This window comes from the organism of the source record quoted next, unplaced genomic scaffold (assembly GCF_019419815.1).
Source record: "Pyrus x bretschneideri cultivar Hongxiangsu unplaced genomic scaffold, Pyrus_bretschneideri_v1 Contig28, whole genome shotgun sequence".
Lineage (NCBI taxonomy): Eukaryota > Viridiplantae > Streptophyta > Magnoliopsida > Rosales > Rosaceae > Pyrus > Pyrus x bretschneideri.
The window spans coordinates 4,918,400-5,146,024 of NW_025999590.1; the positions used below are offsets into that span (position 1 = coordinate 4,918,400).

At 38.0% G+C, this 227,625-nt stretch overlaps 26 protein-coding genes, 1 non-coding gene and 1 pseudogene across 34 annotated transcripts; 16 read left to right on the forward strand and 12 right to left on the reverse strand.

The window, feature by feature from the left end:
• The first annotated feature begins 12,302 nt into the window (after nucleotides 1-12,302).
• LOC125479258 lies at nucleotides 12,303-39,013 on the forward strand. 2 transcript variants are annotated; one of them, XM_048588414.1, is made up of 6 exons: nucleotides 12,303-12,720; nucleotides 12,809-12,857; nucleotides 12,948-12,999; nucleotides 13,123-13,292; nucleotides 38,323-38,430; nucleotides 38,781-39,013. In XM_048588414.1, exons 1-6 carry the CDS (start codon nucleotides 12,359-12,361, stop codon nucleotides 38,940-38,942), a joined length of 903 nt encoding a protein of 300 aa, XP_048444371.1. In that variant the 5' UTR covers nucleotides 12,303-12,358; the 3' UTR covers nucleotides 38,943-39,013. The 2 variants fall into 2 exon arrangements, with proteins under 2 accessions (XP_048444371.1, XP_048444370.1); XM_048588413.1 differs by lacking the exons at nucleotides 38,323-38,430; nucleotides 38,781-39,013 and adding exons at nucleotides 13,395-13,502; nucleotides 13,859-14,115 and having other exon boundaries at nucleotides 12,309-12,720.
• LOC125479257 (thaumatin-like protein 1b) lies at nucleotides 27,403-29,418 on the forward strand. Its single transcript, XM_048588412.1, has 3 exons — nucleotides 27,403-27,520; nucleotides 27,611-28,304; nucleotides 28,945-29,418. Exons 1-3 carry the CDS (start codon nucleotides 27,457-27,459, stop codon nucleotides 29,111-29,113), a joined length of 927 nt encoding a protein of 308 aa, XP_048444369.1. The 5' UTR covers nucleotides 27,403-27,456; the 3' UTR covers nucleotides 29,114-29,418.
• A 7,116-nt stretch (nucleotides 39,014-46,129) lies between the features above and the next one.
• LOC125479300 (pathogenesis-related thaumatin-like protein 3.5) lies at nucleotides 46,130-49,190 on the forward strand. Of its 2 annotated transcripts, XM_048588470.1 has the most exons (4): nucleotides 46,130-46,314; nucleotides 46,417-47,110; nucleotides 47,249-47,292; nucleotides 48,139-49,190. In XM_048588470.1, the coding sequence occupies exons 1-4, from the start codon at nucleotides 46,254-46,256 to the stop codon at nucleotides 48,222-48,224; spliced, it is 885 nt and encodes a 294-aa protein (XP_048444427.1). In that variant the 5' UTR covers nucleotides 46,130-46,253; the 3' UTR covers nucleotides 48,225-49,190. The 2 variants fall into 2 exon arrangements, with proteins under 2 accessions (XP_048444427.1, XP_048444426.1); XM_048588469.1 differs by lacking the exon at nucleotides 47,249-47,292 and having other exon boundaries at nucleotides 46,154-46,314.
• Nucleotides 49,191-54,858: 5,668 nt separating this feature from the next.
• TRNAL-CAA lies at nucleotides 54,859-54,942 on the reverse strand. Its single transcript has one exon. It is a non-coding gene; the product is annotated as a tRNA-Leu (tRNA).
• Nucleotides 54,943-58,138: 3,196 nt separating this feature from the next.
• LOC125479242 (thaumatin-like protein 1) lies at nucleotides 58,139-59,831 on the forward strand. Its single transcript, XM_048588383.1, has 3 exons — nucleotides 58,139-58,518; nucleotides 58,608-59,283; nucleotides 59,503-59,831. Exons 1-3 carry the CDS (start codon nucleotides 58,224-58,226, stop codon nucleotides 59,738-59,740), a joined length of 1,209 nt encoding a protein of 402 aa, XP_048444340.1. The 5' UTR covers nucleotides 58,139-58,223; the 3' UTR covers nucleotides 59,741-59,831.
• Nucleotides 59,832-61,209: 1,378 nt separating this feature from the next.
• LOC125479241 (endoplasmin homolog) lies at nucleotides 61,210-65,816 on the reverse strand. Its single transcript, XM_048588382.1, has 15 exons — nucleotides 65,653-65,816; nucleotides 65,372-65,492; nucleotides 65,129-65,282; nucleotides 64,958-65,038; nucleotides 64,753-64,864; nucleotides 64,529-64,655; nucleotides 64,283-64,421; nucleotides 63,869-63,986; nucleotides 63,517-63,716; nucleotides 63,186-63,401; nucleotides 62,935-63,100; nucleotides 62,586-62,724; nucleotides 62,327-62,477; nucleotides 61,803-62,207; nucleotides 61,210-61,664 (listed from the first exon to the last, which is right to left on the reverse strand). The coding sequence occupies exons 1-15, from the start codon at nucleotides 65,717-65,719 to the stop codon at nucleotides 61,404-61,406; spliced, it is 2,457 nt and encodes an 818-aa protein (XP_048444339.1). The 5' UTR covers nucleotides 65,720-65,816; the 3' UTR covers nucleotides 61,210-61,403.
• Nucleotides 65,817-69,283: 3,467 nt separating this feature from the next.
• Nucleotides 69,284-69,956, forward strand: LOC125479177. Its single transcript, XM_048588250.1, has one exon. The coding sequence runs from the start codon at nucleotides 69,378-69,380 to the stop codon at nucleotides 69,714-69,716; it is 339 nt and encodes a 112-aa protein (XP_048444207.1). The 5' UTR covers nucleotides 69,284-69,377; the 3' UTR covers nucleotides 69,717-69,956.
• A 7,779-nt stretch (nucleotides 69,957-77,735) lies between these two features.
• On the forward strand, nucleotides 77,736-79,128 carry LOC125479308 (E3 ubiquitin-protein ligase CIP8-like). Its single transcript, XM_048588496.1, has one exon. It carries the CDS (start codon nucleotides 77,820-77,822, stop codon nucleotides 78,936-78,938), a length of 1,119 nt encoding a protein of 372 aa, XP_048444453.1. The 5' UTR covers nucleotides 77,736-77,819; the 3' UTR covers nucleotides 78,939-79,128.
• Nucleotides 79,129-87,385: 8,257 nt separating this feature from the next.
• LOC125479178 lies at nucleotides 87,386-93,544 on the reverse strand. Of its 2 annotated transcripts, XR_007259857.1 has the most exons (4): nucleotides 93,236-93,544; nucleotides 92,743-92,796; nucleotides 87,655-90,944; nucleotides 87,386-87,548 (listed from the first exon to the last, which is right to left on the reverse strand). XR_007259857.1 is itself a non-coding variant. In XM_048588253.1 (3 exons), exon 3 carries the CDS (start codon nucleotides 90,870-90,872, stop codon nucleotides 87,798-87,800), a length of 3,075 nt encoding a protein of 1,024 aa, XP_048444210.1. In that variant the 5' UTR covers nucleotides 90,873-90,944; nucleotides 92,743-92,796; nucleotides 93,236-93,544; the 3' UTR covers nucleotides 87,386-87,797. The 2 variants fall into 2 exon arrangements, 1 of the variants encoding a protein (XP_048444210.1); XM_048588253.1 differs by having other exon boundaries at nucleotides 87,386-90,944.
• A 2,049-nt stretch (nucleotides 93,545-95,593) lies between these two features.
• LOC125479169 (kinesin-like protein KIN-6) lies at nucleotides 95,594-103,367 on the reverse strand. Its single transcript, XM_048588238.1, has 22 exons — nucleotides 102,730-103,367; nucleotides 102,391-102,590; nucleotides 102,168-102,291; nucleotides 101,991-102,085; nucleotides 101,730-101,865; nucleotides 101,415-101,480; nucleotides 101,132-101,194; nucleotides 100,783-100,833; nucleotides 100,551-100,633; nucleotides 100,342-100,456; nucleotides 99,782-99,848; nucleotides 99,581-99,681; nucleotides 99,267-99,443; nucleotides 99,062-99,136; nucleotides 98,859-98,958; nucleotides 98,527-98,621; nucleotides 96,934-98,234; nucleotides 96,740-96,818; nucleotides 96,518-96,652; nucleotides 96,318-96,442; nucleotides 96,155-96,230; nucleotides 95,594-95,996 (listed from the first exon to the last, which is right to left on the reverse strand). Exons 1-22 carry the CDS (start codon nucleotides 103,240-103,242, stop codon nucleotides 95,901-95,903), a joined length of 3,873 nt encoding a protein of 1,290 aa, XP_048444195.1. The 5' UTR covers nucleotides 103,243-103,367; the 3' UTR covers nucleotides 95,594-95,900.
• A 3,184-nt stretch (nucleotides 103,368-106,551) lies between these two features.
• LOC125479339 (receptor protein kinase CLAVATA1-like) lies at nucleotides 106,552-109,832 on the reverse strand. Its single transcript, XM_048588545.1, has 2 exons — nucleotides 107,181-109,832; nucleotides 106,552-107,084 (listed from the first exon to the last, which is right to left on the reverse strand). The coding sequence occupies exons 1-2, from the start codon at nucleotides 109,741-109,743 to the stop codon at nucleotides 106,726-106,728; spliced, it is 2,922 nt and encodes a 973-aa protein (XP_048444502.1). The 5' UTR covers nucleotides 109,744-109,832; the 3' UTR covers nucleotides 106,552-106,725.
• Nucleotides 109,833-114,034: 4,202 nt separating this feature from the next.
• LOC125479360 (synaptotagmin-2-like) lies at nucleotides 114,035-118,412 on the reverse strand. 3 transcript variants are annotated; one of them, XM_048588587.1, is made up of 13 exons: nucleotides 118,110-118,412; nucleotides 117,837-117,991; nucleotides 117,623-117,721; nucleotides 117,469-117,519; nucleotides 117,236-117,359; nucleotides 116,848-116,966; nucleotides 116,568-116,669; nucleotides 116,093-116,167; nucleotides 115,827-115,903; nucleotides 115,501-115,747; nucleotides 114,976-115,326; nucleotides 114,427-114,558; nucleotides 114,035-114,347 (listed from the first exon to the last, which is right to left on the reverse strand). In XM_048588587.1, the coding sequence occupies exons 2-13, from the start codon at nucleotides 117,945-117,947 to the stop codon at nucleotides 114,216-114,218; spliced, it is 1,620 nt and encodes a 539-aa protein (XP_048444544.1). In that variant the 5' UTR covers nucleotides 117,948-117,991; nucleotides 118,110-118,412; the 3' UTR covers nucleotides 114,035-114,215. The 3 variants fall into 3 exon arrangements, with proteins under 3 accessions (XP_048444544.1, XP_048444543.1, XP_048444542.1); XM_048588586.1 differs by having other exon boundaries at nucleotides 117,837-117,994; XM_048588585.1 differs by having other exon boundaries at nucleotides 117,837-118,412.
• A 10,806-nt stretch (nucleotides 118,413-129,218) lies between these two features.
• LOC103927644 lies at nucleotides 129,219-130,679 on the forward strand. The gene is made up of 2 exons (XM_048588494.1): nucleotides 129,219-129,292; nucleotides 129,650-130,679. The coding sequence occupies exon 2, from the start codon at nucleotides 129,722-129,724 to the stop codon at nucleotides 130,385-130,387; it is 666 nt and encodes a 221-aa protein (XP_048444451.1). The 5' UTR covers nucleotides 129,219-129,292; nucleotides 129,650-129,721; the 3' UTR covers nucleotides 130,388-130,679.
• A 2,092-nt stretch (nucleotides 130,680-132,771) lies between these two features.
• Nucleotides 132,772-134,683, reverse strand: LOC125479222 (DNA-directed RNA polymerase I subunit RPA12-like). Its single transcript, XM_048588315.1, has 6 exons — nucleotides 134,518-134,683; nucleotides 134,104-134,262; nucleotides 133,747-133,787; nucleotides 133,307-133,366; nucleotides 133,147-133,206; nucleotides 132,772-133,041 (listed from the first exon to the last, which is right to left on the reverse strand). The coding sequence occupies exons 2-6, from the start codon at nucleotides 134,219-134,221 to the stop codon at nucleotides 132,967-132,969; spliced, it is 354 nt and encodes a 117-aa protein (XP_048444272.1). The 5' UTR covers nucleotides 134,222-134,262; nucleotides 134,518-134,683; the 3' UTR covers nucleotides 132,772-132,966.
• A 4,757-nt stretch (nucleotides 134,684-139,440) lies between these two features.
• On the forward strand, nucleotides 139,441-144,127 carry LOC125479220 (ABC transporter B family member 13-like). The gene is made up of 9 exons (XM_048588313.1): nucleotides 139,441-139,781; nucleotides 139,884-139,938; nucleotides 140,054-140,229; nucleotides 140,322-140,522; nucleotides 140,608-140,867; nucleotides 140,944-141,257; nucleotides 141,337-142,329; nucleotides 142,431-142,672; nucleotides 142,791-144,127. Exons 1-9 carry the CDS (start codon nucleotides 139,503-139,505, stop codon nucleotides 144,009-144,011), a joined length of 3,741 nt encoding a protein of 1,246 aa, XP_048444270.1. The 5' UTR covers nucleotides 139,441-139,502; the 3' UTR covers nucleotides 144,012-144,127.
• A 6-nt stretch (nucleotides 144,128-144,133) lies between these two features.
• LOC125479221 (rac-like GTP-binding protein ARAC5) lies at nucleotides 144,134-146,533 on the reverse strand. The gene is made up of 7 exons (XM_048588314.1): nucleotides 146,110-146,533; nucleotides 145,637-145,724; nucleotides 145,426-145,535; nucleotides 145,248-145,311; nucleotides 144,785-144,849; nucleotides 144,635-144,700; nucleotides 144,134-144,542 (listed from the first exon to the last, which is right to left on the reverse strand). The coding sequence occupies exons 1-7, from the start codon at nucleotides 146,206-146,208 to the stop codon at nucleotides 144,444-144,446; spliced, it is 591 nt and encodes a 196-aa protein (XP_048444271.1). The 5' UTR covers nucleotides 146,209-146,533; the 3' UTR covers nucleotides 144,134-144,443.
• A 3,385-nt stretch (nucleotides 146,534-149,918) lies between these two features.
• LOC125479348 (protein kinase STUNTED-like) lies at nucleotides 149,919-152,081 on the forward strand. The gene is made up of 5 exons (XM_048588569.1): nucleotides 149,919-150,552; nucleotides 150,668-150,916; nucleotides 151,024-151,184; nucleotides 151,286-151,513; nucleotides 151,604-152,081. Exons 1-5 carry the CDS (start codon nucleotides 150,036-150,038, stop codon nucleotides 152,036-152,038), a joined length of 1,590 nt encoding a protein of 529 aa, XP_048444526.1. The 5' UTR covers nucleotides 149,919-150,035; the 3' UTR covers nucleotides 152,039-152,081.
• A 1,298-nt stretch (nucleotides 152,082-153,379) lies between these two features.
• Nucleotides 153,380-155,562, forward strand: LOC125479147 (prostaglandin E synthase 2-like). Its single transcript, XM_048588186.1, has 6 exons — nucleotides 153,380-153,651; nucleotides 153,849-153,983; nucleotides 154,120-154,198; nucleotides 154,377-154,471; nucleotides 154,876-155,043; nucleotides 155,136-155,562. The coding sequence occupies exons 1-6, from the start codon at nucleotides 153,420-153,422 to the stop codon at nucleotides 155,294-155,296; spliced, it is 870 nt and encodes a 289-aa protein (XP_048444143.1). The 5' UTR covers nucleotides 153,380-153,419; the 3' UTR covers nucleotides 155,297-155,562.
• Nucleotides 155,563-156,331: 769 nt separating this feature from the next.
• LOC103963855 (probable BOI-related E3 ubiquitin-protein ligase 2) lies at nucleotides 156,332-159,046 on the forward strand. Its single transcript, XM_048588570.1, has 2 exons — nucleotides 156,332-157,264; nucleotides 158,241-159,046. The coding sequence occupies exons 1-2, from the start codon at nucleotides 156,926-156,928 to the stop codon at nucleotides 158,751-158,753; spliced, it is 852 nt and encodes a 283-aa protein (XP_048444527.1). The 5' UTR covers nucleotides 156,332-156,925; the 3' UTR covers nucleotides 158,754-159,046.
• A 5,603-nt stretch (nucleotides 159,047-164,649) lies between these two features.
• On the reverse strand, nucleotides 164,650-165,689 carry LOC125479311. The gene has a single exon (XM_048588497.1). It carries the CDS (start codon nucleotides 165,642-165,644, stop codon nucleotides 164,823-164,825), a length of 822 nt encoding a protein of 273 aa, XP_048444454.1. The 5' UTR covers nucleotides 165,645-165,689; the 3' UTR covers nucleotides 164,650-164,822.
• Nucleotides 165,690-173,345: 7,656 nt separating this feature from the next.
• Nucleotides 173,346-177,861, forward strand: LOC125479251 (protein FREE1-like). The gene is made up of 10 exons (XM_048588401.1): nucleotides 173,346-174,412; nucleotides 174,986-175,072; nucleotides 175,171-175,302; nucleotides 176,044-176,175; nucleotides 176,357-176,422; nucleotides 176,508-176,618; nucleotides 176,797-176,889; nucleotides 177,110-177,143; nucleotides 177,345-177,415; nucleotides 177,522-177,861. Exons 1-10 carry the CDS (start codon nucleotides 173,465-173,467, stop codon nucleotides 177,597-177,599), a joined length of 1,752 nt encoding a protein of 583 aa, XP_048444358.1. The 5' UTR covers nucleotides 173,346-173,464; the 3' UTR covers nucleotides 177,600-177,861.
• Nucleotides 177,862-183,062: 5,201 nt separating this feature from the next.
• LOC125479159 (GDSL esterase/lipase EXL3-like) lies at nucleotides 183,063-186,842 on the forward strand. The gene is made up of 5 exons (XM_048588215.1): nucleotides 183,063-183,508; nucleotides 184,604-184,734; nucleotides 184,855-185,088; nucleotides 186,108-186,363; nucleotides 186,452-186,842. Exons 1-5 carry the CDS (start codon nucleotides 183,184-183,186, stop codon nucleotides 186,646-186,648), a joined length of 1,143 nt encoding a protein of 380 aa, XP_048444172.1. The 5' UTR covers nucleotides 183,063-183,183; the 3' UTR covers nucleotides 186,649-186,842.
• Nucleotides 186,843-197,305: 10,463 nt separating this feature from the next.
• On the forward strand, nucleotides 197,306-199,339 carry LOC125467928 (GDSL esterase/lipase EXL3-like). The gene is made up of 5 exons (XM_048588214.1): nucleotides 197,306-197,743; nucleotides 198,032-198,162; nucleotides 198,252-198,485; nucleotides 198,576-198,831; nucleotides 198,925-199,339. Exons 1-5 carry the CDS (start codon nucleotides 197,416-197,418, stop codon nucleotides 199,119-199,121), a joined length of 1,146 nt encoding a protein of 381 aa, XP_048444171.1. The 5' UTR covers nucleotides 197,306-197,415; the 3' UTR covers nucleotides 199,122-199,339.
• Nucleotides 199,340-200,749: 1,410 nt separating this feature from the next.
• Nucleotides 200,750-203,344, forward strand: LOC125468023. Of its 2 annotated transcripts, XM_048588292.1 has the most exons (4): nucleotides 200,750-201,047; nucleotides 201,190-201,253; nucleotides 201,469-201,945; nucleotides 202,314-203,344. In XM_048588292.1, exons 1-4 carry the CDS (start codon nucleotides 201,013-201,015, stop codon nucleotides 203,058-203,060), a joined length of 1,323 nt encoding a protein of 440 aa, XP_048444249.1. In that variant the 5' UTR covers nucleotides 200,750-201,012; the 3' UTR covers nucleotides 203,061-203,344. The 2 variants fall into 2 exon arrangements, with proteins under 2 accessions (XP_048444249.1, XP_048444248.1); XM_048588291.1 differs by lacking the exon at nucleotides 201,190-201,253 and having other exon boundaries at nucleotides 200,752-201,047.
• A 597-nt stretch (nucleotides 203,345-203,941) lies between these two features.
• On the forward strand, nucleotides 203,942-205,170 carry LOC103952296 (SKP1-like protein 1B). The gene is made up of 2 exons (XM_048588293.1): nucleotides 203,942-204,272; nucleotides 204,750-205,170. Exons 1-2 carry the CDS (start codon nucleotides 203,976-203,978, stop codon nucleotides 204,921-204,923), a joined length of 471 nt encoding a protein of 156 aa, XP_048444250.1. The 5' UTR covers nucleotides 203,942-203,975; the 3' UTR covers nucleotides 204,924-205,170.
• A 270-nt stretch (nucleotides 205,171-205,440) lies between these two features.
• On the reverse strand, nucleotides 205,441-209,362 carry LOC103929209 (CO(2)-response secreted protease-like). Its single transcript, XM_048588290.1, has 8 exons — nucleotides 208,931-209,362; nucleotides 208,196-208,479; nucleotides 207,952-208,063; nucleotides 207,225-207,845; nucleotides 206,896-207,132; nucleotides 206,696-206,810; nucleotides 206,402-206,612; nucleotides 205,441-206,328 (listed from the first exon to the last, which is right to left on the reverse strand). Exons 1-8 carry the CDS (start codon nucleotides 209,173-209,175, stop codon nucleotides 205,769-205,771), a joined length of 2,385 nt encoding a protein of 794 aa, XP_048444247.1. The 5' UTR covers nucleotides 209,176-209,362; the 3' UTR covers nucleotides 205,441-205,768.
• A 2,438-nt stretch (nucleotides 209,363-211,800) lies between these two features.
• On the reverse strand, nucleotides 211,801-213,366 carry LOC125479208 (annotated as a pseudogene).
• Nucleotides 213,367-213,454: 88 nt separating this feature from the next.
• On the reverse strand, nucleotides 213,455-217,779 carry LOC125479207 (la-related protein 1C-like). 2 transcript variants are annotated; one of them, XM_048588301.1, is made up of 7 exons: nucleotides 217,586-217,779; nucleotides 216,851-217,409; nucleotides 215,947-216,517; nucleotides 215,730-215,877; nucleotides 215,532-215,622; nucleotides 214,551-214,622; nucleotides 213,455-214,288 (listed from the first exon to the last, which is right to left on the reverse strand). In XM_048588301.1, exons 2-7 carry the CDS (start codon nucleotides 217,373-217,375, stop codon nucleotides 214,010-214,012), a joined length of 1,686 nt encoding a protein of 561 aa, XP_048444258.1. In that variant the 5' UTR covers nucleotides 217,376-217,409; nucleotides 217,586-217,779; the 3' UTR covers nucleotides 213,455-214,009. The 2 variants fall into 2 exon arrangements, with proteins under 2 accessions (XP_048444258.1, XP_048444257.1); XM_048588300.1 differs by having other exon boundaries at nucleotides 216,851-217,778.
• Between the last annotated feature and the right edge of the window lie 9,846 nt (nucleotides 217,780-227,625).

Genomic DNA, 227,625 nt, shown 5'->3' on the forward strand with positions numbered 1-227,625 from the left:
ATCCTCCACTTCCACGTCAGCTTGTAACGAAATATAAGATCTAATTTGAAGATGTGGATTGTATTCGATAATTTTTCGTCTTTTGAAATATAACATTAAAAGTTTAAGGTAAAATGCTTAATCCTTTACAAGTAGCAACTTGGCAAGTGATGCTCAACAAACCTCGGTAACACGCCTTGACAGTCGTCGATACTCGACAGAACACTTGAGCACCGTCGTTGAATCTCGACATCATGCCTCAGCGTCTCTCAAGAAATTTCGATAGCGTGCTGTAAACACGAAAAATTCCTGAAACAAGAGACAAGAACACGTGTACAAAATATATTTTTTGTATTAAAGATTTTGGGGTTACAATCTCTTTGTAATTTGGTCCTCTGATTCTATCTTCGTAGGGTGTAGGTTTGTGGATGAGTTGTTGATCCAAAGGGCCGTCGGGGCTTGATCTAAGGATGAACAGTTGATGAATGGATCTTCAAGGGGCGTTGGGCTTGATCTTGAAGAATGGGTGTATGAGTTTGTTGAGGTTGTTGATCCAAAGGGCCGTTGGAGCTTGATCTTAGGATGAACGGATAATGAATGATGAACACTTTCTTCAAGGGGCCGTCGGGGCTTGATCTTGAGTTGGTGGAAGTTCTTCAAGGGCCGTTGGGGCTTGATCTTGAAGGTTGATGGATGAGCGGATCTTCAAGGGCTTTTGGGCTTAATCTTGAAGAACGATTGGATGTGTGGATTTGTTGAGGTTGTTGATCCAAAGGGCCGTTGGGGCTTGATCTTAGGATGAACGGATGATGAGCGATGAACACTTTCTTCAAGGGCCGTCGGGGCTTGATCTTGAGTTGGTGGAAGTTCTTCAAGGGCCGTTGGGGCTTGATCTTGAAGGTTGATGGATGAGCGGATCTTCAAGGGCTTTTGGGCTTAATCTTGAAGAACGATTGGATGTGTGGATTTGTTGAGGTTGTTGATCCAAAGGGCCGTTGGGGCTTGATCTTAGGATGAACGGATGATGAGCGATGAACACTTTCTTCAAGGGCCGTCGGGGCTTGATCTTGAGTTGGTGGAAGTTCTTCAAGGGCCGTCGGGGCTTGATCTTGAATTGAACGGATGATGAACGATGAACACTTTCCTCAAGGGCCGTCGGGGCTTGATCTTGAGTTGGTGGAAGTTCTTCAAGGGCCGTCGGGGCTTGATCTTAAAGGTGGATTTGACGAAGAACGAAGATTGCTTTCTTGATCCTTCGGGATTTGCTTGAGAGCTTTAGAGTTTCAAGGCTTCTTCCTTTCTTCCTTCTTTCTTCCTTCTTTCTTCTTTTCTCCTTCTCCTTCCTTCTTTTCTTCTTTTCCTCTTCTTTCCTTGCCCTCAAAATGAATGCCTTGGCCTCCTATTTATAGAATTCCAAAACTTGATTTTTGGATTTAAATAATCAGATGAAATAAATCATTTCTGCCAGGTATTGACATGTGTCCTATTTGATGACTTTTCCAATTTATTTCGATTTTTCGTTGAGTCACACGCTACATGTAAAATTTATGTGATACGTGAGCGTTGAAATTTTAATTTTTGGTCAACATTTATTTCACCGAAATTTTGATGTCTACAAATGCCCCCACTTCAAGGCGTGTCGTAGACATGTGCTTGTCACGTGTAGAAGATGCGTTTTGAAGTCCCTTAATGTAGATGTCAACCCAAGGGCCGTCGAGGCTTGATCTTGAATTGGGCTGGAAATTTCTTCAAGGGCCATCGAGGCTTGATCTTGAGCTTGACTGGAAGATTTTCTGGTTTCCTCCAATCGTTGATTTTCCACAGGCTTAATCTTGAACTGTGCTGGAGGATTCTTTTGGTCTCCTCCGAAGGTCTGAACTTACTCCTTTTATCTGGAGTTGAATTTGATTCAAGGGTGGTGAACACTTGATTTTGAATCGGACTTGTGATTTCTTCAAGGGCCATCGAGGCTTGATCTTGAACTGGGCTGGAGGATTCTTTTGGTCTCCCCCTATCGTTGATTTTCCTTTGTGCTACTCTTGAACTGGGCAGCAGGATTCAGACACATGGCAGGCAAGCAGGAGGTGGAAGTGATGACCTGTTTCTTTGTTCAATCTTTCCCCAATTCGTATTGAAGAGGGTAGATCGGAAGACTGACTCCAAGTGCCGTCTGATTGCTCTTTTCACTTTGCCATGCAAGTAATAACAAGGACAAAGGAAAGGACATGGAGAAAGCATGATATAAGATACCTTTGCTTTTGAGGAAGCAGCGAATGAATCAGCACATATATTTGTTGTGTTTGTCTCCACATGCTTTGATGTATCATTTTCACTTGTCTTACTTGCTCCCTTTGCAGAAGTGGTATTTCCTTATGCAGGTTTGGCATCTTCTCGTGTAGTATTTGTCCTCTGATGCAGGAGTGGAATGCAACCTTTGCATTTAAATGGTGCTTCAAAACATTACTTCTCCGCGACGATGAGTACTCGAGAGCAATGCAAGGTAAGCAACCAGGCAAAGGTTCCAGGCAATCAGTTCCAGGTCGGAAGTTTGATTTCAGGTTCCGACTGATAACTCTATTTCCCCTTCTCCTGTATGTAAGAGCAAGGACAAAGAAAAGGACAGGGAAAAAGCATGATATGAGATACCTTTGCTTTCGCCCTTGATGATATGAGATACTTTTGCTTTTGAAGAAGCGGTGAATGAATCAGCACATGCTTCCATCTACCGTTTCCTCCTGGGTCATCTGTACTCCAGGCATCTGGTATCATCTTTGGGGAAGAGGAAAAAATTGAGTATTTTGAGATGTTTTGCTGGGAGTGTACTCTCGGAGGTGAGGAAGAGTTGGGCATTTTTTTTTTTTCACAGGTCTGCCTTGCCATAAAAGATGAAGGTCGACATATATAGGGATTTCCCAATAGCAAGTGGTGGTACTGTTCTTTTACCCTTGTCGACAAACGTTTTGATCCCGCAAATCCGGCTTTTTGAAATAGTGACGACTCTTCGATCTTTGAATACGCCTCTTTGATTTCTGAACGACGCCTCTTCGATTTCTGAACGAGTGCCTCTTTTGACAAAGCTGCACGCGTTTTCTGAAAAGCAGAGAAAGCGTCGCCGAAGTTTGCGCTTGTCAGCTAAAGATGTGTAGCTGCGATGATGACCTCCACGTGATCTTTTGACAAAGTGGCACCCGTGCTCTGAAAAGCCGCGAAAGCGTCGCCAGCCTCCACGTGTTTTCAACTTTGTCGGAGATCTTTTGACAAAGTTGAACGCGTTTTCTGGAAAGCCGAGAAAGCGTCGCCTATCTTACGCCGGAAAATCTAGCTTTTGAGATTTGCAGAGCGATGTCTCTTCATTTTTTGAACAAGCGGCCCTTCGATTTCTGAGCAAGCGCCTCTTCGTTTTTATAGAGGTATTGATCACCTCTAACATGCACACTTCGAAGGTTGCTCATTCCTGAAAATCATCTCCGGCCTTTTGAGTTTTAACTTCATCCACCCATCTCTTTTAACACCTTTGAAAAATGGCTAACCCATCGAACCTTAGCTTAGAATTGAGTCTTAGCAGTGATCCGGTTGCGCCGTGTCAAGGTAATGTATGGTGCCCGTCTTTCTTATCTTCTAACGGTCCTCTTACAGGTGAAGACTCAGTGATGCAGGATGCCACAACAGCTACAATAGTAGCTAGGAACCTCCTCACACCAAAAGATAGTAGGCTGCTTTCAGGACGGTCCGATGAGTTGGCCGTTCAAGAGTCCCTCGCTCTCAGTGTTCAGTGTGCGAGCTCTGTGTCTAACATGGGCCAACGCTTGCTTGCTCGGTCCCGTCAGGTGGAATCATTGATGGCAGAGGTGGAAGATCTTAAGCAGGAGATTAAACAGCTTAAGTACGAGAATAGAAGTTTGCATGTGCTTGCAAATAACTATTCGTCGGGCATGAAGAGGAAGCTTGATGAGATGCAAGAATCTCAAGGTCGCATTCAAAGTGACCGTCAAAGGCTTGCGTCTTTCTTCCAGAGACACCTTTTTCCTGCATCATCTAGCGTTCCACCAAGTATTGGGGCCTCGAATGATCTATCTTCTTCGGTGCCTCCTGCTCCTGGAGTTTGGCCAAGTAGTGGGGCTTCACGTGAACATCCTTTGTGAAAGCTCCATCTTTTTTTTTTTTTTTTTTTTATGCCCTTGTAATTTCTCGGAGATCAATGTACATGTTTTATTTTATTCAGTGTATTGTGCTAAATACCAATAAAACATATATATCACCAAGACGTGTTATTTCCTTTTTTTTTTTTTTTTTTTTTTTTAACACACTTTTGCAAGTGATGCCGTGCACCACCTTCTCCTTATTTTCTTCTTGACTTGCTAACAGTAGCTTGCCATTGTGAGTGGTTTCAGCTTTTGGCATTGTGAGAGCCGAATGCCCTCCAATCTGCTAATTTAAACAGTTGGCAGCTGGTGAAAGATGCTTCCCAACATCATCATTGCTATCTCTTTTTTTATTTTATTCTTTTTGAAAGATGTTTCCCAACATCATCATTGCCACCTTTTTTTTTTATTCTTTTGCCTTCACGCCTGAAGCCTTTATAATTATATATATATATATATATATATATATTTATTACTTGATGTCCTCCACCATGAAAGTTTTTTTTTTTTTTTTTTTCTTTTACATGGTGCCATCTACAATCAATGTTTTTATTATATATATATATATATATATATATATTTTTTTTTTTTTTAATTAATTTTTTTTTTTTTTTGAAAGATGCTTCCCAGCATCATCATTGCTACTTTTTTTTTTTTTTTTTTTTTTTTTTTTTTTTTTCTTTATAAGGCCATCTGCAAGGCTGAGTTCGTGGGTGAAAACCCAGGCGAGTCCGAGAGAAGACGGAGGAGATCTTTGGGTGTGAGTTGACAAACTTTGATTTTGTCAATCACATTCAAAGGCAGCAGCAGAGGCAAGCAGACGGATGAGATCTTTGGGTGTGAGTTGACAAACTTTGATTTTGTTGATCACATTCGAAGGCAGCAGCCATGGCGGAGGTGCAGAAGCAGCCAGAGGCAGAGTGTAAGGCGTCGAGTTTGAAGACCGGCTAGTCGTTTGACAGCGGTCAATGAAGCTCTTCGTTGATTTTGATCATGGCCAGAATGACGAGCTCGAGGTAGTGCAAGGCGTCAAGCCTGAAGTGGAGGAATTGCTGCGGCTATGGTGAGATCTCCGTTTTTTTTTTTTTTTTTTTTTTTTTTTTTTTTCAGGAATTGATGGTGCAAATTCCTTCAAGATCAACGCATTGGTGTTTGCGGGATTAGCAACAATCAAAACCTTACAGTTAGGAGCTGCATACTTTTCCAGTGCAGAAGCTTGGGACCTGTAGATGGAAACGTTCTTTGTCATGACATCTTTCCTTTCCATGCCTTCTTTCCTTGGGAAGCCACCCACCATGACGGCTATGTTAACTCCAGTGCATGCCTCCACAACATCAGTTGTAGCAACAATACCTTTAAGCAGAGGGAAAGCGGCGTCCACCAACTCCATCTTGACACCATTCAAAGCCTCAGCAGCTGGTGGAATATCAAACAAGTGCAGAATCACCGGCCGATCCGCTCCGAGCATGATTTTGAGCTGGAGATATTGGAAGCGACGGACTGAACCGCGGCAGCAGAAGCATCAGAAGAAGCAGCCACCTCGCACCTCACTCCTCTTTGAATTTGGAGCCTTCGGCTCCTAATGGACCTCACAGAACCCACCAAACAGGAACCGCTAGAGGCCGTGGACGACGTGGTTGCAGCCGACGATGAAGATCTCGACAGCAGAGACTCCAACTTTGCTCCGGCGAAACTAGTCGACACCGCCATTGACCCAAACGATAAGGCGCTTCGAAAAATCCTCAAAAATTTGAGAAGAGAAGAGATTGGAGGAGTGTGGTATTGCTGTTTGCCTGATGACACACCGTTGCCTAAGGATGAGCCAAGATGTTGCTGTGCCATGTAAAGGAAAGAAAAAAAAAAAAAATGATGAGATGGCGCTGAGTCATGGAGAGGAGAAGATGAAGCAGCTGCAATTCCCCGACTCCCCTACTTCGTTCGCCGCCAGCTGGTTCACGCACACCACGCATGTTGCAGTCACATGGTGATCGAGCTGAGATTTACGAGCAGAAGTGGATGGCACAGATGGCTTCCATGGAGGACAAAAGAGGAAGTGAGAGGTGGAAGAGACCTTCTTGTGGTTGTCAGGGTCTCTGATGGTGGTTCTGACGGTGTAGCCCTTCTGGAGCAGCAGCTTGACCAGCAGAGACGCTACGAAACCGGTTCCGCCGACGACGCAAGCCGTCTTCTTTGAGATGGGTTGTTGGCTGGAGAGCCCCATGAGAATAGCTCCGACGAAGAAAATCGCTCCGGAGATGACTGTGGTGTAGCGGCGATATATCAGCCTTGCAAACAGGGCACTGAGGGCACTCATCGGAGGCAAAGGAGGCACTCTGAACGTGAAGCCATTTGTAGATGCAAGGCCAGCAAAACAGATGGCCGCAGAAGGTGACCACTGGCGGGGACTGCGAAGGAGAGTAATTGGGGGAAGGCAGAGTTGATGTCTGCTGTTATTCGTGGCTTGGGTTTTGTCGTCAGCGTTGATCAACGGTTGGTGCTGCATCAACACTGCTGCCATCGGCTGAGCAGGGAAGAGGGAGATTTCCCAAGCATTCTTTGTGGGTCTGGGCTCATCACGGCGTCAGTTTCAGAGACCGATTTCGAGGTGAAGCTGGTGAACAATCTCGGATTCGCGAAGAAAGAGGAAGTGGGTTTCGTATGTTTTTCTCTGGGAGAGAGAAGAGAGCTGGTTTCCTGCGTTTATTCTCTCAAAATTTTCACCCTGTGAATCGGAAGAGAAAGAAGAAAGGAAAAAGAAGGAATCCCGTAAAGCTCAGAACCGACATGCAAACGGGCCCTCAAGAGTCATGATCAAGGGACAGGACGTGCATGCATCACCGCATCAGAAAACAAAGAAAGTTTGTATTTTTGTCCCTTCTTTTGTTGGTGCCGCTCAGCTTTTTATTACTTTTATATATATATATATATATATATATATATATATTTTTTTTTTTTTTTTGCATCAGAAGAAATGATTCAGGATTTGGAAGCAGACGAGAAGCAATCCGGGATTAGAAAATCAAATGACAGATGAATAAAACCCAGAACTTATGTGTGTTCTTCTCTCTCTCCTCTCTATATTTGCGCACTAAATCAGTTTCCCATCATCAACCTGAAAAATCGAAGTGGAGAAAGTTAGAGAGAGAAAGTCAGTGAGAGAGAGAGAGAGAGAGAGAGAGAGAGAAAGAGAGAGTGGGGGAGAAAGAGAGAGTGGGAGCTCGTCGGCGAGGTCTTGGCTGAGGATGGTCACCGGCGCCCAGCGTGGAGCCTGAAGGAGTTTTATGCATTGTGGAGGTTGATTTTTTTGTGGGTGTATGGCGGTTTTGAGAGTGAGTAGGGCCCGCTGGCTTTGGAAAGAGGAGTAGCAGAAGATGAGGTGCAGAAACGGAAGCGATGTCGAAGCTGTGCCTGGGCCCGGATTTGGGCTTCAACGAAGGTCTGCACCGTCCATTTTGTCTCGGGCCTTAAGGTCCATCTGCTAAGCCTGGGGCTGCTACTGTATATGTTATTTGGGCCGAGAAGGAATTTATATTTATTTTTTTTTTAACACATAACAACATATGTATTTTTTATTTTTTTTTTGAATAGAGAATATATATATATATATATTTTTTTTTTTAATACATAGTGACATATGTATTTTTTTTTTCTTTTCTTTTGTAATAAAATTGACTTTCTTTAATGAAACATTTATTTATTTATTTCGATGTGACTGTACTTGAAGTTTTGAAGTTTCAAGTTGCCTACGTACTCTTCCAAAGAAGAGATCAAGTCATAACGTAGTTCAAATGGGTGATGGTTTTGATGATGATTTTGCCGTACACAGTTTATGCTCTTGCGGGCCAGGAGCGTCTTGGTGCCGTTTGCATTTTCAGCTCATGCAGGCAAGGAGCGTTTGTTGTCGCCTTTTATGCTCGTGCGGACAAGGAGCTTTGGTTGTCGCCTTTTAGGCTCGTGCGAACGAGGAGCTTTTTTTTTTTTTTTTTTTGAATTTGTCAAACGATCTTAGAGGGGCATTCCTTGCAATCTTCATAGCAAGGAGTCTTGACTGAGTGATTGAAGAAGTCTTTGGGGAAGAAATCGCGCATTGTGATGGCAACGGACGATCTTTGTGTCATAACTTCATCATCCTCAATACTTTCATGTAGCTTTGAAGGTTGACAGTAGCTGCTTTGCCCCCTTTCCGATTGGCGAACTTGTGGAGGAGACCTATGTTTCTTGTGCATTTTCTTTGGAGTGACATAAGTCCATTCTTCAACTTCACTTGACTTGACTGGCATGGTTTTGGAGCATGCCCCCAGCGGTTGAGGTGAAGATTTTGAGTTCAAAGAGCCAGAAGTGACGGTGGTATAGTTTGACTTCACCACATCATTAAGATCTAGCTCGATGATCCCTTTCTGAGCCAACTTCATGATGAGATCTTTTAGCACAAAGCACTTTTCCGTCGGATGACTAATGAAGCGGTGGAATTTACAGTACCTTGGATTGTCAGTACGGTTCATATCTTCTGGCCGTTTGCACTCAGGGAGGTCGATCACCTTTTTGTCAAGCAAGTCTTTCAACATGGCAACCACGTCAGAGTCGGGGAATGGATAAGTCTTCTCCTCAAGCTCCTTCAAAGTGCGTCTACGTATCTCTTGATCACGAAAAGCTTCGGTTTGAATCGCCTTGCTTCGTGTAGGGATTTTGACTGGAGTTGTGTTGACCGCCATTGCTTCCTTGGTAGGTTTCCACGTAGCCTTATCCACCTTTGGCCCCAAAACTTTGTCATTCTTGTAGTCGGCGATCTGTTCTTTCTTCCCATGACGGGTGATGCTTAACTCCATATCATGGGCGCGGGTGGCTAGCTCCTCGAATGTTCGTGGTTTGATGCCTTGAAGGATGTAGTGTAGTCCCCACTGCATGCCTTGAACGCACATCTCAATGGCAGAGGTTTCAGAAAGCCGATCTTTGCAATCCAGACTTAAAGAACGCCATCTATTTATGTAGTCAACGACAAGTTCATCTTTCCACTGCTTCGTGCTGGTCAGCTCTAGCATGCTTACAGTACGACGAGTGCTGTAGAAACGGTTGAGGAATTCCCTTTCTAGCTGGTCCCAACTGTTGATAGACTCAGGTTCGAGGTCAGTGTACCAGTCAAAAGCGTTACTTTTCAGCGAACGCACGAACTGTTTGACGAGGTAGTCTCCCTCTGTCCCAGCATTGTTGCAAGTTTCAATGAAATGGGCGACATGTTGCTTCGGGTTGCCTTTTCCATCGAACTGCATGAATTTTGGGGGCTGATAACCCCTTGGCATCTTCAAAGCATCAATCTTCTTGGAGTAAGGCTTTGAGTACAGTACGGAGTCATGCGAGCTTCCTTCGTACTGTGTCTTGATAGTGCTTGCAATCATCTCCTGTAGTTGCTGGATAGAGAGAGATCCCATGGATGTCGTGGCTTGGTCTAGCTTCGGCTTCTCTTCGACTTTCTCCACTGGTGGCTCCTCCTCTTCGTCGCCTTCTTTCTTTAATAGGCCAACAATTGGGTCGACTTTCACGTCGGGCAGCGCATCTAGTTGGTTGACAAGTGCGGCAATCTGCAAGTCCTTCTCTTCCACAGTTCGTGTGAGCTTTGCGATTGCTTCATTCATCTGAGCTAGCTGCTCCTCGATTGAAGTTGCTCCAGTGGTCATGACTTGCATGGTTGTACTGCCGCTCGAATCAGCGTCGGAGAGTAGGGACTCTGAATATTTCCTTGGGCTCTCCCCTTTTGATGCCCTTAGCGAGGCTAGGGTGATCACAGGCTCGTACCTCAGGTGCTCTTGTTCCTTTGACAGAGTTAATGCAGGGGCGGAAGCCGTGGCAAAAAGATCTCTTGCCTTACTTCGGGTTATGATGCTCGAAATATCACCACTTGCGGCGATGATGTTCTTGTTCTTTGCTTTGATTGCAGGAACAGCTTGATCCTTTCTTGATGCCATTTGCGTTTTTGATGATTTGAGGATAGAGATGAGAGGTAGAGATGGTCCCACTGGGCGTGCCAAATTTGTAAACACGAAAAATTCCTGAAACAAGAGACAAGAACACGTGTACAAAATATATTTTTTGTATTAAAGATTTTGGGGTTACAATCTCTTTGTAATTTGGTCCTCTGATTCTATCTTCGTAGGGTGTAGGTTTGTGGATGAGTTGTTGATCCAAAGGGCCGTCGGGGCTTGATCTAAGGATGAACAGTTGATGAATGGATCTTCAAGGGGCGTTGGGCTTGATCTTGAAGAATGGGTGTATGAGTTTGTTGAGGTTGTTGATCCAAAGGGCCGTTGGGGCTTGATCTTAGGATGAACGGATAATGAATGATGAACGCTTTCTTCAAGGGGCCGTCGGGGCTTGATCTTGAGTTGGTGGAAGTTCTTCAAGGGCCGTTGGGGCTTGATCTTGAAGGTTGATGGATGAGCGGATCTTCAAGGGCTTTTGGGCTTAATCTTGAAGAACGATTGGATGTGTGGATTTGTTGAGGTTGTTGATCCAAAGGGCCGTTGGGGCTTGATCTTAGGATGAACGGATGATGAGCGATGAACACTTTCTTCAAGGGCCGTCGGGGCTTGATCTTGAGTTGGTGGAAGTTCTTCAAGGGCCGTTGGGGCTTGATCTTGAAGGTTGATGGATGAGCGGATCTTCAAGGGCTTTTGGGCTTAATCTTGAAGAACGATTGGATGTGTGGATTTGTTGAGGTTGTTGATCCAAAGGGCCGTTGGGGCTTGATCTTAGGATGAACGGATGATGAGCGATGAACACTTTCTTCAAGGGCCGTCGGGGCTTGATCTTGAGTTGGTGGAAGTTCTTCAAGGGCCGTCGGGGCTTGATCTTGAATTGAACGGATGATGAACGATGAACACTTTCCTCAAGGGCCGTCGGGGCTTGATCTTGAGTTGGTGGAAGTTCTTCAAGGGCCGTCGGGGCTTGATCTTAAAGGTGGATTTGACGAAGAACGAAGATTGCTTTCTTGATCCTTCGGGATTTGCTTGAGAGCTTTAGAGTTTCAAGGCTTCTTCCTTTCTTCCTTCTTTCTTCCTTCTTTCTTCTTTTCTCCTTCTCCTTCCTTCTTTTCTTCTTTTCCTCTTCTTTCCTTGCCCTCAAAATGAATGCCTTGGCCTCCTATTTATAGAATTCCAAAACTTGATTTTTGGATTTAAATAATCAGATGAAATAAATCATTTCTGCCAGGTATTGACATGTGTCCTATTTGATGACTTTTCCAATTTATTTCGATTTTTCGTTGAGTCACACGCTACATGTAAAATTTATGTGATACGTGAGCGTTGAAATTTTAATTTTTGGTCAACATTTATTTCACCGAAATTTTGATGTCTACACGTGCATTGTAACATGTTGACAACCATTGATAAAGGATAATGGTAGGGAAACCAACCTAGCATTACCTGGCGAAAGTCTAGGTAGCAAGCCTCAATCGTCTGTTGATAGATTTGGACCACCTGCAACTAAAGTGTTTGGGTATTTGTCGACAAAGTTTGACTTGATTCCTCAACATAGATTTTGAGAACATGCATATGAAGTTGTTAGCATCTACCGACAAATCTAGAACATCCAAAATGCTTTTTGATGTCAGTAAACATTTTAGTCGTACTGGAACAACTCCCAAACAAGTGGTCAAGTGAAACAGACCAGCCCAAATAACATGTGCTGAGTCCGAAGGGGACCCAATTCAACTATAGGCCGTTTGAAGTCTTTGATAATGGGCCTGGGCCTTTGCTCATTTATTTATTTATTAAGTAAATTGTAACAATAATTCTTCAACTTTAACTCAATTAGAACGATGATCCATCAATTCAAAATCAATTACTATTGGTTCCTTAATTTACCAAAACGTGCAACTATAGTTCTTCAAGTAAAAATCCATTACCAATGGTTCAACAACTTTAGTCTAACTGGAGAAATAGTTCCTCAACTTTAACCCAATTGGAGAAATTGTCCTTGGACTTTAAACTAATTGTAGCAATGATTCTTCCAAAATAACTCATTTTCACAAAATTCTCACGAAATTGATGAAAATGATCATAACTACACGTTTTGATGAATTGAGGACCCAATGTTAATAGATTTTTAATTGATGAAATATTATTCAAATTTGATTAAAGTTGAGGAATAATTGCTACAATTTACCCTTATTTTTTTTAAGACAAGGAAGATAAAATGTGATGCTGGTATAGCAAATCACCAGCGAGAGGGAAAGAGAGGCGATGGCTGCTCACGCGGGACGGCTTCTGAGGCAATGGCCGATGTGGCAGCAGCATTGCTGCTCAAACGCCGCCTTCCACTACCTTATCTTCTCCCCCTTACTTCCGGTCACCACGAGAACCAACTCCCGTCGTCCGTCTTTGACCACCGTCCACCTGGGCACTCGCGGCGTCCATAAACTATTACGCGGGCTCAGACCGTCCGATTACCAAGACGCCAACACCGCCAGTTCGGGTTCAGATTCGGATTCGGATGCAGTCACGTACAAGAGCCGCAACGAGTTGAAGCGCCACGCCCGATGCGCCGTCCGTTGGGCTATGGACCTCGCCTCCTTCTCCACCCCTCAAATCAAACGCATTGTCAGGTTCACCCCCTAAAACTTCAAATTTTGAAAAAAGTCCCTGTACATTTAGTTATTTCGAGTTATGGATTTTAATTTGATGGGGATGCAGAGTGGCTTCTCTGGACCAAGACGTGTTGGATGCTGTGATACTAGTGAAGGTGCTTGGTTAGTTTATTCTTTTCTGTTCAAACGAGTGTTAGCTATTGATTTCAGCTGTTGCAGCTAAGGTGTTTGTGTTAATGCCGCAGAAACTAGGACCTGATGTTCGAGAAGGGAAGCGAAGGCAGTTCAATTATATTGGTATGTGATGCAACAACTTTGTACCCTGGTTGGAATCTGTTTAATTCAATCATATCTTACATTTGTGTATGCATTGTGAATTTTTGATCTTATCTTACAAAAATATTTTCAATTCGTGTTAAGGGAAACTGCTGCGGGATGTGGAGGCCGACTTGATGGATGCTTTGATTCAGGCTACGAAAGATAGCGATGAAAGTAAGCTGCAAGCTTTATCAGGTCCGGAAACATTGGGGGTTGATGATGTTGCCGACGAAGAAGAAGCGGAAGAAACTGATTGTGAGGAGGAAGAAGAGGTACGTTCCATTACTTGTTTGAAATTGTGCAAGAAAGATTACTGAAATTTGGTAAGTTGTTTATGGACGTATTTCATCTGATTACTTGAGCATTGAATGCAGGGTTCTCACATTGATGAAGCGACCAGATGGTTTGATGGTCTGATCAGTAAGGACATTAAGATCACCAATGAAGTTTATTCAATTTCAAATGTTGATTTTGACCGTCAGGTAAATTGAATGCCATCTCAACAGCAGTGTCTTTAATGTCAAATAATGTGTTTAAACAGTCATAACATGCTTCCTAAGTGTAAAAGGTTTTCAGTTCCATTGCTGCCTTGGTCACTTGTACTTTTGTTTTTCTGCCACATCCTTAATGGAGTGGGATGGTCTGATTAAGTGACACTGTTGATTTCCCGATAAAAGTCCTTTGCGAGGGCTGGTTATGGAGTTGGATTCACTTGAACCACCAGTTTATATTCACTTGAGTCAGTTGATTAACACTCATGCCAATTGTTCGCTTATCGTAAGGGTGCATAGTGTTCTGTTTCTTGCTCTGCGTTGCTAATGCTAGCTTCACTTGACAGGAACTAAGGAAACTTGTCCGAAGTGTGCATTCTAGATTGGAACAGAAGGTTGATTTGGAGGAAAATACGGGAAGGATTGGTGCAGCGAGAGTGAGTGCTGAAAAGGCACTCACCAGGTTCCTTCGTTCCCTTGCTAAACGTAGCCTAGAGATTGATATATGATATTTTACTTTCTATCATTATTCATGTGTCATTACGTAGTATGTCTTAAAGAATGCAATTTTTGAGTGATCAACTTGGCTTGCTTTTTCATTTCATTATTATTTGATGTCGAGGGGCATCCACGTCAATGCCTGCTTACCAAAAATTCATACACAGCAAATGATGACATTGCTCTAAAGCGCGTTTGATTAATCAGCTGAGATAATATGTTTACCAAAAATGCTTTCTACTAAAAATGCTTGCTTACCAAAAATGCCGACGGAAGCTGGTATTTGTATTGATTGAGTATTCGTTTGGATATGCTTTTAAAATGACTGAAAGCGCTTTTAGAGAAAATATTTTTTTGGTTCCAAAGGCAGTAAAGTGTTTTTCCAGAATTAACTTGCATTTTTACTAAGAATTGGTTACAAAAATATTTTTCTTATAAAAAAACCATTTTTATAAAATAACTTGCATTTTTAGTAAGTGTGAGTTGATCATGAATCATGCATAGGAAAGAATTGTACCTTTTTTCTTATAAAAAAACCATTTTTACATATATGAGCGACTATCAATCATGCATAGGAAACAATTGTACCTTTTTTTCCGTAAAAACCATTTTTACAAAAAACCCATGGTACTGTTCACTTTAATGAAAAATCATATTTTTATACTAAAAAGTCAATCCTGATACAATTCACTTTATCGTTTATTTTGTCCTTATCATTAAAACTCAAAATTTTTAAACCCTTTTCATTAGTTTTCCTAAGGTTTAATTCCTTCTAACCTGGTTGGATGCACGCATGTGGATGCAATGGTTGCTTTATATATCACAAATTTTGGTTGGGAAAAATACCAATTCCCATTTCTTCAAAAAGAAATGATTAAGAAATTTTTGTACAAACAAAGTAAAGATAGGACCATGGGAAATGAATTTGCCAATAGATATTTGGGAGCTTCCGGACGATTCAAAGCAGCTTTATTCTCTTTCTCAAAATAGTAATTATGTAATATTAAGATAAAATATGCATTTATTAAGAAAAATTGTCCCATTATCATTTTTTCATATAGGTAAGTGAAATCATGATATTTTTTAGATAGTTTGAATAAACTGAAGCGGTTGCACTTGAGAAGAACGTGAGAAAAAATAGACAGTTGTTCACACACACAAAATGTGTGCTCTCTACTATTTTCTTTATAAGAATTGCATTTTTTTTAGTACATTTGTAATGATGGCCGCACGCCGTGATCCCTTTTGTAGATCATGAGTAGGATGGATCTGGATCTATTCAGATTATCATATTTGACTTGTCAATCTATATTTGAGCCAAATTAAATTAGATCATTATCGGACTTAATTTAAGAATTAAATTTTTTTTTAAATAACATTATTGTATTTGTCTATTATTCATTAGATAATCCGATAGTTCTAATGAGGTTACTTACAAAGTATAATACCTAACAAATAATATAGAAAATAGATAATATGTTATATTGAGTTGAATCATATCACTCTTGATACGTATCTAGACCATTTATAATAGGATTACTGAAAAATCGAACGGTAAGTCTCATTCTATAACTTTTTTTTTTTTTTGAATAATTGATATTATCTATAAAGGGAGGGGGTGGATTTAGTTTCATAATGGGTTAACAATAATGTGATTTAAATTCGTTTTTAACGAGAATCGAACCTAAGTGATATTATATTTTGTTAATTATAATAAATTTACGTCATTCCGAATCAAAATATATGATAATAATATATGAAAATATGCACCCATCAACCACGTGGCTGTCCGACCAAAGATCCATCCAATGCGACCAGAAGGGGAAGGGTAGGGGATAGAAAATAGGACAAAAACATATTACTCCGCCAGAATGTAAGCTAATGAATGTAAGCTAATGTAAGCTAATGACAATAAGTGGTATGTCACGCTTCACACACAATAATGTTGTTTTGAGTGATCAGCTTGGCTTGCTTTTTATTTTCATTTATTATTTGATGTGGAGGGGCACCCGCCCCGGGAACATTGTGTTCCACTTCATATGCGCCTCTCACAACAATCGGTATGTGGATTGTGGACAAATAAGCTTTTATCCTAGTTTTCAATGTTGTTTGCTGGTACTGACAACAAAAACAAACAAATCAATTTAAAATGGTCAAAGGTACTGGGGATTTTATTTTTTGAAGATTTTGAGAGGTGGGTTGTTCTAGAAGATGGAGAAGAACAAACTTGCCAACCTAGAGAGCAAGGGTTTTTTTTTTCTTTGTTCTTAGATGTCATTTTACAAGAGAGTCATTTCTCGTTTTGTAGAACAGTCTAAGGGAAGTTGAAGCTAACCTTTTAATGCGTCTCTTCCGTTGGTCCATTTGTTTGTCAACTCTTTTTTCCTTTTTTTTTTCCTATTTTGCCATCACTTTTGATACACATTATTGACAAAATGAGGGCAAAATAGTAATTTTGTACCTTGACAAAATGACAATCATATTCTTATTTTTCCTATTTTACCTTTTTTTTTTTTTTAAGAAAATGACAATGATATACTTATTTTTTTCAATTTTACCCTTACTTTTGATACACAATATTTACATAAGGAGGGTAAAACAGTCTCAAAAGACAATCATATCTCTATATTTTCTATTTTACCCTCTTTTTTTGAGAAAATGACAATCATATACTTATTTTTTCAATTTTACCCTTACTTTTGATACATAATATTTACATAAGAAGGATAAAGCAGTAATTATGTAATATTAAAAAAAAATGCATTTATTAAGAGAAATTGTTCACACACATAAAATGTATGCTCTTTGCTAGTATATATTACGGCAAGGGGATACAAATCGATACCAAACGAGAGGCCCGTGAATACTTACTTGTGTTAAATCACAAAATGTATGTCTTATATATGCCTCTTCCCCCAGATAATTAGCTGGCTCAGTCTGTGATGTACATACATGTGTCTTTGTTCTGACATATCAAACCCCATCTCTGCCGACTCACGTCGAATTACCACCTCAATAATAGGAAAAAATTACATTCGATCTCCGGTTATAAGGTGACTTCACCTCTCTTTCTCTCTCCACTTTCTCCCAAAACTCAAATTTGAACTTATTATGCTTTTTTTTTTTTTTTTTTGAATCATTGGCTAACTATCTAGTCTATCTTTATTATCTTTTGCAGTTGTATCCACAACTGTCCAAGAGAGCACAACAAAAGGTCAATTTTCCCTTGAAAGCACCTCAAGCTAGGAACAGGTCGGTATCCAATTACATTCATGGCATATAACAATTGAAAAAGCTAATGATGTTTGACTGATATACTCTCAATACTGATCATTGGTCCAACTTTTTTAATAAACAATTTCTCTTCTTTGCACTTTGAAAAAATAGATTTTTAATTTTTCTTTTGGTATCTAAATTTGTTCCTTTCATGATCAGGTATAGCAAAATATCTCATATGATTTTCAATCCCGCAGCATCATACGGGTGCAAATTTCTAATACATTCCATAACACAACGGAAGTACATCAGGAAAGCCAGACAAGGCTAACAGGATTAATAAAACAAAAAGGAGTGGCAAATACAAGTAGACGCCAATACAACAAACCAAGCGTCATTCCCCACTCCAAAAAACCACTTAAGAAGGAGGACATGGCAATCCATCCTTGTTTAAGATTCTAACCAACGAAGATGGTGGTCTGTCCATCCTACATTCCTTGCTCATCTCCGTACCCACATAGGTTGCGACGAAATTTGCCGCTTCATTCGCTGATCTTGGCACCCAACCGATATGTCAAATTTTAAATATAAAATAAAAATTCATATGTATTTTCTTTGCATTGGGAATGAAAGGAAACAAAAGGATAATGCTTTAAACCAATAACAAACTAATAAAAAGCATTTAATAATTAATTAAAAAATCTGAAGGTGCTGTCAAATTTGGCAGCAAGGGGGGAGATATGTCATTCCATGTCATGCCACATCAGATTTGGCTTCTTGGTTGGAAAACATTAATGCTGTCTTTTGTTATCGTTATTGCTGATTTGGATATTTTGACATCTTATTTGGAGATGTTCTAAAAAACACTCACTCACATGAATGGTTAAGACTAAAATTCACTCACTCACATGGATAGCTAATCACTCACACTATATTATTGGTGCAAATCTATATCTATTCTATTCTATTAAGAGGAGAGGGCTTGTCTTTTATATCTTTTGACAAAATAACAATCATATCCCTATTTTACCCTCTCTTTTTTTTTTTTGTTGAGAAAATAACAATTATATACTTATTTTTTCAATTTTACCCTCATTTTTTATACATAATATTTACATAAGGAAGACAAAATAGGAAAAAAATGGGAAAAAAGTTGACAAGGAGGTTTCTCTTAATATAATAATATAGAAAAAAAAATATGCAATTATTAAGAGAAATTGTTCACATACACACAAAATATGTACTCTCTGTTAATGATTATGAATAATAGTTTGTGGGAACAATTATAAAACATAGCTGGAGGGTTTTCAGAATATGGATATTTAGGACATGGAGGATGAGTTTGCTGAAGGCCTACCCCAGCTGGAGCCGAAGGGACGACCCCAATTCAAACAAGCACTAATTTTTTCCGTGCCATGCATCAATTAATTTTTAAATGATATATATGTCTGTATTTTTATATGTATACATTCAGACGATTGGTATATTTTTCAGATCGAATCTGGTTTGTTCCAGTTTCAATTAAATTAATATGCAGTGACGTCAACCGAAGACTTGTTGATAGCCAGAACAAAATAGAAAATGGTGGTAACTCATCACCATCCATTGCCAAAATAGCTGAACGATATCCAGCTATAACAATATTTACATAAAGAGGGTAAAATAATAATTTTATATCAAAATATTTACATAAGATAAAAAATATGTATTTATTAAGAGAAATTATCTCACTATTATTTTTTTCATACAGGTAAATAAAATCATGATGATTTTTGGATAGTTTGAATGAACTGATGAGGAAAACGTGGAAGAAAGTGAACGATTATTCACGCACACATAATGCTCTGCTATTTTCTTTATAAGAATTGCATTTTTTTTAGTGCTCTGATACGAGCTGAGACAATTCGGAAGTGACGTGAAAGCTAACAGCAGCATCGTTAATCTGATATCTGTTTCTGTAAAGCAAAAGCAAGAAAGCACTTAACCAATCACGCTCTTTGCCTTTCCTTGTTTGCTATATTCCGTTTTGTTTAATTATTTATTTAATTCTGTACATCAAAGTATATTATTCGTGTGTTAGTTTAATGTCTTTGGCTTCAGCAGCATCGTTTTAAGGTAGGGTTGCGTTAATGATAAATTAGAGATTTTAAGGAAAATATTATCTTCCCAAGTTCCCTGATTAATTAGAACTCTAAGACCATCTCCAATGGTTGGGTTAAAAGTTAAATTTTTTAGCCCGAAAAATTTAGTTTTTAGCCCAAAAATAACTTTTCTACTCCAACCATTCTACCCTAAAATTTTAGCCCGGGATTGTTAAAGAATGAATTTAGGCTTTTTTTTTTTGTTAAATTAATTTTTTTTTAAATAAATATGTAGACTATCGTAAATTAATTTTATGAACATTTTAATCTAAAAAATTTTAAATTTCGATAAATATTGGGTAGAGTTCACCCCGATTTCAGGGCTAAATTTCGGAGGGAATTTGGCTTTGGTTTAGCATTTAGCATTTAGCTCAAAATTTCCCCTTGGGTTGGAGTGCGTTTGGGAGGAAATTTTGGAGGGTAATTTGGCTTTTAGCCCATCATTGGAGTTGGTCTAAGGGCCGGCTGTTAGCTATTGACTATTGTGTACATACGTCGCATCAAAAGCTGCTGTAGGGCTCGAACATGATGGCCGCGCGCCGGGATCCCTTTTGCAGATGATGAGTATGATGGATCTGGACCGTCTGATTATTGAGATTTATTAGCTTCATTAGCACCGCCTTATGAGTTATGAGTGCCCTTTGATTAGGCGCCTAGTATATGTAATATAAACCACGACGCAATGCAAGTGGTGACATTTCGAATAATATTATATTTCAGCTAGGGTTGAACATGTACGCAGTGTATGTTCAAAAGGGTATATTTTCTTCCTACCGCTTATCATCGATTCCCATGTAATAACGATTAAGATAAGACTTGTAAAATAGTCGAATTTGGATTGTGTCATCCTTAATTCATATGCGCATTCATTTATAATAGGATTATCAAATTTGGATCTATTCAAATTATCATATTTGACTTGTCAACCTATATTTGATCCAAATTAAATCAGATTATTATCGGATTTAATTTAAGAATTATTTTTTTTAAAATAACTTTATTGTATTTGTCAATTATTCATTAGATAATCCGATAGTCTAATAAGGTTACTTACAAAGTATAATACCTAACAAATAATATATAGAATTCAACAAAAAAAAAAAGACAAATAATACAGAAAATAGATAATATGTTATATTGAGTTGAATCAAATTATTATTGAATCATATCAATCTTGATACATATCTAGACCCATTTATAATAGGATTACTGAAAAATCGAATTGTAAGTCTCTATCTATATCCTTTTCTTTTTTTTTTTAAATAATTGATATTATCTACAAAGGGAGAGGGTGGATTTACCCTCACAATGGATTAACAATAATGTTATTCAAATTCGTCTTTGGCGAGGATCAGACCTAAGCGATATTATATTTTGTTAATTATAATAAATTTGGGTCATTCCGAATCAAAATTGAGTGTATTGACAAGTTCAAACTAACACTCCATTCTTATAAGAGCATCAGAGAAAGATGACGTTTACAATCACTACACACTCCCGTCTTGTAGCGATGCTGATAGTCAGCAGTATGTAGATAAAGCAAATGGATGTTAAAGGTTGAGCCATTTCTTTGTCGCAGAAAACACAAATCGATCGAGGAGTAAAAGTGAAATCATAACTTTACTTTTTCAATTAAAAAAAAATTAATGGGCGTACTTAATTTGATTAATATTCGTTCAAAATCGTATTGGAGTCCTTTGAGGACCTGACTCTGCTAGATTATCGGGATTTAATCACAAACTATATATTTGATACTATAGGTCGCTAAGAGAGACTAGTTTCGCGTGACCACAAATCCATGGGCTTTTGATTTGACACCACCAAATACGTGTGACCACAAATCGAAAGTTTGTTTTTATATGAAATATCAATAAATTCTAAAGATGACATGGTTCACTTTAGATTGTGTTAGGTAGCTCCAAGAAAACTTGTGTTAAGAGGCATCTAAATTACGTCCTTATGTATATGATAGCTCTGTGTTATGTATTATATTTTACACCAGACTGTTAATTAGTCAACTTGAGAAATGCTAATTGGGCTCTTTCAAAAGCTAACTTCAAATATACTTCCTGTCATTTCATATTTTTTTATATATTATTATATAATATTTTTAAAAAAATTGATGTTAATTTGTGAAATGACAGAGAATCTGGTAGTAATTCTCTAGTAAACCATTTTTTTACTTTTTAAACAAACGATAATATTTACACTAAAAATATCAAATATTAAGTTAAACCTGACAATGTCCTAATAAACTTGTATAAGTTCAAAGCAAGAAATCGTTTCGAATATCTTTCCTAAATTTATCTGTACGTGTCATTGTGTTGCTGTCACATGAAGGTGGTTGAACAGTAGATCAAGCTGTGATAGATGTGAACTGCGCTAGATTCCATTCCTCTCTGGGATGCGTGCGTGCCCCTTTAGTTATTTTTGGTTGGGGTCAAGAATTTTCAAATTAGCTTATATGGTCGGAGAAAATATCCTCGGGAAACTTCCTGTTTAGGAAAGAGGCTGTCGGACTGATTTTATAGGAAAACTAATTAAAAGGTTTGAAAATTTTGAGTTTTAACGATAAGGATAAAATAAAAGGTAAAATGAATAATATCAGAATTGATTTTTTAGTATAAAAATGTGATTTTTTGTTAAAATAAACAGTATCGAGAATTTTTCGTTAAAATATTTTAATTTTATTTGATGATATTAATGTTGTGGTCCAGTTTCAAAAAAAAAATATATATATATATTTTAATGTTGTGGTCCTTAAGGTATCGTTTGGTATGCAGACGGGACGGGACGGAACGGAATGGGACGGGACGGGACGGGACAGGACGGAACGGAACGGAGAGGGAGTAAAGATGCCCTCGGATGGAAACAAGGAGGAAGAAGAAGGAGACGGAGAAGTTATAATTTTGTGTTCCACGGATGTGGAACGAGTCGTTCCAGGGGGGTGAGGTGGAACGAAAATTCACCCAAAACTCGTCCCGTGGAACAGGTCGTTCCACCTGTTTTAGGCGCACCAAACGTGGGACGGAACGCCTTGTCCCACTCTGTTCCGTCCCGTCCCACGTACCAAACGGTACCTAATGGATCTAGAAGGTAGGTAGTTTTCGTCAACTAGAAAGAAGTACTTTGATGAGACAATGTTGACCTTAAATATCTTAAAGTGCGTTCATTAAAGAAAAGCTAGGCAGCAATGTTTGCACTGATTCTCGAATGACCTAGGTTTTATATATTTGAATGCAAAGTGAATGGTAAATCATGATCTTTAGTTTTAAAAGGTTCTATCAATATATATACTTTTCAGACCTTATCTTATGTGGATGATAATTTTTCATTGGAATTCTTTTTTTGGGGTGTTGCAAATCAAAATAGAAAGAAACGAAGTTACCCGGAAAATGTAGAAGCCTCGAGTGATGAATAATTATTGGAATAAGTCGCAGACTAAGTTGCTCTCTTTAAGACATTTTGCGGCTCTGCCCAAAATGTACAAGCAGTTCACAAATGCCACGTCGTCTTCATGATAAAACAGTCCATAACCTTCTTCTGATAAGATTCTTCCTAGCACAATGGAAAAACCTTCGAACTTGCACGGTACAAAGCTCGGCTAGTAGCAAAAGGGTTTCATCAGCAACATGGACTAGATTATACAGAGACATTCAATCCAGTTGCTAAGCCTGTCACTATCAGGTTACTTCTTACTATGACAGCTAAATTCGATTGGTTTTTCAATCAATTGGATTTTAGAAATGCCTTCCTGCATGGAAATATCTCAGAATCTGTGTTCATGGTTCAACCCCCAGGATTTGAAGATCTCACCAAGCCAAGTTATGTTTGTCAACTTCACAAATCATTGTATGGACTTAAACAAGCTCCTTAGGCCTGGTATGACAAGCTTCATACTACTCTTTCTTCACTTGGGTTTCCTGGTTCACAAAATGATCATTCCCTCTTTGTTAAAAAGGATCCTACCTAGGTGTTCATTCTAGTATATGTTGATGATATACTAGGTACAGGTCCTGATCCTCAAGCTTGTAAAGCTACAATCTCTTAGCTTAGTTCGTTGTTTTCTATCAAAGATTTGGACCCCTTCACTATTTTCTTGGCATTGAAGTCAAAAGGTCATCCTCTGGCATTTTTATCTCTCATACCAAATATATCTTGGATATGCTTCAAAAAGCCAAAATGGCTGATGCAAAACCCTGTGCCACTTCTCTTAGTACTTCATCTTTGGATCATGACTCTCCATTATTATCAGACCTTGCTGAATATCGATCACTTGTTGGTGGATTGCAGTATCTCACTTGGTCTAGGCCTGACCATTCATTTGCAGTCAACTTGGTGTGCCAATTTATGCATCAACCAAGAGAATCACATATCCAAGCTGTAAAGAGAATTCTTAGGTACCTGAAAGGTACTCTTGAACTTGGTCCCTGGTTTCCTAAAATTGCAATATCTCTCAGCATCAATGCATTCTCTGATGCTGATTGGGCAGGCTGCCACTTAGATAAAATATCCACCAGTGGTTTCTGCATCTTTCTAGGCAATTCTCTAATTAGATGGAGTGCTAAGAAACAGTCCACTGTGGCTCGATCTTCAATTTAAGCTAAGTATAGGTCTCTGGCAAATTCTGCTGCTGAGATTACATGGATTTACAAGCTCTTAGTTGGCATTGTTCTGCAACTTCCTTCCTTTCCCAAGCTCTGGTGTGACAACATCTCAACAATTCAGTTAGCTAAGAATCCTGTCTTTCATGCTCGAACCAAGCATGTTGAAATTGACTATCATTATATCCGTGATAAGGTTTTATCCAAAGCAATTTCAGTCCACTTCATCTGCACACAGGACCAAATTGCTGATATTTGCACAAAATCTTTGTCCAAAGCTCGATTTCAGCTTCTTAGACACAAACTAGCCCTTCGTCATCCTCATTTTAGTTTGGGGGGGGGGGATATTAAAGCTAATATTGTCAAAGATAAAACTTAGAATATAGTTAGTTTTATCTTGTGGTGTAATTAATTAGGTGAGCTGTCATTTTCATAGGTTTATTTGGTTGTATATATAACCATCAGTTGTAATCTTATTGATTAAAGAAATGCAATCATAAGTTTTCTACAAAAAATTACTCTTAATGACATTTATCTCTATTAATTAATAAAACCCTATTTGTCAACTGAAAAAAGGCAAAAAGACAACTAGTTTTCTATCATACAAAAAAAATGATGGGCAATAATGTAATTTCACAGGTTCAAATTTTACTGTTTTTTATTAAAGCATCACCTACAGGTAATATTATACAAATGTGTTCATACACACAAAGTGTGTAGGTAAATGTTAGTATATATTTAATATTTCTAATAAAACAAATCATAAATAAATAAATATATTTAATATTTCCAATTTAAAAAACTAGGGTTTTTTTTTTTTTTTTTTTTCTGTCAGCTAATTTGGGAATGGTGACTACCTTACTCAATGGGTGAGATTGTGTGTGTTAAAAGAGATTGGGCATCTACAGAGCCATGGAAAATCCCCAAGTCCAGTTTTGATTTTTCACTCTTTTCATTTTCTTTTTTCCTTGCAGATTCGTGAAAATGATTGGGATTACAAAGTTGAATCTCTTCCGTAAGTTTTCAATTTTTTTATGTTGGCTTTGTATTTGTCACTGATTTTGGTATTTTAGATTGCTTTTTGGGGAATTTGAAGTTACCCAGAAACTCCAATTGCATAATTTGTGGATATAATTTGTTGATATAATCTTAAATATGCTTTGGTCCTTTTCAATTCACATAATTTGTTGATATAATCTTTTTTTATTTTTTATTTTCTATTTTTTTATATTTTCAAGATATGGGATTTGATCGAAATATGTGATTTTTATAGTAAGGCTATGAAATTTTACTAAATTATGCTTCAAGCTAGGAAATTTACTTAACTGCGTGTTTTACTACTATGTTTACATACTATATACAAGAGCAGGAGATGGAAATCGAAGCGTTGGAAGAAAATACTTGCGGATGACTTCAAAGGTATCTGCTATGTGGTGCTTCTGCAGACCAACATTTGTTATAAAATTTGTTATCTGTTTTCATTTTTTATTATCACAAGTGGTGAATGTTCTTTTCTGTTGTTTTCGATATGCCAGAAATACATTCGGATATATATGCGTTTCATTTAGTGGTTTGCATTACTAATATCAATTCCCTGTCTACATTCAAAGGCATCACCTTTTTATTCCTACTTTAGAACAAAACTCTAATTAATAAAAGTACAAACACGTTGATGAGAAAATATTATTTTTGACGGATGAAACATAAAATTGACGTTTTGGGAGACTTCACATGAGATAAAACTTTACATTTTTCGTACTTGAGTGATTTCAACGCCATCGTGATCAATAGTAATCATGTACTTGCTTTTGCTTTCCAAACGGTTGGAGAAAAGTGTTGGATTATGTCATGGAACCTTCAGGTGGAGTTTTTTTTTTTTTCACGGTAAGTAGAATATAAAAGGAAGGTCATGCCCAAAGACTTACGTACTAAGGAAAAACACCAGAAACAGAGACGGGAAAGCATAGAAATGGTACAACAAAAATAATAGCAAAACGTGACTGCATGAAGGGTAAGTGACTTCAAGTAAAACTTCAGTCTCGACCCCATTTCTAAAAACCAAGCCCCAGAGAAAGATGGGATAGGGTTAACAGTGCAAAAGGAAGTATCATCGCCTTCGGATTTGAAATCAACAGACGAATATGGTATACACAAGTTTGATGTGGAGTGTGTAGAATAATTCGGGGTCCCCGAATCGTAAGCGATTTTTTTTTTTCATTCATTCATTCATTGATCGATTCAAGGTAGTTGTAGCTTGCTTCCAAGTTCAAGTGCTAGCGATAGAATAGGTAGAACACTATGACACGATGACACGATTATAGCACAACACTATGACACGATTATCTAATATGCCTCACCAAATGTCACTGTCTGTTTTGTCCATGCATTTTTATGTCACCCATAAATGAAATAATCCCCTTTTTATGATCCTTGAAGTCAATTCATTCACCCACTATAAAAATCAAATGAGTAAAAAACATATTATATGTGTCTTTATTGTTCTGTTTTCTATTTGGTACTCATATGTGACACGCATCCTTACTTCTTTATTGTGAATACTCTTCATTTCATGTTATATATTTTCTTGCCAAAGAGTAAATAGGTAGAAAAATTAAACATTTGTATGTGGCTTTATCAAGAGGAGTTTCAGCATCTACAACAAAAGCCTTGGTAAAGAAAGGAGATTTACACTGTCACGAAGGAGTCTTCACAAGAAATGTTGTGTACAAAGATATTTTGCTTCCCTTGAATTCAACATAAGGTTACATTCTTTCTTATAATGTTTAATTCCTTTTTTCAACTTTTAATGCAATTCAATTACAAATAATGCTAATATTTGATTTTAACTAAATGCATTAAATTTTCAACAGGACGAAACGATATGAGTTCATGATATGTTTTGATGTCAAGTGTGTCAAGGTTAATTGAAGTTTTTGGACTGTTTTTATACTTTTTATTCAGCTTTTAGTTGCAACTAAATTATTAGGATCTTCTCTGTTATTTATTACTTTTTTTTTACATATTCTAGACAAAATACTTTATATTCCTGCATGTATTATTAGAGATGATAATCGCCTTTATTTTATGTTTCTATACATTAAATCAATCATCGCATATAAATACATCTAAAATGTGTAAGTCACGAGTTGGGCACCGTGATTAAAAAAATTGAAAGAGCTGCCCCTTTCAACTTTATCCCTAAGTAAAATTGAAAGAGCTGCCCCCTTCAACTTTATCATAAAATTGAAAGAGCTGGCCCTTTCGACTTTATCCCTAATTAAAATTGATTTTCCAACTGATTCATGGAAACAAAAATCAAAGACTGGCAAAGTAAAAAGTGAAAAACTTTCCTAACGCACGTAAAAAGCTTTCACCTCCTCCTCGTCCCTTTTCTTCCTATAAATACCCTTCCTTCCCACCTAGTCCCACACACCATCTCCTCTCTCTCACTCTCTCTCTCTCTCTCAAAATCCCAGCTTCGAATCCATGGCTCGATTACCATCATCATTTTTAATTTCTGTGTTGATCATCCTGTGGCTACAAACATCAGGTAATAATCTCTAATCCCAATCAAATTCCCAGCTTTCTTACAATTTTGTTAATTGGTGTACTAATTTTGCTCTGTGTTATTAACCTGCAGATGTTGTTGCAAGGACATTCACAATGGAGAACAAGTGCGACTACACAGTGTGGCCGGGAATTCTCACCAACGCCGGCGTCTCACCTCTTCCTACCACCGGCTTCGCCCTCGCAAATGGCGAAACGAAAACTATCTCCGCCCCAGCTTCTTGGGGCGGCCGCTTCTGGGGCCGAACCCTCTGCTCCCACGACTCCGTCGGCAAATTCTCCTGCCTCACCGCCGACTGCGGCTCAGGAAAATTAGAATGCTCAGGCAACGGAGCCACCCCGCCCGCCACTCTCGCTGAGTTCACACTTGACGGCGCCGGTGGGCTTGATTTCTTCGACGTCAGCCTCGTGGACGGGTACAACCTCCCTATGCTGGTGGTCCCCAATGGCGGCACTGGGACCAACTGTACGAACACCGGCTGCGTTACCGACCTCAACACCAGGTGTCCTTCCGAGCTCAAGGTCACCAGTGCCGACGGAGCTGAAGCAGTCGCGTGCAAGAGCGCGTGCGAGGTGTTCGGCCAGCCGGAGTACTGTTGCAGCGGCGCGTACGGTTCTCAGGACACTTGCAAGCCCTCTCAATATTCTCAGATTTTCAAGAGCGCGTGCCCGTACGCATACAGTTACGCTTACGACGACAAGAACAGCACCTTCACATGCGCCGGTGGCGACTACACCATCATCTTCTGCCCATCGCCTAGCACCAGGTAAATTTACAGAATTATCTTTTACATTCTCCCACCTCACATTTTCACGTCAAATTTCATATTAATATTATAAAATATTATACTAAGGTAGGTGGTAGAGAATCTTGTGTCAGCCACCAAAGAATGAGATATTCTTCCTTCCAAAAAAAAAAAAAGAATGAGATATTCTTTAAATTTTTAAATCGTGTTCGTTGATCGTACACATTTTAATTTTTATCAAATATTATTCATATTTAATTTTAAATAAAAGTATTAAAATGATTTCTAACCACACACAGTTTTTATCAAATATTATTCATATTTAATTTTAAATAAAAATATTTAAATGATTTATAACCGTACAATATATGATAAAAAGATATGATTTAAATATTCTCATGATCCTCACAAAGAGGATTTGGAGAGAATCCTAGTTCCTTATAGAATTCTACATGCGGTCTCTGACGCCGGAGCAAAACGCAGATCCTGATGCTCTTTTGGGAATCTAGAGATCCGATTCCCTTTCTTAATTAATTAAAACTCAACACACACTCCAAAACTCGTCACATTATTTTTGCAACGGTCCATTATTTACATTTTTCATGGTATTTATTTTTGTAACTGTAATTGTACTGACTGGGAATATTGTGCAATTTTACAGTGAGAAAGAGTCACAGAACAACACACAGCCGCAGCCGACAAGTACACCGCTATCGGCAACCACCTCAACCTCGCCGCAGGAGATAAACAACACAATGAAGTACGAATGTGGCTCAAACGATTCATTTTCGGAAGTGTCGATTCACACATGGATCCATATGTGTCCGTAACATGGACCCAAACCCAATTCAGGTCGTGAACCCTTCAACTTTCCTTTTTTGACCATTTTAATTTTGCGGCCGTGGTCAAATTATATGAAGGAATAATGGGATGAGGATAATGTAAATAATAAAGCTTTTAGAATTTTGATTATTCAAATATGTGGATGGTTATGCATAAGATGTCCTTAATCATTCACCTTCTTTGTGTTTAATATTAACGTTTGAGAAGTGATTTTCGCAATCCCTCTCTATCAATCACCACATTTTATATTTTCATGAAAAATTATGTCAATTATCGCAGTTTCTTTTGACCAGATTTTGTGCATCAACAACGTTTCTATATTTTCACGGACATGTATTCATAATTATAGTTTGGAGATTGTGAGTATACATGATGGCTAAACTAATTATGTTAGAGTTTGCAATGACCCTATCATCGGTAATAAATCCCCTAACTAACTTATGTTGACATTATGATACATTTGCGTCATCCATGGCATTCCATGGTTATTCTTTCTTTTAATTATTTGATGTTACCATAATCCTTAGAAACAAATATCCCTATGGACTTACTTTCTCATCATAATCAAAATATACCACAAAACTAATTAAGAAGAACTTGTTTCAATTGGTGAATTGAGATTGTCAAATGTAAATTTAGCTGTCTAACTAATGCATTGGTGCATCCTACATACAAGTAAATTATAGAATTCTCAACGATGCCGTATAACAATCTTACATTAACCTCGTACAACAAATATCGTATGTGTTAAAGATTTTTTGAAATAAAATTTGTGAATTGAGTTGTAACAAGTGTCTGTTTATACAAATTCACTTTTTTGTGAAGTGTGGCTCATTTGATCACTGTAAGTATCAAATGTGTAAGCAAATAATAATAAGGTTAAGATTATATACGTGGTAGGTGGTGACTGTTGGAGGTTTCGAAGTGGCCAAAAGAGGGCGGTGTCAAGAATCAAGTAGCACACGTCGCTGCTGCGGCTGCTGCATGTGCATGTCAGCTTCCGTCCTACGCACGATGCTCATTGGCTGGCTTGGCCTGCCTAATCCACGCTACCACCACACCACACAATAATATTTCTAACCCTTAATTTTATTGATCTTACTTTATTAAATTTTTAATCATATAAATTATGTATATATAACTCACTGAGGAGCGCTGTATATTCCATTCCACTCTGGTGTGCGCCTGTGTGCCCTTTTAGTTATTTTCTGGTTCGGATCGAGAATTTTCGGCATGTGTCCAAATTAGCTTATGTATATAACATATATGTTCATGCGCGACGAGTTTCATAACAGTTATATTTGGGGCGGGATATGATAGTGATCTCGTATTTACCGTTTTATGACAACATAATGATCGTATAAAATTTAGTATTTTTGTATTTTTTGATTCAAAAATAGAATTAAGAGCGTCATCTGATCAATACATGATACGAAACAATCAATACAAAGACGCAAGTACACACACACACACATACATTGCTTCATGAACAGTGAAGCTGAATCCCCTTTATGTTTGTTGAACCGTATATTTTCACAAAGTAAAAATATATAAATAAAAATATAAAAGAAGTGGAGTAGATGTGGAGATATGTGGGGATTGCAAGTGCCTATTTTTAAGGAGTGAAAACAATATGAAGGTTGTTGATTTTTCTCTCTAAATACATGATACGAAACAATCAATACAAAGACGCAAGTCACTATATATATATATTGCTTCATGAACAATTAAGCTGTATCCCCTTTATGTGACCTGATGAACCATATATTTTCACAAAGTAAAAATAAATAAATAAAAATATAAAAGAAGTGGAGTAGAATGATAGTGACCCTAAATATCCAAATATCCAAACAGATAAAGGATAACGACTTCTAATTTTTTTGGCATGTTTAGAAGTTGTTTTTTTTTTTTTTGAAAAATGTTTTTGAGTTTCACTTTTTAGAATGCACTTATGTTTACTAGATGAGCTACAAAAACATTTTAACAAAATGCGTTTTCAGTTATTTTAAAAACAATTTTAAATGAGGTTAAAAAGAGTTATGAATTTTTTATATTTTGGTAATATAACAGTGGCAAAAGAAAATATGTCTTTCACACTTCAAACTTATTTCCATTTTTTGAAGATATTCTTATTAGTTTATACTATTTATTTCTGGCCTCTGAAAGTGATGGATAATCGTGGCTTGCCATTAGTTGTCTCTTTAAAAAAAAAACAATTTTTTTTTATTACACTCATTGCAATTATTATAAATAAAATCATTGGTATTAAAGTAATTTACACAGAAAAAATTGGATGTTTAGTTTCTTTCTTCATTCACATATCATTACAGCATATAGAGTTCCTAATTTATAAAAAAATTACAATAAAATTTCCACATTTCTCTCCGGCTTCTTTCTTTCATATATATTTTTAAATCTTTTATATTTATACACAATGTGGAGGGTGGTGTCGTCGACCGACGTTGTCTCGATCTTGGGTGTGTGGCTGTGTGTAGGTTTGGGGAGAGGGAGTGAGAGTGTTCGCGAGAGAGTGACTCGGGGCAGAAGAGAGAGGGAGATAGGAGGTGGGGATGGTGCCACGTGGCAAGCAGAGAGAGAGAGAGTGAGTGTTATAAAATAATAACATAAAATCTAAAACGGGAAGCGGGATCCGGATAGGGTGATGGATAGGGGGCAAAATGGTAATCTCATAATTCCTGTTAATATGAAAGCACAATTAATTTAGGGCGGGGTTTCACATAGGCTCTAATGCATATTCACTATGTTCTACAACAATAGGTTCATAAATTCTAGAAGAATTAGAACCCCCACTATTTCAAAGATTAAAAGGAAATTTATTCTCATAAAAAACAGCATCAAGTCACTCAATTATAACACGATTTTTCAAATCATAAAATCTATATGCTTTGCAATTACATGCATAACCAATAATGAGATTCTAGAAGGTCAAATGGGGATCTAATATTCGTTTTGTTGCCATCTTACGTTGCTAATGATGATATTCTAGAAGGTCAAATGGGGATCTGAGGTTGCTAATCGAATTATTGACCAACGCAACATGGAGTAAAAAGCTTTCACGTGTTCCTCTGCCCTTTTCCTCTATATTCTTCTCTCCCGTCTTTGAAAAAAAAAAAAAAATTTAGTTGTGTGAAATTAAATTTTTTATTTATGTTCTATTTTAATTAGAAGATTAAACTGGTAATTTTATAAAATTTTGGTTGACAATTAATGTTTTATTAATTAGTGGAGATTTTTTTAGATCTTTTATATTTACACACAGTGTGTTGGTCATCTCGGTCCATCTCATTTTTTATGAAATTTTTTAGTTGAATTGAAAGAGAAATTAATTGCCCTTTTAATTATTATCATTAATTAAATTGACAAATGCTACTATAAAACGGATTTGGATCCTCTCCGGATTCCCTCCCTGGGGATTCCGGGGATCAAGGCATAAGGACCGTTCATCAAAGATCGTGCGGCCACAATTAAATGCTTTTTACGCAAAACGAGATTGTTTTACTTTTAAAAATATAAAAAGCATTTAATTGTAACTGCATGATCTTTGCTGAACGGTTTTTGTGCCTTGATCCCTGAAATCCGCAGGGAGGGGATCCAGAGAGGATCCAAATCGCTATAAAACGATTGAGTCGGCAAAAATATCGTTTCCCATGGGCTTTTGACACCACAGAAAAATTAAAATAATATTTCTAACCCTTAATTTTATTGAACTTATTTTATTAAATTTTTAATCATATAAATTATATTTATATAACTGACTGGAGCGCCGTATATTCCATTTCACTCTGGTGTGCGTGTGTCGGTGTGTGTGCCCTTTTAGTTATTTTCTGGTTCGGATCAAGAATTTTCGGCATGTATTCAAATTAGCTTATGCATATAACATATATGTTCGTGCGTGACAAGTTTCATAACAGTTATATTTGGGATGGGATATGATAGTGATCTTGTATTTACCATTTTATAACCACGTAATGATCGTGTAAAATTTAGTATTTTTATATTTTTTGGCTAAAAAATATAATTAAGAACGTCATCTGATCAATACATGATACGAAACAATCAATACAAAGACGTAAGTGTGTGTCTATATATATATATATATCTCGCTTCATGAACAGTGAAGTTGAATCCCATTTATGTCAGTTGAACCATATATTTTTACAAAGTAAAAATAAATAAATAAAAATATAAAAGAAGTGGAGTAGACGTGGAGATATGTGGGGATTGCAAGTGCCTATTTTTAAGGAGTGAAAACAATATGGAGGTTGTTGATTTTTATCTCTAAATATATATATAAAAGGGGTAATAAAATCACTTCACAATTGGAGACGTGGGTGGTTTTCTATGGGTATCCCACTGTGCAGAGTACGGGGTAGCACTCACCCACTAACCACGACTTCTGTTTCCACTGTTCGCCTATAAAAGGCATTAAGCCGAAGCAAAGGGAGGGAAGGCAAATAACTGAGAGATAGCAGAGAGGAGCATCGAAAGGAAAACCGAAACTCTGTTGAAATTCAAGAAGGTTTGCAGAAGACAAAGTGCGGAGGAAGTGAGAAGCAAGCAAGAATATCTTGTTGGATTTATTTTGATGTAAATCAACCTTAAATGGTCTACAACATATAATAGGAATGTAATATGGGAGATTAATGTAGATATTATGATTTGATTTCCTAAATATATCAATCTTATATTAGGTGTCTTGTAATACAAGTAATATTGATGAAGTCCTTGATTCTATGTGATTATGATACCTAACCGATAAGCTAAAAAAGTGAGATTTGGAATTCCTTTATGGACGGAACCCTAATACCTTAGCTAGTATAAATACTAAGGTCCTTGCAAACCCTAGATACACAACAGATGCTTCTCATAAAGTAGTTGTATCCGGTTAGGTGCTTTTTAGGAGACTTTAGTGTTACCGCATCCTACATCATTCCGCTTGGTATCTAATGATTATTGCTTCACGATCAGGTCAACCAACTCCTTATTTGTGTTTTAATTATATAACCACATAAAGTTTACATCTCTCCCAGTCATAAACGAAGATGAAGAACTCAAAGTGAGGGAACAAAGAAGTACAAAGGAAAGGTGGACGAAAAAAAGGAAAAGCAAGGACTCAAAAGGTATAAATCCATTTTTTGGGTCAATCTTTCCTTTGTGTTTTGTTTTGTTTCTCTCTACTTTGCAGAGAGAAAAAAAAGAAGCAATTTGCTTCTTTAACCTCTCCCATTCCCCCGAGCAAAAATGGAGGTGGTTGCCGTAAATTTTTAAGTGGTCCAGACCACTCGACAGAGCTCGAGATGAAGCTCTATGGCCAGACGCTCTCCGCTTCTTGTCGCTTCCGTTAGTCCCATGAATTTCTTGTGGGTGGTCTAAACCACCTCGTGAAGTTCCAATCAAATTTGAGTGATCGATGCTCTTCATTGTCCATGCTCCGTCCCGAGAAAGAAGCCGTCTGCGATCCTCCACCTCCACCACAACCTAGCTCCTTGTCGCTGTCGTTAGTCCCATGAATTTCTTCGGGGTGGTCTAAACCACCCCGTGAAGTTCCAATCAAATCTAAGTGATCCATACTCTCCGTTGCCTAGCCTCCCGCGTCGATCCCGAAGCCATTTGCCAATGAGAGAACCTAGCATGCAGCTTGCTTCTCAGCCAACAAGAAAACGGCAACATTGCAGCAGCCCCAACTCTCCGTCTTCCTAAATTTGAAGATTTTAAACACTGCAGCAACAATAAGCATGAACCTGCAGCGGATGAAGACAAAGAAAGTAACTCGTCCCCGCTGTTCGTCCCTCCTAACGTGCAAAGTGTGCCATGCAACAGCTGCTGTCCAAATTGCTAATGGAAATGAAGGCAATTTCCTTGCTAACAAAGAGTGAAGAAAGAAGAGAAGCAATAAGCTTTGCTAATCTGAAGTTTGCACCTCCAAATTATCAGGGACAGTAAGTTGAAGGCTTCACCAAACCAAAGCAAATAGATCACTGTGTGCATAAAAGCTTAATGTCAAAAGTGCAGGAGCAAAGCTTTCTATAAATGCCTAAAGACATTGATAAAAGAGGAGGAGTTCTGCCACTTGCTTTTATATTTCCATTAAACAATATGAAAGCAGGGACTTGTGCTGTAGTGCAAGGATAAAAGGCAAACAAAAGAGTGACAGGCATGGAAACAAACTGACAGAGGTCCCAAGACAGAGAAAAGCAAGGAAGAAAAAATGACACAAAACTAAAGAAAAATCTCAAATGGTATAAAGTCATGTCAAAATTCAAATGGCACGAAGCCGTATCAAATCCCAAATGGAACGAAGCCCTATCAAATTCCAAATAACACGAAGCCACAACAAGTCTCAAATGGCACGAAGCCGTGTAATGCTCCAATAGCTCAAAGTCCTCCCTTGCAAGAGCCTAAACTGCACAAGGCATCAAATGCTCCTTGCCTGCACGAGTTAAAACTGCACAAGGGATCGAACCCTAAAAAATACATAAAGAATTACGAGTGACTTGATCCAAATCCCCAAGTTACAATTTATTCATATTGGAATCAAAGGGTTTTTCCTTTTAACGAAGGATTGTAATTAATAGACGCATAGTCTAGAATGGGTCGAACTTAAATTAATAAATTCGAAAAAAAAATGAACGAGGGTGAAATTGTGTCAAGTGAATTATTTGTTTACATATTATGTACAATTTTTGCTCAACAAGGTCCAATCAAGCTTTACTACTTGTTGTTGGGGCCCTTAGAGATGGTGAAAAGCCATTGAACCCACTACTACTGATTTAGTCAAAATGCAGCTAGGAGACCATCGACAAAGGATAATACTAGGGAGACCAAATTTTATACTACATTCGCAAACCTAGCATTACCTGTTGAAAATCTAGGTAGCATGCCTCAATCGTCTGTTGATAGATTTTGACCACTTGCAACGAAAGTGTTTGGGTATTTGTCGATAAATTTTGACTTCATTCCTCAACATAGATTTTGAGAACATGCATACGAAGTTGTTAGCATCTATTGACATATCTCGAACATCCAAAATGCTGTTTGATGTCAAAAAACATTTTACTCAAAAAACATTTTACTCATACTAGAAACAACTCCCAAACAAATGGTCAAGTGAAACAGACCAACCCAAATAACATGTGCTGAGTCTGAAGGGGACCCAATTCAACTGTAGGCCGTTTGAAGTCTTTAATAATGGGCCTGGGCCTTAGCTCATTTATTTATTTTTTAAGACAAGGAAGATAAAATGTGTTGCATGTGGCATAGCAAATCACCAGCGAGAGGGAAAGAGAGGCGATCGCTGCTCACGCGGGACGACTTCTTAGAGCACTTCCACCGGATCTCCATTAGGCTGGCACCCAGTAAAAAAAAAGGGTCGGGACTCAGTCAATCCGCTCCAGCCCGTTCAATTGCCTGGCACCCAGCCCAAGCTGGTCTCCAGGCCAACCCAGAATTGACAGAGCCAGGGATCGGCCTATTAGCGTGCGTTTTGTGGGAATGGTGCTGAGGAAACGCAAGACGACTGAGCAAGAAGAAAAGCAGTTGGTGGCGCAGGCGAAATCAAGCTGGTGACTCGTGGCGCCAGCGAGGAAGAAAGTCAAGGGAGCTCAGAAGAAGAAAGAACAGGCGAAGAAGGAAGAGGTGGAGGCAAAAGAAGCGGAAGGGGAAGCTGTGAAGGAAGAGGAGGACAACTTCGGCGAGAGCAAGGCGGAGGTCGAGTTTCCCCTGTTTCAGAAGCACCCATTCGGATTCCAAGATTACCTCACCACGGGCGTCCGATACCAAAACCTCTCGACATGATGGTTGACGCCATCATCAGAACCATGGTCGTTGCATGATACAAGAACACTCTAGTGGTCGTGACTGAGACTGGTTGGCCCAGCTTTAGCACCGACCCAAGTGGAGAACAAGAACAAGAAGAAGAAAGAGAAAGAGAAAGTGGAGGCCGAGACGGAGAACAAGAAGGAGAAAGGGAAAGCGAAAGTGGAGGACGACGGAGAAGGTACGGAGGCTGACGATGACAAGTTGGATAAGAGGACCATTGTAATAAAAAATAATAAAATTGACTAGTCTATTTTTTGTTAGGGGTGGAGATGCTTTGGCCTATTACTGTTCATTGAGGTCTATTACTGTTCATTGGAGTGGATAAATGGGCTGGGTGCTGGCGCAAAGTCTTTAGTGGTGGAGTTGCTCTTAGGCAATGGCCGATGTGGCAGCAGCATTGCAGCTCAAACGCCGCCTTCCACCACCTTATCTTCTCCCCCTTACTTCCGGTCACCACCAGAACCAACTCCCGTCGTCCGTCTTTGACCACCGTCCACCTGGCCACTCGCGGCGTCCATAAACTATTAGCGGGCTCAGACCGTCCGATTACCAAGACGCCAACACCGCCAGTTCGGGTTCAGGTTCGGATTCGGATGCAGTCACGTACAAGAGCCGCAACGAGTTGAAGCGCCACGCCCGCCGCGCCGTCCGTTGGGCTATGGACCTCGCCTCCTTCTCCACCCCTCAAATCAAACGCATTGTCAGGTTCACCCTTTAAAACTTCAAATTTTGAAAAAAGTCCCTGTACATTTAGTTATTTCGAGTTATGGATTTTAATTTGATGGGGATGCAGAGTGGCTTCTCTGGACCAAGACGTGTTGGATGCTGTGATACTAGTGAAGGTGCTTGGTTAGTTTATTCTTTTCTGTTCAAACGAGTGTTAGCTACTGATTTCAGCTGTTGCAGCTAAGGTGTTTGACCGGATGTTCGAGAAGGGAAGCGAAGGAAGTTCAATTATATTGGTATGTGATGCAACAACTTTGTGCCCTACCTGGAATCTGTTTAGTTCAATCATTTCTTACATTTGTGTATGCATTGTGAATTTGTGATCTTATCTTACAAAAGATATGTTCAATTCGTGTTAAGGGAAACTGCTGCGGGATGTGGAGGCCGACTTGATGGATGCTTTGATTCAAGCTACGAAACATAGCGACGAAAGTAAGCTGCAAGCTTTATCAGGTCCGGAGACATTGGGGGTTGATGATGCCGACGAAGAAGAAGCGGAAGAAACTGATTATGAGGAGGAAGAAGAGGTACATTACATTTACTTGGTTTGAAATTGTGCAAGAAAGATTGCTGAAATTTGGTAAGTTGTTTATGGACATGTTTTATCTGATTACTTGAGCATCGAATGCAGGGTTCTCACATTGATGAAGCAACCAGATGGTTTGATGGTCTGATCAGTAAGGACATTAAGATCACCAATGAAGTTTATTCAATTTCAAGTGTTGATTTTGACCGTCAGGTAAGTTGAAGGCCATCTCGATATCAGTAATGTGTTTAAACAGTCATAACATGCTTCCTAAGTGTAAAAGGTTTTCAGTTTCATTGCTGCCTCAGTCACTTGTACTTTTGTTTTGCCGCCACATCCTTTATGGAGTGTGATGGTCTGATTAAGTGACACTGTTCCCGATAAAAGTCCTTTGCGAGGGCTGGTTATGGAGTTGGATTCACTTGAACCACCAGATTATGTAGAAGCCCAGCCAGTTTATATTCACTTGAGTCAGTTGATTAACTCTCATGCCAATTGTTCCCTTATCGTAAGGGTGCATAGTGTTCTTGCTCTGTGTTGCTAATGCTAGCTTCACTTGACAGGAACTAAGGAAACTTGTCCGAAGTGTGCTTTCTAGATTGGAACAGAAGGTTGATTTGGAGGATAATACGGGAAAGATTGATGCAGCGAGAGTGAGTGCTGAAAAGGCACTCACCAGGTTCCTTCGTTCCCTTGCTAAACGTAGCCTAGAGATTGATATATGATATTTTAGTTTCCATCGTTATTTATGTGTCATTACATAATATTTCTTAAAGAATGCAGTTTTTTTTTTCTTGCTTAGATTCACCTTGTCTGGTCTCGATAACAACGTAGTTCTTTTTTAGTAGTCCAAGTTGGTTAGTAATTCGTTACACACCAAGTATTTCTAGATTGTAGTTAGCCACCATGGGCAAAGGAGTTGAAATTCATAGGTTATACGGGCATTGGTGCAAACTGTGTTGTCCAGTATCTTCCATTTAAGTTGTACAGAATCATTTTCTAGCAGTTGACCCAGGGTGTTCAGCCCATTGGCATGACTAGGTTACGTTTGTCTAATCTAACCGGCGTATGCACATCCTATAGTCTTGTTACTCCGCGTGGTTTTGTTGTCGTTGTCCAGTATGATTTAATTCTCTGAACAATGAACTTTTAGGCTTAATCCAGACCGGCTCCGCTTTGTAGCCTCAGTTTTACTAGTTGAATTGTTGCAACAGAAAACGGAAAAAAAGAAGTGTAAAGGGAGTTCTGTGTTAAATGTTGAAGCATAGGATTTGGGTTTAAATCATACCAAACCAAAAGTTTGGACTGACTATCAACCGCTGGGAAATGAAATAAAATCGTTCTACCGGGCCTGTACTGAAAACCGGAGGGTTGAAATTCACGATACCTTTTTAAAAGTCGGTCCATTTGCCCTGTGTTCTCTCAATTAGATTACATCGTATAGGACCTGGCTTAGGATGAGTTATTCCGTACAAACTCCCGCACCACGTGGCTGTCCGGCCAAAGATCCATCGAATGGGACCAGAAGGGGAGGGGAAGGGGGTAGAAAATAGGACAAAAACATTTTACTCGGGGGGAACTTTTATTTAAACCCAAGTAACCTATTTCTACACTCAATTTAAATTTTAAATGTTAATTGTCTATTTTATCTTATTGCATAATTACTATTAAGTACAAAATGAAATTAATAATAAAACTCAAATTTATCAATCAACCCAAACACTATAATTAATCCCTACGATCATTCTTTGTTTATCATACTTTTATTCCGGCTAAAACTCTAATAGCTGTCATAGGGAAAACAAATTTTTTTATTGATGGATGGTGATTTTGAAGTTTTGAATCCTCTAACCAAGGTATGACTCAATTTATGAATTTTTTGTTTGTTTGATTTCAATTTTTTAGAGTTTAGAAGATGAGTATTTTGAATTTTACATGTTTCATGTACTAAATTGGTATTTACGATTTTACACAAATAGTAATGTTTCTGACATTCAAACACTAGAGACTAACCAAGATGCATCTTGAAATACAATATAATTTGCAGCCTTTGATATCCTGCAGGTAAGTAAGTCTTGTGTCTACGACATATGTGCTTGTAAATTCAACATTTGTGCTTGTAAATTAATGTGTGCCACAAATCTTAGGCTGCTGGTGGTTGTCCTGCATCTTTAAGGCCTGGCTATTGGTTAGACTTGTACAGTGGTACTGGATTAGTTGGATTTTCATAAGCAAAATTTGCAATTGATATGCAAGTGTGCAGTTTCGAAATTACAAAGATATTATCTTGTCAAACAAACAGTAATGTTTTCGAACAAACCCAATTGATTACTAGTGCTCTATGCACTTCATGAAGCCTATAGAAAGATTCTTATGAAGGGGTATGTTGGCAGACACATATGCTTATGAGACAAAGACCACACAGAGAGAGATGTTGATGCATGGTTTTTGTCAACATCTACAGAAGTGTCAGTCTTGTTGTCAGCCATGGCTGAATTCACACCTCAATTCTCACTGTCCATTTCCAGACGGTGTAAAGATTAGGGATGGCAACGGTTCGGTTTGAGGACATAAATGCTATATCTATCCTCATAACCAAGAAAATTAACCATATCCATAACCACAAATTAACCATCGGGGATTATCCATAACCATATCCACCAGGTAACGGATTTTCAATTAGTTATTGGTTATATCCATTTTCATAAAAAAAAAAAAATAATTATATTTATCCAATTGACGCATTATAAATTTTAGTAGATACTAATTCTGTCATTAAATAGCAACATCCAATTACAAAAAACTAACAATATATTTGAAGTTGTTCATGATAACATGCACTAATTTCTTGACAGTGAGAGTCTTGAAAAGAGATGAATCTGATAAACTTGTAATATTTGATAATTGATATATAAAATGATTCAATGAATTAATTTGGTTGAGTATAACAATAAGAGTATTGAATTGATGAGGTTGTTGGTATGCCCTATGCATGATGTTTGGTGCATGATAAAAATAGTATAGGGTTTGATGCATGCATAATTAATTAGTAAAAGGAGGGTTTGGTAAATTGATTTAAATTATATTATATATCAAATATATATATATATATATATATATATATATATTCGGATTGGATTCGGGGACGGATACGGATTGGGGACTCCTATAACCATATTCAAAACATAACCGAATAAAGTTCACGGCTTTTCCCCATATCCATACCATACCCGAATTTTCATATCCAAATCCAATCCATTCGGACAGTTATCCATGGTTATCGGGTTTAACGGTTAGAATTGCCATCCCTAGTAAAGATAGAGTTATAAATCAAATTGGTGTAAAAATAAATTCACATATTGAATTTGATTTATAGGGGTATATTAGGTAATAAATTTAGGTTTAAAGAGATATTAATAGTTTAGTTAAAAATCAAATGGGTGTAAAGAATAAATTAAGTGTAGATATATGTTACATGAATTTAAATAAAATTTCTCATTATTCGGCCAGAAGGATAGACACATACACTAGAGAATGTAAGCTAATGACAACAACTGGTTTGTCACGCTTCACACACAATAATGTTGTTTTGAGTGATCAACTTGGCTTGCTTTTTCATTTCATTATTATTTGATGTGGAGGGGCATCCACGCTAATTCTTGCTCGCCAAAAATGCCTACACAGCAAATGGTGACATTACTCTAAGCTGAGAGAATATGTTCAAAGTTTTAGCAACCGACGGAAGCTCTTCGGTATTTGTATTGATTGAATCTTGTGGTAGCGTATCTCTAACAATCTTGAACACAATTTACGATATCACCAGTTATACATAATTACGCATATATTTTTTCCGCATCACCTGAATCACATACGTATTCATGTCGACTGAGTTTTACCGGAACTTGGGTTGCACACTGTAAATCTTCGTGCTCTTGTAGAAAGGCAAGAGGAGATATTTTTCTGTTGTGATAAGCGCAAAAGAAGATATTTTATTAGGTCGGAGAAAATATCGTCAGGAAACTTCCTGTTTACAAGGAAAGGATCTGTCGGATATTAGCTGTATTGGTAGCTACTTTTTTTTCATAACAATAAATGAGGGCTGCTTTTTGATGAAATTAGAGTTGTGGTCCTTAATCTCCTCGATATGGGCAATTGGGCATGGATGGGAAAAAAATTTCAATATACCGAAAACACGGGATGACGATACGATACATATTGTTATATAAGAAAAACTAATAAAAATTTAAAAAAAACTTTCCTCTTAATGAAAAACCATTTTAAAGGTATAGTGAATAATACCAGAGAAAAATATAAATGTGATTTTTCGTTAAAAGGGAATAGTACTTTGTATGTATTTATGTTTCGATGGCACTGAAAATCTCCTGTTAATTGGACCACCACCATATGGGGAGTTGGATAAAATTCCTGTTAATTGGACCACCCTGATATGGGGATTTGGCAGTTAGCACTTGGGAGCATCCACCCCTAGTGAATCATTTAATGAGACTGCTTTAGACAACAGATACGTTAAAGCATGTCAAACCATGCCATAGCATTAGAGTATACGCCAGTTTTAGAGGAGAGAGGCTTACTTGATGTAATTTTCACGGTATTTCAAATTAATAATGTATTGTTTGTGTATTTATTTTTGTTATATGATAATGCGCCATTAGTTTGAAAGGTTGTCATAATGCATGAAGTCGTGTAAACAATTTATTCTCCAATTTTAGTTTTGAAGTGATTTCGATGAAATCTTCCTTTTTGAACATTTTGACATCATTAATAAATTTAGTGTTGAATTAAAAAACGTGGCTTATGTATTTAATTAATAATATGTTGATGGATATTTCAGATTTAGTTAATTTTTTGCCTAGATGAAACATTATTAATTCTGCAACACTTTTAACATCAAATTAGAGTCGATGAGCGGAAATGCATAAGGAAATAAGACAAAATTAATCAAGAATCAAGGTAGGGAAGCTTAATTAAAAGGATAATTTAAATTAATAAATCGATCGATTAATTTAATTCGACACTTAAAACCCGAAGTGTTTCGTCTTCTCCCGTCTCCGGCGTTGAATAATGGCTGCCTTGACTGAGGTTGACACCATGGCAATAAGTCGAAGGTTTGTAAAACCTAAACACGACCAGCCAATGATAGCCTTGTACCACCAACTACCGTATATGACTGACCTTCTTCAACTGTTTCGGTCTAAGGTGGCTAATGGCTCTGATGGTGATTAATGGTTTTAATCATTTTAATTCAGCTTACGTTTTTTAGTCAAAATGATCTTAGATATTGACATACCTTATCACTTTAGTTTCTGATAATGAAAATCATTAAAAGTGATTATTGAGTTTGTCCGCTGTAAATCTTTTGGTTATTTCGTTATAAATCTGTCAATATTCTCATTAAATTATCACTTAAACAACCACATTACTATCTTTTTAAGGGTATTTTTGCCAAGAGTCGTGCTATCCACACATGTATTTTTACCTCTCACACAACACTTATTAATTTTTGTTCTTTAATTTTCTTTAGTTCATTCGATCTGACAACCGAAAATTAAGATGAATGTGTGGACAGCATCAGCTGCATCACCCTTTTGTCAAACTAACCCTTTCACTTCACGAGAATATTAACAGATTTCTCATAGAATGACTACAATAATTTACGATGGATAAACTTAAGCACCATTCTCTCGATTTTCTTTGTCAAAAATTAAATAGGAGTTATATTAATCTCAGGAACCATTTTAACTGAAAAAATCATTGAGATTATGAGTAAAATGATCAACAAAAACTAATGAATCTGAGCATGCAGTTGCTTTCTTGTAAGATATTTTCTGGGGAATAGTATCTAATTCTTCCAAAATTATTGTGATAGTTCAACGATTATATATATATATATTATTTTTATTTTTATTTTATATATAGGTTTGGTATGAGAGATTTTTCAATGTGATCAATACAAGAGGTGGTACATCACGTGTTATTATATAAATAGTGAGATATGAGTGTTAAAAAGTTAATAACTTAAAAAAGTAAAATTTTCCATTACTTAAATAAAAACACTAATGCACTTCTCGTATTCTGATCATAATGAAAAATTTCTCGTTTTGTAGAACAGTCTAAGGGAAGTTAAAGCTAACCCTTTAATGCGTCTCTTTCTTGCAAATCGACGCCGTTGGTCCAATTGTTATAAATATAACAGACAGATCGTCAACCTGGAAGAGGTATTTTGGTGAGACAATGTTGACCTTAATTATCCTTATGAATTAACCCAGTACCGGTCCTACGCTCAAAGTTTATTTCCCAAGTGCGGGAACCAGAAGAAACATGCGTTAATTAAATAAAAAGCTAGCCAGAAACGACTGTCTGCAGCGATTCTCCGATTGCCAACTGCCCAGGTTTCATGTATTTGACTCTGCCCGATGAGGCTGCTACTTCTTCTCGTGGCAGTCGCTCTCTCTTGACAAACTTCAATTTCCATCAACATACGAGAGATTTTTTCAACGTGCTCGAAATATGGGTTGGATAATGTGTGTTGTCATACAATTGCAGAAAATTCCTTTCAAGTGTTTCTATAATTGTATAATATCATGTGGTGTTCTGTTTCGTATTTTAGACATACTGAAAAAAATCTTTCATACGAATACGATACAATGCGTTTACACAATACTATGTTTTACCAAAATCAGGGAAATCATCGTGTACGTTTGAAATGAAAATTTCAGAGGCTATATGTTGCTAATCAATAATCATGAGATTCTATAAGTAAAAAAACACTGTAATATTTTGTTTTGTAGCCATCTTATGTTGGTAATCATGAGATTCTAGAAGGTAAAACGGGGATCTACCAAGATCTAATTATTGACTAATGTTTCATATTCCAGTTATATAATCTTTTTATCTGTTTGGAGCGTGACTAATGAATAAATGCAAGAATTCTGCATTTGATTATCTTTCATATCACGTAACTCACGTGATGTGCAACATGGATAGAAAGTGAAAATTTACTAGTTATATGAAGAATTTTGCGGTTGATTTGATGCAAATGAACATTTTGTGTAGATTTTTTAATACTGTATTGCCATTGTACTAGCCATATTGTACTAGTGTCAGTTTGTTACCTATCAAAATGTCTTCATCTTACTCGTCACGGATTATTTTCCATGTTGCATAAGTTTTATCGTTGTACGAGCCTAAGAAATTCTAGTAAAAGAGTATGGTAGAACAACCTATGAAATTAATAGCAATAAAATTGACATATCAATAGAGTTCATCACACCTGCCTGTTACCTAAAATTCACTTTCCTTGATCCATATTATCTTGTGTACTAGTATTAAAATCTAAACCATAAGCTTTAGTTTTCTCGAACTCTTCCATTCTTTCCTCTCTTTTACATTCAATAAATTAAAAAAAATAACCATCTCAGAGTGGTCCAGTTGTTTGAGACAAATTACAAGCCCACATTTCATGCATCAAGTAATATGTTTAATTCTTAGTATTGGTGAATCACATGATGCTGGCTAAAAGAGACTGAAATGCCTTTGTGAGTATTCCGGATCTCCAAGAAGGTGGACTGTCGTGGTGAAACCACCGGCTGATCTCCCTTTTTAAGCGAAAAAAAAAATCAAAAGAAAATTAATGGACATAAATTAAAGAAGAAGTGGGAATGAAAAACCAGAAACGTAACAATCGCTTTATCAGAAGAAAAGGAAATAAAAGAAGTTAGAAAAATGTTTGTCCGTTGAGAAAAGTGTGCCAAAATAAACCATGAATCAAATCAGTTGGATTAGTTACCCTCTGTTTTACTTGAGAGAAAGACCTGCCCTTTTCATTGTATCACCCTAACGCAACGTAAAAAGTGAAAAAGTTTCCTAACGCAACGTGGAATGGAAGACGCAAAGGAAAAAGCTTTCACCTCTTCCTCTTGCCTTTTCTTCTATAAATTCTCTGCCCAGCCAACTTTTCAGAAAATCCCACACACCCTTTCCTCTGTTCTCTCTCTCCAAATCCCAGCTTTGAATCCATGGCTCGACTGCCATCATTGTTAATTTCTCTGTTAACCATCCTGGGGCTACAAACATCAGGTAATAATCTCTAATCCCAATTAAATTCCCAGCTTTGTTATAATTCTGGGTCCAATTTTGTTAATTTGTGTACTAATTTTGCCCTGTTTTATTAACGTGCAGGTGTTGTTTCAAGGACATTCACAATGGAGAACAAGTGCGACTACACAGTGTGGCCGGGCATTCTCACCAACGCCGGCGTCTCACCTCTTCCGACCACCGGCTTCGCCCTCGCAAAGGGCGAAACGAAAACTATCTCCGCCGCAGCCTCGTGGGGCGGCCGCTTCTGGGGCCGAACCCTCTGCTCCCACGACTCTGCCGGCAAATTCTCCTGCCTCACCGCCGATTGCGGCTCAGGAAAATTAGAATGCTCAGGCAACGGAGCCACCCCGCCCGCCACTCTAGCTGAATTCACACTCGACGGCTCCGGCGGGCTTGATTTCTTCGACGTCAGCCTCGTGGACGGGTACAACCTCCCAATGCTGGTCGTCCCCAATGGCGGCACTGGGACCAACTGTACGAACACCGGCTGCGTTACCGACCTCAACACCATCTGCCCTTCCGATCTCAAGGTCACCAGTGCCGACGGAGGTGAAGCAGTCGCGTGCAAGAGCGCGTGCGAGGCGTTCGCTCAGCCGCAGTACTGTTGCAGCGGCGCCTACGGTTCACCCGACACTTGCAAGCCCTCTCAATACTCTCAGATTTTCAAGAGCGCGTGCCCGAAAGCATACAGTTACGCTTACGACGACAAGACCAGCACCTTCACATGCGCCGGTGGCGACTACACCATCATCTTCTGCCCATCGCCTAGCACCAGGTAAATTTACGGAATTATCCTTTACGTTCTGCTTCCCTCCTTTTTCGACCGTTATAAGGGTAGTTTCGTCCTCCCGATTAGCTTCGTATGAAGCCGTTAGGGGTGAAAATTTTTCACTCATTTACTTCCTGGTGCTAGGTTTTTTCCGTTACGTCGGTTTAACTCAACGGAATATCCGAAAGGTCACAAGTCATTATCAGTGATGGGGGCTAACAAACGGACGGCTAAATATATTACACATTATCATGCATTTTAACTGACTAACTAAATATATTATCACCGCTGCATGCATGTTTCATGGAAGTCTTTCTCTTGATTTTTTCAAGCATGATTCAATTGAAAAAGTCAAAACCAATCTTAAAATTTGTTTGTCGAGAAATGCTACGGGCATTCTTTCAAGATGGTATATGAACTCTACCACCTTTTATTTTAACGTCAAATTCAATATCAATATTATAAAATGTTGTATTAAAAAAAATATAAGGTAGTAGAGAATCTACGAAGAGTTTCCTTAGCATTAGTACAGAATACTAATTTATGAATTTGTGTCTGCCACCAAATAGATTAAACAAATGAAGGTCGAAACGGTCTTTTCAAATAAAGTGGTGGAGTGGTGCACTTATAGAATTCCAGGCTGGTCCATTTAGAAGGAAAAGGGATCCGAAAGATTATGTGATCGTGATCGTTCACTGTACATTGTAAAGTTAGAAATCATTTTAAATTTAAAATTTAAAATTAAATATAAAAAGTATCTAACAAAAAATGATCGCACGATATATAATGAACGATCACGATCACGGAATTCCTCGGATCCTCAAAAAAATGATCCTCCCATTTAGAATTCCACATGCGGTCTCCGATGCCGGAGCAAAACGCAGATCCGATTCCCCTTCTTAATTAATTAAAACTCAACACACACTCCAAAACTCGTCACATTATTTTTGCATTGGTCCATAATTTACATTTTTCATGGTATTTATTTTTGTAACGGTAATTGTACTGACTCTGAATATTGTGCAATTTTACAGCCAGAAAGCGTCACAGGACAACACACAGCCGCAGCCGACAACCACACCGCCGTCGACAACCACCTCAACCTTGCCGCAAGAGATAAACAACACAATGGAGTACGAAGGCGGCTCATACGATTCATTTTCGGCCGCGTCCATTCACACGTTCGAACCACGTGTAATGGGTACGGTCGGCGTCATCGCTTTGCTATGGCAGCTCTTGTTCTAACTGAGTCGCTGTTGGTTGGGCCCATGTGATTCAATAACATGGCCCCAATTTAGGATGGTGGACCCTTCAACATTTTTCTTTTCGAAAGAGGGTCCTCATCCTGAGATCCTCCTGATGATCGATCTATCTGGACCGTTCAAAATTTAATTCAACGGTTCTAAATAGGGGATTTTTGAAAAATTATAATAATTGCAACCGATAGATTAAATTTGAAAGGTCTAGATAGATCGGTCAAGAAGATCCCTATCTTGAACTCAGGAGAGGATCATCTTCCTTCCTTTTCTGGCCATGTGAATTTTGGTAGGTGGACCCACATGGATGGCCATGGTTACGTGGAATAGAGTCATGTGATGGGAAAAGCCAGCCTACGAGAGATTTTTCAATGTGATCGGAATACAAGATAGTACATCACATGTCGCTATACAAATGGTGAGATATGTGTGTTAAAAAGTTAATAACTTAAAAAATAAAAAATTTCACCACTTATATTAAAACACGTGGTGTACTATCCATATTCTGATTACAATAAAAAATTTCTCCCCACCCACCTGTCAGCTTCTAAAATCCAATTGGCAGAGGTTAGATTAGATTATTGGATTATTAGGTAATTAGATTAGAAATTAGGGATTATATATGGAAAAATTATTGCGGCTCATTTGAAATTTTTTTTTATTGTTTTTCGTCATCCAATTCTTTATATTAAATGGAGGGTCGAAATTCATTTTTGTTTGTTGTGGGGAATGTAGTGATACACATCATATGTAAAATATACAATATATAATTTATATATTGTAAACTGCATAATTTGTTTCTAAGATAATGAAGTTTTTGTTTTTGCTAAGCTTGTATTATTTCCATTTGATGTCACTTTGTCACTCAGCATTTTGTATATACTTTTGTATCATTTAAATTGGACATTATATGCAGCAATGATGGGATGAGGATAATGTAAATAATAAAGCTTTTTGAAGTTTGATTATTCAAATATGTGGATGGTTATGCATGAGATGACCTTAATCATTCACTTTCTTCGTGTTTAATATTAAAGTTTGAGAAGTGATTTTCGCAGTCTCTCTCTATCAATCATCACACTTTACATTTTCACAGACATGTATTCATAATTATAATTTGGAGACTGTGAGTGCACATGATGGCTAAACTAATTATGTTAGAGTTTGCAATGACCCTATCATCGGTAATAAACCCTAACTAACTTATGTTGACATTATGACACATTTGCGTCATCCATGGTTATTCTTTCTTTTAATTATTTCATGTTATCATAATCCTTAGAAACAAAGGTTTGGTGATTGCGTTATTGATTGCGTCCCAATATACCTATGGACTTACTTTCTCATCATAATCAAAATATATCACAAAACCAATTAAGAAGAACTTGTTTCAATGCTAAATCGAGATTGTCAAACGTAAATTTAGCTGTCTTACTAATGCATCGATGCATCGCACATACAAGTAAATTATAGAATTCTCGACGATGTCGTATAACAAACATAAATTGACCTCGTACAACAGATGTCGTATATGTGTTAAAGATTTTTTGGAATAAAATTTGTGGATTGAATTGTAACAAATGTCTATTTATACAAATTCACTTTTTGTAAAGTGTGGCTCATTTGATCGCTGTAAGTGTCAAGTGTGTAAGCAAACAATGACAAGGTTAAGATTATACATGTGGTGGGTGGTGACTGTTTGAGGTTTCGAAGTGGCCAATGGAGGTCGGTGTCAAGAATCAAGTAGCGCACGTCCTTCATTTGGTGGTGCTGCTGCGGCTGCTGCATGCGCATGGAGCTTCCGTCATACGGACGATGGTTCATTGGCTGGCTTGGCCTACCTTATCTACGCTACCACCACACCACACCACACAATAATATTTCTAACTCTTCATTTTATTGATCTTATTTTATTAAATTTTTAATCATATAAATTATGTATATATAACTCATGAGAGATGTGGAGCGCCGTATATTCCTTCCACTCTGGTGTGCGTGTGCGCCCCTTTAGTTATTTTCTGGCTCGGGTCAAGAATTTTTGGCATGTGTCCAAATTGGCTTATGTATATAACATATATGTTCATGAACGACCAGTTTCATAACAGGTATATTTGGAGCGGGATATGATAGTGAATTTATCGTTTTGTGATCACGTAATGGTCATGTAAAATTTAGTATTTTTATATTTTTGGCTCAAAAATAGAATTAAGATCGTCATATGATCAATACATGATACGAAACAATCAATATAAAGATGTAGGTCACTATATATATATATATATATCGCTTAATGAACAGTGAAGCTTTATGTCCAATCAAGCTGTACTACTTCTTGTTGGGGCTGCGACAGCCCACCGAATCCACTACTACTGATTTAGTCAAAATGCAGCCGCGAAACTTTGTTTTGAAGTTGGCAAACACTTCAAGATGCTTGCTTGTTAAAATTATTCCTTTGTTTTCAAGTTGGCAAACCCTTAAAGTTGCTTGCTTGTCAAAATTATTCTTAATAATTTCTTTGTATTATTGTTTATTTAATGAAATTTGAAGAAGGATGATTACCGCTAATTGAAATCCGAGTCATGATGAATGAGATGTTGGACCAAAGTGCAGTGCAGCCACACTTTTGTCTTGTCAACTTGACTCACACAAAACTAATCTTCTACTTAACTACTACCTCCTGCATTAGTTTTCTATCCTTATGTTTACATAAATGACTCGACTGTATATGCATATATATGAACAAACTAAAAGCTTTCATATATATATATATATATATATATATATATTATATAGGGATTCGTTGGGGCATCATTTTCGCCAATAAAAACAAATACAACCTGAAATTCAAAGAATATGATATATACATACATACATAATATATATATATATATATGTTGCCGCCTGAATATGTGTATGTACATATATAATTAACAGACAAAAAATAACTATATTAAAGGGCACTCTGGATAATGATCTGAATGTGAAACTTGCCTCCATTTTTGACCTATAATCCTTTGTTGGAAAGGAAATTACTTTTTTTTTTTTTTTTTTTTGGTGTGTGAGTTAATTATCAAGCCAGAAATAAGTGAATCTCCACTGTATACAAACTTTTTGTCAAACTTAATCGCTCAGACAAATTTTTAATAAAATATATAAAATTGCTAGTTGCAGATTCTTTTGTTTGGATCATGCCAAGCAATACTAGTTGCATATTCTAAACGCCGAACTGCGTTATCCATAAGTTATTGGACTTTACAAAGTTTTCAACCAACAAAAACTCTTCTTTCAATCTTTTTCCTTTTGAGTTTTTCTTGTTTGTTAAACCGATAAGTCCATCCAAATGAGCTTTTATAGAAAGTCTGCAGAGCTAAGCCCATCTGGCCGAATGAAGCAAAATTATATGCAAAGTGTATGTGTGTTGGGCCAAACACACAACTCAGACAAACTGCATTTTACTCAAATCAGCTTCCGATCCTAACCTCATTCTTTTGAAACTCCGAATTGGTATTTATACGTATATTTAAAGGAAAACTAATAAAAAGAGCTTGAAAACTTTGAGTTTTAATAATAAGGATAAAATAAAGGGTAAAGTGAATAGTACTAAGCTTAACTTTTTAGTGTAAAAATGTGGTTTTTCATTAAAGTGAACAATACCGCGGACTTTTCGTTAAAACTCCCTATATTTAGGGAAAGAGAAAAAAAAAAAGGATGTTCCTAGCACTACGGTATAATGGTATATAGTGTTTTTAAGTTCGACTTTTATGAATAACGAGTTCAATACCTAACGAGCAGCTTGTTTTACTATTGATATAAAGGTTAAATTGCATGGCACCTGCATTCCATGCCATCACTTTGTCAGCTGCCCCTTATTACAACTTACAAGTCGATCTTTCCTTTCAATGTAATTGTTGCATAAATTAGATAATCAAAATTAAACTCATTAAGTCTCGAATTTTAGTGCTCGCAAGTATACGAATTGGATGATTGTATAGCATATAAGCACCGATATCGTCTGACGTAGATCGAATTGATTCTCAAAGTCTTACTAATTAAATTGACACAAATTATAGTTGAGGAGCTTTAATAAATAAATAAATAAAAAATAGATACAATTTGAATTAAACTAAAATAAAATACAACTTCAAAAATAAAATGCATAAAATAATAAGATTAAAATATAAGAAAAGAAAACCTAAGGCATCCGAATTCACTGTAACCAATCCTACTTAATTCTCTTAATATGTTATGTTCAAGTAGTTCCATAATATTGTTGATCGATTTTCCCTAAATTATTCGATGGCCATGACATTTGGTTACATCAAATGTATCCTTACATGTTAACCCTCTATGGCATATAGATGGATTTAAACAAGTAAGAACCCATTAAGCTCTATGGAAATTGTTGGAAAATCACATAAACCCTAATTGTATGGCATCTACAAATAGGTGTTTACTGTATCAATTGCAAGAAGCTAAACCTAAGTTGAGTATGGCATCTACTCTAACTTGCATCAAATCAACCTAATTTAAACCTAAATGGTGATAAGCATCTAAATAAAAATCAAGTGCTTTACAAATAGCAAAAGATACTCAATAAAGAAGAAAAACATGATAATATAACAATGCCACAAGGCAATTAAGTATTCATGATTAGGCTACATCATAGCCCTAGTAAAGAAAAACTCCAAAGTAGCTCTTCCTCTTGGCCTTCCTTGCTGCAGCCCCCTATGTAGAATAGATGATTTTTGGTTTTGTTTTTGTAGCTGACTTTTCACAAGGAGAATGGATCTCCTTATTATAAAACCCACGCCAAGGGTATTAAAGGCTAATTGAAATCCAATTAAAACGCCACTAAAATCCTATCACTAATAGTCTTGAAGTCCTTATTAAAGAAAATGAAAAATAAACGGAAATAATAAAAACTAGAAATTAAGTTCTCTCCTAAATTCCATTGATTATCATTCCCATCTCTATTTGATTCCAAAACTGCTCGGTTTCATCTCCTTGTTGTAATGCACATGTCTTCGCGCAGCTAGTTAGCCTTTTGTTCCACTGCAATTACTGTAGACACTTGAAATCTCTATTTTTCACTTCTTTTTCACGTAACTCCCGTATTGAATGCTTATAAATTAAAACAATATAAATTAGTGCATTTAACCCCTTCATATATACAAACTCCAAAGGAAATATATGATAAAAATATGCACCCATCAGTAATACTTTTACTTTAGATTAATAAAATCACTTTTATAGTTAGGGAGGGTCCGTATACATCAGCCATTTGTGCACAATTAAAGTAAAAAGAAGAGAGAAAAAGTAATTTACCAAAAAAGATACCCTATCTGCTAGATTTATATCCTCTACAACAGTACACAATGTCTGATCAACAATCTAAAAGTCAGAAACAAGGGGGAAAGAAATTAGAGAAACATATTTTCGTATCGCGGTTTCGATCAACAGATATCGATCTGATCTCCTTTCATTGGACCACCGTTGCAAATGTGTGCAAGTTGCTTAAAAGTAGAAACTAAACAGTCATCGCCTAGCTAACAGCCTAACAGTTAGTTCCTGTTGCAGTGCTTCCATGGTCATCCCAAAATTAAAGGGGTCTAATTAAGATAAGGGAAGAACTTTCTGATGCTGTCAATTTTTGCACATGCTGCAATTCCACATGGGACGTTCCAGGGAGCGCGGGCACCTTTTGAACATGCAGCGTCGACATTCCACTCGCATCAGTTGCATGTCATCATCATACGTATTATGCAGAGTTCCCTCCACCGCCAACTTTATAACCTAGCTAAGCTATCGTACCTTCTGCACTTTGGCATGCATGATGGTCAAAAGTCTCAAAACCACCAATTTTTATTTATTCATTTCTTTTAAAAAGCAGAAAATTTGGTGTGCTAGGGTTTTGGATTACCCATATACGCGATATGTTTTAAGCGACTATATAACTATGCTTATTGAGTGATTAATCGTTTGTAATGCTAACATCCCGGCTCTAAGTGCGATTTACATATTTAATGTACATTATGTTTTGACATGTGGAGAGAGATTGAACAATTTCATTGTCATTGTGGTGCTCTCAACCACTAATACAAGATCGTGGGAAGAGAGAGTCTTACACATGAGTTTGTATTAAATGCTAAACCCGGCTGCTAAATTCAACAAGAAAAGTACTCTTTTGAGCTGCAATGCTACATATCTCTACAACCAAAGCTCCCACGTCAATCCATGTAGGCAAAAGCAGTATATGGCTAGCAAGTCATCGCACCAAAAGCACCACATGCATGCATGCAATGTACTTTGCTTTGTTGACGTTCCAGATACCCAATTTAATTACCAGTCTTCTAAGCTTTCGTGTAATTCATGGATAACTTAAAAAATAAAGTCACAATTTCTTATGAATTATGTCTGTGAGGCCGCTGAATTCTCAAAGGCACTGAGTTGAAGCAAAAAATTATTCAAAGGAAAATAAAACTATCAAAAAAATACGTTTGTCAGAAGTGGGATTTGAACCCACGCCCTCTCTCGAAGACCAGAACTTGAGTCTGGCGCCTTAGACCACTCGGCCATCCTGACTTGTAGTTGTTAACTTTCTTAAATTCTTTTAATTAATTAAAACGTGTGTATATGACAATCATTAACAAATACGCGGCTCCATGTGTAAAGTTTAAAGCAGGAGACCCACAGCGGGAAGTGCATTCCACGCCACCATGGTCCATGCATGGTCTTACGTGGAGCCTTATCAGCAATGTCGGTCACTCCGAAGCTTTTGCTTTACCAGGTTGATCGATGATCGACATCCATAAACTTAATTTGGACAAGCAATTATATTTCTTTATTTTTTATTACATACTGTATTATTTACATTAAAGGTAGAAGAGTGGATTGAGCCTCAATGACAGAGCCTCAATGAGCAACCGATCAACTTGTTTGGGTTCTGGTATGGTATTATCATCATCATCCTCTTTCTTAAACCTAAATCTCAATCATCTTTGATTTTCTTCCTCTCTCCGTTCATTGATACTCGGACCAAAGTCCTTACCAAAGCTCACAAGCAACGGATAGCCTAAATTCCACATGAGCTACCAACCTCAAATCAAACTCGATGAAAGAAATTAAAGTAAAAACGCTGGATTGGGGGCCTGAACCGAGCCTTCGAAAAACTTTGAAAATCATAAGTACAACACTAAACTTTTATGTGTGGAAAAAGTGTCAGGAGGGGCCTAAGACCATCTTGTTCCCTTCATGGCTCCAACTTTGTTAAACTTCTTAATGAATTAGTCATAATAATTTAATTTAAATTCGCTTTTAGTGAAAATTAAGGGAGATAAAATATGTAATTAAAAGAGACATGTTTCATGATATACACATCTAATCACGTGGTTTGCTTGTTTTAATTTTTTTCCTGGATTCTGAAAATTTGCTAAACATATATGAGCAAGATATCAACCATAATTAAGATTTGTGATCAAGCTGATTAATTTCAGTTTAACCAAAAAGACACACATAAACATGATCATTTTTTATTTAATTTTGTTTGGGCGGCAGGAGTAAAATTATAGACATCAACAGACAGTACACGTGGCGAGTTACAGAGCACAACAGCTATGCGTCCACCGTCCCACGTGCTAGGTTTCCCGTCATTATGCAAAGAGTTCGCTTTCCAATTCAGTCTCACATGCTCAGTCTCAGTCTTGAAGGTATCGACAGTAAAAAGAGAGGATCTGACGGATTCTCTTTGTGAGAATTCTAGAATTATTTAATTATATATGTTCATTGTATATCGTGCAGTTAGTTTTTGTCAAATACTGTTCATATTCAATTTTAAATAAAAAAAAAACTATAACGATTTCTGACCGCACGATATACGATGAACGAATGTGATTGGAGGATTCAACAAGGATCCTTCTGAGAAAATAAACAATCCAAACACGTTTAAGCACTAATTGGTCAATTTCATTAACACATTTTTATTAGGTAAATCGAAATTTGGTTTACCAAAGATTTTCTTCTGGCATGTTAACTATCGATTACTTGATACACTCTCTTTTCGATTTTATTCGAACTTAGAACTTGCAGCGTAAGATAAACTTGCATAGAAGAAATTAATATCAATTATATAATTGCTGAATTTTTCTTATAAAAAACGAAATAAATTCTTGTGCATGGGCATGTACGTGCATGCTACATTGTAAATTATTCTAATTTTTCCGATGAAATTTTTCTCTTCTAAGAAATCTCCATTTCTTTATGTGATTCGGTTCACTATCTGAGCTAAAACTTGTAAAATTAATTCTTAAAAGGAAATGTCTAAAAAAATACCATTCAAATTTGAAACTACATGGTCGTTGAATTAAAGATTTAGGGTTTCTTTAGATAATCGTATTCGTCCACTTTCTTTATTATAAATGAATGTCTTAATAGTTTTAAATTTGTCAAACTTTTTGCAAATAAGATGATCTATGAATGATATTTTAAAATATAGATGGTTCAGATAGTTAAAATATATTACAGAGTGAACCTCACAAAAACGTGTTAAAAATGGTGTAAAAAACCCAACATATATATATCCTTTATGCAAGGGGATCTCCATTTTTTTCAAATGGGAATTAGGTGTGGGGCTCACTCCACAACGAACGTCAATGATCTGGACCGTCTATTTTGTAAGTCTCGATTCATAGATCATCCTTGCAAAAATTCAATTCAATCCGAAATCATTTGCCTATTTAATTATCCAGATAAAATTTCATTGTTTCTTATACAACAAAGTATTCGTTAATTTCTTTGAACCCAATTAGATATCTTAAACATTTTCGATTTGGCTAATATTTTGTAAGGATGATCTATGAGGTGCAACTTGAAAATAGACGATTCAGATCGTTAAAGTTCGATGTAGTATAAACCTCACAACTAATCCCTATTTTTATAAAAAAAAAATAAAAATTCCTTCCCTTAAAATTTTCCTCTATATATATGTATAAGATTTGAGCATTCAATTCCACGTAGAAAAGTTGTCAACCCCATAGAAATTGGGGATGCTTCCCCCATTGATTGAATCATTGGATTCGGAAAACGATCGAAAAGCAAAGATTCTCAAAGATTCTCAAGAAACATATACATAATTTAGTGGTCGTAACACGTCTCTTAGGTGGAATTTGTTGATACTTGATACAAGAAAGGGATCCTCTTTAGATCATTTCCTCCTAATCCATCACATAAAAGAATCCATGTAATTGAAATTTGATCCAACGATTATCAACAGGGATCTACTTTAAAAGTTATAATAACTTCAACTGTTGGATCAAATTTCAACGGTACGAATCATCTGATTTAATGGATTAGAAGGAATGAATCAGGAGATGATCCATTTCCCTACATACCAAATCAATAGATGGTCGATAGAATAAAGGAGAAGAGTAATATACTACATAATCAAGTGCAACAAACATTAATTGTTTTCATCTTATCTTGTTTTGTTTTGCAAACTTGTTTATATATAATATGCGTGGCACTGAAACTTAAGCTTTTCTATTAAGTACTATTGTATTTTATAAATTATATAATATAATTCCACATTCACATAGAATAATAAAGTTCATTTCTTCTAGAGTGTCACGTTGAACAAAATTATTGATCTAAGAAAAATAGAAATTGTTTCAAGTGTCTGGTATTTAAATAGAAAAACACAAAAAAATTTATTTCTTCTATTTCTTTTATGATATATAAAGTATCCCTTGAATACTCGGTACTTGAAAAAGTCTGTCGACTGAGAGACAGCACTATATCATATGTAGGATTTTGTTATTTCCCTTTGCAGAACTTTCCCTCAGGTTGATTGTTTGACCTACGCAAGTTACATGGCTCATATAATTTTTTTCATCACACAATCCACCATCTTTATAAGTAGTCACATGCAAACCAAAACACCAAGCAATCACACCCTCCACAAAATCAACTCAAAAATTTCTTCACCACCAAATTCCATTTCTCCTGCATTAACCAGTAAATCTTCGGGGGAATGCAAGCATCCATACTTCAGTACACAAAGATCCCATCATCCCTACGTATTCTTCAAGATTATGGATCTGATGGCCATTTTCCATTTTTCTCCTCTTCACATCACTCTAATTTTGTTTGCAATTTGCTGCAAAGGTATGTAAAAAAAATCAGTTCTGCAGTTTATTAATTTCCTAAAAATTATCTTTCAAATTTGAAAAAAATATAAATCAAATATGTTGCAGGAATATCAGGAGCTACATTTACAGTCATGAACAAGTGCGACTACACAGTATGGCCGGGAATTCTATCCAATGCAGGGACTACCAGTTTAGACAGCACCGGCCTTGAGCTCCCACCGGGCGGCTCACGTTCCTTTCAATCTCCACCTAACTGGTCCGGCCGCTTCTGGGGTCGAACAGGCTGCAACTTTGACCCCACAACCGGGGCTGGCACCTGTGCCACCGCCGACTGTGGCTCCAACCAGATGGAATGCAATGGTGCAGGTGCAACCCCACCCGCTACTTTGGCCGAGTTCACAATTGGCGGCTCCGACAACCAGGACTTCTATGATGTCAGCTTAGTTGACGGATACAATTTGCCCATGATGGTGGAACCTAGCGGCGGTTCCGGTAATTGTTTGTCGACCGGGTGCGCCACCGACTTGAACCAACGGTGCCCCGCTGAGTTGCAGTTCGGGAACGGCGCGGGGTGTAAGAGTGCGTGCGAGGCGTTTGGGAGCCCCGAGTACTGTTGTAACGGCGCGTTTGCTACGCCGGACACTTGTAAGCCGTCGGTGTACTCGGAGATGTTTAAGTCGGCATGTCCGAGATCGTATAGCTACGCGTACGACGATGCCACGAGCACGTTTACGTGTAGTGGAGCTGATTACACCATAACCTTCTGCCCTTCTACTACAAGGTAAGGATCATATGGAATTATCACATTTCACTCAAAGAGCAAAAATCTTTAATTTTTCTTCTTTCTTTTCATTAATTTTATCTTTTTTTTTTTTTTTTTTGTTATTTAAACTTTAATGAAATAATTTAATCTAAAAACAATGAGTAATAGGACTCTTTTATAATTACGTTTTCGTCACTTTAATTTAACTTTATATATGTTGTGTACATATACATGCAGTCAAAAATCTGCAAGAGATACATCTCCAACAACAAGCACGACAAATACTGGGTCAGGTTCCAAAGGTGGGAGTGGAACGACGGCCGGGGAGCTGCCGACGGTGGCAGGAAAAAGTAATCCGTCATGGTTACCAAACTTTTACACCGGAGACTCGTCCAAGACCATCTCTTCTGCTGCTCTTCACTATACGTTGGTTGCTTCTGCTGCCATTGTCTACCTTATCTCCTTGCCTTATTGATCATACGATGCACTACTGCACATGGATCCTCAAAGGCTGGATCAAGACACGTGTATAGATTAATTATATATATTAATTAGCGTATTCAATACTTTCTCTGAACAATTTTGTAAATTGATTAGTGTTCCTCGGCATCAAAGAAAAAGCTTTTTGAGATTGAGGCAATGTCATTAATTATATATTAAAATTGATTTAAATGGAGATTACATTAGTAAAAGTGTTTGCTTATCTTTGAATCTAAGGAAATGTAATTTGGTTGGTGAGCCAGCACACAGCACCTGTAAAAGAAAACAAACTTTGCTGGAATCACAAGCTTTGGTAGGTCTGGACTTTTATGCCCACTTCAGTCTCAATGGATTGTAATCATTATTTCTTGCAAATGATTTCCTCTTCCTCCTAAGAATCTTGATGAGATTCGAAAATGTACAATGCTACTTGTTAACGCTCAATTCAAATTTGGGAGGTTAAAGAAGATAAGTGTGGTCGTTCTTTGGTGGGCTCCGGATAAAAACAATTCAAACAACAAGAGTTAAGCGGTTCACCCTAAAAACTAGGCTACATCCACTGAGGTGCTCAGATATATTGATTGACTATTATAATAAGCGCTCGGTATAATCTAATCTCTTTTTCTTTCCTTTCTATCCGACTCGTTATAATTGCTACTCAACCCTCTTATATAGGCCCTTGGTGAGTCCCAAAAGTCTCTAGGCTCGAGTCTTCCACCGACTTCAAATTTAATGAACCAAGTACATAGACGTGACCTTCTAGCTGCCCCTCCGTTCTTTAGTTGAAGTCCACTTGCATGTTTTATTGGGCTAAAGCGTATCGAACACCTTGCTCGGCCCTGAGGTTTAAGGATACCCATGCCCGAGCACTTGAACAGTTAACCTTTAGGTCCCTTCATGGGCTTTTGCTCTCGTCGATGACCAGCATATGGCTTGGGGTTGGTGTCCAAGTAGGCATGTCCCTAGATTTCGTGCCATAAAGTTGTCAGTATGCTAACTTGCTGTCAGCAGTCGAAACATACTTTATGAGGAGGTGCTCGCTTCATCACCGACAGGCAAGCCCGACCGTTGAGCGGTCATCCGTAGAGATCAGGGTTGTCACTTTGTAATCCCATCGGGCCTTGGTCTCCCCTTCCTTTTTTGGGCCTTGGTTTGCCTTTCTTCTTTGGGCCTTGATCTTTCTTTGTTCTTTTGGGCATTGGCCTTCCTTTCTTCTTTTGGATCTTTATTGGGTTTCTCTTAAGCCTGTTACGATTTTAGGGGCCGAAAAGAAGCCACTTCTTTACAGTGTATTCTGGTCGCTGATTTGGTCGTATGGCCATTTCCTTGAAAAATCAATCTAATTCTTAAGATCCAGAAAAACTAAATTTGCATGTATTTTGGTCCTACCGATCGCACGCCATTCCTATCATGTGTGATAACGATCATAGTCAGGCAAGAATAAATAACCAAGAAACAGAAACAGAAGATCGAACAACATTATAATTGCAAGGAAAATACATCACGGCATTGATTAGTCTCTGCAATTCATCAATTAGATGCTGGAGACAAAATTCTGGTTTATATGATTACAGTAAATCTATTCAACCTAACGTCTTAACTAAACCAAACGGAATCACATAACTGCAATGTTTCGAATTCCCGTTTCTCAAGTCAACCTACAACTCGTCCTTAAGTGAATCAGCATCGGTCTCAGCCTCAGCCTCGGGGGTAGCTGCAGCTTCGTTTGCAGCAGTTTCTGTCTCAACTTCTTCAGCATCATCTTCCTCCTCAACTGCAACATCAGGGTTGATGTTTAGGCTAGACTTCACTGAACTGTAGATGCGGGAAGCAAAGTCCTTAGGGTCTGGAAGATTGAAGCCGCTCTCCATGAGTGCGGTCTGGTAAATAAGCTGCGCTGTCAGCTTCACACTCTCATCCTGAGGAGCAAACAAATTATTGCGTAAGATAAACCACATTCGTCATCAGTTCTACAGATGATTATTTTGAGAGAAACAATTTTAATGATATGGAGGTTTTTTGTCAAGGAGTGCACATTAAAGATGATTAGAACATACCTCAGCGTTCTTTACTACTCTCTCGCGGAGCTCCTTGATGATTGGGTGCCTTGGGTTAATCTCAAGTATCCTCTTGCCACGCATGTATCCTTGCTTGTTAGCGTCTGATAACGTCTGAGACTGCATGATCCTCTCCATGTTTGCACTCCAACCATACTTTGATGTCACAACCACACAAGGGGTGTCGGCCAAACGGTTGGACAGCTTTACATCATCCACATTGTCGCTGGCAAGAGCACTCTTCCACCATTTAGTGAGCTCCTTGTATGATTCCTTGAGTTCCTTGTCCTTTGAGTCTTTGCCGAGTTTCAAGCCCTCCTTTGACACGTTCTGGAATTTCTTGTCTTCATAGTCCATCAAGTACTGCATCAGATATTCATCAACTGGATCTGTGAAGAAAATAACCTGCAACAATACAAGTGAAAAGGTAAATAACATACAAAAACATGCCATTTCATGACTGAAAGTAACAAAACAAAAAAAGCCAGAAAAGAACTAAAAGGATTGGAGATTTTCGTATTTACCTCAAAGTTTTTCTTCTTAAGCCGCTCGAGGAATGGAGATTTTTCCAATTGTTCCTTGCTGGCTCCAGTAATGTAGAATATGTCCTTCTGCCCAGATTTCATCCTTGAAATGTACTGATCTAGTGAAGTCAATTTGCCATCTGACTTGGTGCTGCCAGAGAATTCAAAGTAGTCATTCAACCACATGAAGGCGACTATAAAGATGTCCTATGCTGTCAATAAAACTAAACATAAATAGTAACATAAAAATTATAAATACCTCTCGAATCTTAGGAGTTTTGCCAAACGATTCCTGTTAGCCGCATCCTCAATGATACCAAGTTTAATGGACTTGCCGAATTCATTCCAGAATTTTGTATATTGGCCTCTCTTCTCCTCTTCCTCACTTTTTTCAACCTCTGTTTTCACATCAAAATTCAAAAAGTAAAATTGATCAATTAATGAAAAACAATTTTTTTTTAAGTTTTCAGTTTTCAGGTGATGGAATTGATGCAAGCGAGTCCAGACTGCGGTCATTATGACATCAATACTATATAGCAATTAATAAGTTCAGATTGAATACTTCCAGAACTGTAAAGAAAACTGATTGCATAAATTAAGCTCCATACCTTTGTTGTCTTTGTCACTGGACTCATCAGGATCTTCCTCAGCAAGTTTACGGATCATATCAAGAGCTTTGCGGATAAGTTTCTTCTTGATGGTCTTCAAACTGCTGTGTTGTTGAAGCATTTCTCGGGATACATTGAGTGGCAAGGTGTCGGAATCAACAAGACCCTGTTTGAAAAATCATCAATGTAAAATCCAGTTTTAGGCTAGCATGTAAAAAACCAATCCCATAAACCTGATGGCAAGAACTTACCAACAAAAAGTTTAGATACTTTGGCAAGAGCTCATCAAATTCATCTGATATGAAAACCCTTCTAACATACAACTTCAAGTTGGATTTATTGGCATTGTAATAGCTCTCGTATAAATCATGAGGAGCCTTAGGAGGCACAAACAGGACAGCCTTGAATTCCACATCACCTTCAGCAGTAAAGTGGCTCCATGCTAAAGGCTTCTCATCACTGAAATCCTGTTGAACAATATATGTGCCATTGACGAATACACAGTATAAAAGGTGATTTAGATTCCAAAATAACATTTTACAAGGTCAAGCAACCATCATATGTATCATATACAAAAGTTACCTTGGCGAGAGAGTGATAGAATTTGGTGTACTCTTCATCGGTCACTTCCTTCGGACTGCGTAACCATATAGCTTTAACATCATTAAGAAGTTCCCATTCATAAGTAGTTTCTTTTTTTGTCTTTGTCTTTGGTTTCTTCTCAGCATCTTCATCTTCATCTTCGCCTTTTTCAGTTTCCTCTTCGCTTTTCTCAGTTTCAGCTGTTCACAATTGTTGAGTGCAGGGAGGCAACAATATGTGAGAATTTGTATCAAAATATATGAAATTACGAATATATAAGAAATTAACTTCTTCTTTAAGTACCAAGCCTTAAAAGTAAATTTGAAAAAGGATTTTAAACATGGCTGCATACATGATTCCTCTTCATCATTGGACTCATCCTCATCAGCAGGAACCTCCACATCTACCTCTTTGCTTGCCCACAAATGGATGGGGAAGTTGATAAATTCAGAATATTTCTTCACCAACTCCTGAAAAACAAAACAATAAGTAAGTTATCATGAACCATCATTTTAACATAACCAGTACATTATAATTAACGTGTAGAACTATCATTATTTTCTTTATGTGGCAGAATGTTTGGCCGTTAAACAAAAACAAGAAAAATGTATCCAAGTAACGGAAATGAGAACGTTACAATTCTAATAGGATTGAATAAGAAAGGGATAAATTGTTTTTACTAAAAAATGGGGGAACCAACGTGAGCAAAATCGAAATAAAACCAAGTAATCACTGGTTAGAAGTCCCAAATGGGGAAACCACTCACTTTTAGTTTGCTCTCTTCCAAATACTCCCCTGCTTCCTCTCTGAGGTGAAGTCTAATTTCAGTACCACGTCCTAGTGGCTCATTTTCTGTATCCTCGGCAACTACGAATGACCCATCAGCCTTTGACTCCCAAATATGCCTGAAGCACAAGAAATTTACATTGTCATCATTAAACAGTTAAGTATCCCCTAAAAAACCTGTTAGCATAAAAAATGAATGAAAGAGTAACTCGTTATAAACCCTTACTGTTTATCATCATTGTGTTTGCTGATGACTTCCACATTATCGGCAACCAAGTACACAGAGTAGAACCCAACTCCAAACTGCCCAATAAGATTGAGATCGCCGCTAGTCTGCATCTTCTCCACAAAGGCTGCAAGGGAAAAATCAAAGTTCAATCAGTATATAGTTGAAACAAACACTCAGTTCCACTCAAAATTTTGATCCACAAATAAAAAACAAGCATGTACCTGAGGTTCCAGATTTAGCTATGGTTCCCAAGTTCTTGATTAAGTCTTCCTTCGTCATACCGATACCCCTATCGCGAATGGAGAGAATTCTCCTCTCCTTGTCTAATTTAATCTACAAATTTTTCAAATCAATGCAACAAGGTTCTTAAACATATCATTTCGTATGCTTCATTAAGTGAAAAGCAGAGCAAGAACCACTACTTACCTGAATTTCGAGGTTAGTGTTATCGCCTTCGCCCAAAACATCCTTGTCCGTGAGGGCGAGGAATCTAATCTTGTCCAGTGCCTGAGATCGATAAAATTTTCCGATTAGCAATTGCAATCATGTCAGGTCAACGATAAAACACTGAATGATAGATTAAAGTCAACGCGTTACATCGGAAGCATTGGAGATTAACTCCCTGAGGAAAATGTCCTTGTTGCTGTAGAGGGAGTGGATGATAATGTCCATCAACCGAGACACCTCCGCCTGGAACTCGAAGTGCTGCGCGTTGCTGCGCTGCGATCTCTTCGAGATTGACTCTGCCTCCCTAAAAGTACAACAAGAAAAATGCATCTACTCAGAATCTAGGCCTTCGAATTTTTCGAGATCGGATATTGGAAATAACAAAGCTCTTACCTCTTGGCGACTTCGGAGTCGGTGGATAGCCCACTGGGAACAGCGCCGATCTTCTCCTCCACCTTCGGCGGATCTACGAGCTCGTCGGAATCAGCCTCCGCATTGGCCTGTAATTTCCGACCTGAACAAACACAGATCGCCAGAAAACCGTAATCAATTTAAAATCTCCAAATCGAACTAAGATTTCAGAAACATATACTCATAGCAATGCATCGTTCACCATTCAACTAATCGAGATCTACACAAACGAAGAGAAATGCGAGCAGAAACCCTAGGCGTACCTTGATCGGGGAGGAGGGAGAGAAGGCAGAGCAGAAGCAGAACGGAAGGGATCGTCCACTTCCTCATCGTTGCAACTCCAGAACACTTCGAAGAAGAAGAAGAAGTTCTAGTAACTTCGCTCGCTGAGATTTATCCGATTCAGTGTGTGCCGCTTGCCAACATCTCTCACAGCTTCGGATTTTATATATGGCTCCTGCCGTTTAGACGGGGGCATGAGTCGTCTAACGGTGATTGGCTTGGTTTTGCCAGCGTGGACAAATCGACGCTCTCTGATTTGTTTGGGGAATACGTGGATGGTTTTTATTGGGCCTTCTCTATTTCCTTGACGTGGAGACGGGCCCACCGACGACTTGAGAATTCCAGTCTTGGCTTTGACGGGTCAGATCAGAGCCTGTGTTACCACCGTGGATGATCGTAGGGCTGGTGTTTGCTAGTTAGACGTGGCAGTCTAGTATTGGCGCTTGTTTCGTCCTTGACGTGGAGAAATAATATAAAAAAATAGCTTTGCTTCTGATCTGCTTGAATTATCAAAGCCCAATTACAATTAATTGAATGAAGAAGATTGGGCTGGGCCTCCATAATCTACAGAACTAATAAGTAAAATCTGCATATCTTTTCTTTTTGTTAAAACCAATTGACTAACTAATCTTTGGGAGTGATTCCTGTTGACATCTGTTAGGTCATTAACGTTAAGTTATAACGTAAAAAAGTATTAAAGAGGGTTTTCACTGTCACATTATATATGAAGCTATGAGTCCCTGAATCCACCCCCTTTTAATCAAGAAAATTTAGGAATCAAAGTCATTGATTTTGGACATTTAAAGTTCCATAAATGACGTATTAGTGAAAAAAAATAAATTTGTATTTGCCCACGTCATGAGTTAATCCTTGTGACTTTATCACTTAACATTGGTTACCTAACTGTCAATTATTCAAACATTAGGTAGTTATTTGAAAAATTTTAAAAAGTTGAGATCAATTTGAATAAATCCCTAAAAATTAAGTGTGTATCCGTACTTACTACTTGACCCTTTTTTTTTCCTCAAGAATTGTTATGTGTTTAAAATAGTCATCTTATGCTCATTCGTCTATCCAATTTCATTAAGAAAAAGTTTGTGATGATTCTTTTGGAATAATGAATTAAGTAGCTCCTTACCAGCCACTTAGTATTATGGTCAAATGATATTTCTCTTAACTGGTAAGTGAGAAGTCTTAGGTTCAATTTTTGCCAAAATCGAATTTGAATAACACTATTGCTAGCACATTATGTGATCAAACCCCACCCCTCCCTCCTAGTGTAAATAATATCGTTTCTTAAAAATAAAAATAAAATAAAATAAAAGGTCCTCACTTCATCTTATAGTTTTTTCTTTTAAATGAAGGCACGTTCAAATTTAATACATGTTTTGAAAAAATAGAAAGAAAAAAAATACTAATAACAAGCTTAGTTGCTTTGTAAGGGTATTAAAAAGGAAATGAAATAATTCCAGTTTCTAGCTTCATCACTTTTACAAATACACAACATATGGATTATGTAATTAGTTGTCAAATATTTTAAAAGGGGTATGTTATTCACACACCTCATTTTACTTTTCACACTTTTTTTTAATTTTCGGCCGTTAGATCGGATGAATTGAAGAAAATCAACGGATAAAAATTAACAAGGGGTGTGTAAGAAGTAAAATGGGATATGTAGATAGCACACCCCATTTCAAAATCATAAATTGGAGTAATACTTTTCCCTAATTGATTTTTTTTCCCATTCCTTGTCTTTCATAATTCCAATGCCGTATTTCATCTACTTAAAATAAGCAAATGTCCCATCTTAACAGTCTTTTTTTTTTTTTTTTTTTAACAAACAATATTATCTACACTAAGGAGATGAGGTGGGTTTAACCTCTCAATAAACTAGCAATAATGCGATTCAAATTCGCCTTTGGTGATAATCAAACTGAAGACCTCTCACTTACAAGTGAAGAGAAATACTACTAGACCGTAGTAGAAAGTGGTCCTATATAAACAATTAATTAGATGTATCTTGAGTTCGATTCCTAACGCTGATAAATTACGTAATTATGACTAAAGTAAATTGCCGTGACGAAACCACTAGCGGAACGTTTTAAGAAAAATATAATCAAATACAACACAAAAGTTTAGCCAAATATTTATGAGACGCAATAAAACAGCTTTTATGTTTTATCAAATGATAAAAAACTTAGTCATTGTTTAATTAAAATAATGCCAGCCTCTGCATTATCTTTACGAAAAATATATATGCTTTCGCGTTACGCTAAAGTTTCTTTTACGCCTTTAGGCTAGTTGGGGCTTATTTCTAATTCGCTCAACGAATGAGGCCATTGCCAAATTGCCATCACACTTCCCTAAGCTTTAAATTTAATTGGTTAATATTTTATGAAATTGAATCCGATGTAGATGCAATGCTTTTGAGCCATTAGATCTCAAATCTTGGCGGCCTTTTTATGCCTTCCGAGAATGATATCGTTTCATCGATCATGAAGCTTCAATTCGTTGCATCTGAGTATGTACGTATACATGTTGCCTCATCAACCATACTTTAGAACAAGGCACAGGACCATCGATCAAATTGGAATCCAATTTTCGTTAATGCTAATTATGTTTTGGCTAATTACATTTTATTTTATTAAGATGTGAACACTGATAGATTCACAAAGGGTTTATTACGTTCTTACGTACTTTACACTGGCGATGCACATAAAATTATCTATTACGTTGACAATCTTCATTAGTTGGACGTTTGATGAGCCACGGTAGGTAGTTACTTTGACTTGCATATTTCATATACTTATCGGAGGAGAAAAATATCTATATCCGTCATTGCTTTTTTAGTATGACGAAAGACCACTTACATATCTCATCTACTTACTAAATGCTCCGAAATCGTCATTGAGTTTTAAGTATGGTGAAAGATCAGGTACTAAGATTCTCCTTAACATCTCAAATTGATCCAACTTAATAATTAAATTGGTGAGAAGGGAAAACTTCAAGCAACTGCAAGTCACCAGTCTAGAAAAACATACATCCAACATAATAATTAAATTGATCTCCTTTCAAGAACCGCCCAAAAACTGAAGATAAGCTCAAGATTGAGCCTTCTCCATCAAGACAACATGATCAGATGGCAGCTGAGAAACATCAAGACTTTTTTTACGAGACGGTGTTCTAAATTGCTCAAATCAACGGAATTAATAATTAAATTCAAATGGAAGAAGACGGTATAATATCCTAATTAACTGACTTGACGTATATTTGTGTGTGATGGATTCTTAGGTCTAAATAAGAATAATGGGGTTTAGAAGACGAGGCAGTGTCATAATTAACTGACTTAACATAGAATTACATGCGACTGATTATTTGTCGTTTGACCGATAATAGTTAAATTGAGTGTTAAAAGATGATGAATAATTTTGATCAGACCTGACCTCTATGTACACGAGATCGATCCTTATTTATTTACTTAAAAAGCCCTCCAAAGTTCCAATAATTACCTCCAAAGTAGTCAAGATTAGCGGTTAATAGAAGCAACCTTTGATTAAATCACTTAATCGTGGACCCCTTTAATTTTTCTTTTAAATAGCCGCCACTCCACCCTAGACATGTCAAATAGAGGTCAAAGAGCTAAGTTGATCGGTGTCCCTCAAATTCTAAAAGCCCCACGGCCCCCAACCGCACCCAGACCCAGCAGATGGCGGTTTCTGACGCGGTGGTTAGGAACTTGACGACGATTTACGTGGCGCTCATCGTCGCCATCAAGGCGTACGGGGTGGCGTTTGGGCAGAGCTTCGGCGGTGCCTTTGTGTTAATCCTCTCCACAGCCGTGGTGTGCCTTATCCTGTTCCTGACTCTGACATGGGACGTCTCCCGTAAAGCCACGTATGCAGTTTCGCGCGAAGACAATCCTCCTCCCGTTGCTCATGAGACGTGCAAGGGTGGTATTTGCTGGCACGGCGTGGCCGTCCGCTCGTCGGCTTCGGACGTCCGGTTTAGGCTCCCACAACAAATCAGCTATGGAGGCTCTTCGTAAATTTGATAAATAACAGGGGGGGAAATGAAAAAAGAAAAGATCGAGGTGGGTGAAGTCTCTCTTTCTTGGTCGTTGGTGTGTATGTATCTAGTATATCTAGTAAATCTACGAACGCCAATACATAGAGGTTTGCTTTTTGGATGGAGCGAGGGATATGATTGTAAATAAATAATTATTCCGGACAAGGTGATGATATTTAGCAATTTTGTGTTATAAATAAATTGGCCTCACTTTTGATTATTTAAATTTCAAACGGTGTCTTTTGACTGAACAAAAAGTTCAGACGGTGTCCGAATGTAGATTGGGTCTTTTTATTTATTTTTTAATAAATAATAACGTTAATGGATTAAATTATTTAATGTCGAATATTATGACAGGTGAGATATGTGAAAAACCGATGCATTCATAAATGAGAACCGATGCCCCGGCCGGTGAAGCCTAATGTCAGTATAAAAGGTGTCTTTTCGTGTTCTGTATTGGCAGGCAAGGCATGCTAGGTTGCTAACTGAAATGAACCAAATGCCAAGCACAATTTTGTTGAAATGGTTGTTCTTCAAGATAATAGTGGAGGATAGTCAACCTATTAATCATGAAGTGTTATAGTCACTCTCATTTTCGTGACCGGTGCTTTCGGCGGTGTTGTTGAAGGAAAGCAGTTAGGATTAGCTTCTGTGTTTTTTTTTTTTTTTTTTGGGTTCAAAACTTTGTTTTGGGTATTTGGGTTACTATTGAGGTCTATTTTTTTGCTTGTGTGGTTATTTTATATGAGCTTTAATTTGTGTAACTTGTTGTATTGTGGTAATAAAGTAACCTTTGACCGAAAAAAAAGAGAGGTGAAAGTGGCTATTCAAAAAGGATATTTTAACGTCTATGATATTGGTAGGATACTATCTTTTCTCAATAGAAAGTAATGTTGGCGACCTGAGAAGGGAAAATCAGACTTGAGATTTTGAGCATAAAGACGGATAAACGCAAAATTTCAAATACAATGATGAATAATGCTCTAAAGTCTAAAATACTTAAGTTACAAACCTCGTTGTGGAGCAATAACATAATAGTCCATATATTTTATAAGTTGACAAAGAAATCTTATAAATTTAAAAATATTACACTAGCTCCCTATTTGCTTAATTATCAAGTTAATTGCTATTTTTGGCATGGCAGTTTGTGAGTTGATATTTTATTTTTCGTATATAGAAGCTAAATCGATGTTTTAATGTCTTTAACAACTATGATCGATGTTTTAATGTCTTTAACAACTATGTAATGTATTGTGGTCACTTAGTATTACGATCTAGTGGTGTTCTTCTTCACTTGTAAGTGAAATGTCTTAAATTGAATTCTCTTCAAAGGTGAATTTGAATCACGTTATTACTAGTCTATCGTGAGGTTAAACTCACATCTCTCCCCTTTAGTGTAAATAATATCGTTTGTTAAAAAAAAAAAAAAAAAAAAAAAAAAAAAACTCATTATAATGTATAACGTGAAAATACAAATAAAGGAAGTATGAGTGCATGGCTACCATATTAAAATGCTAATATCTCATTGGGGCATTTAGATTTAAGAACCTACGTAAGATTACTTTTTTATTATAATTTCTTTTTGTCCAAATTTCTTCATTAGAATCTAGTTTTCTAAGGATTGGAATCGTTCTTATTTATTTAGTTATTGAAAAACCTGACACATTCCGACTGAAATCAGGGCGTGATGGCCGTCACGCTTATATGTATATTCCCATCTCTATCTAGCGCGAGGCTTTTTGGGAGCTTACTGGCTTCGCGTTCCATGGGAACTCCGAAGTTAAGCGAGTAGCGCGCGAGAGCATTTCCAGGATGGGTGACCTATCGAGAAGTTCTTGTGTGAGTTTCCAAAAATAAAACCGTGAGGACGTGGTTGGGGCCCAAAGCGGACAATATCGTGCTACAGTGGAGTCAGGCCCGGGAAGTGGTCTCGCCTAGGCCGGGATGTGACAATTTGGTATCAGAGCCTAACCCTGACCGTGGTGTGCCGACGAGGACGTTGGGCCCCTAATGGGGGTGGATTGTGACATCCCACATCGCCCAGGGGAGTGATCCTTATATGTATATTCCCATCTCTATCTAGCACGAGGCATTTTGGGAGCTCACCGGCTTCGGGTTCCATGGGAACTCCGAAGTTAAGCGAGTAGCGCGCGAGAGCATTCCCATGATGGGTGACCCATCGGGAAGTTCTTGTGTGAGTTCCCAAAAACAAAACCGTGAGGGCGTGGTTGGGGCCAAAGCGGACAATATCGTGCTACGATGGAGTCGGGCCCAGGAAGTGGTCCCGTCTGGGCCGAGATGTGACAAAACTCCTCTCCATAAAAAGAAAAGAAAAAAATTTGCCATAAAAAAAGAAATGAGAAAAATCCGCAATCATTTATTTAGGAAAGTGTTGAGCAAAAATTGTACACAATATGTAAACAAATAATTCACTCTGACATAATTTTACCCTCATTCATTTTTCCAAATAGGGTTTCATTAATTTGAGTTTGACCCATTCTAGATTATGCGTCTATTAATTACAATCATTCGTTAAAAGGAAAAACCCTTTGATTGCAATATGAATAAATCGTAACTTGGGGATTTGGGTGTTTGATTTTGCGACTGCACCTAGGTCGAGCCTTAAATTGCCTACGTACCCACATTGAGGGATCAAGTCACTCGTAGTTCTTTATGTATTTGTTGCGATTTGATGCCTTGTGCAGTTTTAGCTCATGCGAGCAAGGACTTTGAGCAGTTGGAGCAGTTGATGCCTTGTGCAGTTTTAGCTCGTGCAGGTGAGGACTTTGAGCCAATTTAGCTCATGCAGGCGAGGACTTTGAGCTATTGGAGCATTTGATGCCTTGTGTAGTTTAGGCTCTTGCAAGCGAGGTCTTTGGACCATTGAAGCATTTGATGCTTTGTGCAGTTTTAGCTTATGCGGGCGAGGACTTTGAGCCATTGGAGCATTTGATGCCTTGTACAGTTTTAGCTCATGCGGGTAGGGCTGGGCACGGGCCGGGCCGAGCCTAATTTTGAAGAGACCTGACCGACCTTGGTTCAAAGGAAACGGGCCTGGGATTACATTTTCTAATATAGGAACCAGACATTACCCGGGCCGGTTCGGGTCAAGTCCACGGGTCCCTTTTTTTTTCTTTTTGTTTGGAAAAAAAAAATAGTACATATTGCAAACTGCATTGCACAACACATATTGCAAACTGCACAGATTGCAAACTGCATTGAGTGAACAAAGTAAATAAACAACAAACATGCTGAAAATCTGACAGGAAGTTTCATTCAAGATGAAAACAGTTTCAGGCATCCCATTGTGATGATGATTAGCATAATAACGTACAGTTTTGTCCTTCAAAAAGTACCCCAATGCCCTTGATCATCAAACAGGTTATCTTTTCATTAATCAGAATCATAAAAGAAATCAAATTAAGGGTCCAAAGTTTCTTGTATGTGCTATACCAATACCTACCAAGCCTAAACTAACATGTTTTACACAATATTTTACATTTATACGTATGTGAAGAAAGGAACAAACAAAGTGTATGGCAAATTAACACAGCCTACCGAGTGTCCTAAAGAATAAAGATACAAAAAATATGAGTAAATGAGATTTGATACCCTATGGCAAGTGAACCTTACCTTCAAATGAAGCAAGAGAACGTAGAACAAACGAAGAGTAAGGTGGCATGCGAAAATGATTCTTGAAGGCTACGGACCAGATTTTACTCAGAACCTTCAGAAAAATTACAGTTACAATCAGCCTCTACTAACTATTATTAAAGGCACCAAGCAATATTATGTCTGTCATTTGTACATATTGAGATCGAGACATGATTCTCACCCTACTTTACTTGACATCCGGAATTCCATCTCTAAATTATACTTCTCCCAGTTCATATTCCAAGTCCTGAAACATTTTTACAGCTCAATTAGTTCCCAGTTAATATTCTAGATCCTAAACCCTATACTTATAAAGACGGTACAATCTCGTTGCTTTCCGTTAAAACATATTTTTCAGTAACCTAAATAACATTAATAACATTAATATTTTTCAGTAACCTAAATAACATTAATATTTTTCCGTAAAAACTTTGTTATCAAATTTTAAGAAAAACCTAAGTGGTGGCAACATGATTCAAAATTAAAACCCCTAAAATCCCTCTCTACACCAGAAATTCACATTAATAATAAAACCTAATTCAAAATTACCTAAATTTTAGTTGTGACGGCAAAGGTGGTGCCGTTGTGTTGGTCGCGACAACGCTGTGAGAGTCTGAGAGTTGGAGCTCGACGATGGTGATGGTGGTCGCGACGGCGGAGTTGGTGCTGATGTGTTGGTCTCGACGACGGTGAGCGAGAGTTTGAGAGTTGGAGTCGAGGGAGAGGCAGTTGAGGAAGAGTCTGAGAGTTTGAGAGACTAAGTGTAAGGTGGAATTGGCTAGGGTTGAAACTAACGGTTGAGATTGGATGGAGATATGGTATCTTAAATCTCATCCATCCATTATAATCATAAACGGGTCGATTCGAGTACCCGCGGTTTTTATACTTTTGGAACCGGCCCGAACTGAAAACTCCAAAGGACCGCCCCGCCCTGCCCCGTTCTATTTTTACAAAATTGAGAAATGGCCTGTACCCACCCCGAACCTTGATTACTCGCCCCGACCCGCGATTCCTGTACCCGTTTGCCCACCCCTACATGCGGGCGAGGACTTTGAGCCATTGGAGCGGAATGCGACTTCATGCCATTTGATATTCGATACGGCTTCGTACCATTTGTAGTTGCTTTATGCCATTTGATTTGACGTGGCTTTGGGTCATTTGAATTTTGGCATGAAGCACTTCATGCCATTTGAGAATTGATATGGCTTCATGCTACTTGGTATTTGATACATGGCATGAGTTTCACCAATTTGAGGTGGTGAGTCCATCGAGTTTGGTACTTTGAGGTGGTTCACATCCATGGTATTTGAATAATTTTCGTGCATGAATTTGGCACCGTCCACGTTATCTCTGTATTGGTTGGACTCAATGTGTCTCCATCATACTGTTGGGCTTTTTTCCCATTTATTTTGGCCCAAGTTATTTGATAAGGCCGAAAATTCATGAACTTGGGAAAGTTGACAGCAAGCTTTTTTTTTTTTTTTTTCTTCTTCTTGATCTTCCCAAGTCCAAAGAGGACTTTTTCATGGAATCAGGGAAACATCTATCTTCTGCTATCCATTTGAGAATGTGGCAAAGCTTTTAGAATTTTATGAAGTCAATGAGAGCTGTTGCATGTCTTTGTTTTCTTATGAGACTAACATGTCTTCTTTTTGCATGCAAATTCTGGGAGTCATCTCCACATTATTTCTTCATGAAATAATGATCTTTTTCAATCCTTGGTGTCGTAAGGTAGCTGCCGCAAGAGATTGAGATGACAATGTTGACTATCGTTTCTTCTTTGCTTTATCTTGGTGCTCGTATAAGACTTGATGAGTGTTCTACTAAGCAGGTGGAACATGGATAACAACTGCACCAATTTTAGTGCACCTTGAGCCTGAGCCTGGTCTTCCAATTGTCATTCGACTTTGTAGAATTAGCTTTGTAGGCTCTCTGTCTCCATGTCGTAAAGACATCAAGGGGCAAATTTTGTTTTGTACCCTTTGTCATTTTGTCTCCATATTTATGAGTTTCATGCACCATATTCAATCAATGAGGCCATGCTCATAATGCCCACATGAGTGGAAAGTTTTGGAGGAGCTTTTGTTTCCCTCTCTTGCTGTAGCTTTTTCCTTTCGCCATGTTATATATTTTTTTGTCTGGCATCAAACAAACTTATAAGAAATAATGGAATTCTTATAAATTAAAATATGGCAGCCCAACAACTTGTTTCCTTTGAAAACTAAGTCTTTGAGATGGCTTTTTCCGCCATGTGTGAACTTGAGAGAAAAAGGCACAAGGACTATTTTGTTGTTTTTTTAAAGAAACTTGCAGCTGCAGTTCTCTGGGCACCAGAAAATTGTTATGATAATCACTCTGCTACAGAAGAAAATTGAGGGACTTGCTGCTTTCTTTAAACACTCATAAGACGACCAACGGTGTGCGGAAAGAGGGAACTGAAAATCCCTGCATATCTTCTTTTTGATGTTACTGACTTGGATAGCAACATGTACAATTTTTGGTGCACATTGCACCGTTGAGGAGCCTTAACGCACTCCTTATATGTGTAGTCTTCTCGTCTACAAATTGTCAGTAGCTGTGAGAAGAGACGAAGCTGATTTTGAGCCTTCCACTGGATGAATTTGGCATCCAAGATTTGCACGGGTTTGGCACCCAATTATTTTCATGTAGGTTGAATGCTTACTTCATCTTTGTTCTTATTTGTTGACCATCTTAGGGGTTTCTTTACTAGGCATACCACTTTTTGTTCTTCAACACCGAGCTGATGCAATTACCGAGAGAGACCTTAACAATCTGATTTCAGAAAGCCACAGTTGCGGGGCTGCTGCAATGTTGCCATTTTGTTGTTGGTTGAGAAACAAGCTACATGCTAGTTTCTCTGATTGGCAAACGGCTTCGGGATCAACACGGGAGGCTAGCCATGGAGCATATGGTTGGGCAACGACGAACATGGATCACTTAGATTTGATTGGAACTTCACGGGGTGGTTTAGACCACCCCGAAGAAATTCATAGGATTAACGGTAGCGGCACGGAGCACTTAGATCTGATTGGAACTTCATGGGAGGGTTTAGACCATCCCGAAGAAATTCATGGGATTGACAACAGCGACACGGAGCGGGCCGGACGAACTTGCTGGGCATAGAAGTCACAGCATGGCCGCTATTGGTGGCAGAGACGATGGTTTCTTTGCTACTATCGACGGAGAAGATGACAAATGTCTCCAATGGAGGAGAAAAAGAATGAGCACTCCATGGCTGGAAGAGTTGACAGTGAAAAGGATGGAGAAGACGACAAATGTCTCCATCGGTGGAGAAGAAGAAGGAGCAAGCCCAAAGACAGGTTTAAGGGGTCGGTGTGAATTGGTGGTGTATGTCTTCTTTGCTTTGGTCAAACAAAATGAAGAAGAAACCTCCCTTTTTTTTTCTTCTGCAAAAGACGATAGGAACTTCCCAATAATAAAAAATAAAAATAAAAAAAATTCAAGAATCCATTATGAAAATGTAATACCTTTTAAAGCTTTCTTCTCTCTTTCTTTGGTTTCTTGTTGCGGTTCCTTTTTGCTTTCTTTTGCTGTTTGCCTTTTTTTTTTTTTTTTTGTCGATTTCTTCTTCGTGTGCTTCTCAATTTCTATAGCGTTTTCGTGCTACTTTCCCTTCCTTCGCTCTCACTGTGCCCTCCCCTTTTTATAGATGCAAGGAGCAGTTTCATTAACTTCTTCCATTTTCTGTAATGTGTTCTACTTTCCCGGGGTGTGGGGAAGTTGAGGAAGGCCATCACTTTACTGCGTTGAGAACGTGGGAGCTTAGGAGAGTTTTGGATGGACAAGAACTCTATTTTTTAGTTTGTGGGCTGTTGAGATTTTTTTCTCTCCTTATATATAATATATATAAGATGTATATAATGTGAACCTTATTTCTAGTCGGTCCATGTTTTGGACTACTATTTTTTTTATAAAGTGTCCCCATCTTTTATAAAACTTGCTAATATATTTTCTCTATGAAAATATATGACTTAACAAAGAGTTTTAATGAAACACTCTCGGTACTGTTTACTTTTAAGGTTAAGAACATTTTTACTCTAAAAAGTCACTAATGGTACTATTCATTTATAACACATTTTTATCATTTTGATTAAAACTCAAAATTTTTAAACCATTTTCATTTTATTTAGTTATTGCATCGCCAACAACTTTATATGCTCATAAGATATGTTTTCTCCGCCACAGATCAACAAATTGTGAGTTTCATCCAACGGACCAAAATGGAAGGGAAACAAGCACCTCGCAGCACCGAAGCAGTCCTTTGACACTCTCGGCGTACTGGTCCCCAAGAATCTAATCTGCAACCCCCACCCACTTTCCCCGCTCCTTCCTCTTTCTTTTGGTCTTTATTACCCGTATCGGACCTCTAATTCCAAACCCAAACCCTATGGCTGAAACTCCATCCCAGACGCCGCCGCCGCGGCGATCTGCGTCTGAGGCCGAGACGGAGACGATGGATTACTGGTGCTACCGCTGCAACAAACGCGTCTCCATCGAAACCGTGGCGAATCTCCCCGACATCGTTTGCCACGAGTGCAAGAACGGTTTCGTCGAATCCATCCCGGCCGCTTCATATCCGCAGTCGGATCCTTCTTCCCGATCGTCCGATCAGGTCGATGACCCGACTTTCGGCTCTCCATTTCTCCAGGTGCTGCGGCTAATTGCTCAGGCGGCGCGTGAGGAGGATGCGCCCCCGCCGCAGCCTGAAAACCCCTTGCCTGATGAAGATTTCTTTAGGATTGAGATGGAGCAGTGGGACAACGACGAGGACGAGGACGACGAAGATGCGCACAGTGTCCAGTTTCACCACCACGACGGCGACGATAACGAAGAAGCTGGAGAGGAAGTAGAAGAGGAGGAGGAGGAAGAAGAAGAAGATAGATCGGATAACGGGGACGAAGAGAGCCAGGAAGATCAGCAAGAGAGAGATGAAGAAGACATGCGACGACATCGTCGAGACGTGCTTCGTCTCCACATCCGAGACATTGCGACCCGAGAGAGCAGCGGGAGGAACCGGATTCTGGATTGGGCCGAGATCTTGATGGGGCTGGAGGACAACTCGATCGAATTCCGGCTCGAAATGCCCGAATCGGACCGGTATATCGGCAATCCCGAGGATTACGTGGACGCAGCCGGCTATGAGGCTTTGCTGCAGACCTTGGCTGAGAGCGATAATGCTGGAAGGAGAGGGGCTCCACCGGCGGCGAAGAATGCTATGTCGGAGTTACCGTCGGTCAAGATCGCGTCAGAGGATGAGGCCGTGGTGTGCGCCATATGCAAGGACGTGGTGAATGTTGGTGACATGTCGAAGAAGCTGCCGTGTGGGCATGGTTACCACGGCGATTGCATCGTTCCTTGGCTGAGTTCCAGAAATACTTGCCCGGTTTGCCGGTTCGAGCTGCCAACCGACGATCCGGAATACGAGGAGGAGAGGAAGAAGCGAGCTGTGACTGTTAGCGCGGCTGGAGCTTCCAGTTCTGGCGGAGATAATTCAATCTCTCATTGATTGGAATCGGTATCGCCATTTCCTCACTTTTCCTTGCTGCATTTGTAATTGATTTACTTGCTTTTGTTTGCTTGTTATTAGCTTAGTAGTCGTTTCGAAGAAGAAATTGAAATTTGTTATCATGTTTTTCCATTTTCTTCTGGATGTAAATAATTTATTTGAACTCAAATTTTCTGTTGGTGTTTGCTCATGTTTAATGCCTCGGTCTTCTCACATGGTACACAAACACGGAATTGGATCTGATTCGGACCTTAGGGTCTGGAGCTTAGGGGTCAAATCATCTGGACCGCTGATTAGTGTGTAAAAGAAATCAGACCCGTTGGTTTTGTGTGGTGGGCTCTGAAAATAAGTTAATAAGGACCGTTGGATTCAATTTGTGCAACCCAGATGAATCCCTAGGCTCTGGACACGAAGGTTCGCAGCGGATCCAATTCCCACAAACACAATACACAAGGGACTTCATGTTCATGTAGGTGTTTTATATCTTGTTTATACCCGTTTGTATTTCTGATTTAGAGACGCTGCAAGCGGCAATTTAGTAGGAAAGAGACGCCGTATTTGTCTTCAACCTTTGCGTCTTTTGTGGTTCCATGGATATATTGTTTAGGAGCAAATCATTGGATGCCTCATGTGTTCATTGTCCCCTTTCGCTGTCACATCCTGGTTCAGGGCGGATCACTTCCCGGACCCGCTCTACCATCGTAGCACGATATTGTCCGTTTTGGACCCCGATCACGCCCTCACGGTTTTATTTTTAGGAACTCACGAGCAACTTCCCAGTGGATCACCCATCATGGGATTGCTCAAGCCTCCTTCTCGTTTAACTTCGGAGTTGCTACGGAACCCGAAGCTAGTAAGCTCCCACAAGGCCTCGTGCTAGGTAAGGATGAGAATATACATATAAGGATCACTCCCCTAGGCGATGTGGGATGTCACAATCCATCCATCTTAGGGGCTCGACGTCCTCGTCGGCACACCATGGCCAGGGTTAGGCTCTGATACTAATCTAACACGCCTCGACCCCGAGGTCCTAGGAACATCGAGATGGTCACGTGCTGGCCGACACCCGAAGGGTGACGAAAGCCATTTAATTTAAATGAAAAACTGAGAAATAAGCTAAAATACGCCATATGGCTAATTATACAAATAAACGTGCAAATTCTAAGTATTGAAATTAGGTAACTACACAACACGTTCAGAGCATAAGTCTATCACGGAGTACAAGCAGAAAACTAAGATAGAGAAGTGCTATTACAATAGATGGCGAAACGGAGCGAATAACACAATATCACTGGTAGGGGAATGCCTTATAGCTCAGATCGTATTCCTTATTCATAGGTCCTGAAGGGGGCGCAAAACAAACATGAGTGGACCAAGTATATATATAATATAATAAAACAGTTATCAACGTACTAACCCCCAGGTTTTATGAAAATACAAATATAATGATAAATATAGGTTTTCCGAAACCTAGCATGCTGTGCAATGTCTCAAATCATAATTTGCATAAAATAATAAACACTAATGAATGTCTGATATAACTCTTCATGCCCCATGCCGGCTCCCCGTCTCTGAGCAGACCGTCAGAGGAAGATACACTTCAGGCCCCATCCTGGCTTTCCGTCTCTGAGCAGACTCAGAGGAAAACACTCCAGGAATTGTTGTCTCATCCTCAACTAATAACTGGGACTAAGGAAATATTCGCTGAAAATCCTCCGGAATTCAGTCCAATTCATCGGAGTATTAGGTGGACGAGAATTCTTCATTGATTTCCACCAACGCCTAGCATCCTCTTTTAGAAAATAAGTTGCAATATCCACCCATTCACCTGGCGGGCATCTTATAGTCTCTAAAGTGTCCTCCACTTGTTCTAATCATTCCTCAACCTTCGGACAAGCCCCAACTGCATGAAAGTCCGGAATACCATGACTGCGAGCAATCTCAATATAAGTGCGATTCGATCTATTACCACCAGTAAAAGCATTCCGTATGGCATTAGTCAGTTGTTGGATTCCTCCCCCTACACTAGAACGGGCTCGACGAGGCACATTCCCACCAATGGGGTCTATAATTCTGAGAAAAGGCAAGAGAGATTTAAAATAACTAGAGATTAAAAATACAGTGGAAAATATGATTACCAAATGATGGAATGAAATCCTAAGTATGATCTGATACCAATTGTCACATCCCGGCCCGGGGCAGATTACTTCCCGGGCCCGCTCCACCACTGTAGCACGATATTGTCCACTTTGGGCCCTGACCACGCCCTCACGGCTTTGTTTTTGGGAACTCATGAGCAACTTCCCAGTGGGTCACCCATCATGGGATTGCTCAAGCTTCCTTCTCGCTTAACTTAACTTCGGAGTTCCTACGGAACCCGAAGCCAGTGAGCTCCTAAAAGGCCTCGTGTTAGGTAAGGATGAGAATATACATATAAGGATCATTCCCCTGGCGATGCGGGATGTCACAATAGGTAAGAATAAGAATATACATATAAGGATCACTTCTTTGAGTGATGTGGGATATCACAATTTGGTATCAGAGCATGGTTAGTTCAGAGCATACTTAGGATTTCATTCCACCATTTGGTAGTCATAATTTCTACTGCATTCTTAATCTCTAGTTATTCTAAATTGCTCTTACCTTTTTTCAGAATTATGGACCTCACTGGTAGAAATGTGCCTCGTCGAGCCCGTTCTAGTGTAGGGGGAGGAATCCAACAACTGATTAATGTCATACGGAATGTTTTTACTGGTGGTAATAGATCGAATCACACTTACATTGAGATTGCTCGCAGTCATGGTATTCCGGACCTTCATGCAGTTGGGGCTTGTTCGGAGGCTGAGGAATGATTAGAACAGGTGGAGGACACTCTGGAGAGTATGAGATGCCCACCAGGTGAATGGGTGGATACTGCAACTTATTTTCTAAAAGAGGATGCTAGGCGTTGGTGGAAATCAGTGAAGAATTCTCGTCCACCTAATACTCCGATGAATTGGGCTGAATTCTGAAGGATTTTCAGCGAATATTTCCTTAGTCCTAGTTATCAGTTGAGGATGAGATAACAATTCCTGGAGTGTTTTCCTCTGACTGTCTGCTCAGAGACGGGAAGCCGGCATGGGGCCTGAAGTGTATCTTCCTCTGACGGTCTGGTCAGAGCCGGCATGGGGCCTGAAGAGTTATATCGGACATTCACTAGTGTTTATTATTTTATGCAAATTATGATTTGAGGCATTGCACAGCATGTTAGATTTCGGAAAACCTATATTTATCATTATATTTGTGTTTTCATAAAACTTGGGGGTTAGTACGTTGATAATTATTTTATTATATTATATATATATATATATATATATATATATATATACTTGGTCCACTCATGTTTGTTTTGCGCCCCCTTCAGGACCTATGAATGAGGAATACGATCTGAGCTACGAGGCATTCCCCTACCAGTGATGTTGTGTTATTCACTCTGTTTCGCCATCTATTGTAATAGCACTTCTCTATCTTAGTTTTCTGCTTGTACTCCGTGATAGACTTATGCTCTAGACGTGTTGTGTAATTACCTAATTTCAATACTTAGAATTTGCACGTTTATTTGTATAATTAGCCTTATGGCGTATTTTAGCTTATTTCTCAGTTTTTCGTTTAAATTAAATGGCTTTCGTCATCCTTCGGGAGTCGTCTAGCACGTGACCATCTCGATGTTCCTAGGACCTCGGGGTCGGGGCGTGTCAGTGACTTGCCTACATTACTTTACTAGTAAACAAACCAACTTTTTTTTTTTTTTTTTTTTTTTATTATAAGCTCGTAGGACCTGACTTTTGTTGACCTTAGGCCTACATTATTTCCTTGGTTCTATTTTCTATATTACTCAAAAATAAAATTCATTTTCATAAAATAAAAAAAATAAAAAAAAAGTGGGTTAACACTCACGGTTTTTGGTTAGTTTTGCAAATTCATATGAAAATCATCGTTTAACTACTTTGTTTTCACTTTCATCTCACCGTGAGTTTTTAAATTAATATACGACTTTACTTTGGTATTCTTGAAGGTGGAACACTATTTTAGCAATGTTTTGGGTCTCACTACCATTTTTTCACTTAATTTTCATTTTTCAGCTCAAATATTCTATTGAATTTACTTTTGTTGTTCAATAAATGGTAAAATCGCTTCGAAATGATATCAAGTTATCCTTAATTTTCATGGAAAATATTTCGGGAAAATAAAGTTTGCACTCTTCACAAAAAATGTGCGTTATCATTACTGTTTTTTAGTTAGTTTTGTAAATTCGTACACAAATCATCATTAGGTCTATTTGTTTTCACCTTCGCCTCATCGTGAGCTTGAGGTCTTTAAAATTAATGTAATATTGGTCATTGATATCCTTAAGGGTGGGTGGAACCTCATTGTGGCAATGTTTTGGGCTTCACCACGAATTTTTTTCACTTATTCCTTTTGTTTGTTGGTTTAAATTTTGGGGTGTGCTATCCACACTTCATTTTACTTCTCACACACTTCTTAATAATTTTTGTCCATTGATCTTCTTCAATTCATCCAATCTGACGGTCGAAAATTAAAAAGGTGTGTGAGAAGTAAAATGGGATGTGTGGATATCATACCCCTAAATTTTTTATTAAAAGTACAATTATTGATCAATAAATTGTAAAACTGCTTCCAAATGCATTATAAAATTTTCATTAATTCTCATGGAAAAAATTTTGCAAAAAATAAAAATGTTGTTTTTCACAAAAAAATATGGGTTAAAAACTCAAGATTTTAGTAGGTTTTGCAAATTCGTTTAAAAAATTATCATTTATCTATTTATTTTCATCTTCGTATTACTGTGAGTTTTTAAAAATTAATTTAAGATTTTGCTTTGATATCCTTGAGGGTGAACTCAATTTTGGCAATGTTGCATTCGTGTCGTGTTTTTTGTGTTCGTGTCATTTTCGTGACATACCCCATATCATAATAGATCGCATTGTGTAAGTAAATGGGTAACATGGCTCGACTCGAAATCGACCTGTTAATATTATCAGGTAATATGACCCAACTTGTTACTCGTTAAACAAAATATATTTTTAATTAACAAATAATAAAAATGAAAACATAATTTGACCCAAAAAAATGAAAAATATAATACTAAATTAGTTAATGCATACCGCATTGTCGCATAAATATTACTTCCAAACATAAAATAAAATAAAATAAAATTGTCTTTCAAGTATTACATACCCCAAAATAAGAGATTAATAAAAAAACATTAGTACATTACCACAAAGGGAAATTTTATCCGAACTCATTTAACATCTTTCTACACCCAACTTCTTTACACCCATATTACTTTTAATTAAAACCATCAATATCTCTTTAACCCAAATATACTACCTAAATTACCCTCACAAATCCAATTCAATATGTAAATTTATCTTTCCACTCATTTAGAAAATAAAAACCCAAAATCAGAGTTCTCCAACCCATTCAAAGCATAAAGAGAGTAGTCAAATAAATGATGTTTACTTCATTATCAGATTGTGATGTCTATACATGTTTGGAGCCGAGTGAAATGGCGTGTTTACTACCTTTGTCACTTCTGCTTATAGAGGTTCTCTTGTTCCCGTCAACCTCCTTTGTCGACCATGGGGATTGCTTAGGCAACAGAGGAAGAATTCGAGGTCAGTAAACAACGGTTGATGTGGGTGTTCACAGTAGACACTATGTGGTTGCTTCAAAGGATTAAACCTTAGCAGGAAGCAACAATTTTGGTACTTCTCATCGAACCACATGTTCTTAAAATTAATTTAGGACATTCCTAAGGTTTTCGACACCAGAAAATATTTGGTAGCCCACTATTAGTTTATATATATATTTTTATTCTTCAAATTTACAAAATTGATAAAAAATAAATAAAAATAGTTTTGGGACCTAATAAATGATAGGATCTCATCCAAAAGTCGTGTAACATTTTCCTTAGCTCCCACGCAAAATATTTCCTAAAACTAAAAACTGTAAGTTATAATCTACGTTCAAATCGATTTAGGGAAATTTTACAAGATTCATTTTACTCCAAAATTCAAGTCATTCTTCTTGTCACATCGGGGATGAGGCCCTCACCACATCCCGGACTCGACTCCACCGTAGCACGATATTGTCCGCTTTGGGCCCCTACCACACCCTTACGGTTTTGTTTCTGAGAACTCAGATGAGAACTTCCCAGTGGGTCACCCATCTTGGGAATGCTCTCGCCCGAACTCGCTTAACTTCGGCGTTCCGATGGAACCCGAAGCCAGTGAACTCCCAAAATGCCTCATGCTAGGTAGAGATAAAAATATACATATAAGGCTTACAGGATCCACTCTCATGGGCGATGTGGGATGTTACATTCTCGTCACACCACATGTTTCCTAAAATTAATTTAGGACATTTTGAAAATTTTCAACTCATAAAAAAAGTTTGGGAACCCAACCATTATGTCATTATTATTATTTTTAAATCAATAAAAATAATTTCGAGAGCTAATAAATGGTAGGATCATATCCAAATGTCTTAAAACATTTTCCTTAGCTCCCGCGCAAAATATTTTCTCAAATTAAAATTTCAATTTTTTGACAAAAACCGTGAGTAATCTACGTTTTGAAATCAATTTGGTGATTTTTACAAAGTTCTTTATAAGCCAAATTTTGAATCATTCTCGTTGTATGACATGTTTCCTAATATTAATCATGACATTTCAATGATTTTTGACACATAAAAAAAAAATTTGGGGCCCACCATTAGGTCATTAATTTTTTTTTTATTTTTCATCTTTAAAAATAATAAAAAATAATTCCAAGAGCTAATAAATGGTAAGATCACATCCAAATGTGTTGAAACATTTTCCTTAGCTCCCAAGCAAAATATTTTCTAAAATTAAAAATATCAAATTTTTACAAAAACTGTGAATTATAACCCACGTTTTCAAATCAATTTTGAGAATTTTACAAGATTCATTATAAACCAAAATTCGAGTCATTCTCGTGGTAGCACATGTTTTCTAAAATTAATTAAGACATATTTCGAGGCCCACTATTAGTTTGTATTATTTTTTCTACTTTTCAAGTTTCAAAATCAATAAAAAGTAATCTCAGGAGCTAATAAATGGTGGGATCACATCCAAATGTCTTCACATTTTCTTTAGCTCCCACACAATATATTTTTCTAAAATTAAAATTTCAATTTTTTGACAAAAACTGTGAGTTATGACCCATGTTTTCAAATTGATTTTGAAAATTTTACAAAATTCATTATAAGTCAAAATTGGAGTTATTCTTGTTGCACCACCACATGTTCCCTGAAACTAATCAGGACATTTTAAAAAGTTTTGACACATAATAAATATTTGGGTGCCCACTCTTAGTTTATATCAATTTCTATTTTTCGAATTTAAAAATCAATGAAAAAATAGTTTTAAAGACTAATAAATGATAGGATCGCATGCGACATTTTTCTTAGCTCCCACTCAAAAAAATTCCTAAAACTAAAAATTTCAATTTCTTCTAGAAAAATTGTGAGTTACCCACACTTTCAAATCAATTTGGGAATTTTTACAGTACATTTTTTAGCTGGTTTTACAAATTAGTACAAAAATCATCACTAAATCTATTTGGTTCACCTTCATCTCACCGTGAGGTTTTTCAAAATTAATTTGAGACTTTCCCTTGAAATTCAGTGAAGTGAAAACCCCATTTTAGCAATGTCCCGAGTCTCCTTTAACTTTACTCTTTACTCTTTAGTTTTCGAATTAAATTCAGTGAAGTGAAACCCCCATTTTGGCAATGTCCCAAGTCACGATTTTTAGTCGGTTTTATAAATTCGTACAAAGATCATCATTAAGTCTATGTTTTCACATTTGGCTCACCAGAAGTTTTTTAAAATTAATGTTCAACTTTCCGTTGATATTCTTGAAGGTAGATCCCCATTTTACAATGTTTTGGACTTTATCACTATTTTTTTATTTAAATATTCAATTAAAAATATTTTTGTTGCTCGATAAATAGTAGTCACTTGCTATTTACAGAATTGTCCTTAATAATTATGTAAAATATACCACAAATATTATTAAATTTTCACGAAAAATTTTGGGTTAACGAGTTAATGGACTTGGCCTGAGATCCGTGAATGGGTTGTTACTTAGTAAATCGTAAAATTGATTAAAAACCTTGAATTATTGCTCTTAATGTTTGTGAAAGATTCCATTTTGGTCAATTTGCATTACAATCTCCTGGTATTTTCAACTTCGAACCTCGTGAATACCAATTCATTATGGCAGCCCATTGTGTAACTTTAGTCCTTGTCCGTTTGGTGTAAATGATATCGTTGTATCAAAAACAAAAATTGAATGCTAAACCAATAAATTAAAATACAAGCCGAGCTCATAACATAACCACAACTAGTGAAGATAGACCTGAACACGCAAGGAAGAGAGACTGCCTGAAATAAATAATGTAGGAAATTGTTTGTCCCTATAATTTGTGTGATATACATAGAAATTGAATAGAAGAGAAATTACAGCTACATCGTACCAAAAAGTCTCCCTATTTTTGCACTGCACTGCACTGCCCTGGCCTTCTATGAAATGAAACACATAAAAGAGAAAACCGAAACAAAAAACCAATAAATTAAAAACAAGAACCTAATTTCTTCCTTCAGCAATTAATCACATAAATAATGTTACCTTGATAAAACTCCATCCAACTTTATTCGGGTTCTGATAGAGCGAAAGAGCTCACCCACTTCCGGATCGCGTGTATCAATCTACCACTTAGTTGGATTTATGAAACTGATCCAAAGAAATGTCAGGGCGTAGTTAAAAAACTTCTATCTCCATGGCGGCGGTGGTTGCTGCTGCTGCTGCTGCTGCTGTCTGTAGCTGAACGGGTATGGTTCCCAGCCGCTGTCTGGTTCCTTCCTTTTCCCACCAACTGTAGAACTTGAAGGGGGTTGTGAGTTATTCCTGAAATGATCCTCCATTGACCTTCCCTGACCGTGAATGAAAAGCTGCCTCAGGCCCACCGAGTCCCTATTGCCTCCATCAACCATGAAGCCGGAGTTCAGATCAAAACTGGGGCGTGATGGCCCAGCACCATTTATCACACCATTTAGACCTGGCTGCGCACCAGTCAAATTCATGATGAACGGTGACTGGGAGAAATGTGGAGGAACAGCGGATGGAGAGGCCATAATTTGAGGTACAACCGTGGCTCCTTTGGAATCCACCATGTAGGGGATTGTGCCACCAGGTCCATACATAGCTGAGGAGAACGACAAGGTGGGTCCAGTTGCCAATCCATTGTAGCCGAAAACAGGAGGGTGAGAGTAAGAGACTGTTGAACCCATGTCCAAAAAGCTTCCAGTTCTTGCCATGGTAGCTTCTGTTGCGGTCTCAATAGCCTTGCCGTTTGCCAGGGACAGATTTTGAGAAGCTTCTTTTCTGTTTATCTCGACTCTGGTACCCATGATAGAAATAACTGAAGCATCCTGTCTAGGCCATCCATATGCATTTGCATTTTGAGAAGACTTACCCGGCCCATGATCTACAGAATCAATATGAAAATATGGCCTGTCATTCAAATCAAAATTCCTCATAGAAGGCTGCATTGATGAAGATGATGAAGCAGGAGATGGGCTGCGACGGCCAATCCGGTTGAACAAGAACTGTCCTTCCACCCTTGAATCTGATGGTAAGGCATCACCATCATCATCAATACGATTCAGATCCAAATGGGGCCTCCCTGATCTATTCTGACTCATTTCCACTGAAGATTCCCCAGAAGGAAGGCCAGATGACACTAGAATTTGTTTTCCTAAATCATCACCATCCTCAGCCACATTCAGATCAATGTCAAGGCAATTTTGCCTCTGCTTTGAGCTATCACTGGTGGCCCCTGTAGAAAGATTCTTATCACCATCTGAGAGTCTACGAGGAGATGCCCGGCGAAAAGCACTATTCGCCGCAGATCCTATCCACCCAATAGCCCCTTCAAACTGCAAACGGGCTCCAGGTAAGCCAGCAGCTGCTACTGGTCTTGAAACAGGAATTGGCGTAGAGACGGGATTTACCGGGCGATCCATTTCATCGGAGCACACTTCTTGATTTAGATCAAAACTACAAAGACCCTTTTCTGGGTTAACTTCTGGTTCTTGAGCTGCTTCAGTCACCTGAGAGGACTCCATATCAGGATTTGCCTCTGCCGAATGACTATGTGGAGTAGTGCACAGATTTTCTGAACTATCTATGTGGTCCTCCCTCTCAGGATTTGGCTCTGCAGAATGACTTTGTTCAGTTGGCGCCTCGTTTGGTGAAACCTGAGTAGGTAAGTCCCGTTCTGCATTTATAGATTCTGGGCTATTGGCCTGTCTGAGTCCACATTCTGAAGTTTTCTCCGAAGATGAACTGCAGTCCGGTTCTTCTCTTTCATATTCTTGGGCTACCCGTCGAGCAACTTCTAGAGCATCAACCATCCCATACTCAAGTTCAATATCTGACCTTCTTTTATCAATTGTGTCAGGACTTTTGGCATCAATTGCTAGTTTAGGATACTCATTAGGAATTGTCAATTCCTCATCTTCATCGCTTGAATGCTCCTTATCTTCATCAACAGCCATCTTGGAAGAAGTCTCCAAATCTTCAAGTTTTCCTGAAATACTACCATTCCCAGATGAGTCTTGCGGCGTGTTTGAACAGCATTCACCCTCTTGAACTGTAGTACCGCAAGGATTGACAGCTCTTGTATCATCCACCACACCCTTTGGATCAGATGCAGTCGTCCCTTCACTACCAAAAGCAGTATATTTTTCACAAGAATCATCCTGATTGGCATTTTTTTGCAAAGCAGAATCAGTTGCCACATCCTGGGAAGTAGCACTATCAGCACCTGAATAAACAATCCCAGGTTCCAACAGACCAGACCCTGAAGAGATGTCTGTCACTCCCAACTTCTTAGGGGAACTGTTGACTTTGTGGTCCTGATTTTCATTTTTTGACAACTCATTCAATTTTGGACCGTCTGAATGTTCATCAACACTGTTCAGTTTTGCTAACGGAAAAATAGAAGTTCCAACTGAAGTAATCCCTCCCACAGAACATATAAAGGATTCATCTTTTATAGGATTTTCGTGAATAGGGTTCAACACAACAGCAGAGGCCAAAGTATCCAGAGATCCATCTTTGATGTAAGCGCTGTCTAAATGTTTGTGGGTTGGGGGAGACTCTTTGTTACAAGGTTGTATTGGTAAAGCATCAGCACTTTCTGGTTGAAGATCACCCGAAGTCCTTAATGGCATTACTGCATCTGGGTTAGGTCCTGATGAATGATTTTCTCTGTGATCACCTACTTCTGAAGTAACATTTAAAGCAGATGGCTTAGAATCTTCTTCCAAACTCTTAGAACTCCCATCATCTGAGAGAACCCCAGCATTCACAACATCAACATGAACTGCATTACCATCCTCCTTCCAGCTATCAAACAGCAGTCTTGCTTGATCCTGAACCATGGAGCTTCTGTAGCTAAGAAGACTCTTCACGGTACTCCAGATCCCTGAAGATAATGACCCCTTATTGTGTCTATGCAGCTTTTCAAGTGCTCGTAACAGAGCAGTTATTGACTCTTCTACAAAGTTCTCATTTGTATCTTTACTTAAATTTTGGGCATCCTTTAGCCATCTATCAACAAACATGAGTCCATCTAATTGAATAAAAAGATCAAGACAGTCCTTATTCTCCGTGGCAGCAATTGTGCTTGCAACAGCAGCCCACTGCCGGGTTGCATCACCAATATTATTCACGACAGAATCTTTCTCACTCTGCATTACGGTGACCAGCTCCTGAACTCGCGATGGGGCTGTGAGTCCATCTTTCATCTCAGTTAAGGTAAAGAAATCTTCGAGAGTCATGGTGCTTTACACAGCATGCTTACACAACAAGAATTCCATGCAGAACACCAATGCTTTAATTTTCATTCAGAACTGCATTAATTACAAATGGTTACGTCAAAAATCAATAAAAGAACTTACACAGAAATTAATACCACCATAAGCAATTTACCATATCTGTACTACAACAAAAATATAACAGATGATGATGTCCCTTAACTGGTTAGAAAGACAGAATTGAACAATTTTACGAAAAGCCTTTTGATCAGGCAGGTGGTGCCTCAGGGCATGGTTATATTTAATGATTTTCGCACCAACTTCTAATAAGTTCCTCTAATCGTGCAACAAATAGTAAAAATTTAAGGCATATTACTATTAATGTCATTGATATCATTTCTTCTTATTCAAAAGGTGATGTGAAACATAAGTGCATATTCTACACTTCTAGTATTATTAGGTCAAGAGAACAAAATGATTTGAACTGATTACAGATTCAAGTAAATATTCACCTACATCTAACTATCCAAGTATAAGAAGTTTAAACCAATTGATTGTCCCAAGCAATACAAAATCCGATAGTGCAATAAAAATACTCTATAGTGAGGCAAAGAGTACAAAGTAAAAGGAATAAGAAAAAAATTTAATTAAATGATCTGATACGCTATCAATCAAACAAATACATTATGTGAAAACTCTTAACTTAAAGAGGAAACGTTGATCCACATCAAGCTTGTAGAGACTTGAACATAAATTTGTTAAATTGGCAACAATGGTTATAAATATTAATATGTTCTAAACTGGCAAGACAGAATACCTGCAAACCCAATTAGTTAATAACATTTAACGCTCAAGAATTAAATGAACTCAAACAATTAAAAACTAAACAATTCTTTCCAATTAAGAACTTTGGAAATAAAGCATAGATCAAGCATGAGTTTGAACTATACATAAGCCCCAAGTGATGCATTGCCACCATTGACAAATTACAACCACGAAGAGATAAGATGACAATAACATAAGTAAGAGAGGAGAAGGTTGGGTACAACCAAGCTAAGAAAAAAAAAATCCAAGAATAAAATAAAATATCAAATTATGATGATGAGGCATAAGACAAGCTGTATTTATACTAGAAGTGATCCTTTCAGGTAAATTTTGTATCGGACAGATTCACAAATGAACTATTTCTCCCTTACAGAACTCAACTCACAAAATTTAGAACTACGTGACCAATGTATCAACATTGATGTTCCCACTTGAATGAATCTGTGGTTATACCAAAATTCAGATACAAGATTCACACAATTATATCCAGTATATTAACCCATTGTAAATAATAGCCTAACAAAACTTATTGCTAGACTGTTAGATTCCTTGACCAGACCATCATAAACTTATTATACAATCAAATATCATCAAATTTCAATAAAGGTCTTCCACTAGTCCACACAAGTGCATGTGCAGCCAAACAATGGATTAATAAATGAGAGATTTTTCAAAGAGTGTGAAACACATACAAAAGCACTTGTCACTAAAGTTCAAAGAAACAAATAACTTTTAAGAGATATGATCTGTAATTGTGTAGATAGGGAAGAAACGCTGGCATAAATAAACAGAAAGTAGCCTACTCTCACACGAACAACATCTAGCGTTCTTAAGTCTAATCCACATACAGTCAAACAAAAATGAAGCTACGTTGTTCAATATATATCATGAAATCGAAGTCGTATTCAAAGTGTAAATTTTGCTTCTCCGCCAAATTTAAAATATGCTGATAATCGATCATCCAAGCACGCTCACGATAAAAACATCATGCACACACAAAACATATATACAAATACCAAATCGTAAATCTCTCATTAAACCAATAAGAGACAAAGAGTAGCATCCGTACCTGATGAAGATTGGAGCTTTCGGATCACATCGACAAATACGACGCAACCTAATCCTGAAACAACCGAAGAGGCAACAAATTCAATGCACGAAAAGAAATTCCGAAGTATATAACATGATTAGGGGAACAAATTACCGACACACACTGAATCAGACATTAAAACCTAGACTCATACCACTAATCATATAACTCCATTGATTTGGCTATAAGTATATGCTATAAAATCCAAACACGGGAAACCCTAATATCCAAAACAGGGGAGTGAGAGCAAAGAGGATCAAAATCCCACCTTTTCACGCTTCGGACGAACGAGAAGTGGTGTGAAAATATACGGATATGGAAAAATTAATCAGGATTACGGGATTAATGCCGCGAGAGATGGTGCTTAATTAAGGCTAATTCCGAATTGGAATCAAATTAATTTCACAAAATTGTAATGGAAAATGGCAAAAATAAAATAAAATTAGAAGCTGCAGTTCGTCGTCTACTTTACCTTCGCGGACAAAAAAAAACCCTAGCTTTGACACAGTCCAATTCAGAAGCTCCTCCGCTCTCTCTCTCTCTCTCTCTCTCTTCTGTGTATGTGCTGTGCTTTCTCTCTCCAAGCTCGTAGGATTTGTATCTCTCTCCTCCTTCGTAAAACCCTCGCCTTGTTCTGTGTGAAGCCTTCTTTTCGAACCAGAGAGAGAAACGAGAGTCCACCGTTTCCTCTTGTTTTTTTTCCTTTTTCCAGAAATTCTGAATTGAATTTGTTTTGATTAATTTTTCGTTTTGTTTTTTATTTTCTGGTGCTCTCATCCATTAGAGAAATTTTTTTTATTATGATCGGACACGAAATGTTTTAGGTAAGTAATGATAAATTTTATTTTTTAAGTTATTAATTTTTTAACGCACATATTTTCTTATTTATATAATGACACGTAATGTACTACTTCGTTTTTCGATCACACTAAAAAAATCTTTTTTTAAGCGACAAGCTCGACCAATGAAACGGTGACGTTTTGTTCGAATGGGGGAATGCAAAGGTGACAGTTGGATGCACCAAAAACCAAAAATGTCAATTTCGTTGTGGGGCTTATGGGCTTTTCGCAGGGGGGTGGGACGTGGTCTAAACTAAAGCCTACGGGCTGAAAAGGAGGGAGGCTTATCCTTGTCACTTTCATGGGGTCCCGTCGCGGTCACGTGTGGCTCACGCACGCATGTGATCGAGTTTAGTGACGTGATGGTTTATAGTTTATCTTGTTTGTTTGTTAATTTAGGAAAAACATCATCTCAGATTTCTGTTTTTTAATCCACCAAATCAGAAAATTCGTGTTGTTAAAATTTTATCAAACGATTACAAACTGAGGTCCACTTTAAAATTTATAATAACTTTAGACATTAGATCAAATTTCAACGGTACGGATTCCTTGATTTGGTGAATTAAGAGGAAGGAATCCGAAGAGGATCCATTTCCTTAATTTAGTTGCTGATACTATAGATAAGTAGAGGGGATTAGAATTTGGCTTTAGTAACATCGAGAAGATAAATATTATTGACTTAAAACGTTTTTTTGGTAATGACGACTATGATTTTTCTTTTACCTGTTCGGATATTGTATTACGTTGTCGAAGTAGTGCATTGCTTCTTCAAAATTGTAAAACCACTTTAAGCACTAACGTTTAAATGTGTTATACCCTCAATTTACGCATTGACATTACAAGTCCTTTTGTAGTACAACAATTGTATATTGTCTATATTAATTTCTCCAATATTTACCAATTTTTCGCAACAGAAAAAAATTAAGAATCTACGGACCAAAGTTTTTAATTTAACCCTAAACATAGACAGGATGCCTACATATTTATTTAGAAGACAAACATTGACAACTTGCCAACAAATTTATTAGTGGATAAAAAACGACAAAAAATTGGACTTTCGCCAAATGGCTTCGTTTGAAAAGATCACCATCACTTTGCACAGTGGTTAGCGAACCATTTTTATCATTACTAGTGGTGTTCAATAGCTTTTATTATCTTTGAGAATAAGCAATTTTCACGTACTAATTTAAAAACCTTTTTTTTTTTAAAGGCAGTTCTCTTTTTGAAAGAACGAGAAGACTCGTAAAAACATTTCAACATCCTCCTGTGTAATTCACTAATGTTGAAAATTGAACTCATAATGTCACATCCCAGTTCGGGATGGATCACTTTCCGGGCTCGCTCCACCACCATAGCACGATATTGTCCGCTTTGGGCTTATCATTCCCTCACGGTTTTGTTTTTAGAAACTCATGAGCAACTTCCCAGTGGGTCATCTATCATGGGATTGCTCTAGCCCCTTCTCGCTTAACTTCGAAGTTCCTACGGAACCCGAAGCCAGTGAGCTCCCAAAAGGCCTTGTGCTAGATAGAGATGAGAATATACATTTAAGAATCACTCTCCTGGACGATGTGAGATGTCACACATAACGTGCAATGTGACTTACATGCCTGGATTAAAAGCAATAACAACAAAAATAAAAGGACAAAACAACAAAATAAAGAATATATAAGAATGTCAAGAATTCTTGGTACAACCAAAATAATGACAACGCTGTTTGCACTGAACTTTCAACATATTCACATATCAAATTCAAAGAATTTCGTAGACGTGGACTCACGCATTTGCTACAGCAAAATAAAGATCTCTCCAAAAAAGTTCGTATGAGAATAGCATTCAAGAGAGATTGTAAAAACAAAAATGAAGTGTTGATGACATATTCATTTGTCATTAAACACTTTTCAAAAGCCCCAGATCGGCCCATCGATCGATCAAAAGTCTCTCTCGATAGTAAGTTGTAACTAATTAGTGGTTAACAAAGCCAAATATCATAACATATTAAGATTTTTTGTTACGATTTTCGATAAGAGTGTTTGACTATAGCACTTACATTAAGTGAGGTCACATGAAGACAAATGCGACTAAAATACAAAATAACTATTTTTTTTATCTTATAAAAATGTTCTTAAATAAACATGGTCACGAATGCATGTCGGAATGTTTCTCATATGATATAGGTAATGCAAGCATATAGATAAATATGTTTTCATCCAACTTTGCACACCACACTAATTGCAGAGGGGGCCAAAACACAAAACAGAAAAATGGGCCAGGTGCAAAATGAACTGGTACTAATTCCTAACTAGGAAGATTTCTGTGGAGCAAACGCAAAAGAGAGATGCTACCTTGCGTTCTGTGCCTTTCTTCAACGGCACCTGATTTCCTCTTTCCACGCTGCAAATTGGTTTTATTAGCAATGCATCATTATATATCCGGAGTGAGAGATGGGGGGAGAGAGAGCGAGAGAGGGGAAGAGAGAGGGGGGGGGGGAGAGAGAGAGAGAGAGAGAGAGAGAGAGAGAGAGAGAGAGAGCGAGAGAGACGGATTTTTACCTTTGGCTTCTCATCATCGTTAATGTCCAGAGTACTGAAATCCCTTAGCAATAAGGATGATGCAGGCAAAAGTCTCCTGTTTATTTCCATATAAAAGGGTTCAGAAGAGAGCCATTCATTCAAATGCAGTAGTAGAGAAAAAAAACAATGATCGTAGAAGAACCTTTTCGGTTTCTCTGTTTTTGTAGAGATTTTAACACCCGGTTCACTGTCAGGAATCTCAATAACATCGCACCCTTTAGTTGACACAAGGTCTTCCTTCGGTGATGTTGGAAAGTTCAATAATTCCTAGAAGAAACAGGAAAACTCATTGAGTTAAAAAGCTCATTGAAAACAAGTAAAAAAAGAGAATGCTGACTTTACCCGGGGCTTCTGAATCTCATCCTTCACATCCAAAACACCAGAATCTCTTGTTTCCCTGTCTGGAATTGCAATAACATCGCACCCTTTAGTTAACACAAGGTCTACCTTCGGCGATGTTGGAAAGTTCGATAATTCCTAGGAGAAACAGGAAAACTTATTGAGGTGCAAGTTCTTTTAAAAGCTCATAGAAAACAAGTAAAAAGAGTGTGCTAAGAACTTTACCCGAGGCTTCTGAATCTCATCCTCAACATCAACCGCACTGACATCCTTTGGTGATGGAGATGAAGAAGGCGAAGCTCTCCTGATTAGAACAATAAATATAGTCAAGAATTCAGCCAAAAAGGTGCTTAATACAAAATCCTATTAAGGAAATTAAGCAGGCAACCAAAATTTAAAATGATATAACACCCCCTAACCTTTCCGATTTCTCCAACTGTAAAGCTTGGCAAGAAGTATCAAGTCCACTCTCACAATCTAGCTGGCTAACAACATTATAATGTCCAGTAGAGAGGACATATTCAGATTTCTCCCACCGTATAGCTTGGCAAGAGGTATCAAGGCCACTCTCACAATCTAGCAGGTCAACACCATTACATTGTCCAGTAACGGCAACCTCCTCCAAGTTCTCCGTCTGTAATGCTTGGCAAGAAGTATCGAGTGCACTCTCACCATCTAGCAGGTCAACAGCAATGCAGTGTCCAGTAGAGGGGACATCTTCCGATTTCTTCAACTGTATAGCTTGGCAAGAAGTATCGAGGCCACTCTCACAATCTAGCAGGTCAACACCATTACATTGTCCAGTAGAGGCAACCTCCACCAAGTTCTCCGTCTGTAATGCTTGGCAAGAAGTATCAAGTGCACTCTCACTATCTAGCAGGTCAACAGCAATGCAGTGTCCAGTAGAGGGGACATCTTCCGATTTCTTCAACTGTATAGCTTGGCAAGAAGTATAAAGGCCGCTCTCACAATCTAGCAGGTCAACACCATTACTTTGTCCAGTAGAGGCAACCTCCTCCAAGTTCTCCGTCCGTAATGCTTGGCAAGAAGTATCGAGGGAACTCTCACTATTTAGCAGGTCAACAGCATTGCAATGTCCAGTAGAGGAGACATCTTCCGATTTCTTCAACTGTATAGCTTGGCAAGAAATATCAAGGCCACTCTCACAATCTAGCAGGTCAACACCATTACGTTGTCCAGCAAAGGCAACCTCCTCCAAGTTCTCCATCTGTAATGCTTGGCAAGAAGTATCGAGTGCACTCTCACCATCTAGCAGGTCAACAGCATTGCAATGTCCAGTAGAGGGGACATCTTCCAATTTCGTCAACCATATAGCTTGGCAAGAAGTATCAAGGCCACTCTCACAAGCTAGCAGGTCAACACCATTACTTTGTCCAGTAGAGGCAACCTCCTCCAAGTTCTCCGTCTGTAATGGTTGGCAACAAGTATTGAGTAAATTCTCACTATCTACCAGGTCAACAGCATTGCAATGTCCAGTAGAGGGGACATCTTCCGATTTCTTCAACTGTATAGCTTGGCAAGAAGTATCGAGGCCACTCTCACAATCTAGCAGGTCAACACCATTACTTTGTCCAGTAGAGGCAACCTCCTCCAAGTTCTCCGTCTGTAATGCTTGGAAAGAAGTATTGAGTGAACTCTCATCATCTAGCAGGTCAACAGCATTGCAATATCCATTTAAGGAAATATCTTTTGATGATTCCTATTTAACAGGGAAAAGAACCACATGCAATTATTCACACTAGTTAACAAGAGTCTTATGTAAAGAAGAGGTAAAAGGAATCATATAGTGTAGCCATATACTTTTTCACGACAGTGATGATGTAAAACAAAAGTTAAAAAAAAAAAAAAAAAAAACGATTGGCTGGAAGTATGTATGAGGACAATGAAAAAGCTTGAAAACGTACAGACAAGATAAACATCATTGGAAGAAAAATAAGATTCAAAGAATCACAAAAATCACAAAAATTCAAAATATAGTTCAAGAGTCTAACCTTATGCCCCTCACCAAGCAAGTCGTCCAGTTCAACAGAAGAGCAGCTATCCTTTCTATGCATGGCAAGTGACTGATAAGAGTCCACCATAAAACCTGAAAACCTTAAACTTACAAACTCAAGCTAGAAACTCTGTGGAAATGATACCTAGTAGGCAAAAGAATATCACACTGACACAAAACCAAGATTTAAGAGGTTCTTGTGTTTTGTGGTCAAAGTCCACAGCACTAGTTACTGGTTAAGAAGCTACAACTACAAACTACAAATCATGGTAAAAACTACAAGTACAACATGATATGCAAATGTAAAGTATTGAACTCTTTAAGTCTAACCTGCTACATCCACACTCAAATAACTATCCTCTGGTCTGACAGATATAGACTCACACAGATCCGTGGCACTATGTTCACTGCCGGAAACTCCCTCACATGTCTGCGTTATATAGCATGTAACAGCTACGTTAAATTCCAATTCAACTAAAACGTAAATCACTCTAAACGATAAGATTAAAATCTTCTTTCTTGATAGTTCTTACCTGATGATCTTGCTTATTTGGGTTTTCAAGTTCAAGGCATAAAGTACTCACCTCAACAACATCCAAACTTTTCACCTAGGGTATCAGGAAGGTAAAACCACTTAGCGTAAGCAAATTCATTAAAGATAAGATTACTAACCAAGTCAAACATGAAACCAAACTCTAAGAGGTAGATAATAGTTGAGCAAGACAAAATATGTCAAACCTCATCAAGATTGCTAGATTCTTGACCACCCACTCCAGACAAGCTGACCTCAACTGCTTCTCTGTTGGAACATGAACAGCAGGACTGGACATCCTTGAGCTCCTTTTCAAGCTCAAGACATCTTGTCTGTTCAGTCATGAGATTTTCTCTGAGATGTTGGATTTCGTCATCTGCCACCTACTTCAATTAGATTGATGATTATACTTTTTGGCCAATACAGATGAGTATATGGAGCTAGTAATTAACTTTAAAAGTCTTATGTGTTTCAAAACAAGAAGATATCACTTCCCAAAAACTTAAAAACTCTTCATTACCTTGAGTTTTTCTTTATACTGCTTCAAAACATTCCATATAGCTTTGGAAAAACTCTGCATTATCCGATGGTTTCTCTCTCCCTGATCGGAGTCAACACAACCTGATTTTGTAAACGCACAGAGCAGAAACTAAGCAAATTAGATAAGGAATCCTGGCGGTTGGAATAAGAAAAAGAAAGTGGGTAAGTCCATCTAAGTTACCACTGCTTTTTACAGAACCTTCCTTGGATAGTGCATTTTCTGCTTCAATGCTTTTGTGTTCTTCAATCTGAAATCAACCAGAAAATAGAAGTGATAAAGATATGCTTTAGGTTTTCTTTAAAATAATCCAATAGTGATACAGACACTTGGGAACTATAATACATGTCATAGTTGCTTCCAGTTATTCCAATTAAGCTACAACATAGATACAGAGAAATTTTTGGAAACACTCACACCAAATACCAAAATAATCACAACACCCAATGTGTACATAATGTTCATCCATAAATTTTTGCAGAAGTTTGGGAACATGTGTAGCATGGATACAATGATACAAACACTGATCAGTCAAAATGGAAACGCTAATCCCATTAAAAATAATTTCAATGAAAGTAAATGTTAGCAAGCATAAAAGAGAAAGTGAAATGATCTTATGTTACTCTTCAGATAGGAATACTGACAAAACAACATCTGAAGCCAGCAATGAAATTGAGACACAAATGAAATAATAACATAACTTGTAAGGTATTGAAAGAATCATTTAACCAAGACAGACATACAGCGCAAGCATCGGGATCAGTAACTTTCATTTTTTTGCGCTGCTCAGTTCTAGACAAAGCTTGGAAATGCCTTTTGGGGTATGAGATATTTGATGGTTCTTCAACATAATTATACCTGAAATACATGGTACAAAGCTGTTAACACTTCATACAGCAAGAAATAGTTCAAATATAATGTGCAATTTTTGGGTTGGAGGTGTGAATTGTACTTGATTTCCATAAAAGGTGAGGCTTGTCTCAGCACGTAAGATGTATCACGATAATCCCCTTCTCCTGATTTGACTGTTAAAATCTGTGAGTTTAAGAAAGAAAGTGCATGAGATAATTTGGAACGGCAACAAAACCGCAAGAAAATGAAAACATATTTTGAATATTCCAACTCATCAAAAGTTTTTGAACAAACTCCATTGGTTATCCAATTTTGGAAATAAGACAGCATACCAATGCCATCCTCTTCTTGCCTTCCAAATAATCTCGCAGATACTTGGTTAACTGTTTGAAGAGAGAGGAAAAAAAAAAATCACATTAATAACATTTGATCCTAAATTGTATTAAAGTTACCAAAAGACCTCCAAAAAAAAAAAAAAAACCAACCCTGGCAATATTTCATGCCAATTCGAATCTTTGTATTAGGTACTTAAACAAAAGATTGTTTCTCGTCAATAGATCAGATAACTAAGATGCATGATGAGCATACATACATCTCAGTTGGCCATTCCGATCAACTATGTACATAAATCAGCAAAGCAAAACATATTACGTATTTTCAATAAGTAGAGGAAAACATTACCAAAGAGTTCTGAAAGTGTTTCTGCAATGGTTTCTTAGGGTTCTTCTGATGCTCCAGTAACGACTAAATCCACAAAAAAGAAAGGAAAATGACTATAGACACATACAAGCATAGGGGGAGAGAGAGAGAGAGAGAGAGAGAGAGAGAGAGAGAGAGAGCTAGGGGACTTAAAATTTGTAAAAAAAATGAGCAAGCAATAATCACCCAAGTAAAATGGTGAACTGATTATCATAAAAATGCAAATGAATAATGAAGTCTAGAAAACCAACTTAAGGCAACATACTCTCAAGCACAAGCCTATAACCATTGATGTATTGTTGATGAAATTACTTTCAAGCAATCTGGCTCCCTGAAAATTAAAAGAAAAAAGGCCAAACCATAAACAAAATCATTATTCAAAATCAAGACTTGTGCAAAAAATCTGTCATTAATCGAAGTATCCCAAAAATACTAATAGTATAGATCTGGCGAGATGGTGGTAACAATTATAGAGCAAATATCATGCTCTGAGGGATGCATTGAACATCCAAAATTGAACAAACTTCAACATTTAAAAGCCAGCACTTCAAAGAGAATAATTCAGTCACATATGTGAAACCTGATTTCCAGTTCTTTTTTCTCTTTCCGCTCCAGCAAGATCAACAATAGTGAGGACGCCATCATTTGCTTGATTATTATCATCTCCATTACACTTGTCAGCAACAGCACGAATGTTTATAATACACTGCGACCGGCTAGAAGCATATAAAAAATGTAGCCATAATTCTTATGTGACCGTAAAATTCAGACATTGTAAGAAACAATGTAGAAAAATGGATGAAACAAAGAATACGTAAGTTCATCAGTGACTGTCACGCACCTTGATTGGCTATTTGCATTTGTCATTCCCGTTGCACGCTTTAGCATTGCCTGAGCAATTAACGATTCTGCCTGTCTAGCGTCAGAAATGGGTATCTGTTTACAGAAATAGAATAGGTGCTAGTTATTTCCAATATCCAACCACATAATCAAATTAAACTCAAAGATAGTAATCAACCTCTTGCAAGCCTCTTAGGGTTGATTGTTGCATGCTTAAATCTCCACCATTAGGAGATAAGTCAAATAGCCTTTCTCCTTTGCCTCGTTCAGAGCTTATCTCGAAGATCGATATGAAAAATGATCTGTGAAGAGTGAATGAAGACATCATACGATATAAGTTGAGTAACAGGTCCAGCAACTAAATCTAAAGACTAAAATCACGTGTTGACGTTGCCCAATACCTCGAAGACTCAGAAATGCTCCCTGAAGTCTGATTGAAGATATGTTGAAGAGCAAGCGGAACCATACCCGGCTGCCTGGGGCACCCAAACACCGTATGAGTCTTACCCGAGCCACTAGGCCCCAATGCAGCCAGCATCCCACTCTTACCCCTCAGAAATTCTTCTACTAAAGGCTTCACCATCTTATCATACACCTCTTCCTATCAACAACAACACAAATTCGCCAAAAGGAAAGAGATTTATACATGATCATTATAAAAGAACAATTTGAAATCATACTTTCCACTGAATTTTCCAGCATTTTGTCTCCAACCAAACATAACACAAACGAAAACTAACCTGAGAGGAATCAGAGGAGAAGACGTGCGAAAACCCCTCATAAACCTCAGTCTTCGTGCGGTTAGATTCCTGCAGTGCTAGTGGCGGCGATAGCGTCACGGAATGAGAAGTATTCACTTTTATACAGACTTCTTCCTTTATCTTTCTGTTGTTCTGCGGCGATCGTCCGGCCGCCGACTTCTTCTTCGCCGGGTTTTGGGGCCAAGCATTTTTTAATCTCGGCTTCGGATTCTGATCCGCCCCGAAGCCGCCTGTTTTGTCCCCAAGCTTGGACGGCACAAGGGGCCGAATCCTCAGAAAAACCCTAAGGTTTTCGGCCACGGGGTTCGGTTTAGCAACGTCCATGGAGAGGATTTCTTGGGTTGGGAAAGATCGTACTCCGGGCGCAATTGAAGACGGAATTTGCATTTCTCGAGCTGCTGTGGCGGGCGTTGGCGTTGGCCTGGCCCTCCGGTGAGGGTTACGGCGAACGGTCACCGTGTTTGGACCCGGTGCTGGGCTGTTGATCTCCATACTCAATCAGTGAGCGTGTGCGGTGTCGCTTCGTCTCTGCTCTCAACGTCACGCCTTTCCTTTTTCTTTTTTTCCGTTTGAGTTTTAGCGCTAAAATGGAGCGATGCGGCTATTTCAAGTTTTGAACTTTGCTTTCGCAAAGGGAACGCAATATTTCTAAAATTACAAATGTATTAAGTAACTTTAACAAAAAGTTGCCGTTTTATTTTAACAAAAAATTATATTTTTACAATAAAAGATCAATCTTGATACTATTTATTTTACCCCTTATTTTTTCTGTATAGTGAAAACTCAAAATTTTCAAGCCTTTTTTATTAGTACTAGGATTGATATTTTAGTGTAAAAATATGATTTTTTTGTTAAAATGAACAGTACCGGAAGTCTTTTGTTAAAGTTCCCCTGAAACATAATGTTTTGATTATAAATTGAATTTTTTGCCTCTCCAAAAAGTTTTTAAGTTAAAATTTGAAAAACTAAGAAAAAATTAAAATCCCCCACGGTTTTTTTTATATCATTTAAATAAAACATCTATACCTTTTTAAAATTTGATTAAAGTGTTTTGACCAATAGTTACCTCTATTTTTTAAAATTAAAATAATTTTTAAATTTGATATACTTTTCCTTATTTAGTGGAGATATTAGTAATTAAACTATATATTTCTCTTCTTCCAAATATGTTTTTTTTATCAGCTTTTCTTTGTTTTTTTGCTTTTTTTTGGTTATGCAAACATTTAATATTATTTCTTTTTTCAAATGGTTTTTTCTTTTTTAAATAGTTGGTGATCAAAATAAAAGCTTCATGTAATTTTTTCAATTTTTTTGTGATTTTTTTTTAATTTTTTTACTGTTTTTTAAGTATAGTTGTTGATGAATTATTATTAGGTGCAATACATTACGTATATATTATCTGCGGGCACATTTGAATTTACAAAAATCATTAATTGGTATGTTTATTTGCAATTTTGGTACATTTGATTTAATACATATTGGTAGTATTGGTACATTATTTTATTTTGTACACATTGTATATTGTTATGTTTATATTATTCTCAATCCTATTTTCTTTTAAAATACTAAAAGAAAAACTTATTTCCGTACGTTTGAATTTGGGGAATTTAAAAATATTTTAAACTATTTTGGAAAGAAAATATCTTAAATCGTAGATAATTATTGATAATTTGTAGCATTATTGTGAAAATAAATTGAATCTAACCAACTTTTTTTTTTTTTTTTTTTTTACAATTATCTCTAACAGAGGAGAGTGTAATCAAAAGGCTAGATTATAGTAAATTTGTTATAATATAATGTGCATATAGCACAAAAAATATGACAAAAAACGTTTAATCAAATCATTAAAAGGCATGGATGTTTGATCAAAAGAATTTAAAACTGAGGTGCCTACGTCAAAAGATATATATATTATAAAAGAAAAGTAGAAGCAACATGTCACTTAAATTGTCACATCCCGGCCCGGGGCAGACCACTTCCCCGGCTCGCTCCACCACCGTAGCACGATATTGTCCGATTTGGGCCCCGACCACGCCCTCACAGTTTTGTTTTTGGGAACTCACACGAGAACTTCTCGATGGGTCACCCATCCTTGGAGTGCTCTCGTGCGCTACTCGCTTAACTTCGGAGTTCCAACAGAACCCGAAGCCAGTGAGCTCCCAAAAGGCCTCGTGCTAGGTAGGGATGGGAATATACATATAAGGATCACTCCCCTGGGCGATGTGGGATGTCAATAATAAAGATTTGTTTGATTATATAGCTACGTCTAGTTACCTATAATATGGACACATTTAGTTTTATAGTGGATTTGATTTTTAGTATTTCTCGATACATTTGGAATGTAAATGTACCAAAATAGGTTATCTGATAGAGACATTTGGTTTTGTGGCACATTTGGGTTGTTTTGTTCATTTGGTCTTTTGGTACATTTGGAATCTAAACGTACCAAAAGGGTTACTTGACAATGGGCACATTTGGTTTTATGGTATATTTGAAATTTTGGTACATTTGGTTTTTTTTGTACATTTGAAATTTAAACGTACCAAAAGGGTTACATAACAATAGGTACATTTGGTTTTATGGTACATTTGAATTTTTGGTACATTTGATTTCTCGGTACATTTGAAATCTAAACTTACCAAAAGTCGATACTTTTGTTCTCAAATGTACCATAAGTTTTTTATATATTTATACGTGAAAAAAAAATGTATTGAAGACTTTTTATTGAGACATTTTTAATAGAAGGATTTTTTTTTTAAAATACTGATAATAAGAAAATGAGGAATTAGTTAATTAATTTTTTATTTTATTTTATTAAACAAATATCATTTAATGCGTAGAAAGGGATTGTCACATCCCGGCCCGAGGGGCACCACTTCCCGGGCCCGATCCACCACCGTAGCACGATATTGTCCGCTTTGGGCCCCGACCACGCCCTCACGGTTTTGTTTTTGGGAACTCACACGAGAACTTCCCGATGGGTCACCCATCTTGGGAATGCTCTCGCGCGCTACTCGCTTAACTTCGAAGTTCCCATGGAACCCGAAGCCAATGAGCTCCCAAAAAGCCTCGTGCTAGGTAGGGATGGGATATACATATAAGGATCACCCCTGGGCGATGTGGGATGTCACAATCCACCCCCCTTAGGGGCCCGATGTCCTCGTCGGCACACACGCGGCCAGGGTTAGGCTCTGATACCAAATTGTCACATCCCGGCCCGGGGGGCACCACTTCCCGGGCCCGATCCACCACCATAGCACGATATTGTCCGCTTTGGGCCCCGACCACGCCCTCACGGTTTTGTTTTTGGGAACTCACACGAGAACTTCTCGATGGGTCACCCATTCTGGGAATGCTCTCGCGCGCTACTCGCTTAACTTCGGAGTTCCCATGGAACCCGAAGCCAGTGAGCTCCCAAAAGGCCTCGTGCTAGGTAGGGATGGGATATACATATAAGGATCACCCCTGGGCGATGTGGGATGTCACAGGGATTGACGAAATTAAATTCTGATATTATAGGCAATTAGTTACTGAGCTACCTTATGCCTCTACATAAATGCATTTAAATTAATGACATGAAGATTAAATAAATATAAAATTATTGAGGTTATTGAAGTGGCAATTGATCAAAGCACCTTGATCAAATCTTTAAAATGGATCAATATTTAATCTAACTATTATAGAAAAGATGCAACGCATTCTAATTTTTCCTAATTAGCAGAGAGGCTTCAGAAGGATTCTTTTTTAAATAGACTCGCGATTGAAGACCACTATTGAAAATATCAGAGAACTGGCGGGATCTTTTGCGAAAATTGCATGGAAGCATGTTCATAGATAAGTCGAACTTTTTTCGAGACATTTACAATGATGAAACAAAAATCGACTACTTGTTACTCCTTGCAATTCATTATTTTATTTTTCTGGATGCTACGCTTTTATTTACTCAAGAACATTAATCCAGAAGAGAGTATCCAATCAAAGGTTGAGCAGGCTCGGAGTTGGAGCGGCGGGCGGAGGATTGGTGAGCATGTGTACCACTTCCCTCATCGTTGGCCTGGCGGGGCTCTCGTCCTCGACGCACATCATGGCAATCTTGAACAGGTGTACCACGCCTGCCAGCGGGTACCCGGAGAGCCTGGAGTCCACCACCGCCAGTACTGACGCTGTATCCGACGGCTGGGGGAGCTCCGACGTTGTCTCCCGCACCCATCTTACTATGTCCACCCCGTCTCCGAATTCCCCCACCGGTTTCCTCCCTGTTATTAGCTCCAACAGCACCACGCCGAAGCTGTACACGTCGCTTTTCTCGTCAACCTTGAGTGTGTAAGCGTACTCTGTTCGTACCAACGCATGCAAAAAGGTCAGATCGTATACAAGTACATTTGCCAATTCACACATTAAACTGTCAAAAGATGAACGAAATTTCATACCGGGAGCAATGTAACCGTACGACCCAGCGATGGAAGACATGCACTCGGAAGCCCCAGCACCCTGCAAGAACTTAGCGAGCCCAAAATCTGCAACGTGGGCCTCCAAATCCGAATCCAGCAAAATATTATTGGACTTAACATCCCTGTGAATAATCAACGGCGAACAGTCGTGGTGGAGGTAACAGAGTCCCTTGGCGGCCTCCACGGCGATCCGATACCTCCTCTCCCACTGCAAGTGCCCGCCCTTCGTCCCATGCAGCAGCTCTCCCAAGCTCCCATTCGGCATGTAATCGTACAGCAGCAGATTTGTGTCCTTGTTCGACACGTAACCCAACAGCCTCACGATATTCCGGTGTCGGATTCTTCCCAGCGTCTTTATCTCGGCCGAGAAACCGTGATCGTTTCGCCCGGTTCCTCGCCCAACTAACCGTTTGATCGCCACGTCGACACCGTCAGGCATTGACCCGCGGTAGACTATCCCGGCGCCGCCTTTTCCGATGATGTTCTCTTCTTTAAGGCACTCCAGGACATCCTCTGCTCTGAAACCGAGGGGCTTGAAGGCGGTGAGCCGCCACGCCCGAGAGTTTTGGATTTTACTCCTACTCATCCGGTACGCCGTTATGAACAAGAATAACAGAATCGTAGAGAGTCCGATGACGATGAGAGCGATCTTGGAGGTAGCGAACGGTTTAGGGCGATGGAACAACGGGCACTGGACGCTGCGTGGGGAGCAGAGATGGGGGTTTCCGGAAAATGAGGTGTCGTTGAAGACCAGGAACTGACCGCCGGTTGGTAACCTGCCGACGAAATTGTTGTCGGAGAGGTCGAGAGTCGTGAGGCTCGTCATGTATCTGATTTCGACGGGGATTTCGCCGGTGAGTTGGTTTCGGGAGAAATTGAGAATGCTCAGGACTTTCAGCTTCGCAATTCCTTTCGGGATTTCACCAACCAAACTGTTTTGACTGAGATCGGCGGACGTCAGGGAAGAACAGCCAGAAATCGAATCCGGAATTTTGCGGCTGAGGCTGTTGGCGCTGAAGTTGATCTTCGACAGCAACTTTAAATCAAAGATTTCCCACGGAATTTCGCCGGAAAATCCGTTCATCTCCAGGTAAAGAGTTTGCAGGCTCTTGAGATTCCCAATCGCCGGCGGAATTTTTCCGGAAAGATGATTCCCGGAAAGTGTGAGGATTCCAATATTTCCCCCAGACATTTGCTCTGGAAGTTCGCCGGACAAGAAATTGTCGTTTAGCTCGATCATGATCAAATTGGGCAGACTGAAAATTCCAGCTGGAATTGTTCCGCTGAGAGCGTTCTTCATCATTCGGATTTTCGTCAGCGAATTGCACCGCCCGAGTTCCTCGGGAATCGGCCCGAAGAAGTGATTATCCATCAAAATAGCCGTCTTCAAATTCCCTCCTGTACACAAATCCCGTGGAATCAGTCCGGTAAGGTGGTTTCCGGTGACGTCAAGCTCCTTAAGCCTGCCGTTCCGCCCAAGATTCTCCGGCAGCTCGAATGTGAAGTTGTTCTCCCATATTTGAAGCACCTCTAGATGAGGAAAATCGCCGATAAACTTTGGAATCGGACCGTAGAGATTATTCCTGTACAGATTGATGAGCGTGATGTTCTTGAGCTCCGAGAAGCTCTCCGGTATCTCTCCGGAGAGCTCGTTGATGGAGAGATCAAGAGACATGAGCCTGTTCAACGCCGAGAGCTCCGGCGGAATGCTACCGCTGAGGCGGTTCACCTGTAAAAATAGAGTGTGCAAGTGTTTCAAAAGGCTGAGAGTGGTGGGGATGGGGCCCACGAGGTTGCAGCTGCCCATGTCGAGGATTTGCAGCGAGCTCAGCGATCCCAGCTCCGGCGGAATTCCACCGTCGTAACTGTTATAGTACCCTACGTACAGTTCCCTGAGATTCTTCAACCGACTCAAGCTCGCGGGGACCCTTCCGCTGAGCAAATTACCGTTGACACCCAAATACTCCAAGCTCTGTATCTCCGAGTAATTCTCTGGAATTTCGCCGGTAATGAAGTTCCCGCCAAGCTGGAGGTGCTTCAGGTTTTTGAGACTGACGAGCTCGACGGGAAGTGTCCCGGTGAAGTTGTTGTTGTAGGCGTCGAGAACCTCCAGCTCCGTCATCCCCACCACGATCTCGATGGGGAAGCTGCCGTGGAACACGTTGCCGGAGATGTTCAGGTGCTTGAGATCGATGAGGTTGGCCATCTCGGCCGGAAGCCTCCCGGTGAAGTTGTTGCCGGCAATTGTGAGGTTGACGAGCTTGTCAAGCAGCCCAATCTCGGCCGCTATCGTGCCGTAGAGGGGAAGATTCGAGACGTTGAGAGAAACGACTCTGGAGTCGCGGTCGCAGAGAACGCCAGAAAAGGAGCAGTGAGATGAGAAAGGGTTCCAGTCCTCGAGCCCATAACGTTTGGGGCCGATCATGGCGGCCTTGAGCTTCAACAGCGCGTCGAGGTCGCCGTGTCCGCCGCAGGTGGCGGAGCAGAGCAGTAAAACGACAAAACAAACAGGGAGAATCCAGCGGAAGCCGGAGGTAACCATAACTAATTAATCGTCGTTTTTTTAGCTCTCCTTTGTTTGCAGAGATAGCGTTTTCTGATATATATGCAAATGCGCAATGCGGCGGCCAGAATCAAAGATGAAGAATAATGAAAAAGTAAGTGAAAAATGGGAATAAAGTTAGCACGAGAGAGAGACGCTCGCTCCATTTCGTCGTATCAGCGTAATAGCTCACGGTGCGGTTAAACGGACGGTTAAGTCTCCGTGTGTGTGGTTTTTATATTCGTACGGGTACAGGACACAAGTTAGACCGCAGAGGACGGTTGAATTGACGGCGTTAAGAGGTTGGTACCCTCTGCGATTCTCAGTCGGATGGGTGTGTTTTGACGGCGTGATCCGGAAGTCTCTGGCAGTGGCCGAACTGTCTAATCTCTGCTCTCTAGTGTCAGTTCCCTCTCTTTCTACTTTGACGTCCTTGGTTACCCCTTAATCCCTCCGTTATCCTAATTACATTTTACTCTAATATTTTTCTCCTCGTTTTTTATGTGGAAGCTTGGGAAACTTTCGTACGAATAACTTGGCTCGTTGGATTTCGTGGCAGTGCGACCATGCCTGGAGAAGGAGAGCTCTCTTTGTTTCCCTCTTTGGAAAAGGATCATCCAGGGATCATAGGGATTCCGTGGTCAAAATTAGATCCTCTTTTAAGGGTGAATGGTTTGGATGACCAAAGCCAATAAGAAATTCTGTTTTGTTAATATCGAAAGAACATATATCTTATGTAAGCTTATTCTTTCATAGCAAAAAGACTATTATTTTGTGACTCATCAGTCACAAACTCCATTAATATATGATTGCAGAGATTGATCATAACATGTCGTTGCGGTTTTTAATTTCTTTGAAATTTTGCGTTATAAATGTGGTTTTGTTTTTTTTTGGGGCCAGTGATCAGAAACTAAGGTTGATGTGGAATTGTGGATGCGACCTTTCTGAGAACTGAGGATCCGAATGGGCTCGGGGCAAAGCTGGGCCCAGATTAAAGACTGCGTCTTTTTCTAGACGGTCAACTTTCCGTCTGACTCCAATTGGCTGGGAGCTAAAAGTCCACTCATTTTCCTGTCTTTTATCTCTTCTGCTTTCGTTTATTTCCTCCTTTCCTTTGAGAAGTTTTTCAATGTGCTAAAAATATTGTTTAGTACAACAAATATTATAATGAAATTAGTTGAATTTTTTATTTTTTAAATTTTCAACTAATAATATTATGACACTTATTTATCGGGCCGAATTCAAGCACACTAAAAAATCTAGTGTTAACTAGCAATTACCACTACTAATGTCAAATATGAAGTAGTACTATTCTTCACTTCTAACTAAAAGTTTTGTCACTCAGTACCATAGTTTGGTGTTATTCCTCTTTACTTAGAAGTGAGAGATCTTAGGTTCGAATCTTATGGATGACGAATTTGATACTAAATTAGGCTGTGAATTGTATAGCTTAGCCGAACTCCCCATCTTTTTGGTGTAAAAATATCAATGTACTATAAAAATTAAAAGTTTTAAGTTCAACTTGCATGCCGTCTCAACCTTCCATCCCCTTAAAATAACGTATCTTCTTCCCTTTCGACTGAACTAGAACTACACTATTAGGTACATCCTCGCAGGCGACAAAACCAGCTTGAAATTGTATGATGAGTTCAAAACGCACGAGCCATATACATTTGTGGAATTTTCCTACGGATAATGTTATCGATTTTCCTTCTCAAGTTTTCACAAAGTTAGAAGGATGAACATGTACCCACAGCCACAAGTCTCCACTTTGATTCAAGACCAGGGAGAACAAAACGAGTTCACTCGTAGACAATGTTCTTAAACATTTTGGTTGACAACTTTACAACAAAGTAAGCTTTATGGGATATGGACCTCTTTTTAATGGCACAGATGCTAAAAACGAAAGAGACGTTACTGGAGAATTTGGGTGGGGATGTCTCGATAACCTCACAAATTGTAACAACAAGGACAGCAGCATTGATTCTGATTTGATCCAAGCTGCTCATTGTTCTTCCACTAGGGTTGTGGGAACAGATTCATATTCTTCAGATCATGCGTGTTAGTGGATGAATTCTCAATTGCGGGAATCTATAAGCTCAGTGTTAGAAGAATAAAGATGGTTATTTTTGTATCAGTGACACTGAAAACTATTATATTAGGATTATTATTGTCTTTAGAAAAATTAAAACTTTTAGGGTGGTTTAGAAAGTAGGGGAATTTTCGTTGTTGGTAGGAGGACATTGCATAGTTCTAAGTTGCTAGGGACTATTTTTATAGGTTAATATTCGTTTTTCTTTACTGCTCAAGTACCAATGGTTATATGCTTTCTTTCCAAACTTACGTCCACAGGTGTGGCCTCAGCCTCAAATAGGTTTGACAATTTTATGCACAATCTGTTAACACGATACAAAATGACACAAAAATATTAGGTTTATGGTCACCTCATTAAAAAATGGGATTGTTATTAGGTCATCCGTTAACAAATCAGATCATTGTTAGGTCACCCACTAAGATAACAAGTATGACATGTAAACGACCCGTTTGCCATTTCTGGACATTAGGCACGGCAATTTATTACATAACCCATTAATCTTACACGAAACGACACGAACTGTTAATGAGTCAGGTCGTTATCGTGTCATATGTGAAAAACCTGTTAAGATAACGAATTTGGCACGACATGAATCAATTAAGATAACTGGTATGATACGAAAACGACACGAACACGACAAATATGACCCATTTGCCAATTCTAGCCTCAACAAAGGGACTCTATCCAAGAAATAATTGTATAGTTTGCTATATTAAGTATTACGTTATAGATGTCTATCTAATTGAGAAAATTCACCGTACAACAGGTGATATATATTTGTTCGTAACGATGGATTCTAATATATAATTGAAATATCCGAGAGTAATACTAACAAAGTATTAACTCATGGTTGTAATAAAGAATTATGTATCTATACTTTGGTAGCGTGACATATGACACATTTTCTCTCATCTCCTTATGTAATAGATTGACATAAAAGAATTTAGGTTATGACACGGTAGACTTTCACTTCTATCTCCTAAATAGTGCATACAAACACACCACAAGCTTTTGGCTTTGGGAGTTGGGTCAAGGTAACCTTCAAATTTGTCTCTTCTTAAACGATAAGGATGATTCCTATTTTTTTATAATTTGGTAAGCGAAAAAGTAAAATTTGTCGTAAGTTCTTTGTTATCTCATAATTTTAACATAATTTTTATGTTAATTGAAAAATATTACGTTAAAAATATAAGTTGACAAAATTTATGTAAAATCTCAGTTTGACAGAGTATTGTCGGCAAAGCCTGTGCCTATGCTTATGCTGACCTGCGGAATCAGATTGATAGATTGATGGATGGATGGAAGGAACAAACTTTTCAAGACTTGCAATCTCTTCATCAAGTGTGTTCAGTGTTCAGTCTAATCGAGTATAAACGCCGCAAATGGTCACATCACACCCCTCCTCCGTTGATTATCTTGGGTTTTACATTAAACGGGTTGGTTATTTGGGTTTCTCAGATAATTCGGGTTGGATTATTCGGGTCTGAACAATCTCAAACTGGACCCCAGAAATCTCAGTTCAGCTCTTTCAAATGGGGACTTTTCGGGTCTGAACAATCCTAACCAGAAAACCCGGACAAGACGAAGGAAGAGACGTCCAACTATTTGTGTTGCCCAACCCAGCAGCTTTGTGTTTGGAAAATTAGTTTTTTATTATGATTATTTATGGTTTTTCTTGTGGGCCAAGATTAGGGTTTCTAGCCCGTTAAAAATTAGCTGGGCGTTGATTTAGTGTTTTACTGGAGTGCTTGTATTCATTTATTCTCAACTGTCTAGCAAGATGCAGTATGACGGGTTATGCAGTGTTTATTTGTTTTCAATTAATAAAGTATAATTTGTGATTTTATATTTCGTTTGTTCATTCACGTATCTCTTGATGTTTAACTATTTACACCCACTACGGATGCATCTTGAGTCGAGCAACTTGAATCTGCACATGCTCAACCTGATTTAAAAAACCAACCAGATGGGTGAGAATTAAGTAAAAACCCATCAAAAATAAAACCCGCTAAGGAAATAATACTATAGTAGAAGAAAAAAAGAATATGATTTACTTAGCACACGTACTTAATGATTTTATTCCTAACTTGCATAAGATTCCATCGATTGCTTTGCGCTGTTAATTTGGAATACCACTAAAGTTTGCATACTGTAGGCAAGTCCTCCCTATGGAGACATGAAAGTTAAAAGAGATGATTGATCTCAAACAAGAAATATATTCATCGATAGCATATTCTGAATTGTCTGGTAGGGTGAGAAATCAGAGAGAGTAGCATTTACACAGATTTATGAAAACGCACGGGACATGATCCGAAACGAATCGAAATTTACAGGGCATTTACCATTTCTACACAGAATTCTTTTACTGCAATACCCCTCAAGAAGCTGTTCTCCATTGCAGCTCGAGTTGAAGCCGTCCATTCTTCGAATCTATCAGATCGTATTTCTCATTGATTCTTCTATTGGTAACAACATCCGCCAAGTCTATGTCCACGTATCCAAGAGTTTCCTGATCGGAAGGAAAAACACCAGAGGGTTATTTCAAAAACGCAAATCTAAATAAGTTGAATGTGTTTCAACTGTGTTACCTTGGGATGCAACAGCCCCATCCTTGAGGAGTGGCTAACCACTTCAGCATGAAGCCTCTCCTTTTTCGGTGGCTCTTCCAATATAAACTGAAACTCTTCTTCCCATCTTGGATCCCGATTTTTCTTGACAGGCTGTGTCAGTTCCCAATGAGATTGCAAGTAAACATACAAAACGTTTATAGCCAAGTTAAACTTTGAAATTCCACGATCACATAAAATGAACGGCATTCAATCGTTTCTTATTGTATCAGCATCATGGAGGGAAAACCCATGACACTTGCATAACAGTTCGGGAACAAATTCGTCTATTCATCGGAAGTTCTTATCCGACACATGCATCAGCACCAATAAAGTGATTTCTTTCACATATACAGACAATAAGACTTCACCATTTCTTCTCATCTTTCAACTAACTTAGAATGCAAGAGTCTCCGACTAAAAAAAAGCCTCCTTTCCTTGCTACGGGCCTTTAGCATGCAGTAACTATAGTTTATAAACAATTAAGAGGAAAAACGGAGAAAGGACAAGGACAATGATGGACTTATGTACCTTGGTTCTTTTCTCTTCGCCCCTGAAAAGTATGCGCACTTGTGGGTTAGTGTGGTGCTTTCCTTCCACATCTTCAGCTTCATGGACGGTAACTACAAGTGCACCACCAGTTGCAGGTGTTCCTTCAGGAGCCCTTTGTACAGCATTTGGATCTTCATCATCTTTAGGCATCTCATCCTCCTTAAAGGGTTTATAGATCAATTCCACGACAAGCTGTCCACGTGACTTGTCATTTTGAGCATCATTGAGGTCCATGCTCTTCAGTATGTCAAGAGTCATAACTTTGGGCTCTTCAGGTGTAAGTTCTTTCAGTGGAATGACATTTATACCCATTTTTTCATGCTTGCCAATCTAAGAAAAATTAAACCCACATTATTATACGTGTAAGATGATAAATGTAGAGAACCAAGGGTACAATGTGGCTTCTCGCTTATGTGTATTTCTATCTATCCTGGAAAGAAAGAAAATCATGCTAAAAAAAAGACGTATCTACTTTCTTTCACATTTCCAAACAAAGAATCATACCTTTTCCCAATCATAAACCATCAACTCTAATGCTTGAGTCTCTGGGTCTCTGATTACGAAATTATACTCTTCATTCCATTCAGGGTTCAAAGTGCCGCGTTTCACAGTTGTTTTCTTTGAAGGAAGCTTGTCCTCAGTGAGCTTGATTTTCACATATGGATCTGCTCCTCCTAATAAATCTTTCTTTTTAAGCTTCATTGCTTTAAGAACTTTTATATGCAAAATCCCAACAGGCTTCCTCATAGCCCTGACAGAATTAAACAAAATTATTAGTACACAACAACCAACTTACACAAGTACTCGAAACGAAACAACATGACACATACATTGCGGGATCCATGATTTGCACTTCTAGGGCTTTGGGCCATAGGTACATGTTTGCCACTTGTTCTTTAATAACCTCCTGATGAATCAAAACAGAATAACAAAAGGAAGCAAGATGGCGTTGAGAAATTCAAGTTTCAAGTAGAATATTCTATAAATAAGTAATCTATGCATCTTGGTATAACATATATACTAATCATCCTTCGTATACGATGTAAACACAAACCATATCACTGCTTTAACCTTCGCAAAAAGTAAGAGATGCTACCTGGACAAACCTATACAGGCCAGGAATAGCCATAGCATCTGCTCCAACCAGTTTTAATCCAAAGTCAACATGCGGCTGCAAATCATTAATAAGATAGTTGAGAAGGGAAAATAGAAAGGAAAACGAAATGGAAGTAAGTGGACGGGGTAGACGTGGCACATTATAGACACCGCAACAGAATTATAATTCTGAGGTTGTCTATGGTGGGGTGGTCATGGACATCTAATCCCAGTATACATCTCTAATAGTCATAATTACAAAAATTGAGCCTTTTTCAATTAAACTGAAGTCATATAGAATGTACATCTGAAAATGACATTAAATATAACACATTTCCGACTCTGGATTGTCAGGTACCAGAATACCAAATCAATGTAGTTATATAACATACCACGTCCCAGACTACCAACTAGTTTTCCGCTGTAATACAATCATCAAGCATGTAAGCAATATGAACATGGAATCAGTACCATACCTTCTCCATCAGAGACACGAAAATTTTTGAAAAACAAGGAAAGGCTGAAACCAAAGGCTTCAGGCTGATGCGTGGACAAGCAAACACTTGCAGATCAACCACCTGAAACAATCCAAAGAATCAATGCTTCGTTCAAATCCAGTAATAAGTTTCTCGTCTTAACTTTTATTCAAAGTATTAGTTCATGTGTTTGCATGGAATAGGCAGACCACCGCTTGGGGTAGTGTGTGTGTGCAGGCATACTGAACTTTAAATATACTAGTTCCTTCATGGAACATACCTGAACTGTGGCTTTCAAACCAAATGCTTTAGCTGCAACAAGGATGTTAGGATTGCCTGCCCACTTCAGTTGTACCTCCATTATCAATTCCTTCTCACCGGTAACATACACTTTAATTCCTGCCATATACAGAAAAACAAGAAATGAGCACTCCGCACGAGTATTGCATAGCAGGGGAAAACAGAACAAAGGTTTAAAATAAGATAAGATGGAAATTTTAAGGCGGATATCATCTTGTTCACAGTATACTATGTCAAGAAATTAACAATAACAACACAAAATAAAAAGTGATAAGTAGCATATAACCGATGGGTGGGATCGCGAAAACAGAATGCAGATCCAAAATTGTGTGCGTGTAAGAGAGGGAAAGTAAGAGGATCAACTCAACCTTGAAAAGTTGGCGGTAGGGTGCCCAAGGAAAGCGCTTCAAACTCGACGGAGTCAATTTTGTATTTCGGAATTTGCTCAGCAATAATGGGTTTTGCTATGGTCCTCGCAGTTTTGCAAATTGCCTAAAAACAAATTCACCACCAATACTCAGTACAAAAGAGTAAGAGAGAGTCAACCAAGCAAAACACCCCTGGAAAATATGCGAATACTGCTATAATATGTATGCATTACCTTGTCCAGGTAAGGCCACATGAGCTCAATAAATTTGTTGAGCCAGTCAACCTTCACAGAAACAAAAATCATGATAAGCTTCTCTTGTGGCATTTGTAACACTAACTCAAGAAAATAAATTTGCAAAAACCAAAATTTCGAAAAGTGAACATACACGATCATAGTCTGGATTTTTCACCCACATGGGTATCTCCGGAAGCAGCCTCTGCAGAGTTTTCGAATCTTGCTCGACCAATGGACGAATTGCAGGATTCTGGGTTCATTACAAATCAGATATGTCACAAAAATTGACATTTGTTGAACCAAAACACAAACATTATCAGCAATCAGCCGAGCAGTAATCCACTAATAGTTATAAAAGAACCGACCTTGACATCAGTTGGCTGGAAGTAGATGAAGACGTAATACCCGATCACAAGCCCAGTTGAAGTTCCAACTCCAAAACCCACAAAACCCAAAATCGCACTCAGAATACCCATCTCAAATCCGTCCTCAGAACCTCCGACCACCCCAAAATCCCACACTACTACACAAGAACAAGACTGTAAAAACCGAGTACGATTCAAAAACACCTCTCCAGTTCCACTCCTTCCTTTTCCTACACACCAAGACTACAACATGAAAAACACAGTAAAAAAAACCTGTAAAAATCGCAGAAAAATGATCACATATCTGAATTCCCGTAAATTGTGGAAGACCCAGAAACCAAAAAATGGTTTATTTCTGCCGCGTGGAGAAGGAGTGGAGAAGACGACAATGCTTATCTGAAAGAAGCAGATAGGAGCATTAAAGGAAGGCACTTATTCTTGGTGGGATGCTCTGCTCTCTCTCTCTCTCTCTCTCTCTCTCTCATCAACGACCACTGGATCCGATTCCAAGCAAACGGCTGGCGTTTGTGGGGTTTCTTCTCATCTGTCTCGAGTGTCGGTAACGTCTAAGCGGTTTATTGGCTCGCTCTCTCTCTCTCTCTGTCTAATCTGTACATATTTTTTACAGCGTTACGAGATTATTGTGGGGAAAGAATCATAAATTTACGGAATTAAAAGGGAGATAATGATTGGTTTCTATTTTGGCTTTGTGTCCTTCTCCCTCTTTTGTTCTTTTGTCCTTTTTATTTTCTTCTTTTAACCGTTTCAGTTAGTACTTGCTTTCCTTCTTTGTCCACAATCCGGGGAACTGGGTCCACAGGATTTTAGTGTCCGGAGCTTAATGGTCAATTTATCTGATTAGTGAGTAAAAGAAATCAAAGTTGTTGGCTTGTGTGTGGTGGTTCAGAAAAATGAGTTAATAAAAGCAGTTGGATTCAATTTGTGCTGTTCAAATTAGTTGATCATTAGGCTTCGGACACTAAGGTCCGGAGCGGATCCAATTTTCACAATCCAAAATGCATATATATTTAGGAAGAAAAGTGAATATACACACATATTTTTACATCTCAGACACTTTTGTTAATTTTTTTAATTTTTTATATTGTTCTTCTTCAATTATTCGATTCGATGGCGAAAAAAGAAGAAGGTTGTGTAAAATGTAAAAATGGTTATGATCTTCTTCAATCCATTTGATTTGACAGTCGAAAGTTGAGAGGATGTGTGAGAAGTAAAAATGGGTGTGATCTACTTCAATTCATTCGATCTGTCAGCCAAAAATTGAGAGGATGTGTGAAAAGTAAAAATTCGTGTGTGGATAGCACTCCACATTTTGGAAAAATTTTAGTATATTTCGGAATATTTTATAGTGTGCAATCCATACACATATTTTAACTCCACACAACCCTGTTAGTTTCATCTTTTGATATCTCAATTTATTCGATCTAATGGCTGAAAATTGAGAAGTGTGTGTGGAAGATAAAAATAGATGTGTTGATAGCGCCATCCTATTTTATACTCAAGAGTTTTAGAAGGATTAGTGTTTAGGATTAAACAGTGTTATTGCCTTAAAAAACACAGTGCTTATGTGAGATTATTCTTCAACCGAATGTGTTTTAGGTTTCAATATTTTTCTCCTTTCAGTTTAGTTTAGATTAATAGTATCACCTGTAATAAATAATAATGAACTCAAATTTCAAATGCAAAAATATATATTCGTATCAACGGAGTTACAAGCTCGTTTGATTTATATAATGAATTTGATATTACAAAAGTATAAGTGTAAATAACATTGGCATCACCAAAATATAAGAATAAATAGCAAAAGAGAAAAGTAGGTTAGCATCAAGCATTAGTGCTTACCACGAACAAATTCTCCCCTTTTATGAATTGTTACTGGTTGTAATTCCAATATTTTTTTGATTTAATAAACAAACATGATTCACTTTAGATTGCGTTAGGTAGGTCCAACAAAACTTGTTTTAGAGGCATCTAAATTACGTCCTTATCTATATGATAGCTCTCATACAGGGTTTTTGTATTATATTTTACACCAAACTGTGGATTGGTCAACTTGAGAAATGCTAAGAGCGAGATTCTCAATAAACTCTCTGTCACTCCATAATTTTTATTCACTATTTCATAATATTTGTAAGAAAATTGATGTTAATTTGTGAAGTGACAGGAAGTCCAATAGAGAGTCTGGTAATAGTTTACTAGTAAACTATTTTTTTTTTCTTTTTGAACAAGCAATTCTATTTACACTAAGGAAATGAAATAATAAGATAAATCTGACACGAGTCACTTTAGATTGTGTTAAGGTAGGTCCACGTAAAACTTGAGTTAGGCATCTAAATTACGTCCTTATCTATATGATATCTCTCATACAGGTGTTTTGTATTATATTTTACACCAAACTGTGGATTAGTCAACTTGAGAAATGCTACTTGGTCTATTTCAAAAGCGATACTCCTAATAAACTCTTTATCACTTCATGTTTTATACACTATTTCATCATATCTTTAAGAAAATTGACGTTTTATTTGTGAAGTGACAGAAAATCTAATAAAAAGTCCGTAGCAATTCTCTACTAATTTTTTATATTTTTTAAACAAATGATTCTATTTAAATTAAAGAAATAGATGAATAAGCTAAATCAGACAATAGCTAATAAACTTGTGTAGGTTCAAAGCAAGAAATCGTTTCGAGCATCTTTCCTAAATTTCTATGTACGTGTCATTGTGCGATAGTCACAACTCACATGAAGATGGTTTAACAATATATTATCAAAGATCAAGATGGAGACTAAAATCTTTAGAATTTCTGAACTTTCTTTTATTCCTGCGTTGAAGTGTCAAATTTTAGTTCCGACATCTGCCATGTATCTCTTTTTTTTTTCTTTTGTCAAACTGCCATGTGGCTCTTTATTTCATATAAAAACAAACTTTTGATTTGTGGTCACGCGTATTTTGTGGTGTCAAAAGCCCATGGAAAACGACATTTTTGCCGACTACAATCGTTTTACATGAAGGGATTTCATCTGTTTTTAACTGTTAGATCAAATTTCAAAAGTTTAAATTATTTGACGAAGAGAATTAGGTAGAAGAGATTTGGATAGGACCCCCTTCCCATTTTACAGCCAACAGGATCCTCTTCAGATCTTTTTGGTGAGGATCTTAGGGATATGTGAATCGTACATGTTCATCGTACATCGTGCGATCAGTTTTTATCAAGTGTTGTTCATGTTTATTTTTAAATAAAAATATTTAAAATGATTTATGACCGTATGATGTACGATGAACGGACATGATTCACGAATCTCCAGGATCCTCACAAAGAGAATTTGAACTCATTTTATAGTAGCATTTAGTCAATCTAATTAATAATAAAAGATTAAAAGGTCAATCAATTTCTCTTTCAATTCAATTAAAAATTTTCATGAAAAATGAGATGGACCAAGTCGACAAACACTGTGTGTAAATATAAAAGATTTTAAAAAATATATATGAAAGAGAGAAGCTGGAGAGAAATGTGGGAATTTTATTTCAATTTTTATAAATTAGGAACTTTATTATCTATATGTTGTGATGACATGTGAATAAAAAAAGAAACGAAGCATCCAATTTTTTCTGTGTAAATTCCTTTACTATCAGTGATTTTATTTTATAATAATTGCAATGAATGAGTGTAATAATATTTTTTTACATTTTTTTTTAAAGGAGACAACTAGTGGCAAGTCACGGTTATCCATCACTTTCCAAAGCCGAGAATAAATAGTGTAAATAAATAAGAATATCTTCAAAAAATGGAAATAAGTTTCAAGCGCAAAAGACATATTTTCTTTGCCCCTTTTATATTACCAAAATATAAAAATTCAGAACTCTTTTTAAGCTAATTTAAAATTATTTTTAAAATAATTGAAAACGCATTTTGTTAAAATATTTTTGGAGCTAATCTAGTAAATATGCAAGTGCATCCTAAAAAACGACACTCAAAAACATTTAAAAGAAAAAAAAACTTTCAATCATTTGAAAGACACTTCTAAATATGCCAAAAAATTTAGATGTCTTTATCCTTCATCTGTTTGTATATTTAGATATTTAGGGTCACTATTATTCTAAACTCTTAACTAAACCAACCGTCGCTTTTGAGGGGGCAGACGGTCTTTACCCCGTCGTTGGCAAGCGTGTCAACATCATGCACCATATTGTACACAGTCCATAATTTTAAGTCACACAAAGCATATATGTGGCAACTTGGAATTAAACTACAAAGGAAATGTTGTATCATGAATATTGTAATAACGGAATATTTTTATTTACCATTCTCAAATAATGGTGATGTTCGTCACTCTATTTATCATCGTTAGATGAGTTTAAATTTTGATATGTGTGTAGTGGATATAAACATATCTCAAAATTTCAACTCATTTAACAACATCTAATAACGATAAAAAGAATGGTGAGCATTACCATCATTTAAGGATGATAAACAAAATTGCACACTCGTTATAACATGGGATGGAATCTTCTCATGAGACAAATATCTTATGTAACCCATTGTCTTAGTAATGTTTTTGATAAATTTCATTTTTTTTTTTGGCCACAAGGGATAAGTTACTTATAAAAAATTTTAGAACGTGTTGTTAACTTATCTTAAATGTTGTCAAACTCACTACAAATTTACAATGATGAAAATTGTTCATACATTTGTACGAGTCGAACATAAGACTTCTTATAATTAAGTGCGGACTTAAATAACGCTAGACCAATTCAAAATCAAGTTCATTTTTACAAAAAGATGTCACAACCTTGAGGAACAAAATAGCAAGCTCAAGTTGTGCAAGGGCAGAGGAGAGAGTTGAGATCGGTTTTACATATGTTGGGTTTTGGTAGGCCTTCAGAGGTCTGGGCTTAGAGCAAGGAAATAAACCCAATTGAAAAATAAAAAAGTGGGATCAATGATTGGACTGGGCTCATATAGATTACCTTACCTATAAGCCCAATGAGAAATGTAGTAAAATTGAGAAACCCTCAATTTCATTCAACATTTCTCAATTATGCTTCAATTGGTTGTGTTTTGTAGTGTGAAATCATTAATGCTTAGACTTTAAATTTCTTGCGTCGAATTGGTTAATCATAGATTTGAATTTCTAAGTATTAAATTTTGGACGGAGCTTGAAATCGAAATTAAAGCTCCAAAGAACAAATATGAGCTCGTTTGGATGTACTTTTAAAATAACTGAAAGCACTTTTAGAGAAAATATTTTTGGGTTTCAAAAGCACTTAAAGTGCTTTCTGCAAGAAGCACCAGTTATGTGCTTATTTCAAGAAGCATTTTAAGTGCTTTTCCAGGATTTATTCGCATCTTTACTAGTGATTAGTTCTAAAAACATTTTCATCAAAAGCGTTTCCAGTCATTTCAAAAGTACATCCAAATGAGCTCTATATATGAAAACTCAACGTTTGTAAGTTAACATTATTAGAATCGAAAAAGAAAATGGGTAGAAGTGAAGTTTTATGAAGTGGTTTGGAAGTGCATTAAAAAAATTATTGAAAGTGTTTTTTGCGAAAGTGTTTTTGAGTTCCAATTCCAAAGCACTTGTATTTTTATTAAGAATTGGTAACATGTAAAAACATTTTTAGTCATTTTGAAAACACTTTCAAACGAGCTCAATGTTATTTGGTTCACTTGCATTTTAACCAAAGATTGGTTCCAAAACATTTTCAACAAATATATTTTTAATCATTTTAAAAGCATTTCCAAACAAGCACTATTACTCTTTAAAAAAATACACGATGGGGGCAGAGGAGACTAAAATACTTCTACGAGTCTTCATGTTCCCCAATAATGGACTGCCATGATAAAGTCACAAACTGATATTTAAAAAAAAAAAAATACAAAAATGGTTCTATGTCAAATTTCAATTGTGCGGAGTATTTAGAAAGGAAATAAAGTCGTGACAATCTAGCTAGATCCAATCTGTAAAAAGGAGGGAAAAAGACTTTAATATTTTTAATTGAGAAGTTTGGAGTTGACCATTCTTTTAAGACACCGACCCTTCGATTTGTGAGTGATATTGTATTTGATGATGATGATGATCACCCTTTATGTCATGAACCAGCAACACATTTTTTACTGTCTATTTGCCCTAACTTTTGTTTACATCAATTTCATAATATGGCAAGTGAGCTTTGTTATCATAAATTATATTAGGCGACAAATCTTGAAACCAATAATCAAAGGCCGCCTAAACTTAGGCATGTGTGTGTGTCTGTCTATATATACACACACACACCATACTATATATATTTGCATTGCAGCATATATACAAAAGAAGGGTCTTATAATTTTTAAGAGTGGTCGGTGCATGCATGGTTATAGCTCACGTCACTGGCCAATATAATACACACGCGCGCGCGCACACACACATATGTGGACTAATGTGACACGTTTCATATTATTTACATATATCATGTATGTGGATCGTTGTAAACGTATATACGTATTCAATTTGTAGTTTTGTAAAATACATGATGGATATGTATGTGAAAAAATATGTACGGGTATTATTCAGCAACTTTACTAAGAAAATATTTTTGAAAAATTCGGCCACTATTTATGTAAAAGGTATATTTTTATTTATTCGACAATATGTGAAAATACGTGAATATTGTATGTTTATTAAAAAATGCATCAAAATAATGTGTATTAAACATAATAAATGTGTACGTATGTGCATAATGTATACTTTGGAATTATAAAAAAAATGGAATTTAACGGATCATTAAAATGTGTACGGAAAACAGAAGTATTTTTGAAAAGTACATGCGTACGTACATAAACAATACGAATATTATATGCGAATTTACTATCTATGATCCAATTTAATTAGTTATGGGCTTATAGCATTGTTAATTACCATTAAAATTCACTTCCCACAATTGCCATTAGCTTCAGACCTTGGCATGTGGTATAATGGGATGGGGATAGGGTGGGTGATCGAGAAGGCACCAAAATTTGCTTTCTAAAGTTGGTGAGTTTGCTGTATGTAGAAGCGAGAAAGAATATCTCTATCCCCTTTTTTTTCTTTATTTCATTCAATTATATTTCGATCTTAGTCAATATTAATTAGCACGTACTCTTGACCGAAACGACTATATAAATGCATGTTTATATAATATAAGTATTGTATGATTTGTATTAAGATTTCATGGCTCGTTAGTCTGTGTTTTTATCTTCAAGACGTTACAATCACTCCGGATTAATAAATGCGGTTCAAGTACAAAGAACGTACAGGTATTGCATGATTGTAGTTTCAACTCATGCCGTTAGATGTTTGGTCAAATCCTATAACAAAATACACTGCATCAACATAGCATTAAGTTACGAATTTAACTCTCAAGTAATTGACCACTATATAAATATAGTAAGGCGGAGAATAATTAGAGTGCAGGTGGAAATATTCATGCGAAGTGATTTTTAATTATTATTTTTTACTTTCTACACACTGACATTTATTTTTCGTTTCAAAATAGGACAATGATAGTAAAGGTAGGGCAAACATGTATGATAAAAGCTGTTCTCTTAAGGAAGAGGATCCACTCATTCTTTTCCCCACTCAAGGGGCCAACGTCGACAGTACTGTTATTAGTATTAGGACAATGCTATTCATACATTATTTTTATCCTACACACATTCTTGTTAAATTTTTTCATCGTTGATCTTCTTCGATTAATTTGAACCGATGAGCCTAACTTTAACAAAGGTGTGTGATGGACTTTGTGGCGAAATCATTCATCTAGCTAGCCTAGCAATCTATGTATAGCTAGTCGACAACCTGGACGTTACAAGTCATCATATCTTATTTTGAAAGAAACTCTCGTAAATAGAAACTGCATGCATGACTAATTTTGGGCACACAATATCGAGTCACGAACTGAACATATGGCCTTGGATGGCGCTCAATTTGGAAATTAAATTAACATTCGAGTCAACTGATGTACCAACCCTAATTAACTTTCGGTGCTGAGGATTATTGAATCTGGCTTCGTCTGCCCTTTAAGCCCTAAACATGTACTTATCCCAAATAGGACAAATAAACACGACAATAATATGCATGCATGCATGCATGCATGTATATATGTATGCATGACAGATATTTTGGTAAGAGTATCCAACTATCTTAGCTGTTACATTGAGTGAAACTAGCGCTACGTGTTAGATTTTTTTTGGTACAATACAAAAAACATAAACAACCAGACAAATCTGGGTCTAGCAGCCTCTTATAGTTCTTCCTGAACAATGACAACCATACTCCAAAGAAGGACCAATTTCTGCGAATTTATCTGCAACATAGTTCCCTTCCCTATAAGTATGCTGAACCCTAAATTTGCCACCATGCATTTCAGATTTACAAGAAGCCACCAAGCTAAAGAGAGAAAACAGAGAATCACAAGCTAACTTACTAAGCATATCCACTGTAATTTTTATAATCAGATTCAATAATATATAAGAAGAGCTACGTGTTAAAAATGATTGAACCTCTACCATTCTTCTCTCCGGTATACGTAGGCTGGAGGATGCAATTCAACATGGAACGTTGAAAATGTGGAAAATTAGGATCTCTCACTTTGTTCATTGAATTTTGGAAGATCTTGATCTCCCTCCCTGGTCATTGAAATTATGGAAGATTTTCATTGTCAGCACAGCAGTTGCTGAAATGAGGCCACGTGTATAGTGCATGAACACGCGCGACGATGGAATGCAACCAAATTCATGGAATAACATCTTCTTCGAATCCTTTTGTGTGGATTCAGAGAATCAATCAATCGTATTCATTCATCGTACATCGTGCTGCTAGAAATTATTTAAAATTTTTAATTTAAAATTGAAGATAAATAGTACTTAATGAAAACTAACCGCACGACATACAATGAATGAACACAATTAATTAATTACTGGATCCCTACAAAGAGGATCAGAAGAGAATCTTGTCCCAAAATTCATCTCTATCTTCTTATGTTCCAGATGTCAACAAAAATACAAAATATCGATACGTGCCAAGTCTTATATATTGTAAACATGGCCAATCATTTCCCCCACAAAAAAATAAAAATAAAAAAAGGGCAACAGGAGGCTACCAACTTTTTTTTTTTTTTTTTTACCTCTCCGCATAATGTTAGAGGTACAAAATTTTTAAATCAAGTTGTATAAACCAAATAATGTGGTTGTTAATAATTGAATTATTAATTAAATATCGATTAATGTGTTTACTTCATATTGATGATACATTATTTGGTGTACAAATTTTATTTATAAATTTAGTTTCTATAGCGTTACTCCATAAAATTTGTTCTCCCTAACATAATCATTTTTTGTTTCTTATCATTCTCATTTTGCAACTTTTAACAATCATTACACTTGTGTATTTTATATTTATATATTTTGAAGGTAAGATTTGTGAAAAAATTAATCAAATTTAAAATCGTTTGATATTAAGTCAATATTATTCAAAAAATTAGTGTTTACATAATTGGCGATTATTATATAATTAAACAATTTTAAATTTAGTTAATTTTTAGCAAAATTAAACTTTAAAAGATCACCCAAAAAAGCAACGATACACATCATTGTACAAGACTGTAGGATCAGAATGAACGTCTCAAGGACGATATGAAAATATTCAAAATAGAAAGTTTCAAGTGGTGTATTGCCCTAATGAAGAAGAGTTGTATTTGAATTAGAATAAGATGATGTTATTGACACACCTAATTTTTACACATTACTCTCGATTTTCAATTGATCGGGATCGAATGAAATTAAACAAGATCTATGAAAAAATTAACAAGAATATATGTAAGGTACAAAAAGTGTGTGAAAAACGCTACATTTTAAAATAATAATCGCACTATGTGGAGGAAAAAAGATAATAACAAATAGAAGAATATAAAAAAACTGCCACCACTTCTTCCTTCCCTACCCTGCACTTGAGGTCAGAGGGATGATTTTAAAACAATGCTGGGACACCCCTAGTTAAAGACGTGCGTGGCTAGGATTCAACGAGTCCCTATCGCCCAACCAATTACGAGGAACCCAGACTTATCAACGGCCAGAGTTTCCCCAACGGCCCTTTCCATAGGCGGGATCCAACGGTGGAAGACGAACTGGCGGTTGCCGCCCAACAGAACAGTGCCCCCGGTCTTGGACCAACTTGTAGCCGACCGCAACGGCTGTCTGTCAAATACTAGAAATCTAATAAGATACAAATCTTTAAATATTTTATAACACGTATAAAACGTTATAATACAAAATAAAAAAAATGAAGGATTAATCTCAGTTTACTATCTTGAATTTTCTTGGTTTTCAACTTTTGGTACATAATTTTTTTTTTGGTCCCAGTTTGATACCTAAAGTCATAATTTTGGAACATTTTCATTTATCCGTTAAGTTTTCTGTCAGGACCTCTGTTAATTGATAACGTGGCACTTACGTGAACAATAATTGAGCGCTACGTGTCAATGTGGACCCATGTGAATATTAAAAAATTAAAAAAAATTAAAGTTTTTTCTTTCTTTTCTAGGCGTCCTACTTCCCTCAGACCTTCTCCCCTCTTTCTCCCTCCATTCTCTCCTTTGCACCCACCCTCCCCGCACACCCACCGTCTACCTTGCTCCTCTTCCACCTATATGGGTACGACGCAGGCCTCGACGCTGAACGGTCTTAATCTTGAAGCCCATGGTGATGGTGACGGGTTTAGGGGTTTCGAATACGGTGACGATCTGATGGGAGGAATTGGGTGAAGATGGTGGAGGAAAGAGAAGGGAGGGGAGGTGAAGAGGGTGGGGGTAGGTACCGTATAGAGGTTGGGTGGGTGCAAAGGAGAGAAGGGAGGGAGAATGAGGGAAGGGTTGGGAAGGTTGAGGCAGGATGCTCAGAAAAGTTTTTTTTTAAATTTTAATTTAAATATTTTTTTTTAAATTTACGTGGACTCATATTGACACGTGACGTTTAGTCATTATCCACGTAGGCGCCACTTCATCAGTTAACGAAGGTTCTGATGGAAAACTTAACGGATGTATGAAAGTATCCCAGAATTATGACTTTAAGTACCAAACTGGGACGAAAAAAACTTCATGTATCAAAGGTTGAAAATTAAGAAACTTTAAGGTAGTAAACTGAGATTGACCCAAAAAGGAATAATGTAGCCATTGGGGAGGAGAGATATTTTAGTGTGACCGGAACACAGGATTGTATATTACGTGTCATTATACAAATGGTGGAATATATGTGTTAAAAAGTTAATAACTTAAAAAATAAAATTTCTCACTATTTATATAAAAATATAAAAACACGTAATGTATCACCCATATTCTGATTACAATAAAAAATTTCTCGTTGGGGAGCATCACTCTATAAAAAGGAGGTAGAGGTACAAAGCTAATTCAAGATTCCTCGAGGTAAAGCAAAGTACTTTGAGATCTCTAATTCTAACTTCTATGTTAAGCTTAAAATTCCTATCTCGAATTTAATTTGAAATTTTCATCGTCTCTCGACGGCCTAAAATTCTTATATTTGATCAGTTTGTTTCAACTCGACGCGAGTTCAACTAAAAAGTATTGATCTAGAGAAACATTTTGATTTTGGTTCCTTGATTTCTCGTGATCGAAATCCTTTTTTGGTTCAGATTTACTTTAAATTTTTCTCAAACGTTTTCTTTCTTTTTTGTCACCAAATTTCTACAGAAAATCTTGCATATTAATCCAAGATTTTCACGGTGGCATATATTTTTAATTTTGTGATATATTACACTTCAGAAGAGCTGCAATTTTTGGCCGTGGAAACTGGAAACTGTTGTTGTAGAACAATCAATCTGTGCCTGCAAGCAGATGGAAATGATGAGAAGAAGCTCTGAAAATCTTGCTCCCATAAATTACAACATCCATGGAGGTCTCCTCCAAGCTCCTCCACCTTCTCTTTCTGTGTTCAACCACCACCGCTACCAATATCTGCAACAAGCGCAAAGGCAGCAGCACCAACACCCGCCTCTCCTTCCTCTACCGGTTCCCAACAGACCACCTTTCCACCACCAGTCTCTGCCGTCTCTTCCGTTGCGTACTCGCGGCGCCTCCCATCCTCCCGCCACCAGGAAGACCAACAACATGATCACCAGAAGCCAATCTCTCACGCCGAAAAAGCCGAAATCGTCTAAGCCCTCCAAGAAAGAAGAAGTTAATAAGCATGACTTCAAAGCGATAACCGAGTGTTCGGTCATCGCTTCCACCAGCCCTTTAGGGCCCGATCCGAATGATCTTCCCAAAGATGTTACTAGGGTTTTATCATCATCCATTGGTAAGAGTCTCGGTGGCCGCCGCGGTCGTGGTGTGGATATGGAGAAGTTTTCAGGTTCCATTTTCACTCTCTCGCCGCCTCCGAGTAGCTTGCCTCTGCCGAGGTTTTCTCTGCAGCCAAGGCTTGGTTGCAACGCTGAAGCTGCAGCGGGGGTTGACGCTGGAGCAACCGACAACCTCTGCCGTCTTCTACGTCTCCGGTGAACGGCTGAGGTGGTTGGTGCTGTTGTGTTCGTAATTGGTGATCAAGGTTTGGTTTGTAGGTGTCATTTGTGTAAATAAAGGCTTGTGAGAGGGTTAATTCGTGATAATGAATTTATCATGTAATCCTCTCCTCCTTTCTCCTTGAGGAAATTTGTGATCTCACCACCTGTATTTTTGAATGGGGTGCACAAAAAATTACCCAAGGATGTTTTTCTTTTTTCTTTTCAAATCTGTTTTTCCTTTTGTTGGTCACCAAGTAATAATGATAAGAAGGTTTTATGACTTGGAAGAATGCCCTAAGGATGTTTCAAGTTTTTTGGATGGGAAATTAGTCAAAATGATTGTTTTTCGGGTTCTAATTATGGAAATGAGTTGAAAATCAGAGTATATGACAAACAAAATACGAATAGTACTTTGTTAATTGAAGTGAAAGAGAGCATTACAAATTCGTCGAGACAGCTAAATAACCTATAAAAAATTACCCAATGATGTTTTTCTTTTTTCTTTTCAAATTTGTTTTTCCTTTTGTTGGTCACCAAGTAATAATGATATGAAGGTTTTATGACCTAGAAGAATGCCCTAAGGATGTTTCAAGTTTTTAGGTTGGGAAATCAGTCAAATGATCGTTTTTCAGGTTCTAATTACAGATATGAGTTGAAAATCAAAATATACGACAAACGAAATACAAATAGTACTTTGTTAATTGAAATGAAAGAGAGCATTACAAATTCGTCGAGATGACTAAATAACCTATAACACTATATTGTGACTAACTTTTTGACAATAAACGAGTACAAAACTTCTATATATATATATATATATATATATATATATATATATATAGAAAACTAAAGTAAATCCTAATACTTAACGAGCAAGAAATTATAATAATTTTGGCCCACAAGAAAACCATAAATAATAATAAAACTAATTTCCAACACCTTCATCAAACTCTGTGGTGGTATAGGACATGTGTTTTCCAACAATTAGATGTGGATACAAGCTCTAATAGGCGGACGCGACAAGATACGCTCTGTTAGACGAACAAGACAAGGAAGGTGAGTTATTCAAGTGAGCGAGCGATTCAAGCGAGCAAGCAATTCAAGCGAGCGAGCAAACAAGCAATTCCAACAACCAACAGTCAAACATCAGATTGTGACAAACGATCAATTTATAACTAGATACTCAATATCACTCGAGTGGTCACCAATTCAAGCGCTCCATTAATAATTGTGGTGGTCAATAGCAAATCTTAGTAGCAGCAACCAAATCCGTCACATGCCACATACGCCCCAAAACCAACCAATTTTTCCTTCTCTTCGTTTACTTCATCGTAACCAAAATTATCAAACGGAAACCATACCAATCTTTGCCGAAAACCATAAACTAAAATAATAAAATCTAATCTAACAAAATGATTAGTTTTTGAGTACGACATCTATTTTCTATGTTGTCAATCTTTAAATGTTAGATCAATCAATATTTGAATAATATATCATCGATATGTAGTTTTGATCCACTTGAGATTTGATTCCGATCGTTACAAAAACTCTTACAGCACATACATGTGGAGTACTGGGGATAACAAAACTTCCACCACCTGGCTTAATCTATTCTCATATCCAAACAAGTTATATTTATTTTGATTATTCCCAAAGAAGAATTTGAACTACATTATTACTAGTCTATTATGAGGCTTAATCTACTTCCCCAACCCCTTAATGCAGGTAATATCGTTTGTTTAAAAAAAAAAAAAAATCAGCGGAAGCAAAACCACATAAGGTAACGAATTTGCATTCACTCTCTTTGTTTTTTTTTTTTTTTTTTTAATTTTTTTTTTCGAAATTGCTATTATTAACGGGTAGGGGAAGGGTTCGGATCTATTACAATAATTTGAGGAGGAAAAGTTTCGAACCAGAGATGCATGGGTAGAAAGCAATATCCTACCTACTAGGATATTGGACCATTTGTAATTTGCATTCACATTTGATGCTAAAGAGAACTATATAAAGATTTCTGACTCTATCTATAACCAGTGTTTAAATATCAGTATTTGTGCAAGTATCGATATGCAAATTTGTGAAAATATCAACGAACATATGGAATATCGATATCGATATTGGTTACTTTCGGTGGACATGATGGAAATTTAAATAAAACTTTAGGGATTGTCAAATATTGGTTTGAATGAAATATAAGAATTTCTCCAATATTTAATAGATGTGTCCGGAAATACCAATGACATATGTTGATTTTAGCCTAAACTTATAATTTTCTCCGATATGAGGTAATGTTTAGACTTCACTCTCCATTTCTATATCTTTGTTTGATTTTTGAATTTCTCTGGAAATACTAATCGTATCGAAGAAATTTTAAACAATGCCTACAACATAACAGCCAATACAAGGCATAAATCTTATAGCTGACAAATCTGGTTCGGTATGACAAAACTTTGATCGCACAGTTGATAAATCTTAAATATACACTCAATACAAGGCATAAATCTTAGATTTGTTAGGAACATGTCAACTATCAAGGCACACACTGTGATCCCATAATCTCTTACAACCTCCAACGCATCAATTCTCAGTAAACTGGTGCTGGCAATTGGTGCACACATAGAAAGTAGTTGCCCCTTCATCTGCCGATCTCATCTGGATACGTATTAATGAAAGAAGACAAGGCAACATAAAAGATAATTAGATGACTCCAAAAAGAAGAAGAACAGATACTTAGATGATTGAGCGATTCTAGCATACCTGTCGGGAGTAATATGTATGCTCGTTGTGGCCGCATTTTTCACATGCTTTAGCATCTGTCTGTTTACGAGAAAAAAGTAGCATAAGAAAAATGGGAGATTGAAAGCACATTCCCAAACAAAAACCACAGCTTTATTTGAAAACCAAAAAGCACATCTACCTTTTGCAATTGCACCTTCTCTTCAGGAATTATTGATATGCCTAGATCTCTTCTAATATCCTGCAACAAGAACACACATAGAGTAATAACTTGGTGCTGTGATGCCGAAAGAGATATAAAGTTCGATGTTATTGATATCAGTTCAGATACAACAATCAGATCCAACATTTGAGTGTAATCTTTAACTAAACTCACTGCTTGCGTCTATTTTCATATCTAAGTGAAGCTAAGCCCTTCCACATTCCTAAATGTGTGAGATGGGCATGAGAAAATATGAGAGAAAAGAAAAAACTGTCCGACAACATCACAGTTCATGTTTTAGTGTACACAGAAGCACACACAGACGAAAACTGGAATGATTATCCACACATAGAATCTATATAAATAGCCTACAATCTACATATATATGACAGGCATCAGCAAGATAGTTTTGAGCATACCTCAGCAGTGACTTTGTAAGATATTTCTCTTCCGGATATCTCTGAAGACAGTCGAAATCACATTAGGAATTTACAAAACTAAGTAAAGGAAATATTAAGTTACATTTATAGGGATTTATGAACCTACAAAAATATTACGTATCTATGTCACAGAAAAATATAAAGCCCGAGACATGGCATGATTTAAATTCTATAGCAGTTAGAATATGAAACACTTCCAAATGTAAGCTCTTTTCGAAATCGAGCATATAAAACTAAAATACAGCATGGATTCATCTGAAACAAATTTTGAAACTAGAAAACCGATTAAAGATGCAAAAGTTAACACGAATGGCCGAAAGCTTAAGTTTGCTGTACCTTTCACATTTCGCTTTAACTTGCACAAAGGGCATTGAGCAAACTTAGTTGAATTCAAATTTAGCATACTCCCACACAAGTCGCAGAACAAGAAATTGCGACCTTGGGAATATGCCATGAAATGCTTCTCGGACGCACCGTTAGATATCGTTGTTGCACCTGCAGTTAGAGCTTTAACCATTAGCAAAGTCAAACCCAAAATATGCCACTAGTTCAGTTGAGCATTTCATCAAACAGTTACCGGGCAACTTAATTTTGTCCAAAAAAAATCAAATTGGCATCTTAATTCATATTAATACAAACCCAACAGCGAATTCAACAAATCAAACTAGAAGCAGCTACTGAAAACACCGAAGCATTAAAATTAAACAGTGAAAGAAGAAATTGAACTTAAAATTAAGAAAAAAAACATACAAGCAATAGTCGTGAGGGGAGTCGGCGATGGAAATTCCGTGATAAAACCCTAATTCCCAACTTGTAAGCGGAATCAAGCTGAACCTGAACACCCAAAACCCACCGTCTGCTAAATCTTAAACCCTAAATATCTTTATTCATTTATAAAAATTTGGGCTGTAGCAGGCTTTGTTTATAGGTTGGAATTAGTTACTGAAGGCCCAAAACTATCTATATTTACGGCCCCTTCGGCTTCTTTTATATTCACTTTTTGTTGGATATTTTTAGGGGCGACAATTATGACCTATTTGATATCCTATATAATTTTTATTAAGAAAAATTAATGAAAATAGTATGAAAATTTTGAGTTTTAATCAAAAGTCATGTAATAATTTTATTTAATAGTTAGTACAAAGCCCAATATTAAACAAGTCCAATTAAAATAGCCCAACTATAATAACATACTAATTACTCGGTTTTGCCCCTAACCTTTTTGGGTTCTATTAGTTTAGTCTTGTCAAAGAAAACTAGACCGCCTTCGGTTTGAGAGATGATGGTAAATCGAAGACGAAGAGAAGACGACAAAGACGAAGCATGAGAGCATGGTGGGATCCAAGTTTTGGGTGTGACGGTAATTTTAATGCTGATGCGATGAGGCGGTGGTGTGGTACGGCGGTGAATCACACCCATGAATTAAACTGGGATTATTCTAAGTGTGATTTCATGGTGGGTTCTAACTTTTCAAAATTACATTTGGGTGTGATTCCTGCTAGTTTAATTTCAAGTTTTGGGATCCAAGGTTTAATTTTGGTTGTTCATGCTGATTTTAATGGTGATGCAGTGTAGGGGTGATATGGCTTGCAGCCAGAGATGTTAAAAAAAAGGGAAAAAAATGGTTGGGAAGGTGAAGGAAGCATAATTACTACACTTATTTTACTATACCTTTATTTATTTGTTTTGTGGTGGGCTTGTTTTGCTTATATTATTAAGATAGAGGACGTGTATAATGATTTCCATGAGACTTACTTGGATGACGAGTCTGTTTAGCAATTCTCATTTTAAAATGTACAATTAGTAGTAGAATTTAGAAGCTTGTCAAACTGAATAAAAGTGTAGAATTTAATTAAGCATTTAACTTAGATTTTGGCACACAGAGGTTGAGAGAGAGAGAGCAAGAGAGAAGTCACCATTTTTTTTGGTTGAAAAACGGGGCTAAAAGCAAGAGCCCAACACAAACCTACTCAATGATAAATTTAGACCGGAACATCCCAAGTCGGTTCTCACGGAGAGAAGTCACCATTTCAAATGGGGTTCTCATGTCTTTGCTCCAATACAAAATTAAAAAATAAAAACAAATAAAATTGAATATTTATAAAGTACTTGTTGAACATGAGTCGAAAAGTGTGATTACATATTCTTGTTTGTGATTTGATGGAGGTAATCTTGTATTATTTATGGAACTTCTCAAAATAAAACTAAAATAACTTACACTATTTTTGGAACTACTGCAAATAACCTATATTATTTATGAAACGACAACAAAATAATCCACACTATTTATGGAACAAAACCAAAATAACTCACAGTATTTCTGGTTTGGAACAAAATAACTCACACTATTTCTAAAATTGAACCAATATGACTCACAATATTTCTCGAACTACTGCAAAATAACTCACATTATTTTTGAAACTACAGCAAAATAATCCACACTATTTATGAAACATAACCAAAATAACCCATACTATTTATGAAACTAAACCAAAATAACCCATACTATTTTTGGAACTAGAAAAAATAACCAACACTATTTCTGAAACTGAACCAAAATAACCCACACTGTTTCTGAAACTGAACTAAAATAACTTACACTATTCTTAGAAATACAACAAAATATAACACACACTATTTCTAGAAGGGAAGAAAGTAAACACTATTTTTAAAAATACAATAAAGCAACCAATACTATTTTTGAAATTGAATCAAAATAACGCAGACTATTTCTAAAACTATCGCAAAATTACATTCCAAGTTATTCCTACCATTTCAAAATTTGTAGCACGCGACGAGTTTCATTTGCGGATTCCAAAACGATTAGTAGTTGTTTTTATGTTTACACTTCAAATTAATAATAGTGTTAATTAATTAAATTAACTTCCAATATTCACTGACAACTTTCTTAGAAATGAAAGGTTCAAAGCAATGGATGATGACACATAAAAAATGAATGTTGAAAGCCATGTTGAAGTCACTTTTATCTCTCTTTCTCATCTGCTTTTTCTATTTTTTTTTTCTTTTCCAAATTTTGTAATTGAAGAAGGTGGATGGTAGTTAGGTGCTGGTTTATTAACGGTAGAGATTTATTTTCCTTTCTAGTTTTATGAAGAAATGGATGCAAGGAATTGGGCTTTTTGGTTTTTTCCAGTTCCATGGAAAATGGATTCAGTTTGAATGTTCTCCTCTTTGATTCAATTGCACAGCTCTTTTCCTGTTCGTTTCTTTTTAATTCTAGTTTTGAAGATTGGATTCAATAATTTGGGATTTTTTTTCTTTTCAAAGTATGGTTATTCTCCAAATCTGAATCTAATCTGGACAAGGAAATTCAAAGACTGATATATGCACCAAGAATGAAGGAAGAAAAACCCAAAAAATGAAAGGTTTCAAACCTGCGCCTCCTTGTTCTTCCAGAAATTTTTCATTGTGACCGGAACACGGATGGTATACCACGTGTTTTTATATAAGTGGTGAAAAATTGTATTTTTTAAGTTATTAACTTTTTAACACACATATCCCACCATTTGTATAATGACACGTGGCATACCACCTTGTGTTCCGGTCATATTGAAAAATCTCTCTTGTTATTTAGCCATTCTTTCTCCCGTTGAAAGGAAAAAAATATGGGCACGTTAAATCCAGCCGCACGATCTCATCGATGGTTGAGTGCATCATCCCCATTTTGTGGCTAAAATGGGGATCCCACTCTTTAAAAAACCTGCACTAAAGTCTAAGTTTTCTTTATGTAGGGATAATTTTGGAAACTTATTTTTGTTCCTGTTGGGCTATGTATCCAGCCCATGTAGAATTGGAGGCCTATGTTCTTATGATTAGTTTTGAGGTGCTTTTGGTTAAAGAAAACTATTGGGTGGTTTTTTATTAAAATAGTCTTGGTCTAAGTCATTTTCATTAAAACTCTCTTTTTATTATTCCTCAAAACATTTCTTAAGAGTCTCGCTTAAATATTTTTTTTTTTTTTTAAACTTAAATTTTGTTGGTATGAGATTTATAATTGACAGACAGAGTATATGAAGTGTTAGAATCTAAAGGTCTTCGCCTAAGTAGGTCAAAGATAGAGTATATGGAGTGCAAGTTTAGTGCGAACAGAGGTTCAAATGAGTTAGGGGTGAGGATTAGAGATCAAGAAATACCAAAGAGCGATTGCTTTTGCTACCTAGGATCTATCTTGCAAAAGAAGGGAGAGTTGGATGAAGACCTCAACTATAGAATACAAGTTGGATGAATGAAGTGGAAGAGTGCATCGGGTGTGTTGTCCGACCGTCATATATTACTAAAGCTCAATGGAAAATTTTATAGGATGACAATAAGGCTAGCAATGCTTTATGGCATGGAATGTTGGGCAATGAAGCATCAACACATACATAAAATGAGTGTAGTGGAGATAAAAATACTTTGTTGGATGTGTGGACACACAAGAAAGGATAATATTAGAAATGAGGATATTCAAGGTAAAGTAGAAGTAGCCGAAATTGAAGGAAAGATGAGAGAAAATCGGTTACGGTGATTTGGACATGTGAAACGAAAGCCTACTGACGCTCCGGTTAGAAGATGCGATTACGAGACAGAGATTATGGGCCGAAGGGGTAGATGAAGACCAATGAAGACTTTGGAAGAGACTCTAAGAAAATACTTGGAATACTTGGTTATAATGAAAGACGTGACACAGAACCGAGCGTAATCGTGTTCTAGGATTCATACAGCCAACCTCACATAATGATAAAAGGCTTTATTGTTGTATGAGATTTCTAATTGTTTTTAAAGAGAAAAAAAAAATATCAGCTACAACAACTCCTTGGTGGAGTGGGAACTTCTAAAAGGGAGAAAGTGGGGAGAGAGAAAGAGTATGAAAAAGAAATAAGAGGGACAAAAACTCAGCTACAACAACTCCTTGGTGGAGTGGGAACTTCTAAAAGGGCGAAAGTGAGAGTATGAAAAAGAAAGAGAGACGAGAGAGAAATGTGTGGTTTTGACTTCATCAACTCTAAAAAACACTTTTGATGTTTTTAAGAAATAAACTATGTTAGGGTATGATATACACACATCATTTTTTACCTTTTTCACACCTTTTTAATTTTCGACCGTCGGTTCGGATAAATTGAAGAAAATGAAATGACATAAATTAAAAAGGGAGGTGTGAGAAGTAAAAAATTGCGTGTGAATAGCACACCCCAACTATTTTTTAAGTTGATTTTGACTTCATTTTTTAAAGAGTCCTAAACCCAAACGAGTATCCGAAATCCAGAATCTAAAATTTGAGAAGTGATAACTTGCTTAAAAACTAAAAATAAAAAATTCTCAAACTAAATATGTGGAGTTGTGAATGTCATCGTTATATAAACGAGTTCCACATATTAATGTAGAAAGATGATGTGATTCATATCCGACTCCTGCTGCTCAAATCCATGAGAATTCAAGTGCAACCACCACTCTACTATGATTTAAATTTATACTTTTCCTTCCTTTTGTCCTTAACTTGGACCCCAAGTAACTAAATCTTTTTATTTATTGAATTAGTTGCTTTCTTTATCCAACGACTCAAATTAAAAGCTACAAACACGGCAATAAAGTTTCCGAGAAAATGCAGTTAGAGAGCCGATTTGTTTGTTGAGACGCCAACTAGTTATACAGCTTCTGCATTAATTGGCGGGAAATAAACACTTCTCTCCCTTTTTGCTATCTGCAAACTTCACTTTGTCTGTTGGCATTCAAGAATGGAGGAAGTAGAGCTTTCCTCCGACAAGTTTTCGGACGGAAACTCGCTTCCGAAAATGGACAAACAAACGAACCCGAGCAAGCAGCGCAGCGTGTCGCTCATCGGACTTTTCGCTGCTGCTGATAAGGCGGACTATTTGTTAATGTTTTTGGGAAGTGTTGGGGCGTGTATCCATGGTGGTGTGCTTCCTGTGTTCTTTGTTGTTTTTGGTCGTATGATCGATTCGTTAGGGCATCTGGCAAAGAATCCGCAGCAACAGTCTGCCCGGGTTTCCGAGGTAAGATCAAACGTTTCAGACTAGGTTTTTGCAATCCTTTTTGTGCGATGATGTTCAGTTTCGAGATATGTATGTGAGGTTACCCTTTTCTTTCATTTGCAGTATGCTTTGTACTTGGTATATCTTGGACTCGTTCTCTTCGCATCAGCATGGATTGGTACGTTTCGTAAACTTCAATTCTCGAATTAGTTATACGAACATCAGTAGTAGCAGACATGAGCGTAGCCAAGTTGATTAAGTATGACTATCCTTGTTGACGCTTTAATTTTCAGGTGTAGCATTCTGGACACGAACGGGGGAGAGGCAGACAGCGCGTTTGCGAATGAAATATCTCCAGTCAGTTCTAAACAAGGACATAAATTTTTTCGACACTGAAGCCAGAGACACTAACATTATTTTCCACATTTCAAGTGATGCAATTCTAGTGCAAGATGCAATAGGTGACAAGGTAATCCGCAACCAAATCCGTTGTGAAATCTCTCGAAGATGGTACTTAGAGTAACGTAATTTAACATTGGTCCTTGTATCTTCTGAATGCAGACCGGCCATGCATTGCGCTACCTTTCGCAGTTCCTTATTGGATTTGTCATTGGGTTTACATCAGTATGGCAGCTTACGCTTCTGACCTTGGCTGTGGTTCCGTTCATAGCTATTGCAGGTGGAGCTTATACTATAATCATGTCTACCTTATCCGAAAAGGGTGAGGCTGCTTATGCAGAAGCCGGCAAGGTTGCTGAAGAGGTACACTGTTCTCGGCAGTTCTCGTTATCTTACAAATCTTGCCGCTAATGTAGCCTATTTTGGTCTCACATTTTGCATATACCAGGTTATTTCGCAGATTCGTACTGTGTACTCATTCGGGGGAGAGGACAGAGCCATTGAAGCATACTCAACCTCACTGAACAAGGCCCTCAAGCTGGGAAAGAAGAGCGGGGTTGCGAAGGGAGTTGGCGTAGGGTTTACTTACGGGCTGTTGTTTTGCGCTTGGGCATTGCTTCTGTGGTACGCCGGCATACTTGTAAGGCATCACGACACGAACGGAGGGAAAGCATTCACAACTATCCTCAATGTCATCTTCAGTGGATTGTAAGTCCACTCCAAATTATGTGCGCATTTACTATTTCCCGTTTCGTGATTAAAAGCAGACCTTTTTCTTGTGTAGTGCTCTCGGCCAAGCTGCTCCAAGCCTTGCTGCAATTGCGAAAGGTAGAGCTGCTGCTGGTAATATCATGACGATGATTGATTCGGATTCCAATTCCTCTAAGGCATCGGACAATGGAATAGTGTTGCCGAAAGTATCTGGGCAGATTGACTTCTGTGACGTTGGTTTCGCCTATTCATCACGACCAAACATGGTGTTTGAGAATTTGAGCTTTTCGATTGGAGCTGGCAAGACATTTGCAGTTGTTGGCCCTAGTGGTTCAGGAAAGAGCACTGTTATATCCATGATTCAGCGATTCTACAACCCCGTTTCAGGTATATATTATTTCGGGTCTGTTTAATAACCATTTCGTTTTTTGTTTTGAGGTCAAAACCATAAACCACTTTTTGTCAGGTAAAATACTGTTGGATGGACATGAACTCGGAACTCTCCAACTGAAATGGTTACGAGAACAGATGGGATTGGTAAGTCAAGAACCGGCATTGTTTGCGACTACTATAGCCGGCAACATTTTGTACGGTAAAGAAGACGCAGACATGGATCAGATCATGGAAGCTGCTAAAGCTGCAAATGCACATTCTTTCATTGAAGGATTGCCTGATGGCTACAACACTCAGGCAGGAGAAGGAGGAACTCAGCTTTCCGGAGGGCAAAAGCAGCGAATAGCTATTGCAAGAGCAGTGCTGCGAAACCCAAAAATACTACTTTTAGATGAGGCCACAAGCGCTCTTGATGCAGAATCAGAACTTATCGTTCAGCAGGCACTAGAGAAAATCATGTTGCATCGAACTACAGTCATCGTTGCTCATCGGTTGTCCACTATCCGGGATGTGGACACAATCATTGTCTTGAAGAACGGTCAGGTTTCTGAGAGTGGCAACCATTCAGACTTGATGTCCAAGAAAGGGGAGTATGCAAATCTGGTGAGCTTGCAGGTACTGGAACATGTTAAAGATTCTGGCTTAGTATCTGGACATTCTTCGAGAGAATCCAGCTTTCGCGATACCACGAGTAACTATCCGCAGGAGGACAAGGCAACCACAACAAAACAGCAGAAGCCAACTGATCAAAACAGCTCTGCTCCTACTGCATCAGTGTGGGAATTAGTGAAACTAAATGCGCCCGAGTGGCCTTATGCGATTCTCGGGTCAGTTGGTGCAGTTCTGGCCGGCATGGAAGCTCCTCTTTTCGCCCTTGGAATAACTCACATCTTGACAGCGTTTTACGGTCCTAGTGGCTCTCAAATCAAACATGATGTTGATAGGATAGCTCTCATATTTGTTGGCTTGGCTGCTCTTACTGTCCCAATATATCTCCTGCAGCACTACTTTTATACATTGATGGGGGAGCGGCTCACAACTCGCGTACGCTTATTAATGTTCAAAGGTTCTTCTCGACCTCAAAGATCAATTCATGTTTTCATTTCTCATGTAATGCACATTACAAAATCAATCAAATCTGAGAACTCATTCTTGTTTCGACTGCAGCTATCCTTTCAAACGAAGTTGGTTGGTTTGATTTGGATGAGAATAACACTGGAGCACTGACTTCAACTTTAGCAGCAAATGCAACATTAGTGCGAAGCGCTCTAGCTGACCGTCTATCAACAATCGTGCAGAATCTTGCACTCACGGTGACTGCTTTCGCTATTGCCTTCACCTTAAGTTGGCGTATTGCAGCTGTCGTGAGTGCCTCCCTTCCTCTACTTATCGGAGCTTCCATAACTGAGGTCAGAATAAAAACAACCACGACATTGTTAAGAGCTGCATATTGTAGTATTGTTTATGTTTCAATTGTTTTTATCCTGAATCCAACATATGTTTGGTTTTCTTGATCTGTATGCGCAGCAACTGTTTCTGAAGGGATTCGGAGGGGACTACAACCTTGCCTACTCAAAAGCAACATCCGTGGCACGCGAAGCAATTGCCAACATACGTACTGTTGCTGCATTTGGTTGCGAAGAACGGATATCACTCCAGTTTTCCTTGGAACTAAACAAGCCAAACAAGCAAGCAGTTCTAAGAGGCCACATATCAGGTTTCTGCTACGGTTTATCGCAGTTTTTCGCGTTCTGTTCTTATGCGCTTGGCCTTTGGTATGCATCAGTACTAATCAAGGATAAAGACTCGAATTTCGGAGACATCATCAAGTCCTTTATGGTCCTAATAGTCACGTCACTGAGTATAGCAGAAACCCTAGCTCTCACGCCAGAAATTATGAAGGGATCGCAAGTGCTCGGCCCAATTTTCAGTATCCTAAAGCGAGAAACGGCCATACATCGTAATGATCCCAGATCAAATGTTGTTGCTAATGTCAAGGGAGATATAGAGTTCAAGAATGTGAGTTTCTGGTACCCTGCAAGGCCGGATATCGCCATTTTCGACCATTTGAATTTACGTGTTTCAGCAGGAAAGAGCCTTGCAGTAGTCGGGCCAAGTGGTTCTGGGAAGAGTACAGTGATTGCACTGGTAATGAGATTTTATGACCCTGTTTCTGGTACGGTTCTAATTGATAGATACGATATCAAAAGCTTGAACTTGAAATCGTTGAGGAAGAGAATAAGTCTAGTTCAACAAGAGCCGGCATTGTTCTCCACAACAATTTATGAGAACATAAAGTATGGGCACGAGGAAGCATCGGAAGTAGAGGTAGTGACAGCGGCAAAAGCAGCGAATGCACACGGTTTCATAAGTCGAATGCCTGAAGGGTACAAAACTCAAGTGGGAGAGAAAGGAGTGCAGTTATCGGGAGGGCAGAAACAGAGGGTGGCAATTGCCAGAGCAATACTGAAAGATCCGTCGATTCTTCTTCTGGACGAAGCAACCAGTGCATTGGACACGGAGTCTGAGAAGCTGGTCCAAGAGGCTCTTGATAAGCTAATGGAGGGCCGAACAACAATCTTGGTAGCACACCGGTTGTCAACTATTCGTGATGCTAACTGTATCGCCCTGCTACAAAATGGTAGGGTGGCCGAAATGGGAAGCCACGAGCATCTGATTGGAAGACCTGGTAGTCTCTACAAACAATTAGTTAGTCTACAGCAACAAAAGAGACAAGCGATTGATTAATTCAACGGCATTATATGATAAACTTCCTATGAATTTTTTCGATTACAAACTGTATAGTTTATATCGAAGACGTCGACTTTCGAGGGATGTACTAATAAAGACCACTATTGTCTGCTTTTCTCTTTTGCAACTTCTGTATAAGATGGTATTGAATTGTGAACTGTGTTATACAGACATTATCCAGAAAGAGTTCGATGCAATACACGAGAAAGACGGAGAAATACGCGTGTTAGCAAAGCTAACTGTCACTTAAATACACGAACATAAGTCTTAAACAAACCATCTAAAGCTATCACATGAATCCCTAAAATGTCAGTACATACTATACATACACCACGGTTTGCTGCTTCCGCAAGGACTTCGAGTACAAAGGAGGTAGCGGTGAAGAAAGGTCGGCAGTCAGCAAATCATTTCATAAATCTACTTGTCACTTCACAATATGAAGCAAGCCCTCTGTCCCTTTCTCTTCTTCTTTTGCTTCGGTGGCTGAAGCACCACCTTAATGGCCACATCAAAAACAGCTTTCACATTCTGCAATTAAAATTTCAAGGAATCATGTCAACAATGAGGGGTGAAGACATATGACAAATTTGGCATGAGGGAAGACAAAAAAGCATTCATACCTGTTGTGTTTTCGAGCTACACTCAATGTATGCAGGCGCTCCAATGAGTTTCTTCATTTCCTCTCCCTTTAGGCCAAAAAGAAAATCAAAGGTCAGTAGACCAACTTAGAAAGATATTATTTAGGTTTAGGGGTGAAGCAGTAGCCTTACCTGATCAGTAGTAATGGGAACTGCACCAGAATGGTCTATACAAAATTGTTTATCATCCCGAAGATCTGCAAATGAAAATCATAAAATTGAGCACCTCATTCATCAAACGAGTAAGAAAATTCTGTAGTAATAAGTGATAACAAGTGATAACAATAACGATCCAGATAATGATACGAAATGTTGACTCAATAACAGGAATAAAAGTGATAATTGCTAAACGACTAAGTAACCAAAACATCAATCTTAAAACAGTGCGGTATTGAAGATAATATCAAAACTAAGAGCTAGTATTCAATGCAGGCTCAAAGAAATTTAGAAGTAACTGAACCGTGACTCGGATCCTACATGGAAGAAATGGGAAGTTTATACCTCAATAGTCCCAAAAATTACCGGGACACTAAAGCATTAGATCAGACACCAGCACAAACATACATTACAAAGGGGGTTGAGAAAAAGATCTTACCAAGCTTTGTTCCAACCAGAATTATTGGAACACCAGGTGCATAATGGCGCAGTTCGGGAATCCACTGAAACGGAAAACAAAATCAAACAACTCATACACACACCAAACATTGTGTATTGAAATTATTGCAAACACAGATACTAAGAAAGTAAACAGGATTGTAAAGAAGATTTGGAACCTTTTTTGCAACGTTTTCGTAGCTGGCCTTGCTTATGAGAGAGAAAGCAAGGATAAAGACGTCTGCCCCTCGATAGCTCAATGGTCTTAATCTATTGTAATCCTCCTGCCCTGTTAGAAAATGGTTATTAAACCTCCCAAAATACAGGGAAAAACAAAAACAAAGTGAAACGAAATCGCATATGTAACAGGGGAGTGAGAGGTAAAATCACCAGCCGTATCCCATAGAGCCAGGTTGACAGTACTCCCATCGACAACAACATTTGCACTGAAATTGTCGAAAACAGTCGGTACATAGTCCTGTTTTTCGATTACAACTACACTCTTAGTCAATTATACAAAAATTCAAGTTCACCTACACGAAATAGCACGATAACAACTTCGAAAGAATCGAATTCTTCGGCTAATGAAACACAATACAGACACCAATGCATCATAATGTGGAGCATCAGAGATTTAACAACAATTAAGCATACTTAGAATCATCTTCGGAAAAATTAACGTTGTTCTTCAGCAAACTAAATCAAGGTTTGAACTTTAGTGAAATATAATCAATGTTTGAGCTTTGTGTATGATTATGCTAGCAGATAAGCATATACGACAAAATTCGGGAAATTGCCGGGGAAGAACTAAGAAGCAAGAACAGACGCATACGAGCATGCAATTTTACGAAAATGGGACTGACCGTGGGAAAGGTGTTGCTGGTGTAGGAAATCAGCATGCAGGTTTTGCCGACGGCGCCGTCGCCGACCGTCACGCACTTTATGAACCTGGAGGCGCTCATTTCACTTTTCAAATTTCAATGTTTCCACCTAGAGATCGAAGCAGCAGATCTCCGCCAGAAAATATCCTTTTCCGTCGCTTCTACTTCCTTCTGAGGTCACCAAGACGCCGTCTTTGCTAGCAGAAACCCTGATTCGGAAAGAGGGTGTGGGAGTGGGAGTGTGGCAGGTGTAGGAGAAGAAATTGAAATTTGAAGGAGGGAGGACGAGGGGAGTCAAAAAGTCAAAATTGTGGTGGAAGAGCTGCTGGCTGACCCAGCCATTAGCCAAGCCGGAATTGGATTCTTCCGGACCTTAGTGTCCGGAACTTAGAGATCAAATCATCTGGGTTGCTAATTAGTGTATAAAAGAAATCAGAATTGTTGGTTTTATGTGATGGGTTAGAAAAATAAATTAATGGAGACCGTTGGATTGAATTTGTGCGGCCCAAATTAATTGATCCCTAGGCTTCAGACATCCAATTCCAGCCAAGCCAAGCTTTTGCCAGCCGGCACACCTCCCTATGTCCCCTTATCTGTTTATCTTTTTACTTTTTGCTTTTTGCCTTTTTTTTGGTTCAAATTAAAAAAAAAAAAAAAAAAATCTTGCTTTGGTCCAATTCAAAATTTAAATTGATACCTACAACAAAGTTCCAATGTACTTTCCATTGTGTCTGCAACATCAACAAATTGAGAATTTTGTTAATCAAATGTAGGGAATAAAGTCGGGTAATCACGTGTTATAACACAAATAATTAATTTTTTTTTTCAAGTATCTAATTATTTGGATATGTCTCAGGACATTGAAAAATGCTTCAACAAATTTACTCATGATCAGGTGACAATCTAAGATCTACGATCAAATTATGTTAATTCTCTGTATTTCGTTATTCCATTAGTATGCTCCCAAGTATCTGTAGTTCTAATTTGTATGTCAAAAAAAGACGTTTTTCTATGGAAACCTTCATGAGCAATTGTTGTTTTTTAATGGTTTTTTTGCTTCTCTATATCTATTTACACCCCAAAATATTTGGTGTCAAACCGTTGTTTATTTCCTTATTTCTTCGATGATAGAGTTGACTGTCTAGCTGGCGTCTATTGTATTGGTTATCAAAAACACATGTGATTTTAAAATACACAAATTCTAACAAAAATATAAAAAAATAATCGATATTTGGCAAAGACTTTATTGGAATGACATAAAATTTTAATGAAACATTGGAAGATATTCGCTTAGTTGATTATCCATTATTTTGACAATCGTAAGATGTTCATCTAATCATTCCTAGTGAGTTTGAGTAATTTAAGATGAATATACTGTTAACTAACTGAAATTATATGTGGAGACATCCACATTGTCCATTGTCGAGTTTGAATCTCTCTTTCAATAGTTTAAAGTAAAATATTGTTTATATAAAATAGATGGATTAATTGACTTGAAAATTGCAAATTGTTTAATGAAATCTGAATTTTGAAATCTAAACTACGGGACAATAGTTACAAGTAAATTATAATTTTAAATTTTTTTTTGTCGAACACCGTCATTGAGTTTTCTATTAATCTCTCTTTTCTAACATTTTTAATTTATCCCTTGTGGATAAATTTGAAACTATACAAGGCTGTTTATTAGTTGAGGCAAGATTCGACAACATATCGGTGTCAAATATGTAAAACTCACCCCTATAATTGTTTTTGTTACGAAATGTGCTTACGAGCTCTTAAACCAATGATCTGAGTGACATGATATTGCCATGGTTGTGACTTGCATTGCCTCATCCTCTCCAATCGATATCCCAAAGCTAACAAGTGAAAAAAGTTTTCATATTTCATGTCCAAACAAAAGATTTTACCTCTCTCATTCACGTCTTACCGAAGTTTTTCTCTCATTTGCTCTCTATCTCCAAACTTGGATTCTTCGTCTCTTTACTATAACTAACCCTTCTTCATCGTTAATGTCTATTGAACACTTTGGTTTTTTAATTTGAAAGTTCTAAACTTTCTAGTAGCTTTGATTAAATTATGGACCTTTCTATTGAGATTGAGAACTTAAGAAGCCCCTTTTGAATGTTACAACATGGTGGCCTCCCGTGGAAAAACGATGCATGGAAAGTACATGATAACCATGGGCTATAAATTTATGAAAATTTTTAGTAGCATATGTGCATGGTTTCAATGGGGGATGTACATTGTGATTGAAATAGTCTCAGAATTACTCGAGATTCAAGAAATATACATGTGAAGATTTTTCGAGGACCTTTCAAATATTTGGTAAGGATCCGTTTTGTGCCTACCAAGTATTTGATGTGATGTCTGCTAGCATATCTCAGTAAGTTGCGGCGAGAGCATTCAACAAAATCTCTCGATATCACTCGTCAGATTGCTTTGACATATGTCGGTATCTGTTGACATGTACGTAATATGAGCAACAACAAATCACCAAATGTTCGACTAAATACCTCAATAAATAAATTAAATTTTTTTATACACTTTGCGCTCTATTTCTATATAAAAACTTAGACCTCCTTCCGCTACTGCATAATTTACAACAAAATTATTGAATGGTAAATTCGTATTCGCTGAATACTTGATTGTAAATTCAACAATCACATCATACACTGAGTCATGGTACAATTTCCACGAATTTACAATGTTGGGTGGTGATGTGGATAGGCAGCACTGTAGCCTGGTCGATCTTCTCCTGATCCTCATTGTGAGTGGAATCCTCGTGTTCGTTCATCATACATCGTGCAATCAGTTTTTATCAGACACTATTTATATTTATTTTTAAATAAAAGTATTTAAAATAATTTTTAACCGTAAATTTATAATGAACTAAGATAATTTAAAAATTCTTAAGATCTTCACAAAGAAAATAAACCTCCTTCTATATCGAAAGGCAGTAGCTCTGACTTATCCAAGATTAGTCACATTAGGTGTACCAAATCTTTTATTTGGCGGCAATTCCCTATTTAGAAAAAAAAAAAATATGGTTTTATGGTTAGGTGGGTAAGATTTTTGTTTTTAAAAAATGACTTGGCCGTCAAATATTCAAATAAAGAGATCCCGGTCAACGTGTATCGCTCTGTGTTTGCTAATAGATCTTGTGTTCTCTTTTGGATTTTGGTAACTATTGTAAGAGTACACGTAACTCCAGCAATCAAGATTAAGTTAATAAATCATTATGGGATGATTTAGTAGTTGAAGACGAATTTCAGGTTTGTATTTTATATGATATGTTCTGAATTCGGTTCTTAAGCTTGTGAATCACACAATGATGATTATGAGGAGACTGAAATGTCTATGTGAATCTTCTCAAATCTCAAAAGGATGAACTACCTTGACAAAACCACCAACTGGTCCCGTTTTTCAATTAGAATTCAAATGGAACACTAAAAAATAACCCTTGTCAAACATCAAGTACATAATCCAGGATGCAAACCATGTTTAAGTGCCATATCGTCTGCAATTATTCAAAACCTCTTTTTATTAGACTTCTCTACACCAATTTAAATCATAATAGACGACTAACATACATTCTCGCCTCATATTCTAACTATTTCAATTAATCTAAAAAATTGTCACTGTTTTATCAATCAGGTAAACGTGATAAATTCACCAACAAGTAGAACGTGGAAATTATGTAATATATTAGCCCCTGGTGGCTCTCTGTTATTATATATAATATAGTTTTGAGCAGTCTCATATGCATATAATATTTCCTATGGAGCATCAGCATACCAGTTTAAAAAAGTCCAAAGCTTTAAGTTTGAAAGGTTGAATGATGATCAAGAAGGGCTAACTACTATTGATTTTGTCATCTTCATTGTTCTTCCGAAAACTCAAGTTCATCGATGCGTGATTCATTAGGTTCTAATTACCGAGGCAGTTGCGATGAAGTGCTTTTGAGCTCCACTTGTCCGTTCAAAATTGAGATGCCAGAACCAGCTCTTGGATGGCCTCTTCAGGGACTAACCGTTAGTCCTCTAAGGCTGAGCCAGGAAGCTCGCCAGAAATCGGATAGCTCCGACATGTTTTCCGAGAGAGAGGATGATGAATCACCGTTGTCGAGGCCCGGTTGGCCGCTCTTGCGGATAGCTGCTGCCTCAGCGGAAACTATGAGTACTACTCCTATGAGAGAATTTAAATCCAGAGAAAATATGTCCGTGGTACAGTGGGTGATGATGGACCTGCCTAGCCGTCGATTTCTTTCGGCAAATTCACAGCCGCAGGAAGGTGATGAAAATTGCTTGACAGTAGCACCAACACAGCTTTCCGATGAATTGGAGATTCTTGTTGCAGAAAACTCAGCAGGTTGCAGGCTTTTCAGCTATGCAGAAATCAGTAGCGCAACTTGTCACTTCTCCGCAGGTAAATTAAGTGCTCGTTTGGGATTACTTTCGTAAGAAAAAACTTCTGCTCATAAGTGCTTTTATTAAAAATGCGTTCTTGCTCGCAAGAATTTAAACAATTGGTTTGTGAACAGAAAATCTTATCGGCGAAGGAGGGTGTAGCAGCGTATACAGAGGATGTCTCGAGGGAGGTGAATCAGTGGCGGTCAAGGTTCTGAAATCGTACAAGGAAGTTTGGGATGACTTTTTATTGGAAACCAAGTTTGTGTCTTCAATTCAGCACAAACACATCACTTCTCTAGTTGGTGTATGTGTGGAAGATGGCAACCTTATTTTGGTATATGACCTCTTTCCCAGAGGGAGCTTGGAAGGAAACTTGTACGGTAAGAAATTAGAACGAAGTGGTTATCAAACGGGCTCTAGTAATTTGAATTTCAAACGAAGTGCTCGTCACTTGTCTGAATTCGAATTTCATTTCATCTTAGTGCAGATTGCAGTGATGGATGTATACTCCCATGGGAAGTGAGATTCAATGTGGCTGTTGCAGTTGCAGAGGCTCTAACTTACCTGCACAATAACTGCCCTCAGCCGATCATTCATCGCGATGTTAAATCCTCAAACATTCTTCTCTCTGATGAGCTTCAGCCGCAGGTACAACATAATATGATCTGCCTGTCGTACATTCATTATTTCACTTTCTTTCCAAATTGTACATTTTTGTGTTGAACCTCGAGTTTATGCTTTGCTTGCAGTTATCTGATTTCGGGCTTGCTACATGGGGACCGACCGATTCTGGTTACGTGATAAGTAGTGATGTGGTGGGGACTTTTGGGTACATTGCTCCGGAATATTTCATGCATGGGATGGTGAGTGACAAGATTGATGTTTATGCCTTTGGTGTTATTCTCCTCGAACTCTTATCCGGTCGAAAGCCGGTCCATGCCGAGGCTTCGAAAGGACAAGAGAGTTTGGTCAAATGGGTAAGTTTCCATTCTTTGTATAGTTTCAAATCCTGTACATTTAAATTTTGTGCATTTTCCGCATTGCTGATCTAAAGTTCTTTGATGCAGGCAAGAAATTTGTTAGACGTTATGGATCTTAAAGCATTGCTGGATCCAAAGTTAAATGGGGACTACGATGTTGCCCAAATGCGCAGAATGGTAATGGCAGCAGGGCTTTGCATAAACCAGTCACCTCGTCTTCGACCGAAAGCGAGCCAGGTTCTGAAGCTACTAACGGGAGAGACGGACGCAAATGAGTGCTTTAATCTTCATGCTGTCAAGTCGAGAGAGACGTGTTGTCGAGATGAAGACGACGACCTATTCCCGGAAGTCGGGCGGCATTCGGTTTCTGCAATGTCCGATACAAATGATGGTAGCATCAGCAGATCAAGTTCAACAAACACAGCATCTAGTGCAGAGAAACCACACCGGTACACGTTAAAGGACTACTTGTCTACACCTGACCATTATTGTTTAAGTGAAATTTCTTTCATAAACATGTAAATATACATACATACATATATATATATACACATACATACAAAATAGACCGATGTTTTTCTTATGAATTAATCGATAAAATCAATTAACGAACGAATAAATCAGTGTTTAGTTGATGCTCATACAACTGTACAGTTTAAAACCGCTAGTGCTGCCACAAAAGATGGAAGAAACACACTAGAACGGAACCGTGTAGGACAATGCACATATGGCGGCCTCAGGCAACAATGTGCTTTCGGCCACTGCGTGCTACTTGTATGACATGAGACCTCGCTTTCAGTTTTAGACCTTTTAGACCCGCAACTGTTTTGTGACGGTGTCCTAAAAAGCCATTCTTCGTCATCAGTACCGTCGATTCTCTGTCAGATTTCCACACTCTGAATCTTCTCTCCCAACACTCTTTTCACCAATACTTTTGATCCCGTCTGATGTTGGACTGGACAAAGCTTGGTCACATTTTGAAGCAAGTCCTGGAAGTCCAGCAAGCCTTTGAACTAGGAGGTTGATTGGGTACAGGATCAACTTGTGCCCTTTCTGGAGTGATTTTTCAGTGTGATCGGTACACGGGTGATACACCAAGTGTCACTAAACAAATGGTGGAATATGTGTGCTAAAAAGTTAATAACTTAAAAAATAAAATTTCCCTCCATTCCTATTAAAACACATAGTGTACTATTTGTGTTCCCGTCACAATTAAAAATTTCTTTCATTTTTGGAGGGAGGAAATCTGCCCCTCCGGAAGAAGAGGCGCAGGTGAGGCATATGGTTCCCAGGGCCTTCGCAATTTAATGCGAATGATCAAAGGCCTTTTTGTGCCTTGGGCGCCTTGTGCTCTTCGGTAATGTCAATTTTCTCCATATTAGTGGAAACTGTAGCAATGTTCTCTCAACTTTAATCGAATTGAACTAATGGTTTATTAACTAAAAATTCATGTCCATTAGTCCCTTAACTTGTTAAAATGTATATCTATGATCATTTTCGTTAACTCCGTTAAAACTTCCGTCAAAACGAAAATCTCACTTGAACTAAAAATCCACGACGAAATTCTCACACTTGACCTAGTTACTTGGATTTCGTCTCTTTTGGGTTTTACTTGTTTTATTTGGGCTTTTTCGGAAACACGGGCTCCTAAACCCAACTGAAAAAATCAATTTTTTTAGGAAGCGTATACCTGCCTGCACCAAAACCCTGATTAAACCCCAACAGGCTTCTTCCATTTCAACGAAACCCAGAAGTGGGAGACTTGCGAACGATCTTACAGTGATCCGATTCGTTCACCATGAGAAGGATTAGCGGAATCGCTTTGCTCACCAGAGCCGCCGCTTCTATGGGCGGCGCCACCACAGCCATCTCCGCAACTCAGCACCGTCTGGTTCAAGCAGCGATGTTGAGCACGTGCTCGAATTCAAATCCGCTGTGGTTCACACAGAGACTCGGCGATCGCTTCGGCCTATCGAGACCCTCCACTGCGGCTCCCTGTGCCGGAGGGCATGTGTGCTTCTCTACAAACGCCGCCGCTTCTCTGGCCCAGGAACCGCACGCCCATGAAAAGTTCCTCTCCAAAGACGTCGAGCTCTACCAGTACGAAGCTTGTCCTTTCTGCAACAAGGTTAGAGGTAAAGTATCTCGAATTCATTCTTGAAGATGAAATTTTGCAACTTTCACTTTCTAATTTGGTCACTGTATGATTTGGGAATCGGAATTCCACCTAAATTGATCTTATTTTGGAAATTATAGGAGTCTGCTTCTGGATTTCGCTTTCGATTTTATGCTATTTGATTGTTTTCGCCATTGAATTTTTCCTGTATCACAGCATTCTTGGATTACTATAACATTCCGTACAAAGTTGTGGAGGTTAATCCCATTAGCAAAAAGGAGATTAATTGGTCCGATTACAAGAAGGTGCCGATCCTGAAAGTCGACGGCGAACAGATGGTTGACTCTTCAGGTTCTTGGACATTTTGTTATTTCCTTACCATTTTGTATCTTCTTGATGCTGGATGCTGTAGTTATTAACTATATCTAATTTCAGATTAAGTTCTTTGTGTATAGTTAAGTTTCCATGTTTTGTTTTGTGTTCACAGAAATAATTGATAAGCTGTACCTAAGGATCAATAACGAGAACCCGGTCTTAAATGGTGAAGAAGAAATGAAGTGGCGCGGGTTAGTTTTTGCTTTCACTGTTCTACTTTGTAAACCTTTTTTTTTGCACGGTACTAAGGTTCGATACAATAAGAGATATCTCTTGCAGCGACTAGATTTCCTTTCGAAACTTTTATTTTTTTCGGTGTTGTGATCACGCAGTTTTTGGCATGGTAATAACTGATTAGTTGCGATGTAGGTGGGTGGATAATCACTTGGTGCATGTTTTATCACCAAACATATATAGAACTGTTTCAGAGGCTCTCGAGTCGTTTGACTACATCACCAGTCATGGTATGATATCGCACCACTTCATTACTGATTTCATTTCTCTTTTGTTTCCAAAATCCCAAATCGGCAGTTATTTATTAACACCCTTCACAAGAGATCTGTTTGTGGAAGACTTTGGCTCAAGTAGCGTAAGTTGTTTGTGTGAATTTGTACATCTGTGGTGTTTAGTATTGATGCCATTAATCACGATTGGAAGCTCTAACTCTCATATGTGATTTGAGTAACTAGAATTTTCTTAAACCTACAGCAACAAATGCTCAAGAGTCTCAATTAGGTTCCTTCTGACTAGGACTTAGTTAAATTCCAATCCTCCAAAAGTCACTTTGGAAGCTGGCTTACCTTTGATTTTAAGCAATCCAAGCTCCTTCCCTTTAGTGCTTAAATCTCTTGAAATCTCTTACATGTAGGAAACTTTAGTTTGTACGAAAGGATGGTAGCGAAGTATACCGGAGCTGCTGCTATGTATTTTGTGTCAAAGAAACTGAAGAAGAGACACAATATTACTGATGAACGTGCATCCTTGTATGGAGCTGCAGAAACATGGGTTGATGCTCTCAATGGCAGACAATTTCTTGGTATGCTTATCTGAAACATCATATTTGATTAACTAAAGACTTACCTTATGATTAGAACTAAGAAATTATCGGATAATCTTGTCTTTGAATAGGTGGATCAAATCCTAATTTAGCCGATCTCGCTGTATTTGGTGTTTTGAGGCCCATTCGACACCTTAAATCCGGCAAAGATATGGTGGAGAACACGCGGATTGGTGAATGGTATGCTCGAATGGAAAGTGCAGTGGGAGAGTCTGCTAGAGTCAAGGCCTAAAGGCGGAAAAGATTTGCTGGTTCAGATATCACTAATAAATGATACATCGTTTGAAGTTTACCTAGTATGTTACTAATAATATGCATCATCAAAGATTGAGACTTTGCAAGAAGGGTTTTTTTGTTTGTTTTTAGAAGGTGTTATGGTTTGGATCATTTGGGTGGGACTATGTAGAAGTCATTGTACTAGGCCAAATATTTGGACCAAGAACAAGTTTGTCAAGTTTTTCATGAAAAGATGTATCTACATCGTTATTTACTTTTCAATTAAATTTCTAATCATAAGCATATGAACCTGATAGTTATGTAATTGAAGTATCGACAATATCAATAATAATACAACGTATTGGTAATCAATAATGTCTCAATATGCTGTTGGAGTAGTTAGAAGCATAGCTATCGTATGAAGATTGTAGTAGATGAGCTCCTTTTGGGGCATCTCCACTCGTTTTAGGAGGGAAAGGATAAGGCAATGGCAGTGAACTTGCTCTTACTATGCACTCTAAGTAGTAACTGTCTTTGATCCAATCTCCTTCTTCTGGAACCGCTGGAGCTGAATTATTCAGCCTAAAGGCTGTTTAACCTAATTGGCAGGGCAAGAGCACTACCAGTGGAGATGCTCTTGGTGCATGACTATGTCCATTAACCCATCCTCATATCTTCATGTTTTTTCATGAAAAAAAGTCTTCATTGATCACATCATCAACACCTATATTAAGATTGTTAATCCTCAACCAAATAAACTTTTTCTTAAGCTCCATAGATCATTGATATATATATTTGCATACGTGTGAACGTGTGACATCTTCTAATTAAATGGAAATCAAACAACGTTAAACCTGTATACATGGTACAACACATTAAAATGTAATCTTGGTGGTAGCCCTGTTTGCAACATGTTTTTAGTATGTAGATTGTTAAAAAAAGCGTGAATTGAATTGGTTGAAATTTACAAAAATAGGAAACAGGGAATGGATAGAAATGCTATTCTTCAGCCCTTCCCAATGACCACACTGACAATTTCTCCAATCGCTCCGATTCTCTCAATCTCCTCCCCCGCTCCCTCTTCGTAACGTCTGACCCTTTCGCGTCTCTCTCTCTCTCCTCTCTCTCTCTCTTACTTTCTTTATCAAATCTCTGACCCGATCATTCTGTGACCCTTCTGTCCCCAAATCTGCATGTGTACGTCGTCGTTTTCCCGCCACCCCCACATCTGTCTCCCATTAAATGCTCCCGTTGGTTTTCAAGAGTTTTGGGATTTTGGGCAACAGAGAAAAAGACTCCCAAAGCTCTTAACTTTCTTTATTAATTAACCCTTTTTTTAGTTCCTTAATTAGCATTAATTAGTCACAATTAATTTATATTAAGAAAGATTTGTCCGTTTCCTCTCTATATATAAACCACTCTTCCAGTAAAACCAGAAACTCAAAGCAACAAAGAAGGCAAAGGTTATGCCAATAGAGAGAGAGAGAGAGTTTTTAGAGAGAGAGAGAAAGGGTCATGCATCTTTTCTGATATAACAAGAACATTGAACCCTCCTGCTTTTCTAAACCTACCCCATTTCGTTTCGTATTAAAAAGTCCCATGAAATATGTGAAGGCAGAAGATTAAAGGTTGTCTGAGAAAAAACATGGCAGTTCAGGCACAAAGTTTGTATTTTTCTGAAGATTGGTCGTCGGCGGCGGCGCTGCTCCACCCTGTTTCCGGCCTCGACGACATATTTTCCGGCATTCCGAGCCCTCCGCCTCCCGCCCTTCATCCTCCTCAAAATCACTTTCACCTCCGTCTTCCGGTGGCACAGAATCAGAGGCAGAATTTAAACACGACGGGCTTTGATTTCTGCAACCAGTTAGGAGCTTCGGTTTCGCCTTCCACTTTCAATGGCTTTCTCCCTACGCAGTTCTCGGAAAACTTAGGGGCGCAGCTGGACTTGCAAAGGCACGAGCTCGACTGCATTATTCAATTGCAGGTGATTATTGGTGTTAATTTTCTTTTTCTGTTTTTGGGTTCTTTATTTTTTCATGGTGATTGTTGCGTTAATTTTATTTGTTCTCTCAAAAGTTAATACAAAAAATATTTCATCTATTAATGTTTTTGCATAATAAATTTAGAGACGATGACTATAAGAAAAATGTTATTGGGATCATATTTGTTATACGTTTGATGGTCACCAAAAAAGAAAATAACGTTAACCAAATATTTTAATAATAATTTAATAGCTGACAATCACGTTATATTTAATGAAATAAAATTTTAAAAAAAATAATGAAAAGAGTTTAAAAATTTTGAGATTTAATCAAAACGACAAAATGAAATAAAATTTAAGAAAAATTAATGAAAAGAATTTGAAAATTTTGAGTTTGAATCAAAATGACAAAAATAAACAGTATTAAGTGTTGAACAGTATTGAGTGTTTCGTTAAAATTTCCTAAAATTTAAATAAATGATGTCCAACATTAATGGGTATAGAGTTTTCTTTAGTGTTTTTGTATGTTTATATTTAGTGTGATTAATTTCTAATTCATTTCTTTTGCTTTAAAAATAGAGTGAGAATTCTTTTCTTTTTTTATTTGCTAGAAAAAGAGTAAAAAGTTTACTAAAATAATTTTACAAACTAAGATAACATTACCAATCTCTTCGTAATTTATATTTTCTTATAAGAAACCATGAATAAATCACATCACCAGTGAATAAATGAGGATTTATTTTTAGGAGTTTTAACGAAAAATTTACGGTACCGTTCACTTTAACGAAAAATCACATTTTTATACTAAAAAATCAAATATGGTACTATTCACTTTACCTTTTATTTTGTCCTTATCGTGAAAATTCAAAGTTTTCAAACTCTTTTCATTAATTTTCGTTTTATTTTTCCTCTGAGAAAATGTTTAAAGATAACGGATACTTATTTTCTTTTGCTGATTTATTTATTTTCTTGAAAGCAGAGTGAAAAGCTGAAGTTCGCATTGCAAGAGCAGAGGAAGCAGCAACTAGCAGCTCTGTTGTGCAACTTAGAATCCAGAACGTTGAATGTAATTAGGCAGAAAGAAGAAGAGTTAGGACAGGCGACAAAAAAAGCGATGGAGCTCCAGGACTGCCTGAGAAAAGCAGAGATGGAAAGCGATATGTGGCAGCGGGTGGCGAAAGCGAACGAAACAATGGTGACGGACCTGAACAACGAGCTCGAGCAGGTCAGAGAGCGACTGGTTCTCGTCAGCAGCGAAACCGACGACGCAGAGTCCTGCTGTGAAAACAGAGTAGCAATTATGGAGGAAGATCAATTAGCGGAAGAGAAAAGGAGAAAGTTGGTCTGCAAAAGCTGCCAGGCACGGAGCTCATGCGTGCTTTTCCTGCCGTGCAGGCATCTCTGTTCGTGCAAGTTCTGTGAAGGGTTTCTTGGATTTTGCCCCGTTTGTGATTCCGCCAAGGAGGCAAGCATGGAGGTCTTTTTTGTCTAGCAAGAAACAGTGCCAAGCAAAAAAGTGCTTCTAAAAAAAGCATGAATCTTTATTACTTTTGTGACTCATGACGTGATGCGCTGTGCTCCCTTCATTTTGGCTACTCCGTTCATTATTCATGAATTTTTAGTATATATTGGATTTTATAGTGCGATTTTAGTGTCCTTAATTTATGTAATGAATTTCCATATATTTATGTGGTTTGTGTATATATTTAGGGTTTTAAATCATTTAGATTCTTCAATGGAACTTCATAATATCATCATATATTAAATTAAGTAATGTATACTATACGTATATGTGCACTAGAATTTTCAATCTTTGAATATGCTATGTGATGGGTTTGTACTATAAACAATGTTTAAAAAGAGAAAGGACAGTGATGATCGATGAAAAATCAGCAGAAACTTCTACTGCTAGTCAAATTACAGATGAATACTTGTTTAATTTATAATTAAAAAATTAATTATTTAAACAGCCAAATTCTGTACAAAGAGAAAAATGTTTAAAAAGAAGGGTTGCTTATATGTTTAATATGTTATTTAATTGTAAACACGAATAATTCCTGAAACAAGCGACAAGAATACGTGTACAAAATATATATTTTGTATTAATGATTTTGGGGTTACAATCTCTTTGTAATTTGGTCCTCTGATTCTATCTTCGAAGGGTGTACGTTTGTGGATGAATTGTTGATCCAAAGGGCCGTCGGGGCTTGATCTAAGGATGAACAGTTGATGAATGATGAACACTTTCTTCAAGGGGCCGTCGGGGCTTGATCTTGAGTTGGTGGAAGTTCTTCAAAGGCCGTTGGGCTTGATCTTGAAGGTTGGTGGATGAGCGGATCTTCAAGGGCTTTTGGGCTTGATCTTGAAGGTTGGTTGGATGTGTGGATTTGTTGAGGTTGTTGATCCAAAGTGGTCGTTGGGGCTTGATCTTAGGATGAACGGATGATGAACGATGAACACTTTCTTCAAGGGCCGTCGGGGCTTGATCTTGAGTCGGTGGAAGTTCTTCAAGGGCGTTGGGGCTTGATCTTGAAGGATGAACGGATGATGAATGAATCTTCAAGGGCCGTTGGGGCTTGATCTTGAAGGTTGGTTGGATGTGTGGATTTGTTGAGGTTGTTGATCCAAAGTGGTCGTTGGGGCTTGATCTTAGGATGAACGGATGATGAACGATGAACACTTTCTTCAAGGGCCGTCGGGGCTTGATCTTGAGTCGGTGGAAGTTCTTCAAGGGCGTTGGGGCTTGATCTTGAAGGATGAACGGATGATGAATGAATCTTCAAAGGCCGTTGGGGCTTGATCTTGAAGGTTGATGGATGATGAACGATGAACGGATGTGTGGATTTGTTGATCCAAAGGGGCCGTTGGGGCTTGATCTTAGGATGAACGGATCTTCAAGGGCTTCTGGGCTTAATCTTGAAGGATGAACGGATGTGTGGATGATGAACACTTTCCTCAAGGGCCGTCGGGGCTTGATCTTGAGTTGGTGGAAGTTCTTCAAGGGCCGTCGGGGCTTGATCTTGAAGGTGGATTTGACGAAGAACGAAGATTGCTTTCTTGATCCTTCGGGATTTGCTTGAGAGCTTTAGAGTTTCAAGGCTTCTTTCTTTCTTCCTTCCTTCTTTTCTTCTTTTCCTTTCTCCTTCTCCTTCCTTCTTCCTTCTTTCTCCCCCCCCAAAATGAATGTCTTGGCTTCCTATTTATAGAATTCCAAAACTTGATTTTTGGATTTAAATAATCAGATGAAATAAATCATTTCTGCCAGGTATTGACACGTGTCACACTTGATGACTTTTCCAATTTATTTCGATTTTTCGTTGAATCACACGCTACATGTAAAATTTATGTGACACGTGAACGTTGAAATTTTAATTATTGGTCAACATTTATTTCACCGAAATTTTGATGTCTACAAATGCCCCCACTTCAAGGCGCGTCGTAGACATGTGCTTGTCACGTGTAGAAGATGCGTTTTGAAGTCCTTTAATGTAGATGTCAACCCAAGGGCCGTCGAGGCTTGATCTTGAATTGGGCTGGAAATTTCTTCAAGGGCCATCGAGGCTTGATCTTGAGCTTGACTGGAAGATTTTCTGGTTTCTTCCAATCGTTGATTTTCCGCAGGCTTAATCTTGAACTGGGATGGAGGATTCTTTTGGTTTCCTCCGAAGGTCTGAACTTACTCCTTTTATCTGGAGTTGAATTTGATTCAAGGGTGGTGAACACTTGATTTTGAATCGGCCTTGTGATTTCTTCAAGGGCCATCGAGGCTTGATCTTGAGTTTGACTGGAAGATTTTCTGGTTTTCTCCAATCGTTGATTTTCCGCAGGCTTAATCTTGAACTGGGTGCAGGATTCTTTTGGTCTCCTCCACTCGTTGATTTTCCTTTGTGCTACGCTTGAACTGGGCAGCAGGATTCTTTTGGTCTCCCCCGAAGGTTTGAGCTTACTCCTTTTTTCTGTTTCTTTGTTCAATCTTTCTAATTCGTACTGAAGAGTACGAAATAGAAAGATTGATTTTTCATTGTCACTTGTCTTTCTCCGAGCAGATGTGGTCTTCCCTTATGCAGGTTTAGCATCTTCTCTTGCAGTATTTGTTCCTGATGCAGGAGTTGAATGCAAACCTTGCATTTGAATGGACCATCACTTCTTGGTGGCAGCGCAAGTTTGAGTGGAGGTTCCGACATATTGCTTTCTCTGTCCTTGTCCTGGCAGGTGAGAACAAGGGCAAAGGAAAAGATAGGGGAAAAGCATGATATGAGATACCTTTGCTTTCGCCCTTGATGATATGAGATACTTTTGCCTTGGTGTCATTTGTTTGCAAGGGTATTCCCGGAGAGGAAGAAAACTGAGCATTTTGAGATGCTTTGCTGGGAGTGTACTCTCGGAGGTGAAGAAGAGTTGGGCATTTTTTTTTCTTGTTTGCAGGTTTGCCTTGCCATAAAAGATGAAGGTCGACATATATAGGGATTTCCCAATAGCAAGTGGTGGTACTGTTCTTTTACCCTTGTCGACAAAGGTTTTGATACCGCAAATTCGGCTTTTTGAAATAGTGACGACTCTTCGATCTTTGAATACGCCTCTTTGATTTCTGAACGACGCCTCTTCGATTTCTGAACGAGCGTCTCTTTTGACAAAGTGGCACGCGTTTTCTGAAAAGCAGAGAAAGCGTCGCCGAACTTTGCGCTTGTCAGCTAAAGATGTGTAGCTGCGATGATGACCTCCACGTGATCTTTTGACAAAGTGGCACCCGTGTTCTGAAAAGCCGCGAAAGCGTCGCCAGCCTCCACGTGTTTTCAACTTTGTCGGAGATCTTTTGATAAAGTTGAACGCGTTTTCTAGAAAGCCGAGAAAGCGTCGCCTAACTTACGCCGGAAAATCCAGCTTTTGAGATTTGCAGAGCGATGTCTCTTCGATTTCTGAATAAGCGGCCCTTCGATTTCTGAACCAACGCCTCTTTGATTTCTGAGGAAGCGCCTCTTCCTTTTTATAGAGGTATTGATCACCTGTAACATGCATATTTTGAAGGTTGCTCATTCCTGAAAATCATCTCCGGCCTTTTGAGTTTTAACCCCATCCACCCATCTCTTTTAACACCTTTGAAAAATGGCTAACCCATCGAACCTTAGCTTAGAATTGAGTCTCAGCAGTGATCCGGTTGCGCCGCTTCAAGGTAATGTATGGTGTCCTTCTTTCTTATCTTCTAACGGTCCTCTTACAGGTGAAGACTCCGTGATGCAGGACGCCACAACAGCTACAATAGTAGCTAGGAACCTCCTTACTCCAAAAGATAGTAGGCTGCTGTCAGGACGGTCCGATGAGTTGGCCGTTCAAGAGTCCCTCGCTCTTAGTGTTCAGTGTGCGGGCTCTGTGTCCAACATGGGCCAACGCCTGCTTGCTCGGTCCCGTCAGGTGGAATCGTTGATGGCAGAGGTGGAAGATCTTAAGCAGGAGATTAAACAGCTTAAGTACGAGAATAGAAGTTTGCATGTGCTTGCAAATAACTATTCGTCGGGCATGAAGAGGAAGCTTGATGAGATGCAAGAATCTCAAGGTCGCATTCAAAGTGACCGTCAAAGGCTTGCGTCTTTCTTCCAGAGGCACATTTTTCCGGCGTCATCAAGTGTTCCACCAAGTATTGGGGCCTCGAATGATCTATCTTCGGTGCTTCCCGCTCCTGGAGTTTGGCCGAGTAGTGGGGCTTTTCGTGAACGACCTTTGTGAAGGGTCCATCTCTCCTCTTTCTTTGTTAGATACTTTTTTTTTTTTTTTTTTTTTTTTTTTTTTTTTTTTTTTTTTTTTTCGCACTTGTAATTTCTCGAAAATCAATGAACATGCTTCGTTTTATTTAGTGTATTATGCTAAATACTGATAAAACATATATATCACTGTCCATCATCAATTTTTTATTCATTTGTTTGCTTTCGGTGGCACTGATCCACCATTCATTTATATATATATATATATATATATATTTCAGATGGTGCCAGAAGCACCACCATCGTTTTTTTCTTTCTTTTTATTATATATATATATATATATATATTTTCTTTTTTTCACATGATTCCAGAAACATCATCATTTGCTATTTTTTTTTTTTTATTATTCTTTTAAAAGATGCTTCCCAGCATCATAATTACTACATTTTTTTTTTTTTTTTTTTTTTTTTTTTTTTTTTTTTTTCTTTTGAAATATGCTTCCCGGCATAATCATTGCTACTTTTTTTTTTTTTTTTTTTTTTTTTTTTTTTTTTTTTTTTTTTTTCGTTATAAGGCCATCTGCAAGGCTGAGTTCGTGGGTGAAAACCCAGGCGAGTCCGAGAGAAGACGGAGGAGATCTTTGGGTGTGAGTTGACAAACTTTGATTTTGTCAATCACATTCAAAGGCAGCAGCAGATGCAAGTAGACGGACGAGATCTTTGGGTGTGAGTTAACAAACTTTGATTTTGTTGATCACATTCAAAGGCAGCAGCCATGGCGGAAGTGCAGAAACAACCAGAGCTTGAAGTAGTGCAAAACGTCGAGCTTCACGATCGGCTAGTCGTTTGACGGCGGTCAATGAAGCTCTTCGTTGACTTTGATCACGGTGGCCAGAGTGAAGCTGAAGGACTTGCAGGCGCTAGGTGATGAGCTGTTGTTGGCGAGAGGAGAAGGTGACTTGAGAAGCGAAAGGTGACGGGATCCATGCTGTGGACAATGAAGGACTTGAAGTAGATGTCGAAGATGCTGAGCATGTAAACGGCATAGAGAACTACGTCAAGCACTACCAGCCATTTCTCTTTCCTCTTCCTTCGTGATCTTGTTATCTTTTTTTTTTTTTTTCTTTGTTCTGTCATCTTTCTTTGCAGAGGCAGGAGTTAAAAATGCATCAAGCCCAAAAGGATCAGACAACTCATCATACAAGCCAGCTTAAACAGCAGATGTCATTGCACCAGTGCTTATTAATGTAATAAAAACAATCAAACTATCAAGCGACAGGGTTCGAAGAACCTCCTGCAAGGGCCGCGATTGGGGCCGCCGTGATTTGGGCCTCGGCCACCTGGAGCAGGCCAGAGAAAGTAGAGCGAGAACTGTGGTCTCCGAATGTCACCACTTTGCTACCCCCTGTTGTTGTCGGTCAGGACGAGAGTGCACAATGCGATTGCTGGGCTCATAGATGGCGGAAAGAAGGCAGAGAGGATCTTCGTTCGAATCTGATTCCAAGTCTGGCGAAGCTTTTTGTGTCATCCATTGCAGGCACAATACCTCTCCTTGACCTTCGTAGCTGATTTGATTCAGGGTTGAAGTTGGTTTTTTTTTTTTTTTTTTTTTTTTTTTTTTTTTATCTGCTACAGGCGCAGCTCCTCTCTTCGACCTTCGCCTCTGATTTGATTCTGAGCCCTTTGAAAGATCAAGGTTATTCATACGCTCGCCTTTTACCCTTGTCTGCTCAGCCAATTTTGAAGCGGCCATTAACCATTTGTTATCTTCTGCGACTTTTGACTGCCCTCGAAGCTCATCACCCAACTGCCAAAAGCTGCTCAAGCTCTCCATCTTGCAAACTCTACTCAGATCGACAGGTCCTTTTATCTTTTGCCCTGTGAAGCAGGAAACGCGACAGAGAGATCAGCACCAGAGAATGAATTGCCCTGCAGGTGGAGTTGCTGGAGGTTCGGCAGCTGCATATTAACGACGCCGTGGAGGACGACCTGGAAGAGGCTGCAGTAATTGTCCCAGGAGTCGATTCGCTGCTTCAGCGTCGGGGACAGGCGGGTGTAGAGGTGGCGGAACCACATCTCGCGGTAGAGGAGGCGGAATACGTGGTCGTTGTCGACGTAGTCGGCGACGGCATCGACGGATGGCCAGGGGGTGTCCTTGAAGAGGCGATCGGAGAGGGTCTGGAATGCTCTGATCTTCATATTAGCGGAAGAGGCTGCTCTGTCGTATTCCTCGATGAGATTAACGAGATCCTCATCGGACTTGGTGGACACGAGGGCGTCGAGATCTTCGATGGGTAGTTGACAGCGGAGACTAACCGCCGTCACGGATGGCCCACACAACTCAGTCAGCTTGGACGACAGCTCGGAAAAGGAAATAGAGCGGGGAACGGCGAGTACACGGGTTTCGCCGCCAAGGTAACGGAGCTTGCCGTCGGGGACCAGATTGAAGTCGGCGAAGTGAGGCTTTCCCTTGAGCTCGATGGATCTAATGTCCGGGAACCGCCTGATCACCATCCTAGGGCTGACAGCGTAGCAGTTCCCTATGAAAATCCGCCGCCTGCACCACCGTTCGATCTCGTACCACGACTTGCACACCGTCGAGATCGAGTTCCGGTCCTGGTCCGTCTGTATGAATGAGAACACGTGCTCCAGCACCTCCTCGGGAAACGAGTTCGCCATTTTCGGCATTTCCCGCAGCTCAATCTGGTCCAAGACACTAAACGACGTCACTCTTCCGACTTCTCTGGATTCGAAGCAGCTGGAGAAACAGCGAGAGACGAAGCAGGGGGAGTGAAAAGAGAGAGGGAAGTCTGGGCCTGGATTTGGGCTAGTGGAAGCGAGCTGGCTAAGATTGTTTTGCTCCATCCATGCGGCTTTTAAGTGGACACTTCAACATATATAATATAGAAATATATATATACTTTTTTTTTTTTTTTTTTTTTTTTTGTTGAGAAACTGTAATTTTTTATTTTATTTATTATTATTTTTTAAGTAGAGAATATATATATATATATATATATTTTTAATACATAGTAACATATGTATATTTTTTTTTCTTTTCTTTTGTAATAAAATTGACTTTATTTAATGAAATATTTATTTATTTATTTTGATGTGACTGTACTTGAAGTTTTGAAGTTTCAAGTTGCCTACGTACTCTTCCAAAGAAGAGATCAAGTCATAACGTAGTTCAAATGAGTGATGATTTTGATGATGATTTTGCCGTACACAGTTTATGCTCTTGCGGGCCAGGAGCGTCTTGGTGCCGTTTGCATTTTCAGCTCATGCAGGCAAGGAGCGTTTGCTGTCGCCTTTTATGCTCGTGCAGACAAGGAGCTTTGGTTGTCGCCTTTTAGGCTCGTGCGAACGAGGAGCTTTTTTTAAATTTGTCAAACAATCTTAGAGGGGCATTCCTTGCGATCTTCGTAACAAGGAGTCTTGACTGAGTGATTGAAGAAGTCTTTGGGGAAGAAATCGCGCATCGTGATGGCAACGGACGATCTTTGTGTCATAACTTCATCATCCTCAACACTTTCATGTAGCTTTGAAGGTTGACGGTAGCGGCTTTGCCCCCTTTCCGATTGGTGAACTTGTGGAGGAGACCTATGTTTCTTGTGCATTTTCTTTGGAGTGACATAAGTCCACCCTTCAACTTCACTTGACTTGACTGACATGGTTTTGGAGCATGCCCCCAGCGGTTGAGGTGAAGATTTTGAGTTCAAAGAGCCAGAAGTGACGGTGGTATAGTTTGACTTCACCACATCATTAAGATCTAGCTCGATGATCCCTTTCTGAGCCAACTTCATGATGAGATCTTTTAGCACAAAGCACTTTTCCGTCGGATGACTAATGAAGCGGTGGAATTTGCAGTACCTTGGACTATCAGTACGGTTCATCTCTTCTGGCCGTTTGCACTCAGGTAGGTCGATCACCTTTTTGTCAAGCAAGTCTTTCAACATGGCAACCACGTCAGAGTCGGGGAATGGATAAGTCTTCTCCTCAAGCTCCTTCAAAGTGCGTCTACGTATCTCTTGATCACGAAAAGCTTCGGTTTGAATTGCCTTGCTTCGTGTAGGGATTTTGACTGGAGTTGTGTTGACCGTCATTGCTTCCTTGGTGGGTTTCCACGTAGCCTTATCCACCTTTGGCCCCAAAACTTTGTCATTCTTGTAGTCGGCGATCTGTTCTTTCTTCCCATGACGGTTGATGCTTAACTCCATATCATGGGCGCGGGTGGCTAGCTCCTCAAATGTTCGTGGTTTGATGCCTTGAAGGATGTAGTGTAGTCCCCACTGCATGCCTTGAACGCACATCTCAATGGCAGAGGTTTCAGAAAGCCGATCTTTGCAATCCAGACTTAAAGAACGCCATCTATTTATGTAGTCGACGACAGGTTCATCTTTCCACTGTTTCGTGCTGGTCAGCTCTAACATGCTTACAGTACGACGAGTGCTGTAGAAGCGGTTGAGGAATTCCCTTTCTAGCTGGTCCCAACTGTTGATAGACTCAGGTTCGAGGTCAGTGTACCAGTCAAAAGCATTACTTTTCAGTGAACGCACGAACTGTTTGACGAGGTAGTCTCCCTCTGTCCCAGCATTGTTGCAAGTTTCAATGAAATGGGCGACATGTTGCTTCGGGTTGCCTTTTCCATCGAACTGCATGAATTTTGGGGGCTGATAACCCCTTGGCATCTTCAAAGCATCAATCTTCTTGGAGTAAGGCTTTGAGTACAGTACGGAGTCATGCGAGCTTCCTTCGTACTGTGTCTTGATAGTGCTTGCGATCATCTCCTGTAGTTGCTGGATAGAGAGAGATCCCATGGACGCCGTTGCTTGGTCTAGTTTCAGCTTCTCTTCGACTTTCTCCGCTGGTGGCTCCTCTTCTTCGTCGCCTTCTTTCTTTAATAGGCCAACAATTGGGTCGACTTTCACGTCGAGCTGCGCATCTAGTTGGTTGACGAGTGCGGCAATCTGCAAGTCCTTCTCTTCCACAGTCCGTGTGAGCTTTGCAATTGCTTCATTCATTTGAGCTAGCTGCTCCTCGATTGAAGTTGCTCCAGTGGTCATGACTTGCATGGTTGTGCTGCCGCTCGAATCAGCGTCGGAGAGTAGGGACTCTGCGTATTTCCTTGGGCTCTCCCCTTTTGATGCCCTTAGCGAGGCTAGGGTGATCACAGGCTCGTACCTCAGGTGCTCTTGTTCCTTTGACAGAGTTAATGCAGGGGCGGAAGCCGCGGCAAAAAGATCTCTTGCCTTACTTCGGGTTATGATGCCCGAAATATCACCACTTGCGGCGATGATGTTCTTGTTCTTTGCTTTGATTGCAGGAACAGCTTGATCCTTTCTTGATGCCATTTGCGTTTTTGATGATTTGAGGATAGAGATGAGAGGTAGAGATTGTCCCACTGGGCGTGCCAAATTTGTAAACACGAATAATTCCTGAAACAAGCGACAAGAATACGTGTACAAAATATATATTTTGTATTAATGATTTTGGGGTTACAATCTCTTTGTAATTTGGTCCTCTGATTCTATCTTCGAAGGGTGTACGTTTGTGGATGAATTGTTGATCCAAAGGGCCGTCGGGGCTTGATCTAAGGATGAACAGTTGATGAATGATGAACACTTTCTTCAAGGGGCCGTCGGGGCTTGATCTTGAGTTGGTGGAAGTTCTTCAAAGGCCGTTGGGCTTGATCTTGAAGGTTGGTGGATGAGCGGATCTTCAAGGGCTTTTGGGCTTGATCTTGAAGGTTGGTTGGATGTGTGGATTTGTTGAGGTTGTTGATCCAAAGTGGTCGTTGGGGCTTGATCTTAGGATGAACGGATGATGAACGATGAACACTTTCTTCAAGGGCCGTCGGGGCTTGATCTTGAGTCGGTGGAAGTTCTTCAAGGGCGTTGGGGCTTGATCTTGAAGGATGAACGGATGATGAATGAATCTTCAAGGGCCGTTGGGGCTTGATCTTGAAGGTTGGTTGGATGTGTGGATTTGTTGAGGTTGTTGATCCAAAGTGGTCGTTGGGGCTTGATCTTAGGATGAACGGATGATGAACGATGAACACTTTCTTCAAGGGCCGTCGGGGCTTGATCTTGAGTCGGTGGAAGTTCTTCAAGGGCGTTGGGGCTTGATCTTGAAGGATGAACGGATGATGAATGAATCTTCAAAGGCCGTTGGGGCTTGATCTTGAAGGTTGATGGATGATGAACGATGAACGGATGTGTGGATTTGTTGATCCAAAGGGGCCGTTGGGGCTTGATCTTAGGATGAACGGATCTTCAAGGGCTTCTGGGCTTAATCTTGAAGGATGAACGGATGTGTGGATGATGAACACTTTCCTCAAGGGCCGTCGGGGCTTGATCTTGAGTTGGTGGAAGTTCTTCAAGGGCCGTCGGGGCTTGATCTTGAAGGTGGATTTGACGAAGAACGAAGATTGCTTTCTTGATCCTTCGGGATTTGCTTGAGAGCTTTAGAGTTTCAAGGCTTCTTTCTTTCTTCCTTCCTTCTTTTCTTCTTTTCCTTTCTCCTTCTCCTTCCTTCTTCCTTCTTTCTCCCCCCCCAAAATGAATGTCTTGGCTTCCTATTTATAGAATTCCAAAACTTGATTTTTGGATTTAAATAATCAGATGAAATAAATCATTTCTGCCAGGTATTGACACGTGTCACACTTGATGACTTTTCCAATTTATTTCGATTTTTCGTTGAATCACACGCTACATGTAAAATTTATGTGACACGTGAACGTTGAAATTTTAATTATTGGTCAACATTTATTTCACCGAAATTTTGATGTCTACATTAATATTTCAAGTCATTAATGTGATAAAATAAGTGCGGGAGAAGCAAGGAAAGTAGAAGTTTTGCAAGAAGCAAAACGCTTTTGACATTCAAGTGTCGCGGTGCGGACCGACCATAGAACTCTATTTAAAATAAAAGTATTATTAACTCGATATGTCCAATATCTTGCTAATTTGATGGAAGTAAAATTTTCTCCCCTCTTATTCTTATCTTCTTTCCTCTCATCCTTTCACGTATTATTTTTTATCTTATTATTTTTATAAAAAAATTCAATATAAGATGTTAATGCGACTAAACCGTAATTGTTCAAATAAAAAAAGAGAGATTAGGAAAAAGAGAATCCCCCTCCAATTTGATGAAGGGTGGTGTCTCTCTCAAAAGAGAGTCTTGGCCTTATAATTCTGCATATATACCTGATTTGGGTTGCAATCTCAGAGGATTTGATGCCAGAAGGAGCGTGCATGCTTTTTATACCGTGTGACAGGAAAGCTAGCTCTCTCTGTCTCTGTTTTAAATAGGCGTACACAGAGAGCGTACGGTTCTAAAGCACCAACTGACAAAAGGAAAAATATGAAGCAAGTTTTGGCGTTTATAACCAAAAGATTACAAGGACTGCAACTTCTGTCTCCACCGCCACTTTTTGGTATCATAATCTTTATTTTCTTCACCGCTTTCAATGAAAGCTTGACCATTTGAAAAGGACACGAGACGAGAGTGTGAAATGAAGCAAGCTTCGGAAATGCAGGCTGTGCAGCATCTCAGCTGGTGCAAACGAGGCCTCTTTGTTATCTCACAACCAAACTTTAATACCGCCTTCTTTACACTATGGTAATTTCCCACTCGTCTTCTATTTATAAATAACTTGCATGCAAATATGCAATTAGAATCGTAGTATAGATGCTGGTGTTTGATGGCTTTGATTAGAGCCACAAATTTGTCCCATGTCGGTCATGAGGAGAGCCATCGAGGTTTATAAGAAATGGTTTCCACACACACACACATTGCTGAGTTTTTTTAGTAAAATCTCATACCCACTTCTCTCAAGTAGCTAAAGTGGGGGAACATCGGCAATACCAACTCGTTTGTGTGGAATCCGTTGGCAACCCGTTGGTGTGCTTACACACTCTCATGTGAGAAAAAAATAAAAAAAGTGTGACTTTATACTCGCTAAACAGTAGCGAATCCAAAATTCGAATCTTGTGTAGTCCTAATATAAAAGGTCTAAGTTTTTTAAATAAAAAATATCTCGAAGACCCGTACAAAACATTTGGAGGATTTTCAGAAGACCTTTACATATATATTTTATGAACTCTGGGTGGTCCTGGGACTGTCTAGGTCTCAGTGTGCATTCGCCTCTAACGGTATAAGTTTGAGATAATTAAGGGTAGATTGAGCATAGGACCAAAGAGCTTGTGGCCATTTCACATATTTCGTTTCAAGTTTTATATAATCTTGCTTAGAACTATGTTGAATTGTACATATTGTTAATATGAATGATTATGAGATTATTAATTCAACAAACAAAGAAAAACATATTAGAGAAAACAGTGACAAAATTGTAAAAATTTAGCTTAATTTGTCACAGAATTGGATCCACTCTGGAAGTTAGTGTCCGAAGCCTAAGGACAAACAAATTTGGGCCTTTGATTTATGTGGAAAAAAAATCAAAGTCGTCGGTTTGTGTGAGATGGACCAGTAGAATGAGTTAACGAGAACCGTCTGGTTCAATTTATGTGGTCTAGGGCTTCTTTTTTTTATTTTTTATTTTTTTTTAAATCCTAAGCTTCAAACACTAAGGTCTGAAGTGGGTCCAATTCTATTTGTCACAAAGAAACGTGCTTAAATTTTTTTTTATCGATGTCCCGCTTACTTAAATTTCTGCTCCCACCCTTAGAGATAATGACACAATCCGTACATTTATTTAAGAAAGACTCAATGTCGACCCAATTTTTTAAGGTACCAAAACATTCAACTGCTCTCAATCGTTTAGTTTAATTGTTAGATCAAATTTAGTGATTAAATACATGTTGACACTAAGTAGATGTAACTCAAGAAAAATCACAGTTGTATGCCGAACTCATGTTAAAGAGGGAGAAGTTTAAAGATGTCACCCCCTTTGTGATGGAGCTAGTTGGTTTTGGTTTGTCCCATCTTTTTGCTAAAGGGCTCGTTTGCACCAGCTGCATTTGCAAACAGCGATATGTGCAAACTGAGTTTAATATCTCGAGCCTGCGGTGCATGCTTCCGAGTTTCTAGTTTCTGAGGCATCGACCCAAAATAAATAAATAAATAAAAGAGTAAGGTCCCCGGCCTTTGGAGTTGATAAATGTTTCAATGTGATCAAAACACGAGATGATACATCACGTATCATTATACAAATAGTAGCATATGTGTACCATGAGTTTTACTTATGGATCCCACAAGTTGATGGAATAGGATTAGGAATGGGACCCACAAAGCAACTGTTTCCGTAATAAGTACGTGCAATGGCGTAATGGTCTTTTCGAGAAGGGAGATCTTCTGCTTCTGCGTTTGTTTCTGCATGGAAAATCCCAACGCTGATATATCCCTTTCCTTTTCCCCAATAATCTCAAAGAGCAGAAGAGTTGCAGACAGATTACGGACACCACTCGCTCAGTCGGTCATGCAATCGTTCAGTGACTGATCCGTTTGTCCTTCTTTTCCGCTTTCCTTCTTTCCTCATTTCAACTGGCTGAGAATCGTGTTCCATTTATCCCTGCACCTGCAACATGAAACCACACTTAGGCCACGCTGTTCGAACGTCATGGTCATGGAGCACTTAGTTTTAGAGGGAACACTGCAACAAGGTCTGCAAATTTGCTGTGTTAACAAATACAGCCATACAGGAAAACTTTTGGCCACGTTTGCAGTCTCAGCATTAATGTTATCTATTTATGTACTAATTAACAGCATAGATTTTATAGGTTATTACCACATAACATTAAACTATCAATTTTTCATCTAATTAACAGCATAGATTTTATTAGGTTATTACCACATAACTAATGACCAACGTGTCATAATGTTATCTATTTATGTTATCCATTTAATCAATTTATTAGTCGCAATTTGCGAAAAATTTTCCATACTCATATTTAAAATTAAACTATCAAATATTCCCATAATCATCTCGCAATGTAATGAATTCTCCATGCGTTAACGTGTGTATCCATTTCATTAATTAAAAAAAAATTTTATTTTCTCGTAATTAATGAAAAAATGTTTTGATCACATTATGTCAAGCACCAAAAAAAAAAAACTATGGTTAGAAAAAAAATTACAGTCAAATTAAGAATCTAATCCTTAAACAACCACATCAAAATTAAAAACTTTGATTGGATGAAAAATTGCGAATAAAAAATTAATTAAAAAAATATAAATGTATGCAATATTTAAAGAAAATATAAAACTAGATGGTTACTAGAGAGCATCCATAAAAGTTCACACTTAAGTGGGCTCACTTAATTAAAAAACGTGAGATCGGCCCATTTGATATGACGGACTCAGCCCATTTGTATTTTCTAAATTATTTTGGATTAGATTCGGGACATCCTTAACTTATTCAAAGCCACACGCAAGACCGTTTGTCAGTTTGCTCCTGGTAGGCAAAGGCAAAACCCAGAGAAACTCCCAGCGCAACCGCATTGCTGATTCCTCCTCCGCCTCCTCCTCATCTTCCTCCTCTCTCTGAAATGACCTCGTCGCGATCAGCGATGCAAAACGTGGATTACGCCTCCGCTCCTTATTACCAGTACCCTCCTTCGCATCAAAACCCTAACCCTATCCCTAACCCCGCCGATCACCACCACAACACCTACGCCTCCGCACCGCCTTTCACCTCTTCCGATTACTCCCCTTATTCCCAATCTTACCCCCCATATTCTCTGAATCCCGACCATGCGCCTCCCACCGCTCCGTCCTATAGCCCTTCTCCTCCTCCAATTTCCAATCCCAATTTGCAAACCTTCAATCCCACACCGCAGCCACCTTCTTCTTTCCCTCCGTTCGAGACTTATTCACCCTATCAACCGCCGCCACAGCAGCAACCTTATCAACCACCGTACGAATTTAACCAATCGGCTCCCAGTTACGCCACTTTGCCGCCCTCGATTCCCGCCAACCCTAACCCTAATTCCAACCCCTCCTCTCCGTATTCGTCCGTTTACCAGAGCCCGTTTTCTCAGCCGCCCCCTTCGGTCCCGCCTGTATATGAAAATCCATACGAGAATTCTCCGAAATTGGATCACGGCGGTGGCTCCGGCGGCTCCTATTTAGATGATAGGTATGGGGGATACAACCGAAGCCGATCCGATTTGGGTTCGGATCCATATGGGAAGCGGTGTGATGCAGGTCCCGATGCGGGGTATGGCGACGGTGTTTATGCTTACGGAGGTGATAAGGTGGAGCCGTATGGAGCTCGCGGCACCGCACCCAAGTCGTCAAGTTCGACTTTGTTCGATGATTACGGGAGGTCGATCAGTGTCCCATCTGGGAAAACCACACCGGTGAGCTCGAACAAGATCGTCCGGGCAGTACCCAAGGCCGATACGCAAGAGGACGCGAAGAGTGGGGTGCAGAAGTTTCGGGTCAAGCTGTTGGCTGAAAGTGGAGGGCAGAGCACTATGGATGTCCTTTGCCAGGTATGAACAAGGAGATACTGTGTTCTATAGAAGTAAAATTTTAATTAGAAGCATATAACTTGTTAGTTTCTATTGTGTTTACTGTGATTGGATTTTCACATTGTTAATTTTCACTTGTGATTGTGTTGTGGGAACGGATTAGTTCTGTCATGTCGTTCAATGCCACTGATTTCAACAACTTAACTTCGTAGCTTAGGTAGCTTAGGTTACACCTGTAATTGGGAGCCTTAGCAGAAGAAATCATGTTTTCACATAAATGTTACTCTAAAGAAATGGCAAATAGGGACTAGATGCTACTTAGAATTAGAGCACTATGGCCTCTTGGTCTATGTTGGAATGGATTACCAAGGTAAGAGTTATAAAAACACCACCTTGGACTCTCCTATTTTTGAAATGCATATTATCATGAAGCTATTTCTGGTATTCCTCCGGATGATCATCTTTATGTTGGTTTAAAGTATGGGTAGTGTTTAGAATGCCATCCATTGCTCTTGTTTAGTTCCTTCCCCCTGCTTTCTTTCAAATCTTTCCTATTGATTTGTTAAGATTTGCCGATTCTAAATTCTATATCAGATTGGTTTGGATGGTATCCGTATGCTTGATCCTGCTACCAGTCGGACATTGAGAATATATCCCCTCGACACCGTTACAAGATGTGATGTAAGTTCATTTTACTTTAGCATCAAGTTTGTTAAGGAACTTTTAATTTATGTATTGAGGTAAAAGTAATTTGTATGTTTATTTTTCTTCTCATGCAGAAAACCGACTCATCTACCTTCGCCTTTTGGTCAAAGAGCTCTGTGGATATTGAGCCAAGGCGTATTAGATTGCAGTCAAATAGTTACACTGCCAACACCCTTTTGGATACGGTGACTGCTGCAACTGTACAGGTTGGAAACTTGGGAATTTTGCCTTTCCCCTTGTCCTAAAAGAATAATGGTCCCCTATATTTATTGACAACATGTGATTAATTAGGGCCTAGGTGATGCTTTCCTTGTTTCTGCTCCTGTTATTTGACATGTTGTCATGTAGTAAGTATAAACATTGATACTTGTTTTGAGATGTATGTGATGCTTTGGTTCTATGTGAAAATTACTGAAGGTGGGCTGGATTAATCATTTCGTGTTTCAGTTATATATGTGTTCATTTTGAGTAGGGTGGTAAACTACAGAGATTGACTTATGTGTCTGAACTTTTAGACTCGGGCCTGTATTTCATATTGATCAAATAGGCATGAGTAGTGTACTTAAATGAGGGGTAGTGTTTTGTTGTGAAGTAACGCCAGCTGATTTCTCTGTGCAAAAGTGCATAAATATCAAATGTATTCCTTCAATGCATAATCTCTAATGAAGAACTCTCTATCATTCATTTTGTGAACTTACTGAAATTTGTTATCAATGTCTGTTTAGCCTTCTTATTTTGAAAATAGAACTATGAGCTTACTGTGTGTTTATGCTGATATTATGATTGGATGGTTGTGTCTTTATTAAATTATATGCTTTTATTGAAGATCTGAATGATGCATAATATGGTTCATGTTTATGTTTACAAGAATATGTTTAACCTTATCAGAGAGGTTTTGAATGTTGATTATTTGTAGTGATGTATTGTTCTTACCCCTTGTAACTCAGCTTAAGGAAATGGGTGGAAGAATCAGGCCAACGGAATCGGTAAGGCCAAGCGAACAGTCTACAGAGAGAAAGAAAGGATTAACCGATTGGATGAACATTATAAAACCGGGAAATGTGGAGAAGGATCATTGGGTAATATTAGCTTGCCTTCCTTCCACTTTTGTTCATTTCAATAGAATGAAATAAACGTGGTAGTGCTCTATGTGTCTCCATGTACACCTTTCAATACAGGATATGGTTGTTGCAGTTGTTTTGGTAAGTAATAAAATAATCTTGTTCTACTCTTTCTTATTTCGTTACTGCTGTTTTTTAGGTCCCCGATGAGGCAGTTAAAAAATGCACGGCCTGTGGGTCAGATTTTGGGGCTTTTAACCGTAGGGTATGCCTAGATTTAAAGCGGCATCTTCATTGTTTGTTGTTCATGTTCTCCTCATTTGAACTTATGGATTTCTCCCTCATTTCAGCATCACTGCCGGAACTGTGGAGACATTTTCTGTGACAAGTGTACCCATGGCAGAATCGCCTTAACTGCTGAGGAGAATGCCCCGCAGGTTCGAGTTTGTGACCGATGCATGGTATGTCTCTAAACTTCTTTGGGTATATCATTGTTAGCTGATCATATTATTCCAATTACATCAGTAGTAAGTCAGTAGAGGGGTGTGGACAGGACTGAAGATTCCATTTTATATTTTCAACATTTCAAATTTAGTATGGCGGAATCAAGATTTTATATGGTGTCATTATCCTTTGTAGGCTGAAGTGACTCAGAGGCTCAGTAATGCCAAGGAAGCATCTAGTAAACCTGCAGGACTTCATAGTCATGAGGATCTTGCCAAGAAGCTTCAGGTGATTTCAGTGTTGTGTTTGTCTTTTGCTTCTACCAAACAAATCTGCGCGTAATTGGCATATTATATTTCCCCCAAAAATAAAATTTATTATGAATATGTGCTGAATTTCTTCTAAAGTCTGGACCAGTAGTCATTTTTTGATACACGTCTGTTGTGCATGCTTGCACTTCCTTTTTTTGCTTCATAAATTCTTTTTTTTTTTTTTTTTTTTTAAACAGGAGGAGTTGGAAAGGAATCGCAAGGAATCTTCAGGTAGTTTCTTTGCTTGTGAACATTAGATGTTGGAAATATGAGTAAACCCTCCATTGAAAAGAATTTGTTTTGGGTAACCTTGTACACGTTCAATGTTTGAGTTCAATAAGTGGGGTTAGTTTTGTAGCATTCAAATATTAGCAGAGGAGCTAGAGTTGTATAAATGTTAATAATTTGCAATTTTGCATGTTCATTCCTCAGGTTCAAAGTCTGATGGATCTGGGAGGAGAATGAGAGAAGTTGCCTGTCCTACATGCACAGTCCACTTGCAGGTAATATATTATATAGAAGTTCAACTGATTTTGAAGTGAGGTTCAATTCTCACACTTACGTAGTGTTTGTGGAGTAGTGGTGATGACATTACTGGAATTGTTGCAGGTTCAAGTTCCCAGCTCGGGGTCGGAGACCATTGAATGTGGGGTTTGCCAGAATCCATTTCTTGTGAGTGCTCATTGATTCGAAAACAGATTCTCACGACAGCACTCAACTGATATCAATGAAGTTTCCTGGTTCAATTAGTTTTGTTGGATTGCTTATGTTTCCTAATAATTTGGAAGAGCTTTTGCATGTCGGTGTTTTTTCTGCGTTGTTGTTTGACCGGATGTCTCACCTTTTGTATGTAAATTGATGTTTATATAATTACTTCTGTATATCAAATTCTTGATGCTCGACTTCTGTATATGTTATGGTTCATCAGTGTTGACCTTGTTTGATGAGAGATTGTGCCGTGTTTGCGATCTTTTGGTTCGATGTGCGGCCTAGCTGTAAATTCATCCGTGTGGTAATTTGATTTGATGTGGGTGATTACGTTGAAAGTCAATTTCTATTTGAACAAAACCTTCTTAACAAAAACCTTCTCCCCTGTTGCTGTAATCCTGTGGACTCTGGATGTTTATGTTTGTATTTGAGATTTGTGGTGTTTATAATTGTTAAACGCTTAAAAATGGTGAGGCTAACAAAAGTTCGATGGATCAAAGTGTTTGTCCTTGATGGACTTGGGCTTTGCAAACAAATGATATTATATACAAGATTTTAGTGGTTCGCCTTCTAAAATTGGACTACGTTCACTGAGTTTTTTGTATACCGCCCTGAGAACAAGGTTACAACTAGGTTCGGCTATAATAATACAAATTCTCTCTCAATTCTATTAAGGAGTACCCGTCCTTCTTAAATGGGCCTTCCTTTGAACCTTCAGGGTTACAATCCATTAATTGGACACGGCTTTTCTGGCCTTCCAGTTTCCATACTCTCATCTTCTTCTATTTTGTACGATCACGGTTAAATCACATTAACATTTTATATTGATTTTTTTATAGAGATAATAAGACAAAAAATAATAGTGATATAAAATATTGACGTGACTTAACCGTAATCGTACAAATAAGAGGGGATGAGAATGTATAGGAACTGGTAGAGCAGAGAAGCCAGGTCCTCGTTACTTCCCTTGCATTTAATGATTCGAATTCATAGATTAGACATGGCAGCTATCTAATCTATTCTTTAGCTGACACGTGGCAATAGGCCTTCCTTTGAACCTCTAAGGTTACAATGCATTACTTCCTTGCATTTAATGGTTCGAATTCATAGATTAGACGTGGTAGCTATCTCTTTATTCTTTAGCTAACACGTGGCACTGAGGGGACACTAGAGCATGTCCACTGGTGTCCTATTTTTTAGATGACGCAGCCAAGAGCCTTGCCCGGCCATGGAGTTGGTTGGGCTCGTTCCTGAGGTATCGTTTGGTATACAGACGGGACGGAACGAAATGGGACGGGACGGGACGGGACGGGACAGGATGGGGCGGAACGGAGCGGGAGCAAAGATGCCCTCGGATGGAAATAATGAGGAAGAAGAAGGAGACGGAGAGGTTATAATTTTATGTTCCATAGATGTGGAACGAGTCGTTCCAGGAGGGTGAGGTGGAACGAAAATTCACCCAAAATTCGTCTCGTGGAACAGCTCGTTCCATTCATTTTAGGCGCACCAAACATGGGACGGAACGCCTTGTCCCACTCTGTTCCGTCCCGTCCCATGTACCAAACGGTACCTGAGTGCCCTACTAGTCAGCCTTTATATTCCTTTGTAGGTCTTCGTTCCTTTGTCTAGCCTTCACGTGGCTTAAACTTGACGTCTAACTAGGCCTGTCCCTTTTGTTCCTGGGACCTTATGCCTTAAAGTTGTCATTGGCCATTGCCTAATGACCAATTTGCCCTCTGATGCTCGGAAAGCACTTTATGAGGAACCGCTTGGCTTGATAGCTAATAAGATGCCAGCAGGCCATGGGCTTCTGTAAAACGCATGGCCTCATCTCTCATGCTCATTGGAATTGTGTCCTTTTGAGCTCGTCGAGATCGGAAAGGACCATGCATTAACAATATATTATACTAATTTTTGACGTGTTAATTAATTTGTCATACCGTTTATTTCTTAGTTACAAAAAAAAGTTGGGTTAATTTAATAATTAGTAGAGACCATTACTCATAGACGATAAACAGAGAATGATGAAGAAATGTCGAGAAATCCACTTTAAAGGAAAATTTGGTGGTCACATTTGTGAAATCCGAAATGTGACAGACGAAAATTAAGTTGCAATCCAAATAATAATACCTTGAAAAATAATGTAGTTAGTTCTAAGTGTGCAATGCTAGCTACATGGTGAGTCGAATTAATCATATATACTCTTTATGATAAACTTTTTTCGAACAATAAAAAATAAAGATGTATAATTTGATGGTGATGTCTGATGATGACCATACAGATTAGACCATAATTTTGCAGAGGGTGATTTTCTACTATGCTTGGGACACATTACAATTTTTGATTATTAGATTCTTGATTGAAATTTAATGACTAAAATTTAACGAATAAAAACTTTGGTGTATGATATATTGGAGTATACTAGAATTTTGATAGGCTAGTGATCGAACAAGAGGCTTGAAAAGTTATGGGTTAAGCATCATCCTAATGAGCAAAGGATTTATAACTAGTGATTAAGAAAATTTATCATCTACTCAAAGATCTGGTGTGTTTGAATTCTCCTCTCTTGATATCGTTTGCATAAAAAATAAAAAAAATCATAGTTTAATGGATACGGTTTTGTGATTGGTAGGTAAAATGTAAGATTTATGGATTTAGTTGGTACGATATAATGTCAAATTGATGGGTTTAGTTGGCACTATCCAACTGCTTTGTATATATTAATCGAATTCAAGATTTTGATCATAATATATGGTGAACTTACTAGGCTGTATAGCCAGAGTGATGAGCATATATAAAGTGAAGATGCAGGAAGATAAATTATTATACTGAAATAATGATTCGTGTCCACAGCTGGTGTTTTTTGTTGAGCAATTGACACACTGCAATTAATTTAGCGTGGGAAAATAAAGTAACCTACCCTTTTTTTTTTTGGTTGAAAAAAACTTAAAAGGGAGGAGAGGCTACCTCATCTCATGCCAGAATATTCTACAAATCTCTTTGAGTACTTAAATAAGAGGTCTTAGCTTCGTTTTTGGTTTTTACAGATCGCCTACTAAGAGGGATTTCCGGCGATGGAACTCAAACTTAAGTTTTAATCTACCAAAGAGAACGATCATTATTAACTCAACTAACCCTCATTTATAACCTACTTCACTCACCCAGCTGAGAGTCCTTTAATTTCCCTCCTTTTTGGTTACAGAAAAGGGAAATAATTAATTTAATTAGTTAAACGGTTTCTTTTTTTTTTGTCTCTTTTTTTCCTTCCAATTTTGTGAAAGTTTTTTAATAAATTATGATGTTACATTCTTGCACCAGCATGCATGCAATACGACCTCAAGATCTTACGTAGACTGAAGGCAATACCCTGTTGGGTGTTTAAGAAAACTCTTGCCTGCAGTTGATTCCCAGAGCGTCCAACTACATTTGTGGTTCGAGGGATTTCCTTTTGAACGTGGCCAACCACCTCGCATAAAGAAGTAAGATTAGCTTACTAAATGTGGGAGACGGGGTAAAGGCTAAAAGCTCTACCGGGAGGTTCGTCCTTGTCCGCTTAGTGGGAAGATAAGACGCCTTCGGTATTGTTTGATGACCAAATTTTAAGGATCTTGGTTCTTTCCATCAGTTTGGTGTGGGAGGAGCGCGGAGTTGCAACAATAGAACTACGACCCAGTCTTAATGTGTAATTTGTTTCGTCTAATTCTTTAATTATGCTCGATTTTTTTCGACTACAACTTTTGAAGAAAGATAAAGTTTTATCGTAAAACTAATTGGTAATAAGGGGAGTAGTCTAATTTACTTATAAGCTCATGTAAAATCGCTTTTCTCATCAATATGAGATTCATTCTCAACAAACCCCCCACGTGTGGTTACTTTTCAACCAAAGCACGCAAAAAACACAAATGGATGACATGGAGCATGTCTGGTACATGTGGCCAATGAGTTTCATACGTATGACAACCTGCTCTGATATCATAAATAAAGTTGAGATTCCACCATAAAAACAGTTAGTAATTTAGGAGTAGCCCAACTTAAGACCTTACAAGGTTTTTCCTTTCAGCGATATAAGACTCTTTTACATTCTCACATGCATCCTTATGTGGGATGAATTTTCAAGCTAAACATGTAGATAACACGAATTTGATAACATATAACACATGTAGCCGTTAAACATCACACGTGATTATTCTACTCGAATACCATTAAAAAAAAAATCCCTATAAAATTAATTGATAATATTAAAAATCTCATGTCCTACTTATAAACTCTCGTAAAGGTTTTCTTTCAACTTTGTCTGTCTACTTGAATTCTTCTCTTTTAATAATTTTATTCACTTTATAACAAAAAAGGTTGATCATCCCAAGATCCGTACAACAGTTGTGCCAATTAAACTTGTGCTCACTGTTTCTTCACCCACACTGCCTAAAATATACTTCTTTAATTAAAAGGTCAAGTTTATGACACTGATAAGATAGGTACCTTTTGTCATATACAAATATATTATGCTGAATTGAGGAGTGTATTCGATTTTCCATTTGCCAGGTAGGTATGTGTGATACGACCTACATGCAACCGACCATGTGGCTGATCAAGAAATCATAAATAACATTTTTAAATGTTTTTTAGTTGAGAAATAATGACATGTATATGGCTAACGGGTAATTGGTCTGTCTTACTTAAAGAAGTAAAACATTGATTTATGGTTTGTAAACGTAGGTAGTGTTTTAATTAAGAAGCTTAAATAATAGGAGAATTATTTATGCATACTACCTGTGTTCATAAATGTTCATTTCTTTTCATATGCAAAATTTAATGGATAGAAAAACACAAGGACTTGCACGAATAGAAATACGAGTGTGTAAAAATCACTTTCGAAACATAATTGGGTAGGGTTGGGTTTCCTCTAATTTGTTTGTTTCTTTTTCTCATAAGTGGACAAAAAAATCTCTCCTGTTAAGTAACTTTCATTCCTCATTAGGTTTGGTGGCAAAAAAGAGAACGTCTTTTACATTACTTTCCAATTATTTATTTATTTATTTACATATATAGAGAAATGATGGCATTTAAGAGAGATTTTTTAGAGTGACTGATACAAGATATGATACATCATATATTATTATATAAATAGTGGAACATGTGTGTGAAGAAGTTAATAATTTAAAAAATAAAATTTTTCACCACTTGCATTAAAACACGTGATGTACTAACCGTATTTCCGTCACAATTAAAATTTTCTCTACATCTAGCGTTGGAAATACGCGGTAGTACACGCAAATTGTACGTACTTTTAGAAATTAGGACTCTTGAAGGCTAGTATTAAAAAATGTGAAACAAATTCAACTGAAATGACTGCGGTCAAAAACAAATCTTGGTTATTTATTGTTCATTTTTTTTTCTCTGTGGTAAATGGAGAAAAGCTTGGATATTCTGAAGTCTCCTTTGAGAGCAATCAACGACTAAAAACAGGGCAAAGTCGCGACATTTTCACATCTTGTCTTCTATAAAAGGCACAAAAATGCACCTGGAGGAGCATTAGAGTAAGACCAAAGAGTCTTCCAAAATAATGGTATCAGGATTATTTGTTATGGAGTCTTCTTCCTCTTCTTCTTGTCCTTCTCAGTTGCTGTCGTCCCGGTTGATATTATGTGTTTGTGTTGTAGTTTTTGGTCTTTTCCAGTACCCTACAGCCACAGAGGGACTGGTGAAGCTGCCACCAAACCAGACTGTTCCGGCGGTGATCGTGTTCGGCGATTCGATCATGGACACGGGCAACAACAATGATCTCGAGTCACTTGTTAGGTGCAATTTCCCTCCTTATGGACTAGATTTCCAGCAGCACAAGCCTACTGGCAGGTTTGGCAATGGCAAAGTGCCCTCAGACCTCATAGGTATAATAAACCTCTCTCGCATACAAATACACATTTATCCATTTCGTTAAATTCATATGTGTGTGTGTGTGTGTGTCCGATGTATGTACCAACTGTAGTTTTCATCTTCGACGCATGAGGGTTTACGATCGGAATTGATTTATCCATCACGGATAGAGATGTCCTCGCCGATAATCACGGTGTGCATGACATATTTGTGCAGCACTTGTCTGTCAGTGGAAGAACATTTCTTATGAACCTCCCTAGTTCCTATAAGCCTTCATACACATATTTGCATAGCAGAACATTTTTACTATTTAGATTTTGTCTCGTTATAACAAGGGTTCGAATTCTTTCTCCTTCCTTTGGCATGGTTTAAAATAAAAATATCGACTGTAATAAAGGGAAAAAAAATAACAATTTTAAGCTTTCCAACTTATTCCTTGTTTATGTAGCTCAGAAACTAAATTTTATTGTTTGGTATATCTTGTATACCTATATGCATGCATGTAATTGATTGCGGATGGAAAAATATGAGTAAAGATGGCTCCTGGACTCTGGGGCCAACTCTCATATCACCAATGACCTCAACAACCTCTCTCCATCTCGAGAGTATCGTTGTAGTGATTCCGTTGACACAAATAATATTATTTATCCTTTTACATGCGTTTTATTTCTTAGAAAACCAAAACCGTTTAGCCATTTGGTGTGACAATTATGCTACCAAGATTGCACATCTACATATAGAACATAAACAATTGTAGATCCTTTATCTATATATTATATGCATACTCACATCATGCACATATTCAATCAAGATAGCTATGGAGTTTAATTTGTCTTTATTTATAGAATAATTATGTAGTATTTCAATTTTTTATTTTTTTTTTTAGTTTTACTTTACAACCTTTGTCCAAATTGAAATTAATTTATTATTATGTTACTTTCCTTATGTTGAGTTACTTTCTTAACACTAGATAATTGATAACTACATTTACAAAGTTATTCGAAAAAAGAATTGGACAAAATCCATGCTTGAAATTTTTTAAATTAATATTTAATAGTAACAAATTCTTAGTATTTCTATCTACATTCATTTTGGTTTATGATGACCAGCGTCAGAATTGGGAATCCGAGAGTATTTGCCGGCATATTTGGATCCAAATCTACGACCTCAAGATCTCCCCACCGGAGTTGTCTTTGCATCAGGTGGTACCGGATTTGACCCTATGACACCCCAAATAGTGGTACGTTAATATAACATGCGCGCACACATGAATATATCAATAAATTAAATTGCAATTTGCTCATAAATTCTAAGTTTTATTTATCAATCCTTATTTCTTCATAATGTTGATAAAATGCAGTCAGCTATATCAATGGATGATCAGTTGAAAATGTTCAAAGAGTATATAGGGAAGCTCAAAGGCGTTGTTGGAGAAGAGAGAACCAAGTTCATCCTATCCAAGGCTCTAGTTCTGGTGGTTGCCGGCAGCGATGACATCGCCAACACCTATTTTGGCATTCGCATAAGACAAGCTCAGTATAGTGTTCCTGCTTACACTGACCTCATGGTCAACTCTGCATCTAGTTTCGTCCAGGTAACAAGAAATTTGCACAGATATTAACTGAATTTTTTTTTTACTTGAACTGAAAGTTGTGTGTGATTACTACTTACATTAAAAAAAAATTATATTAATCACACAAGTTTCTTACAGTTTGATATCGATCTATGTTTACTTCCATCTAATTTTTCGTCAAATAATGGCATTCAAGTCCATTATTGTCATGACGGAAATTGAGGGTCCATATTTTCTGATGAGTTTTAAAGAGAATTGAGGGAAACTACAAAGTTTTTTGACAAAGAAAAATGTCGTATAAACACCTATTTTGGCAATAATATAGTTCCCTAGCTAGTCGTGGTATTTGCATATTCATCTTCACCTCTTATACACTCCTCTTAATTTTCGACCGTTGGATTGAATGAATTTGAAGAAGATCAATGGACAAAAATTAACAAGAGTGTATTAAAAGGTAAAAATAAGTGTGCAAATAACACTACCCTACCATATATGACGAGAATGGTCTTAAAAAAAATGCACCGAGTTGTTTCGGTGACAAGTAGCAAGACAACAGACAAGTGAATAACTTTTAATTTTTTCTATTTCAATTTTCCTTTATAATAATTGACCCACTGGATTAACAAGTTAATCAATAGGATTCTCTCCTCTTCAAATTTTCTTCCTTTTCAGTCTCCTTCTATTTGAACGGTCACGATTAGCCACGTCAACATCTTGTGTTGACTTCTTTATAGAGAGAGAGTCAAAGAAAAAAGTGAGAGAGGAGAAGAGAGGAGGAAGGGGAGGGATTTAGAAGAGATTTTTCAATGTGACTAGCATACGAGATGGTACATCACGTGTCATTATACAAATGGTGGGATATAAATGTTAAAAAGTTAATAACTTAACAAATAAAAAATTTCACCACTTACATAAAAACACGTGGTGTATTACTAATGTTCTCGTCATAATGAAATTTTTTTCAGGATTTAGAATGGAGAGATTTCTACTCCGTTAATGAAATCCCTTATTTACTAATGATATGGTAATTAATTAATTAGGAATTGTACAAACTTGGGGTGAGAAGGATTGGCGTGTTCAGTGCACCACCAATAGGATGTGTGCCTTCGCAAAGAACTTTGGGTGGAGGAATTCTGAGAGGTTGTGCAGAAGAGCACAACGACGCGGCAAAGTTATTCAACATCAAACTGTCCAGCTCACTCAACTCTTTGAGCTCCGCCCTGTCCGGCAGTAAAATCATCTACGTGGATGTTTACAATCCACTGCTTGATATCATTCTCAACCCTGCCAAATATGGTGATTATTCTAGTTAATTAATGAATTAGTTGATGAGATTAGTTTAATATTTTGTGTTAATAATGATATTTTTGTTAATGAGTTTTAGGTTTTAAAGTTGTGGAGCAAGGTTGCTGTGGTACGGGGATTATAGAGGTAGCAGTGTTATGCAACAAGTACGATTCTACGTGTGAAAATCGATCTGATTATATATTTTGGGATAGTTATCATCCTACAGAACGAACTTACAACGTACTCATTCCTTCAATTATCAAAAAATATATTAACGACTTCTTAAACGATTGATTAATGAAATAATATTATCGCTTTTTTAAGTACATTTTAATATGCTTGTTAAAATCAGTATATTAAATAATATGATATCATGAATTGATCGATTTGTTTATGCTTCTGGCTATGTAATCAGCTTTTCATCTTTTTGGAAGAAAATGTAATAATAAACATTGTATTATTCTAATTCCTTCAGTTTTCGTCTCTCATTGTTAGTGTTGGCTCAAGAGAGTGCTCTCGTCCTATTAAAGTAATTAAATTCCAGTAGTGCTTTAAAATATTAAGTTAAATTCTTAATTGTCCTTAATTAGGAAATTAAGGGACAGTTTGAAATTGTTTTGGTTTTTTTTTTTAAATGCTTATGATGCACTTTAAGAATAATCAGATGTAAAGTAAAGGTGTTGAACATTTGATAAATAGTATTTTTAAAAGTGTTGTAAGAACAAATAACATGTTGCATGAGAAAATGAACTATACGATCAATGTCAACAAGAATAATACTTGATTACTCACCAGTTAGTATACTGACCTTTTGATTTTGCTTGATGATATTTGAACACATGTTTTATTAAATAATAGAGATTGAACTTTAAAAAGCTAAAAACACGTGAGATTTATTGATTAGACCAAATCATAAAGAGGGTACGTAAAGTACTATCTAAATATTATTTATTTTAGATGGCCACTTGGCATGCAAGTTACCACACACACACATACACATACATATAGCCCTTTAAGCAAAGGAATCTTCGTTTTTTTTATATATAAAAAAAAGGATTAGGTGTGAGGCTCATTCCATATCGAATTTTAACGATCTGAACCTTTTATTTTGTAAGTCTCGATTCATAGATCATCCTTACAAAAATTCAATTCAATCCGAAACCATTTGCCTATTTAATTATCAAGATAAAATTTCTTTATGTCATATATAACAAAGTATTCGTTAATGTCTTTGAACTCAATTAGATATCTTAAACATTTTCGATTTGGCTAATATTTTGTAAGGATTATCTATAAGGTGCAACTTGAAAAATAGAGGGTTCAGATCGTTAAAATTCGATATGGTGTGGACCCAACAACTAATCTCTATTTTTACAAAAAAAAAATGAAGATCCCTTCTCTTAAAGGTTTCCTACATATACATACATATATATATATACATATATATATATATTATAGGGTAGCAATGAAATGAAATAGCTGGTAATGATAGTCCACGTTTTTTTTTGGGCATGATTGACCATGCTAAATTCTCAAAACTTGCAATTAGCCATACCTCTATATTAGTGAGTCTAAGATACTTTTTTAGTAGTTCATCATAAATTTTTCAAACGAATATGACGTGTTTTTAACTAGCAAAAATTTAAGGGTTGTACCAAAGAGAAGTAAAGAATTTTTGAAAAGGAGGTCGAAAATCCAAAATAACCTTAAACATGAGTTATGTGAGGCACATGTCTTACTTTGGATAGAAAACTTAACTGTGTTAGGGTGATGCCAAATTAATGATTTTAGAAAGTTATTATGGCAAGTTATTTAAAATTTTAGTTCATAGGACAAATTAAAAAAGATGCACATAAGTTCATGTTACATTTCAAAAAAAAAAAAAAAATCCTAAATTTTGGGGTGAAAAAGTTACCCAGAGGGCGAGAGATGCAGTTTGGGGATTAGATGCATGCATTATTAAGACGTAATTAAGTACAATGTGACTTGGAGGACAATCAATTATTTCTTAACGATCAAGTGCTACAAAAAACAAATAGCTAGTAGAGATCGATGATTTATTAATTGGCAACACTAAATTCGTTTTCACACTATCGTGACGATCTATGTGAGAAAATTAAAATATATGGTTTATTATAGAACAAAAGCAAGAGAACATTTCATTGTAGTACTGGCTACCTAGTAACTTGAGTAATATGTTACTTTGTTAAGAGCTCGTGAGTAGAACTTGCCTCTAAAAATCGTGTTGTAAGGAACTGGCGCCCAGGAAATCTTAAACCACCCCAAGATATATTATTTTTCCGACGTGAAACAATTAGGTCCCAACATACTCATGAACGGTATATATCCGAGTCCCGTTATGATTTCTAACTAATGAGCGCTTATTAGGAAGTTATATTAATCCATGAATGAAGATCTAGGGCCATGGATATTTTGATCATTAAAGTATTGAGACAGCTAGCTCAGGTTTCCCTTATATATGATATATAACTATATATATTTACAAAATTTCGACATTGAAGGTGTCACATAAATTAGAATAATTTGGGAAGTTTGATTCGGTTGGGAAGCTAGCGGAGCGAGGTCGATGAATAACTAGTTTTAAGTACTAGCGAGACAGAAGCCAGAGGTAGTTCTTGACAATGAAATATTGTGAAGAACATTTAATTTTGTTGTTATTAAATATTGTTGAGTACTTATTATATATCATGGAATTAATACATAATGTTGATTTTATAATGTACGGTCCAACTCGCAAGACAATGAAGGCGGAGGAGGGAGGAAGAAGTCCATATATATATTTGGACCAACATTGGCAGAACCAGTAGCAGTAGTACTCTTATTCTTTGCTGCAGACTCAGCTAAGGTTATTCACGATAGTAGTCGATTAACTTATTAGATAGGGGCCAACACAATTACGTATCTACAAGAAGATCTCTCATCTCCCCAACTGCTTCCAATTTTCCATATTTCTATATTCAAATTATTTCAACCAACTTTTAGTTATTGCACATGACTCTTCTTGCACCATGTATTACATGATTTAAAGGAGTCTCAAAACTTAAAATTTTGCTTTTGGCTAAAAATGCACATACGTTAGAGCACGTACATATTAATGAGTCTTGCTCGTTACACTCTTCTTTTTGAAACAACGGGTCATTAATCGGACATTAGAATCCAAATTTGCAATGCTTGAGACTTGTTACCGATTTTTACACTTATCAGGTTGCTCTTTGATCTTTTCAGTCAAATGTTCTACATGATGAACCTCTCATAATTAGGCAGTTAAATAGAAGATTAGCAAACCTCTTAACTGTGATCCCTGATCATTTGATGTCATGAAAGTTTCTTATAGTTTTGCATGACTAGTAACTGCATACGTTGAGCTAATTAGCCTCCCCTTGTGTCCCTCCTTGTTTCTTATGACGCTAGTTGCTACTGTGTTTTGGGGTAAAGACTTCAAAAACACTGGTGAATATTCATAAGGGTTTTCATATTTGACCGGTGAGGCTTCATTGATTCATGTACCCCTCGTGTCTTGAATATTGATGTTGGTGGATGAGGAAATTTATATGGCACGTTCGACCTGTCATCAAATAAATTAAAAAAGAACAACAATTAATTGACAAGTAGAGACAAAGGAATTTGTAGGAGTTTTGAGACCCCTCTTGTCCCACATCGGGCAACAGTGGTTTTTCACTAACTTTTATATAGGCTTATTCCTTCTTCTTAGTAATTAGAACTTAGACCATTTGGAATAAGGATTGAGGTTTGGGCCACTAATTGTGTGGATTAGGCTTGATGATTATACTATAATATTAATATTAATTAATTAAGACAAGGGCCTTGGGGCACTTGGGGCCAAGGAATTAAAATTAATCTGATCAATTAGTTTTAATTTCAAATTAAGTTTTTAATTAAATTAATTAAAATATTTTGATTAATAGAGACAACTCTTTGGAAAGAGTTGTATCTCTTTGGAAAAAGTTGTATAGCTTCAGACAAAATTAATCTGATCAATTAGTTTTAATTTCGAATTAAGTTTTTAATTAAATTAATTAAAAACATTTTGATTAATAGACACAACTCTTTGAAAAGAATTGTATAGCTTCAGATACATCCAAAACGTGTCTGAAGAGGTATGAAAGAGCCTATATAACTGGAGTCCTCAGTTCCATCAAAGATCATCTTTTCTTCCTCCTTGTCTTCCGTACAAAATTTCCAGAGAGTAAATACACAAAGCAATTCGCTAGAGTTCTATAATCCAGTGCGGGTTGTAGAATTAGGTAGTTGTATCCTGTCGAGTAGATGTTGTAGAACCACAAACACACGAGTGGGACGGAAATACTGTTCGAAGGACATAGCGTTTGCACTAGCCTCTACCTTCAATTCATTCAAGTTAGTATCATTTTAATTTTTTGTAATTATTGTGTAATTGCATTCTGTATTGCAAGTATTTTTTAATAAAGTATAAGTATTTCGATTCTGTATTTCTATTATTTTATTATTTCTAAATTGTTCTTCAACAGAATTCTCGTTCTTTTACGGTAAAGTTGCGACGTTGTCCCATTTTTTCTGGGAAAATTTGTAACCAAAAATAAATATTTAATCTTATTACTAGTTACGTACATATTACCACCTACTATATGCATTGCTTTAAACAAGGCATGTCGATGTCGATGGCGATCGATCTGTCTACTTATCTCTGTTACTGTTTGTGGACAAATGACAATCTCTATATCAACTTGTAGTTACTTGTATTAATTTCCAATAACACTGAATTGATTGTAGTACTTAATTATCACGTAATTATATTTTAGTATCCTACAATAATTTTGTTTCATTACCAAATAGGTAAACGGATCCCTTTTTATTTTTGAACAATACTTAACTACTAAAAGATGAGTGAGAACTCTTACTCAAAATTTCTCAAAATTGTTCGTTGTCAATTTATAAAACATCGTGTTTATAATCAGAATTGTTAATATTATAAATCACCCTATAAAGATCGCCTTTGCAAAAAATCAATTAAAACCAAGGTCATTTAGTCCTCAAATTATTTAAAAACAAATGAAAGGTATTGGTAAAAGCATTACGAACCGTCTACGTATTTGCTACAATAGATTGACAAAAAGACCTTAGTTTTAATTTATTTTTTGCAGAGATGATCTTTACAGTGTGATTCATAGTATGAACGGTTCTGATCATAAGCAAAGCTCTATGATAAAAACAATAAGAGTTTTTAGTAGGAATTTCTATTTATCTTTGAGTAGCCAAATATTGTTCTTTATTTTTTATGTTTTTGATTTGTAATGTTTTGTTTGTGTTTGAAGGGATCGTATGCGTTGGGGGCACGACTAATTGGTGTTTCCAGTGCACCAGCTATTGGGTGTCTGCCATCTCAGAGGACTTTAGGAGGAGGCGTGCAACGAGACTGTGCAGACAAGCCATACCAACCAGCCATGCTCTCTCCAAATTAGCGGAGCTGGACGATCTTAACAATAACCTACCTAACTCGAGGCTGATTTACGTCGACATCTACCCACTTCTTGATATGATCACCAACCTACTAATTACGGTAACTTCCCCCTTAATCACATAATTAATCATTTGATAAGTCCAAAAGTATTTTTTGGCATTTAAAGCAATTCTTACTACATTTTGAAAAAAGAGTTGTGTGCTTTTGGGTCATACAATTGATTTGTGTCAAATGCTTCTTCAATAATCAATCATAGGTACGTTTTTTAAGCTTTTGGATAAGATTTCAGAATTTCAATGTATTTTGTAACGAAAGTATTTCTAATATAGAACCTTATGAGTATAAGTGTTTTTTACAAAAGTGATCTCAAACATCTCAAAGACTAATGAATTTTGTGTTGAATTTGCATTAGGGGTTTGAAATTTCGAACAAAGGGTTCTACGGGAGTGGGAAGTTGGAGGTGTCCACACTGTGCAATCGATTATCGAGCTAGAGAGACGTGATGACTCTCATTATCTATTTTTGGACAGCTACCCTCAGGGATGGTAACAGTTCGGTTTGGGAGCGAAAATGTTATATCAATTATCATAACCACAAAAATTAATTATATTCATAACCGTAAATTAACCATCGGGTATTATTTATAACCATATCCACCGGGTAATAGAGTTCTCATCAGTTAACGGTTTATATCAATCTTTGTCAAAAAACAAAAAATTGTACTCATATAATTGACTCATAATAATTTAGTCATCATTAAATAACCACATCCAATAATAAAAAACATAACAATGAATGAATTTTGTAGAGTATAAAAATAAGAGTATTGAATAAAAAATTGATGATATTGGCCGTTGATATCTCCCATAAACATGATGTTTGGTGCATAATGAATATAGCATAGAGTTTGACGCATAATGAATATAGTATAGGGTTCGGTGAATACTATTATATTATATACTAAATATATTATGCGATGAATAACGAATATGATAAAATGGTATAGGTTCACTCAATATAAATACATATATATAAGTATGTATGTATGTATATATATATACATATTTATATATGTATATTATAATAGTATATTATAAAATACATAATATGTATAAAATATATTATATATATTATTAGGTTCGGATTCGGGTACGGATATAGATTAAAACCCCTATAATCATATCCAAATAAAGTTCACGGTTTTTACCCATAACCATAGTATACCCGAATTTTCATACCCAAATCCGTTCCATTCAGCCGATTATATACAATTATCGGTTTTAACGGTTTGAATTGCCATCCTAGCTACCAACCCACTGAGGGCGCCTACAAAATCATTGTCGACAAAACAAACAACTAATAATTAAATTAAGCAAATTGTACGGAATTATGGAACATAATTATACAAAAATACTGAAATTAATTAATTAATTAAGAATAATGCTAGGAAGACTAAATTTGCAAACTAAATAATGTGTGACCAATAGGAATAAGCACATTTATCAACATTTAAGTAATCAACCAATCAACAACTTCCATGTTCTTTAGTTTTCAAAATTTTGTCTCCAAATTTAGTCTTCCTAGCATTACCCATTAATTAAAGTTAATTCTTTCCTTTGTTTTCATTGAGTTTCACGTTCAAGCACATGGTTGTCTCAATAGCTGGTAGAAATAATGAATGAATAACAGAGTAATTAAAGGATTATATTGGCTAGAAAAGGAAATATGAATGGACGTGGACGGCTCCAATCAATTTTCATTTCACAAATAGGAGTTCGAGTTTCGTGCATTTAATTTGTTGGCCAAATTTTTTAGTGGTGTTTGTAGTGAGATCCTAATTTTAAACTAATTCACGTGGTGAAAAAGTTGTTAATCATGACCTTGTGGTTGAGTTTGTTATCTATCTTAATCCTAATAAAAATTTCTACAAAAACTCCATCCACATAATGTAGGGATAAAATCACAGTCCACTATTTTTTATAGAAAACTAAAATTAGAAGAACAACAAAGAGAATTTTAACAAAAAGAGAGGAAAAAATAAAAATAAAAATAGAAACACACCACGGATCACTTCCTTCTCCATCCGATCCATCCCCGCTAACATCCTCCTCTTCAACAATTAATGGATCAAATTGCTCTCTCTTGGGATTGTCTTCCACCTCCGTCTCAGGCAATGACTTAGAGGCATCACATACTCCCTCCACCGCCATAGGTTACAGTAATTGTTGGGGCAAGTAGGTTGATCTTGAAGAAAACCTTCCATGACCCTATTATATATATATATATAAACCCTACAACATATATTAGTTAACACAATTAACATGTGATAGAGGTAGAAGAAAAACTTAAGATATTGATTTGGAGCAAGAAGAAGGAGAAACAATATTTAATTTTTTATATATATAATCACAAAAATAAGTAAAAGATAATCCTATAAATAAGAGAGAACATTTATCACAGTTTAATAAAAAGGTAAAAAGTCACTTAGTACTATAGTCTAGTGATATTCCTCTTCATTGGTAAATAAGAGATCTTAGGTTCGATTCTCGCCAAAGACGAATTTGAACCACATTATTGCCAGCCCATTATGAGGCTTAGCCCACTCATACCCCTTAGAGTAAATAATATCGTTTGTTAAAAAAATAAATATAAAAAAATAAATTAAGTTGATGTGGATAATCAGTGAACGGAACCAATCCATTAATGTGAACTAAATCCAAAAATTACTTACAAAATTGGACTTATATCAAGTTTACTCTTATTTATATGGTGTGCTATTTTATTTTTAACTAATTTAAATTGTTGGGAAAAATTTAAATTCGATTATACATGTGATAACATATTCGCTCGAGTCAAAGTGATCATATTCACGTGCAATATGAGATGAGGTTATAACTTCGAGCATCTACAATACAACGAATCATGTTTTAAACCTATATTCTTATATTTCAGTTCGAGAAATGTGATGGGTTTAAATTTTTTAAATTTCACCTCCAATGCAATGACTATATTCTTATTTATATGTATATTTATATTTTGGATTTTAAGGTTTGAGTTTTTTTGGAGTAGAAAACATTATAGTCAAAATTTTGAGTTTTGAAAATTTGGGTATGTGCATTAGAGGAGAAGTAGACTTAAAACTCAAATCTTATTTTTCTTGGTTGAATAACATTTCTCTTAATTTGTTGACACGAGCTTCACCTGTAACTCAAATATCATATTAAAACCCATATTTGAGTTTTTCACTTTAGCCAATGATTACTTATATATGGTTTTAAGCCTCCATTGTGTTGGAGAGTTTGGACTCATATTTGAACTTAATTATAGAATTTGATTCCAAGCTCTTTGCATTGGCGGATCCAAAGGGGGTTCCTCTTGGGTCCTGAAGCTCTAGGAAAGCCGGGAAACATAGGGAGAAAGTCGTCGCATGTCCTATGGTCATTTGGTATGGGACTTGAAAATTCCTACAGACTGTTCGATGAAATGCCTCTTAGGAATAATTCAGCACATCTTGGCAAGTGATGTTCAATATGCCTTGGGACAAGCCTTGGCAGGTTATGGCCGACATTAGGCCTTCAAAGCTGTTGATAGAACTAGGAAAATAATGAAATTGCCACTATGCGCTCGACTAAATATGTTAATGAAAAATTAAAATTTTTTTGCCGATAGCTGCACATGCTTAGATCTTCTATACTAGGACCCCACGAGGTTAAATCCTTTAATCCAACACTATTAGAGATGCTTCTTGGGTTCAAATAAAACCACCCTTTAAAAAAAAAAAAAAAAAGAAAAAAAAAAGATAAAAGAGTTTGCTTCTCCATCGTAGCTCCCAAACGTCTAATCTCGACATCATAACTTCGACATTTTTTCGCATTTCTCTTCTCGACCATTATAATACATTAATAGTCTACCATTGCGGTCCTCATTTAGCTACAAGTCAACTTCCAACTTCATCATATTCACATGCTAGACCCGCACCATACAATTTGCATGCAGATGCCTTGCATGCTCCAAAGTAGAAAATAATTAAGAGACATGTGCAATATTGATTGATTTGATATATATGAATGGTATATCAAGTGGATCCTCGTCAAACAACTTTAATATCAAACAATTAAGAGTCATCGTGGTGGTTGAGCATCCGTAGGACCTCCGAGCTCACTCTTCAATTGACGGCTATCAACACGTAAAATAGCATTACTTTAATCACATGTGCATGCGTCATGTTTTATTTGAGAATTGTAATTAATATTATCTAATGTTTGGCATGGTGGGTGGTAGCTGGTAGGGCTCCCCATGGGATGGGGTGTTCTATCTAATGACTTATATAAAACAAGTACTGTTACAGTCCCTTAATTTGTGGAAGTCCTCCCCAAATTGAGTTTGCATGTGAGATGGATTTGTAAGTCCCTACTTGGTAAGTTTGTAAGTCCCTACTTGGTAACTGTCACTTGCAAATCTCTTTTATACACCTTTGTAATGGGGCATTTTAGCTAAAATGATCATTGAGATTTATATAACTCTTCACTTTGGTCTCTGAGATTTAAAATTAATAAAAGTAGTCCCTGAGTTTGTCCACCATCAATCATTTTGGTCATTCCATGAAAAATCTCCATTAAATAAGGCTAAAATGACAAAAATACCCTCTATTTTTGTCAAATCATTTGGCCTATTGTTTATTAAATTGAGGGTATTTTTGTCATTTAGGTTCTTATTGAATATAATTTTTATAGAATGATCAAAATGATTGATGGTGGACAAACTCAGGGACTACTTCTATTGATTTCAAATCTCAGAAACTATTTTGGCTAAAAACCTTATAATAATTATGTAGTGCATTTCCAATCCTTTGTATATCTAAAGCTTATTTGTAGAGTATTTTTTTCTCACTTGACATAAATTTCTTTAAAACTTGAAAATCACTCACCAAAACATAACCTATAGTTTGCTTTCTCTCAGTTTCTCAGTTATATACAATATCGTATCTTTTAAAATAATAAAAATGACATTATGCATGAATTGATGCATGAGACATAAAAGTTGTGGAAATACTCATTAACATTGTTCTCTAATGTAGAAAATATCAACGGGAGAAAATGAAAATTCTTATCTTATTAGTTATAGGATAATGCTTGTGTTTACTTGTCCAATAGTTACAATTAATGTATCTTTACTATACAAGAATTATAATCGCAACCGTTCATTCTTTTTAGCATCGCCAAAAGATCATATTTGCTAAAGAAAAAAATATTTACTTTGAAGATGATTCAGCCATTCATATGCATCAAATAAATAGACGGTTCATGAAAATGTTACTTGTTATCTAAAGCGTTGATTGGTTTGACAGTATAGATGGCTAAACCAACCAACTAAAATATTTATTGCATGTTGAAAAAGTTAGAACAGCTACATATGCATGTCTAGAAGGAGCGATCTCTCTCCTGTTTTTGTTGTTAATAAACGAATGCCATCTATACGTATATATAAATGCACAGGAAACAATCGGAAACTAAAGACCCGCAAGTTTATGCTCATATCTTTTCGACCATTTTTTTGTGTTCTTGGGGATATCATATTCCAGAATGCACGCAGATGCAGGAGGACTAGGAATGTTTAGTCCTAAACTGGTCAGGCTGCAGATGCAGTCGTCATATGTAATTTTCGTGATTTTCTTCTGCAATATTATTAGTATGAATAACGTCACTGAGGCAGCCGCGACAGTCAAGCTGCCGGAGAATGTGACCGTGCCGGCTATTATTATATTCGGAGATTCGATTGTTGATACCGGCAACAACAACGAAAACTTCAAGACATATGCACGCAGCAATTTCCTTCCCTACGGAAAAGACCTCAAGGGAGGAATGCCAACCGGCAGATATTCCAACGGAAAGGTTCCCTCAGACTTCATAGGTTGTCATCACCATCATCAATCATTAAATACTCGTAAAACATTACTAATTGGTATAATCATTATAAATAGTTTAGGAATCAACTTTGCAACCCTAGCCACTCTGGCCTTGGTGTTTGTCGAACTCCGTAAACCGATTAAAAACCGTGCGGTAACTCCTAGTTTTATGTTAAATATCCTAGAATATTATAGGTTTCGCTTAATTTTATCCCAGAAATTCAAACACATATCCTCATACAATAAAATGTTCAATTAACCCTACTTTATTATGATTTTTTTTTCATGTCCAGCGGAATCATTTGGAATCAAGGAGCTGTTGCCAGCATATTTGGATCCGACCCTGCAGCCTAATGACCTCCTTACCGGTGTTGTCATAGCTGCCGGTGGCGCAGGTTATGACCCTTTGACAGCAAAACTTGCGGTACAACTTATATATTTGAGCTCTAATCCTTGATTCTTTTGTTAATTTTATTTTTTTTCCACCATTAATTCTGGAATTCGATTGTGTAGGCAGTTGCATCGCTATCCGACCAATTGAAGCAGTTCAAGGAATACATAGAAAAGCTGAAAGGAATTGTTGGAGAGGAGAAAACAAACTTCATCATAAAAAATAGTGTGATTTTTGTGGTAGCCGGCAGCAACGATATTTCTAATACCTATTTTCTTAGCGGTGCTAGGAAATTGGAGTATGACGTTCCTGCTTACACTGATTTCATGGTCAAATATGCCTCTGATTTCATTAAGGTGCATATTTTCTTGATACAGATTGCTAAAAATGAAAAAAGTACATCTTTTCACAATTTTGTTGATGTAGCAAAGTTATGAATTTTGTAGGACTTGTATGGCTTGGGGGTACGAAGAATAGCCGTACTAAGCATACCACCAATTGGATGTGTGCCATCTCAACGAACAGTAAAAGGAGGCATAGGAAGAGATTGTGACGAAGCACAAAATCAAGCATCCCAGCTGTTCAACTCCAAGCTCTCTGCGGAGATGGACCGCCTTCAGAAAAACCTGTCAAACTCGAGAGTTGCCTACGTTGACATGTACAATATGATATTTGATCTCATCACAAACCCTGCTAAACACGGTATGAAGTTTCATTTGATCTGCCTAGCTAGCTCCACTACATTTCTTACAAATTAGTAAAGATTTATATGTTTGTTGTGATCCATGCCGGCAGGGTTTGAAGTTGTGAACAAGGGTTGTTGTGGTACTGGCCTTATTGAAGTAACAAAACTGTGCAACCAGCTCCAACCTGCCGGGGTCTGCACAGATGACTCTAAGTATTTTTTTTGGGACAGCTACCATCCTACCGAAAGAGCGTACAAGATCGTTGTGAATCAGATGCTCGACAAATATGCCAGCCGCTTCTTCTGAGAAAACTCATTATCCTTATAAATTAATAAAACCCTTCAAATTCCCTGCTTCGAGTAACGATTTGAGAAATTTATTCGTTCTAGACTTATTTAATCAAAGTGTTGTGTGTTTCTCATAGTTTTATTTTATTTTATGTCAAAGTGTTTCTTTATGATTTTGGTCAACATGGTTTTGTTGTATGCGACAACCTAAGAAATCAAACACATTAACAAGAGAAACGAGAAGTTGTACACGTTGGCTATCTCACGTCATGGGGGAAGTCAACAATGATGATTTTAAATAGGATTACCCTACTCTAATTAATATTGAGGCCTTTTATGGTAAAATCTAATACCTGACGGATTAGGTAGGTAGTAATTATCAAGTTGGGAACAATATCTGTGTCGTTAGAGTGGGCCCCCTGGGCCCGTTGATCTAAAAATTCTTACATTGTATAATAGTCTACAGTTATGAGCATGTACAAGCCAAGGGCTTGTTACCAAGAAGTGTGGGCTTGGAAACAAGCTTCGACTCTTAACATAGAGCCGGCCTCTGAGTTTTTGAGAAGCATCTCTTGGAAGGATTGAAAACAAGTCTCGACTCCATTGGAGCCGACCTCTAAGTTTCAATTGCCAACAAGTCTCGACTTTATTGGAGCCGACCTCTGAGTTTTAATTGCCGATGTGTGGATCTTCACGTGTGAACTACTAAAGGAAGGAAGTAGGTTCCATGTGAGACCCACACCTGACAGATTGGGCAAGCGATAATTATCAAGTTAGGAACATTATCGATGTCGTTAGAGAAGGTCTCCGAGCCCGCCAATCCAAAAATTCCAACAGTACATAGCTTCTTGAAATTATTCACATAAGTACATATCAAAAACATGTTTAGATGCACAGATTGTATTTCTTTATCCCATTTGGATTGTATTTCTTATGAATCCCCGAACGAAAAACTAGGTTGGGAAGATTCTTGTTTCCAGTGTCAAGATATGAAATCCCTGACCGCAAAAAGTCCTTCGAATTTAAACGTTCCATTTTCTGCTGCAGATAGATAAAAACTCCTTAGGCGCTTGTTTTTTTTTCCCCAAAACATTTTACCCAATGTTCTTGAAATTATTAAAGAATAATATGTAAAAAGTTGAAATTTTTTTTTTGAAACAAACAACAACATTAGTGAGTTTTGTTAGACCATTTCTAAAGGAAATGTCAAATTATAACAGACAAACTACAATTGATGGTTGATGTGATAATCTAAAGTCTTATGTCAAATTTTGTACTTTTTTAACCGAATTATCAAATGTTATTTTATTATTTCAAATAAAGCTTAAAATGGTTGTAATTATTAAAAAAATGTTGAAACAAAATTTCCATTGGTTGAAATGTTAATGGAATAAGGGATCCACCATTAAAATGAATTAAAAATACATTTGACATTGATGTCAAATTTGACTCCAAATCACAAAGTTTTCAAATTCAGTCAGTAAATAACATTTCGATTTAAGAGACTTTTGATATTAAATATATACAAACACTATAGAATGACTAACTTTAGGGGTCAAATTGCGAACTTTTCAACTCGGACCAAAGAAAATTCAGCTTGGCAAGGCCAGGCCCAGCCCTATTGTTTTTATTTTAAGCAAAAGGAAAAAGAAGACGAAGAAAGCAAATGAGAAAAGTGGACCAAATGTTTGCCGGCTTGCCGCTCTCGCGTTGAGTCTGGACTTTGAAATCCCAGCAATTTCTGTATGTAGAAAACCCTCGGAGTTTCCGAAAAACCACTTCCAGTAATTCTCCGTTGTCTGGGTCAGTAGCTGTTAGTAGGGTTTCTAAAATGGTAACCGTAGATTTTGTTGCAGACAAGATACGAGGTTTCACGAAATCGACCCAGGAGATGTTCGACAGCGTCGTTCATGGACGCCCTCGGCCTTCAGCTCGTCGACATCCGGTAGCTCCAAAATTTCTCTTTTATTTCTTTTTGTCACATATATTTTCACGTCTTAATTCGTTTTGGGTTTTGCTTAATCAGATTTAATTAGTTAATAACCAACCTTAAGCTAAGCTGATGGTAATTTGATTTGAAATACTAGAGCACCCAAGAGTGAGAAATGTTCTGCTAGAAGTGCTTTTATTGGAGGAAATTCAAAATTCAAGGTGCTTCTCCAGAATGCACTTCTAAGTGCTTCTATAACCCAGACGCTGTTTTAGTTTCTTTTCTGCCTGCCAAACACCGCTAAAAGCTCTTTTGGTTATATGAAAGCACTTTTTGGCAACTTCAGAAGCATTCCGAAACAAGTTTTTATTCAGATTATATAGATGACTAATAAAGCAATAAACTTTTGAACACGTCTATGATATGGGATTTTCAGATTGAAATATTGAAGCGGTTGCAACGAGAAGCGTTTTCGGATTTGATGAGACTGAGGGATAGACAAGATAAGGTTGAGAGAATGGTTTCCTTGTATGGAACATCCAGGGGAAGTCCATTCCAAGAAGCCAGCACCCTTGTAAGGGGAGAGGTTGATCTCTTGGGTGCTTTCTTATTCGTGCTTAATAGTGAGGATGAGGCTGATCACAGCTCTGATGCTCTTACTCGAGCTGGAATGAGAACTGGGGTCGATTCAAAGTTTGCTTTTGAAACTACTGTTCGGGAGAATGATACGCTTGTTGCAGAATTTGTGGCCGGTCAAAAGCACAAGACTAGTCTTTCTGATCTTTCAGAATGCCCACTTTCTCTAGCAAAAGTTTCCTATACGGCAAATGTTAGCAACTGGTTATCTGCAATTGCAATCCCAGTGGGAGCTCGGTGCAGGGATGTTGCGGTTCTTACTAGTCCATCTCACCAGGTATTACATGCTCACATTGATGTCAATGGTTGCCTAGATTGTTTCCTGTATTCCTTTGCCTTTTCTTTCTGATAAGATATGTATGCATGAGTGGAAATTGGACTGTTTTTCATGTGCTTATTTGATAATATTAATGTCATGACTCACAAGATAATATCTACCTAATGATTGTATCTGTTTGCTTAAAGAACATTTAACGCTGTAAATAATTTGCATTTTACTTTCTCGGTGTTTATCCTAGTCGGTGAATTTTTTCGGTTTAAGTTTATTGGTAAGACTCGTAAGAGTGTTTATTTTGTGGCAATCATGCCTGTAAGTTTTACATATTTTGGTGTTGGATCAGTCTTGTTATGGTTTTCTCATGGCAGGGAAAGGGCCTTACTGATCTTTCATCATTTGGGCCACCTCTTCTAAATCAACACAATGGCAGTGCAATTGGTTTAATGGTGAAAAAATCAAATGTTGTTGCCTCATTGGCTCAGTTTGTTTCCGGACTGGCAATGCAAGCAGGTTCAGGTAGAGTTGGGCGCTGCTTGAGCACTTTTGGGCAAATTGTCTATCAACTTCCCGGAGGAACAAAGCTCTCGCTTCTTGGTTTGCACCAAATACCTAAGTTATCTAGTGAACGTGGTGAGCATAGAATTGGAGTTCTTACGATTCCTTTAAGCAGTTTGGTGCGTCACAAGCCCCCTGAGCCAACGGTTGAGGGCAGTTTGACACAGCACACCTCCCCCGAGACAATGGTTGAAGCCCTTGTTCCACCCCTAGGAACAAATTCACAGGACAATGGGTCAACTGGATCTGTTGCTCTGATGTTGGAATCAGAAATCGATGAGTTCACAAAGCTTGGGGGTTGGATTGAGATGAAGCAGTCGAATCCCAAGCATTTAGAATGGGCGGTGACCGTTGCTGATGATTCGGAAGATTCAGTTGGATGGGGAATAGGTTTAAATGGGATACTTGCAGGTCCAAACTTATGGGACCGTTTTCAGGCTGAATCGTACTTCAAATTTAACTTGGGTAAGAGGTTCAATGTAAAGCCAGGGGTTGCATATATAAGGGATGGGAATGCCAAAATGACCGCCTTTATGCTGCGGTCAAACTGGTCTCTTTGATTGAGAAAACGATCAAGTTGCAGGTCGTTTGTTTAGCTCGCGGTTGAAGACGTGCAAATCTGTATGCCAGACACCGATCCTATGTCGTTAGTCTTGATCATAGTTATTGTTTATGTGGAAGAGGGAAATTATGTTTTAGAGAACACCTGCATATGATGTTTCATTGACTAATCGAGGTGGCTCTATAGATGAAGCACTTGGGGCTGTTGATCATGTCAACATTTCATGAGACGTAGATCTTTGACCCTATGAATTTACTTGAAGAGCAGCAAACTTGTGCGCTATCCGGAGTTTCGGCCTCTGTGACGTTGGACTTAGTTTTGCTGACATTTTACCATCCAAACATTTGATTTGTTGAACCCAAATTAAACGTTCGATTTGACCTAAAAACTCACATGACAATAATTCTGTTGCGCGTCACGGTTCAAAATAACGTCACATGCATGTCATGTGTCATAAAGCTAAAATGACATGTTTATTTACGTGAAATGATAGGTAAAATTACTTCAATTTCGGACTTCGTTACTAACATGTGGATACTAAAACTATTCCGATCATGAAATTTATGGCATTGCCATCAGAACTTATATGGTTTTTTACTGCATGTGGAAGGTAATCATACCTACACACCTCGACGTGAATTCGATTTTCACCAATTTTCCGTAATAACTAATTACCACTAACGCTATCGCTCTAAAAAACATATTTGGCTCTAATTCTTTCCTTTAAAAAAAAATAAAAATAAAATCTCTCTTTTATTTTTTTTAATTTTTCTGAAAATTATTAAAATATTAACAGAGTGGGAAGCTAGTCGTCGGGCTTCTTATAAAATTACTTTTTGTTTCTTCTCTATCAAATCCCGATATCGTCTCTCTCTCTTCTCTGGGTTTCTAGGGTTAAGGCATCAACGAAACGATGTCGTCAGAGAGGAAGATAACTCTGAAGAGCTCGGACGGCGAGACGTTCGAGGTGGACGAGGCGGTGGCTTTGATGTCTCAGACGATAAAGCACATGGTGGAGGACGATTGTGCCGACAACGGGATCCCGCTGCCCAACGTCACCAGCAAGATCTTGGCGAAGGTCATCGAGTACTGCCGGAAGCATGTCGAGCCCGCTAAGCCCGAAGAACGCGCCTCCGTCGATGAAGAGCTCAAGGCTTGGGACGCCGAATTCGTCAAGGTCGACCAGGCCACGCTCTTCGATCTCATCCTGGTCTGTTTCTTTATTCCTCCTTTTATCGATTTGCTGTTGCGATTCGGTTACTTTACTGCTTAATTACCTTAGGGTTTCTGATTATCTGATATCTGATTGCAAGTCTTGACGTTTTTCGAAATTTTTAGGGGAATTAAATTCATGGGTTTGTTTGTCTAATTAGTTAATTTTTTTTAATTACGATTTGTGCTGATACGTTTACTAACCAGGAATCACTTGATGACCACTAGATTACAACAGGCCTGTCTGGCTGAAAAAAATTTATAAGTGCTTCTGGGTGATAGGAAGTGCTTTCTCCCAAGTGCTTCTGAAGCGCTTGGATTTAGAATAATTTTGACTTATCTCTAGCAAAAGATCTTATGAGTAGAAGTGCTTTCAAACGCGCCCAATGTTTCTTTGTACCATTATGTATTTCTCTATGCCTGTTGATAATAAAACTACTTGGGAAAACATGTTATTGAGTTGTGTTGTTTATAGGCTGCGAATTATTTGAACATAAAGAGCTTGCTGGACCTGACTTGCCAAACAGTGGCGGACATGATCAAGGGAAAAACGCCCGAGGAGATTCGCAAGACGTTCAACATTAAGAACGACTTTACGCCCGATGAAGAGGAGGAGGTCCGCAGGGAGAACCAATGGGCTTTCGAGTGAAGGGCCTGGGGATGAAGGAACCTGTTTTTATGGTTTGTTGCTCTTTACGAGCTGTGGTTGTGGAATGCTGTTTGTATCTGTTATCTGAAACGTTTCGTGACTTAGTGAAGTACTTTATTTGTATGCAGACATCTGTTATTTTCCGCACTTCTAGCTCTTCTATACCTGCAATCTATGATGTTATGTGGTTCTCTTTTGTTATGATAATATATTATGGTTCTCTTTTGTTATGATAATATATTAAACACGTGGTGCTTTCTCTTTTTCCATTCTTGTCTTCTGAGTTGATTGATTGTTTGGGCAGAATGAATATCTGATTCCTTCTGATTTCTTAGATTTTACCTAAATCAATGCATTTTAAGTTAGGTTTAGAGATTTGTAGTCTTTTCCTATACAATTGGAGAAACTGTCCAGATTGTGATGAAACCATAGTGAGTAGGTTATGATGATGATTGATATAAAGATTGGCTTCTGTTGTAAGGCAGGGGCTTCCATATTGACTATGGAGGTCAGCTTATGTTTTCATTAAAATCCTTTGATTTAACAGATATTTGTGGGTTTTATTTATGTGATAGCATTTGGAGTCATTTCATGACATGCCAATTTCCTGATTTCTTGTGGTGTTGAAGACTGCATTTGATTAGCAGGGCGGGGTTTTATGTTTGTGTTAGCATTTCATTTAGCAGATATTCATGGGTTTTATCTTCTCAGTAGCTTCGTCTGCGTCAGTATTTTCTTGGATTAGACTCTACCCTATATTACTTGCTCAGATGTTGTTTATTGCAGAGGCAACACATCGCTATGATAGTTACAACTTGACTTATTGAAGTACTTCCTGTCAGTTTTCATACATCTAGGACAAATGGACTTCGGACTTTATACTTTGCGTTTGTCCATGTAACAGACCCGAACATATCTTCCTTGGGAGAGGAAGTTGTGGGAGAGAAAACCACTTGGTAAGTCAGCTTCTGGTTGTTCTTCGAAAATTGCAGTTTATCAGGAATCACTTTCACAGTTAGACCGCTAGGTGCATCCACGGTAGCGGTGAAAATGATTTCTCCATCTCCTGCTACATTTGTAACCGTCCTGGTCACGTTCTTGCTCGCTTTTCCATTTAAGTTGGAAATTGCTATTGAAGGGTAGTTGATGTTTGATATGTAGTCAGCATTGGAATCCTTGGGGCAAGCAAATTCTTTTGGAACAGTTTTTGAGATGGTTTTAATTTGTGATATGTTGTAGCCGTAGTAGCAGAGGTAGTTCAAGTAGTCGACGGTGCCAGTTTCATAAACCAGCCCTGGTTGTAACGGTCCTGTTGTTGTCACTTCTCCTGCACCGTAGTCGTATGGTGTGGCTGTAGAATTTTTATCTGTAGTAATTGGGGCTCCCAGATTGTCTGTTTGAGATGCTGCAGAGAAAGAAAGATTCGTTTAAACTTCAGCTCGGAAGTATAAAATGTGCTATGAAACAAGAATCTCGACCTGTGGTGATGATCGCTGATCTGATCGCAGAGGGACCCCAGGCGGGGTTTTGAGCTTTGACTGTGGCGGCTATCCCGGAAACATGGGGACATGACATGGAAGTCCCCGAGAGGACGTTGTACAGCGGGGGATCCTTTCCTTCGAGAGCGACAGACGAATCATTGCCCAACCATGGTGCAAGAATGTTCACACCAGGTGCTGCAATATCAGGCTGCAAACAAACTGCATTAGGAAAATGGGTACTCTCTTCTCTTGGGAAATTAGGAATCGGAAAGGAGAAGCCAGCTTGCTTGCCTTGAGAATATTCCTTGTACCGGATGCAGGTCCTCTGGCTGAAAAATATACGACGGTGGGCGCTGGTTTATACTTCATCACCGTCACTGTTGGTTGGACGGTTGCAACTGGGTTTCTTGACGCATAAGTAATCGATTAGTTTTGAGAGGAATGTTCAATTGATGAAGCTAAATTTGGCTTGGTTTTAGAGTTAGGGTTACCTGGTTGAGTTGATATAGGATAGGATTTCTTGACCGTCCTTAAAACTGAGGACGGTTGCCGGAAATTCTGCGTATGTACGCGCGACTACCCCCGGATTGTCTACTTGAAAAATGACACCTACTCCGCCCAGACTCTTCACCGTGTCAATCTGGCCTTCCCTCGAATAATCACCGGAGTCACACAGCACAATCTTCCCCTTGATCTTTTCTGCTTCCATGGAATTTTCTTCGCAGTATCTGAAAAATGTACATGAAGCTACGTGATCGGAGAATCACAGATATTCAATCAGACGATATTTTAGGGATGCAGCCGGAAATCGCATTCCTACCTTGCACTATGTTCATTAGCATTAGCTTTGCGGGCAGACAGAGAATATATCAACGGGTACACGGGCGATTTTTCGAGTTCTGAAAAATTTATGCCTCTCCCCTTGACCACCTTGCCGCCTCCCAACACCACATCAGACTCGAAATCTCGGTCAATGGTGGTGGCGCCAACTGTCAAAATCCAAGGTGCGGCGTTCACAACGGTTCCAGGGTAAGGGCCATCATTCCCGGCAGAGCAGACCACGGTGATCCCCTGCTCCACCGCATGGAACGCTCCAATCGCAATGGGGTCGTTGCTCAACTCCGGCTCAAACCCACTGGCTGAACCAAGCGAGAGGGATAGAACGTCCACCCCGTCCGCAATCGCGTCGTCAAAGGCAGCTAAAATGTCGGAGCCACGACAACCTGCTTCCGAGCATACCTTGTACATGGCGATCCTTGAACCCGGGGAGCCTCCTATGGCAGTCCCAGCTGCTACGCCATAGTAGGACGCATCTGGTACAGCGGTCCCTGCTGCTGTTCCGGCCACATGGCTGCCGTGTCCCAATGTATCCCTTGGGGAATCAATCTCTACTGTGCCATCAGATTCAGGAGTGCTATAAAACCTTGCTCCTATCAACTTCCTGATCGTTCATCATAAAATAACAAATTAAGACTGTTTAGTACCTATAATTTCACGAAAATATATCAATGTTTGCAACACATTTAAATCATGAGTTAATAAATTACCTATTACAGTTGGAGGAACTGAAATCATCTGATTTCATGCACGTACCCTTCCACCGTGACGGAATAGGACCCATATCTTTGTCATTGAAACTCTCCGACTCCGGCCATATACCTAGATTCAATTTATGATTTCGATATTAATCCGTTAGACTTATGAACCATAGTCAATTTATGTGCGTCTGAAACGTGCTAGTTTTCTTTGTATTGTTCCAATTTTATCAGAAGGACAATCTCGATTTGTTACCTGTGTCCAAAATACCGATAATGGTGTCAGATCCATCAGCGGTAGCTAACGAAACTCCGTCCACGGCATCATAGTTGTTAGAGTTAAGATTTGAGTCGATTTTTATAGCAGTTTGATACTTGAGGAAATCCCAGGAATGAGTAGTGTGGAGTTTCAATATGGGATCTAGAAAAACAGATACAACTCCAGGCTTTGAAGCAATGGATCGCGCCTCTTCATCCGAGAGACGAGCCGCAAATCCTGAAAAACCATGCTTGTAAGTGTGCACCACTGCATTTGGTTTCCTGCACCCACAAAATATAATCCAATTACTATTCAGGCTACTCCATTCCAGGAGAAGTGCATACAAGTTCCTTTCTTTGGATTTTACAAATTGCCCATAAAAAAGAATTGCCGGCAGTGACGCTCGAACCTAGACCTTAGTTAGCGAAGAGAACGATCATTATCAACTCAACTAACTATCCAACTTGAATCTATTTCTTCTTCCAATAAACATATGAAACCAAAATTTTAACGAAAATAGAGTAGGAAAGTTTAGGAAAGGGGGTGAAGCTTAACTAGTTCCAACTTAACCTAATTAATTAACAGATACACAAGTTAATAATGTTAGTTCCATTCTAAAGAGGTAGGGGTTCATATTTTCATGTTCATGTTACGTATTACGTGTACATGGATAAATGAACAGCCTGATTATACAATATTCATACATATACTTGGAATTAATCGATTACCGACCTTGTTACGACAGAACTGAGGAGCTGAGCACAATCATCCCTTAGGGAAGAAATATCATCATCACTAGTTGTTGATGAGGCGGCTGCAGATCCCATGTACACGATGTAAAGGCGGTCTCTCCGACTCCCTTTCCCGGCTTTCTGATGATCATTAGCTGCTTTAGTTGGTCCATGAAACAAGATGATGATCAGGAGCAAGAGAAAAGTACCGGAAGACGTGAAAACGAAGATGTTTTTCATGCGCATTTTGATCTCTCTCTCTCTCTCCCTTGTTCTTGCACTTCATACTCTGCTAACCTAGCTATATACACACACACACACACAAACACATAGAGAGAAGATAAAAGGTGACAGGAGGATTACGTACTTAGGCGGTGAAGAGAAAGATCTTACTTGGGCTGCATATATGGGATCAGTAGGATATATCTCTATAACCTAGACTTTAAACCTACCCATATTAATCAAATTAGTGCGCTCTTATCTTGCTTGATTATCTTATTTGATTTCCATTAATTGACACATCGTACATCTGTAATTGGATATCTGGGTGGTGGAGGCTGGTACACAGTGGTGGTGGTATTGGTGGTAGTATTCCTAACCCTAATCTAAGAAATTTTCTAGATACCAGAAATATAAGTTATTTAGTGTATTATTTCACGCGTTATAATAAATATGTAATTTGAAATAGTTTAGAGAGCACACCATTCGACTGTTATTAGCAATTTAAACATAAATTTTGGTAACAAGTTATGTGAAACAACTGATCAACTGAACGACCATCCCATGTATATGAGCATGCCCTTTGAATGGTAAGGATAATTTCTTGCATAGTAGGATTGAAGAAATCTGGCATATATTTATCATATTTTGGTCGAATATTTGTATCATATTTATCAGTGGACTTAATTAATCCTAGAATCCGTGCAGTGACTCACTCACACACACCCATCTCTTTTGTAATGATATTTTGTGGGGTGGGGGTAACTGTAAGGCTAAAGTAATTCAAAAAATGGAAAGTGCGTTTTGGACTGATTTGAGTGCTATATTTTACGGATTTGGATCCCCTCTTGAGCTCAGCCTGCTGAGCCTCTTGAGCAAATCACACGGGCCGTTGAATTTTGATCTAACGGTTACAATTATTATAACTTTTAGAGGGACTCCCTATTTGTAGCCTTTAGATCAAAATCCAACGGCCCATGTGATTTGCTCGGGAAGCTCAGCAGACTTAGCTCAGGAGAGGATCCAAATCCATATTTTACTATGAACTATTTTCCATGTGTTTTTTAGTCATTAGCTAAGAGCCCAAGCAAGAAGGATGAAGCATATGCCCGCGTCACAAACTTCATGAAGTTAAATCCCCTTTAAATAGATGGTTTCATTATCAATAGCACATACTTTTTGTAATACAACTCAACACATGTTGTCGAACTGTGTAGGTGGTGAAGTTGAGAAAGTATTAATGTAGTAGGGGAATACTCGACCGTGTCCAAAACTTTAACAAAGTTTTGACGATGTTCTAAAAACAATAACATAATGTCACGTGAAAAGAGACTTACACATTACATTATATTATTGATCTAAAATGTTAGAGTGATCTCGAAAGAGGGTGCATATAAATCTCTCGCTTAAAATACAAACAAAATTAGGAAAGGTGATTTTGATTTGTTGCGCATGCATGAATAAACACACAATTAATATCACATTTGGTAATGCTCCTTTGTGCGTTTATGGTACGTGGGAGACAAGCATGCATATCTAATGGTTGTGGACTATACTTTATGCTATATTTACACCCCTGCACTGCAGTCTGCAGCCTCAAAGCTCACCAATGATTACTCTCCATCTCATCAAAACATGTCAAATACTCAATAGTGCTCCACTACGTTCTCCCACTGGCTACTTTTTCTTTATATTTTCTTCTTCGTTTTTCAACTGAAACTTTGTACCCTCCTCCGATTAAGAATTCCACTACCTCGTGCGAGCTAATAATAAAAAATAAAAATAAAAACTTATCAGAACAAAGAGAGAGAAGCATGTTTGAGATTTTTGTTTTGAAACGACTAAAAACGTTCTCGGACAACCAAAAATTTTGTGGCTCCGATTGCTATAAAAAATGAAAATTTATTTATGAATCATAAAAGTGTTTTTTGAAGAGGTACTTGTTAGATGCTTTTCATGAAGCAATTTAAATGTTTCTAATGAAAATATTTGTAAGTGCTTAAGAAGGCGAAGTCCAAAGGTAAAGCAAAATAAGGATAAAAGTGTTCAACGTCAACGTTTAGATAGTATCAAATTTAACTGATTTTATATATGAGATTTTATCTTAAAAACTCACAGTTTCTTTAAATAAAAGTTTTTTTTTTTTGTGTTGGTCGTAGATAAACACGACTTTCGTTTTTGTATACACACAATTCATCATCAACTTGCCTTCTTCGCTTGAACTTTTGTTTTCTCGTAATAGTGCAATTAGCTTCCCTGAATCTTAGCAAGAATTCCATTACAGCAAAGTCGGTTTCCTTAAATCTACCTTACTTAAATCCCAGAGGTCAGCAGTGAAAAAACCTAAGTACCCAATCAGGGTGGTAGACCTAAATTCTTACGAAGACATATCAGCTGTCCCTATGATATGCAGCTACTCACAAATCACTCAACTCAACCTACAAGCTGCAGTGTCAATGGAGGGATAGAGGGAAGAAGGAGATAGAGAGAGAAGAGAGATATTTTTCTAATATTTACCAATCAATAATATCCTCAATACTACGACAATTGGTTACATATATTGTTTTCCAAAACACTACCAGCCAGCTGGCATGACTAATCCAAAATACTTATTTAAAAACTAAGCTTGTAATTAAGATAATCACAGCTTTAACACCCTAGTGAAAGACTGAAGATCTTTCCCTCTAAATATATTAACGGATTAAACTACTCATTAAAGCTCGAGAGAACACAACCCTTGATGATCCTACATCTGACAAAAAGTTTATCCGATTCACTTTCCAACAGTTCCTCGTCTGCTCGCGACCTTCCTTAAAAGCAAGCATGCTCGAGGATGTACTTTGCAATGCAGACACAAATCCGCAAAGAAAGACAGACAACGGAAATGAAGTTCTCTCCTGATGCATCGCTATGCCGACACGGATCTCTAGGACTCCCACGTTACAGCATTGTTGCAGCCATGTTACCATTCGATAGGTCGTATCTCCCTCGATCGCACAAGAATAATGCTACAAACACAATGCGATAAAGAAAATACTAACATATGAGAAGTTGAGCTTAACGGAACGTCTAGGAAGTTGGGGTTTTGCTGTAAAATTAAATATGACGAATAGTCCAACTCACATGCAAAGTCCTTAACTTTCTGGAATTGGAATTGCATTCTCAACAAAACTAGTTTAATTTCTTCCTATAAGCATAAGGTTAAGTTTAAAGTGGTGGCGAATGGAAGAGAAAAGAAAGGCATAACATATATTTACATATAGGAGGGAGCGGGTCGTTATTTCATGCAGTTTGAGGCTGCCTCAACTGATCAAGATGGAGCCCTTGAGGTTCTGAAGAGGGTTTGCCTTTTTGGAAGCAGCTGCTGAGCAAGGGTAGGGGATGCCAAGTAGGACTGCAATCAAGGAAAAACCAATCACCCTATTTATTTATTTTTATACAAGCGACAATATTCTACGCTAAAAGGATCATCATCCTTGCTTGCTGTCTCTTGAGCCTGGCATTCTCCTCCCGCAGATGTGCAATTTCAAGTTCCAACTCATTTGTATAAGCCTGCATACAATTACTAAAGTAGGCTACATATTCACAAAACAAACAAAACAAAAGTAGAAATGTAAGAGCACATGATGTGTAATGAAATACATGGACAGAAAGGTTCCTGCTTTCGTGCTCTGGAGCGAGCAGCGGACTCTCGATTCTTGATCATGCGCATATGCTGGCCGCCGTTGGTAGAGTTGTGATGATCATCTTGATTTTGATCATGACCATCCAGAGCCCTTTTCTTGTAGCAAGAAGGGAAGACTGAAGAGTGATTATCCAAAGAATTAGGCCTAGTAGTAGTAACACTAGTACCAGTGGGTCGAGTTTTGGGTTTGGCTTCAACGGACGAGGATCAGTGATGGTAGCCCTAGTGGTTTCAAGTAAACGCTGTTCAAGATCAGATCGAGTCCCGGAATTTAAGCTCAGAACAGTACTGGAGGCAGCGGGTGGTGGTGGGTCGATGTTGGAGGAAATAGTACTAGTAGAAGCCAAGAAATCTTGAAAAACGATGCCGAGAAAAGCAGCGGCAGCAGGGTCGTGAGCGGCAGCGGTGGTGGTGTTGCAGGAGTTATGAGAAAGAGACGCTAGGCTGATGTCTGTCCAGACATCTTCCATGGACTTTCTGCTGCAGCTACTCGAGGTTGTGGGAACCATATTTCATAGATTCATTAGTGGGGGTGACGATGGATTAAGCCGGAAAGTTTTAGGGCAATCGAGGGAGAGATTATATGTAGAGGAAGAAAGAATACTTTGGGAACAACAGAAATAAAGATGGGCAAAAGTTACATAAAGCTAAAAGAGTACAAAACTGTGAAAATTCAAGCAATTGGTCTAACCATCCTTGGGTGGAAACAAACACGAGCGCACCGCAGCTCAAATCCACACCTCTACTCCATAAGTGGAGTCTTGCGCACCAAAAAAATAAATGCTTACATATGCCCTTTAGCTATAACATCTCAAATTAAGCTCTTCTTTCGGCGCGCCAAAAAATAAACCCGCAAACATTCACACCAAATCCAAACTATACAAACCAATGACCTCCAAATTCTGCCTTTGCTCGATCTCTTCAGCTTCTTCTCTTTCTTCTCAATTGACGAATAATTATCGTTATTTCTTATTTGTTTCCTGTACTAGCCTCAAAAGCATTCCAAAACTAGGCAAAGTAACAGATTTATAAAGAAAAGAATTCGCACGCCCTCGATACAGGCTAAACAGCTACCTCCCTTCCCCCATTACCTTAGCAAACCCTTCAAAATTGGAACTGCACTTTTTCTCCATGATTTTGCTTGAATCTTTTTGGTGGTACACATCTACTTTGACTTCAATGATCAGTCTGAGTAACATCCCCATTAGGAAGTTGTGCTTGGCTAGTTGACTCGGTTGAACAACTCTCTGGAATAGCCAGAGAGTTTGGATCTGGTTTACCTCCCATGCTATTTTGGCTAGGTCCTTCCACAGTCATCTTTTCGAAAGAATTTGCAAGCGTGTTATCACTTAATACACTGGAGGATAGTGTGGATGGTGAACCTGACTCAGGTGGAAGCTGACCAGTAGTTGATATCCACTTCGTCCATTCATTACGCCTCCTCACTTTATCATCCTGCCGCAATCATAAGAGAGTATTAGACCAAACTAAAATATTGCAGCACAATTGCCATGGTTTCCTGTAAAAAATACTGGTTTCTAACGTAAGTCATTTCATTTGGTCGGCATTATAATGTGCCAAAAGGTCATCTTTTCCTTTTGGCAATAAAGCGGAAGATTACTCATTTCACAATTTAAAACATACATCGGAGTTCTTCAGTAGGACATGTTATTACAAACACAATGCTTAACAAAACAACAAATATAAAGAAATTCACCTGTACTTCAACAATACCGGAACCTCTTAAAGAATCAAGTATTAATTGGATATTGGTTGTCAAACTCTTAACCTGTAACAATAAAACATCAAGTGGGGACGAATGATACTTAAAGAGACGAGGATAATTTTCTTAAGAAACAAAAGTTGACTGAAGTAGCCAAACATGACAAGGAAAGCATTAGCATCAAATAAACTTAATGGAGATACTTATGCTCCTGGGTTTCAAACTCAAAGTCACATAGGCTCTAAATTTCTCATTGTTTTCAGTTATGTTTTGTTTCTACGTATTCTCCCATATCTTTCTTTCCTTATTTTTATCTTAGAAAGTATCAATCACCATGTTCTCCGCCTACAGGATTCTCTCCATTCAATAAAATCATTTCCTAGCAGATATCAAATCGTCAACAGACCAAAATCTGTGGTTACTATTTTCATACTGCAATCTTTTTATTTTGTTTACAGGTCAACAGCACAGAAATACCATGAAAACAAATAATCCTACTTTCTTCCTCCCCTATAAAGTTATAACGGCAAGGATTCAGGCAGAGAATTATCTGAATATAAAACTTCACAAAAAGGAAGGCAATGAACAGAAAAGCTAAAGGTTGAGACTTAGATTAAGGTAAATAAATTAGTTTCCATTAAATTAGAGCATAAAACTGAAGGTTGAATAGAATATTTTGCCATTCAAGCACCTTAAGAGAGAACTATAAATGTTATGCAACCTGTGTAAACTATTTTATAATACCTAACTTGGTGAAGCATAATGTAAAGGTATTACAAACGATTACCCATTGTCGCTCTACAAGAAGGTGATTTTTTAACTTTCATAGACTAAAACGTCTTTTAAAAAATTAGATGTTTCGTTATGTTATACATAGAGAACTATAGTGATAATATATGTCACAAAGAGAGAAAAATGTGCTTAATCAATCAGAAATTACATACCCGAGTTACCAAAAACACATAAATAACATACCCGAGGAAAGTTTGCTATTAGAGATATAGGAACCCATCCCTGGGCATCCATGTTTGACCGTAGAAAGTCGTCTTTTATTAAATTAGCATCACTGTAGTAACAAAGAACGCAACTTGGGCAGTTAATTCTCAAGATACTGAGGAATTAGTTCGTGCAGCTAACAAATTGTGAATCAATGAAGCTTGAAATTAAATGTACCTGAAGTAATATTCTATTTGGTTGATTATCAATGAAGGTAGGGGAGATTCTGAAACAGGATAAAACATTGCAGGATGTGGTGCTTGAGTAATGAACGGTGGCATGCTTCGAATGGGCTCCAAAGGCAATGGAGGGACATACATAAACTCTATATACAAACAGACATAAGTTACACTTCCAAATATCAAAAACAACTATATTAACATAGTATACTCACCCGGAAAACCCATGGGATTTGCAAAGGGTCTTGCAGGTTGAGGGGGGAATGCAGCAGTATTTGGTGATAATGGCCTTACAAGGCTCATTGGAGGGGCTCTATGCTGATGCATGTGGATATCCCTGGGATTCATATAGTTTCCACGATCCTGGTCACGCTTGCCTCCGTGATTGTTGTGGTAGTGACCATCTCCACGTGGGCGAGGTCCAAAATTTCCCCTACGAGAATTCCGATGATCGTTTACTGGGTGTGATTGAGGCACAAAGCCACGAACTGGTCTAGCATCCCAACTGCTGCCCCGGAAAGAAGGATCTCGTGGAGAAGGATCTGGTATTGCTGGTACCAGATTGCCATACCCATTTGGAAGAATAGGAAAAACAGGGAATGGTGGTGGTGGTGGCGGGGTGACAGGGTGTCCAAAACCGCTATGTGCATGCCCACCCCCAGTGTTGCCACCGCCACCACGCTTAATTGATCTTTGTCGAGCTGGTGCATGATTTGGGGTGGAGTTCTGATTTGCATTATTAGCAGGATGTCTTTTGGAGTTGGGTGAATGTGCTATAACAGGTCCCTATCAACAAAACACAAGATCAATCGTGCATAGAGAATGACTATCAGTACTTATAATAATCTCCCACCCATAAAAATATGATAACTTTTACACTGGTTGAGAGAAAATGCAGGGCAATGTATTAGTAGCTCTCTGAATCTAAGTTATTTCACCGTTTTTTGCACCGGAAGAAACAAAAATCTGTACAACCGTCTGGATTAATTGGCTAAGAAATTGGTTAATTAATGGTTACCCAAATTTGTAACAATTCTATCTTTCTTTCCCTTTTCTTAATATTTCTCTACAGCAAAACAAGTAAAAAAGAAAAGAAAAAATTAATGATTGTGAACTAACCTGGGAAACGGGGAATGATCCTTGGTTGACAATTGCTTCGGAGACAGTCTTTGGAGAGGAATCAGCTGGTAGTTTAGGTGAAGCCCTAGCCGACTCGGATAAAGCAGGCCAAGAAGAAGCATCCATAACAGTTACAGGACTAACCTCAACGACGGCGTTGGAGGGCTTGTTCCAAGCCAGCTTCTTTGGCCCACCGGCATTGCTATTATGCCTATTGGGACTGTCGGCAGCTGAAAAGCCCTCTGGCGTAAGGGGAGGCGGCGGCGGTGAAGAACGAGCAGCTTTGGAGGATTGGGAGCAATTGGAAAAAGGGGTTTGCTCCGGTGCTGAGTTGCCCAGCGAGGACAACGATGAGGATGAGGACGGCGGAGATTGGACAGCCTCTGGTTCACCACCTCGGACAACCTTCGCCCATGGAGATGGTAAACTAGCCCTCTTGCTGACAACATCGCCGCCGCCATCTGTGGAAAATTCAGGACCACGCGGGGAATGGTGATTGGCAGAAGAATCCGCAGCCATCGCCATTTCAAATTAGGGTTTGTAGCCGAAAAACAAAACTCTGATCAATTTATGAGCACAAGGGTAAACTAATCAGTTTACAATGAATCAATAAATTAATCAGACAACAAAACAAAACAAAATTAATCAATTAATTAATCAGTTCACAAAAGATGATTGGCAAAGACTGAGAGAAGAGAAGATTTAGGAATTGTTTTTGGGTTTTTTTTTTTTTACAGAGATCAGAAATTTCAGAATGCCGGATTTCGATAGACTAAAGGCGGATCTTGCACGCGAAAAGCACAATGAACCGTCGAAACTCAGAACCAACGGCGTGACTCCGCGCCGGACTCCTCCTCCCTCTCTCTCCTCTCTACTTTCTCTCTCTCGGAACTACAAAGAAACTACAGCCTACTGAAAACCCCCCTTTCCGTTTATTTTTAGAGTGCAAGACCCATCTCTTGTCCTTTTTTCCACCTATATTATAATCTCTTACCCATCCCAAAAAATTAAAAATTAAAAATTAAAAATATTTCTTCCCCAAAATAAATCCTGGAAATTTTTTTTCATATTTGACTCCATGGCTAATGCTCACAATTTTGTGAAATAAATAAAAAAAATTAGTTTTAGAAAATATTTTGCGTGAGGTCTAAGAAAAATGTTGCATGATATTTGAATGTGATTTTACTATTTATTAGGTCTAAAATCTTTAGATGTTGAAAATCTTCGGGATGTCCCAAATTAATTTTAAGAAACATGTGGTGCGACGAAGATGACTCAAATTTTGGCTTATAATAAATCTTGTAAAAATTCTTAAAATCGATAAAAACGTGGACTATAACTCACAGTTATTGTAAAAAAATTAAAATTATTAATTTGCATGGGAGCTAAGAAAAATATTGTAAAAACCTTAGGATGTGATCCTACAATTTATTACGTTCTGAAACTTTTTTTTATTGATTTTTAAAGTTGAAAGAAATAATATAAACTAATAACGCCCCCCCCTCCCCCAAACCCCAAAAATACAATTTTATGTGTCGAAAATCTCTCGATTGTCCTAAATTAATTTTAAGAAAACATGTAGTGCAACAAGAACAACTTGAATTTGGCTTATAATAAATCTTGTAAAAATTTTCAAAATCAATTTGAAAATGTGGATTACAACTCATAAGTTTGTGCAAAGGTTGAAATTTTTAGTTTACAAAATATTTTGCGTGGGAGACAAAGAAAATATTGTAAGACCTTTGGATATAATCCTACAATTTATTAGGTCCTAAAACTACTTTTACTGATTTTTAAAGTTGAAAAATGGAAAAATTATATAAACTAATAGCGGAGCCCCCAAAGAGATTTGTAAGTGTTGAAATCTCCGGAATGTCCTCAATTAATTTTAGAAAACAAGTGGTGTGACGAGAATAATTTCAATTTTGGCTTATAATGAATCTTTTGAAAGTTCCCCAATCAATTTGAAAACATGTGTTATAACTCACAGCTTTTGTGAAAATTTTGAACTTTTAGTTTTAGAAAATATTTTGTGTGGAGCTAAGCAAAATGTTGAAAAATTTGTAGATATGGTCCTACTATTTATTAGGTTAGGAAACCATTTTTTATTGATTTTTAAAATTGAAAGAGAGAAAAATAATTTAAACTAGAGGATCTCTCAATTATATTTTATGTAAAAAAATATATATTTTTAATGTGTTGAAAATCCTCGAAATGTCCTAAACTAATTTCAGGGAACATGTGGTGCGATGAGAATAACTCGAATTTGGCTAATAATGTATCTTGTGAAAATTTCTAAAATCAATTTGTTTAAGAAATATTTTGTGTGGGAGCAAAGCAAAATGTTGCAACCTTTAGATGTCATCCTATCATTTATTAAGTCTTGAAAATATTTTTTATTGATTTTTAAAGTTGAGAAATAAAAAATTCCCCCAATAAAAAATTCCCCCAAATAACTTTTTATGTGTTGAAACTCTTCTGAAAATTCTAGAAAACATATGGTGCGATGAGAATAACTCAATTTTTTGCTTTTCAAAAATTATTTTGGAAACGTGGGTTATAACACAACTTTTGTATAAAAAAAAAAAAAAATTGAAATTTTTAACTTTAGGAAATGTTTTGCATGAGAGCCAAGGGAAATGTTGTAAGACATTTGGTTGTAATTGTACTTTTATTAGGTCTCAAAACTTTTTTTATTATTTTAAAATGAAAAAATAGAAGATAAAATAAACTAATAGTGGCCCCCCAAAGAGATTTTCATGTGTCGTTTCAGAATGTTCTAAAATTAATTTTAAGGAACATGTGATGTCGCAAGAATCAACTTCAAGCTTTGCTTATAATGAATTTTGTAATGTAAAACTTTCCAAAATCAATTTAAAAACCTGGATTATAATTCAAAAAATTTGTAAAAATAAGTTGAAAATTTTAATTTAAGAAATATTTTATGCGTGAATTAAGAAAAATGTTGTAACACTTTTAGACATGATCCTGCCAACTACCATTTATTTTGGTGACATACTAATTATGTTGGTTAATATTTTGACAAAAAATTATGTTGGTGAATATTTATATTGTTGGTTTCTCGTTCAAATATAATCCGTCCAGCTTGTCACGAACAAGAGAGATACCAAGAAAAAATATATATAATTTTATTGACCTAAGAAAAATAAAAATATAAAAGAAAAAGGAAATCGAGAAAAATATGGATCTGGGATTTATTGGGCTTAGTTTGACATCAAACTTTTCCCAATTTCATAATGTGGGCTTTGACACATTGAAGTCCAGTTATATGTTTTGGGCTTTGATGTATAATTTACAATATAGCCCAATAAACTTTGGTCCGATACTAACCCGTATTTAACGGCTGGACCGTATGATCATGGATCGGGCCGCTACATCATAATTTTAGTTAGGTTGCCTAGTGTTCAGTTTTATCAGTTCTTATTCAATATTCAATTAATAACCTTATGAAGTTTTGGTAACGTCTAGATTTTTGTTTTCTTGAATAAAATAGTACATAAAATAACACAAAAACACGCTTATTAAATATAATTACAAGATAAAAATTAAAAATAGAACACATGCAAACATCTTTAATGCCATAGAAAACGCGTCATGATCTTGAAAAATAATCTCAATTCACGTTCAAAAGTTAGGTTTTCCTCACCATGATATTGTTGTCACCCCATACAATACTATTTAAATCTTTTTAGAGAGTTAGAAGAGGAGAGAGGGGGGGGGGTGTTGGGGAAAACTTGAGTCAAGTACGAAATTATACAAGAAAAATTAATGAAAAGCTTGAAAACTTTGAATTTTAACGATAAGGACAAAATAAAGGGTAAAGTGAATAGTACCATGATTGACTTTTTAGTGTAAAAATATGGTTTTTCGTTAAAGTGAACAGTACCATGAGCTCTTTGTTAAAATTCCCAATTATATAAGCACCTGCAAGTCTAATAAAATTGATGAATTATTTAGAATTTTCATGCGATTCATGGGTTGCGGAAAAGTCCAATTTATAGGACATAATCATATAACTAATTTATCAAATAAAATATAGGGAACTTTAACGAAAAACTCTTAGTACTGTTCACTTTAACGAAAAACCATATTTTTAAACTAAAAAGTCAATCTTGGTACTATTCACTTTACCTTTTATTTTGTTATCATCGTTAAAACTCAAAGTTTTCAAGTCATTTTCATTAGTTTTCAAGTCATTTTCATTAGTTTTTCTTAAAAAATATCAATATCATCGTTGTGATGTGTGAGGAGAAATTGGTACAAGAGGTTGTGGATACACTTCTTGATAATGGAATCTGCGGACAACCAATGAGGGACGGTCATAATAAGGTTTACAAGTCATTTTGAGATGTAATTGAAGGAAAAGAGAGAAGATTTCGTGAGAATCTGCTTGTCCCAATAATCCAAAGGATACAAGCTTGCCAAGTCAAAAAGATTTGTTTTTGTAGAGTCTATTTCAGTTCAGGCTTCTTGTTATTATTATTGAAAATTTGATATAAGTTTAATTTTTTAGCCAATATTAAGAATAGTTCAATTGTTTAAGATAAGTCTTGTTTGTATCATACTTGACCAACCCCAAAACTACTAAGCACCGATCAACAGTATACTGTCAAAGACCCACAAGACTTTTCCTCCAACTAGGAGGCCAATCACAACGCGACACATGTTGGTATCAGAGACTAATCACAGCGCAACACGTGTCGATATCAGAGGTCAATCACAACATGACACATGTCAATGTCAGAACAAAGCTAGAAACTATCTCCTATAAAAGGGGATCATTCTCCCACAATAATCCCTAATGTCATTTGTACTAAACTATTCACTAGAACTCACTAAAAGAGAGCTTGAACTTATGTATTTGTGTAAACCCTTCACAACTAATGAGAACTCCTCTACTCCGTAGACGTAGCCAATCTGGGTGAACCACGTACATCTTGTGTTATTTGCTTCCCTGCCTCTATTCATTTACATACTTATCCACACTAATGACCAGAGCAACCCAGCGAAGGTCACAAACTTGACATTTTCTGTTGTACCAAAGTCCTCGCCGATTTTGTGCATCAACATTTGGCGCCGTCTGTGGGAATCGCACTTATTCCTACTCTCTCCAGCTTTGTCAAGCTGGTTTCCACCATTCGCACACTTTTTTTCAACCAAGCACCCCTCTCCAACATGGGGAGTGAAGGGAGCCACAACACGCAGAACGACACCCCCTCGCACTTAGTGCAAAGCAACGAAAGAGGTTTGCTCTTCAGGCTAAAATCGATGAGCTAGAGGCTCAGAACAACAAGATAGCGATAAAGAATGAGATCCTCTAGGAGCAGTATGAGAAGCTCTTCGGAATGCTCCATGAAGCTAGGCATACTCAAACACACGAACTCATCGCCCCCGGGGAAGTCAACCACCACCTGGGTGCCCCCCAACACGGGGGATCACCTGCCTTCAACATGGATATCCCTAATGGGGAGCGAGTTACTCATCAAGGTGTTGATCAACATGAGACATCTCTCGACCCAGCTGCTTCGACCCGAAGCAGGAGAAGTGGAGGAAGGCACCTTCTTGCAGAAGGAGTAGAAGGATCAAAAGCCGTTTATCGCGACTGTCGGGACTTCCTGAGGCAACGTCGAGAGAACCCCATCCACATAAGCTCGAAGGTCAATGATCCAAGGGTTTCTGAAAGGTTCGGTCTTCTTCCATGCCCCAAGCCAATTGCCAATCTAGGGAATGAGCGACATGTCCTAGAGGAATATGAAGGTACGGGGGCCTCGGGAGCGTTTCGACAGGTTTGCCCTGGAAGTCGGTACGGTGAGTCCAAAGAAAAATCCCATGCCCTTGACCAAGCTTTCCTACTTTCAAGAGGAAATGGAGACTTACGGAAGAAGGATCCAGTAGTACCTGACTCCACTCGGGACCCCTTTGTCCTACAACTCTTTGAGGAAGTAAACAAGTTGAAGGCCGAACGTCAGGCCAAAATACCTGACTGGAACCAACCTAGGCCTGGCCCTCTTACAATGAGGATCCTCAACACCCCCTCCAAGCAAAGACAAAGCAGAAGCTTGGCTTACAACTCTACACTGGAAGGGAGGACCCGATTGAACACTTTAACCTCTTTGAGTCCACCATGGCATACCGGATGCACACTGACGAAGAACGATGTCTTCTCTTCCCCTCTACCCTCTCTGGCGGAGCTCTGAATTGGTATTGCCGTCTTCCACCTGAGATAGTAGACTCATTTGAGGAACTAAGGAAACTATTTTTCTTTCAACATATCTTCCAGGCAGATCGCTTGCATTCCGCAGATGACTTGTACACTATTCACCAAAAGCCGGATGAGTCACTACGAAAGTATGCCGGCCGCTTCAGCCATGAGTATTTTCGCTGCGCTGAGGCAGATGACAAGACCGCCCTTAAAGCCTTCACGACAGGCCTACGCGACTGTTTCTTCAAGTACATGATCAATGCTAACACTTGGAAGACTTACACTGAGGTAATGGCACAGGCTTATAACCATGCCTCCGCCGAAGCAAGGACATATCAAGGGAAACTCCCTACAGCTATCCCTTATCAGCAAATAAGGAGTGGAAGCCAAATCTAACCGGATGAGAAGACCTCAACCTTCTAAACAGCAGCGACACTTCCCCCTGCCCTACCTAATACCTTGCCAAGTCAACAGGCGTATCATTCTCAGGGCAAGAGGAAAAACTTCCATCCTCACCAGTCTCATTTTAATAAAAAGAGTAAGGGGCACTATCACGATAACCAGAGGTATCACCACAATAATACCCGCCCCCAGGCAGTCAATGCAGTGGGCCAAACACGTGTCAAGAATGGTCCTACCTCGAGGTATGAGACATACACACCTTTGAACGCCACATGCACGGCCATTTACCCCAGTATAGCTCACTTGATACCAAAGCCAAGGCCGAGGGAGCCAGATTTCAAGTCCACGAAGAACACAGCCATGTTTTGTGGTTACCACGAGTATAATGGCCATGACGACGAGAAATGTATCACCCTCCGTGATCATATTGAAGCTTTGGCATGTGAAGGAAAAATTAATCAGTTCCTCCTTCACCCTCCAAGGGATAACCGCAACCAACGCCAAGTGAATGTGATATATTCCATAAGCGGTGGCACACCCATATCTGAATCTTCCAACAGGGCCATAAAAAACAATAAACGAACATTGAAGCCTAGCCACCAAGTGTTTCACGTGGAAGACATCAAGGGAGACAAGTATCAAAAGCCTAATTGGGATCCAATATGTTTCTACCCTGAGGAAGAAAGAGGTATCATCTATCCTCACAACGACCCACTGTTTGTGGAGGCTCACATAGCCAACTTTGATGTACGACGAATCCTGGCAGACAAAGGGGCGTCGATCAATATCATGTTTGTTGAAGCTTTCAAAACACTTAATGTAGCTGAACACTTGCTCGATCACTCGGTTTCTCCTCTGATAAGCTTCTCTGGTGATGTCGTGCAACCTTTAGGGAACGTACATTTACCCTTCACCATTTAAGATTTTATTTTAATTTTTATAATCAACCTATTTATATCACAGGTTAATTGTATTTATCCACTTATATGATTATTTTTTTATAATCAACATGTATTACATTTTATTGTGTCTTACTTGTAGGTATATTATGGTTTTGTACCTTTTACTTAGGTTTCATATCTCACTTATATGTATCTTATACATTCATATATTTGTTACTTGAGTTAGGGTTGTAAGTTAATTTTTTGTTAGAAGATATTAAGTAGATTTATTGGAATTAAAAGATGCAGGAAATTAGAAGATTTTAATTTATCTCTAGTATTAAAATATATATATATATATATATATATATATATAATAAGTATAAAAGAAATAAAAGTGGAGAAAAGATAATACTAGACTTAACCTAATAATTTGATTTTTTGGACCCTGATCTAAATGCCTTTTATTATTATTATTATTAGTAGTAGTAGTAGTAGATGACCACACATACTATGTATGAACAATTTCATTTCGTTTTGTTTTTTATTATGAAGTGGAATTAGTTTTTAAAATTCTAAAAAAAAAAAATTAGTTATGAAAATTGGGATAATGATGAGTGGTTTCTTTTTAACGTGGGAATGTTTTTTATTTTATTTTATTTTTAATTTTTTAATAGGGCATGCTGTGACATCCCACATCGTCCAGAGGAGTGATCCTTAAATGTATATTCTCATTCCTACCTAGCACGAGGTCTTTTGGGAGCTTACTGGCTTCGAGTTCCGTAGGAACTCCGAAGTTAAGCAAGAAGGGGGCTAGAGCAATCCCATGATGGGTGACCCACTGGGAAGTTGCTCGTGAGTTCCCAAAAACAAAACCGTGAGGGAATGGTAAGCCCAAAGCGGACAATATTGTGCTACGATGGTGGAGCGGGCCTATGAAGTGATCTGCCCCGGGCCGGGATGTGACATTTGGTATCAAAGCCTAACCCTGGTTGCGTGTGTGCCGACGAGGACGTCGGGCCCCTAAAGGGGGTGGATTGTGACATCCCACATCGCCCAGAGGAGTGGTCCTTAAATGTATATTCCCATTCCTACCTAGCACGAGGCCTTTTGGGAGCTCACTGGCTTCGGGTTCCGTAGGAACTTCGAAGTTAAGCGAGAAGGGGGCTAGAGCAATCCCATGATGGGTGACCCACTGGGAAGTTGCTCGTGAGTTCCCAAACACAAAACTGTGAGGGAATGGTAAGCCCAAAGCGGACAATATCGTGCTACGATGGTGGAGCGGGCCCGGGAAGTGATCTGCCCCGGGCCGGGATGTGACAATTGTATTGTGACATCCCACATCGCCCAGAGGAGTGATCCTTAAATGTATATTTCCATTCCTACCTAGCATGAGGCATTTTGGGAGCTCACTGGCTATCTACAAGCTTCATTTTCCCTAAAATGTGAGAAATCACGTGAGCATGAATAGTACCCCAAATCGGACCTTGTGAAATCGACGTGAAAACGATGGAGTTCTTACCTCAGTGACGGTTCGCGGTTGTTCCCAATTCTCCACAGCTGCCACCTTCTGAGGGTCCACCAAAATACCCTGAGCAGAAATGACGTGCCCCAGAAACGCAACTTGGTCTAACCAAAACTGGCACTTGCTAAACTTAGCATACAATTGGTGTTCCCTCAACCTCTTCAACACCAAAGTAAGATGTCGAACGTGCTCCGCCTTAGACTTCGAGTACACCAGAATGTCGTCGATGAAAACAATAACAAACCTATCCAGATATGGTTAGAATACTCGGTTCATCAAATCCATGAAAGCAGTTGGTGCATTCGTCAACCCAAATGGCATAACCAGAAACTCGTAATAACCATAACGAGTCCTGAATGCCGTCTTAGGAACATCATCCCTACTAATCTTCAGCTGATAATAACCAGACCTCAAGTCAATCTTGGAGAATACACAAGCACCTCGAAGTTGATCGAACAAATCATCGATACGTGGCAATGGATAACGGTTTTTAATCGTCACCCGATTCAATTGCCGATAATCAATACATAGCCTCAAAGTTCCGTCTTTCTTCCTTACAAACAATATTGGAACTCCCCACGGTGAAGTACTAGGCTGAATAAAACCCTTATCCACTAATTCTTGCAACTGAACTTTCAATTCCCTTAACTCAGCGGATGCCATACGATAAGGAGTCAAGGAAATAGGATTCGTACCTAGAAGCAACTCAATGGTAAACTCCATGTCTCGATCTGGTGGTAAACCAGGCAAATCCTCAGGGAAAACATCGGTAAAGTGTCTGACTACCCTCACATCCTCAACTCTACTAGGAGCAGCCTCATCCAACACCACATGGGCTAAGTACCCCTGGCAACCTTTAGATAACAATCTTGTCGCTCTCACAGCAGAAACAACGCCATGTCTCACCCCACTCTGCTCACCCACGAAAGTAACCACAGGTAGTCCAGGACGATGGAACGTAACTATTTTCCCGTAGCAATCAATATTGGCACGATAATAATGCAAAAAATCAGTGCCCAGAATCACATCAAAATCAACAATATCTAACGGGATAAGGTCAGCTGGCATAACAACATTCTCAACTATCACTGGACACCCTGGGTACACACGATCTACTATACATTTCTCCCCTCTAGGCATAGTGAACTCTAAATCATACCCTAGAGGTGTGGGGCGAGGTTGCGTCACTTGAGCAAATGTATGGGAAATCACAGAATGTGTAGCACCATAATCAACTAATACTCTAGCAAAATAACCAAGTATATTTAACGTACCCATGATCAAATCCGGATTGTTCTGAGCATCCTGCAGTGAAATATTATGAATACGCCTTTGGGTCTACTGTCGTCCACCGCGACCTCTGCTCGTCTGACCACCACGACTCTGAGTACCACGCCCCTGACTAGGCTGACCAGACTGCCTCGAAGACCCTGCACTACTCGAAGCAATCTCTCCCTGCTGAAACTGTCATCCCTGAAACCACTGAGAACCGTCTGCTGGAGCTGGAGGATACGACATATAGCCACCAGAATACGGAGGATAACCACCCTGAGAATATGGGTCCTGGGGATACTGATACTGTCCCGGGGCATAAGGAACAGCATCACCCTGATAATGATAGGCACCACCTCGACCTGTCTGCCCATAACTACCCGGACCCTGAATCTGCTGAATCGGCGCAGGTGGCGGCAAGAAAGTCTGCTGCGGCTTCTGCTGCTGACTCTGGGGACAATTCGCAGCCCGA

Coding starts and splice junctions, on each gene's coding strand:
- LOC125479258 (XM_048588414.1), top strand. CDS start 12,359: ATGGCTGCTCACGCGGGACGGCTTCTGAGGCAATGGCCGATGTGGCAG. Junction 12,721..12,808: donor CAAATCAAACGCATTGTCAG/GTTCACCCCCTA, acceptor ATGGGGATGCAG/AGTGGCTTCTCTGGACCAAG. Junction 38,431..38,780: donor GTGTTGATTTTGACCGTCAG/GTAAGTTGAAGG, acceptor TTCACTTGACAG/GAACTAAGGAAACTTGTCCG.
- LOC125479257 (XM_048588412.1), top strand. CDS start 27,457: ATGGCTCGATTACCATCATCATTTTTAATTTCTGTGTTGATCATCCTG. Junction 27,521..27,610: donor CCTGTGGCTACAAACATCAG/GTAATAATCTCT, acceptor ATTAACCTGCAG/ATGTTGTTGCAAGGACATTC. Junction 28,305..28,944: donor TGCCCATCGCCTAGCACCAG/GTAAATTTACAG, acceptor GCAATTTTACAG/TGAGAAAGAGTCACAGAACA.
- LOC125479300 (XM_048588469.1), top strand. CDS start 46,254: ATGGCTCGACTGCCATCATTGTTAATTTCTCTGTTAACCATCCTGGGG. Junction 46,315..46,416: donor CCTGGGGCTACAAACATCAG/GTAATAATCTCT, acceptor ATTAACGTGCAG/GTGTTGTTTCAAGGACATTC. Junction 47,111..48,138: donor TGCCCATCGCCTAGCACCAG/GTAAATTTACGG, acceptor GCAATTTTACAG/CCAGAAAGCGTCACAGGACA.
- LOC125479242 (XM_048588383.1), top strand. CDS start 58,224: ATGGCTCATATAATTTTTTTCATCACACAATCCACCATCTTTATAAGT. Junction 58,519..58,607: donor GTTTGCAATTTGCTGCAAAG/GTATGTAAAAAA, acceptor AATATGTTGCAG/GAATATCAGGAGCTACATTT. Junction 59,284..59,502: donor TTCTGCCCTTCTACTACAAG/GTAAGGATCATA, acceptor ATATACATGCAG/TCAAAAATCTGCAAGAGATA.
- LOC125479241 (XM_048588382.1), bottom strand. CDS start 65,719: ATGAGGAAGTGGACGATCCCTTCCGTTCTGCTTCTGCTCTGCCTTCTC. Junction 63,101..63,185: donor AGTATCTAAACTTTTTGTTG/GTAAGTTCTTGC, acceptor TTTTTCAAACAG/GGTCTTGTTGATTCCGACAC. Junction 61,665..61,802: donor GAGTAGTAAAGAACGCTGAG/GTATGTTCTAAT, acceptor TTTGCTCCTCAG/GATGAGAGTGTGAAGCTGAC.
- LOC125479177 (XM_048588250.1), top strand. CDS start 69,378: ATGGCGGTTTCTGACGCGGTGGTTAGGAACTTGACGACGATTTACGTG.
- LOC125479308 (XM_048588496.1), top strand. CDS start 77,820: ATGGCTGAAACTCCATCCCAGACGCCGCCGCCGCGGCGATCTGCGTCT.
- LOC125479178 (XM_048588253.1), bottom strand. CDS start 90,872: ATGACTCTCGAAGATTTCTTTACCTTAACTGAGATGAAAGATGGACTC.
- LOC125479169 (XM_048588238.1), bottom strand. CDS start 103,242: ATGGAGATCAACAGCCCAGCACCGGGTCCAAACACGGTGACCGTTCGC. Junction 101,195..101,414: donor TTATAGGCTTGTGCTTGAGA/GTATGTTGCCTT, acceptor TTGTGGATTTAG/TCGTTACTGGAGCATCAGAA. Junction 98,959..99,061: donor CAAATAAGCAAGATCATCAG/GTAAGAACTATC, acceptor TATATAACGCAG/ACATGTGAGGGAGTTTCCGG.
- LOC125479339 (XM_048588545.1), bottom strand. CDS start 109,743: ATGGTTACCTCCGGCTTCCGCTGGATTCTCCCTGTTTGTTTTGTCGTT. Junction 107,085..107,180: donor GTACGGTTACATTGCTCCCG/GTATGAAATTTC, acceptor TGGTACGAACAG/AGTACGCTTACACACTCAAG.
- LOC125479360 (XM_048588587.1), bottom strand. CDS start 117,947: ATGGGTATTCTGAGTGCGATTTTGGGTTTTGTGGGTTTTGGAGTTGGA. Junction 116,670..116,847: donor GTTTGAAAGCCACAGTTCAG/GTATGTTCCATG, acceptor GGATTGTTTCAG/GTGGTTGATCTGCAAGTGTT. Junction 115,748..115,826: donor CAAATCATGGATCCCGCAAT/GTATGTGTCATG, acceptor TAATTCTGTCAG/GGCTATGAGGAAGCCTGTTG.
- LOC103927644 (XM_048588494.1), top strand. CDS start 129,722: ATGGAAATGATGAGAAGAAGCTCTGAAAATCTTGCTCCCATAAATTAC.
- LOC125479222 (XM_048588315.1), bottom strand. CDS start 134,221: ATGGCATATTCCCAAGGTCGCAATTTCTTGTTCTGCGACTTGTGTGGG. Junction 133,788..134,103: donor GTTAAAGCGAAATGTGAAAG/GTACAGCAAACT, acceptor GACTGTCTTCAG/AGATATCCGGAAGAGAAATA. Junction 133,042..133,146: donor ATACATATTACTCCCGACAG/GTATGCTAGAAT, acceptor ATACGTATCCAG/ATGAGATCGGCAGATGAAGG.
- LOC125479220 (XM_048588313.1), top strand. CDS start 139,503: ATGGAGGAAGTAGAGCTTTCCTCCGACAAGTTTTCGGACGGAAACTCG. Junction 141,258..141,336: donor ATTCTACAACCCCGTTTCAG/GTATATATTATT, acceptor ACTTTTTGTCAG/GTAAAATACTGTTGGATGGA. Junction 142,330..142,430: donor ACGCTTATTAATGTTCAAAG/GTTCTTCTCGAC, acceptor TTTCGACTGCAG/CTATCCTTTCAAACGAAGTT.
- LOC125479221 (XM_048588314.1), bottom strand. CDS start 146,208: ATGAGCGCCTCCAGGTTCATAAAGTGCGTGACGGTCGGCGACGGCGCC. Junction 145,725..146,109: donor CCAGCAACACCTTTCCCACG/GTCAGTCCCATT, acceptor ATCGAAAAACAG/GACTATGTACCGACTGTTTT. Junction 144,850..145,247: donor TCTGGTTGGAACAAAGCTTG/GTAAGATCTTTT, acceptor TTTCATTTGCAG/ATCTTCGGGATGATAAACAA.
- LOC125479348 (XM_048588569.1), top strand. CDS start 150,036: ATGCGTGATTCATTAGGTTCTAATTACCGAGGCAGTTGCGATGAAGTG. Junction 150,553..150,667: donor AACTTGTCACTTCTCCGCAG/GTAAATTAAGTG, acceptor GTTTGTGAACAG/AAAATCTTATCGGCGAAGGA. Junction 151,514..151,603: donor AAGAGAGTTTGGTCAAATGG/GTAAGTTTCCAT, acceptor TCTTTGATGCAG/GCAAGAAATTTGTTAGACGT.
- LOC125479147 (XM_048588186.1), top strand. CDS start 153,420: ATGTTGAGCACGTGCTCGAATTCAAATCCGCTGTGGTTCACACAGAGA. Junction 153,652..153,848: donor TTTCTGCAACAAGGTTAGAG/GTAAAGTATCTC, acceptor CCTGTATCACAG/CATTCTTGGATTACTATAAC. Junction 154,472..154,875: donor TGACTACATCACCAGTCATG/GTATGATATCGC, acceptor TCTTACATGTAG/GAAACTTTAGTTTGTACGAA.
- LOC103963855 (XM_048588570.1), top strand. CDS start 156,926: ATGGCAGTTCAGGCACAAAGTTTGTATTTTTCTGAAGATTGGTCGTCG. Junction 157,265..158,240: donor ACTGCATTATTCAATTGCAG/GTGATTATTGGT, acceptor TCTTGAAAGCAG/AGTGAAAAGCTGAAGTTCGC.
- LOC125479311 (XM_048588497.1), bottom strand. CDS start 165,644: ATGCCGAAAATGGCGAACTCGTTTCCCGAGGAGGTGCTGGAGCACGTG.
- LOC125479251 (XM_048588401.1), top strand. CDS start 173,465: ATGACCTCGTCGCGATCAGCGATGCAAAACGTGGATTACGCCTCCGCT. Junction 176,890..177,109: donor ATCTTGCCAAGAAGCTTCAG/GTGATTTCAGTG, acceptor TTTTTTAAACAG/GAGGAGTTGGAAAGGAATCG. Junction 177,144..177,344: donor GAATCGCAAGGAATCTTCAG/GTAGTTTCTTTG, acceptor TTCATTCCTCAG/GTTCAAAGTCTGATGGATCT.
- LOC125479159 (XM_048588215.1), top strand. CDS start 183,184: ATGGTATCAGGATTATTTGTTATGGAGTCTTCTTCCTCTTCTTCTTGT. Junction 184,735..184,854: donor CTATGACACCCCAAATAGTG/GTACGTTAATAT, acceptor GATAAAATGCAG/TCAGCTATATCAATGGATGA. Junction 185,089..186,107: donor CTGCATCTAGTTTCGTCCAG/GTAACAAGAAAT, acceptor TTAATTAATTAG/GAATTGTACAAACTTGGGGT.
- LOC125467928 (XM_048588214.1), top strand. CDS start 197,416: ATGCACGCAGATGCAGGAGGACTAGGAATGTTTAGTCCTAAACTGGTC. Junction 198,486..198,575: donor ATGCCTCTGATTTCATTAAG/GTGCATATTTTC, acceptor TGAATTTTGTAG/GACTTGTATGGCTTGGGGGT. Junction 198,832..198,924: donor CACAAACCCTGCTAAACACG/GTATGAAGTTTC, acceptor CCATGCCGGCAG/GGTTTGAAGTTGTGAACAAG.
- LOC125468023 (XM_048588291.1), top strand. CDS start 200,934: ATGGTAACCGTAGATTTTGTTGCAGACAAGATACGAGGTTTCACGAAA. Junction 201,048..201,468: donor CTTCAGCTCGTCGACATCCG/GTAGCTCCAAAA, acceptor TGGGATTTTCAG/ATTGAAATATTGAAGCGGTT. Junction 201,946..202,313: donor TTACTAGTCCATCTCACCAG/GTATTACATGCT, acceptor TTCTCATGGCAG/GGAAAGGGCCTTACTGATCT.
- LOC103952296 (XM_048588293.1), top strand. CDS start 203,976: ATGTCGTCAGAGAGGAAGATAACTCTGAAGAGCTCGGACGGCGAGACG. Junction 204,273..204,749: donor CGCTCTTCGATCTCATCCTG/GTCTGTTTCTTT, acceptor TGTTGTTTATAG/GCTGCGAATTATTTGAACAT.
- LOC103929209 (XM_048588290.1), bottom strand. CDS start 209,175: ATGCGCATGAAAAACATCTTCGTTTTCACGTCTTCCGGTACTTTTCTC. Junction 208,064..208,195: donor TATCGGTATTTTGGACACAG/GTAACAAATCGA, acceptor AATTGAATCTAG/GTATATGGCCGGAGTCGGAG. Junction 206,613..206,695: donor GTACAAGGAATATTCTCAAG/GCAAGCAAGCTG, acceptor GTTTGTTTGCAG/CCTGATATTGCAGCACCTGG.
- LOC125479207 (XM_048588301.1), bottom strand. CDS start 217,375: ATGGCGATGGCTGCGGATTCTTCTGCCAATCACCATTCCCCGCGTGGT. Junction 216,518..216,850: donor GATCATTCCCCGTTTCCCAG/GTTAGTTCACAA, acceptor TTTTGTTGATAG/GGACCTGTTATAGCACATTC. Junction 214,289..214,550: donor CCGGTATTGTTGAAGTACAG/GTGAATTTCTTT, acceptor TGATTGCGGCAG/GATGATAAAGTGAGGAGGCG.